The sequence below is a fragment of the Macaca nemestrina genome, chromosome 11 (genome assembly GCF_043159975.1).
Source record: "Macaca nemestrina isolate mMacNem1 chromosome 11, mMacNem.hap1, whole genome shotgun sequence".
Taxonomy (NCBI): Eukaryota; Metazoa; Chordata; class Mammalia; order Primates; family Cercopithecidae; genus Macaca; species Macaca nemestrina.
Genome location: NC_092135.1, coordinates 78,845,041 through 79,133,398, shown reverse-complemented (window position 1 = coordinate 79,133,398; position 288,358 = coordinate 78,845,041). Strand labels below are relative to the sequence as shown.

The 288,358-nt window shown below is 36.3% G+C and overlaps 1 protein-coding gene across 3 annotated transcripts; it reads right to left on the bottom strand.

Annotated features, from left to right (window-relative positions):
* Positions 1-189,413: 189,413 nt before the first annotated feature.
* Positions 189,414-272,084, bottom strand: LOC105499533 (ubiquitin conjugating enzyme E2 E3). Of its 3 annotated transcripts, none has more exons than XM_071073002.1 (6): positions 271,939-272,084; positions 270,675-270,893; positions 268,826-268,876; positions 194,712-194,844; positions 191,721-191,868; positions 189,414-190,050 (listed from the first exon to the last, which is right to left on the bottom strand). In XM_071073002.1, exons 2-6 carry the CDS (start codon positions 270,866-270,868, stop codon positions 189,953-189,955), a joined length of 624 nt encoding a protein of 207 aa, XP_070929103.1. In that variant the 5' UTR covers positions 270,869-270,893; positions 271,939-272,084; the 3' UTR covers positions 189,414-189,952. The 3 variants fall into 3 exon arrangements, with proteins under 3 accessions (XP_070929103.1, XP_011770433.1, XP_011770432.1); XM_011772131.2 differs by lacking the exon at positions 271,939-272,084 and adding an exon at positions 271,432-271,852; XM_011772130.2 differs by lacking the exon at positions 271,939-272,084 and adding an exon at positions 271,524-271,652.
* Positions 272,085-288,358: the final 16,274 nt, after the last annotated feature.

Here is a 288,358-nt window from a genome sequence, read left to right as displayed (position 1 = left end):
CAAAATTTATTTCCCCAAATGAATTCCCACAGTTTAGGTAAACTTTGCATGGCTAGGAACTGGTAGTCAGTTTAGTTTTTGTTTTTTGTTTTTTTTTTTAAGTTTAATCTTAAAATCACAAGATGAAACTGTCCTTCAAAAGCAGTATTTTACCTTTAATCATAATAAACTAATATTTACAAAGTATTTAAAAAGGAAGATTATACTCCTTTTTCATCTGATCTCATTTAGGTATTACAAGGTTTATTACCACAATCATTTTGTTGAAGAGAAACTAAGGCTTGGGGAATACTCAATGTCCTCCCAGGTAGTGACCAAACCCAAATCAGAGTTTTTGTTATGATTCTATATACAGTACTGCACTCCAGCCACCATGCAGCTTTAAATCTGAAGATTGTTTTCCTGGCTCTGATGAGTATTTCATATGGTCAGTTCTGCTAGAAAAACAGTATAAAACTTACTTCAAACAGCCAAAAAACAAATTCCTTCCTGTTCAGATTAAACTGTTGATTGTGCTGAAATTCACGGGTACACTAAGAAACAAAATAAACTGTCAATTCTCCCCAAAGATTTTGTTGTGCATTCTTTTATTTTTATTCACATAGTCTATGTTTACTGAGCTGCAGTAAAGGATGCATGTACTATTTTTATTCAGAGAAAGGCTATAACACCAGCCAAGCAGAAGGACCCATCCATGACCAGAATGCAATGGCCTTCATTATCTTCCAACTCACTCCTAAATGACTCACTGAGAGCTGCCAGATGGTGTTTTCTCTCACCCCTTGCCTTGCATTTATTTAATTATTTTAACATAGTTTTTGTTCTGCTGCCGTGATGCCTAATAGGCAGATACATTTGACAGTTAGTTTCTTCTTCTAATATTGACCAGTGCATTTAGAAAATTTCTCAGACTCTTTAATAATAACACTTATTGGGTACATACAATATACCAGATGCTAAGCCAATGGATTTTTATATATTCCTCATTTAATCATCCGACAACTCACAAATGAGGAGGCTGAGGTTTAGGGAGGTTAATACATGTACCCTGGGCTAAACAGCTGGTCAAAAAGGTAGAGGCGGATAATTGGAACTAAGCCCCCAATCTTAATCTTTATGTAAGACTTCTGTGGTAGAAGTTACAAGCACTAACACTTTTGGGAAATAAGCAAATATATTAAAATGATAAAGAAACCCAAAAAGTTAATATTCATCCATGTGGAGAACGATCAGGTAGGTGACTAAGTCATCAAGAAAATGAAAAGATGTGTGGTAGACCTGGAGATGTGCTGCCCTCATCCCCCGTGCAGCTGCAGGGAGTGCTGTCAGGAGGCAGCCTCTAACATGGGGCTCCTTTGGGATCTGCTTTAGTCGCAGGGAGCCACCTTGTTTGCAGTCTCACCCTGTCTGAGGCAGCCTGCACGAAAGCCCAGCCATCCTGACTCATCAGCAATATTCTCTCTAGAGACACCTGCTGGGTTGGCCAAGGCTTTGCCAGGTCTGCTTCACAGTGTGAGATCTTTCTCCATCCAATCTTGCTTTCAACCATACTAGTCCAGATATTCATTCGTTGTAAACCTTTTTCACCCAAAGGTTGGAGGAACATGAGCTGTAACAATACTGCAAAGTTTTTGACAAAGAATAAAAATTATTTTATTGCTAGACTAGGAATTTTTGAGTCTCAAGAATCTTTACATGTAAACATACCAAATAATAATTTTTATGGTAGTCTCAAGACATAGAATTGCCCCAAATTGGGGTGGAGGCTTGGGGTGTGAAGGTAATAAGAGGCAGGTACTTACTTACCTCTTCTTCAGACTGAACTGATCAGGTAATTCAGAATCACATCTGGTTTTGACAACATGCTCAAAATACCCCCCAAATGGAGGCCTATATAAACTACCGTATCCTCCTGGGTCTATAGTGTTCCTAGTTGGTGATTCCATATTATTATTCTAGGCAGTCTGACGTATATACCTATGACATCAGTTCCATATCAGAATATTTCTATAAAATTACTTCCAAGACAATTATCAAATATAAAGAGATTCTCCTCAATATGCTTCAACAACAGTCAAACCTTATGCTATGTATAGTATCAATATTCTAAATAGAAAACATTGACTGACATATGATAAAGAATTATCAGAATCAGTCTCTATGACCAGTCACTTTTCCACCCTCAGGTAGCCTCCCTTAACATCATGCCTGTTCTTAGTACCATTTTACTCTCTATTAATGTCAACTTTGTTTTATTAAGGAGGTCATGGTAAATTAAGCCATCTCAAAATAATTCTCATTTTTAAGGAAAGGGACACTGGAACCCAAGAAAACTTTCTGGACCCCAGGCAACAAAGCAATTATAGGGAATTAAAAGGCATATGGCTCGTATCTGGGGACAAAGAACTTTCTGGCACTGACCAGGCTTGTAGAGGAAATGCATGTGAAAGGAGGAGGTGAGAGGAGCAGAAGGCTTTCCCTCTCCCTCTTTCTAGATCCACCTCACCAGAAATGATAAGATGGCATACCACCCTGTGTTTGATAACAGTTTCAGATGGAAAAACATAGTCTTCATTTCTTATCAATGAAAACTACTTGGGTATTTTTGGGGCATTACTTGGGTATTAACTCAGAAAATTCATAGATACAGGATTCTAGAGAATAGATAACTTATGCATAATATAAATATGCAAGTTACACAGCTAGTAGCTAATACTAGCAAACATGATAAAGAATCAGTGATAGATATCAAAAAGGGAGAAGAGAATAAAAATATTTGACGGTAACCTTACAAAAGTCACTCATTATTTTAATTACGCATATTTTTAAAAACTAGTCACAAATCATGGATATGGATATTAACCAAGTCATAAACTTTGAGCAAATGAAAAAATACATATATTTGAAACTAACATGATGTTTCTCTTAAACATAAAAATTTTACAAATTACTAGTAAATTATTCCAATTTTCTTTCAGTTTTTAATTCTGAACTAGTTTTAGCATCCTTTTTGCTCTACTGTGAACTTATTTACATTAAAATTAATCTAGAAGTCTACAATTAAGCAACTCCTAGATAAAATGGGTTACTCAAATGTGTATGTTTTAATGAATAATTGCATGTTGCTTGATACTTTTGTTCAAAGAAAATGTCAACAAAATCCTGTTTTGGATGTAGGTGTTTCTATTTAAGGACAGAAGCTGCAAAGGGGCTTTCTGCAGCACTAGGTGAGAATCTCCTAGGAATTAGGGATGACATTTGTGCTTGGGATCTGCCCCCAACAGGGAGTCCAGAGCTCTCCATTCATGCTGTCTCATCTCCTGAGGCTGATTCACAAGGGAGGGCAACAGCCACTTTAGCTGCTCTTGTCACCACAAGGAACTGACCAGCCTTTGGCTCACATAACAGTGGAACACATTTTGGAGTTTCTCACTTCCTCTGTGCTAGGGAGTAGATAATATTGCAAAGACTAAAATTTACAAACTCAAATCTATCTTATAAAAGAAGAGTAGGAAAGCCATGCTAACAGATAAAGACTTAATACTTTCAAAAAAGAATAGTCATTGGAATCACCATTTTTATATACCATATTTGAATCATGTAACACTTTTCTCAGGGTGGTTGAATTCATCAGGAAAAATACATATAGATATTTTTATGTATAGCTACATTCATGTGTTACTTTGATTTTACTTAGATTGTTTAAAGTCCCCCTAAAACTTGCACAACTCTAATAATTTCAAGTTATTAGTGAAGGCTGATCTCAAGGTAAAAAATAAAATTATAGCTAACTCACTCTCTGAAGGACTTGACTTTAAAAAGCAACTTAAAGATTAAATAATAATAATAAAACTTACATTTGAGGGCCATTCTTCATTGTTTTATAGATCCCTAGCCATGCATTCTCCCAGAGCTAACATAAAACTGCCAATCAAAACATGTTGAGTTCCTACTCTATGCTCTCAACTGTATTAGCACTCTGTTGACTGTAGAATCATCCAGAGGGGAGGTCACTCCCATCAACTGGGTGCATGATTTAGGGCAACTGCCTTGGAATCCTTTTTTAACTTTTATTTTAATTTTTATTTTTTGAGACAGGGTCTCACTCTGTTGCCCAGGCGGGAATACAGGCATGATCATGGCTCACCACAGCCTTCATCTGTTGGGTTTAGCAATCCTCCCACCTCAGCCACCTGAGTAGCTAGGACTGCAGGTGTGTGCCAGCATGCAGGCTAATTTTTAAAATTTTTGTAGAGATGAGGTCTCATTATGTTGCCCACACTGATCTGAAACTTCTGAGCTCAGGGGATCCTCTTGTCTCGATTTGCCAAAGTGCTGGAATTACAGGCATGAGCCACCGCACCCAGACTTGGAATGCTTTTTAACTGACCTGTGTTTAGCCCCTCTTAGCTTTGGTCTTCTCAAATGTAAAATGGGGATAACTAATTTCTTTTTTAGGGATGATGGAAAAAATAAACAAGACACTATATGTAAGGTGCCAGGCACAAGGCTTGGTATTTATAAATGGTGAATGCTCACAGTAGTTAGTAATTGTGATTGCAATAGTAATTTATGTATGTTGTATGCATAATGTACGTAGCAGCAGTGGTTATTCCATGTAGAAGCTAGCTGGGGCAGGGGTGGGAAAAACATGTTACAATAGCCACAGCTTCCCTAGTATCCCTGGATCTCTGTCAATAAAGTGGGTAGCTGCATTGTGTAGCTGCTTCTCCCGGCTTAATTTCTATAAATGTGTGAGAAAAGAACTCATAAGAGGGAGAAATATCTTCTGTCCACAACTCAGGTCACAGGCATAATCAGAGAATACAATCATTTAATAATTTCAGAATCCAAGGTATATACCTATACCTAAATTTTTCCAACATTGGTTATTTCTTGCAGGACAAATAAGAATTTGATCCCTCACATATTTCACCCAACATGTCGTCCACTTACAATGTACCAGGCACTAAATATGGTGGGGAGAGTTGAGTTGTGTTCACTCTTTTCCCTTAAGGAGCTAGTGTCCAATAGAAGAAAGACAGTCATGTAAACAATAAGAGATCATGAAAAGAGAACAGAAATCTAAAACCCAAGAGGAAAACTGAGCAGCATAGAGCAGTTCAGAAATCTAGGGGACCTTGTAGTGAATAGACTGGAGCCAAACAAATGCTTCTACCATTGCCTGTGTTTCCATTTGTGTTCATTCCTTAAACTGGCTTTTTAAAGCATCCTTTATAAAAGGAAAATGTGGCACATTGGTATCACTTTTGGTTATATGATGCATCTTCATGCTATAATTTTAACAAAGTTGCTATGCTAGCTATAGGGAAGGAAATATTTCATTCCTCACTCATTGCTAGATTCATGGCTGAGGCACCAATAACAAAAGAGAAATTAGTAAGAGAAAAGCATACATATTTATTTAATGTAAGCTTTATGTGACACTGTAGCCTTCATAAGGAAACAAAGATTCAAAAAAAAAAACAAAACTACAACAACAGGTAACTAGTATATTTTTATGCTTAGGTCTGATGAAGAGATGGATAGTCATGGAGAAGTATGATTGGATAAAGTGGGTATAATCTAATAATAATAAACTGTGGGGAATTTAGCAAGCCCTGCTTGTTCTGATTCTTATCTGTGCCCCTGTGCCTTCAAAGATAAAGATGTTCCTTTCCTCTGGGTTTAGGAAGGGCACCTCTCAAATGAAGGTCTCATGATCTGCTTCCAAAAAGAAGGGCAGGAGAAAGCCAGAGAGTGATCTTCTTAGGTTTTATGACATGCTTCAGGTGAGAAGAGTAAGAAGGTGAGAGTGGGCTTCCTGCTTCTGCTGTTTTCTCAAATGCCAAGATGCCATATTTTGGGTAACATGTCCTGAATCCCATTACCACTCTAATCAATTCTAATATTTGATAGTAGAGTACAGAGAATAAATTCAAATTCTTTATTGAGGTAGAGATATAATTATGAAGTATACACCAACACACATTTCCTAAGTTTATTTGAATATACAGTTGACCCTTGAACAATCCTTGGGTAAGGGGCACTGATCCTTCCCTGTGCAGCAAAAAATCCATGTGTAACTTTTGACTCCCCCAAAACTTAACTACTAATAGCCTACTGTTGACCAGGAGCCTTACAAATAACATAAAAAGCTGATTAACACATAAATTGTGTATTCTATTATACACTGTATTCTGATAATAAAGTATGCTAGAGAAAAAAATATTAAGAAAATTGTAAGGAAGAGAAAATGTATCTAATATTCATTAAGTGGAAGCAGGTCATCAAAAAGGTCTTCATCCTCATCATCTTCACGTTGAGTAGGCTGAGGAGGAAGAGGAAGAAAAGGGGTTGATCTTGCTGTCTTAAAAGTGGCAAAGGCAGAAGAGGTGAGAAGGTGGAAAGGAAGGCAGGAAAGGTAGTTATACTTGGTGTATCTTTTATTGAAAAAAAATCCATGTATAAATGAATCTGTGCAGTTCAAGCCCATGTTATTCAAGGGTCAACTGTAATGAGGATTGATGTATACAGGTTGAGTATCTCTTTTCTGAAATGCTTGGGATCAATGCGGGATTTTGAATATTTTCAAATTTTGGAATATTTGCACATATATAATGAGATATCTTGGGGAATGAGAACCAAGGTTAAACAAAAAATTAATTTATGTTTTCTATATGTCTTATACATGTAGCCTGAAGGTAGTCTTATAAAATATTTTTAATAATTTTGTTCATGAAACAGCATTTTGTCTGAGCTTCAACTGCAATTCATCAAAGGAGATCAGGTGTGAAATTTTCTACTTGTGACATGACAACAGAACTCAAAAAGCTTTGGGATTTGGAGTATTTTAGATTTCGGATTTTCAGATTAGGGACACTCAGCTTGTATTAAAAATGCAAAGCATGGATTTTTAAACAAAAGTGCAATGGGAAAATTTGGAAAAGTTGTTGATGGGAGAAATACATTTTATCTAAACTTTACTTATCTGGCAAAAGTTGAGTCTCCTGGAAAACACAGCTGCCATTAATGCCCATATAGGGGAGCTTTTAAGCAAGAAGGTGATTGTCTATTGTCATCAGGCTGAAAATGTCCAATAGAACCTTCCACAGTCATTGTAACTCTAAATTTCCCGACCCACTTTGTTAAACTGATATATAAACCCTTCTATTTAGGGATTTATTTAACTACTGGTTCTACTGTCAATTAATTCACAGGTCCCATCACTCAAATCTAAATTGCTAGAGAAAGAATTTTTCCTACTAACACTGTTCACTCTGTGGCATGAAGTGAAGGAAAACATCATTTCCCCTTCCATTCCATAGGCAACCTTCCAGAGGTCTGAAAATATATACTTTAAAGTATATTTTTAATATTTACACTCATTTGCTTTGATTTCTCTTTCAGGACTTATGGGATTAGCAAATTTGTTTTAGAATTGGATACAACTCATCTATTTTAGGACCATATCAGTATGTCCGTCTACTATATCTTGTTAATTATGCAAGACATTAAATAATAGAATTTTTGTTTAATACAAATATGTTTGTGATTAACGTAATATTTTTTGTATGTCTGAAATAAAATTTCAAATGTATTGAACTGAGTAAAAGCTGTTTTATAGAATGACAGATGTCTTAGTCAAGGCTAAGCACATCTAGAAACAAAGCATGAATATCAAAAGGGTAACGTGTGATCTTAGTTTCGTGTACTCACATTTTAAGTATCATGTATAAATTGTGGTGGTCACCACACCCAGAAGAGTGATATGTTTCCATAGTAACTGTTGATCTACTTATAAAAAAACAAGGGTGGTGAGGAAGGAGAAACAAAGAGAACAAAGTAAGAAATAGAAGTAATTGGCCCTGAATATATAATTATTACAAGAGAAACAGTTTGGTAAAGCATGTTTAGAGGGCATTTTAACTCAGGAAAATATTAGGAACTTGTGATATTTTTGAAGACAAGAGTTATGTTTTCTGTTTCTTTTAAATCTTTTTGTAGTCTGAAACAAAGCCATGCACATAAGGGGCAATCAATAATTAAATAAGAGAAAGACAGAAAGAGAGAAAGAGAGAAAGAAAGTGGAAAGGAGGAAAAAACTGAAAAATGAAAACATTCAAGAAAACAAACCTCTCTCTACCATCAGATCAATAGGCTTGAAAATAATAGAACAAATACCAATGATCAGTTTTCAAAAATAATGATCAACTGTGAATGCTAAAGGGAGAAAGTGTCCCTTTTTAAAACCTATCATTGTAGGTGTTCACAGATGCCACTCAAGTCACTCTCAACTCTGGTTGCCACTTTAATAAGAAAGACTCAGCCTGAAGGTAAATTATATTCATAAATTTGAGCTTAATTCATTCAGCCAGTTTGAATTATGAGAACAGAAAAATATATGTCTGCTTCCCCAGTGGCATTTTTACACTAATATAAGTCAAAAGTAACTATCCCGTCAACAACTCAAGTAATAAAAAAATGCATGAATTTGAAGATTAACACACTTAAACACACATGGACATTTTACAGCATGTTTGTAGGTATTTTGGTTTTTTAAATTTAACCTTTGACGTTTAACTTTTGTACATTCTTTTCTAAGCTTAACTATCTTTAAACTTTCCATAGCAATTTAAAACTAAATTGACCATATTACTAAGATTAATTTACTTGTGTTGCAGATTAAAACAAAAATAATTCTGGCTGTACTTACAAAGCAGTTTGACTATGTAAACTTCAATGCTTTATAAGAAGATCATCTGAGATAAGTTTGGAATTACTCTGTTGACTGAATAGAAACTACGTGCTTCTGAGACTTGACTGTGCACACAAATCACCTGAGATCATTAAGATGCAGATTTTTACTAATAAGTCTGGAGTAAGTCCTAAGGTTCTGATTTTGGACATCCAGTTGATGTGAAACAGACCACATTTTGAGTAGCAAGGCTTTAGAGAACTAGAACCTTTTGTTAAATATTTTCCATTTTCTTTTCCTCGCTGATTTGTGATTTATTCTTTTACAATCTTAACTTGTAGAGGAGTGAAGAGTTCTAGCACTTTATGTTGCATAGTACATAAAAAGAACTGCACACATGGACTCTCCTTAGAAATTTGTAAGAATTCCCCTAAAACGTTTGATTGGTTTGTTTACCTACTTGCCTTTGGTAATAATGAAGATTGCTGATTAATTGGAGTTCAATTGTTACAACAAATTTTGCTGCATTTACAAAAATGTGCTGATGTAAAAGTCTAAAAAGTAGCACAGATTCAAAAGACATCTCCAGACCTGAAAATAACAATAACATTTTTGGCGACACACAAAGGGACAGGAAATTGTAATGAGTTTCTTTTAGCCCAAAAAGCAACCACAAACTATATTTCATACTGTTATTGGAACAACAGAATCAACATCCTCCATATGGGCCAGCAAAAAAGACACCTTTAAAATGCTATTGGAAGCCATAAATTGAAAAATGGGGCAGGTTAAGGGTGTAATGATACAAGCAGGACAAAAACAGGAAGCCAGCAAATCTTAAGGGAGATCTTCCATGGCCTCAACTCTATTAAAAAGTACACAAATACAACTGGAAGTAGTTTTTCATGATTTTTTTATTTCTGGTTCTAAATTTATTCAAGAGAAGAGCAGGAAAATCCACCTCAACAGATCCCTGAAACTGTGCAGTTGAGTTCTTTTATTACAACCTTGGTTCATTAAAAAATTGTAAAACTCAGGGTATGTTTGCCCCTGTGACTAAAGTCAGAAAATATTGGTATATGATCATTCTGCTCTTTAAGACAGGCAGAGAATATGAGTCAAAACTTATAACTTCTTTTTCTCTGTATATATGTCCACAAGTTTTTAGTACAATGTTAAGTAGATATCCAGGCAATTCAATCTATCTTATTTATCCTGTTTTTTGATAAACTATAGATGGTCAATGAGCAGAATACTTCATAGAAGAGAGTAGAATGTAAGTATATTTATTTCATTTTATACTAAAATATATTTTTTCATTTTCAGGAGGTAAAGTTAACATATAGATATGACAGCAACAAAAAATATACTTTTTAAAAATAGTTGGGTTTTTAGTCACTTCTACTACAAATGTATGACTACCTGATTTTAGCTTTGTTAAAAGCTAGTGTGGATAATAAAATGCTGCTACTGACAAATAACGCATTCTTCTTAATCTGTCTCATTCATGTCCTTTAAGATGGAGGAGAAAAGATGGTACATGATTAACTATATCAACTAATGTGAGTCAAAAACAAGTCAGGAACAAAAACTATCCAAAAAAATCAAGAAAGCAATCACATTTACGATAGCATTTTAAAAATGCTTAGGAATAAATTTAACCACAGTGGTAAAAAGATCCCTACACTAAAAAATATAAAGCACTGATGAAAGAAATGGAAGAGGTATAAATAAATGGAAAGAGAGCCCATGTTCATGGATTAGAAGAGTTAATAAGGCTAAAATGTCCAGAGGAGCCAAAGTGATCTACAGATTCAATGCAATCTCTAACAAAATTCCAATTGCATTTTTTACAGAGATAGAAAAATCAATCCTAGAATTCATATGAAGTCACAAAGGACTTCAAATAGACAAACAATCTTGAGCAAAAGAATGAAGCTGGAGGCATTACACTACCTGATTTCAAAATATTACAAAACTATAGTAGTGAAAATAGCATGGTACTGTCATAAAAACAGACACATAGACCAATGGAACAGAATAGAGAGCCCAGAAATAAACTCATACCAACACAGCCAAAGAATCTCCAACAAGAATACCAAGAATACACAATGGGGAAATGACAGTCTCTTCAAGAAATGGTACTGGGAAAACCGTATCTCCATATGCAGAAGAATAAAGTTAGACTCTTATCTCATATCATATATAAAAATCAAAATACATTAAAGACTCAACCCTAAGATGTAGAACTCTAAAATGAGGAAAATGGGGAAAGCTTCAGGACATTGGACTGTGCAATAATTATTTTGGATATAATCCCAAAGTGCAAGCAATAAAGGCAAAAATAGACAAATAAGATTGCATCACACTACAAAGCTTTGCACAGCAAAGGGAACAATCAACAGAGGGAAGAGACCAACCTACATAATGGGAGAAAATATTTGCAAGCCATGTATCTGAGAAAGGGTTACTGTCTAAAATACATAAGGAACTCAACTTGATAGCAAGAAAACAATCCAATTAAAAAATAGACAAAAGACTTGAATAAACATTTCTCACAAAAACACATACAAATGGCCAATAGATATATGACAGAAAATTCTCAATATCACTAATTTCTTTTTTGCAAAGAAAAACAAATTAAAGCCACAATAAGATATCACCTCACACCTGTTAGAAAAGTCTAACCTGTTAGACTTTTGTCGAAAAGACAAAAAGTAGACACTGGTGATGACACAGTAAAGAGAATCCTCATATACTGTTGGTGGGAATGTAAATTAGCACAGCTGTTATGGAAAACAGTATGGAGGTTCCTCAGAAAATTAAAAATAGAACTACCATATGATCCAACAACCCCACATCTGGGTATATATCTAAAGGAATTGAAATCAACATGTCAAAGATGTACTTGCACTCACATGTTCATTGCAGCATTACTCACAATAGCCAAGATAAGGAATAAACCTAAGTGTTGTTTAAACTGATGAGTGGATAAAGAAAATGTGGTATGGGGCAGAGCAAGATGGCTGAATAGGAACAGCTCCAGTCTCCAACTCCCAGCGCGAGCGACACAGAAGACCGGTGATTTCTGCATTTTCAACTGAGGTACTGGGTTCATCTCACTAGGGAGTGCCGGACAATCGGTGCTGGTCAGCTGCTGCAGCCCGACCAGCAAGAGCTGAAGCAGGGCGAGGCATCGCCTCACCTGGGAAGCGCAAGGGGGAAGGGAATCCCATTTCCTAGCCAGGGGAACTGAGACACACAACACCTGGAAAATTGGGTAACTCCCACCCCAATACTGCACTTTAAGCAAACAGGCACACCAGGAGATTATATCCCACACCTGGCCGGGAGGGTCCCACACCCACGGAGCCTCCCTCATTGCTAGCACAGCAGTCTGTGATCTAACCGCAAGGCAGCAGTGAGGCTGGGGGAGGGGCGCCCACCATTGCTGAGGCTTAAGTAGGTAAACAAAGCCACTGGGAAGCTCGAACTGGGTGGAGCTCACAGCAGCTCAAGGAAACCTGCCTGTCTCTGTAGACTCCACCTCTGGGGACAGGGCACAGATAAACAACAACAAAAGCAGCAGAAACCTCTGCAGACACAAACGACTCTGTCTGACAGCTTTGAAGAGAGCAGTCGATCTCCCAACACGGAGGTTGAGATCTGAGAAGGGACAGACTGCCTGCTCAAGTGGGTCCCTGACCCCTGAGTAGCCTAACTGGGAGACATCCCCCACTAGGGGCAGTCTGACACCCCACACCTCACAGGGTGGAGTACACCCCTGAAAGGAAGCTTCCAAAGCAAGAATCAGACAGGTACACTCGCTGTTCAGCAATATTCTATCTTCAGCAGCCTCTGCTACTGATACCCAGGCAAACAGGGTCTGGAGTGGACCTCAAGCAATCTCCAACAGACCTACAGCTGAGGGTCCTGACTGTTAGAAGGAAAACTATCAAACAGGAAGGACACCTACACCAAAACCCCATCAGTACGTCACCATCATCAAAGACCAGAGGCAGATAAAACCACAAAGATGGGGAAAAAGCAGGGCAGAAAAGCTGGAAATTCAAAAAATAAGAGCACATCTCCCCTGGCAAAGGAGCGCAGCTCATCACCAGCAATGGATCAAAGCTGGATGGAGAATGACTTTGACGAGATGAGAGAAGAAGGCTTCAGTCCATCAAACTTCTCAGAGCTAAAGGAGGAATTACGTACCCAGCGCAAAGAAACTGAAAATCTTGAAAAAAAAGTGGAAGAATTGATAGCTAGAGTAATTAATGCAGAGAAGGTCATAAACAAAATGAAAGAGATGAAAACCATGACACGAGAAATACGTGACAAATGCACAAGCTTCAGTAACCAACTCGATCAACTGGAAGAAAGAGTATTAGCGATTGAGGATCAAATGAATGAAATGAAGCGAGAAGAGAAACCAAAAGAAAAAAGAAGAAAAAGAAATGAACAAAGCCTGCAAGAAGTATGGGATTATGTAAAAAGACCAAATCTATGTCTGATTGGGGTGCCTGAAAGTGAGGGGGAAAATGGAACCAAGTTGGAAAACACTCTTCAGGATATCATCCAGGAGAACTTCCCCAACCTAGTAGGGCAGGCCAACATTCAAATCCAGGAAATATAGAAAACACCACAAAGATACTCCTCGAGAAGAGCAACTCCAAGACACATAATTGCCAAATTCACCAAAGTTGAAATGAAGGAAAAAATCTTAAGGGCAGCCAGAGAGAAAGGTCGGGTTACCCACAAAGGGAAGCCCATCAGACTAACAGCAGATCTCTCGGCAGAAACTCTACAAGCCAGAAGAGAGTGGGGGCCAATATTCAACATTCTTAAAGAAAAGAATTTTCAACCCAGAATTTCATATCCAGCCAAACTAAGATTCGTAAGTGAAGGAGAAATAAAATCCTTTACAGATAAGCAAATGCTTAGAGATTTTGTCACCACTAGGCCTGCCTTACAAGAGACCCTGAAGGAAGCACTAAACATGGAAAGGAACAACCGGTACCAGCCATTGCAAAAACATGCCAAAATGGAAAGACCATCGAGGCTAGGAAGAAACTGCATCAACTAACGAGCAAAATAACCAGCTAATATCATAATGGCAGGATCAAGTTCACACATAACAATATTAACCTTAAATGTAAATGCAGTAAATGCTCCAATTAAAAGACACAGACTGGCAAATTGGATAAAGAGTCAAGACCCATCAGTCTGCTGTATTCAGGAGACCCATCTCACATGCAGAGACATACATAGGCTCAAAATAAAGGGATGGAGGAAGATTTACCAAGCAAATGGAGAATAAAAAAAAGCAGGGGTTGCAATACTAGTCTCTGATAAAACAGACTTTAAACCATCAAATATCAAAAGAGACAAAGAAGGCCATTACATAATGGTAAAGGGATCAATTCAACAGGAAGAGCTAACTATCCTATATATATATGCACCCAATACAGGAGCACCCAGATTCATAAAGCAAGTCCTTAGAGACTTACAAAGAGACTTAGACTCCCATACAATAATAATGGGAGACTTCAACACTCCACTGTCAACATTAGACAGATCAACAAGACAGAAAGTTAACAAGGATATCCAGGAATTGAACTCATCTCTGCAGCAAGCAGACCTAATAGACATCTATAGAACTCTCCACCCCAAATCAACAGAATATACATTCTTCCCAGCACCACATCACACTTATTCCAAAATTGACCACATAATTGGAAGTAAAGCACTCCTCAGCAAATGTACAAGAACAGAAATTATAACAAACTGTCTCTCAGACCACAGTGCAATCAAACTAGAACTCAGGACTAAGAAACTCAGTCAAAACTGCTCAACTACATGGAAACTGAACAACCTGCTCCTGAATGACTACTGGGTACATAACGAAATGAAGGCAGAAATAAAGATGTTCTTTGAAACCAATGAGAACAAAGATACAACATACCAGAATCTCTGGGACACATTTAAAGCAGTGTGTAGAGGGAAATTTATAGCACTAAATGCCCACAAGAGAAAGCAGGAAAGATCTAAAATTGACACTCTAACATCACAATTAAAAGAACTAGAGAAGCAAGAGCAAACACATTCAAAAGCTAGCAGAAGGCAAGAAATAACTAAGATCAGAGCAGAACTGAAGGAGATAGAGACACAAAAAAATCCTTCAAAAAATCAATGAATCCAGGAGCTGGTTTTTTGAAAAGACCAACAAAATTGATAGACCACTAGCAAGACTAATAAAGAAGAAAAGAGAGAAGAATCAAATATACGTAACAAAAAATGTTAAAGGGGATATCACCACTGACCCCACAGAAATACAAACTACCATCAGAGAATACTATAAACTCCTCTATGCAAACAAAGTAAAAAACCTAGAAGAAATGGATAATTTCCTGGACACATACACTCTTCCAAGACTAAACCAGGAAGAAGTTGAATCCCTGAATAGACCAATAGCAGGCTATGAAATAGAGGCAATAATTAATAGCCTACCAACGAAAAAAAGTCCAAGACCAGATGGATTCACAGCTGAATTCTACCAGAGGTACAAGGAGGAGCTGGTACCATTCCTTCTGAAACTATTCCAATCAATAGAAAAAGAGGGAATCTTCCCTAACTCATTTTATGAGGCCAACATCATCCTGATACCAAAGCCTGGCAAAGACACAACAAAAAAAGAATTTTAGACCAATATCCCTGATGAACATCGATGCAAAAATCCTCAATAAAACACTGGCAAACCGGATTCAGCAGCACATCAAAAAGCTTATCCACCATGATCAAGTGGGCTTCATCCCTGGGATGCAAGGCTGGTTCAACATTCGCAAATCAATAAACATAATCCAGCATATAAACAGAACCAAGGACAAGAACCACATGATTATCTCAATAGATGCAGAAAAGGCTTTTGACAAAATTCAACAGCCCTTCATGCTAAAAACGCTCAATAAATTCGGTATTGATGGAACGTACCTCAAAATAGTAAGAGCTATTTATGACAAACCCACAGCCAATATCATACTGAATGGGCAAAAACTGGAAAAATTCCCTTTGAAAACTGGCACAAGACAGGGATGCCCTCTCTCACCACTCCTATTCAACACAGTGTTGGAAGTTCTGGCTAGGGCAATCAGGCAAGAGAAAGAAATCAAGGGTATTCAGTTAGGAAAAGAAGAAGTCAAATTGTCCCTCTTTGCAGATGACATGATTGTATATTTAGAAAACCCCATTGTCTCAGCCTAAAATCTCCTTAAGCTGATAAGCAACTTCAGCAACGTCTCAGGATACAAAATTAATGTGCAAAAATCACAAGCATTCGTATACACCGGTAACAGACAATCAGAGAGCCAAATCAGGAATGAACTTCCATTCACAATTGCTTCAAAGAGAATAAAATACCTAGGAATCCAACTTACAAGGGATGTAAAGGACCTCTTCAAGGAGAACTACAAACCACTGCTCAGTGAAATAAAAGAGGGCACAAACAAATGGAAGAACATACCATGCTCATGGATAGGAAGAATCAATATCGTGAAAATGGCCATACTGCCCAAGGTTATTTATAGATTCAATGCCATCCCCATCAAGCTACCAACGAGTTTCTTCACAGAATTGGAAAAAACTGCTTTAAAGTTCATATGGAACCAAAAAAGAGCCCGCATCTCCAAGACAATCCTAAGTCAAAAGAACAAAGCTGGAGGCATCACACTACCTGACTTCAAACTATACTACAAGGCCACAGTAACCAAAACAGCATGGTACTGGTACCAAAACAGAGATGTAGACCAATGGAACAGAACAGAGTCCTCAGAAATAATACCACACATCTACAGCCATCTGATCTTTGACAAACCTGAGAAAAACAAGAAATGGGGAAAGGATTCCCTATTTAATAAATGGTGCTGGGAAAACTGGCTAGCCATAAGTAGAAAGCTGAAACTGGATCCTTTCCTTACTCCTTATACGAAAATTAATTCAAGATGGATTAGAGACTTAAATGTTAGACCTAATACCATAAAAACCCTAGAGGAAAACCTAGGTAGTATCATTCAGGACATAGACACAGGCAAAGACTTCCTGTCTAAAACACCAAAAGCAATGGCAGCAAAAGCCAAAATTGACAAATGGGATCTCATTAAACTAAAGAGCTTCTGCACAGCAAAAGAAACTACCATCAGAGTGAACAGGAGAGAATGGGAGAAAATTTTTGCAATCTTCTCATATGACAAAGGGCTAATATCCAGAACCTATAAAGAACTCAAACAAATTTACAAGTAAAAAACAAACAACCCCATCAATAAGTGGGCAAAGGATATGAACAGACATTTCTCAAAAGAAGACATTCATACAGCCAACAGACACATGAAAAAATGCTCATCATCACTGACCATCAGAGAAATGCAAATCAAAACCACAATGAGATACCATCTCACATCAGTTAGAATGGCGATCATTAAAAAGTTAGGAAACAACAAGTGCTGGAGAGGATGTGGAGAAATAGGAACACTTTTACACTGTTGGTGGGATTGTAAACTAGTTCAACCATTATGGAAAACAGTATGGCGATTCCTCAAGGATCTAGAACTAGAAATACCATATGACCCAGCCATCCCATTACTGGGTATATACCCAAAGGATTATAAATCATGCTGCTATAAAGACACATGCACACGTATGTTTATTGCAGCACTATTCACAATAGCAAAGACTTGGAATCAACCCAAATGTCCATCAGTGACAGACTGGATTAAGAAAATGTGGCACATATACACCATGGAATACTATGCAGCCATCAAAAAGGATGAGTTTGTGTCCTTTGTAGGGACATGGATGCAGCTGGAAACCATCATTCTTAGCAAACTATCACAAGAACAGAAAACCAAACACCGCATGTTCTAACTCATAGGTGGGAACTGAACAATGAGATCACTTGGACTCTGGAAGGGGAACATCACACACCGGGGCCTATCATGGGGAGGGAGGAAGGGGAAGGTATTGCATTGGGAGTTATACCTGATGTAAATGACGAGTTGATGGGTGCTGACGAGTTGATGGGTGCAGCACACCAACATGGCACAAGTATACATATGTAACAAACCTGCACGTTATGCACATGTACCCTAGAACTTAAAGTATAATAATAATAAAAAAAAAAAGAAAAAAGAAAATGTGGTATATATATGTTGTGTCATACTACACAGCCTTAAGAAAGACAGAAATCCCGTCATTCATGACAACATGGATGAACATGGAAGACAATATGCTAGGTGAAATAAAGCCAGGCACAGAAAGACAAATACTATATAATCTCATCTATATGTAGATTCTAAAAAAGTCAAACTCACAGAAGCAAAGGGGAGAATGGTGATTGCCAGGGAATTGGAGGTGGGATGTTGGTCAAAGGGTACAAAGTTTCAGTCAGATAGGACTGATAAATTCTGGAGATCTAATGTACAGCATGATGCTATACTTTATAACATATTGTATACCTGAAAGTTGCTAAAAGAGTAGATCTGGCTGGGCACGGTGGCTCACGCCTGTAATCCCAGCACTTTGGGAGGCCAAGAGAGGCGGATCACCTAAGGTCAGGAGTTGGAGAACAGCCTGGCCAACATGGTGAAACCCTATCTCTACTAAAAGTACAAAAATTAGCCGGGCATGGTGGTATATGCCTGTAGTCCCAGCTACTCTAGAGGCTGAGGCAGGAGAATCACTGGAACCCAGGAGGCAGAGGTTGCAGTGAGCCGAGATGGAGCCACTGCACTCCAGCCTGGGAGACAGAGCGAGACTCCATCTTGAAAAATAAAAACAAACAAACAAACAAAAAGATCTTAAATTATCTCATCACCAAAAAATGGTAAGTGAGGTGAAGGATATGTTAACAGACTTGATTTAATCATTTCACAAGATATACATGTATCAAAGCATTACATTGTATGCTGTAAATTTGTATAATTTTTAAAAAGCAAATTATATAGTGTTTTTGGTGTTTATTTGCAAAACATCAGTTCAAGTACACTGGACTTCCAAATTTTCTGAATTATTATATATTTTAAAATTTAATTTGATCGAAGGGGCTAAAAAGTTTCAAAATACCATCAAGAATATAGTACATGTATTTATGAAGAGGATGCAGTGATTTAAAATATTAAAGTGACACAAACATTCACATAACATTTATTAAGCAACTCCTCAAAGTCTAGAACTTTAATGGGAATCAAAACCTCCTTTTAATGTCAGAAGGCAGATTTTTTTTTAATTTTCTATGAAACTAAGGGTAAAAACAAAAACCCCTAATTCATAAGGTTGCATAACCTCCAGTTTCAAGCACTGACTACCAAGAAAACTCGGAGTAATGAATTTCTTTTACATTCCAAGAATTTTCCTTTCTTTTCTAGACAGGGTCTCACTCTGTTGCCCAGGCTGGAGTGCAATGATGCTATCATAGCTCACTGCAGCCTTGATATCCTGGGCTCAAGCCTCAGTTTCTTGCCTCGGTCTCCTCAGTAGCTGGGACTACAGATGTATACCACCATGCCCAGCTATATTGCTAATATTATAAGTACTCATGCCCTTATGAGAAAATAATATCTTAAGCAGTAAGGCATTTTACTAAATTCAAAATGGAACTATAAATTTTAACATCTGATAGCAGAATTTCTTACACAGTTCAACATTTTCAATTTTGCATAAATATTTGTACTTATGAATACAAAAATCTGACCCACATCATGATATAGTCTCAAGATTCCGATAGCAACTCACATAGTTTTAATTACAATAAGAAAAATGTATGCTAAATTTTATGCTTTTTATGCGTGTAATGAATTCATTTTTCAAGGATTACTATCAGACTTAAGTGATATAAATAAAGAACAAAATAAAGTTCCTGGTACACAATAAGGTCTTAATCTCACCATTAAGTAATCATGGCTATATGAAACTGCCCTTTCAGTTAACTCACATATCATTGGCTCCTCTGCAGGATAAGATTACCCTTTCTCTAATGCAGATATTGCATCCAGAAGGCCATGGGCCATATTCAATTGAAAGATATGTGCGGCCTGAGGAGTATGTTATGGTTTAGTTTGGGTTATGCAATGTGATATTTTGAAGAACTTTCCAATTTGGTATTCTCAGACTATGTTTTGGTTTGCTTTGGTATTTTGCAATTTGGTATTTGTTATTTAGATAGGACCTAAGCTGGCCACCCCACCCCATTTCTTATTCTTCCCAATTGTTTAATGACCCATCTAATCCACTCATTTTTGTCACCTGTCTGATCTCTGCACCAAGCCTTACGTTATTAGCAAATCTCAATGGAAACCCCTAAGTAAAATAGCTTCCACTGCGACATCTTCATATGAAAGAAAAATGTTCTTTTTCCTTACACGATGATCGGTACATATCCTTTCATTTTATATGACAGCAAGCCAATATTTGAAATGTTAGGGAATACTCAGCACAAACCAGCTTTGGCAGCATCTCAGCAACTCCCGTGACTCTGAGCATCCTGGAAAACTGTCTGCTGATCTGTATGCTGCTCAGCTTTGGATTTCAGTCTGCTTTTCAACATTATCTTGCTCTATTGAATGAAAATGTGAAGTCTTCCTTTTTTCCTATCCCGCTATTCTCTCAAACCTTCAGACAATGGAATTTTCCATTAGAAAGAGAGAATATAGCACTTGGAGGGGAAAAATCAGTTTTTTGTTCTCCTTCTTCTGTCCACTATAATACAAAGCTTTGCTCCTCCTCTCGGGAGAATGTAAGGCTGGCTGGCAGTCAGTTTGACAGAAGGAGAGCAGTGCAGCGGAAAATTGGATAACAGGATAAAAATCTATGGGGCCACAGGAATCCCATCAAAATTGGCTCCTCCTGTCAAAACCCAGACAAGTGACAAGGACAAATATAGAATGTTATTTATATTTAAATATTTCTAATGATATCATAATTATACTTCTGCCTCTGTTAGGCAGCCATTTTCCTGTGAGCCACAACTCTGCAAACCAAATATTGTATGTTGGAGAAAATATACATAAGAATCAGACAGCTTCAGTCAGACATCTGGGAAAATTCTATCAACTCCTCAAATAGCTATTTCTAAAGGACAGAGCATAACAATTGATTTTTTCAAAGACTTTTTTTTAGAGTTCAATAGCCAAATTCAATAAATATGGGTTATTCCCAACTCTTTGGGCATGGGAAAACCAAACTCTCTAGAAGATAGGTAAAAAATTAATTTTACTTAAAATTAAATTTGATATTTTGAAAAATGTCCTATTTAATTTTATTATAATGCATCATATTGTATCATTGGGTAGGTCAATTTTCTGACTAAACTTTAGAGTACGTTCAATAAACTGACATTTAAATTGTCAAAAGATATACAGTTTCTCATTTTAAAACTTGGAAAATGGGTTTAATATAGGTATTCTATATGCCTTAAAATTAATTTTATTATTAAACCCAGACATTTCAGAATACTTTTTCGAGAAAGTGATATCAAAGAATTCAGCACCATAATGGAAGAAAAAAGTGAACAAATATATAGACTATATAGGATCTACTGTATATTATACTTCTACAAAACTTTAGTCATAATTCCTAAGGACTTATTGGTCATCTTTATTAAACACATAGTCTTCCTCTTTCATAGAGGGATAGCTATGCATATACATATACACACATCAGACCTGTGCAACAGAAAGCAAAGCAGAGGACTGTCAGCATGCAGATTCATTAATTTATATCGAAAACAATATATTTATTGTCCTTAATATTGAAGACAATGTACCAAGTGCTGGCAGTAAAGGCTAATATTAAGGGATACTTCAGTCACAATAATATGTCATCTAAACATCTGAGAGTGCTCTATACAGACATCAGAGCAATTGAGGATCCTCCATTCTAGGGGTCACTTTCAGTTGAAACATCTCTGACGTGTAATCAATGCTTCCAATTCTCTGAACCCATTTTCCAGAACAAATTTAATTTCCCACTGCTGCCAACTCTCTCCTTCTACTTAGCTCTAACAAACAGATTTCCTCATTTTTGCTCATATATGCTGTCGTCATTTTTGCCTTCTCTTGTTTATGGTCTTCCTAGACCTAAAGTGGTCTTGATCATTTCCTCTTTTACCCAAAGCCCCGTCCTCTAAAGTCCAGCTGAAGTATCACTTCCCTTTGAAGCCTTTTGACAAATCCAACGGTTGTTTACCTTATGTAAGGCAATGTTTTCGGTGCTTAACGTATATGACCTTATTTAATTGCCATGATTCCATTAAGAATAGTAGGATCCCATTTTAAAGATATAAAAAGATCAGAGAAGTAACTTGTCTCAAGTAACACAGCTAAAAAGTAGCAGAAAACATATTCAAGCCCCATCTGCCTGACTCAAAGGCCTATGTCCCTAACTGTTCTGTTATGTTGCTCCCTCTTGTAAGATCTTTCTTCTCTAAACTCATGTTATAAATGGTACCATATGGTGTAGGGTTTAATTGTTCCTCGGTTCATATATTTCTATTCTGGTTTCTTCAGTTAGATAATAAATGTGTAGAAGTTTACTTATCCCCACCCCAGCCTAGTACCAGGCATTTAATTTGTTAATGGACCAAATCTAGCAAATCTACAGGAGTTTAACAAATAAAAGGGAAGCTGTATTTCTTAGATTATTGCTGTTTGTCATTGATATGGGTAATTTATAGTTCTATTAGCCCTTTGGGACTATTTGCACTCTAGTGCACTATAAAATGTGAAGTCACAAAGAACATCTTATCCTGTATTCAGTAAGTCTTTCGTGAATAGCATTTTACCAGGTACATGGGGGAAAATACTAAAGACGTCTAAAACATAACCTCTGCTCTCAAGAAACTTGTGATCTTGTTGTAGAGGTTTCATATATATTAAATTATTTATGTGATAGAAAGTATACTGTCCAGCCAGGCATGGTGGCTCACACCTGTTATACCAGCACTTTGGGAGGCGAAGGTGGGTCGATAATTTGAGGTCAGAAGTTCGAGACCAGCCTGACCAACATGGTGAAACACCATCTCTACTAAAAAAAAAAAAAAAAAAAAAATACAAAAACATTAGCCAGATGTGGTGGCACGGGCATGTAATCCCAGCTACTTGGGAAGCTGAGGCAGGAGAATCGCTTGAATGCAGGAGGCAGAGGTTACAGTGAGTGAGCTGCGATTGCACCACTGCAATCCAGCCTGGGTGATAGAGTGAGACTCTGTCTCAAAACGAAAGAAAAGTATATGGTCCATGTAAGTACATGTGCTACGTATTATATATGTATGTGAGTTAATATATAAAACATGAGTTTATACATAAAATACATTTTAGTGCAGTGCCTACCACACAGTAAGAGCTCAAAGAATATATACACATCCAAGAGGTCTAATGTATAGCATGATGACTACAGTTAATAGTATTGCATTGTACACTAGGAATTTGCTAAGATCATAGATTTTAGGTGCTCTTATCACAAAAATAGTAATTACGTGAGGAAGTGGATATGTTAATTTGCTTGACCATAGTAATCATTTCATTATATATATCAAAACATGCTGTATATCTTAAATATACACAATAAAAATATATCCATCCAGTCATACCAAATGGATGCTACCAAGCATTATTTAATCTGACATTACTCAAGATTTGTGGAGATTTATTACTATGGTTATCATTTATTATCAGGTATCATTTAATAAATATTTATTGTGTTTCTATTCTGTGCTTCCTAGAATGTATAGTCTAGGAAAGTCAGTGTTGAGAAAGGAGTATATAAAATATAAGAAATTAAACTTTTTGTTAAGCGGCTATATGAGTTCATTTTCTGTTGCTTATAACAGAATACCTGAAATTTACAAAGAAAAGGAATTTATATTTTACAGTTATGGAGACTGAGAAGTCCAAAGTCAAGGGGTCTACATCTGGTGAAGGATCTTCTTGCTGGTGAGGACTCTGCAAAGTCCTGAAATGGCACAGGACATCACATGGCCAAGTGGCAAAATGTGCTAACATTAATCCATGAATGGATTAATCTATTCATGAGGCCTGAGTCCTCATGGTCCAATTACTTCTTAAAAACTCCCACCTCTCAATACTGCGACATGGGGGATCAAGTTTAAACATGAGTTTTGAAGGGGACAAATATTCAAACTATAGCAGAAGTCCTCTACTGCAAAATGCTTTGCAGATGAAGTCTCTCATATGAGCTCACTTTCTCCAATATCATTTTTTTGTTTGCTCCTTAACAGCTCAGCAAAAAAAGGATAATTTTTGTACCTCTAGTTTGGATAGACTCTGGCTATGATTTTACTTTACTGTTAACCGAAACATGTAAGTGCTCTCTCTCATGTTTGTTTTTAATACATGAATTTGGATAAATTAGCCTAGGGTTAGGTAAATTAAATGGGAAAATATCCCTGATAGGGCTAGCATCAAAAACAATATGTGGTTATTTGAATCTGTGACTTATTTAATGGATCACAATTAAGCACCAGCTAAAGGCTGGTAATTTAAATTACAAGCAGAGGGGTTCAAAGCTGTGGCTAATTCATTACTCACACATCTCTAGTTGAAGTAGTAATTTAAAGTCATGTGTGTCCCATTAATTGTAATCTTGTTTCCAAATGACAAGATAAATATCTTAAGGAACATAATATATTATGGTCATAGGTCAACCCAAATGAATGTCTAAAATAGATTAGCACTAAGTGCATGCAATATGTCATGTTTATAAATTTTAAAAAGGATAAATTGTATTAACATTTAGCAGATTGTTCATAACATATCATCAATGTTTAGCTTTAAATGCATTGTCTATTCAGTTACATTATTCTTTGAAAATAGTGCACACAGACATGCTACAAAATCCATGACTGAAAATCTAATATTTGAGAAAAAAAAATAGACTAAGATAATTGTGCCCCATTTCCACCAAGATTTCATTGCTTTGTTTCGCATAAATGTGAAATAGATGTATTTTGGCCTGAAGTGATTCAAACAAGGGCAATGTTAAAATTAGCAAAAGCAGAAAATTGCCAAAATGCCAGGTCCCAGCCAATCTCTACTCATATCTCTTTTTAATTTAAGCCTCTCCATCAGCTTGGAAAGGGTCAGCACTTCATCCACAGTCTTAGATCAGAAAACCAAATTGTTACCTAAAACCACATAGCAAAATAAGTGGAGAATCAGGATGCAGGCTGTTAACTGAGAGTTGGTTTTCTGATTTACGCTGAAATAAACTGTTGTGATTTCAGCATGGATGAACCAGTTTTCCCACCTATAAGCACTAGGACCACAGGTGAAGTATTTAACTGACTCTCATCATGCCTACATGTCATTATGCGCTGCTATTAAATATTTTCCTCCTTAGAATGATCTGAGGAGGAAAATATTTAATAGCAGCACATTCTAAGGAGGGAAGCAAAAGGAAGACTCAAAATGTGTAACAGGGAATTCAAAATACTTGTAAATATAACACAGAGTCTTATAAATAATATAGAGGCATAGAAATTTAATTTCCAGGAGAAGCAATACTGTGCTACGGGAAGGTAAAAGGAACTGGTGACAATTTACTTATGTGCTAAAACTGACTCCTGAAGCATCTGTTACTCAAAGTATTTTCTACATAATACAAATGAAGTTGAAGAGTACATGTAAAAAGCAGTACTTGTCACCTTAATCTCATTACATCTGAAGTAAATGAGCACATTCAAACATTGCACAGAAAAAAAAAATATTTTCTTAGCCCTAGAATTCCTGCTCTGAAAGAGCCTCATATTTCTTGGGTGAATATTTTGAAAAACCATTTAGGGTAGAGTGAGGTACAGTGAAGAACAAACAGCAAACCAACTAATTCTGGCTCATGGAAATATTTTGGTTATCTAGCATAATGTTCTTTTTGCTTTTTACTTTTTGTTTGGATGTTTGTTTTTTACTGAATTTGAGTGTCTTTAAAGCAAGGTAGGCAGCCTGGAGTTGTTCAACAGTTTCCTCTACATCCTACTTTCTTGTAAAATGCCCAGTCCCACACCAACATTACCTGTAGACAGTAGTTTTTTAAATAATTTTTAAAATAAAATATTGTTATTCACTTTTTTTACAATTTTATTTTAGTTCAAGGAGTACATGTGAATATTTGTTAGATGGGTAGGTTGCATGTCACTCAGGTCTGGTGTACAGACAATCTAATAATCACCCAGGTACTACGCTCACTAGCATAGTACCTGATAGGTAGCTTTTTGACCCTCACCCTTCCCCGACCCTCCTCCCTCAAGTAGGCCTCAGTGTCTATTGTTCCCCTCTTTGTGTCCATGTGTACTTAATATTTAGCTCCAACTTATAAGTGAAAAATGCAGTATTTAGTTTTGTGCTCCTGTGTTACTTTGCTTAGGATAATGGCCTCCAGTTCCATCCATGATGCTACAAAGCACATGATTTCATTTTCTTTTTTTATGACTGGGAGGTGTTCTATGGTATGTATGTACCACACTCTTATTATCCAGTCCACTGTTGATGGATATCTAGGTTAATTCTATATATTTGCTATTGTGAAAAATGCTGCAATGAACATACCTATGCATGCCTTGTTGTAGAATAATGTATATTCCTTTGGGTTTATATCCAGTAATGGGATTTCTAGGTTGAACAGTAATTTTGTTTTAAGTTTTATCAAAAATCTCCAAAGTGGTTTCCATAGTGGTTAAACTAATTAACATTCACACCAGCAGTGTATAAATGTTCCCTTTTCTCTGGAACCTCACCACCATGTTTAATTTTTTGATTTTTAAAATAATAGTCTTTCTGATTTTTTTAAATAATAGCCATAAGATAGTACCTCATTGCAGCTTAATTTGCATTTCCCTATAGTTAGTTGAGTATTTTTTCATTTGCTTGTTGGCTGTGCCTTCTTTAAAGAAATACCTGTTCATGTCCTTTGCCCATTTTTCAATGGGTTGTTTTTTTGTTGTTGATTTAAGTTCTTTATAAATTGTGAATATTAGGCCTTTGTCAGATGCATAGTTTGCAAACACTTTCTCCCATTTTGTAGATTTTCTCTTTACTTTGTTGATAGTTTCTTTGGCTGTGTAGAAGCCCCTTAATTTAATTAAGTCCAACTTGTCTATTTTTGTTTTTCTCGCCATTGCTTCTGCAAACTTGGTCATGAAATCTTTTCCAAGAGGTATGTCCAGAATGGCATTTCCTCAGTTTTCTTCTTGGGTTTTATAATTTCATGTTACACATTTAAGTCTTTACTCCACTGTGAGTTAATTTTTGTATATAGTAAAAGGAAGGGGTCCATTTTCAGTCTTCAGCATGTGACTAGCCAGTTATCCCAGCACCATTTATTGAATGGGTAGTCCTTTCCCCATTGCATGCTATCAACAATTATTTACATATATTTATCACATATATTTATTTGTGTATATTAATTTGCATAGACTGAACAAATCTTACATTCCAGGAATAAAACTAATCATGGTGGATTAGCTTTTTCATGTGCTACTGAATTTGGTTTGCTAGTATTTTGTTGAAGATTTTTGCATCTATGTTCATCAGGGATATTGGCCTGAAGTTTTCTTTTTTTCCACTGTGTCTTTGCCAAGTTTTGGTATCACAATGATGCTGGACTCATAGAATGAGTTAGTGTGAAATCCTTTCTTCCAGATTTGTGGGAATAATTTCAGTAAGATTGGTACCAGCTCTTCTTTATACATCTGGTAGAATTAACCTATAAATCTGCTTTGTCCAGGGCTTTTTCTGGTGGTCAATTTTATATTTCTGATTCAATTTCAGAACTCATTATTGGCTGGCTCAGGATTTTGATTTCTTCTTGGTTCCATCTTGGGAGGTTATATTTTTCAGTACATTTCTTCTAGGTTTTCTAGTTTGTGTGCATAGAGGTGTTCATAATCATATCAGGGTCTTTTTTTTTTTTTTTTTTGCATTTCTTTGGGGTCAATGGTAATGTTAGCTTGTCATTTCTGATTATGTTTATTTGGATCTCCTCTTTTTTTCTTCATTTAGCTAGCAGTGTATCAATCTTATTTATTCTTTTGAAAAACCAACTTTTGGTTTTGTTGATCTTTTGTCTGGATTTTTACATCTCAATTTCATATGGTTCAGCTCTGATTTTGGTTCTTTCTTTTCTTCTGCTAGCTTTGTGGTGATTTTCTCTTGTTTTTCTAGTTGCTCTAGGTGTGATGTAAGGTTGTTAATTTGAGATCTTTTTAACTTCTAGGTGTAGGCATTTAGCAGTATAAACTTTAGTCTTAACACTATTTACCTGTGTCCCATATATTCTGGTATGTTGTATCTTTGTTTTCATTAGTTTAAAGAATTTCTTGGTTTCTCTTTTATGTTCATTCTTTACCCAGAAGTCATTCAGGAGCAGGTTGTTTAATTACCATTTATTTTATGACTTTGAAAAATCATATTGGTATTGATTTCTGTTTTTATTGTGCTGTGATTCAAGGGTGTAGTTGGTGTAATTTTGGTTTTTTAAAATGCATTGAGAATTTCTTTATGGCTGAGCATATGGTTAATCTTAGAATACATGTCATGTGCAGATAAGAAGAATATATATTCTATTAATGTTGAGTGGAGTATTCTGTAGGTGTCTGTTTGATCAAATATCCATTTGGTCAAGTGTTAAGTTTCAGTTTTCTGCCTTGATGATTTGTCTAAAACTGTCACTGGAGTGTGGAAATCTTATTATTGTGTGGTTATCTAATTCTCTTTGTAGCTCTCTAAGAATTTGTTTTATGAATCTGGGTGCTCCAGTGTTGGGTACATATATATTTAGGATAGTTAAATCTCTTGTTGAATTGAACCCTTTATCATTATATAATGCCCTTCTTTGTCCTTTCTGATCGTTGCTTGTATAATGTCTATTTGGGCTGAAATAATAGCAGCCTCCATTCTTTTTTATTTTCTGTTTTCTTGACAGATCTTTCTCCATCCCTTTATTTTGACCCTATGGGTATCATCATATGTGAGATAAGCTCTTAAAGACAGCATACAGTGGGATCTTGCTTCTTTATACAACTTGCCACTGTGTCTCTTAAGTGAAGTGTTAATACTATTTATGTTCAAGGTTAATATTAATATGTGAAGATTTGATCCTGCCATTGTGTTGTTAGCTGACTGTTATGCAGACTCGTTTATATAGTGCTTTATAGTGTCAATGGGCCATGTAGTTAAGTGTGTTTTTGTGGTGCCAGGTAATAATGGTCTTTCATTTCCACATTTAGCACTCCTTTAAGGCAGGTCCAGTGGTAACAAATTCCCTTAGCATTTGCTTGTCTGAAAAGATTTTATTTCTCCTTCACTTATGAAGCTTAGTTTGGCTGGATATGAAATTCTTGGTTGGAATTTCATTTCTAAAGATGCTAAATATAGGCCCCCTATCTCTTCTGGCTTATAACGTTTCTGTTGAAAAGTCTGCTGTTAGCCTGAGTAAGTTACCTTTGCATGTAATTTACCCCTTCTCTCTAACTGCCCTTAATATTTTTTTCTTTCACATTGACTTTGGAGAATCTGATGACTATGTGTCTTGGAAATGGTTTTCTTGCATAGTATCTCATAAGAGTTCTCTGAACTTCCTGAATTTGCATATTGACATCTCTAGTGAAGTTAGGGAAATTTTCATACACAATATCCTCAAATATGTTTTCCAAGTTGCTTGCTCTCTCTCTCCAACTCTTTCAGGAATGCAATGTATTGCAAGTTTGATCTCTACATCATCCCATATTTCTTTGAGGTTTCTTCTTCTTTAATTCTTTTTTCTTTATTTTTGTCTGCCTGCATTGATTTAAAGGAGCAGTCTTTGAGCAGTCTTTGAGATTCTTTCCTCAGCTTCACCAGTCCTGTTATTAATGCCTCCAATTGCATTATGAAATTCCTTTAGTAAATTTTTCATTTCCAGAAATTCAGTTTGTTTTTTTCTTAAAACAACTATGTTGTCTTTCAACATTCATTCTGCTATTTTCTTTGGTTTGGGTTTCAACTTTCTCCTGTATCTCAATGAGCTTTCTTGCCATCCAGATTCTGAATTCTACGTCTGTCATTTCAGTCATTTCAATCTGGTTAAGAACTATTGCTGGGGAGCTAGTCTAGTCACTTGGAATATAAGAAGACACTCTGGCTTTTAAAGTTGCCATAGTTCTTGTGCTCATTCTTTCTCTTCCATGTGAGTTGATGTTCCTTTAGTCTTTGAAGTTGCTATCTTTTGGATGAGGCTTTTTGCTTTTATATTCTTTAATATCCCTTGAAGATTTGACTGTGGTATAAGTTGGGTTTAGTCAATTGGCTTCATTTCTAGATGCATTTAGGGGGCCAAGGCTCAACTCAGCAGTCCTGAACCATGTGATCTAATACTGGGGGGCCAGTAGTAGGATTGCAGCTTTGTTGTTTTGCTCCTTGAGGTTAACCACCTGCTGTGCTGGAGTGGCTGAAGTATTCCGAGTCCACTGGCAACAAACTTTCAGTAGGGGCTGTCAGCAAAAGTGTGCCAGTAGGGCAGTGGTGAGTCCCCATGCACATGTGAACCAGCAGGACAGGAAGAGGTCCGTGCACACATCAGCAAGTCACTAGGGGGCTGGAGGCAAGTGGAGAGTGTGTGCCACTGGGGGAAGGCTTTGGGTAGATGTATGCTTGCAGGGGTCTGTCTATAAAAGTGCTCTGACAAGTAGGCTGCATCTGCCAGTGAAAGAGCTATTGCAGTGACCACTAGTGAGCCCTTTGGCTAGGCAGCTGAGTCTGTGTTGCAAATGAGTAGGGACAGGTAGTGACCCTGGCAGAGGCTGAAAGATGGGGGTGGGACACTGAGATCAGACTGGCCCCATCCCATGGACAAGGCAGTCCTGCCCTGTCTAGGTTGAGCAACTAACAAATGCTAAAGCCATCAGGAGGAGTAGAGAGAGCCTTGGGGTATGGGCATTCATGGCTGTGCTCCACACAGGTGGGAGTTCTGTCTCTGCCAACTGTCCAGGAAGTTCTCCCTGTCAGCTCAGATGTCAATGGGGGTCATGGCATTTCCCACAGCTAAGATCCCAGAGGTCCATAGCAAGAATGGTCCACTCTATGCCTATTTCACTTATCCCTTCACATTAGAGCCAGGAACAAGTCTTTGTGCTAGGCAATCCCATGCAGGATTCCCAAATTCCTCCTCTTTCAGCCCAGGGCTTGAATCTTCCCTCTGTCCAGTCTCTATGCTTTCTTTCTAGAGACCTTTTCAGAATATGCCAGTCTACTTGATGGTCTTGTCTCTTTCATTTGGAGAAGCTCTTCCTGGCTACATCTAGTGGGACATCTTGATTCCTCACCTTTCCTTTAAATTTTAAAAAAATTGACAAATAATAATTGTACGTATTAATGGGGTCCATAGTGTTGTTTTGATACATATGTATAGTGATCAGATCAATTAGCATATTATCTCAAACATTATTTCTTTGTGTTGAAAACATTCAATATCCTCTATTAATTTGAAATATATTTTATTATTACCTACATTCATCCTGCAGTGGCATAGAACACTACAATTTATTCCTTCTTGATATCTTGATATGGTTTGGGTCTGTGTCCCCACTCAAATCTCATCTTGAATTATAATCCCCACATGTAGAGACAGGGAGGTAACTGGATCATGGGGGCAGTTTCCCCCATGTAGTTCCTGTGGTAGTGAGTTCTTACTAGATATGATGATTTTAGAAGACAGTTTTCCCATTCTTGCTTGCTGTCTCTCACCTGCCACTATGTAAGATGTGCCTGCTTCCCCTTCCACCATGACTGTAAGTTTCCTGAGGCCTCCCCAGTCATGCAGAACTATGAGTCAATTAAATCCCTTTATTTTATAAATTACCCAGTCTTGGGTATTTTTTTATAGTAGTGGAAAAATGAAATAATACAGTAAATTGATACTGAGGTAGTGAGGCACTGCTACAGAGATACTCAAAAATGTGGAAGTGACTTTAGAACTGAGTAACAGGCAGAGGTTGGAACACTTTGGAGGACTCAGGAGAAGATAGGAGGATGCAGGAAAGTTTGGAACTTGCTAGAGATTTGTTGAATGGTTGTGACCAAAATGCTGATAGTAATACAGACAATGAAGTTCAAGCTGAGTTGGTCTCAGATGGAGATGAAAAACTTATTGGGTACTGGAGTAAATACGTTTATGCTAGGCTTTAGCAAATAGACTGGTGGCATGTTGCCCCTGTTCAAGATCTGTGGAACTCTGAACTTGAGAAAGATTATTTAGAATATCTGGCAGAAGAAATTTCTATCAAGATGTGTCCTGGATTATTCTAAAAGCATTCAGTTTTATGTGTTCACAAAGAAATGGCTTGAAATTGAAAAGTACGTTTCAAAGGGAAGCAAAGCATGCAAGTTTGGAAAATTTGTCACCTGACCAAATGGTAGAAAAGAAAAACCCATTTTCTGAGTAGAAATTCAAGTCCACTGCAGAAATTTGCATGAGTAAGAAGGAGTCAATTGTTAATCACCAAGACAATGGGGAAAATGTCTCCAGGGCGTGTCAGAGACTTTCACTGCAGCCCCTCCCATTACAGACCTGGAGGCCTAGGAGGGAAAAATGGTTCCCTGGGCTGGACCAGAGCCCCACTGTTCTGTTCAGCCTCCAGACTCGGTGCCCTGCATCCTAGCCATGACTAAAAGGGGTCAATGTACAGCTCAGGCCATTGCTTCAGAGGGTTCAAGCCCAAAGCCTTGGTGGCTTCCACATAGTGTAGGTCCTATGTATGCACAGAAGTCAAAAATTGAGGTTTGGGAAACCCTGTCTAGATTTCAAGGGATGAATGGAAATGCCTGGATGTCCAGGCAGAAGTTTGCTGCAGGGTTGGACCCCTGATGGACAATCTCTGCTAGGGCAGTGCAGAAGGGAAATGTGGCATTGGAGCCCCCACACAAAGTCCCCTCTGGGACACTGCATAGTTGAGCTGTGAGAAGAGGACCAGTGTCCTCCAGAATGGTAGATCCACCGACAGCTTGCACTATGCTCCTGGAAAAGGTGCAGACACTCAATGCCAGCACATGAAAGTAACGGGGAAGGGGGCTATAGCCTGGAAATCTACAGAGGTGGAGTTGCCCAAGACTATGGGTGCCCACCTCTCGCATCAGCGTGACCCAGATGTGAGACTCGTAGTCAAAAAATATTATTTAGGAACTTTAAGATTTAATGACTGTTCTATTGGATTTTGAACTTGCATGGGGCCTGTAGACCCTCTGTTTTGGCCAATTTCTCCCATTTAGAACAGGAACATTTACCCAACGCCTGCATTCTCATTGTACTTAGGAAGTAACTAGCTTGCTTTTGATTTTACAGGCTCATGGGCAGAAGGGACCTGCCTTGTCCCAGATGAGGCTTTGGACTGTGGACTTTTAAGTTAATGCTGAAATGAATTAAGACTTTTGGGGGAGTATTGAGAAGGCATGATTGGTTTTGAAATGTGAGAAAGACATGAGATTTGGGAGTGGCCATGGCAGAATATGGTTTGGCTGTGTCCCACCCAAATCTCATCTCGAATTGTAATTCCTACATATATAGAGAGGGAGGTGATTGGATCATGAGGTTGGTTTCCTCCATGCTGTTCATGTGTTAGTGAGTTCTCACTAGATCTGATGGTTTTATAAGGCAGTTTTCCCTGCTCTTGCTTGTTGTCTCTTGCTTGCCAACATGTAAGATGTGGCTGCTTCCCCTTCCACCATGATTGTAAGTTTCCTGAGGCCTCCCCAGCCATATGGAACTGTGAGCCAATCAAACCTTTCCTTTATAAATTACCCAGTCTCGGGTATTTCTTCATAGCAGTGTGAAAACAGACTAATACACTCCTGTCTAGCTGTAATTTTATATACTTTAACAAATCTCTTTCTATCCCTCCCTTACCCTAACCCTTCCCAGTCTCTAGTATACTCTGTTCTACTTGGTACTTCTGTGAGATCAACTTTACTTTTTTAGTTTCCACATGAGTGAGAACATGTGGTGTTTAACTCCCTGTTCCTGCTTATTTCACTTAACATGTCCTACGGTTCCATCCATGTTGACTTGAATGACAAGATTCTTCTTTTTATGGCTAAATATTACTCCATTGTCTATACCACATTTTCTTTATTCATTAATATGTTGCTGGAAACCTAGGTTGATTACATACCTTGGCTATTATAAATAGCACTGCAGTAAACATGAAAGTGCAGATTTTCTCTTTCATATAGTTATTTTTTCCACTAACAGAGCTTAAGGGTTCCCTTTTCTCTGCATCCTTTCCAGCATTCATTACTTTTTGTCTTTTTGATAAAAACCATCCTAACTGGGGTGAGATGATACTTCACTGTGGCTTTAATTTGCAATTCCCTGTTAATTAGTGATACTGAACTTTTATTTTCATATATTTCTTAGCCACTTGTATGCCTTCTGAGAAATGTCTGTTCAATTATCATTTATTTGTCCATTTTTAGTCAGAATTTTTTTTTTCTGTTGAAATGTTTGAGTTCTTTCATATTCTGGATATTAATCTCTTGTCACAAGAATAGTTTGCAAATACTTTCTCACATTCTGTAGGTTGTCTTTTCATGATGTTGATTGTTTCCTTTGCTTTTTAGTTGACATAATCCCATTTCTTTATTTTTGCTTTTGTTGTCTGCACTTTTTCGCCTTATTTATAAAATGTTTTCCAAAACCAATTTCCGGAAGCATTTCCCTCATGTTTTCTTCCCATAGTTTTATCTTTTTGGGTCTTGCATTTAGGTCTTTGTTGCTATACTGAAGATATGGCATTCGTTTTGTTAACTAATGTTTGCACAGAACTGAAAGAATCAAATAGCCAAGGGATTTTTTCAGGGTCTGTGTAAGTGAAGGAAAAAAAATAACAGTTGAAGCTAAAGGCAAGGAGAGGAACTTTGAGGATAAAAATGAAACAATTTAAAGTAGAATTTTATAAGGTTTCTGCTGGGCTTTATGCAACAGCAATCCTACCCTCCATAAACAATATTTTTAGAAAAATATAAATTTATCATATATTTCTCACTATATTATACAATTGGATGTGTTCTAGAGAACCAACAAAGTGCTGAGTGTCTCAGTACAAGGCAAGTGTTGAGAATCTCTTGAACCACATTTGGGTTGCATTCACACAACAGGGTAAATTCTAGCATTTGGTTCTTTTTCCTCTCTCTATTCAAGGATATGACAGATAGAAATTGGGTTTGACCAAGGCTCAACCCATCAGATGCTTCTTCTGTCTTTTGGACACTTTACAGGGTAAAACAAACAAAAAAAGAGAATACAGTGATAGAGATTATTTATAGCTCAGCATATCTCAGGCATGCATTCAAACATTTCTAAAATAAAAATTTTCAAATAGTCCAAGAAATGCAGAATGGATTATTTAATCTGTTCCAGTGAAAACCAAAATAATTTTTTAAACTTCTTATTAAGCCCATTTAGAAGCTATACCAACAATTTCTGTTTTAAAAAGGTACTGGGTATAAAGTTCCTAAGGCAAGCATACTTTTAAAATCTCCTTACCTGGTTGAGATACAGCATAATAGGTTCATTTAGAGTTCAAATCCCAACTTATCACTTACTGTGTAATCTTGGATACCTTACTTAACTTGTCTGTGCCTTAGATTCTTTATCCACAGCCTCATCATCAAGGGCAAGGGTGGGGTAATTACTGTAATGGATAGCAGTTAAAGCAGCAATCTGAATAGTCTGCCTCATGCATGCTTATGGCATTAGCTAGTATTAGTTGGATGGGACTGCCACAACAAAATGCTACACACTTGGTGGCTTGAATAACAGGAATTTATTTCTCACAGTTATAGAGGATAGAAGTCCAAGATTAAGTTGCTGGCAGTTTTGGTTTCTGCTGAGGCCTCTCTCCATGGCTTGCAGACAGGGTATTCTTGCTGTGTCCTCACATGGTCATACATCCCTAATGTCTCTTCCTCTTCTTATAGGGACATCGGTTATACTGGATTAGGACCCCAGCATTATGAGCTCACTTATGCTTAATTACTTCTTTAAAGGCCCTATCTCCAAATACAGTCACATTGAGAATCAGGGCATCAACATATGAATTTGTGGCACACATAATTCAGTCCATAACAGATACTAATAGTGCCTACCTCACAGGGCTGCTATAAAGATTAAATAAGTTAGTATTTGTAAAGTTTTTACAACAGTGTCTGATAGGTAGCAGAGCCATGCAAATGTTCATTAAATGATTTTGAAAAAAAATTAGAGATTATTTTCTAATCTCTTTGAGTTTATTTTCTCATCTGCAAAAAAAAAAAAAATCAACTTCTCTCTTTCTGGCAAATAAGAATCAGGCATGTGTACTAGTTATTTCTACAAAAAAAAATTACCCTAGGCTGGGCACTGTGGCTTATGCCTGTAATTCCAGCACTTTGGGAGGCAGAGGCAGGTGGATCGAGACTATCCTGCCCAACATGGTGAAACCCCATCTCTACTAAAAGTACAAAAATAAGCTGGACATGGTGGTGCATGCCTGTAGTCCCAGCTACTAGGGAGGCTGAGGCAAGAGAATCGCTTGAACCCGGAAGGCAGAGGTTGCAGTGGGCCGAGATCGCACCACTGCACTCCAGCCTGGTTATGTATGAAGCGAGACTCTGTCTCAAAAAGAAACAACAGAAAATAATTACCCTAAAACATAACAGCTTAAAACAAAAATAAACATTTATTATTTCACACAGCATCTGTAGGGTAAGAATTCAGGAGCAGTTTAGCTGGGCCATTCTGGTCCAGTCTCTCATGAAGTTACGATTAAGACATTATCTGAAAGCTTGTCTGGGGCTGGAGGATACACTCCAAGATGGCTCACTCACATGGCTGACAAGTTGTTGCTAGGACTGGCAGAAGGACTCAGTTCCTCACTATGTAGACCTCTCCAAAGGGATGCCTAAGTGTCCTCACACACGGCAGCTGGCTTCTAAGGAAGTTATCCAAGAGAGAGCAAGGCAGAAGTGACAATGTTATTTATGATCTGGCCTGAGAAGTCACATACCATCACTTCTACTGTATTCTATTGGCCGCAACAATGAACCCTAATATCACAAGAGAGGGGACCACACAAGGGCATGTACACTAAGCAGCAAACATCAGTGTGAGCCATCTTAGAGAACAGATACCATACTTGCCAGTCAGATGCCCCTGTCAGGACTCTGAAACATGAGAAAGTGAAGGAAGGACACAGTGACAGTAAAAACTTACAGTTCATCACAAATATCAAATGGAAACAGGGCCAGTGATAGCATCCCAAGTAAACAATTACCCTGATGCTTTCTGGACTGTGTTTTCCATTGTCTTACATTTTTAAGTCCTTTCTCATTGTCTAATCTTGTTTTACAATCCCCCAATTGATTCTGTGACATGTTTAATACTCTTTCAATAATTTCATTTTGATCCACTGGTTAGTCATTTGGTTCTTATTGTTTGTAAACAAGAACCCTAACTCATACAATGTAGAACTCTCCTTCTCTGCCCTCTACTACAATTTCTCATCTTCCTTCAGACTTCACATCGTAGGACACATGTTATTTCCTCCAGGAAGCCTTCCCTGACAAATCACAGTAGAGCCAGCACCACACTCTATGCTTTAATTGCACTTTTTATTTCTTGTTTTCATCTGTTATTAAAAATTAAAACCAGTTAGCTAACTGTCACAATATAATCAATTTTCCTCCAGCATAATTTTTCTCCATAAGGGCAAAGAACATGAGTATCTTGTTCATTGCTATATCCCAGGACCCATATAGTAAGTCTCCCCAAAAATGAATAATAAAAGCCAAACACAAATTTTGCTATTTTTTCTATCTTTATGAGAGAGCTATCGCCCTTCAATTATCTGTTTTAGTTTGAATTGAGAGTTATATTGTCTTCATTTACTTTTATATTTTCTAATGTATTTTTCTATCAATTTTTATTGTACTCTTGAATAATTTTTACATCAGCATTTTCAAAGGCCAGCCTGATGTTGCCATCCTTTGACACCAAGGATTCCCAAAGAATATGTTCCTTATTCAGTGAATTCTTTTCCTGTGGGGAACCCAAAATATAATTAGAAGTTTGCTTCATGAACATGAAATTCGAAAATGAACTGAGTTAATTATTTGATTTGATTGTTCAATGGCATCTGGCTAAGGGAGCTTGACAGAGAACTGAGATATTCCTGCCAAGATGTCTGACAGGTCCATGAGCCAGCATTCCCTCTGCAGGGATAGGAAGTGCCAATGCTTGACTCTCTGGATCTCATTTTTCTCTGCTGACCAACTATCCCTCCCCTGTTTCTCTTCTTCATTCTTTCTTTATTGTGTTATTACCATCCAAACTTACATTTGATTATCTGGGAACAATTTATTTTAAAGAAAATTTTATCTTTAATCAGGTTTGAAGTTGAGAAAACAGGAAATGCAGAATTTTTACTAATAACTCCTGAAGTTTTGAATTTTTTTTTTAATCAGGTAAAAATGTGACCTGCATTACAAGCTTGAGGTATAATTATGATCATAAATATTTTTAATCAAATTAATCATTCAATCCCCCACAGGACCAATTTAAAAGGAAATCCAGTGGCTACCTCCTGAAACGTACCCTCCACTTAACCAAGTTGACAAGAATCACAGAAGCTAACACAGTCCAAAGGGACCATCTCAGTTACTCATCTGTTATAGGAGTAGTAAAACAGTTAAGAAGAAGAAGGGAAGAAGAAGGGAGGGAAAGAGAAAGACTAAAGGAAAGAGGAATGGAAGGAAAGATCTCAAGCTATCTGACCCATTTCTTTCTTTCTTTCTTTCTTTTTTTTTTTTTTTTTTTTTTTTTTTTTTTTTTTTTTTTTTTGAGACAGCGAGTCTCCCTCTGTCGCCCAAACTGGAGTGCAGTGGCGCGATCTTGGCTGACTGCAACCTCTGCCTCCTGGGTTCAAATGATTCTCCTGCCTCAGCTCCTCAAGTAGCTGGGATTACGGGTGCCTGCCACCATGCCTGGCTAATCTTTTTGCATTTTTAGTAGAGAAGGGATTTCACAATGTTGGCCAGGCTGATCTCAAACTCCTGACCTCAAGTGATCCACCTGCCTCGGTCTCCCAAAGTGCTGGGATTACAGGCATGAGCCACCACACCGGGCCTATCTGACCCATTTCTTATCAGCCAATTGCCATTTCTGCTGCCGCTGCCATATGAATTGACTGCACCTAACTGACTCAGTCCAGCACATTCCTTTGAGCCCTTTTGCTTCTATCACAGTGATACACAAGCTGCAGAGGTATACTATCTGTCTTAGTCCATTTTCTGCTGCTCTACCTGTGTATACCACAGACTGGATAATTTGTACAGAAAAGTTTATTTGGCTCATGGTTATGGACACTGAGAAATCCGAGAGCATGGTTCCAGCACCTTGTGAGGGTCATCCTATGGTGGAAAATAGAAGAAGACAGATGTGAGCACTGAGGCAGAGAGAAGTACCAGGGACAAGACTCACTTTATAACTACAGACTCATGATAACAAACCCACTCGCATGATAGTGACATTAATGTATTCATGAGGGCTTCGCCCTCAGGACCAATCACCTCTTATTAGACTCCACCTCCCAACATTATTGTACTGGGGACTGTTTCTAACACATGAAGTTTTGGGGGACACATTTAAACCATGGCACCATGCTTAGGCTTCCAAATTTACAGCTCTCTTTTTACCCTTCAAGTCTAGGCCATTATTCCCACAAGGTGCGTATTATGAGATGGAGGCCTTCCACAGACTGTTTACACAATCAGTCTTCCTTCATGATTTCCTAAAATTCACTATCATTCTATCTGCCTTCCCTCAAAACAAGGTTTCCATTGGGGATACACTCAATTTTTATTTGAAATCATCATAATGTATCTGATGCTGTGATAATGTAGACTCAAATTAAGTAGGGAGGAGATTCTATTTCCTTCTAGAAGGCTTTGATGACGCAAACTTACTTGGACTTTTCTCCGAGTTCGTATAGCAAAAGATACACAGGGAAAAGTCTGTCAAGTCATGAAGCATCCTAATACCTGCTTTTCCTGAGTCAATGGGTTGCTACTTCATTTACAAAATACAGGTAGACCCTCAGCAACTCTTCTCTCTGAATTAAAAAATCTGGTGCAAATTGACTGCTTATTGTCCTTCACCTGGCAGAAAAGTGGCTTGCAGCCTCTTCACCAACAAAGAAACAAAATAAAACTGTTCTCTCTTGTCAAGAATCCCTCTATAGCCCAATAAAAGGAAACTATACAGCCCACAATGATTTAGAATATTGTAAGAAAATGTGAAATAGATTTGAAAGGTATAATATAGTAGATAACTAGATAATTTAGCATAGATTTACCCCTAGTAATGGTACCCTAAATTCTGTGTAAGTCTCAATCCTTCCTAGATGTAGTCTATGTATTTGGACGCAACTGACTCTCCACTCCCATGTTTTTAGAGGCATGTTATCTCAGGCCTTAACCAATTCAATTTCCCACACACAGTGATTGGTTAGGGATGAGCCCACGACTAAATGTAAGCCTATGAAACCAAGTTTTAGCTCTGCTCTTGAAGTAGAGGAGCTTTCTTTCCTGTTACATAAGACATGTGCCTGTTACATAAGAAATGTGCCCACCACAAAACAGTTTGCTTTGAAGTAGAGCCAATGCAGAGGAAGCGGAACTAGCAATAAATCCTGCTCATATCAGATACAGAGTACTCCATTAAACAATAACATTCGCTTTTGGCTGACTTAGTTTGGATAGGGATTTCTGATACTTTCTATCAAAAGATTTTCTTCTGATACACATGAACTCATCTGTGTATTAGGTTCAAATTGGTGATGTACTGTGTAGAAGGGAAAGGGTGGGGACACACATTTTCTTTTTCTCTTTAAACTTGTGCCTATTGTAACCACTATAACAACAGGAAGTACAGTTTAATTGGAAATAGGCTAAGATGGTTCTAAGAATAATCATCTAAGGCTAACTGCCTGGGTAGTTTTCATGTCAGATAAATTGGCTCTCCTATTATAAAGTACATTTCTCCTGATTAGTACTTGATTAAACAACAAAAACAAAAATAACCTCTTCGAACTGAATATCAACAGCTTTCTGGATTACCTTTTTCTCAGCAAGATAATGAGCATAGCACATTGTTTAGCATGTTTTTAATTGGATGAATATCAGATATACAATGTTTTTCTATCATTGATGCCTTCTGTGCTAAGAATTTCATTACATTGTAGAATTACTACATAAAGAATTTCTTTGTATTTGTCACAAACATTCCTACATACAAAAATAATTGTCACAACTTGACAACTTACGTATTAAATTTTTTAAAAGTTCCAACTTGAACTCATAGAGCACTTAACCTGGTTCAAACACTCTGCTTTTGATCATGATTTATTCTTTCCCGAACAGATATTTTTGTAAGGAGTAAAATTCAAGTGAATTTTTTCATCATAAAGTCCTAAAGTAGTTACTGACTTCTTACTCTATGTAGTTCTAGAAAAGAAAAAGGCACCTGAAAGTATGGTTCTTGCTCTCCAAAAGTTTGTAAGTTGGCTCTAGTTAGCATAGTAGGCAGGGTAAAAACATTTTAGTACTATTCACATAGCAAAATACAAATGAACATAACTCAGAATCATTGAGTGATGAGAAAATAATTGGTAAAGTGGTTCTTAGTAAGGATTTGTTATGTGACTCATCAGAGGTAAATAGGTTAGTCAGGAAAGACTGCTTAAAACCTAGTCAGTCACATAATACTCTGAAATTGATTATTTTATCATTCATTTATACAACAAATGATTACATACATTCTCTGTGTTAGGTGCTGTGTCAGATACCCTTGGTCTCTATTGTTTCATTTGGTCTTTTATTTTGGATGTACATCAGTTGCATAGAATCATTATTCTTGATGCAAGACACACTACCATTGTTGATTTATTCAGGGACCACAATGGGTTGTCTCCAGTGTGAGGCTATTATAAACACATGCACAAGCTTCCTGGTACACATGGCTGTATACACATAAGGAAGTGGAATCGCTGAGTCAAATGGTATATAAATGCTCTAATTTACAAGATAATATGAATTTATTTTATAAAGTAGTAGAACCCATTTATTTTCCTACCAGCAATGAATAATACAGTCAGTTGCACCACATCCTCACTAACACTTGGTGGTGATAGACTGCTTAATTTTTGCCAGTTTATTTTTTGTATGTGTCAGATGGTTCTCATTTTGGTCTTAATTTGTTTACCTAGTTAAATTCAGCTTGAGAATCTCTTCCTGTATTTTCTGGTAATATATAAGCTTTTTTCAATTCTCCATTTTTGACTCTGTTAATATGCTTAATATTATAGCTATGGGTAGATACAGAATAGCAAATACTTGCTGAATATATTCCAACAAGTCACCAAAATATGGAGGGTCACTTAAGAGCTCTCATATTCTTTACTTCTTGGGCAATATGTGAAGAAACATCAGCACTTTGATCCCCCAACTATCATTCACCTTATATGACATTAGGCAAGTTTGTATCAGATTCCTCAATTTCTCAGCCTTTCCTATATCTTATCTCATTCTTCCCAAAGCACATAGAATTCCAATCAAACCAGAAGAGGAATATATGGACAGAATACAGAAGGACTCCGAGTGATCTATCTATATACCATTTGACTCAGCGATTCCACTTCCTTATGTGTATATAGCCATGTGTACTAGGAAGCATGTGCATGTGTTTATAATAGCCTCACACTGCAGACAACCCAACTGTGGTCCCTGAATAAATCAACAATAGTAGTGTGTCTTGCATCAAGAATAATGATTCTATACAACTGACCATGACCTTTACAGACTGAAGGGCTCATGAGTTCTGGTCACGGTTTGAAGACTAGTTTACTGGTCAGAAACAGAATCCTCAGGACATCCTGGAGCCACCCCAATAGCCACATAAGGAAGATCTGTACTGTAAGACCATAGAAAATCACTTCAAACAAAAGTAGAATTGGAATATACATTAGAGGAAGGAGGCAAGGGTCTTTTGCTTTGTGCACATGGTAGAATACCAATGAAATTTATGCCCTTTCACTTTTTCAATTTTCAAATATGAAAGAGAAAAATGATTGTACAAAACTTGCTGCTTCAATGAGTGCCTGATGCTAATTGAAAGCATAAAATACTAGAGACATTTTATAGCTATAAAGATAAAACAAAAATAATTTAATAAATTAACATAAACATTGAAAATGATTTTAAAAGGTAGAAAGAAAAGTTTACATATTCCACCCATTTTCAGAACCTCTACACTTTTAAGATCATGAGTATTTTCCTCCTCAAATAAAAATTAGAAATTACAAAGTATCAGAATCCAGAGCTGCCAAAGTAAATAATATAAAAGATAGAAGTTTCAAATGTAGTGGTCTTTGTTTGATTCATAGGTTCTATTTCTAGCATATTTTCTTTCTTAATATTTCAGTATATTTGGAATAAAGACGTATTTACATTTGCTTTTTAACCAGTGGACAAATTGAGTCAAATAGAAACTAGGCAATTTTCCCAAAGCCACTTTCCTAAATCCCCAAAGGGGATTAATCCCACAAACAGACCTGGAAGTCACATCTCTAAAATCCTACTATGGCCATGATTAGGCAATCCTCCTTCTGCTCTTCTCATGATAAATAGGTTAGGAAGAAGAAGGTACATTTCCAATATTACAAAAATTTAAAGCTTCTTTTTAAAAAGAGCATAAAAGTGCCATGTGATCAGCGATTTCAAATCTATGTATATACAAGGAATCTGTGAAAATCTTATGTAATCAGTTAGCAGCCACCTGATCTTTTTTTGTATGTGTCTTTATAAACATTTCCAGATGTCATAATTGACACACCTACTTGTTAAACTGAAGAAATTCTTGAAGCACAATAAGCAGATGCTAGAACAGATGGAAATTTTCTTTTTGGGCTGAGAAAAAAGAAATTTCTAATTAAGAAATGCCTGGACACTATTTTATCTCCCTTCTAGTTGACTGAACTATGAGATTTCCTTATGTCACAGTTTAGAATTTTTTTAAAAAACACTTTCTATTTCCCTCAAAATCTTTATCTTTCATATTTCCATACGCATTAGCTTAAAATCTGCTCATTTTATGTCCTTCTTATAAAATTACTATGGCACTTTCAAAAAACGAAATTAAATGAAATATTTCCATGTAATGGTTATAGTTACTACTTTTATCCCTATCCATCTGGCGTCAAGTTTGCCTCTTATGTTTTTCTCCCCATTCACTTACAACTTTATACAGTATCTATTATCCACCTAACACTATTTCTTCAGTACATTATCCTCCATATATTCAAACAGAGGCATTACAAAATGCAAAATAAAATAGATCTTTTGTACAAGTATGGAAGCAGATGACAGCTTTTCTGTCAACTCTCTTCCCAACATGCCAAATGCAACATCCAATGGTTTGTTAGTATCATTCTGGGAAAAAGAGAAGTGGTCTCCATTCACTCCTGAGCCATCCACCTGGCAGCTGCTTCTCTGACAGGTACTCTCGCCATGCCCTGATTCTTCCTGAGAGCCCTTTCCATGCTAGGTTTCTGCCATCATTCCAAGCTCTTTACTCCCTCCTAATTACCACTAACTAGAGAATACGCAAAGCACACTGCGTAGATGGTCTGAGGCAGTGGAACAGGTGCTGTACAGCTGCTCATAGCCTAACATGTATCTTATGATAAAATATCAGTCCTGTTCCTTAAAAGTCCTCAGCTATTTTTAAGATAAACTTTATTTTCAGATCAGTTTGAGTTTCATAGCAATATTGAGTAGAAGGTACAGAGATTTCATATGCCCCCTGCCTCCACACATGCATAGCTTCCTCCATTGTCAACAACCTGCACCACAGTGTCCCATTTGTTATAATCAGTGAACCCACACTGATACATCATTACCACCCAAAGTCCATAGTTTACATGAAGCTTCACTCTTGATGTTGTACATGCTTTGGGTTTTGAAAAATGTATAAATGACATGTATTTACCACTGTATTATCATGGAGAATAGTTTTTACTGCCTTAAACATCTTTCATGTTCACCTATTTACCTACCTCCTGGTAACCCTGGTAATCTTTTTACTACCTCCATAGTTTTCCTTTTCCAGAATGTCATATAGGTGGAATCAAACAGTATGTTGATTTTCCAGACTGACTTCTTTCACTTAGTAATATGCATTTAAGCTTCCTCCATCTCTTTTCATGGTTTGATAGTTTGTTTTCCTTTAGTGCTGAATAATATTCCACTGTCTGGATGTACCACAGTTTATCTATTTACTTAATGAAGGAAATCTTGATTGCTTTCAAGTTTTGGCAATTATGAATATGTAAGAATGTAAGAAATTGGCTAGCCATAAGTAGAAAGCTGAAACTGGATCCTTTCCTTACTCCTTATACGAAAATTAATTCAAGATGGACTAGAGACTTAAATGTTAGACCTAACACCATAAAAACCCTAGAAGAAAAGCTAGGTAATACCATTCAGAACATAGGCATGGGCAAGGACTTCATGTCTAAAACACCAAAAGCAATGGCAACAACAGCCAAAATTGACAAATGGGATCTAATTAAACTAAAGAGCTTCTGCATAGCAAAAGAAACTACCATCGGAGTGAACAGGCAAGCTACAGAATGGGAGAAAATTTTTGCAATCTACTCATCTGACAAAGGGCTAATATCCAGAACCTACAAAGAACTCAATCACATTTACAAGAAAAAAAACAAACAACCCCATCAAAAAGTGGGCAAAGGATATGAACAGACACTTCTCAAAAGAAGACATTCATACAGCCAACAGACACATGAAAAAATACTCGTCATCACTGGCCAGAGAAATGCAAATCAAAACCACAATGAGATACCATCTCACACCAGTTAGAATGGCAATCATTAAAAAGTCAGGAAACAACAAGTGCTGGAGAGGATGTGGAGAAATAGGAACACTTTTACACTGTTGGTGGGATTGTAAACTAGTTCAACCATTGTGGAAAACAGTGTGGCGATTCCTCAAGGATCTAGAACTAGAAATACCATTTGACCCAGCCATCCCCTTACTGGGGATATACCCAAAGGATTATAAATCATGCTGCTATAAAGACACATGCATATGTATGTTTATTGCGGCACTATTCACAATAGCAAAGACTTGGAATCAACCCAAATGTCCATCAGTGACAGACTGGATTAAGAAAATGTGGCATATATACACCATGGAATACTATGCAGACATAAAAAAGGATGAGTTTGTGTCCTTTGTAGGGACATGGATGCAGCTGGAAACCATCATTCTCAGCAAACTATCACAAGAACAGAAAACCAAATACCACATGTTCTCATAGGTGAGAATTGAACAATGAGATCACTTGGACACAGGAAGGGGAACATCATACACCGGGTCCTATTGTGGGGAGGGGGTAGGGGGAAGGGATAACATTAGGAGATATACCTAATGTAAATGACGAGTTAATGGGTGCAGCACACCAACATGGTACATGTATACATATGTAACAAACCTGAATGTTGTGTATATGTACTCTAGAACTTAAAGTATAATAAAAAAAGAAAAAGAAAAGATTTGAAAGACCAATTACTGATATTTTGTTTGTAAGGTATAAAAGTTTGTTAATAAATTATATATGATTTCTGTCCTATAAAATGTAAAAGGAAAGATAAAGTAGTAAGAGAAAGTAATCAATGGCTATCACAATATAACTGAACTCTCAGAAGTGTGAAGAGAGCATTAAAACAAAGTGGGTGTATAATTAGAATTGAGAATTACACAACGAACCCCTTTTCTTGGAATTCCAACTACTATTAGGGACCATTAATTTTGGGCAAATGAAGTTCCACTAATGTTTCTTAGAGTCTTTAGCTTCAAGCTTCTATAAAAAAAATCTTGATTGATTTTGAAGATTTAGGAAGATTTCACAGACACTAACTCCTAATGAAATAGGAATAATCATTATTCATTTTCTTTCAACATCACTTGTTAAGGCTTTAGAACTATTGTAGCCAACAGTACTTATAAGTATTTATAAAGAGTTTCTCATATCCGGATTTACTCTGTTGTTTCCTTGGCTTCTATGAAAGTAGATAAACAGAAACATGAAAAATTAAATAAATTTTTATAGGTAAGAGAAGGGTAAAGATACAAAAGTAATCAATCTTAAGCTATCTTCCCTGGAAACTGTCTCCTTTCTACCAAGCTTCTTAAAAGGGTTTTCCAATATTTTAAAAAAGATAAATGTCTAAATTTCAACAAGGGTAACATATAAACATCAACACATTATTTTCCTCTGACAATTCAAGCAATAAAGTGCTAAGGCTTTGTAAGAGTGGCTCTAAATTAAGAGGTGGTGTCAATATAAAAGACTAAAACAAAAACTTTAATCTCATTACAGAATTAATGAGATTAATCATTCAGTTACCCCCTTTCCCTTATTTCTACTTAATTTTCCACAAAATGTTGAGGTATTCTGTTATTTTTTCAATGCCTTTGTTTTTTCCAAATAAACAATGTAATGATCCCACAATTCTTTTCAAATTAAATTTTTACAGCAAAACTGCCATTACCTCTTTATTTTCATTACTTTTCTTCAGAAAACAAGTTTGAAAGTTAAATACCTCTATTATAAGCCAACAAAATAAGATCACTTCTTAAACTTGTGCCCAAAGCTCCATTTGAGGCTTCCTTTGCAAAAGCCTGATTACATTTTCATGCAATCGAAGCGATAACAATTCTCCAAATTACTTCGGATCCCCACAACCAGGAGGACTTTAGTATGTAAAAACAAAAGCTTACTGAGTTTGGGGGGATTGTCCCATTCAGAGCCTTTGCTGCTTTAATTTGAAATGAGCTCCTCTTCATTTTTTTTACCCTCTGCAAACAAAGAGTCCCTAGATTTTAGCAGAAACATTGAGAAACAATTAAAGACTGGTGAGTAGCTTTTCAAGTCATCGGCCCAGCTGAGGAATCAGCTCTTGACAGCTGGACTGATGGTATATATGAGTAGTCAAAGGAAGCCATAAGAACCATATGGAGTGACATACCACCACTTTCAAAGTGCCCAACAGAAACTCCCACAGCTGATGGTGTTCACACAGCTGTGGGTTATTAGGAAAGAGCTTTAAATGAATGCAGGAGCCCTCTTTAGGGTCATTCACTATCATAATAATGCTAACTAAAACCTGCTGGTGGTGAACCAACTTAGTGGAGAAGGACAACATATCACTGCTGTTTGACAGCTGACATAAGCTACAGGGAGTTCTCTTCATTCTGTGTGTTTTGAGAAATTAATTTTATGTCTGAGTTTTATGGTTATCTACTGGGGCTAATATAAATATGGCTTTTTACCTGACTTATATAGCTGTTAAAATTCTAAGATATGCCTTTATTAAATGTATTTTTATTTGAATTACACACAAAAACAAACAAAATACAGAGAGTCTCTACAAATTTTCTTGAAAACCTCAAGTGAATAGTCAAATAAAATTATTTTCAGCCAACATGAGGGTTTTGGAATAGCATCATGCGTAGCCAAGACTCAATTTGAAATGATTATGTAGGGGTAGGTGTACTTCTCCCCAAATTATTTCTTTGATGTTATTGATAATGGGTTAGAAATATATTACTCATTAGCCAAACACAATCATTAAGTAAAAAATACCTTTAAGAGAAACTCAACCTAAAACTGTCATTTTACAATGGAGAAGCCAATTTATTTTCTCCCATTGAATTTCAAGTATGCCATATTCAGAAAAAAAATTATAATAAAATAAGGGTCACATATCACAGTCTTAAAATAACTGATGACTCTCTCTATTGTTCCTTCAACAAACACTTAGCAAGCACCTGTTATGTGTAAGAGCCTGAGATCCCCTGTAATTAATAAATGTGGCTTAAGGTAAGCATTTCTGTTTCTGGACATAGCTAAGTGAAAAGTCAAGTGTTTAGCCAAATGCACTGCCTTCTGCTTCAATCCAAAAAGAGGAATGCCAAAGAATCACTCTTTTATTTCATTATAAAATAATGATCATATTTTTCTTATATGTGTACTTTACTCAATAAGGTTAATATTGTGGAATCAATAAAAGTATGTAAATGAAAGCACGATTAAGAAATCTATTAAGTAGAAGAAATGTTGTGTCTTCAAGTTATCTTTTTCAATTTTAGTGCTTGTCTACAAATGAATGGCACTTGAATCAGGACAAATTCTAATAGAAATGTGTTACTTTTATGCAATACCATTCTTTCTCTTTATTATGTACAGTTGTCATTCTTCATTCACAGGCAATAGCAGGTGACATTCATGGCAGACAATGAATTGTGCATTGAGGAGCAGGGTTAGCTGCTGCTGACAGTTGGATGAGCAAGTCTGAGAACAACATTTTGCTGCTGTTTGTTGGAGAGTCTCTCCAACCTCAGAACACTCTATTAATTCTCCTTTTTCACTTGGTTTTTAAATATTTATTTTCAAATTTCTGGACTTAAAATGAATTCAATCCAAAAAGACAAAGACAAACCTTACATTCATCTACCTTTTCACAAAAATAGTAGCCAGAATGGTCACTTATAGAAAGCATATTTTTCAGGATGCTTTAAGAAGACTGGTGTTGACTTGTTCCCATCATATGTATTTTTAAGCAGCAATTTTTATTATTATAAGTCATCAGAGAAGCCAAATAAGGATTCAGAAGTCACACTGGTCTCAACTTCACAGCTCTCTTCACTTTTGAGCTATAAATTTCAGAAACCCCATTATTCTTTCTTTCATCTTATACTGAGTGAAGGCTAGGATATATAATATTTGTTTCTATCTAAAAGGGAGCACACTGTGACAACCAATTCTCCTGAGACACACACAGGTTAGTGATGAGGCTTCACTGGCCAAAATCCAGGCCTCACCAAGAAGACTTGGAGTGGGGAAAATTTGAAGTCCGCTTTGGTAGGGCTCCAGGTGCTGGGTTTCGCACTGTTCTGATGCCTAAATGCATGAATGATTGCTGGAGGCTAGATGGAAAGGAACTAACTACACGTTTCCACAAATTAAAGGATGTGAACACTCACAAGAAGCAGATTATGTTCACCAGTTCCAAAGTGATAAAAATCCTTGGGAAATGTTGCTTTCTGCCTGTTGCATGGCTAGGTCGTTACACAGCTTGGTTTGTCTGATTCCCTGCTGGTTTACACGTGTTTCCCAGAGTGCTTGGAATAGTATTCCCTTTGTTATCAAGTGTATTGACAGCTTAAGTTCAGATTCTAGCTCCACTATTTTCCAGGAGAACTAGGACAAAAAGAAAATGGAACTCTGTCCCCTTTTTATCATGTGTAAATAAGGACAGTGGTGCCTACCTCATAGGGTTGCTCTGAGAACAGCGTGTATTAACATCTACAAGGTGCTTAACACTGCCTGGTACTTAGCAAGCACTCAGGAAAAGTTAGATATAACTTTATGTCATGGTATTAGTTTTATTACTTTAAAAGTATTACATAAATTCTTTCTTGCATTTTGGATTTACTATTAGCTATCTGGTTATATGTACATGTGAAATACCAGAAGTTATAGATACCTTTTCTCTCAAGAATACCCGTATTCTCATTGCATATAATGTGTAATTTTTTGGCCTGGGAAAAATAGGAAATTATCAGTTGACTAAAATTGGAGTTTCTTGTGTACTAAAATAAGTCTAGAATGCAATATTTCTTCAATACTAAGGTGAAATTTTTCTTTCTTTTAACAATTCTCAATTCCAAAAACAACCTATAATGAGTCTGTATACATGCTTTGGTATCCTCCATTCTACAAATAACTTGTTTTTGGAATCATGAGATTTGGAATCATGAAAATAATCATATAGCAAAAATATATTCACATATACACACATATTACATGCATATATATGCCCAATACTTGTGTGTGCACATCTTTTTGTACAGCTTAATTCATAAAGGAAGATATTGATAAATTTGACCATATTACAATTAAAAGACATTGTAAAGATGACAGGCTACAAAATAGAAGATAGTTCCAACAGATATACTGAAGGGATTAGTATCAAGTATATAGAAAAAGTCATTTTGATCAGTAAGAAAAAAAGAAATTAAAATGCAATGGAAAACTGGGAAAAAGATATAATACGTATTTTAATCAAAATAAATATATTTGACAAACAGATAAAGCTGATCAATCTTATGAAAAACTCTTGAAAATGAATATCAGATCACAATATTATTCTTCAAAGATTTGCCAAAAATTAAGAAGTTTGACAATACCAAGTGTTTGTTAGAGAGTGAAGATAAATCAGTTTGTCAAAAATAATTTCTTGAGTTGTAAATCTTGTAGAGTTTCATATTTCGTACCCTGGCCTTCCAAGATATAAACACAGAGAAAGAGCTGCATGTGTGCACAGACACACACATAAGAGAGCGCCTACTAAAAATAACAAAAACTTTGAAAATTCCAAACGTCTATTGACAGGAAAATGGATAAATAAATTGCAGTATATGTTTATTGTATATTGTAAAGTAATTGAAAACAAATAAATTACAGATACAGCAACATGGATAAATCTCAATAACAATGATGAACAGAAAGCAGCAAAACCAAACAAACATAAACAATGTATTGTTTAGTATATGCATGTCTGTTTGTTTATGTGTATGCACTGAAACTATTTTTAAAAGAATAATATATACAAAATTTGGGATAGTGCTTATCTCTGAGGGGAGAGAAAGGGATTCAAAAATAGTGTATACATATAAATAATATTGTACAGATAAATATAAATTCCACTTCTTGGGGGAGGTTGTAGGCTCATGGGCATTTTTATGTCATTAAAACAAATAAAAGATGGTCATGCTTAGTCAAATGATGATAGTGTATCCTGGACTAAGAATGATAATTAATCTAATTCCAGATATTGGGCATCCAGAAAAGATAGCAGCTCCCTTTAAGAAGGTTAGCAGGTTATTTGTCTTTATTACTGACTTTATATGTTCCATTTTGTGTTGTATTTGGTATCTTATGTGAGTCACTCCACAAGCTATTACTTCTTTTTATAATATATGTCAAAAGATAAAATTACACAGAATTTCCTTTTACATTTTACAAAATGTACTATGGTGAGCCCTAACTTAGTTGGCAATAAACACTACTGCTGATCCCTTCAAAGATTCACCAAGCAACCGGGAAACTTAATGAGATGGCAAAAATAACAAACTTATTTTAAAAAGACAACTTGAAAAAGCTTATTTGCTTTCTTTTTCTTCCTGCCAATCACACTTATTTTGTGATACATTAGCTGCTGCACATGCCATGTGCTCCATGTTTGTAGTAGTAAGTATTAATCAGGTAGAGGAGAATAAAGTCTACTGTTCAACTTTAAAATATAAATGTAAATATTTGTTTTCAGATACAGTCAGAAAGTGTATGGCACAAATAAGTTTTTTAAAAGACTCAAAAAATCTCTTGAAATTCATTAATCTTCTAATTATTACTATCCACATTTAGGTTAAAACATTATAGAAAAGCACAGCTTTTAGGCATGTTATGCTTTGCACTTGATAATTTTAACTTTGAAATTCAAAGTTGATGTTGTAATCAAATTCATGTCAATTGAACAAAGAATATATAATTCAGAGACGCAGTAAAATGTCGATGAAATATCATGGACATACCAATGTAGAGAACATAGAAACATAAACCCATACATTTGAACCAACCTTACAAAACCATTCATAAATATGTAGCTAATGATTCACTCTACATAGTATGGTCCACAAATGAAAGAGCAGAAATGATCTCCCCCAGAACCTTAAGCAGGCTATGACAATAGACTTGGCATTTAATTATGATCTCCAAATTGGTAATACCAAATCAGCTGAGGTGCATATGTACATCTGTCTGCTCACATGGTTGCTCCTGTGCACACGCTTCACGACTGATCAGATTTTAGCCAGAGAGTTTTCTAGTTCAGGAGGAGCTTGGAGTTAGGTATAATGAGTACGAAAAGGAACCTATATATGTCATTCCCTCGCTTACACAATATTGTTTTCTTTATCCTCTGCGTGCCATGAACTGTGTCAGATGCTAAGGAGTAATGTTGGGCAAACATGGCAAGGCCTCTGTCCTCATGTAGGCAAGTGAATGGAGAAATGTGATCAGAATGGTGTGTGTTTTGAGAAAGGAGCACCAGGTGCTCCAATACTTTCGGCAATCTGGACTTTAAGAATCCACAAACAATTCCCAAATCAAAGTCTCCTCGTGAAAGAGGAAGCCGAACTTCATGGAAGAGCTCTCAGGGCTTGGTGCTTCTCAGAAACGGGAAGTCCTAAGAATGAAGCTTAAGTGGTGGGCTGACAAGAGTTAGCCCGAAGAGGCAGTGGTTAAAACATAAAGAAACTTCTAAAGCAAGTTAACAAGTTTAGATTTCATCCCAGGGCTATGGGAATCTCTGCATGATCAAGAAGTGAAATGAACACATACATATTTTATGAAGATCACTCTAGTGGCTGTGTGAAGAAAGGATTAAAAGGGAACAAGTTAGGGTGCAGGGAAACCAGTTAGAAAACTATTGCTGTAATCTGGGTAAGAGATGCTGGTTTGAACTAAGGTAACAGGGAGAAGCAGGAGATTGAAGTCCCTTAAAATGTAGTATGAACTGAACTGGGTGAGTGGTTAAAGAAAGCGGAGAATCAAGTTTTCTTGCTAAGCTCTATGTGAGGCTTTAAGAATAAAATGAGGTTTTAGTTAGGACATGGAAGAAATTATGTTAACCTATGCTTAGCTTCTACTTACAAGGAATAGTGCGAAAAGATCCTCTGCCTAAAACACTAATCTAGGATATGATAAAGAAGATATTTAGATATTTCCCCATCCAATTGGTATGTATGTACATAATACATTTTACCTATATACATCTAATTATATATATAATTCAAAAATAATTTATATTTAATACAACTCATGTGTTAACAAGACTGCATTTTGCAGACAGCTATTGGTTATGAGACTGTAGGAAAAAACTTTTTACACTTTGTTTTTTGTTTTGTTTTGTAGTACAATTATCACATAATAGAAAGTAAATTATAATATCAAAATTGCATTTGAATTTTTTAAATTCAGAACTGGTCATCAGGAGTAGATAGATGCCTTCTATTTTGGAAAGGCACAGAAATGATCCATGTAAGTTATATATTGACAAACCATTGGAAACGTTCTAGAACAGTGATTCCCAAACATAGCTGCACATAAGACTTTCTTGCTGCATCCTCACATCGTGGAAAGGGCAAGAAAGAATGAACTCATTCCGTCAAAGCCCTTTTAAAAGGGCACCCAATCCCCTTCACGAGGGAGGAGCCCTGGTGGCCTAATCACTTAGTAAAGGCCCCACCTCTTAATACCACCTCATTGGCAGCACCTGGATTGGAGCAGCCATGCATTGAAACCATAGCACCCGCGGATCATTTTAAAATGGCAGCGCTCAGCACACACTCCAGATCAATTCAACTGACAATCTTTAGCGATGAGACACAGGCTTTGGCAGCTTTTTAAGCTCATCCGGTGATAACAATGTGCAAACAAGTTTGGGGACCACGGGTGTAGAACAGGAAGATAAACAAAAGAGAACTGAAACTGCTCACTGTACATATTGGAGCTGGTATAATTTTCAGGCCACACACTCAGGTGTGTAAGAAATGTCTGTAATTTCTCTTTTAAGTCTCCTATTCCACATGGTGACTCAAATCTACTCTGTCAATCCAGGACCTCTTTCTTCGTTCTCTCTGTTGCCCCTTTCTTTTTTTACTTTTTCAGAGACAAGGTCTTGCTCCATCACCCAGGCTGGAGTACAGTGGTGTGATCATGGCTCACCACTGTCTTGACCTTTTGGGCTTCTCAAAACTTCCTCAGCCTCCCAAGTTAGCTAGGACTACAGTGTACACCACCATGCCATGCAGGGCTTCTGTTGTTTCTTATTTGGGGATTGAGGGAGTTATAAAATACCAGGGAAAAGGGGTTAGCAGGGATGAGTTTCCAGCTAATATCAATCCATATTGGTTCCACTAAGTCCCCTCAACACATGGCTTCTTCGGGTGTCAGTTTCTGAGATCCCTAATGCATCTGCCTCATCCCATCCACACGGTCCCCATGCTTGCTGATCACAGCCTCACTGCTCCTGGATGCAAGGCAGACATTCTGCTCCTTCCCACTTCCCACTCAAGGAATAAGAGCAGGCTTTAAAAATAGTGTAGAAAGAAATTGAGAATGGAAAACACTATTTAATAACATATCAAAATACAAATCATGATACTCTGCTTATCGCCTGCCATTTATGTGAAGAATTTGTATATTTGTTAAAATTTGCTTGGCTTCTGTTATTATTATCTTCAACTTTTATTTTTTTTCTGGAATCTTTTAAAGCCACTTATCCCTTTTGTGAGGGCAAATTTTTCAAATTAAAACATACAATCCATAAAGCTACTTAACTGCATACACAGGACAGCAATACTACACAGTATATTAAAGCTAACAGCAAGGAGGATGGTCCTGCCAGCCTTGCCACTTTGGGGAATTCCCAGGATTCCCTCAGGAAACCTCCTAAGGAAAACTCTTTGACCATAAGGGACTCATGACTGCCTGATATGACACCAGTGTCAATTCTTTTCTAAGAGTAGTCAAATTTTTCATAAATACAAGTTACACTTGTTTAAAGATGAATACTGACCAGCATCTGCCTTTCAACATTTCCTCAGCTCCTCTACGAACCTATTCTGTATAGTGATCTCAGGACTGCACTTCTAGCATCAGCAAACAATACACTATTGAAGCGAGAGCCTGTATTTTTAGGGAGAGCCTATAGTCATTGTTGATTTACGATTCTATATTTTTTATTGATTTCTATAAAAACAGCATCCTTCAAAATATAGATATTTAGGTCCTATTATCTATAGATAATTTTCCATCAACAATCTACTGGAATATGGGAAACGTAAAAGAGTAGTCTAGCAAAAGTTTACATAAAGTATACTTAAAACTAGGTAAAAAGTATTTGCATATTTGGTGTAAAACTGAAAGAAACTAGAAGACATCAAATTAATGACTATGTGTTAGGTGGTTGGGAAATGGGTATTTTTATTTTAAATATCCCTGAATTTTTTAATAATTTTAATGCTGAATATTTTTAATGGTCCCTTGATGTTTATTATGCTAGATATAAACAGAACTACAACTCTGCTCATTAGAATATAGCTTAGGGCATGTCCTGGCTACAGTAAAATTTCTTAAACTATAATTAAAGCCCTCAGCTTGGTTAGTGAGTGGAATAAAGCATGACTTTCTATAAAGGCTTTTTTACAGTTAAAAGTTGAGGGATTAACTACCGGGATGTGTTTAAATTTAAATAGCAAGATGGTGGTGTAGGTATGTCAAAGCATTTATCATTCATCAATAAAAATGTGCTCAGGCTAAGTGCTTTTAAATATGCATGACTAAGTTCCCAGTGTATCCTGTGGTCATTTACTTGCTGTGCAGCAGCCTGCCTGATTGCCTGTTATCTGACCAGGAGCTCAGAACTTAATGTGGTATAGCAAAGAAAGTTCAGGCCCAAAACATCAACTCTGAATATTGAATAATATTTCATGGTATCAGAAAGAGGAATAAAAAGGGCTCTAAATGAGAAGAAGAGTGAATACATCTGTTGCCTTTTTATTGAGGAAGGAATAGGCACATCATCCTGGCTAGAATCAACTTTCTGTATACCAGCTGATCTTCCTGTACAGTGATGCTTTTCCTCCTTAAAAGTAGATTCCACATCACATTATATGCCACAAAAGTGAGTTCTGACATACACAGTGCAATAGTATCTGGGCTATGGGGAAAAAGAAGGGGATTGGATGAACCCACCTACTTTTGATAAGCACATGACCTACAGTTTTTAAGTGGAAACAAAAATTCTCAAACACAGAGAATATTCCTTCCCAACTCTTGGCAAGTTCAAAATCAGATTTGAGATTCATCTATATTTAGGTGCTATTTGCACAGACAGTGGTGTTTCCAGGGATGGTCTTGCCTCATGCATCTTATAGTGAAGTAGGAGCATAAAAGTATCAACAGCAAAGGTACAAGGCATAGTTAAGCAATGGACCACAAAAGAGATTACTCAGGAAATGTATAAGGAAGTGAGATGCCTGGCAGAGAGGATTGAGAGGAGTTTTATGGAGGACATAGAATGTGAGGTAGATTGTGATGGTAGGTACGTTTTCAATAAACTGGATGTAAATAAGGCTTTCCTGGGGATAAGAACTACAACAACAAAGGCAAAGAGGAAAGACCGTAGAAGTTATGATAGGAGAAAGGTGGAGCATAGAACATAAAGCCTATACAGGGAATAAGAGATACGTACTACAATACCGAGGGAGTAAATGTCAGACCAGAGCTGAATTGAGCAAAATGATGACTTGTTTGAGCTGCTCAGTAGTTTCCTAACTATAACAAGAAGGAGAGAATGAGCAAGAGAAAGAACAACCAGTATTTAAATATTTGGAGATTATACGTACAACTCTCAATGTTAGGCTTCTCTTGAAAAATCTAAAATTCTGATATCAATGCTGGGTTTGCATCCCCACATGTCAGTAATCAATGAATTTGAGCAAAAGTAGACTCCTGGAGGACAGGGCAGGTACTCTGTTGAAGGCCACGGTCCCTAACACTTCCTATTCCCTCTGCAAATGTCCACTGCCATTTTTTTTATGACTAGTCTGAGTTTTTGTTGTTGTTTTGTAATAAAGATAAACATTTTTCATAAATTTTGCTTCAACAATTCTCAGGTAACTGATATCAGCGGTATTTGAGCTTTCTGACCTCCACCATAAAGGAAAATCAGAAGATATTGAACACCAGCTGGAAGCATTTGTTCTTCATCTGGTAGCTAATGACAAAGCTTTGAAATATTTTGAGGATTTAAGTAACTGATTTAAGACATGTTTTAAGAAGCATAATCTGAAAAAGAAAAATAGATTTCAAACAGGAATATCAGTTTCATTTTGCTATTTAGCTAATTACTTCTGCACCTTGTCACATAAGTATGCCTTAGCAAGAATGTCACTAAATCACCCCAGTCCTCAGTTTAATAGATAAGAAAAAGAGTTGAGTAATTTGTAATAAATGACCTCTAACTCTGAGAACTTTCTAAGTCTGACAATTTCTGACCATCTCTATATGTGGATTCTGCAATAGGTATTGTGTTCATGTCACATTCTTTTTTTTACACTCCTTTAAATTGTGTATTTGGAATAAGTAAAAGAGTCTCAGCTGCCTTCACAGAAGACCTTGATTTCTGTTAATCTCCCCCAGTGCTAGGTTTCAGAATGACTACTAAAAATGGAGCCGTCAGATGAAGCCCATTTCCCAAGGCTGCTCATTATGTGTGAGTCTGGAGGTTGCCTCCTAAAAACAAGATATAATTTTGAAAAATTTGTAACTAGCCAAGAGAATCACGAAGGGTCCCTTTCAGCTGCTTCTTGTACACAATATAGTTTCAGCCCTTGGCCTTCTACTTAGTTCCTCGACAGAAGCCAGCATCTACCTGGATTTTGCTATGTTTGTCAGAATTTTCTGATTCAAGCAAGAGCCAGCAGCTTAAAAGATTCTCCAACACAAAACCCCAAAGTCCCCTAAATTAGGATATATATTCTGTTTTTGTGATTCAATTATAGTTATTGACCAAAACCTTGTTAAAGAGAGGGCAGCACAGGTTGCAGGGCCTGGTCTCTAGCTTTCTTTACAAAGTTAGATTCAGCTTGAACAGATTTACACAAAAAATAAAATAATCAGAACTTTTTTTTCCCAGAGATACATCGATTGCTCTTTTGAACTTAATTCGTATTCTCTTAGTATACTGAAAAGTGGCTTGTGGTAAGAAAATAAATGGATATTTGTCAAAAATATTTTTATAATTTTAAAGTTGAGGAGTTGAAAATATATTTTGAAATATTTAACCTAAATAAGTTAAATTCTGACTAATTTTAGAATATACATTTGTAGGGCAAAGTTCTATTCTCTTTGGCTCTCATCAGAAAAATGTTCACAATCCACAATGTTCCAAAACAAAACCATTCAATGTTAGACTCAGAAATCTGCTCTGCTGGCTGGATCTGACTGCTAAAACAGAAACATCTTCAACACATAAAACATTTTATTGATTTGAGATGGGCAAGGACCCCTTACAGATATTACAAAGCATGCCAAATTGATTTCAGGTAATTAAGATCATAGGAAGAAGTACGTCCAGAATATCAATATTTTACAAGAAAGAGGCATATTATTTCTGACATTTATGGCATGTACTTTTAACAAGTTCTAATATTTCTTCCTTGAATAAAATGTTCACAATGAAATTGGATAATAAGAATTATACTCTGGGTCACAAAGTACTTGTGAGATTTTTTGGAGTAGCATCTAAAAATGTTAATGCTACTAAATACTCCCTTCCAGGTTACAGCCCTCTAAATTTAATACACGAATCAAACAAAGCTATTTGGAGGCACCCTGATTTTTCCTGCTTCTGTAGCTTATTATACTCATTACCTCACTTCAATCAGGTTTTGGATGACTTGTTTCTATTCTAGGTAGTGCCTGTGTTAGAATGGTTTAATCATACTAATAATGGTTGGCTTGATTCTCCCATCCTATGCCCATGCAACTTCCCTAAAGTCAAAAATCCCTTTCAAAGTGCCTTAACCTTGAGAATTCATGTGTTGCCCATATGAGAATATTTGTACATCTTTAAGACGATTGCTTCTTTGTTGCTATTATTATCTTCTCAAAACAAATAGAACAAACAGTGCATGTCATGCCCATATTTTTCAGAGACGAAATCTCCAGAAAGTACTTAATAGTCCAACTGGAAAATGTTGTAATAATACAGTGTTTCCTGATTTTTCAATTTACTACAGGTGAGTAATCTCTGAAAAACCAAAGACAGTGACCAGATTGAATCAGTTTTAACAATTTGAATCTTGAATGATTTCCAGCGTGCTTGTATCCAAGCTGTTTTTGCCCTTATTAACTACTACTTCAAATAAAGATTAAATACTTTTTCTTTGAAAGTTAACTGAAAGTACTGGAAAATTGTGTGCTTTAGAAAACTACATTCGTTATAAAATGACTGGGCATTGTAATTACACTGATATTTTAGTTGGTTTTGCCATAAATTTGGGGGTAGGGATTTTCTCTTTAAATTCTTCTTTGGTGTGCTGATATTCTCTAAAAAATACATAATTCCAATCAATTCAGACATTTCAACATTACCAGAACATTTAATTATATAAGTATTACAACGGGGCTTTGGAAAAAAGTTGCAGACTTTCAACACTGAATATACTAAGGTATTTTCCAGTCTTCCAAATGGGCCTTAGAATTCTAGTTTGGAATAAAGTCCTCCACCAGCACGTTACGACTACTCTAAATTTAGCACCGACCACTATATTAAGCTGAATTTGCCATATACTGAAACAAAGGCAGAAAAAGTAAAAATATACATGGTTTTGAAAGATGGTGTATGTTTTCTATTAAATTATAATGCATCTAAAGAAAGTAATCAAAATATAAAGTTTGAATAACTGGGATGCAATTTCTAAAATTTGATTTCAGTGTATCTGAATTTTAATTTTTTTTTTTTTTTTTTTTTTTTTTTTTTTTTTTTTTTTTTTTGAGACGGAGCCTCGCATTTTCGCCCAGTCTGGAGTGCAGTAGCAAGCTCCAGCTCCGCCTCCCGGGTTCACGCCATTCTCCTGCCTCAGCCTACCGAGTAGCTGGGACCACAGCCGCTCGCCACCAGCCCGGCTACTTTTTTTTTATTATTATTTTTAGTAGAGACGGGGTTTCACCGTGTTAGCCAGGATGGATCTCAATCTCCTGACCTCGTGACCCGCCCACCTCGGCCTCCCACAGTGCTGGGATTACAGGCGTGAGCCACCACGCCCGGCCTGAAATTTTTTCTTTTTTTTTTTTAAGTGCATTTAGATGTCTTAAAAATTTACTTTGGATTCCCATTGTTAATGAACACAGCCAAAATCACCTTTTACTTCTTTAAAAACAGCAAATGCTAAGGAGAAAGATTACTGATTCTGAACATAAAGGAAGAAAGCATTAGCAATCATGCCTGGTAGATTCATCAAAGAATATGAAAAAAAAATGAACTTTTTATGATCATCTTATGTCAAGGAAAACCTTTCACTTGGGCGATCTCATTCTACCACATGCATAGAAAACGCTTACTGTCATAATCACAGGGTCACTGAACACTGAAACCACATCAGGAGATCAAATGAGCACAGACTTTGTAAGCTTTGTAAGCTGATAAGCCCTGGCTAAACTTACATCGATTCTTGAAGAATACGACTATTTGGGGAAAGGACAGGGCACAGTATACAGGAAATTTTTCCTAGCAGTTGTTTTGAAATTTTAACATTTGAAAAAAATATCAAAATTGGCACCTGTGTTGTACAAAATGCATAGCTACTTAAGAAAATCTTATTTTTTTCTTGTAAAAACTTGTTTCCCCAGTTGCACTGTTTGAAAATGAATCATGTACCAGAAGGTTGTTCAGGATTATGAAACTTAATGCATTTTATCACAAGCAAATATAAACATTTTCAAGGAAAGCACAGGCAAGAGACATGAAAGACCATATGTTTTCAATGCACTCCATGTCAAAACAATACCAGTCTCCAGAAAATAACTGCTAGTCATATTGAATTATTTTGCCTGATATCTTCCAAAAGTTACTTGGAAGAAATTACAGTGCACTCATGTACCATATAATGGGTAAAAATAGATTTCCCCAGACCAAACATATTACATTCATGAATTATTTTATTGGCCATAATACTTTATAGGATTTCCCAGTTTTATTGCTCATGGGTTAGTGGCAAAGTTAAAAAGAAGATAAGAGAAATAGAGGCTTAATTTTCTGGAAAATATTTCTCAACAAGCTATGTAAACTTTTATTACATGAATAGTCTTACTATACAAAAATAGGCAGGGCATGTTCTCTTCCCAGAGACAGATATATTTTTTCTTCTGGTGAGAGCCTGTAACCATACACAGGTTCACACTTCTCCTGCCATGCTCCACTTTGAAGCTCAAACACACACATGAACAGAAAAAGAGAGAACAGCAGCAAATCCACTTGAAAAAGAAGAGGCTGAAATAGCGCTTCTCTAAGCAGCCTTCTGGCTTTAACATTTCGCTAGTCTCCCTTTTTGACCCATGTCAAAACACCGCTCAGGTGATTAGATGGAGCACTGCAAAGGATTTGTTCAACATATAATCCTTTTCACTCTGCTCTTAGAAATGGCCTCTTGCATTGCCAAACCATTTTCTAAATAATTATATCAAAAACATGGTAAAATAAATCCTCAAAAAAAAAAAATCTTCCACATCAAAGAGACAAATCACACCCTAGAAACATCCTCTCACACTGCAGGGAGGAGGCAGGGCAGGGAGAGCGAAATGGAAGGATCCTTCCCTAGTGATGCTGGTAGGATTCCTTGTCCCTTTCACAAGATCATTCCTAATCTTTTTCTGTGTTTTGGGCCCACGGTTTACTTCCAATATTCCTTCTATTTTTGAAGGCCTAATGTGTACCAGACCCTTTGCTAGATGTTTACTATCCCTTACCTCATTTAATCTTTTCAGCAACCTAATGCACATCTTGACACATAGTGTGAGCTAGATAACTTGCAGAGCTTAATACAAAATGAAAATTTGGAGTGTGTGGTCCTAAAGGCAAGGAAAATTGTCATGACAGATTATAATATATAAAGCACTTACTTTTCTTTCGCAGCCTCTTTCTTAGGACATTCTTCATTTGCTAATTAATGTTGTGCTCCTGGGGCACGGGAACACTCACCAGGCGAGTGAAGATGCTCACAGGTGTCCCCAGTCTCGCCCTGTGTTGCGTGCACTCACCTGAACACGTGTAGCTCATCAAGTGCTAGATTGCCCCTCTTGCTGACTACCCAATCAAGGCTTCATGCCCCAGCTCTGGGGATAGGGGCATTGGGCCAGGCATCTTCCCTTCCTACTAGCCCAACTCCAACCTGAGGCAGATGGGACACACTAGGAAGGTACCTGGATCGCAAGTGGGTAAAAGTTTCATTCCCACCTGTGCAATGTACCATGACACCACTCCAAGACACTGCAGGACACGCAAGACCCTCCCCGTGCCTTCACCCTGGCCCCTGACAAGGAAGAAGGGCCCCAACAGGCACCACTAGGTGAGGGAGGCCAGTCAGGGCCCAGGGTGCAAAGGGGAGGGGAGCTGGCAGCCAGAAACACATCTGGGGTGGTGGGGAAGCCCCCAGCACTTGCTCCATTGTTATTTCTGACTTTATTTACAAATCAGCAAATGAAAGATATAATTACTAAGAATTTATAATGGTGACTATACAACCTTAAACTAAGTTCAGGACACTTCTGAGGGGGCATGGAGCTTTGGGTGACTGCACTGGTCACACTCCCATGAAATCAGCTTTGCTAACGAAGAGAAGACATCTAATAAATATTAGTTCCTTTCTCTTCCTCAACTATTCTCTCTAATAGCCCTTAGGGCCCCCACCCACCCAATTGAAAGCATGAGGTTTCTTTGACAAAAACATAGTAGATATATTTCCACCAAGAGAAAAAAAGAATCATTATTTTCTATTTCCTCGTTTCTTACAAATGAGAAACTGACTCGGAGAGAGATTAAGTAACATGGTAAAAGATCCATCTGGTATGCACGTGGTAGACCTGAGTCTGAAACCAGAGTCCTTGGCCTTTGTGTTACATGCAGCTGTCGGGTAGTAGGAGTGACAAATGCATGATGAACACTTCCTAATAAACGTGTTGATATCTGATAATGTTTTTACCTACTTTTACCACTGACTTTTAGGAAAAAAATAACCAAAACATCTTGACACTTTAAGCAGATGTTTATGAAATGTCCAACTTGTATGTTATGGTTTTAATGTGAATGCATCACTTTTTAAGAAAAATAAATCTCCTCATAGATAGCCATCACTAACCTGTTAATTGTTCATGTATAGTATAATGTATAATGTTTCATTGACTCATGCTTTAGAAATAAAGGGTACCTAGTTTTTGTAAACTTATTTTTGTAGTAGTCTTAAAATATATTATAAGCTTAACCTTGCACATAGTCTTGAAATGCACATACATGGCATTATATAAGCCTATAAATTTTAGATAAATTTATGTTTTTTTCTTTAATTGATACTAATCAAAACAGTATATTATATTATCAAAAAATTGGAACATAAGGAAAAGATAACAAATCACTCACCTGACCACTCTCACACAACCACACTTAATTTTAGTGTATTTTTTTCTAGTATTGTGTGATAAAAATATGAAATTATAGTCTAGCACTTTGTTTTAAATGAACGGAAAATCTAAAACCAACAAGCAAAGTCCCCACATATGATTTTATTATTTTGCCAAAGGCACAGAAGTGGACTAGAAAGTTTTAAAGTATCTTTTCTATATTGAAACTAAAATTACAGCTTTTTATTTTGAAAAATGTGAAAAAGAAAAAGTAAAAATCTCCCAGAACTCACCTATGAAGTAAAATTTTCTTCTACTCCACGCACTTAATTCTCTATGCTAGACTTAACTATTTTTAAAGTTTTTATACTCTTTAAAAATAGTTAAGTCTAGTATAAAGAATTAGATATAAAGGTATATATCTTGCTCAAAAAAGTTCTCAAATTCAAGATAGATATATGTAGATACACATGAATATACACACTATTGTATTATAGGAGTCATACTATACATATTGATGTGTAACTGTATTCATATACTCAATAGCTTGTAACCTCCATCTAACTAACTAAAATGTTATATTTTGACCTTATGTGTTTATTAATGTCTATAAAAGTAATTAAAGCCTACAGGGTAAGATATTTTCAGATCAGAAAATAACATTTTTCACACTGATATATCTAGAAGTCTGTTGGACATGCAGATCCTTTTTTCTTTTCTGTTTTTTTATTTTTATTTATTTTTTATTTTTTTGAGACAGGGTTTCACTGTGTTGCCCAGGCTGGAGTGCAGTGGCACAATCACAGCTCACTGGAGCCTCTACCTTCTGGGCCCAAGCAATCTGCCCATCTTGGCCTCCCAAAGTGCTGGGATTACAGATGTGAGCCACTATGCCCAGCAAGATACTTTATTTACCCATTATCAATGGGGCATCCTTTCGAAGCAAAAATACTTTGTTCTACCTCCTAACCTCTCTTGACCTTCATATGTACCTTTCTGGTAGAACTTACTACAGTCTGTTTATATTACTTACAGTTAAGAACCCAAGTCAATCCTCTCAACTAAATTACAAAATATTGTGGAAAAGAACAATATATCTTGTTTCTCCCGTACTCTTTAGAAAATAGTGTCTTTATTTCCTTGGTTAATGTTTATTGCTTAAACAAATGCATAAATCAGTAACTCAATTTACTTTGACTTGCTTCACTAACAGTAGTATTAGGTTTGCACTAATCAAACTCCTAATGTAGTTTTTCTTTGTGATGCACATTTGAGATGACAGGCCAAGTTCAGTGTGTGAGCATTGCCAAAACAACGAGTGCACCCATGTAACAAGTAAGCCTGAAGCTGTGTTCTCATATCCTGGTAATTAGCAGGGAAATTTCATTATCACTGTAGCCTTTTAAAATACCCCCTCATACATGACCATTTTTAATCTACTTGAAGAGATCATGACAGTGATAAGCTTCTAAAAACTTCAGCCTTTTCAGTCTCTGTAAGTAGAGACTAAAACCTTTTATTAATCGGAAAAAACCTGTAAGATTTTGAACTCAGTTTTATCGAATTGCACACATATGCTTTAATTTCTTAGTAAACACATATGCCATGTCTTTATGTGTTTGTTTTTCTATTCTCATATATGCTCAACCTTATAAATAGTATTTTTCCTTGTTTTGAGTCCCAATTTCTTCTAGATTTTGACTACATAAATTTTCAAATATACCTAAAAAAGAGTAGTATAATAAACTCACCCCACAAACTTCAACCATAATTTAATAAACATTTAGAGTCCTAAAAGTTAGATAATTTTTTTCCCAGAAAATTTTATGACATTTCTTGTCAGCCTCTCTTTCAAACTCTAGACAAAGTTCTACACAAAAGTAAACAGGAGAAGAATCACCTCAAAACAAACAAGCTTCAGGAAGTGAAAACCAGAACCACATGTGCACCCTGAACCGCATCTTTCAAGGCAAGACTGGCCTTATACTTAGGCACCTTGTTTGCAATATAAAGCAGTGGAATGAAGAGTTAAGAAAAAAGGATGCACATGATTAATAGGTCCTAAATGCTAGCAAAACTTTATGCACCTGGAACTGCACTGCATCCTGTAGACTACACAGAGGTGGGATAAGGCATGATCCTTGCCATCAAGGAGCTCACACATCTGTAGGAAATGAGAAATTACCTAATTACCAGGAGAAAGGTATACATTTAATTTGAAAAGTCAGAAATATATCATTATGATGGTGTTGAATCATTTATTTACAACCTATGTATTTTATTTTTTCTTTCAAAGCAATAATTCCTTTTTACTTTATATTACTAAGAGACATATTAATGATAATAAATATTTAGTAGTTTGGTAGAAGATTCCCACTTTCCTGCCTTTAACAATCAACAAACTATATCGTTAAAAAAGTTTTCATACAATACATATGTTACCAATGATCTCTTGTTTCTCCTGTAGCCCATGATCAACTTTGGCAAGCTAAGTGAAAAGGCATGTAACTTCTTTTTAGTTGACTTATCCACAGCAAAGTTTTATAGAAACTCTTCCTCAGCTTATCCTTTCAGTATGACAATTTACTCTGACCTCAGGCTGACTGCTGGGAGAGAAGGGGGGTAAAGTAAAATCAAGTGGAATTATGAAACTTACTCCAAATCATCACTCGCATTACGTAGTGTGGTCCAAGGGCCAGGAGCATAGGGATTCCCTGGGAGCTTGTTAGAAATGTCTTATCCAGCTCTCCTGGAGAAGAATCTGCATTTTAATAAGATCCCCAGCTGATTTCATATGCCCATTAAAGTATGAGAAGTACTCTTCTAAATTGTATTTGATCTCTATGCAGATCCTGTGACATCATTGCATGATTTTACCCCTCCTCTGACAATATGGTTGCTTAGGATTAGAGAAACAGGTTTCACTTACCTTTTCTAAATGATATACACACTCATGGATAAATTTGATTTAATAATCTTTTACATAGAAATCCTAGGTTTAAAGCCTTTTTAGCTACTGTCTATGAAAATTAATACTTGATGATAATACCTTTGATTTTTAGAAATCAATTAGAATTCTCAACTAGAAAAGAAAGTCATTTCACATTTCCATAATAATCAACAGATTTATCTATCTCTCTATGTAATACTCAGCAAAAGAAAGTAAAGAAAGATTAAACACTAAAACCAAAAATATTAGATAGAATAAATAGAATTCTTGCCATTAGCATACTCTAACCTAAGCCATTTTGAAAACGCATACGCACATAATTTCATAGCATATTCCACACCGATTTTCTACAGAGCAAATGTGGATTTAGTGTTTAAAACCTTTTGTTTTCTGAATAACTGCAAAATGTTTTTTCCACCTTGATTTTTTTGGGGTTTGTTTGTTTGTTTTGTTTGTTTGTTTTGAGACAGGGTCTTGCTCTGTCACCCAGGCTGGAGTACAGTGGCGCAATCATGGCTCACTGCAGCCTCAACCTCCCAGGCTCAAGTGATTTTCCCACCTCTGCTTCTCTATTAGTTTGGACCACAGATGTGTGCCACCACACCAGGCTAATTTTGTTTTTTTATGTTTTGTAGAGACTGGGTCTCACTATGTTTCCCAGGCCAGTCTCAAATTCCTGGGGATAATCAATCCTCCTGCCTCAGCCTCCCAAAGTTTACAAAATACTTTTAATTGGAGAAAACCGAGAAGGCTAAAGTGCTTTTCATTTTATTATATTCCCCTCTCACATTTTAGTGGAGCAAACTCTGGCTTTTAAAATTATTTAAAATGTGAATAAAATACTTCTTAGTTCACTATTTGTTTCTTGTTTATCTCTAAATATATTTGCACTTCAGCAATGATAGTAATATATGTAAGTAACAACTATCTTCATGAGTTCACAAATATTCAACAAATCTCTCCAGAGTTACCCCTACTATTCAAAAGACACATCTGATTTCAATAAACTAACAGGTCCTTAGGAAAACTATAATTGAAGGGGTAGAAATGAGATGAACTGGTAGAACCAAAGGAGAATTTGGTTTTGATGGTAAATGAATGGATCCAGACATTAGTCATGTGGTTAACTCTAGTGTGGTGATGTGGTTTGGCTGCATCCCCACCGAATCTCATCTTGAATTGTAGCTCCCATATTTCCCATAATTCCCAAGTGTCATGGGAGTGACCTCACGAGAGGTAATTGAATCGTGGGGGAGGGTCTTTCCCATGCTGCTCTCGTGATAATGAATAAGTCTCATGCAATCTGATGGTTTTATAAAGTGAAGTTTCCCTGCACATGCTCTCTTGCCTGCCACCATGTAAGATGTGACTTTGTTCCTCCTTTGCCTTCCACCATGATTGTGAGGCCTCCCTAGCTATGTGGAGTTTTGAGTCCATTAAAACTCTTTTTCTTTATAAATTACCCAGTCTCAGGTATGTCTTTGTTAGCAGTGTAAGAACAGACTAATACAGTAAACTGGTACTGGTAGAGTGGGGTACTGCTATTAAGATACCTAAACATGTGGAAGTGACTTTGGAACTAGCTAACAGGCAGAGCTTGGAACAGTTTGGAGGGCTCGGAAGAAGACAGGAAAATATGGGAAAGTTTGAAACTTCCTAGAGACTTGAAGGGCTTAGAAGATAGTAAGATGTGGGAAGGTTTGGAACTTCCTAGACACTTGTTGAATGGCTTTGACCAAAATGCTGATAGTGATATGGACAATAATGTCCAGACTGAGGTGGTCTCAGATGGAGATGAGGAACTTCTTGGGAACTGGAGTAAAGATAACTCTCGATATGCAATGAGACCAGCAGCATTTTGCCCCTGCCCTAGAGATCTGTAGAACTTTGAACATGAGAGAGATAATTTAGAGCATCTGGCAAAAGAAATTTCTAAGCAGCAAAGCATTCAAGATGTGATTTGGGTGCTGTTGAAAGCATTCATGTTATATATTCAAAGATACAGTTTGGAATTGGAACTTACATTTAAAAGGAAAGCAGAGCATAAAAGTGTGAAAAATTTGTAGGCTGACAATGCAATAGAAAAGAAAAAGCCATTTTCTGAGGAGAAATTCAAGCTAGCTACAGAAATTTGCATAAGTAAGGAGGACCCAAAAGTTAATTGCCAAGACAATGAGGAAAATGTCTCCAGGGCATGTCAGAGGTCTTCATGGTACCTCCTCCTATCACAGGCCTAAGAAGAAAAAATGGTTTTGTGGGCAAGGCCCAGGCCCCTCCCTGTTGTGTGCAGCCTAGGGAGGTAGTGCCATGTCCCAGCCATTCCAGCTGTGGCTAAAAGGGGCCAAGGTGCCACTGGGCCCATGGCTTCAGAAGGTGCAGGACCAAAGCCTTGGCAGCTTCCAGATGGTGTTGAGCCTGCAGGTGCACAGAAGTCAAGAATTGAGGTTTGGGAACCTCTGCCTAGATTTCAGAGGATGTATGGAAATGTCTGGATGTCCAGGCGGAGGTGTGATGGAGGGGTAGAGCCCTCATGGAGCACCTCTGCTGCTAGGGCAGTTGAGAAGGGAAATTTGGGGTTAGAGCCCCCACACAGAGTCCTCAGTGGGGCACTGCCTAGTGAAGCTGTGAGAAGAGGGCTATCATCTTCCAGACCTCGGAATGGCAGATCCACTGAGCTTGCACTGTGTGCCTGGAAAAGCCATAGTCACTCAATGCCAGCCTGTGAAAGAAGCGGGGCTGGGTGGGTAGTTGTACCCTGTAAAGCCACAGGGGCAGAGCTAAGTCCTTGGGTGCCCACCTCTTGCATCAGTGTGACCTGGATATGAGACATGGAGTCAAAGAATATCATTTTGGAACTTTAAGTTGTAATGACTGCTCTATTGGATTTTAGACTTGCATGGGGCCTGTACCCCCTTTGTTTTGGCCAATTTCTCCCATTTGGAATGAGTATATTCACCCAACGCCTGTACGCCCACTGTATCAGGTAAGTAACTAACTTGCTTTTGATTCTACAGGTTCATAGGCAGAAGGGACTAGCGTCGTCTCAGATGAGACTTTGGACTGTGGATTTTTGGGTTAATGCTGAAATGTGTTAAGACTTTGGGGGACTGTTGAGACAAACCAATTGTGTTTTGAAATGTGAGGACATGAGATTTGGGAGGGGCCGGGGCAAAATGATATGGCTTGGCTTTGTCCCCACCCAAATCTCATCTTGAACTGTAGCTCCCATAATTCCCATATGTCATGGGAGAGACCCGGTGGGAGGTAACTGGATCATAGAGGCGGGTCTTTCCCATGCTGTTCTCATGATAGAGAATAAGTCTCATGAGATCTGATGGTTTTGTAAAGGGGAGTTCCCTGCACACTCTCTCTTGCCTGCTGCCATGTGAGACATGAATTTGCTCCTCCTTTGCATTCCACCATGATTGTGAGGCCTCCCCAGTCACTCATGTGGAGCTGTGAGTCAATTAAACCTCTTTCTGTTATAAATTATCCAGTCTTGGTTATGTCTTTATTAGTAGCATGAGAACATACTAATACAGGCGGGGAGTTGGAGATGGAGGGGGGTAAAGAAAGTGAGACAACTCTTCCTCTTCTTCCTCCTCTTTCTCCTCCCCTCTTCCTCCTCCACCACCAAATTCTACATTATTTTCTTCACAGTTCAAAGGACTTCTGTCCTCAGCACTTGGAGAAAGCCAAGAAAAATATTCTATAGACTATTCTCTACAATTAACCACAGGTAGTTTGCTACTAACTGTCCCTAAAGACAGAGATAGCTGGAGGTCTCCACTGTAAACTAATTATATTCATGTTTTTAATACAACACAAAATAACAGATATGATCTTAGTAGTTAGGAAACCCCCCTTAAGTTTGTACTAGGACAGGTGTATACCCAATCCTGAACCATAAACGTAAGAGCAACTCAGCATCAGGCTTGCCCAGACCCAGGCTGCCTAAGAAAGGGATGACAGACTTAGGGCTGAGAAATGAAACTAACTTTATCATGGTTCCAGAGGATGTAGGTAAAAATCAAAAGTAGACCCTCTAAAAAGGATATAGAGAGGTCAACTCATGCTTGGTCCATTTTAACATCCATAAACTTTGGGATCCAAACCTGTAGTAGGTGGCAACAGGAGTTGCTGGCAGTGGCCATCCTGTAGATAGCCAGGTGGCAGCATCCTTCTGAAATATTTTCTTCCTCTATTAAATGATTTTATTCTCACATTCTACAAATACATGTATCTTCAATTCTATATTCCCTATATTTGGGAATCGGAACATAGGTATCTGAGGGTACAATAATAGTTTCTAATTATTTTTCCTCCTGAGAAATTCTTGGTATCTTCCTCTTTTTGGTTTCCCTATGCCCAAACCCTCTCAATTCCTAAATACTCTTCACCAACCTAAGGTTATTTTGACAGACTTGCATTCTGTAACAAGATGTTTCCTCCTCTTGTCAAACCCATGTGTTTTTCATCATGAGCAATGGCATTTTTAAAAATTATGTTCTTCAACATTATTTGTGGGCTCAGTGTTTCACTTCCCTTATTCTTCTTTCTATGCCAGACTTCACAAATGCAGGAGGAGTTTTATTGTTGTTTTTAAAATTCCACCTGTAAATCCAACCTTTTCAGTTTCTACCTTAGAATTAAAATTTATAAGAAATACATTCTAAGCCATTTTCTCAGTGATATCATTTTCTTCTCAGTATATTCACAAAAGCATGAAGAAGTTGGTGGGTTGTAAGAATCTTGGTATGCCTCATGACTTACCATGGAAACTACCCAGAACAGGTGGTCTCCAAATATCACCAGGATTTTTTCTCCAGGGCTGACATAAAAAATCATTATTATTCCATAGAATGCGAGAACCTTCCATTTCATCAAAAGACCAGAATTTATAGTTTGTGAGAAGAGCCTCATCAAACTCCACAAACACAGTTTCTTCAAATTTTTCTCTGCGGCATAATATCTATCTTCACTTCCCAAGATTTTAGCTCTAATATTTGTTTTCATCTGTCTCCTCGAGGTAGTTTATAATTTATTTATAAGGTATTTGTAATTTATTTTGTTTCTGTGTTGTGTGTGCTAGCATTTTGCCTAGCTCTTCATTCTTCTAAATAAACTGAAGCCAAACCAGATATTCCTCAAGAGGTTTCTTAAAGTTTTGTTGTGTTTTCCTCATGTAGTAGTAATATTTTTTACACACTTTTAGTGTATTTGAAAGCATTCTATATTTTTAAGCCTACCTTCTCTCTCAAAATGCTATATTCTCCCCAGAATATACTATTTATTTTCAAATACAGCCAACCACCATCACCACCACTGCACCTAATACATTCATGACATCAACTAGTGATCCAACAAGTGCTTGTTGAATTACAAAATGGAAAAAAAACCACACACAAACATTCTTTTGGTGGCCATAATTACAAGTGAATTATAATTCACTTTAGTGAATTATAGTAGAGCACCAGTGAAAATTCTTGAATGATCTGGGGTGGTGGGTGGTTCTTTGAACTCTGACTGTTCACTTCTTGGGTATAAAAGCTACTAATCTTCTGAGTGTTAGAAATTAACACTAATGTGCATCACCCAATGAGGCCAAACTCTTTCAGAAACCACAATAGCGTTGTAACAAAATCTACCCTTTTCCTGCCTTTATCTGTATTTCCTATTGCTCCTTGCTTTTGGTATATCAGATTCCTGGAAATGCTGTTTTAAAGACTTATTTGGCTACTTTCCAATCTCTTGATCCTTTCTGTTAGAAATTTTTTCATTTTTAATTGAAGAAGACATTAGATTCCTAAGAATAAAGTGTATTTATGTCTTATATTTATATATTTTTACTTTTACATAATCACAGTGAAACAGAAAATAAAACTATAAATCCTTGTGTAATATTTCGGCAACTTGCTATCGGTTTTCTTTCTTTTTTAAATTTTTTTTAGATAGGGTCTCACTCTGTCACCCAGGCTGGAGTGCAGTGGTGTGATTACAGCTCACTGCAGTCTTGAATTCCCAGACTGAACTGATCCTTCTACCTCAGCCTCCTGAGAGGCTGGGACTAGAGGTATGCACCATCAAGCCTGACCAATTTTTTTTTTTTTTTTTTTTTTGTAGAGCTGGGGTTTCACACTATTGCTCAGGCTGATTGCCAACTCCTGCGCTCAAGTGATCCACCCACCTCAGCCCCCCACACTGCTGGCTGGTATGAGAGGTGTGAGCTGCCACACTTGACCCAGTTTTCAAATATTTTTAAAAGCCCTTTTACAATTGTATAACAGCAACAGGAAAAAAACAACAGCAGATTCTGAAATAGATCAGAGAAACAGTAAACTCTAATAGTTAGAATTAGAGATCAAATTCCAAGGAATTTACAGTTAAATAAATACTAATTATCATCAACATACTGCTCATTGAACCCACTCTTTGGTCTATTAATCTTTATAAAAATTATTCATCTTGAAATCTCCAGGACTTAGCATTGGGTCTAGTATCTGATAAGTAAGTGTAGCGAATCTATAGACAATATTAAATCACGTACCAAGGAGAGTTAATGATAGAAATAGGGAACATTGATTTATTCTTAAGAAATTTCAGTTTAACAAAGTTGCAATATGTAACAAATGTAATCTGAGTGTTAGAGTATATATATATATTTATAAGATTGGATACAGAGTGAAATTAGTTTCTTCATTTATAAAGCACTGAAAACTTTTTTTTTTTTTTTTTTTTGGGATGGAGTCTCACTCTGTCACCCAGGCTGGAGTGCATTGGAGCAATCTCGGCTCACTGCAAACTCTGATTTCCTGGTTCAAGAGATTCTCCTGCCTCAGCCTCCTGAGTAACTGGGATTACAGGCACACACCACCACGCCCAGCTAATTTTTTTTTTTTTTTTGTATTTTTAGTATAGACGAGGTTTCACCATGTTGGCCAGGATGGTCTTGATCTCCTGACCTCATGATCTGCCCACCTCAGCCTCCCAAAGTGCTGGGATTACAGGCGTGAGCCACCGCACACCTTAAAACTTTTAATGTGTTTAGGTACACTGAGAAAGGTAGATAAGAGTGAGCAGAATTACCCAAGTTTAGTTGGGCACAAATTTCTTCCCTCACCCCTCCCAAGGAACACTTATTAACATCTTTCAAGAAAGCAATGTTTCACGGCCTGGTGCAGTGGCTCATGCCTGTAATCCCAACATATTGTGAGGCCGAGGTGAGTGGATCACAAGAGCCCAACAGTTCAAAACAAGCCTGGGCAACATGGTGGAACCCCATCTTTACTAAAAATACAAAAATTAGCTGGGTGTGGTGGCACACACCTGTAGTCCCAGCTACTCGGGAGGCTGAGGCAGGAGAATCGCTTGAACTAGGAGGTGGAGGTTGCAGTGAGTGAAGATCGGGCCACTGCACTCCAGCCTGGGCAACAGTGTGAGACTCTGCCTCAAAAAAAAAAAAAGAAAAAAGGAAAGGAAAGAAAAGAAAAAAGCAGGGTGCAGGGTTCCACAAAAAGCCCTTTCTGAAACTGAACTAATGTGATGGCAGTGACTGAAATAAGACATGACTAATCAAAAAAAGATTCACAGGCAGGAGTCCTGAACTGTGTCTTGAAAAAGGTTGGCATGTTTAGAGAATATGGGAAAAGGTATGGCAAGACAAGACTAATATTATGTTCTGTAACTCTTACTTATTATGTAAGGATGTAAATAATTGACTATAGATTAGCTTAACTTTAATTTATGAGTAAACCAAAGATGTCAAGAAAGGAATGTTTAAGTAGAACTTACTAGAATAAATAAAGAATAGTCCCTACTTTAGAAATAGGTTTCACAAAGATTGTACTTGTGAGTATACCTGTATAGATGTGATTATGGGTACGCAAACCATAAAAAGATGAAAATAGATGCAGTTTGCTAACTATACTAGGAGATATAAATTTAGTGGTATATCCTGCTAGTCCAAAAATGAGTTCCATTATCTGCTTGAGAGACTGAGGGTCATGTTTCAGAGTGCCTATTTGGGTGAGGTGAAATGCATTTAAGATTTTGTAATTTTTTACTGAAAGGAGGAAAAGGAAGTATGTGGGAGTTGGAAATTGGAGGAACACGAGGAAAGATATGAGAAAAAATATAATGGGATGGCCTGGTGTTATTCTGCCAAACAGTTCTAAGGATGGGTTGGGCAATGAATGAGGAAGAATAATCAAAGTCAGCACTAAAGAAGCCGTTGTCCAGTGAATCTCTAAGAGTATGGGCTCTGGCACCTAGTAATAAGTTTAAAACTAATATGGAAAAAGGAATATCCCCACCTCTGGACTGAAAGAGAGTAGCAATATCCGGTGGGGTCTGAACGGCACCGGCCAAGCAGTGGTAGCCACCCTTGAGGGCAGTGGAGTCTCAGTGAAGGTGCTTTCCTCACGAGGGCTGCAGTCCTACCTCAGCTGCAGAGGCTGTGGTAGGACAACTCCCTCCAAAGACTTTCTGGCAGCAAGGTAAAAAACATGAGTGTTTTTTTTTTTTTTCTTGTACGTGTGTGAGATATCCCTGGATATATGCAGAAATATGTGGGGCTGAAGTTCTACAGTCATATATGTAGAATAAAAGAAACATAATTAATTAGTATTAACATTAATGAGACTTTATTTGAACTTGAAGCGTGGTTAGACCTGGTGATGTTTATGTAATGTAAAGATATAACATTTCTGGCCGGGTGCAGTGGCTTACGCCTGTAATCCCAGCACTTTGGGAGGCCGAGGCAGGAGGATCACGAGGTCAGGAGATCAAGACCATCCTGGCTAACACGGTGAAACCCCGTTTATATTAAAATTACAAAAAAAAAAAAAATTAGCTGGGTGTGGTGGCAGGCGCCTGTAGTCCCAACTACTAGGGAGGCTGAGGCAGGAGAATGGCGTGAACCCGGGAGGCAGAGCTTGTGGTGAGCCTAGATCGCGCTACTGCACTCCAGCCTGGGCAACAGAGCGAGACTCAGTCTAAAAAAAAAAAAAAAAGAGAGATAATATTTCCATATGGTCCTTGAAAACATACTTCTGGATCAGGGATTGCAAACACTAATATCTACAGGGGATGTGCAATAACCACAAATATTTGTGATGTGTCAGATAGAGCACAGTAGGTGCAAAACAACTCATATTCTAACTAAGCATCACTCTTGTCGTGGGATATCACCTTTTAAAACATTATCCAGGTATGATCAGAAGGCTGTATAAAGCTAACATACCTCCACAATTTCACCATTGCTTTTGATGCTTCTCTCAATTCTTTAATTGATATTCTAGAATCCAGCTGAAAACATATTATGAATGAATAAATAATAAATACATTTTTTCTTACTGCTAAAAGCATGGTGGTGATAAAAACTAAATTTTGTAATTTTTCTTCAAGAGTTTGATCCCGTATTTCTCCATGAAATGGACATCAACTATAGAACAAGGATATGACTTAATTAATGCTACAAGGGAAAGTAAGAACACTTCTAATTCATTTGCAGTGTCCCATCATTTGACTAAGAGACATGTACACCAAAATTTCTGCTCCAATTCCTCACAAAACTGCAAAACCTTCCAAAATGGTTCCGCATTCTTCTTTAACTTATTCAAAACTAAAGAGACTGACTTTTGCCCTATAGACTGGTCTTGTGCGTAGACGCCGTAATGTCTCCATCATTTCAGCATCACCTTCCTCCACGGCCCCAAGATCCAGCACATCAAACTTTATCCCTATAGACCATTTCCATTCCATCCAAATAGATACACACCAAGGGCAGTCACTATCCCCAAATACCCAATTTCAATGCATGCTGTAATGAATTCACACTGCTACAAGTCTACAGAAATATTTTTTTCTCTAGTTTAGCTAAATTAATAATGTTAATAATATTCATTCCATATTACTCTCTATAATAGTCATTGAAATAAAATCCATGCACCATAAAGAAAAGAGTATAGCTTTGAACACATTCTGTCTTTGTGAGTGGTGCCCATCACCATAATTAAATGGACAAGCAGCCTCCAAATTCTCATCAAGATGCTATAGATAAACTACTCCATTAAAATATAGCAAATGTATTTGGTTGAAATCACCAAGACTCACATATCACCAAAGTAGAAACAGCTTTTCTGAGTTTTAGCCTAGGAAAGTTCAAAAGCAGGATTTTGAAATACCATTTTTGGCCACTCTGATTTCTCTCACAATAACAAAAGCTGAAATGTAATAGCATCTTTTAAAATTTGTTTCTCTTAAAATTATTTTGAGTCCTTAGATATGTTTGAAGAAAATGAACAATGGCCAATGCGTGACTATTTACCAATTGAGCCAGAAAAGTAAAATGGTGCTAAATGTAACCTTGAGGTTATGGAGTTACTTTCTACAAGAATCTATGTTGTAACAACTTGGCCAGGTTCATCATCCCACTTTTACTGATGAAAAGTCAACTCAAGAAGCTTCCTAGTTCTCTGGTGCAGATGCTGCCTCCTGACAAGTCTTTCTTGTCTGTAACTGCCCTGGCAGACATGCCGATTACATACGCTTAGTGCATGGATGAAGTTTCAGATGCTTGAGTCTTTAAAAGCACCCAGCCCATAGGATCTGGAAAGGTTACACCACAGTGACCCCTCTGATAAAGCATAGCTGACTCCACTCACCATTCAAAAGGTCGATTCAAATCCATTGTATTTTTATGTCGCATATCCAACATCCATTTAACAGACTAAGTGCACTAAATCTAAGAGCTTCAAAGAACCACAGGCTTCAGATGGACTTTGTGAAATCGCTGAAGACAAATTCTTGCATATAAGCAATGCTATACTTAAGCCACCCCAGAAAACTACCCTGTTTTTAAAGACCATCATAATGTTTTTAGTCTGCCTATATATCCCATGACAAGCCCCTAGCAGTCTTCTTTCTCAAAAAAAAATTATTCCTTATAGATTATCTAAATCCTTCATATCCTGGCTGAAGCATGCTTTTTCTACTTCAATTCTTTGCCAACTCACCATCTCTCCTACAAATTTTCATGGTTTATTTCAGTTGATGGCATCATTTTCTTAGTTATCAATGATCCAAATTGTAAACATCTATCTACTGTGACGTCTTAGCCAACACCTTACAATGATCACCAGTCAGTGATTACTTTGTAACTTTCCTGAATCCATTTGCCTCCTCTGTATATCCAGAGTCCCCATCCTAGTTCACTACGCTGTGCAGTAAGTGTGGTACAGTGGAAAGCATGTTGAACAGAATCCTGGAAACTTATCTCTAACACTGGTTCTGCCCCAAAACATGAATAGCGTCTGATAAGTCCCTGCACCTTCCAACTCAGTGTCAATTTTCTCCTCGGGAAAGTAATTAAATTTCTCAGATCAGTTTAACCTCTATTGTTTTGTGAGTTTTGAGGCACTTTCAGATCTCGTTAATGGACTCTATTTATGTGTTCCCTTCACCCTGCACACTGTCATTACATTAAAATTACTGTTACCTCCTCCTGAGGAAACTGAGGCTTAGAGAGAGTCACTTGCATTTCCATGGTCACACACTCCACAAATGATAGAACTGGGGGTTCTATCTATATCACAAATGATATATTGGGGGTCAGGACTAGGGTCAGGCAGGCAAGGTGTACAGGGTACAAAATTTAATGAGATGCCCTAGGCTAGCACAAGTGCGGAGCTGGAATCTGAAGGTGCACCCTGGGTACCTTGCTTGCCACATCTTAAAGACACATGTTCTCTTACCTTTGTAATCATGTGATCATCAGGTTTTTAAATGCATTTTACTATTACTTGTAGTCTATTAGAATTGGAAAGATACATAATTTGTTTATAAAAGTATTTACAGTATTATTCATTTGAATAAAATGAAGAAACATGCATTCTGCTTCATTTTGAAATACGATAGACTTCCAAGGTAACTAAACAGTAGGGTGAGACATTATATTTACAATATTTCTCTGTTTACCTATAAATAAACAAAAATGACTTATACATGATATTCACATTATTATATTTTGGACAATACACCATAATGAAATATGTAATACTATATTTTGTAACCATCCCTTGAAACCATTAAATCAGACGGGTCAGCTTCCTTATGAGGGAAAAACGAAGTTTCCTCACAAAGACCCAGATGGAATCACTAATCTTCTGATGTGCAATGCTGGTATAAATTGTGGTTAATGAACACGTGCTAGGGTGCAGTTAAGTTGTGTTCACTCTAGGATTTAAGTGTGAGTAGTCATAGCTACTTGGTTCCTGAAGAAACCCAGTCTCCTAGACTGAGTGTCTAAGAAGTCTCTCAGATAAAAAAGAGAAGAGAAAGTAGAACTGTAAATATCTCATTCAAGAAAAGCAGGTCAGCTTCCAAGGACAGACTTTCTGTCAAGTGGATTGCCCCCTGCCATGGGCTCATGAATCTATATAAAAGGCTAATAATCAGAAAGCATGGAAAAATAAAGAGAAATGCTTCCCAAGAATTTCCACAGGCTATTAAGAAGATAAAGTATCAACTTCATTAGTACTAATAGTTTCTGCAGTGACAAGAACACAGTACCTTCAATGTCTTTGATGGATTAATGAGTATTACTGATATAGTATAGATAATTTTCCCCTCCAAATCTCACATTGAAATTTGACCTCCAATGTTGAAGGGGGCCTGGTGGAAGGTGTTTGGGTCATAGGGGTGGATTCTTCATGAATGGCTTGGTGCCACTCTTACAGTAATGAGTTCTCACTCTTTTAGTTCCCTTGAGAACTGATTGTTTAGAAGTGCCCCGAACCTTCCTCCCCTTCTCTCTCTCTTGCTTCCTTCCTCTTGTGATGTAGTGCGAATCCCTTTCCCCTTTCACCATGATTGGAAGCTTCCTGAACTCCTCACTAGAAGCAGATGTTGGTGTCATGCTGCTTTTGTACAGCCTGCAGAACTGTGAATCAAATGAGCCTCTTTTCTTTATAAACTACCTAGCCACAGTTATTCCTTTATAACAACACAAAACAGACTAAGACAGGAATCAACACTAATCTTAATGTATTTAGCTGACATTAATAACAAGTATGTGTAGTAAAGAATTTGGCCTAATGTATCAATTTAAAATTTTTAAAAATATACGTTAAAAAATAGAATTTGATCTTGCCCACCAAGAAGCGCTGGCCTTTAGGAGGTAATTTCAGCCAGGAGATTTGTGAAGGGTCTCTCCTGATAGAAGTGTCTTTGTTTACCTTAGGCCATGCCAGATTGTCCAACAATATGATTTAAGTTGGAAGCCATACCAGATAGTATTTAGGGTGGGGGATAACCACGTGAGAAAGACCAATTATTACAATGTAGAGTTGGGGCTTTAGGTCATGCCCAGAAGGGTTGAAGAATTCATAATGGAGCCACCAATAGAAACTCTGAACACCAAGGCTCAGGCAAGCTTCCCTGGTTGACAATACTGTATGTATATTGTCATGCACCAATGGCAGGAGAGTCATGTATCCTGTACACAGGGAGAGGATAACAGAAGTTCCACATTTGGTACTTCTCCTGGATTCTGTGTATATGTTTCATTTCTGACTTTCACTGATTATAATCTGAATCTACTCTCTGTAATGAACCAAAACCATGAGTATAATAGCTGTCGGTGAGTTCTGTCAGTCCTTCTGAGAGAACACAGTGTTCTTAGGATAAACATAACATAAACTACAGTTTCTATAATAAATCATTCATGATGATAATGCTATAATATAAAACTATTTAATATACCAAATAAAACCCAATAAAATATAACCCATTATTAAGAGAACAGAATTAAAGCCCACTCTGAGATGACACAGAAGTTATTATAACTATTCTCAAGAACATAAATGTAAATATATGTAAAATGAATTAAAAAACAACATCTCAGCAGAAGAATAGAAAGTATAATAAGAACCAAATGGAAATTCTAGACCTGAAAAATTCAATACCTGAAATTTTTTAAATTTACTGAATGAGCCTGAGAGCAAAACTGAAATGACAGAAGAGTCAGTGAACCTGAAGATAGATCAATACAAAGCATCCAATCTGAAAAACAGAAAGAAAAATAATTAGAAAAAAATAAAGTGAGACTCCGCATTTTGTGGAGTATTAAAAAGGTATAACATGGATATAACTGGAGTCCCAGAAAAGTGAAAGAGAAAGAATGGAATAAAAATTGGAATAAATAATGGCAAAAATTTCCTGAAATTTGGTGAAAAGATAAATTTATAGATTTAAGAAGTCAACCACAAACAGAATATCCTCAAAAAACCCATATGCACAAATATCTAATCTATTGTAATAAGCTGCTGAAAATGAAATAAAAACAGAGAAATGTTAAAAGAAGCCAGATAAAAATGATATATTTTATATAGGAGAACAATTCAAATGACTGCAAATTTCTTATCAGAAACAGAAGGGGCTAGACACAGAGAAAGAATATCTTTAAAGAGTTGAAAGAAAATAACCTATCAACCCAGAATTCTATATCTAGTGAAATTTGAGAATGAAGGAAAAATACACACTGGTGGATACCATGCCAGAATGCCAGGTACCTAAAAATTATTTTCTGTTTTATGACTAAAAATAATTTTCTGGTTTACCACTGCCTCCTTGAATTCCATAGAAAAATGTTTCCCTAATACACCTCAAAGACTAAAGATTTATAACTATTAATGTAAAGCATTCCCCACTCCTTCAGTCAGTATTGTGGGGGTTAACTGCTGGTTTACCCATTATAATAATAACATTTATGGGATTGCAGATCTCCTTCTACAGGTTTTATATATCTGCTACATTTATGTCATTGAGTTTTATGAATGTGAGGCATGCTTCTAACCTCTAATTTCCTACCAACAAGAAAGCTGCTAATATTTTCCTTAAGAAGAAAGGTAGATAAGGCCTTGGGTTGCCTCAATATTTTGAGAACCATATGCTAAAGGACTTCAGAATGTTTTTTACAGCAATGTTAAAAGAGCAAGCTGTTTGGCACTCATGTGGATATATAGGGGTTTAAATTTATATAAAATGTTTTTAATTCCTAGTATAAAATAATCATGTAAATACAGCACATTATTTTAGACAAACTTAACATGAAGATAATATTAATAAATATGAACAATACTATGTCCACTTTTGACCTCTCTCATCCCTAAATTTACCAAAAAAAATCTTCTTTTCAGAAATCTGATCCAGATAAAATTTTCTTTTTATTTATTTTTTTCTTTTCACAATTATTAATCCTTAGTGACAGGAAAACGCTAAGTGTGTAATGGCCTTTTTATGCTTAGAGTATTTGCTAAGATTCCTGAAGCCTATTTTCCTTTCTGAAACATGTGAATGTGAAATCAGAAATGCTAACTGATTTCCAAGTTTGAGAATCAAAGTAAGGAAAAAAATTTTTTCTCAGTGATACTTGTTTCAGAGAATTGCCATTAGCATTTCTGGTGGGAGTAGTGACTCTAGAACTGAGGCAAGCCACATGGAGAATTCTGTTGCTGGCTGAAAGGGTCTAAGCCGAATAATGTATGGAGAACTTTGGCTTTGTGGGTTGGTTTTATACATCAACCATCTCATGTTACATTCACTAGTGTTAACTTTGATATGAACCCTTTAAAATTGAAGAGTGATTTTTAAATAAGTATTTTCCCATCACACAAAGCATTCTGTAAGAACTCTGTAATCACAAACCACATAGTAAGATTGATGTGTTTGAAACTCTTCCCTCATATTGGGCATTTTCTTTCTCTTACATCCTACTACCCTAAGTTATTCTTTAAAAAATCCACCTCAGTACTTGTTTGAGAACCTCAAATTATTTTCCTTGTCTTAGAATTTTGTAATCCATGCTTTGCTTCTAAAACTCAAATTATATATCACAAAGTAGTTCAATGTGATCACTAGAATTAGGGCCATGCCAGTGAATATCTCCACACTTACAAAGCTTCCTCCAGCTGTTGAATATTGCCCCCTCTCTCCTGCTGCTAAACATTGCCTCCTCTGTCCTTGGTCTTTTATCTGCCGTTTACTGTATGCTTACCAAGTGCCAACTACCTCACTAAGAATTTTGTATATGTCCCTTATTTCATTCTCACAAAAAACCCAAGACAATGTTATTTTTGCCATTATAAGGTTGAAGACTAAAACTTAGGGAAATTAAGGAAAGTACCCAAAATAGTGTAGTTATTAAGGGTCAAACCTAAACTCTGATACATGTGGAGTTAATAGTAACCCTTGTATATACTTATATAGTCTAAATTTTTCTGTTCTTGTGTTAAAGTGACAAATATAAAGCTTTAATAAATAATCCTAAGCCTCATATTTTATGCATTATAAACATTTGGTTTAGAAACAGCAGCATGTTTCTTTGTGGTCCCTTCAACTCACTTTTAAAACACATGAGTTTAACTTAGTATTTTGACTTGATTAGCTTGTTTCTGCTAGATAAAAGCACATAGTCTAATGAAACATGACATTGAAATAAAGGAGATTGAGGAACTAACTTCTTCAAGATCAAAATTTTAAAGGACTAAGATCATCTTGAAAAAGATTATTTAGTTTTTTAAAGGTATGCACTAACATCAATGTACATATATGTAGGACTGATATATATACCTTCTTTTTTGTGGCAGATGAAAAAGGTTTAAAACACAAATTTGACAGTTTGCAACATTCTTTGCATAAGCTGATGCTTGGAAATATTTTTTAAGCTGAGATTGTAACTTGCCAGAAATGAGATTCCTTATATTTACCATTCCTTAATAGCATGGCATGTCTAGCAACAATTTCAGACAGAAATGTCATTGTTTCTGCATAGTTTTTGGCAGGGCAGGCTGTTTTATGGGGATTAAGCAAGGAGGAATACAGGCAGAATACAGGAAGGAAAACTGTTGAGCTCTGGTATTAAAAATAAAGTGTGAATCCAAATTAGCAGTTGGTGAGAAAAATACACACACAAAAAATACAGGGGCAAGATAGGAAGATAGGCAGCCATTAGTTTATTAACAGGTGTGAATATAACTTAAAACACTTGAAGGGGAAAAAAAAGTATAAAACAAAGTGTCAAATAAATTAAGACCATGTTTACAACTGTGAGTCCTCAAAGAACACTCACCAACCAGGCTAAGTAAAGGTCAAGGAGCCTTAAAAATACTGTCTACCCAGAAATGATGTAATTTCCATAGCAGTAACAAATAATAGTAGTCCTGAAAAGGCTATGAACTACAATCTTCACTGGGTTACTGGCTGGGGGAATTTTGACATTTCCTGTTAAGCGTTTTTATAACTTTAAACTCTGCTCTGTTTAACTTACACTTGAACCATGAAGAATTACAGTATGCATTTCATTCCCAAGAGATTAAAAAGTATGTCTAAGTGGGAAGACACAGTTTAATTTGTAATTTAGAAGAAGTGTGGGAGACAAGACAAAAAGATGATGGGTTATCACTTGAAATTTTTGAGGATTTTTTCTCTAGTTTAGATTTGTCTTGTACTTTTTATTATTAACAAAATTCATACTTGCTCTTTTGCAATTTATACAATTTTTGGCTATAAAATAGCTTATAATTCTTTACAATCAGTGAAATAAATTATTTATTATCGTAGACTCTTCTGTTTTAATTTCACCAGTCTATATATTTATCTTTTCTAGTTCTCCATTATGGATATTGGAAACATAAATGACGTCTGATAAAAAGTAAAAATTGGATTGCCACATTGATTTAATTAGTGACCACTAAACGAGTTCCTTAAGTCAGAATTTTGCTTCTGAAGAAGCCCTTCTCCAGTGATAATCCTTCAGCAGTTTTCACCAATGTGGTCTCTGAGGAGCATAGCTTCCATATTCCCCCTGACCGCGTATAGAGGCTGGGAGAAGTCTCATTGTTTTCTTTCCCAGTAATCTACCTCCTGTATTTTTCCCCAATAGGCTTCTCTATCTACAGAGAAGAGTAGAATTATCACACAAAAGGACTGTTATTTTTAGACTTTTCTGTTAATTTTTTAAAGATCTTCCATGAGGAAATTTGAGAATGTCACAAAACGTAACTATTTTGTCTGTTTTATCGTTTTCCTCAACTCCATCCTGCCCAGAGATAGCAGGATAAGCTATCTAAAATGGAAGTTGAGGGTTTAAAATTCTCAAATAATCATTCCCCTCCCTTCAGAATATCCGGTCTTCCCACCTCACAGATAGGCACCAACAACAGAACTAGCATACCAAACTCTTGTTGCTTCCGGAGTTTGGTTTATACATCTTCTTCCACCCTCCATTACCTGACTCTTCAGGGTCATACAATTCAGTGTCTGCTCCCCAGGATTCCTTCCCAGAAACTGTACTCCCCACCCTATCTCAGGTGGCACTACATTTTCTTTCTTGAATGTTCTCAAAACCTGTGTCTAACACACGTCACTGCTTTTGCCATGTTGTATTTCATTATCTATGTATCTGTCTACATCATTACATTGTGATCTGGAGGGCAAGGACTTCACAAATTATTTCATTTTTAAATTCCAATGCCATAGCAGATGTTCTAGCATATAGTAGACACTTAGTAAGTACTTCTTAAATTTAAAAAAAATCAAATATATTGAAAACTCAGCTGAACCATCTGAATTTAAGGCTGATTCAATTTGGCTAATGCGCATCTCCGTGGATGCTGTTTGCCTCAATTCTAGTATCACAACTTTTCTTTACCAGAGTATCTCTTATGAACGCTAGAGTGTGTGTATGTATGTGTGTGCGTGTGTGTGTGTGTATGTGTTTAATTTTATATTGTTCTGCTTCTTTAGGGTGTTTTTTGGTGTGGTTTTGCGTTTTTCTCAAACATTGTCTGTTTTCCATTTTCCTTTTGATCTAAGTTTTAACATAGCTATTATATGGCTAGTTAGTAATGGATTAGAGTAGTTGGCAAAAACTACACCACAATGTAAATCTTAAAGACTGCCTTCAAATAACTCTAAATGCAAGATGTTAGAATAACTATATCAAAATTATTTCAATGTATATGTATTTGCATCTATTTTGATCATCTTAACACTCAAAATCAAAATCACTCTATAAATAAGCTTTATTAACTATTGCTTTCAGATTATAATAATCCATGGGAATTTCAAATTTATGTGTTCTTAAAGCTGGGAGTTTTATTGACTTTTCCTCCTCAACCTCAAATTTTCACAGCTATCTTTCCCTCCTTAATTGTATTAATTGTATTAAGGTATATGAGCAAATAACATACTAGGGAGAAGAATATTTTGGTTGTTTATAAAGTGATTGTTCATATATGATTTATAACATATAAATCACATATTATATATCATATATGTTATATATCACATAAGATATATTATAAATTACATATACTATAGTATATGATATATTATAATACATAGTGTCTGATTTGATGATGAGATTGAAGGTAAATATGGCTATCTTTATGATAGTTTTTAGTATCTAAGAGTAAAATTCTTCATCATCCACAAGTATAAAACAAAAGTTGTGCGTTATATTACACTGAAAGGCAAACAAAGCAACACATAAATCATGCAGAAAAAAACACATTATAGCACAAGTAAAATAATTATCTATCCTCTCTGTGATATACACACATACATTCCAGATGTGCCTATGCAGATGTGTGTATATATACACATGCCTGTGTAATATATAAAAAGAGAGATTGACAATCATGACTGAAAGAATAATTGTTTAAATTATGTTTTAGATTTGGTATGCTAGCAGTATGCCAAAATTAAAGCAAGGCACATCAATACCATATTACATTTCTATTTTATGACTTAAATAATATAATAAAATGCATAGGAAAATAAATTTAAATATAACAAAATGTTAACAATACTTATCTATCAGCAGAAGAAATACAGTTTTTTTTCTTCTTTCTGCTTTTCTGTATTTTCTAGTTTTCAAAAACAAATCTAACAGAAAATATAACCTCTGTTTAAAAAAGAAACAAACAAGGGTATGGTCTTTTCCTTTCTAGCACTCACACTTCAAGCTACTTGCATATTTTAAAGCATTTTCACATTAATATATCCTTTGATCCTTACAATAAAACAGATTCCTACAAAAGAAAACACAGTAGGCTGAGAAATTAAGGAACTTTCTCAAGATTGCCCAGCTATTGAATGGCAGAGACACTTTTAAAACAAATTGTGGATGTATTCTAAGCACTGGCTATTTGATGAAAGAGGGAATCATAGAACAGTGAAGAAGGTATAAGAGGAAGAGGGAGAGCCACAGACTCAGGAAACAGGAAAGGCCCCTAGGTAGTAAAACCAAGGAAAAACTCACATGGAATGAGGGTATACCATGTGCTCCACTGAGTTCTAAGCATTTGGTACACATAATGACCTTTAATTTTCTATGAGGCACATAATATTACCAACCCCATTTTACAATGGGAAATTGAATTACAGAGAAGTTTTTTAAATTGGTCATAGTCACAGAGAGATAAGAGTCAGAGCAGGAACTCAAACCCAGGCATTCTGATCTGTTAATCTAGACTCTTAATCACCACCCTGCAGCGCTCTAGCGTAAGCCACAAAAGTCACCATCTAACGCCCTCCACTGAGTTTCAGGTTTTCCTGAGAGACCTAAATGGTCAGAAATAAATCAACTGTTAACCATTTCGGCAAACTAAAATGCTTAAAATGTATTATTTTCCTAGAATATTATTTTTAATTTCTTTTAAAAGGTAAAAGGAAACCAAAAGATTAGCACAATGTAGGGGCAATTTAACAACCTAATTTAAAAAAAAAAAAAAACTCATTATGGGAGAAAAATGCTTTAATTGCATGAAAATAGAAATCATCTAGATATATTCGTCATGAACTATATTCAATAGCTGAGTAAATAGTAACAGAATAAATAACAACAAACAACTATCTAAACTTGAAACCACAATATACAAACACCTTTAACATAGGCATTTATCAATAAATCTAACATCCTGCCTTTGGTTTTTCTTCTGCTCAGAGCTGTAGCTGTAATCATTTTAAATGGAGATGGGGTAATAAATATACAGTCTAACGTATTGATATCTGTGGGGGTATCCAGAAATAATATAGCTGTCTGTGGATCTGGTATCTGTGGAGGTATCCAGGAACCCCCACAGATACCAGATCCACAGATGCCCTAGTCCCTTATATAAAATGGTATAGTATTTACATATAACCTACACATATCCTTCCCTATACTTAAAATCATTTTTAGATTACTTATAATATCTAATACAAGTACATGCTATGTAAATAGTTTTTGTATTGTTTGGGGAGTGACAAGAATAAAAGTCTGTACTTGTTCAGCGTAGATGCAGCCATACTTCTTTTCTCCAAATATTTTCCATTCACCATTGGTGGAACACAGGGATGTGGAACCCCTGCACACGAAAGGCTGACTCTGTGTGTGTGTGTGTGTAACAGAAATATATTGAGAAAGAGACTTTTTATGAGTCTTCTTTTCTCATCTAAACCCACAGAGGGAGCAATTTTAACCTTAGACTTTTGCTAGACTTCGTTGAAAATAAAAACATTTTCTCACCTGTGACTACTCAATAAATCAGAAAACATTTCTTTAAATCTTTAATTTCTGTAAAACTAGACTTGAATTTAACCACTTAGCTTTTCCAGATTATATATCCCTGTTCCTACTGGCTGCAGACCAGTTGAAGATAAATGATTATCTATTTCAATCACATTTGAACATGGTACAGCCAGTAATAATTAGTACAAGAGCAATGCAACTAGATTCTAGTATAAATAAAATAAAATGCCTCCACTTTATTTCATTTTCTTTAGGCTTTCTTGCAGAATTTAGTGAATCAATTATTAAATATTAGTATCACTCATTGAGTTAGATAACCTACTATCTTCATTATTCTAGTCTTAATGTATTCATTCTCTTTGTCTGGACTGGTTTTTCATAGAGATACAACATAAATTGGCAGGCTAGATTTAAAACTCTTTACCTTTAGGTATTTTCTTTACTATTCTTTTTTTAAATATAATCCTTGCAAATTTAGACACCACAGAAAACTGTTATTTGCCTCATAATAGCCTCTTCAGTGTGTTTCACAGTCTTTTGTGGAAAATAATGACATAATGATAGTGTTCTCAAACCTATATTTCTACTTGATAAACTAGCAATTATATGATTAAAGCATTTTTAGAAACTCACATTAAGTATATGATACTCTAGAAACCAGTCCATCATGTAATTACACAGTCAGGGGAGAAATAATTTACATAACTAAAAACCATCTGAAACACTGTTCAAGACCAGTATGTGATTTTTTAATGAATAAAAATTTAAGAAATATTTAAATATTTATACATATAATATACTTTTAATGTTGATTAGAGCTATGAATTTCATATTTTATAAGTTGGGTTTAAATTATTATATTATAAAATATTTTACTAAAGGGATAGGTAAAAAGAAGCTATGTTAAACTCTATTGGAAACAAGTGTTAATGTGCTGAATACATTAGGATGAACCCAGATAAACCTGATGATTTCTCTTTAAATAAAACACATGCTTATTGAGAACAGAGGCAGGCAATGCTTAGGTATTTGAGCTCTGTAATGCACACAAATTTTGCCAAGGATTTTTCTTAGCTATATATTAAAGGCTAATTTAACTAGATCTTTGTGATGTCCTTTAATGTCAAATCATTACACCAGCATTGTGGTGAGGTGTAAGAGATATAAATATATTTATACACATCATTTATGAGTCTTTTTAAGAAAGAAAAATAAAATATATTTTTATTGAGTTACAGCTATTAAAAAAATCTATCTCTTTAAGAATACACAAGAAACCTATAACACACATTACCTGTCTGTGGCCATGATGGGGAAGAATGTGTAGAAATTAAACAGCGGGATGGGAAGGAAAGAAGGCTTTTCACAGATATCTATATACTTTCTGGGTTTTGAATCATTTGAATATATTACCTACACAAAAACTATGTCAATCATAAAAAAGAAAGAAGCTTGGTCCTTGTGTGGAATAGGGACTGTGAGCTAGATCAAGTACATTCTTGGCTAAGATGCAAAGTGAGCTTTAAGAGTAAAAGACACCAAAGTTAGATGCCACTTGTTACTGGCATATTCCACCACTACACTCCTCAATGGCATTGGCTTGTATGTTTTCTAACTCAAGAGAAATAGGAAAACATGTCATATTTTATTTTATAATTACAGCAACATGGCAGAATCAGGCCACCACAGGGAACCTGGGTATCCATGCCTAGTGATCAGCATAATAATACATACTTTTGACAGTTTTTGACACAGATGGTGAGGAAACCAGTAATGGCCAACAACTAAGTACCACTATTCTATATAATGCTTAACCTCAGCCCTCAGTAACGTCATTGGGACAGCCATTCTCAAAACCTCTGCCATTTAAAGCACTACAAAGGGCTGAGAATAAAAATAAAGACAGCTAACAAAGTACACCCATAACATAACAACCATGCTGATCTCAGCAAACTTATGTGCAATTATCTGGTTCTTCTAGACCTACACTTCCTGAGTCATTCATTTTGTGACTGTGCTGGTATTTCGAAGCAAGGTAAAAGAATTGTTAATTTGTGAGCTGTTGTATAAAAGATAAATATGATTGAGAAAGCATGTGACAGTAGTGTAAAGCTTCACAGAGTCACCATACACAAGATGGTGTGGCTCCACTATAGCAATGGGAATTAGGTAGGGCTGGAATTATTAGCTATATTTTTCTGTCACTTAGCAGTGAAGAGCCTGTCTTAAGACTAGTAAGTAGCAGGACTAGAACTCCCTCCCAGGTCTCTGAGCTCATGTTCATTGCTATCATCTATCATGTGTCCTTTTCAGCATCAGGGTTTTTTCTCCTTTCCCAAGTAGCAAAGGCTTTTCACAATTGTGTTGCAAAGACCGCACCAGAAACAAGATATATAATACTTAATAACATTTTCTGTTTCACCGGGGGAGGACTACAACAACATGTGAGGTTTTCTGGTCTTTAATGTAATTTCTTTGAAAAGGTCAAAACCATTAAAAAGGAACTACTGTATTTTGCTAAAAAACATAAACATCGATTGCAACATTTGAGCTTTCAACTCAGAATATAAGAACATTGCCTCCTGTGATTTTGATTTTAGATAACCAACTGCAAATTCTGATACAACTCCTGGCTGACCTTATCAGTTTATATCTAGGGATGTTCAAATTAAAAATAAAATTGAATTCATTTCTTTATCATACTTTTACACAGCCATAGATTTCCCATCTTCCTACCACAGTAGAAGGCACTGCAGCAGCGTATCAATATAACACGCTATGGAAGATTCAAAACCAAACCTGATGGGAAATGCAGATCATACTATTCTTTGGGCTAAGAAAAAAAAAAAAAACACACAACCTTGAGGAAGTCTTTTCTGATTTTATTTTCACTGCACTTTGCTATATGCTGGTAGAGTTTCAGTACATGCAAGCGCTGAGTCCCTCAAAGTAAAAATATGGAGGTCTTGAGGTCAGACCAACTACCCTGTTGTCATTCATTTCCTGTGCTAATGTTACACTGAGGAAGCTTTAAAACTTTGATGTAAACAGAGCAAGATTAAAAAGAAAACTGGAAGAAATCAAACTTTCAGGAAAATAAAGGTCATAATTATTACATTACAAATTCTGCCCTTTGTGCCTTAATAATATGACATATCATAAAATGCCATTTTAATTGTTTTACCATCTATTTAGATGTTTTGTATTTGTTATTATTCCCAGCAGCTAACAATAAGAAAATAGCAACATTTAGCTCAGTTTATTATTTTCTAGAAATCATGATTCTAATGAGCTCTGAAGAAAATGTTGTTAATCATAATTCTTTTGCAGTCTTGTAAAATAAATACTAATGCTCATGTATAAAGTATATATAAGAAAATATATATGTGTGTGTATATCTTGAATGGTGATTCTCTTTTTAAAATGATTTCATTTTTCTCTTTTCCATAGGAAAAATTGTTTAATCAATTTTACTAAAATTTCACAGCAGAACTCAAACAAAACAGAACACATTGCAACAAAATATTTCAGCATATACTGAATAGTGCCCACACCCTGTCTACGCAGATGTGTATTCCAGAAGAAGATTGTTCTATAAGTTTCATGCAATTAAAGGGCTTTGTCATAGAAAAGCCTTTGCACTGGACCAAAGTCAGAGAATCTCTAGGCTAGCCCTAACTTAGCCATCTACTGTATGCTTGAGAGCTCTAACACTCACCTTCATATTATTAAAATGGATATAATTATGAAATATTCAGAAGAATTAAATCTACTATATAAGTAAAAGCACTTAATAAACTGTAGAATAATAACACAAATGTAACTTATTCATATTATTAATACTACCTGGACCTTAATGCCAAGGTCAGTATTAAGATTCCAGTGTATAGATTCAAATAACTCAAAAAAATTTTAAGTGAATTGAAAGAATAAGATAGGTTATCATTTTAATTTTTATTTCATTATATTTTTGGAATTATAATGAAGATGACATTTATATTTGGGGAGAGCAAAAAGACTCCACTTATTCTTAAAGATAAGTGTTCTTCTCATGCTTCTACTTATGACAAAACACAAAATGTTCATTTCCTACTCCTACTTCCTATACAAAACTCAAAAATGTTAATTTTTTAAAGAAGGCAGTACAGCAGCTGGGTTTTAGAATCCTGTGAATCCTCAAATCCACCAATTACCTCTGTGACCAGGAGGTAAGTTACCTAACCTGTTTCAGTTTCTTCTTCTCTGAAACATAGATGACAACAGTACTAATATCTCAGAAGACTGCTGAGAATATAAATGAGTTACATAGGTTTAGAACTTAGCATGTCTGACACGTAGTTATAACTCAACAAATGTTGTTACAGTATGACTACCTATTTCCTCGCATTGGCATTTTGGACACAGTGATCAATTCCTAATCTCTATTTGTGAAGACCAAAAAGATTAGCATCCATCCCAGATTCGTCTTCTTTCATGTGTCAAGGCACTTTCCATGTAGAGTCCGTTCAGATGAAATTACAGCAATCCCCTCTTTCAAGTTCAATATTTTTGCCAAAATCATCTGATCCAAGAAAACTGTAATACACTTAGGTAGCTTAATGCCCATAATTTCTAGTCTTAAATAATCACAATAGACTTAGTAAAGATTTATTTCAAATTCTTGCCATGTGACTTCATTTTTTTTTTTTTCATTTATCTGAAGGAAAAAAAGGTGTTTATAGAGCCGCTACCACATCGCAGGCATTATTTTAGGTTGTGGGATACAAAGTTAAGCAAAATCAAACAAACAAACAAAAACTGAAAAGCATAATCCCTGCCTTTGTGTAATAAGAAAGATCAATATTAATCAAAGTAATTACACAAAATAAATGTAAATTTTCATCTATATTAAGTGATATAAAGGAGAAAAACCCGGTGCTATGGGAGTATAATTCTGTGGGAAAAGAACAAATTATGTTGGAGAGGGAAAGCTGCTCTGCGGAAGTCATAACTGAGTTAGTATTTGAAGAAACCGTGAAACTAACAGAGCAAAAGCTATGAACAATCATGTTTCAAGTACAAGGAGCTACGTGTGGGTAACAGCGAGCATGGGGCTTTCAGGGCATGAAAGAGGGAAAGTGAGACTGGAGCTCAGAGAAGGGAAAACATGGAGTAAATGAGATGAGGCTGGAAGAGGAAGCCAAGCCTTGTAAGCCATATTGAAGAGTTTATTTTCTTTTCCTAAGAACAAAGGAACACCATTAAAGAACTTTAAGCATAGGTATATAGAAGAGAAGAAGGGGTTAATATAATCAAATATGAATTGTTCATGCAAAAACCAATTTAGGGGGCATCAGAGTAGCTATGGAGAAACTAGTTGGGAGGTTGTTGCTGGAATTCAAGAAAGAGAAAGTGGAATATTAGACTGAGCTAGAAATTTTGCTAGTGATGGAGGAAGAGCTTGGTTTTCCACAAAATATAAATTATTTTCTTTCATTGCCCAGGCACATTTTTTTTATATATAAAGACATTTCCCTTTTAAAACATTCTAAAGAGTCAAAGTAGAGGGTAATAGCGAATAAAAGGATCCCATATGCATTTGAAGCCATGAGGGAACAGTTAAAATGCCAGTTTCAAAATAATCAGTACTATTTTCCTCCAGGTGAAAGTCCTTGTTTAGTATTAATATAAAACAACACTGAAAATGAACCAAAAGGAAACAATTTTCATTGAAACACATTTTTATTATGAAAATGTCATAGGTAAACAATCATTTATGAGAAATCAGGTGAAAGAGTAGTAATACCTTTGACTTCAGGTTGAAAGAAAGGAAAACACATTCAGGAAGTTAAGAGAGTCACAGGCAACAGATCCTATAGTAACACTTGCAAAATAACCAAAGGCATCATCTTTGGAGCCAGCCAAAAGACCTAGTTGCTGCCTTAGAGAGAATATGTCCCACGTTTTGGCCACTAAGCAACCATGCTTTATATGCAAAAGTGATACATATAATAGCCAAGGCACTTTCTTAGTACTTCACAGAAACTGAGCAAATGTAAACATATATACACATACACACACACACCCCTAAAATACATAAGCTCACAAAATACACAATCTCACAGATGTGAAAAAGTAAATCAAAAGGAACGGCACAAAACAGACATGCAGAAACATTGGTTACAATTTTCTCTAATAGTATCTCTCCCTAAAAAAAACAAAAAACAAAAACAAAAAATATCAAATGAAATCATTGGCAGTCTAGTTCTCCCTGAGTAGAAGTGAGACATCAATTTAGATCATCCTGCACATTGAAAAGTTACTGCACTGCAGGGATTTCCAATTACATAATGCAGAATCAGAACTCTGGGTGTTACTTGGCTGCCAGCATCCATGAGTGAGTTGCGTAACACTCCTCTGTCATGTAGCTCATGTGAGAAAAGACTTCTGCTGTTCCAAGAAATGGCACTCTTCTTGGAGACCTTCCCAGTTACACAAAAGAGCATAATTTCCACATTATCCTCTGGCATAGTGTCTAGGATAAGTCTATGATAGCTTTATGTATAAATTATATACACAGTTCTGCTAATGACAGGCATACAGACTGCATTTTGATGGTAGTGGTGCAGAAAAACAAAATCAATTTGTTTTCCAATTTTTATAAAATGACACCTGAACTATCTATAATAATCAACAGAGACTCTGAGGGTTAGATGGTAGGTAGAGTAATTGCAGTTATTATCTAACAGACAAGTACTGGAGTTGGCAAGCAATGTCAAAAGGGTGCAGACTTACCAACCACCTCATAACTGGCTTATTTCAGTATTTTCATTTTAAGTCTTTCAAACTTTTAATTTCATTCTTATCTCAGGTTTTCATCAGGGACTGCACTCTTTTGCATGGTGGTTTAATTTTTTACATATGAAAGAATATTTGCAAAAGAGAGACAAAAAAGTAAGGGAAAATGAATATTTCATATATTTATTGTCTCTTTGATGCCAAAATTCCATATGTAGTGCATACTGTTTGCCGAATATGAAGGATAATCTGGAGGATAAGACAGTGGTCTTTTCTGTAGAAGCTCACAATTCTCTCATTAACAAGTCTAAAACATGAAAACTTTTGTATACTGGCTATCAGCATTATTTGGAAAGTTTCTTTTTAGTTTATTAAATTCAACAATTTTAAACTACATAAAAATGAAAACTAGAAAATAGAAGTAGTTATTATAATACTTAATATTTCTTAAGCATTTACTATGTATACAAGTTTTGCACATGTCCTTATGTTATCACTAGATTTTAATCTTCATTTTAAAGATGAAAAAATTGAGGCTCACACAAGTTAAGTTTCACATTACAAATCTCATAAACATAGCCTGAATTTAAATTACTGTTGACCCATGCCATGGTCCTCTCTCATTCATTTCTCTATATTGCTCCATTTTAACATTTGCCATAATCTCAACATTAAGGCATTAGTGCCTCAGGTTTTTTGTTTGTCTATTTAATTCTACTGCTTGACTTGAAAAATTTGCTTCAATTTATTGTCTTTTTCTCTTTTCATGAGGATGCTATTGAGGAAGTTTCTGAATTATTCCATTGTAGTTGAAAACATAACTATGTGGCTCTCTCAAATTATTATTCTAATGATTTAACGCTAAAATTTATGTATTGAGCAGCTGCTATATGCCAAACACTGTGCTAGATGCTTTATGAGTAAAGATGTGGTCTTTGTCCTATACCTGCAGGAAAACCAGAATCAAATAATACATAAAATAAAGGTCTAATCAGTGACATGGTAGGAAGAGTACAGGGTGCTAAGGAAGCATCTGCCAGCAGAAGACTCAGCCCAGACTTCCTGTAGGAAGTGGAATTGGAACTGCTGCTTAAAACTTGAGGAGGACGTGGGCTAGTTTTAATCTTTGCTTTTCCCACGTTGGCCTCACCTCCCAGAATTTGGCTTCTATACATATATTCAACTGAATTTCCATTCTCCATGGCCACCAACCATCACCTAATTTCCAAATGCAATGACTCATGTGGCAATATACACTGTCCACCAACTGCAGCTCTTGAGATTTTCTCTTCCCTGGATAGCCCTACTTCGTATCTGTTTTTCCTCCCTCCATTCCTGACCATCTGCATTCACTTTTCTGTCTCCTTACTCTTGCTGTTCCTCTTCACACTTCTTACCTGAAATTGTCCTCAAGTCTACTCTCCTTTGACTTTTTCTATTTTCTCCTAAATTCTCTCTCTTTTAAACTCATGATTTAAATGATTTTCTTTTTGTAAAATTTTTATTTATTCATTTTTACCTCAGTCCTGCTCCTTCTGTATTAGGTGATTTTATTGTTTTTCATTTTTATGCTTATTTCCCTCTTATAGCATAAGGAGATTCATATATATTTGCACATAAGATATAGTGTATATTATATATATTCTATATATAATGACATAAATAAAACCAAATTGTAAATTGTTTTAAAATGTTTAAAATTATAATCTTATCTTTAAAATTTTTAGTAAGTTATATGATTCACTTGTGTATTATATATGAAACTAACATATGCCAGAATTTTTTAAAAAAGAGAGAGATTATCTGTGCTTGGAAAGAACGAGAGAGAGGGAACGACAATGAATAAATAAGGTTCATGCCTAAAATGCCATTGTCCTCCCTTCCACTCAGATTTACCTTTTGCATTGTCAAGGGACAGAGACATTAATCTCTTTGACTAGATAATTAAGGGCAGGGGAATCAGTGGCATTGTTTCCCACAATTATTAAAGTTTAAGGAAATATTATCATTTCATCAGGGAATATACTTCATGTGGAAACTTCTATGGCTTTTCAACAGCTTAACCACTTGAAAATATCAGAAAAGTGAAATAAACACTAGATTGAATGGGATAAAGTTAAAAACAAAATGTTTGTATTCTCACAATGATTAAAAAAAAAAAGGTTTTCATGAAGTCAGTTGAATTTATTACCATTTCTTATTTTGATATGCCTATTGTCCTGGCTTGGCCAGTAGGAACTCTTTCATGCTGGCTTCTGTGTATTTGAGTATGTCCCATTTATTCATTGAGTACTTTCTTACATTCTGGCACAAGAAGGCTCAAGGTGTACATTCTCTTCCCAAACTCTGGGATTAGCTATTTCTCCAAGTATCTCTGTTTTCTTGTATGGAGGATGGCATTTATAAACAAACATCTGGGTGATAGATGTATTTATTGCAACTGGGATATCAATGTTTCCAGGTTCTCCCAGTGAATGGAGCTAGTCCCTATATATATGCATACATATATTTATACCTATTTGTATTTTTGCACATGTCAGTATATATTGAAAACCTTGACTTTACATTTATACTTCCAATTCTAATCCAACACCATGAAGTTCTTTCTAATGTCCTCCCTTTCCATATGGATATCATATGGATAGTAAAAAACCTGGCTCTCAATGTCTTCAGTATATGTACTAATCCGATGTCCCTTACATGTAAAATCTTTCAGCACTATGCCTGGCTACTTCTGCCCTCAAAATGAATATCTTCTTAAATCTTTCACAGTCTGCAATTGCGTTCCAGGCTGTCTATCGTCATCTTTTCCTCGACACAGCCAACCTCCTAAACTCGTGTGGGCTCTCATCTCACAATATCATGCATCAGACTGAGCCACTATATTCCCATCATCCCTTATGGACCCCTACCTCACTGGGAAGGAAGAGAGGAAAGAGTCAAGGAGAGAAAGGATTTTCTTTATAGGCAGAATATATCCCATGAGTTTCTGATGGGCTGTTAACACCCATAATCTCAGTGTTCTCCTTTAATCTACAAAGATGGCAAATTTAGGAAGCATATACAATCTTAAGTCACATCAAATCATACCACTTCCTTTTTATAGTAAATTAAGTAAATATGGCAAAATACAGATACATCTATTCATTTCCAGCTTTGAAGTCTGTTTTCAACTAACAGAGTAGAAGCCATACCTTTGTATTGCATGGCTACCATACTGCTCAACTTGTCACTAATGTGAGTATGCCTAGCTATAGTTGGTTGAAATCTCCCAGGGGCAACAAGTTACATCAGTGTGAAGAAGAAATAAGCCTGTGTTACCTTTGATCTTGTCAGTGCAGTCTGGTCTCCACTGAAAGAAGGAAAGGGCCAACAACTTAGATCATAAACTTTGACAAACCAGTTTCTATGTGGAATTCCAAATATTAAAGTGTGCCATATTTTTAAATGATTGTGGAGAGGTTAATCCCTGAACCCACATTCCAACAGACAGGTAACCATGCAGCAGTAAGCAAACAAAAAATGGACCCAAAGGCTGATGTTAATTTAATAGCTGTACTTTTATGATTTCTAAATATTCTAGGAGAGCTAGACTCATCATTAGCTGGCTAATATTAAGTACGAAATATTTGGCAACTCACAGAATCTTGACACACACATATATGTATATACATATGTTTTTTTCATTACTAGAACTTTGTAATATAATTTGAAGTCAGAAAGTGTGATGCCTTCAGCTTTGTTGTTTTTTATCATGATTGCTTTAACTATTTCAGGATTTTTTGTGATTCTATAAAAATTTTAGGATTGTTTTGCTATTTCTGTGAAGAATGTCATTGTTATTTTAATAGGAGTCAAATTAAATCTGTAGATAATTTTGGGTAGTATGGACTTTTTAACAACATTAATTCCTCTAATCCTTGATCATGGCTATCTTTTTGTTTTCTATACAGGTGTGTCCTCTTGAATTTTTTTCATCAGTGTTTTACAATTTTTCTTGTAGAGATCTTTCACTTCCTTGGTTAAATTTATTCTTAGGGGTTTTTCATAGTTATTGTAAATGGAATTGCTTTCTTGATAACTTTTTCAAATTGATTGCTGTTAGTATATAGAAATGTTACTGATTTTTGTGTGTTGATTTTGTCCTGCAATTTTCATGAATTTATTTCTCAGTTCTAAGAGGTTTTTGGTGGAATCTTTAGGTTTTTTAACATATAAGATCATGTTATCTGCAAACAGGGACAGTTTGACTTCTTCCTTTCCTATTTGGATACCATTTATTTCTTTATATTGCCTAATTGCTCTGTCTAGGACTTCCAGAACTATGTTGAATAAAAGAGGTAAAAGTAGTAATCCTTGTCTTGTTCCAAATGTTGGTAGAACAACTTTTAATTTTTATCTGTTCAGTATGATATTAACTGTGGGTTCATCAAATATGTCTTTATCATTTTGAGGTATGGTCTTCCACACCCAATTTGTTGAAAGTTTTTATCAGGAAAGGATGTTAAATTTTATTGAATGAATGCTTTTCAGCATTTATTAAAATGATCAGATAGTTTTTGTCCTTGATTCTGTTGATGTGATATCTCATGTTTATTATTTTGCATGTATTGAACCATCCTTGCATCTTTGGGATGAATACCACTTGATCATGGTGAATGATCTATTTAATGTGTTGTTCAATTCAATTTGCTAGTATTTCACTGAGGATAAATCTTTAAGGTAATATACGAAGAGACCAAGTTATTTCTAAGTAACTGAACTCTACCCTAGAACAAAGCTCAGTAACATATATAGGAATACAAAAATACTGGCACCCAACAAGGTAAAATTCACAGTGCCTAGCAGCCAGTCAAATGTTACCAGAGCTTGGGAAACAAAGTGAGACCCTGCTCTAAAAAAAAAAAAAATTAAAAAAAATTAGCTAAGACTGGTGACACATGCCTGTAGTCCCAGCTACTGTGGAGGCTGTGGTGGGAGGATAACTTGAGCCCAGGGAGTTAAGGCTGCAGCGCACCATGATGCACTCCAGCCTGGGTGACAGAGTAAGACCTTGTCAAAAAAAAAAAAAAAAAAAAAAAAACAGGCATGGAAAGAAGTAGGAAAATATGACCTATTTTAAGTATTACATTTTTTAAAAAGAAAGAATCAAAATGAATCAACTGAAACCAATCCAGAAATGATACAAGTGTTACAATTAGCAGACAAGGGTATTTTCCATATTTTAAAAAATTCAAGTAGAGACATAGAAGAAGATATTAAAAAATAAAACTTCTAGAAATAAACACTAGAAAGTCCAGGATAAAAAATATAATGAATTGTATGAATAGCAGATTAGTGATCGCAGAAAAAAAGATTTAGTGGACCTGAAGATATGGCATTAGAAACTATCAAAATGAAAAACTGAAATAAAGATAATTGAAAAATAGAGTTTCTCTGAGGTATGAAATTCATCTAAAAATGCAAAGACATAGACTAGTCAAAACAACTTTCAAGGCAACTTTTTAGGCGCGGTGGCTCATGCTTGTAATCCCAGGCGTGGGAGGCCAGAGCGGGCAGATCACGAGGTCAGGAGATCAAGACCATCCTGACTAACACGGTGAAACCTCATCTCTACTAAAAATACAAAAAAATTAGCCAGGCATAGTGGTGGGTGCCTGTAGTTCCAGCTACTCGAGAGGCTGAGGTAGGAGAATGGCATGAACCCGGGAGGTGGAGCTTGCAGTGAGCCGAGATGGCACCACTGCATTCCAGCCTGGGCTGCAGAGCGAGACTCAGTCTCAAAAAAAAAAAACAAAAAAAAAAAAACTTTTTAAAAAAGAAAATAGTTGGAACACTAATAGTACCTAATTTCAAGATGGATATAATCTATAGTAATCAAGGCAGCATAGTTTTGACATCAAAATACCCAAATAGATCAATGGAATAGAACAGAGAGCACAGAAACAGACCTACATATACATAGACAACTGCTGTTTTGGCAAAGGTCAAAAGGCAATTCAACTGAGAAAGAATAGTCTTTCAAAAAATGGTTTTGGAACAATTATATATCCATATGTGGGAAAATAAACTGATCTATACCTCATACCATATACCTAAATTAATTGAAAATGGATTGTAGACCTAAATGCAGAGCATAAAACTATAAAACTTCTGTAAGGAAATATAGAGAAAATCTTTTTGACCCTAGTTTAGACAAACAATTTTTAGATATTATGCCAAAAGCATGATACAGCAAACAGAAAACTGGTAAATTATACTTCAGCAAAATTGAATATGCCTGCTCTTTTAAAGACACTGTTAAGAGAATAAATGAACAGGCCACAGACTGGAAGAAAATATTTACAAAGTATATATCTGCCAGAGAACATGTATCTCCCCCAAAAAACTATATTACATATTCTCAAAACTCAATATTAAGAAACAACCAACCCAATTTAAAAACAGGGAGATGATTTGAACAAATACTTCTCCAAAAATGAATACAGATAGCAAATAAGCACAGATAAGATACTCAACATCATTTGTTACTAGGGATATATAAATTAAAACCAGGACACTAACAGTACACACTTATTAGAATTAAAATTACAGTACTGACCATAGCAAGTGTCGCAAGGATGGAGAACAGCTAGAGGTTTCATACACTGGTAGTGAGAATGAAAAAATACTACAACTATGTTAAAAAACAATTTGGCAGCTTCCTAAAAATGTAAACATATACCTACCATATGATCCAGCCACTCCAGTTTTAGGTATTTACCCCAGAGAAATCAAAACCTATGTCCATACAAAGGCTCATATGCAGATGTTCATAGCAGCTTTATTTGTAATAGCCCCAAACTGGAAACAACTCAAATGCCCACCAACAGATGAATGAGTAAACAAATTGTGGTATAGTCATGCAATAAGATATTACTACTCAGCAGCGAAAACGAGTGAACTACATTCAATAACACATGCGACAACATGGATGAATCTCAGAATAATTGGGTTGAAGAAAAAAAGCCATAAACAGAATGATTAAAATACTATTTCAAATGGCTGTTTAATATTGTATCTTTGTATTTTGCAGTTTTTAATATTAAAGCTGCAGATAGCCTTGAAATCTTCAAAACACTATGAAAACAGGGGTTGAAGAAAAAAAGCCATAAACAGAATGATTAAAATACTATTTCAAATGGCTGTTTAATATTGTATCTTTGTATTTTGCAGTTTGTAATATTAAAGCTATAGATAGCCTTGAAACCTTCAAAATACTATGAAAACATTTCATTCATTTATCAAATTATTCCATTTTTATAAAATTCTAGAATATGCAAACCAGTGTATACAGAAAGCAGATTTTTGGATGCCTAGGGACTCATGATGGGGCAGGGGAATGGGAGGAATTACAAAAGGCATGAGGAAACTTGTGGGGTGATCATTATGTTCACTCTTTTGTTTGTAGTGATGGTTTTATGGGTGAATACATATGTAAAAACTTACCAAGTTGTACACTTTAAATATGTGCAGTTTATTATATGTCAATTATTTTTCAATTAAGCTGTTACAAGGAAAAGAAGGCAGAGAACCAGGAGGAAGCAGAACAGGAGGAGAAGGTGGAGAGGAAGGAGGAAGAAGTTGATATATGCGTTTAGAGAAGAGGGGTTTGCTAGAAATATAAATTTGGTAGTAATCAATGTATAGATGACACTTCAAACCTTGGGAATGAATGAAATCACCTAGGACAGATTAGTCAGAAAAGAGAGGTGACCTAGGATACTGCCTTAAGAGAACACCAAAATGTAGAAGTTTAGGATGAAGCAGGTCATGGTAAACTGTTCAGTTTTTTTTTTTTTTAGGTGGTTTAAATACAATATCAAGTGAAACATCTAATAATTTTGTTCACTACAGGATGAACCAGTAGGACTACAGATCCATTCACAATAGTTTGTAACTTCACTATTTTCATGATTTTTCATACTTGTTTCTCTTCATAAGTTCAGGATATTTACAATTATTATTGATGCAAATTTATAGGAGTTGTCCTTCCCCCCCCCATGTTAGTATTTATAAAAGTTCCATTCAAAATTCTCTATAATAATGAAAATATTTCTTGGATTTCTATGAAATATGCTAGCATATTCTGAAGATACAATGAGTTGTAACTTAACATTAAAATAACAGCATTATAGATGGCATATGTCATCAATAGAACATAAAATATTAAATATTCACAGAAATAAAGATGTGGAAATTTGTCATTTTAATTATTATTTATGAAACACGTGCCAGTACATCCTAAATTAACCTTGTGAGAGTTTAAAAGTGACTACAATTTTGTATTTAAGCTTAGTGTAAATTCTTTCAAGTGGCTAAGTTAATTTTGTCTGTTTATTTCTACTATGTCATCTTAAAGCTACAGCCCTGAAACCTTCTAAATAATACAGAAACATTTCAGATTAAATCCATGTATTTATATCAGAAATGGAATTCTCTTTTCAAAAACTGGAAAATCAAATGCATCTCTTGCCTCAATCTTCCTTCCTGCTCGGACTATGTACTCTGTCTCTTTCAGCTTCTCACTCAACACTTTCGAGTCACTTTATACTCACTGGCTCCACATCCCATCCTTGCAGCCACGTCAGTCTTCTAAGACTGCTTTCTAAAAGGCCACCATGAATTGTCAGTGGCTAGCATCCCTAAACCCTGTTCTGTTTTCCAGCTACTTGAGCTTTCTGCAACAATGGATAATGCGGATGGCTCCATTCTTTTCACAATTCCCCCCTTTTTTGTCATCTGAGATGTTACTTCCTTTTACTTTCCAGATTATCTCTTTTCGGTTTCTGAGTTTTTCTTCTCTGTTTAAATTGTGAATTTGCATGGTTTTATTTTCTACTCCTTTTCTTCTCTAACTTCTTCCTGGACAGTCTTAGCTCTATACATATTTTTAGCTCCCACCTCCTTAATTATTTGCATTTTCATGAAATAAAAACTATTTTTCCTCTTGGAGCCAAAGCAGCTTTGCCTACCTCAGTTTCTTCGCTAACTCCAACTGGACTTGGAAGACACAGGTCAACATAATATGGAATTCTTAACAGCTTAGAAGTCATATCTATTCAATGATAAACAAGTCTGTTAGCAAAACATAAAACTTACTAAACAAAATGACAATCAGACGGTTACTTCTAATTTTTGACAAATTTACTTGAGCGGTAGTTTTCAGGAAAACAAACAAATATATAAACTTGTAGTTGTCAGACAGTGGCTACTATATAAAAGCTGTGAGTAAATGTATTAGAGAATAAAATAAAGGAAAGGGTATGAACTCACTTTGCCTGGAGCCGGGACTCATTTTACATTAATCTTATATTGAACATGCTCTTTAGCTGAAAGTAAACAAAAGTAAATTAAGGTAAAATTTGCAACCAAAGCATACTGCATTATGCTGAAACTTAGAGAAGCTCTGTTTGTAGTATTTGTGACGCTTCACTGTTGTAGATGAAACCGACTTAAAGTGCTGACACTGATTTATGAAATTTACTGGACAAGGTCCAAGATGTTCCTCTAGTGAGGTCCATCTTAGTGGTTAAGGAACCCAGAGATTTTGAAAAAGCTTTATTCCTGTAGATGCTGCTAATGGAAGAATATGTCTTATTTTCACAAAGCAACAATAACAAATTTATCTTAATTTTTAATGTACTCACTGAACAAATTTTTCATCTAAATCACAGTTTATGAGCAATAAAGCATGTAAAATTTGCATCTATGAGTTATTATATGTAGTCATTAAAATTAGCCTGTACCAAGTAATCAGCTTTTATTTCTTAGAAATATTTTCTTTGCATTTTCTAAATAAAATTTTAGTGCTTATATCTGTCATCATCTGAAATTTCATATAAACCTCAATTTTTACATTTCTATCAATATATTACATTCTTGCATTTGATTTAAAAAAAATATGTGTGTGCTTATGGAGAAAGAGATAGAGATAAGGACAGAGAGAAAGAATACAAAAGAGAATGGGTTTAGTAGATAATATATAAATTTAAAAATATTTATTCAAGTTAATTCTTATATAAGATAATTACTGTGTATCATAAAATGAAATACTAGAAATTTTGCTACGCATAATAAATTTTAAATTATAAAATTTAAAATATGCTTATTTTAAAGATTTCCATATTCATGTATGAAAACATTAGTATACTGTTCATTATGTTTTCCATAGCATGCCTGTTTTCCTTGAGTTTTGTGATCATTTTTATATCTGAATCCTATGAAAACATTTTTCAAGCTCTCTAAATAAAAATTATTTTTATTACTATTCCTCTCTCAGCATTTCTTATTTATATAGTAACAGAAAACAGTATGATGTAGGATTTTTCTTCCCAGTCACTTTGCAAGCCAGCGACCTCTGGCTGACGACACCCCACCCGGGCCCCACTAGGCCACGCTGGTGTGTCCCAGCTCACTTGTGTTATAGCTTATACCCACATTCCGTGGTTCCTCAGCTCTTGTCCTGCACCCAAGAAGAATGAGGATACGCTGGACACTGAAGGGTGAGGAGGACAGAGAAGAATTTGATTGAGCAATGAAACAGCTTTCAGTGGAGAGGGGATGTGGGAGTGGTACCCCTACCCAAAGGCAGGAAATTTCCCCGTGTGACTTGGTCCAAGGCCTTTGATGGGTTGGGAATGGGGAATGCATACTAATTGGTTTGTGAGTATGCAAAAAAGGTTAAAGTGAAGATACCACTCAAAGGTGGGCAGGACAATGTAGAAAACCAATTAGGAAAGGGTAGGTATATGCAAAACAGGTGATGGGTGGGGATGAATCAGAAGAATGCGCCAAACAGGAAGAGAAGTTCTCAACCCAGTCTGAGGATTTAATCTGTAGCTTGGCTATCAGGCTTTAAACTGTCTTTGACTTGGAGGTGTGGTTTAACCAAAAACACAGCCCTATCTGCCTAGGCATTTGGCTGCCTCCTGCCACTCTCAGTCAGTACATATATACATTTAAGAAATAAAGACATTGTGTTTTGTATTATTTGATGGAGCTTACTAGAAATAAATCATATGCATTCAGTTTTAACATGAGAACAGAAAATTATAAATCTTAGTGGAGAGACTACAAGTATAGAGTAGGTAGGTCAATGATATTTATAAAGAACGTTATCTGAAACAACTGTCCATTAACAAGCTCCTGAGCATACTGCTTGGCAGACACATTTAAAATACAGAAAAGAGCCTGCTAAGATCTTCATTTCAATTACTCTGAAGTTTCTTGTGGGGTTACCTTAGATGTCCATGATGAAAGGCCGTTGTAGTTAGTACATTTTTTATAACTAATAAGATTGAAGTACATTATCTAGTTGAGTTTTAGGTTTCAAGAGTTTAAAAGGGGTAAAGATGTTAAACTTTGCTACGAAGCAAAACCCTGTAGTACTGGAGATTCCTCTCTGTAGAAACCTGTCTTGTCAAAAGTTTTTGAGTTGATGTCTAATATCTATACTTACTTTTACCAGAACATAACTGAAAGTACTGTTGCATATTAATAGTGAAAGCAAGCTTCTCAGCTAATCAACAGATGCAAACTTCCCCCATGGTTCTAATAATGTGGGCTTTCAGAATTGTTTTATGATTCAAAAAGTCCAGGTCATTAATTTTGAAAAGGACACTGCAAAACATATACAAACAAAAAACATTTTGTGAAAGAGTTAAAGCAACAAAAGGAGAAAGCTCATCATGAGTCTGATGGACTGCTCTTTATGCAAAAAAGGTATTTGCACTTCTTTATTTATTTACATGTTTCCTTTGAGTTCTGTGGGTTCAGGTTCACATAATCAAAAAGACTTCTGTCCTAAACAAGTGATTGTCACAGCCCAGCATTTAACACAAAAGCAAACAATTACAAACTGCTACAATTTGTTGCTGTTTCATGATTTTTAAGCATGCATGTGAGAAAGTTAAAATTGTTACATCACATTAGTCTATCACTCCCGACTTCTCTGCACATTATATATATTGTTTGAGAAAAGAAAAGAATTTGGTTTTAAAAATGTGTTGATGGAAGAAACTGCTCAAAGAAAAGCTCAGAAAAATAGACTCTTCAGATTATTTTGCCCAACAGCAGGGCTTCAACATATTTTTTTCCTCACTCAGAACAATTACTTTTTAAACTAATTTTCTAATACCCAAAATGACTTATGACGTGAATTGATACAGTTTCTTATTGTACTAGAATAATCTTTAATGTTCTTCACAAGTAATGCCATTGATGTTCATCTTTAAAACAGTAATAAGCTGGAAACCCTCTAAGGATATAAGTAACACACTTGTATATTGGCAAAACCTTTGTATCTTCTCAAATGAAAATCACTACAAAATCTTTATTTTGCCTCAGCTTGAGTTTAGAACTAACATTCCTAAATTATTTTATTTAAAGTGAGAATAGATAGGTGCCTGAATATTGCAATCCAATGTTAACGAAAAAAGTACACACCCCTCCAGCTCCTCCTTAGAGTTGGTGGAAAATACAACCAAATTAATGAATATAAAATTTCAAATGACTGAATGCCATGATAAAGGGGATATAGTCTTACTCTAAAATATAGGGTTTCTCATCATTAATTATATTCTTAATTATCAAATCGAATATTTTGCCTCTGCCTTCTGGCATTTCTAAGACAGTGCCACTTTATTTGCAAAACATTTACTGTTTCTAACTTGAGAATGTTTCCATAACTTTCCATCGGGGGCTGTGCAGAGTTCTCTTTATGTATGTGGAGCACATTATCATTGAATAAATATCGTTATTCTCCTAGTCACACTTCCCTGGCTCAGGAGTTTTATGGGCCCCAGTGAATCACAAAAGTCTAAATTGTCTAGAATCGATTTCATAGTTTTTCCTCAAAACCCACCAAAAGTGATCAGCAACAGTCGTAACAACATCAAGGACTCATTGCATAGGCAACACGGGCAAAACACATCAGTAAGAGACAAATGCCTTTTTTCAAGGAATGCAAAGAGGTTCTAAATAGTAGTCAAAGACAAGACAAGTTGACTGCGTGGAACCTGCATTTCAGCATGGAAGCGTTGAGCACCAACACGGAATTCCAAAGGAGAGTAATTAAGGAAGGCCAAGGCAGCAACAATGGGTCAGAGTTTGACACTAAGTCACAGTGTGGGCGGCAAGGGAAGGAAGGTATGACTGAAGTTGCTCTGAAGTGTATCTAGCAGAAGCAAGTGAAGATGTATCTCAAACTGGCAATCATTTTACATATTTCAGCCAACTTTGAGCCCTCTAGTCTCTGTTTCCATACCCTGTTCAACAAAATCACACTGCACAATTTCCCTACAAAGCTAACGCTTACAACCTGGTGAATATCCTACGATATCCATCATTCTTATGCGATGATAGATGGATCAAATAGATGGATAGATAGGTATATATGTAGATCATTGCTCAGGGTCCTATTATACAAACTTTTCTGCATCTCCACTTCTTCCTGAATAATAAACTTTGAAACTCCCTGGATGACATAGATCTAATTCTATTCTTCTCAATGACTTGATCATGTTATTGATATGCCACAATTTATCTAACGATTCTCTTACCAAGTATATTATATTTGTTTATTTTTTCATTCATTTGCTACCACAAATTATTCGTGCAACAAGCCTTTACTTAATACCCTCTATGTGCCTGTTCAACTCTAGGAATAGAGTAATGAACAAAACAAAGTTCCCACTTTCATAAAGAATCCATTCTAGTGGAGGGGACAGGCACTAATTTAATATGTAACATAATGTTATATTTTTATGAAACTAAATAAGGGGATACAAAGTTACATGAAATTACTTACTACTTTGAAGGGGGTGGCCAGGGAAGAGCTCTCTGAGGAGGTATTTGATCAGAAACCTGAATGACTTGAGGGAGTAAGCCACAAGGCCTGTTAAGAGAGGAGCAATCCAGTCAGAAGGAACAGCAAAGCACCTGAGTTCTGAGGGAGAGATACTCAGCGAGACTGTGAACACTTGTGAATGTCACTGCAGTAAATGCAGAGTGACAGAAGGGCAGGAAAAGCGGTCAGACATATATCTTGCCCAAGGTCCAAGTGATGCTCTGCCTGATAGGCTGTAGAAGGAACTTCAGCAAATGCCACAATAAATAGCCATAGATATTGCTAGATTCATCTCCAAAAAGGCTATCAGAACTCACACTTCTATAAGCAATCTATAAACATAGGCAGTCAGGCACCAAAGTCTATGCAGCAGCTGTTTGTCAGCCATTTGAGTTTGCTTTTAAAAAACATGTATCTATAACTCGAAATAGTATTAGGAGAGTGAAATATCTGTATATAAAAGCTATACAAATGCAAATATTCTTGTTAGTTTATCACATATGTCAAACCAGAGAGCTCTGTATATTAGACCCACCAGTGGGAAACCAGACAGTTTCACAGTGAAAAAAAATCCTCCGGCTGAGAAAAATAAAAGAAAATTGTGGTATAACCTCTGGTTCAGTTTCCTATGGAGAAATAGTTGACAGGACTAGAACTGGGGACTCCAAATTGGCAGTGTCAACACAAAGCTATAGGACAGAATAAGTTGCTAAGAGGCCTAACATGTAACAACATGAGATAGAATTTTCTAGGTTGGAAGGAAATGGTCTTTTTAATATGCCAAAATGTTGACTTCCAACTATAATCATAATAAAGCAATTTATATCAATAAAAACACATAAAATGGTTAAAAATAAAAGCTAAAGGAGCTTGTTTTAGTCATTATTGTCCAATCTTTTTTTAAAACCTCTGGTTTCATCTTCTTTCATTGACATCTTACATTCTGTGAAGGAGGAAGTAGGGGGATGGAAACGGCTTTAAAGAAGCACAAAAGGCTGAAGGTCAATAGGGAGGCAAATACTCAAAGAATAAGAACCACAGATATCTAATAAAGTCTATGTTGCCTTTTCATGCAAAAGGCATGAGGAATGCTTAATCATCCAATATTTACAACGTAGGAAAAAGCTATTTCACATTGAAATTTGTAGCATTTTTGGATGATTATGAAACACTCATTTAAAATAGCTATGTATCCTGTATTTAGCAAAATAAGACTACAAGAAATCTTAGACATTAATTCCCCAAAGTTTAAAAGTCCAGATGTGAAAAAAAGCCAGAGAATGCCTGCTGTGTAATAAGGCCTATATCTCTTCGGAATCATAGATTTAATTAAGTTTTAATTTGCATATTGGACAAAAAGATAGACTTTTAGAATGAAACAAAGAGGGAAAAAGCCTTCTAAACAACAAAGCGTCAATAAAATTTTAGTTATATTCTCTAGCCATCATTTGGCTTTTAAAATTCTGATAACATTCCCTCAAAAAACAAAGCATTTCCTTTTGTCTAGACAACACAGCCTGCTTCTGTCTCAGATAGGCCACTTGGGAACCCAGGATCTGACTCATATTCCTCACACCATATATGATTCCATATAAAACAGGGCTATATGTCCCTTCCACGGCCCAAATAAGGATCCCTAAAAGGCGGTGCTTCCTATCATTCTTGGGCCAATGTTTTCACCAAGTTCTGTTTGAAAATGTATTTGTTCCTGTTTTCTTTGCACTTACCTTGTGAGGTCTCATTCCCATGACATCTGACAGTGGCTTTGGGTGTTGCCTAAAGAGAAAGCACAAGCAACAGTTACAGAGGTGGTTTCCTGTGGAGCAGGTAACTTAACATAGCTAAGTTCAGGTCATTCTCTGAATATTAAAACCGAGAAGTCAACAATAGTGTAATATCAGACAGCTAATGTTTCACTATACCCACACATGGAGTAGTAAAGAATTTAGGCTACTGAATTTTCTTTAACTACAGAGTTCTGCTTTTTAAAAAACATTTTTTTTTTCAACTTACAACGACTTTTATAACAGACTGCCTTTTTGAGACTGCCTTTTAAAGAAAGCCTTCTTTCTTTAAAATACGTTATCCAGGAACCATTATATGCATCCCATATAATGTACTGCTGATACATCTTAGAAATATCTTCAGGAAAGGGTCTTATATTTATTTGCATTCCTTACTGTACCAGTACAATGTGTTCCTAGGAGTTGAATGTATGCATGCATATGGCATTTGCTTATTGATTCATTTATTCATTCAATGAATTTACTGAACATATATTGAGTTTTTTTGTGTGTGCCCTGAGGATATAAGCACAAATAAGACATAATCTCTGCCCTCAATAAGTTCATAAAATCTTATGATTTTATGGGAAATCATAAGATGGGAAAAGAAAACTGGACAAATAATTATGAATATTATGTGAGAATTACAACAATAGGAATTTATACAGAATACACTGGACCCCAAGTGGGGAAATGGACATTCTAATTAGGGTAAAAGAGTTGATCAAAGGAGTTGATTCTTGAACTGTGGTAAAGAATATTGTGTAGTCATTTCTCATGCAAGGAAGTGCATTCCCAGCTGGCAGTCTAGCATATTCAAAGATCCAGAAGCACAAAACAATACAGCATTTTCTGGTAACTGCAGCTAGTTCTATATTGATAGACTGTAGAGGACTCTAAAAAGGAATAAGGCAGATATCAGCAAAATGATTTTTAACATCAGGAGGCATTTCTTTCAGAGAACAAAAATAAATAACAAGTATATCCATGAAATACTTCTTGAGAAATATTTTGGTTAAAGATTGAACACTTTAAAGAACAATGTTAATTAAAAGTATTGAAATGCTTTCAATAGTTTGGCTCATATCTGAAAAATACATAGATATTGCATATTTTCACAATGGCAAATATTCAGACTAAGTGCTAACACATGAGGCTGAACTAGATTATAAAATGCTAATCCCTTTTGAAGAAACTATGTTCACTTTATTTTTATGTATCAGAATGGCTTAGAGCCAATAGAAAATTACAGCCTGTATAATAGTGTCTGGCACAGAGTAGGCTCTCAACAAATAGGTGTTGATGGAAATACCACATTGAGGCAGCTTTTGGCAAACAAAGAAATGCTTTGGGCACCAACCCAGGCTCTCCAGCTTAAAACTGTTACTGCTCCTTCTGCAATTAGAGACTTTTTCCCTTGGGATTCATAGAGTTGCATTCATTATATCTCTTTTTGGTCTCTGCTCCTAACTAACCTTCCTCCTAGCTCACACATACCTAGAGATACCTGAAAATGTTTTCTCTAGGTATGTCTGGGCAGGTTTGAAGGATATAGCTATTATATCATTGGCCTTGGAGGCCAAAGAGGCACAAACCAAAGAGGCACAGTTGCAGTTGCTTGGTGGCAATTCAAAATGCTCAAATCAAAAGGGGAAAAGCAAGAGATCCATGAATAACCACAATAAGAGAAGCAGAGCATCTCCTCCTTATTCTACCTTCTACCATTCGGGTGCATCTAGTTGGGGTAGAGGAGGTATGACAGGGAAAGAAGCGTAAAAGAGAGAAAAGGGTAACTAAAGAACAGGTATGCTTAGCAGAAGGGGATTGAAGGCAGCAACACAAAGTCCTGGGTCAGACCCAGATACCATTTCAAAATGCAAAATGTCCCTCAAGACTCACTGATTTCTCTACCTAGTGCATCACTTCCCAGTATGTCACCAACCACTCCGGCTTCCTTCTGGTCCTCTGAAAAGTTTTCTCCTTTTGGTTCTGCAGCTACTTCACTTCTCTATTTTCATCAAAAATGAATCCAAGGTCTTAGAAATTGTGTGCTGCGTGGCACTTTAGACACTAAATTCAAACCTTTTGTTTCACATTTCAAGAAACATTAGATAAGAGAAGTTGATCGTTTTATTCAAAATTGTATTTCTGGTATGTAAAAGAGATGAACCTCTGTATCCTGACAACTATTCCGTCCCCAAGTCCAAGGCCATTTTGACTATATCAGGCTATTTCTGCCTCTACTCAACTGGTTAGAAAATGATTGTGGCTTACTATAGGTTTCACACATGAAACCTGTACTTCTCCCTCTCATTGACTCTTTCCAATAAATCACCAGTTGGTATTCAGTTCTTTTTTTCCCACATTCTGTACTTTTGTTTCATTTTCATCCACACTTAATCAAATAGTTTAGATCCCAGCCTCAGTGATCCTGCCTTTCCACGGGTCGTCAGTCAATCTCAATTCTAATGTATAGCATTCTTTCCCTCTTCTGAGCTTGTGTTAGCTCATCTGAATCATTTATTTTGCAAGCATGTATTTACTTTCTTAATTAAACTCTTGAATTGTTATTTGGCTTTATCTTCTCACCAAAAAGATAATCTTCTTGAGGGCAAAAACCACATTTTATTTGTTTCTATATTTCCCCATCAACTGGGATCACGCACGAAGGAGAGAAATTCAAGAAATATTTGCACAATGAGTAGACTCTGGTAACAATGGATGCTTTAATGAAAGAAAGTTGTAATGAAAGATAAGTGTTGCTTGTCACAGGGCCTTCAACTATAACTGTCTTGCTATATGGCTACCTTGTACCTTACTAACAAGTAAAATAGGCCAGTCAAAGGTGTGGATATTCTTTGGCCCTAACCCATGCTTATGAATTAAATGAAGAGGGAGGAGAAAGAGTTGTTATTCAGCTTGTTCAGTTTAGAACGATATGCGGAACTTAATCATATCTAAAATTCCATCCAGCTCCTAAATTCTAAGTGCTATGAGCCACATTGATTGTCAGAATTTGGATCTCTTAGATTTGCAGTTTTTCAGTTGTCCTAGAAACCCATAGTAAATCTAAGTAAATAGCTTCATCCTTCAGCCCCTTACTTGATGAACCTTTGTCTTATTTCTGAGAAAATATAGGAGGATGTGCTCTAATCTGTGGGTATTCAGTTTATTCATTTTATGTCAAGACCAGAGGTCTGAAACCAAATATGTTGCAGAAAATTCATTTAAAATTCAGAATATTTTCCCTTATTAACAATATACTACATGGAGAATAGGACCTAAAATAGAATTCGTTCTATTGTTGAAGTACATTATGGGTAAAATAAATTTTACTAGTAAAACTGAGGAACTACTCATTTCATTTTTATGTATAGAAATTTGCATATAAAATTCTAGAATGCTGAATTACAAATTAATATTTGGAACAGAATCTGTTCATAATCTAGGGACATATCTGTTTATACACTACCTACATTTTATCTAGTGAAATCAATGTTCTTGAACTTATCTTTCTAAATAGAATGTGGTTATATATTTGCATGTGTTTACAGTCTCACCTTGATCAGTCCCATAAGAAGGAAGAAAGCTTGATTAGCATCAATTTGAAATTACTTTGCAAAATCTCTTTTACTTCATCAGGAAGAAATCGACCACCACAGAGCACTTACTACATGTTACTGCTCAACACAAATTTCACGTCTATATATGAATATTTTAAACCTTAAATCTTTAAACCAAGCTTGTCCTATGCACACCCAACACAAATTCGTAAACTTTCTTAAAACATTAGGAGATCTTTTCCTGCAATTTTTTTTAAGCTCATGGGCTATTGTTAGTATATTTCATGTGTGGCCAAGACAATTCTTCTTCCAGGGTGGCGCAGGGAAGCCAAAAGATTGCACACCCCTGCTTTAAATCTTCCTTACAATTTGAGATTTAGTAATTTATATTCATTTTGAGTTGAAGCAAAACTTGATCACTTAGTTTGGTTCAATTTAAATTACCTCAGCTGAAAAAAAATAATACTACAGAGTACTGCAGAGGGTGTTTTTCTTTTTAAAAATAGTGTCTTGCTCTTATTTACAATTGCATCGTATCTAAAAAGATGGCTTGCATATGTCTTACAAACATCTCTCTATGTAGAAGTGCAGCAATAAAGATTTTATTTTAACAAACTTATTAACTACCAATTACATGTAGGAACGTGTACCAGTCTAATATCAAAGAACCAGTTGAGTTTGAAATAGATTTCCTCTGCTCTTGCTCAACCTTTATGACTTACTGGCGTGTATCTGATGTCTTTATCCACATCACTCAGAGGGAATCTCAGTCTTTGGAGCGAGATAGATATGGATTCAAATCCTGGCTCTGTCTCCTGTTAACGGGATGATTTTTGAACATGTTAATTTACCTGTCTAAGTCACAATGTCTTCATCTGTAGGATAAGGCCCGCCTCTGGGACTGATGGTCAGCCAGCACGCAGAGGTACTGACTGCCATGCTGGTTAACCAACAGTGAAACAGTTTCATACATTGGTAAATAGCTGCTATGAAAGCCCACCAGTTCTCATGTCCCATTCTACACCAGAATCCTTTGACCTCCCTAAATTCAGGAACCAAAGCGTCAATGCTTCAACAAGTAATGAGGCTTCTGGGATTATACTCCAGTGCTGCTATCCTGATTGGTCAGTCCCCTTTCTACTGGTTGTTAAATATTTTTAAATTCCCTCTTACCTACCTCATAGAGGTTTTGTTGTTGGTTGTTTGTTGTTTTAGCACTTAGTGAGACAGCAATACCTAGGATTAGCAAGGATTTACTGTCTTATCTCTGCCCAATCTCATAAAGCTAGATTTGTCTGCTGTGGCTTATCAAGAAAATTCTCATGTGAAAATTCTTACAAGAAATTTCTCACGTGAAAAGGTCATAGAAGCTTTTTACACCCAAATTATTTCCTCCTTTCTTGCACTTATACTAAAGATGTGCAGTCATCACTGGTAATGCTGATCCATGCCTGTAGTGTAAATGTAATTAGCAATATTAAAACGTAGGAAAAAAAATGTCTAAACTAGATTAAAATGGGTTAGCAGACTCAGTTTGAATTTTGAATGACTTATTTTTTACTTTTACACAAATCCATTTAATTAATGAAAGGCTATACATTATTTCTGTTTATATACTTGTATGGTTTGTTGATGCTGTATAATCATAAGTTAAATACACACAAAATAACAGAGAGAAAGAAACGTTAGTGATTGTTTTTAATTATAAGGTATTAACACAAATAATTGTAATTTCCTCATTTTAGCCAAAGAAAGGTTTAGTTCTCAAGATAAATCATAAGATAAATTTCCTTTCTCCAAGTTTATGGTTAAAAAAATGGCTAATTCAGAAATACAAAAATTTAAAAACCATATCAGTATTTGACTTTGAAAAGATCAAGTGTATAATTAAGTAAATAGATGCACTGTGAAGACGTTTCTTTCTTCCTAAGTTTACTTACTACTCCGTTTTATCCTGAGATGATCATGTGAATGCACATCTCTATGTATTTCTACTCAAAACTGATCTGTGTGCATTGGATTAGAAGTACTTCTGCTCCCTCACAATTCCTGCTGGTCTGATAGGGTATAATTAGTGTAGAATATTAGGTAGGGCAGAGATCAGGTAGCTTGCCAATCAGATTTACTATTGAAACAGTGGGTGTTGCCACTTCTAGTCATTTCTGACAGTACTGTTAGGAATTAAATCATGGCATTAGCTGAGTGCTATTTGGCTGTGGAAGCCTAGTAGGTCATCAGTTTATTCCCCCACCCTCCAGACAAGTGGCAGGTGGAGCAGCACTAGCCCCTGCTAATGCCATGAGCTGGAGGCTCTGGCCAGTAGATGAGAGTTTACGGGGTTTTGTTTTTTTTAATTCATCAGGCCATATGCTGCCAGGCTCTCATGCAAACAGACAAAATTACAAATAATAAAAAAAGAACCAACTGTTTTAGTGGTTGGCTGTTTTCTGTCATCATTGCCATCTATGTGAGAGGCCAGTTAATGAAAGAGGGGTCTTGGACTCCCAGTGACATCGACCTAAAGAGATAGATACTTCAAAATCCAAGCTTCATTCAAACCATGTTAAACCTCTGCCCTAAGGTAACTCAGTGCCAAGTGTCTCTTTGGCTGACAAGCAGGGAAGCTGGCCTTCCAGCTGGCCTTGAGACTGGGCAAGCTTCTCTAATGCTCCCTGCAGCTGAGGCCCATTGTCCACTGATGTGAGAAGAGAGAAAGGCTAAGTTTCGCTTAGGTTGTGTGAAGTTGGGGCTCATGGGTTTATCAGATTCAGACACACTTTGAATAAACAGCTTTAGAAATAGGAAAGGTAAGTCAATGCAACTTTCTGTTTTAAAATTATAAGTAAATTATATTTGTAAGCTGTTCAGAAATCCCTAACTTTTTAATATCAAAGACTGCAAGAAAATCTCTCCAAGTAGATTCTCAACTCTTGAAATACTTGCATTTAAAATTAAAATGTTGCTAAACTTTTGTATAATTTCTGCTATTGCTATATATTCATAATTATTACCAAGTTTCCAGTCTGTACAAATGGAGAATTTCACACCCTTGATAGAATTCACACATTTATTTCCCATTTTAAGGCAGTAAACCCTCAACCAAAAAATGAAGTAGACCAATTCTGAATTCATATCTATATGCATATATTTAAAATAATTCCATTTTAGAAATGTTGTGCTAACATTCATTTGCACCTCTATCAGGTCACTTTGAAACCATAATTTGCACCTTTTAAAAAGACAATTCAAAACCAGTTTTACTCAATTAATATGCAATGTGTTGCAGTTCAAAAATAGTCAAAATAAAAGTATCGCATAAATATGTATATATGCATGTGTGATAGTGAGAGAAGTTTATGATGAGAGTCTCTTGTTCAACTCTTGCTACACAGCAAGGATATACTGAAGAGTGATTTTGTCCACAGTGGCCAAGGCACTACAAATGTCTTACAGGCAGGCAAATAATTTTCTATCCTGTTTTCTCTGCCATGTCACCAAAACCTGTGTTCCTTAAAGTCTCACTGGTTTTGTTTTTACCTCTTGGCTAATTTGTAATCTAAAGTGTGGTTATGAAACACACATAGGCTTAGCTTTATTGTGAGGAATGGTTCCCAGATCCATTGGGGAACAAATCATAATAGAAAGCTGCAAATGTTTGCCTCTAACAAACTGTCATAGTTACACTCCACCATAACTTGACAGCTTTTCAATGAAGAAAAATTGTTAGTTCATCGATGAAACTGGCATTGTTAGAAAAACTAGTTCCTGTTGTATATAAATAATGACAATGAAAGATAATGCCTTTTGTAATTTTTCAAGAGACTTATTATTAGAAAGTCCCACAACAGGGAATAACAGGCTCAGTTGTCACTGATTTTTGTGATTCTGTATTCCAAAGCAATTTGATTTTTTTTTTTTCTAATTTGAAAAGGTTTACTTCACTGGGAGAAAAGTTTCATTGGTGATGCTCACTGTTTAATGTCTTACAAATAGAGATCTACTATTCCAACCAATTTAAAGCCAGAAAATAGCAACCAGATTGACCTTAACTTGAATCTATGTTGACAAAGTAATTCAGTCAGTTTGTGAAGGATAAATGACAAGATGTTCAAACATTTTTATATTATGGGAAACTACATGAGTGAGATGTAGAAAAGAATGTATATTCTAATAACTCAATAGGAAATTTCAAGATATATTGCTATTCACAATGAATTCTAAAATTTACAATTCAATTTTAATGGTGACAAACATTCTTCTGTCATAAGACAATACATGCCAATAACAGGCAAATTTATTTACCTAATGTAAGAATGTATCTAGATATTACAATGTACTCAAGTATATTGAGTACATTGAGCCAATCATAAATTTTAGGAACAAAATAGCTAATCAAATTTAGTGTTAAAAAAACCAAATGCATTAACAACTTTCTTATGAAAATCCCACTCTTGATTAGCTAAAGTAATAAAGCCATAAACTAGTAAAATATAGATGGTTCTCATACATAGAAAGCAAAACATTTAATCATTTCCTCTATTAATTATTTTACATAAATAGTAGATTCAACCATTGCTACATCCTACTGAACTCCCAGTGATGTTATTTTAAAGAATAAAGACATGGCACCCTGGAGATAAAGTTGAATTCATTCATTAATTAATTCAACAAATATTTACTGTACTGGACACTGGCCACCTGTGATCAAGACAGTCTCAGGTCTCACAGAAAGGCCAACCCTAAACAGGAAAATAAATAAATATACATGATAATTAGAGGCTGTGGTAAGAGCTATAATGGAAGTGAATAAGTTAATGTAAGAATAACTTCTAGATAGTTTAAAATGATTCTTTTCCTGATGTGAAAGCATCGTTTACTTATGACATACTCAAAGACACACAAGATCACAAATCCAAATCTTTTCAGAGCCAAAAAAGGCCTTAGAGATCATTCAATGCCACTTTCTCACCTTATAAGAATAAAGCTGAAGTTTGAGTGGGTTAAGTGGCTTACCTAATGCAGACATTAGCTGAACAATTAGATTTTACTGTTAAAAAGTAAAGAAGCATCATTGATGTATATTAACTTACTAATTATTTCATGTTGGTGAGACATGCATTGAAATGGCATATCTAAATCTGGTTATCAATCTAGTTACAATGGCGAGAACCTATATAAATAATGGTCTTCATCTGATTAGATTGTTTTATAACTCTTAGATGGCAGGTGAACCTGGATATTTAACCAAGCTCCCACTTTCTTTCCTTCATAATAACGATTTTTCTTTCCAGAATGATCTAAAAAGATTATATTCCTTGGATACTACATACAAACGTAGAGGCATAGCAAATATTAGCAACTAAATGCTCCTCTAAACTTTGTAAGAAGGATCATACAATATGAAAAATTTATAAGGCTAGATCATATTTTAAAGTTTACTTACTATTAATAATAATAGAGGGCTTAAGACCATTTTATAACTATAGAGCATTTTATTACTATTTTCATAATTGAATTTGATCTTCAAACAAATTAGAATGCTATAAATAGAGAAGATATTATTATAGTTCTTTTGATCTTCAAACAAATTAGAATGCTATAAATAGAGAAGATATTATTATAGTTCTTTTAGAGGTGATAAACTGAGATTCGAAGAGGTTAAGTGACTTGCCCAAGTCACACAGGTGGTAAGCATCAAAGAGAACTGAAACCCAGCCTTCTCATCCCAATCTTCATGTGCTTTCACTAGAACATCTACCCCTCATAAACATGAATTACAGAGTCATTGGGTACCCAACATAGTGCCAAGATCTAGAGAAGTTATGAACAAAGAGATGTTCTTGCAAGTTCATAGTCGAAATGTAAATATGACTGTGTACACACACACATACACACACACACACACACACACACACACACACACACACACTGACCAGCTAGATAGAATAATTAGAAAAAAAAATGGCCCTCAATGGCAAGGTCTTTCTACATAGTATCCCATTCACAAACATCTCCCTCTTAAAATGGTCCACCAGTAAATTCTAAGGTGTTAATAGTTTCCAGTATTGAAGCACTATCTTGCCAACTTGCGTTCTTGCTTTTTAAAGGCCGTGTTAAAGATGACACCAAAGAAGAACATGTAAATAGTTATAATAGGCTAATTTGCTTCCATTATTAACCTAAATGTAGTGTATTTAAACTATAATGAACAAACAGAGGCAGTATGAGAGAGGGAAGTGCTTCAGCAACAAAACAGTTTCATTAACTAGGAAACTTGTCCTACCAGGCTAAAGAACCCACTATGGAAAATCAATTATTCCACCATCTTGCAGCTACTTTTAGTGTTATTCAAGTCCAGCTCAGTACAGCATCCCTGACTACAGAAGAGCCTTCCAATGGGATTATCAATTGCTTGCTCAGAGATTTGTAAGTAAAGGTCTAAAGTAGCCTGTTAAATCATGTGGTTTGGAGGCATTTCATGATCCTGACTTCTAGAATAAACATAGATAATTAATAAGGCTGACACAGCCCATTATTTTTATACTCAAATGCATCATGTTAAATTAACAGACAGAGGTCACATGAGGCATGACACTTTTTCCACTGATAATCATTTCTGTGGTACCACCTTTGCTACCACACTCTTCTTTTCCATGGGCTGGACTCCAGTAGCCAGTCACTAAACAGCTATTCTATCAGCTCCCACTTTTTTTTTTTTCCTTAATTGAGAAAGCTATTTTGAGTCCTTCTCACTGGTGGTACTCTCATGTGGTGGGAAAGAAGTTTGAATGAAAACAAAGTATGGGCTAAAAGAGAAACAAAATATAGAGCTGACACTTCTTGAGATCAACATATTTAGAAAAAAAATATGAAACTAACTTTAAGGTTAGAAAAATAATTTTGACTCTACACTTCATATTTACAGAAGTGACATTTGTTGATCCTAATGAATTTTCTTTTAAAATGCAGCTATCTTTTGAGGAATAAAGGATAATATTCTACTCTATAGTTTCTAATTATATGATCTGTTATTTTATAAATTCTCATTTTCCTACATGAAAAAAGCTAAAAATTATATTATTGGTAATAATATAGATAGTGTACTAACGTATATAGTGTGGCTTTCATTATAGAAATAATGATCGATAAGTGATTGTTAAAATTAAGTAGCATATAAGCATGAAACCAACTGCAGAACAGTGAAACCTATTTGGGACAACACATTGGAACTGGAACACATATATTCAAAGGTTTGTGGCCATGATATGATAGTTTCTTGTGTTTGTTTGTTTGTTTGTTTGAGAGACAGTCTGGCTCTATCGCCCAGGCTGAAGTGCCATGCTATGATCTTGACTCACTGCAACCTCCACCTTCTGGGTTCAAGCAATTCTCTTGCCTCAGCCTCCTGAGTAGCTGGGAGGCGCATCACCAGGCCCCGCTAATTTTTGTATTTTTAGTAGAGAAGGGATTTCGCCATGTTGGCCAGGCTGGTCTCGAACTCCTGACCTAAAGTGATCTGCTGGCCTTGGCCTCCCAAAGTGCTAGGATTACAGGAGTGAGCCACTCCACCAGCCACAGTTTCTTAAGAAGGAATCATGAAGCCAGTGCTGTTGCCATTTGGAATTAAAGAGAATTTTCAATACAAATGAGGAAAATTGTTCTTACTTCATAGTCACAGTTTCTTTCTTTTTTTTCCCTTCCTTCTGTACATCCTTCCTTCCATCTTCTTTTATTTTTTGACCTAAAACAATATTTTAAAAAATCAATCATTTGAGTAATTTACTATACGGTATATGGCTCCAGATGACCTTCATAAGTAAAATATCAAATCTACCATTAAATATTGAAGATTTGCCATCAGTGAAATATTCAGTTGCCATTTAACTCATATTTGTGGTGTTACAAACATATTTACTTGTAGAACTCAAAGTAATAAAAAATATTATCCCTGAAACACTGTACCTTTACTAATGTTCAATATAGCTACTAATTTATTTCATGATAGGACATTTCTGTGGCTATGTAAAAAAAACATTTACCCCAAAACATGAGCTATCTGAATTACAATAAAATAATTTAACTTTCAAAGCAGCACTCTGACTTATTAGATAACTAACCTTCTAAGTCTGCTATAAAACTTTCACCTAGGGATGCTACCTCTAGCTAGCAAACTCTTTTTTCCAAACCCCTACATAGCCCCATTTACTTCTCCAGCTTTCTATACTTAGGTAGTATTATTGGCTAAGAATATATAATTCTAGATTTACCATTCAAGTGATTTCAAAGCACTCTATTCAGAGAAAACATAATTTATCATTGTGCAGATACATTTGAAACATTAGCAATGAAAATATTCTGATCATCTCTGAGCTTTGTAAGGTAGACTTTATCCAAGACACTGCTCTAGGCTCTATGTCTCACTGATTAAGTCTGTCATTTATTGGAGAGCTGCAGGCTTCTCCCTGTCAGCTCAGGTTTGTGTGCAGATAAGTCATGTGTTTAAAGCACACTGAATGTTAAAGCCACACTAACAGATGTAAAAAAAAAAAAAAAAAAAAAAAAAAAAAAAAGACAGGAGATATGGTTGTCACTTTTAAAGCATCTCAGAAATGAAATCATCTGTGGAGGCAGTCTTAAGGACCCAGTGAGCAAAGGTACCTTGTCTATGATTGTCATAAGCTGGTTGGGTTACACAGCATTGGCCCCTTAAATTCTTTCAGACCTGTGAGGGGAAGTATCCCTGTGTAGAGGACTTGACCTCACAGGACAGAAGCCAGTTGAGATCCTGTGATTCAAAATGATGCATTTGCCAGGTGTGGTGGCTTACACTTGTAATCCCAGCATTTTGGGAGGCCAAGGTGGGAGTATCACCTAAGCTCAGGAGTTTGAGACCAGCCTGGGCACCATAGTGAGAATTCATCTCTACAAAAAAACTTGAAAAATTAGCCAGGCACGGTTGTGTGATTCTGTAGTCCCAGCTACTTGAGAGGCTGATATGGGAGGACAGCTTTAGCCTGGGAGGCTGCAGTGAGCTTTGATCGTGCCAATGCACTCCAGCCTGGATGACAGAGCAAAATTCTGTCTCAAGCAAAAACAAAAACCAATACATTTGAGGAGGTCACCAATCCCTCAATATTATCCTTATTGACTTCTAATCATAATGGTGTCTTGATTTCCTTGTGTTGGATTACAAAAATTGAGAGGAAGAAAACAAAAAGATGATTGAAGTACGTAAAGCCACTACAGATAAACTTCATTTTCTCACAATCTTGTGTGGGACTTCTCTTGATTCTGAAGACATAACTCTGTGTAGATAAAGATGTAAACAGTCTTTCTCCATTAAGATTACCTCCTTTTCTTCTCATATTTAAGGTCCAATAAATTAAACATATTTTGAAAAAACTGGCATATATAAAAACATTTTACTAGATGGATTTGTATCTACTTACTGATTTTCACTACAATTTTAGGATTCAAAAAGTATAAATCCTAAAAGTTAATTAAATATCACGTGTGAGAATATGAGTGTTTACCTTCACATGCTGGGATGAGAAAGTCTGGCCTTTAGCCACTGCATCACCATTAGTATCCCATTGCTACTTCTAGAGTCTAGAATCTAGACCATTCATCCTTCTCTCAGCTTTGAATGCCATATTATCATACTTTATCACCACTATTCTCCGTCTGGATCATCACCAACTATTGGGTCATTTCCCATCATTGTTTGAAGAATCATTCCCAACTAGCTCTGAAAACCCCATATCCTAAATTAGATTTCAGATTTTATCCAATCCTTTTAAACAAGTCTTCCTTCCTCTTTTAATAAAACTTGATGATATCTACTTATTTCAGCTCCTCCACAAAAGCATTTCATAATCCTTCTAGCCCAGTGATTTTCAAACTTTACTTTGGATCACTTGGGCACTTTGATAAAATGCAGACTTTGATTCAACATATCTGGATGGAGCCTAAAATTATTTATTTCTGAAAAGCTCTTAGGTGATGCCAATGCTCCCAGTTCTCAGACAAACGTTGAGGAACAAGGTTCTAGCCTACCATGGTATCAACTTACTCTAAATTCATACAAGGCAGGCAGGCACCATATACGATTTATTCATCTTTGTATCTCCAGTGAGTCAGAATGCTTGACATATCACAATGCTCAATAAAATGTTTGCTAAATAAATTGATGGGCTGAATGAATAAATGTGTAACATTCCCTCTGACACTTAGAAAATTCTACTTAAGATAGATTTTTTTTTCTTTTTTTGATATAGCCTTGCTCTGTTGCCCAGACTAGAGTGCAGTGGCACAGTCTCAGCTCATTGTAACCTCCCCCTCCCTGGTTCAAGAGATTCTCCATATCTCAGCCATCGGAGTGGCTGAGGTTACAGGTGTGTGCCACCACACCCAGCTAATTTTTGTATTTTTAGTAGAGACAGTTTCGCCAACTTGGCCAGGCTAGTCTCGAACTCCTGAGCTCAAGTGATCTACCCACCTCAGCTTCCCACAGTGTTGGAATTACAGGCATGAGCCACCACATCCAGCCCAGACAGAATATTTTTATATGCACTTTTTCTTTGAAATGTAATTGAGGGCAGGTATCATACTTCTCTGTATCTTTAAAGGCCTGTACATGCCCTTTGTGCCCACAGAAAATAGGCAATCAACATAAATATTGACTAAACAATCAATTGATAAAAGGATTGATGGAATTGATTGAATAAGTAACTGAAAAAGAAGGGGCACCAGGTATAGTCTGCACTTGAGGTACCTAGAAGGTACGAGTCATTTAACAAGGTGGCTGTACTTATAGACTGAAAGCTTCAAGTCCAGCATAGGCAGAGCTAGAGAGCAGAAATATTAAAATGAGTAACCAGGAAAATGCATTTTGTAGACACAGACACAATCTAATGAGAAAAGTACTTCAGTTCGTTAAAATGCCAAGCCAGTGGTTGATATGCTTGGGAATAAAAACCAAGCATTATTGCATGGGTAGGCAGATGGTGCTTTTTTTTTCTTAATTCAACGTTTCATTTTTGTAAATAACAATGGAAATTGAAAAACTGGCATATATTAAGCTTTACAGACTATGTTAAGGGTTTTCAGAAGTGAATTTCCTCAACAATTTCTGCCTTTGGCATATTTAAATGTATACTGGCTTGTTGTATTATTTATTCAATATTTCACATCTATGTGTTATCTTCTCAACTGGGCTGTAGCCACCCAGAAATAGGGACTTTATTCATGCACATGGTGGGCACACAGTGATACTTGCTGAAAAAATAGAAAATTAGAAAAACTTGGATGATACACAACTCTAGTTTCTGGTATTGAACAGAGAAGAGCAAGGGTGGGCCTGGAAGTGAAACTTGAGGCATATTACTTAAGAACTTCTCAGACTGGAGAAGAAAACTCCATGTACGTTAGATATGAACTTCTTTCTTTCTTTTTTTTCCATTATATTCTCAGAAGATGAACTAACATAGAATTCTGTCAATGACTGGTTCTTTAAAAATAGCATATCATGTAAATAAATGAAAACTGTAGTGCCCCTGAAGCTTTCAGAATCATTTTACCAAATATTGATTCTGCCACCAAATTACAAATAAGCCAGACGCAAATAATTTATCAGTAGGAGCAATAAGAGATTATGTTTTGACTACATTATATTTGTCAGAAAAGTAACTAAGGTGTTGATTCTGAGATAGGGAATACACACACACACACATACACATATGTATGGGTTTAGAAAACTATACAGTTCAAAATATGCCTATGATGCTTCTGATTCATATTTTAATCTATTAACTACCTATTCTATAATTACTTAGAAAATTATGCTTTGATTCTGGTTAAAGATGGATTCTGCGAGAACATAGAAGCTTCTCATGCATACAGTATTTAAAATAGAATGAAATTAGCAATCCGTATCTTGAAATTATACATAACATTTAGCTTCATTTAAAATTAGAGTGCTAGAAGAAGCAGATTTCCATGGCATTTTCATTATGCAGAGAGGTAAACAACAAATAAATAAGCCATACATGAATAGGAAATTAACAGCATGATAATTGCTTTACTCCTACAGTGTGTACAATATTAAATCCTCAAATAAACACTTACTTAACCTCGTTCTCATGTGTGCCTATTGCTATCATCAAAAGCAGTATACCTAGAACTCAAACTAAGACAACTTCCATGATGAGGTACGAAGTCCACAGAAATCATTGCCATGCCCTGGAAATTTCAGAGTGATTTCTTAGGAAGTTCTGGTGCTGGTGGTACATTTGAAAACAGTGAACACGAGAGAAAATTTAGAAACGAATTAAGAACATACATTTCACATATTATTATTATCTTGCATATTCCATCATACTTAAGTTCTTTGCTAATTCTTAAAAAGCTTCATTCAGATCATCCATATAGGCACTCCAGGGAAGTGCTACCTTCCTGCTGAGACCACCTCCAAACTCTCTTTCACTCTAACACAGACCCCTGCTGACTTGTTTTACAATATTTAGGCAGGAAACTGTTAAACCTTATTTCTGTTGAATTGTTCCTTCTCTGCATAAGACAGAAATGCTTTTCATAGTTTTCTTACGGCTCTTAACAACAGCTAAAGCCTGTCTTGTGCTCTGGGCCCAGCCTTGCCCTAAATTTAACCCTAAGTAATGCTTTCTTCGTCTTAGTCATAACCTGAAAGTGAGTCATTTATAAAGAGGCCACTGGTACAACTGGAGTTTTCCAGTAAGTAAAGGTTAAAAGGTCAGCAATAATGTTACTGCTACCCTTATGAGTATGCAATTGGTGGAGTTCAAAGTTATTTGGATGCAACCTGACAAAAACATCTTTTCATTTTCCACAAGGTACTCAAGAGTAAGATTCAGAAGAGATCTATGGCTTGTGTACACATGAAACCGTCTTTCCTAGCCAGAGACATTAACCACTTCATTGGAAGCCAGCGACTAAAAAGTAATATAAAATAAATTAAATTAAATTAAAAGAAAAAGAAAAATAAAACAATTATGAGATCCAAAGAAAGGAAAATCTTGTTGTCCCAAATAAGCACTTTTAAACATAATTGTTTTATTGTTCTAGTGATAAAATTAGTATGTCTTTGTTGATCCACTTAAATTTGACTCAATGGGTAAATTTAAGCCTGAGGCTTTTATGCCATTATCAGAGGCTCTGTCAGTGAGTGCTTTAACCTAATTACATTTGATGCAGCAAATCAACAAAACCACTGCTGGTATGACCTCTGCCAAGAGGACTAGCGAGCTAGACAAATGGAGCTTAAGATGTTATTAGTTGTTCTGTTGCAAAGTTCCAGATACATCCCGACAGGAGGCTGTTGCATGACTTGGGCTTGCATCCTCCAGATGGCATTCTGCATTGGCTTGTGGCAAGGCTCACAGGGATACTGGCACATTTTCTCTGTCAAAATGAAAGTTTTCCAATTACAAGGAGATAATGTGAGGAGATGCAAACTTAATCTCTTGAACAAAAGGTTGCAAGCTGTGTAATAGTCATTTCAGGGGAGAGATTTCACTATAGTTCAATTGATTTAAACGTTGCAGATCACAAAATGGGCTATCTTTCCTAATAAAACCAAAGAATCAGCTGCAGTTGGTGCTATTTACTGGAACAGTGCTATAATGCTTTCATCATCTAAGAGATGCTTCTTTTAACAGTGTTCTTCCATGGAGTTGAAGTCTGTGCTCATTTTTTGTTTTTTTCCTAACGTATAAACAGGTACAAATAAGCCATTTTCCTTTTAGTTAAACACCAAATGCCTTAAATGAAGTCTTCAAGTTTAATGTTAAAAGATACCAAATCATAGAATTTCATTAGGAAGACTACAAGTTAAATGGTAAGAAAGCCCTATTCTCATCAAAACCTGTAAGACAACTTAGCTAAAATGCTAACAGTATTTTCTAACCCAGAGAATGCTAATAAAAATGGCATGTAGAACTCTCAGTCACTACGAGAATGAGGTGATACGCCTCAACACTTATCCAAAAATAACTGACTTATCCAAGTAAATCAGTAAGTACCTTGTTGTAAGGTTACTTCTTAGGAAGATAGGGATTTGCAAGTTGACATAAAGACGCTAAGACAAAGCAGGGAAGCACTTGTAGATCCCTTTCTACAAATCCAACGAGGACACTACATGAGAATGTGTGCCAGCTCTAAGAAGAATGTTTTACAGGATAACTACAACCACATTCTTGTGCTAAATGCATTAAACAGAATTTCAGCAGAGTTTAAGTGTTGAAATGATCATACAGTTCTAACGTAAGCAAAGATTCTTCAATATTTATACTGGATTCCTTTCTTCTGTGGTTTAAAGAGAATTAACTGATCCAAAATTTCTAACCACATATTCAGAATATTAAAAGAGAAAAGGCACATTTCCAAAAATTAAGGTAATTCATACACGGAAAAATATTTTTACCTCAAATTTCAAAACATTTAAAAAATATATGTTAGCCATTAAGATGAAGATCAATGACACAAGGTCATGCAAAAACACTGAATTGCAGTCAATAGGGTAAAATCATAGTGGGCAGCTGCCTTTTGTCATTTCCATAGAAAGTAGCTAGGAAACTGTCATGTCTTTACTGAAAATTCAGTCAGCTAAATAAAGCAGGAATATATATTCTAAGTAGTCTCAACTGCAACACTGTAAGATCTGTAAATCAGCCAGAAATATAAGCAAGGCCTTTGAATCTCTCAGAAAACTTAACAGATTCCTACCGAAGAGTTAACGTTTTCATGCAAGGAGCATTTTTTAAAAGCCTCAGCATCAACATAAAGTGGTCTATAACAGCTGTTGTAAAGCTCAACATCAATTTTATGTTGGCTCAACTACTAAACAGCAATCACAATGGCATCCCTTAGGAGGTATTTAAGGGCCCAAGAGTATAGCAATTTAAAAACTGAGTTGGAAATCAAAACAAATTCTCAGTCTGTTTACAAAAATACTTCTCCCTATGTTCTTGTACCACCACCTAGTGGTTACACGGCTCTCAATCTGACCATTGATAGAAACCAAATAGAAGAAAGGAAGAGGGAAGGAAGGGAGGGGGAGGAAAGTAAGAAAGGCAGGACGAAAGAAAAAGAGAAGACCATGAAAATAAAAAGAAAAAAAGGAGGAGAAAGTAAAAACAAACAAACAAAAGCAAAAGGAAGTACACATATAATTTTCAGATCTTAAGATCTATTTCCTAATAAAATTCATAGCATGTTACCAATTTGAACTAAAACACCATTTAAAACTATTTCTCTTTATACATTTATTAAGTACATGAAAATTCTATAGTCAATATAACAACTCCCTCATTTTTTTTAAAAAAGGAGTTGAATTTCTAGAGATGTATTTTACACTAGAGAACCTACAGCTGTATTTTCCTGTGTGTGACCTGATACAAGTACAAGATTATACCATTATTTTGTAATAGACTCATTATTGATCAGTAGAGCTATTTATATAAATTATGGTACATTCATAAGTAAAAATGAAGTGAATATTTATGTCTTGCTATGGCACAATCTCTAAGACATTTGGCTAAAGTGGAAGAAAAAGCAAGATGTGTAATCCTATGTTTTGGGACCTACCCCTTGTATAATGATATATATTTTCTTTTATATGTGTACGATATCTCTGGAGGGATAGACAAGAAGCTGGAAAAATTACCTCAACAGAGAAGAATTAGGTGAGCTGGAAGCTAAGGTATAAGGGAGACATTTTGTTGTTTTGTCGTTTAAACCATGTGAATATATTACTATTTAAAATTAAATAAATTTTAAATCACAAATCACAATCACAAAGGATTGTGTTTCTTAAATTTATTTAAAATTAAATAAAATTTATTATATTAAATTAAATTTAATTTAATAATTTAATTTAGATTAAATACATTTTAAATCTAAAAACTGGCACATGATTTAACAAATCTCTTATCTGAAGATTTTATAAATTAACAAAACCACCCTCCAAAGTTTCCATTAAAAGAAATATTTGTCACATTTAATGTGAATATAAATTTATTGTAAATGTAACAGAAATAGAAGCTTCACTCTTTCTCTGTAAAAAGAAATGCAGTAGTTTAAAGGGAGAAATTATTTGTAAAAGGCAGAAATTAAAGTAATAAAATACTAAAACCATTTCCATCTCATACTTTGACAAGCTCTACAGGCCTGGGTTGAGGACTGTTCTCAACAAGAGAGTTGGAATAGCTCAGGCTATCTGTGCTCCTGATTGAACCGTTAAGTACATTGGAGACAGCAGTAGCTGATGCCCAGATGTCCAAAGGTAGAAAAGTTGGGAACTATTAGGAGATGAAAAGAAGTAGGGAATGCATAAAGGGCAGTGTCTCTTTATGCCCTGGAGGAGGAGGAAGGGGAATGGAATTGGGACCATGTGAACCCAGCCTCAATTTTCACAAAGGATTGTGTTTTTAGACTTCAGCCTTTATCTTCTAAAAGAGACTGCACCCATTGCCACAGGGAGAGGCAGATAGGAGTAGCAGAAGAAAAGGGTCCATTGTAAAATTATGTGTTAAAATATTCATCTGTCAAATAAAACACTTAACATAAAGCATTATTTTTGTACTCCTGATATAGTAGTTCTTTATTTTTCATTAGTCTTTAAGCCTTAAAAAACGAACATATCTGAGAAGTCCTAGAGAAAATCTTGAGTACTCAGGGGAAGCTGTAAAATAGGGTTGTAGAGGAAAAAACTCAACATGTTTTGGCTCATGCGACCTGAAGAAACCAACATAATGGGACTGGAGCAGGCATACAAGATCACCAAAGGAAGCTCAGCATGGGTGAGGCACAGAAGAGGCAGTGTATCTGCAGCTCCCTAATACAAGAAAAATACTTTGGAATACTTGATTTTTGTTTCATGCCCTGATAAAAACTTTCTACTACTGATATGCCTATTTTCTTCATTTGTTGATATTCATATTATTCACAGTGTTTCAAAGGTCAATATAAGCAATGCCACTTTTCCAGGTGCTAAATTCTATAAAAAGTTCTTAAATGATATGTAAAATACTTAAACTTATTAACTACAAATAGATAGTTGTTTGGAACCAGGCATGAAATCAACATTATATTCTACTGAGGTTAAAAGATGTCCTTAATTAACACATGCTGTGAACTCAGTATTTGAGACACTGAAAATATTATTGAATAATATAGACTATTCTCTAATCAGAAGTGAGCGGGTTTGTTTGGGCAAAGGCATAGGGAAGAACATGTGTCTAAGAAGTAATCTTACAAAACGAGATATTCTCACGACAAGGTTGGTCTTTGGTTCAGCCTCATAGCTAGCTTTTGGACAAAATTGCATTGATGCTAACTAGCATAAGCATTGACACTTAAAAACATTAGAGCAAACTTACTTCTGATTTAATTTACATACTATTTTTATATTATTTTAAACATTTTTAAAAACCTTTAATTTTATTGTATTTTGACATGCAGTTGTAAGAAATAATGCAGAGAGATCCTATGTACTCTTTACCCAGTTTCTCCTAATAATGACATTTTTAAAAATTATAATGTAATATCACAACCAGGATATTGGCATATGAGAATACAGAAGATTTTCATTATCTCACGCATCACTCAAATGGCCCTTTTATAGCCATACACAATTATCTCCCCACTCCTTCCTTAACTCTCAGCAACCATTAATCTGTGCTCCATTTTTATATTTTACCTTTTCATGAATGTTATATGAATGGAATAGAACAGTATGTCATCTTTGGGCTTGGCTCTTTTCACTCAGCATAATTCTCTGGAGATTCATTCAGGTTACTTCCTGTAACGAGTAGTTCATTCCTTTTATTGTGAAGTAGTACTCTATCACACAAACGTATCATAGTTTGTCTAACCATTCTCTTGTTGCAAGGTATCTAGGTTGCTTCTAGTTTTCGGCTATTACTACTAATGAGGCTATAGGCATTTGTGAACAGGTTTTTGAATAAACATAATTCTTCATTTCTCTGGGATAAAGTCTCAAGAGTTTAATTGCTGGGTCATGTAGTAGTAGTTGGAATCATATACTATGTAGCCTTTTCAGGCTGGCTTCTTTTACTTAGTAATATGTATTTAAGGAGCTTCTATGTCTTTTTACTGCTTAGTAGCTCATTTCTTTTTAGTGCTGAATAATATTCTATTGCCTGGATGTACCACGGTTTATTCATCCATTCACCTACTGAAGGGCATTGCAGTTGCTTCCAAGTTTGGGCAATTACGAATAAAGCTGCTATCAACATCCATGCATGATTTTTTTGTGTGGACATATGCTTTCTACTTCTTTGGGTAAATATCAAGGAGTGTCACTGCTCACTGCTGGAACATATGGTAAGAGTATGTTTAGTCTTTTGAGAAACACCCAAACTGTTTTCCAGAGGGACTGTACCATTTTACAGTCCCATCAACTATATATGAGTGATTCAGTTTCTCTGAATCCTTGCCATCATTTGGTATTGTCACTATCTTTTATTTTAGCTGTCCTAATAGGTGTGTGCTGATATCTTATTATGGTTTTAATTTGCAGTTCCCAAATGACTAGATTGTTGAACATCTTTTTATGTGCTTATTTGCCACCAGTATGTCTTCAGTAGAATGCTTCTTCACATCATCTGTCCATTTTCATATTGAATTCTCTTTAATGTTGACTTTTGAGTGTTCTATGTATAAGTTCACAAATATTTTACATATAAGTTCTGTTTCAGATATCTTTGAAAATACTCTCTCCAGGTTTACCGCTTGTCTGCAGCTTGATTGTTTTTCTTTTTTAGTCAATTGGACTACATTGATTGAATTACATTGATAGATTTTCCAATGTTGAAGAGGCTTGCATACCTGGAATAAACCTCATTTGATCATGACAAATTCATTTTACAAAATGCTAAATTCTATTTGTTAATTTTGTAAAGCATTTTTGTGTCTATATACAGGACAGATACTGGTTTGTACTTTGTTCTGTGTTTGATTTTGGTATCAGGTTATTGCTAGTTTTATATAAATGATTGAAAATGTTCCCTCAGCTCCTCTTTTCTAGAAGAGATTGTGTAGAAGTGGTGTTAAATCTTCTTTAAATTTTTGGTAGATTTTTTTGTATGTAAAAATATCTGGGCTTGAAGATTTCTTTTTGGGGAGTATTTAATTTTAAATTAATTTTCTTAAAAGACATAGGTCTATACAAGTCATTTACTTCACAACAGGTGAGTTGTGATAATTCATGGTTTTGGGGGGAGAATTTGTTCATTTTATCTAAGTAACCAGATTTATGTGAGTGGTATTGTTGATGGTGTTCTCTTACCATTCTTTTGACATTATAAAAAGAAGTTTATAAATATTATTGAACCTTTCAAGGAACCAGCTTTTTTATTATTTTCTTTATTGTTTTCTGTTTTCAATGTTATTGTTTTCTGCTTTTAACTTTATTATTTCCTTCCTTCTGCTTGCTCTGGGTTTATTTGGGTCTTCTTTTTCTAGTTTCTTTAGTGGGGAGCTTAAATTATTGACTTGAGATTTTAGGCTACATATTTTCCTTTTAGCATTATTTTAGCTGTATCCCAAAAGTTTCTATATGTTATATGTTTATTTCCATTCAGTTCATTGTATTTAAAAACATTTCTTCTAAGACTTACTCTTTGACCCATGGATTATTTAGAAGTATAATATTAGTTTCCAAGTATTTGAAAATGTTCTTGTTATCTCTTTGTTGTTTCTAGTTTGATAGCATTGTGGGCAAATAACACATGTTGCATGATTTCAATTCTTTAAAATTTGTTAAAGTTTGTTTTATGGTGCAAGATATGGTTTATCTTATATGTTTTGTATTATATGTTCTGTGGACACTTGAAAAGTAATCTGCTCTTATTGGATGAAATTTTCTTTAACAGTTAATTAGATCCTGTTGGTTGACGGTGGTGTTGAGTTCTTCTGTATCTTTAATAATCTTTTGTCTAGTTACATCAATTGGTATGGGGGGATGTGAACCCCTCAACTTTATTGAATTTAACCATTTCTCCTTTCAGTTCTAGCAGCTTTTGCTTTACATATTTTGCATCTCCATTTTTTGGTGCATATACATTTAAGATTATCATGTCTTGATGGTGGATTGACACTTTTATCATAATATAATGTCCCTCTCTGTCTCTGGTAATTTTCTTTGCCCTGAGTTGATTTATCTAATATTAATAGAGCTACTCCTGCTTTCCTTAGATTAATGTTAGCACTATATATATATATATATATATATATATATATATAGAGAGAGAGAGAGAGAGAGAGAGAGAGAGAGAGAGAGAAAAGGAGAGGGAGAGACAGACAGAGAGAGAGAGAGATACTTTAGCAATAGATAGATAGATAGATAGATAGATAGATAGATAGATAGATAGATGCTGTGTTTGGTTTTCTGTCCTTGGAATAGTTTGCTCAGAATTATGGTTTCCAGCTTCATGCATGTCCCTACAAAGGACATGAACTCATCTTTTTTTATGGCTGCATAGTATTTCATGGTGTATATGTGCCATATTTTCTTAATCCAGTCTATCATTGATGGACATTTGGGTTGGTTCCAAGTCTTTGCTATTGTGAATATTGCTGCAGTAAACATACGTGTGCATGTGTCTTTATAGCAGCATGATTTTTAACCCTTTGGGTATATCCAATAATGGGATCGCTGGGTCAAATGGTATTTCTAGTTCTAGATCCTTGAGGAATCACCACACTGTCTTCCATGATAGATGAACTAGTTTACACTCCCATCAACAGTGTAAAAGTGTTCCTATTTCTCCACATCCTCTCCAGCACCGGTTGTTTCCTGATTTTTTAATGATCCCCATTCTAACTGGTGTAAGATGGTATCTCATTATCGTTTTGATTTGCATTTCTCTAATGACCGTCACCATGATGAGCATTTTTTCATGTGTCTGTTGGCTGCATAAATGTCTTCTTTTGAGAAGTATCTGTTCATATCCTTCACCCACTTTTTGATAGGGTTGATTTTTTTCTGTAAATTTGTTTAAGTTCCTTGTAGATTCTGGATATTAGCCCTTTGTCAGATGGGTGGATTGCAAAAATTTTCTCCCATTCTGTAGGTGCCTGTTCACTCTGATAGTAGTTTCTTTTACTGTGCAGAAGCTCTTTAATTTAATTAGATCCCATTTGTCTATTTTGGCTTTTGTTGCCATTGCTTCTGGTGTTTTACTCATGAAGTCCTTGCCCATGCCTATGTCCTGAATGGTATTGCCTAGGTTTTCTTCTATAGTTTGTATGGTTTTAGGTCTTAACATTTAAGTCTTTAATCCATCTTGAATTAATTTTTGCATAAGGTGTAAGGAAGTGATCCAGTTTCAGCTTTCTACATATGGCTAGCCAGTTTTCCCAGTACCATTTATTAAATAGGGAATCCTTTCCCCATTTCTTGTTTTTCTCAGGTTTGTCAAAGATCAAATGGTTGTAGATGTGTGGTATTATTTCTGAGGCCTCTGTTCTGTTCCATTGGTCTATATCTCTGTTTCGGTACCAGTACCATGCTGTTTTGGTTACTGTAGCCTTGTAGTATAGTTTGAAGTCAGGTAGTGTTATGCCTCCAGCTTTGCTCTTTTTGCTTAGAGTTGTCTTGGCAATGTGGGCTCTTTTTTGTTTCTATATGAACTTTAAAGAAGTTTTTTCCAATTCTGTGAAGAAAGTCATTGGTAGCTTGATGGGGATGGCATTGAATCTATAAATTACCTTGGGCAGTATGGCCATTTTCATGATATTGATTCTTCCTATCCATGAGCATGGAATGTTCTTCCATTTGCTTGTGTGCTCTTTTATTTCATTGAGCAGTAGTTTGTGGTTCTCCTTGAAGAGGTCCTTTACATCCCTTGTAAGTTGGATTCCTAGGTATGTTATTCTCTTTGAAGCAATTGTGAATGGGAGTTCACTCATGATTTGGCTCTCTGTTTGTCTGTTATTGGTGTATAGGAATGCTTGTGATTTTTGCACATTGATTTTGTATCCTGAGACTTTGCTGAAGTTGCTTATCAGCTTAAGGAGATTTTGGGCTGAGACGATGGGGTTTACTAAATATACAAACATGTCATCTGCAAACAGGGACAATTTGACTTCCTCTTTTCCTAATTGAATACCCTTTATTTCTTTCTCCTGTATGAGTGCCTCGTCCAGAACTTTCAACACTATGCTGAATAGAAGTGGTGAGACAGGGCATCCCTGTCTTGTGCCAGTTTTCAAAGGGAATGCTGCCAGTTTTTGCCCATTCAGCATGATATTGGCTGTGGTTTTGTCATAAATAGCTCTTATTATTTTGAGATATGTCCCATCAATACCTAGTTTATCGAGAGTTTTTAGCATGAAGGGCTGTTGAATTTTGTCAAAGGCCTTTTCTGCATATATTGAGATAATCATGTGGTTTTTGTCTTTGATTCTATTTATATGATGGATTACATTTACCGATTTGCATGTGTTGAACCAGCCTTGCATCCCAAGGATGAAGCCAACTTGATCATGGTGGATAAGATTTTTGATTTGCTGCTGGATTCGGTTTGCCAGTGTTTTATTGAGGATTTTCGCATCGATGTTCATCAGGGATATTGGTCTAAAATTTCCTTTTTTTGTTGTTGTTTCTCCCAGGCTTTGGTATCAGGATGATGCTGGCCTCATAAAATGAGTTAGGGAGGATTCCTTCTTTTTCTATTGATTGGAATAGTTTGAGAAGGAACGGTACCAGCTCTTCTTTGTACCTCTGGTAGAATTCAGCTGTGAATCCATCTGTTCCTGGACTGTTTTTGGTTGGTAGGCTATTAATTATTGCCTCAATTTCAGATCCTGTTAATGGTCTATTCAGGGATTCAATTTCTTCCTTGTTTAGTCTTGGGAGGATGTACATATCCAGGAATTTGTCCATTTCTTCCAGATTTTCTAGTTTATTTACGTCGAAGTGTTTATAGTGTTCTCTGATGGTAGTTTGTATTTCTGTGGGATCAGTGGTGATATCCCCTTTATCATTTTTTATTGCATCTATTTGATTTTTCTCTCTTTTCTTCTTTATTAGTCTTGCTAGCAGTCTATCAATTTTGTTGATCTTTTCAAAAAACCAGCTCCTGGATTCATTGATTTTTTGAAGGATTTTTTTGTGTCTCTATCTCCTTCAGTTCTGCTCTGATCTTAGTTATTTCTTGCCTTCTGCTAGCTTTTGAATGTGTTTGCTCTTGCTTTTCTAGTTCTTTTAATTGTGATGTTAGAGTGTCAATTTTAGATCTTTCCTGCTTTCTCTTGTGGGCATTTAGTGCTATAAATTTCCCTCTACACACTGCTTTAAATGTGTCCCAGAGATTCTGGTATGTTGTATCTTTGTTCTCATTGGTTTCAAAGAACATCTTTATTTCTGCCTTCATTTCATTATGTACCCAGTAGTCATTCAGGAGCAGGTTGTTCAGTTTCCATGTAGTTGAGCAGTTTTGAGTGAGTTTCTTAATCCTGAGTTCTAGTTTGAATGCACTGTGGTCTGAGAGACAGTTTGTTATAAGTTCTGTTCTTTTACATTTGCTGAGGAGTACTTTACTTCCAACTATGTGGTCAATTTTGGAATAAGTGCAATGTGGTGCTGAGACGAATGTATATTCTGTTGATTTGGGGTGGAGAGCTCTGTAGATGTCTATTAGGTCCACGTGGTGCAGAGCTGAGTTCAAGTCCTGGATATCCTTGTTAACTTTCTGTCTTGTTGATCTGTCTAATGTTGAGAGTCGGGTGTTGAAGTCTCCCATTATTATTGTGTGAGAGTCTAAGTCTCTTTGTAGGTCTCTAATGACTTGCTTTATGAGTCTGGGTGCTCCTGTATTGGGTGCATATATATTTAGGATAGTTAGCTCTTCTTGTTGAATTAATTCCTTTACCATTATGTAATGGCCTTCTTTGTCTCTTTTGATCTTTGTTGGTTTAAAGTCTGTTTTATCACAGACTAGGATTGCAACTCCTGCTTTCTTTTGTTTTCCATTTGCTTGGTAGATCTTTCTCCATACTTTATTTTGAGCCTATGTGTGTCTCTGCATGTGAGATGGGTCTCTTGAATATAGCACACTGATGGGTCTTGACTATCCAATTTGCCATTCTGTGTCTTTTAATTGGGGCATTTAGCCCGTTTACATTGAAGGTTAATATTGTTATGTGTGAATTTGATCCTGTCATTATGATGTTAGCTGGTTACTTTGCTTGTCATTTGACACAGTTTCTTCCTAGCATCGATGGTCTTTACAATTTGGCATGTTTTTGCAATGGCTGGTACTGGTTGTTCCTTTCCATGTTTAGTGCTTCCTTCAGGAGCTCTTGTAAAGCAGGCCTGGTGGTGACAAAATCTCTCAGCAGTTGCTTGTCTGTAAAGGATTTTATTTGTCCTTCAGTTATGAAGCTTAGTTTGGCTGGATATGAAATTCTGGGTTGAAACTTCTTTTCTTTAAGAATGTTGAATATTGCCCCCACTCTCTTCTGGCTTGTAGAGTTTCTGCAGAGAGATCTGCTGTTAGTCTGATGGTCTTCCCTTTGTAGGTAACTAGACCTTTGACTCTGGCTGCCCTTAACATTTTTCCCTTCATTTCAACCTTGGTGATTCTGACAATTATGTGTCTTGGGGTTGCTCTTCTCGATGAGTATCTTTGTGGCATTCTCTGTATTTCCTGAATTTGAATGTTGGCCTGCCTTGCTAGGTTGTGGAAGTTCTCCTGGATAATATCCTGCAGAGTGTTTTCCAACTTGGTTCCATTGTCCCCATCACTTTCAGGTACACCAATCAAATGTAGATTTGGTCTTTTCACATAGTCCCATATTTCTTGGAGGCTTTGTTCATTTCTTTTTACTGTTTTTTCTCTAAACTTCTCTTCTTGCTTCATTTCATTCATTTGATCTTCAGTCACTGATACCCTTTCTTCAACTTGATAGAATCGACTACTGAAACTTGTGCATGATTCACGTAGTTCTCATGCCATTGTTTTCAGCTCCATCAGGTCACTTAAGGTCTTCTCTACGCTGTTTATTCTAGTTAGCCATTTGTCTGGTCGTTTTTCTAGGTTTCTAGCTTCTTTGAGATGCGTTCGAACATCCTTCTTTAGCTTGGAGAAGTTTGTTGTTATCGATCTTCTGAAACCTACTTCTGTAAACTCGTCAAAGTCATTCTCTGTCCAGCTTTGTTCTGTTGCTGGCGAGGAGCTGTGATCCTTTGGAGGAGAAGAGGTGTTCTGATTTTTAGAATTTTCAGCTTTTCTACTCTGGTTTCTCCCCATCTTTGTAGGTTTTATCTACCTTGGTCTTTGATGATGGTGACCTACAGATGGGGTTTTGGTGTGGATGTCCTTTTTGTTGATGTTGATGCTATTCCTTTCTGTTTGTTAGTTTTCCTTCTAACATTCAGGACCCTCAGCTGTAGATCTGTTGGAGTTTGCTGGAGGTCCACTCTAGACTCTTTTGCCTGGGTATCACCAGCCAAAGTGCAGAACAGCAAATATTGTAGAACAGCAAATGTTGCTGCCTGATCCTTTCTCTGGAAGCTTCGTCTCAGAGGGGCACCTGGCTGTATGAGGTGTCAGTCAGCCCCTACTGGGAGGTGTCTCCCAGTTAGGCTACTCAGGGGTCAGGGACCCACTTGAGAAGGGAATCTGTCCATTCTCAGATCTCAAACTCTGTGCTGGGATAACCACTACTCTCTTCAAAGCTGTCATACAGGACGTTTAAGTCTGCAGAAGTTTCTACTGCCTTTTGTTCAGCTATGCCCTGCCCCCAGAAGTGGAGTCTACAGAGGCAGTCAGGCCTCCTTGAGCTGCGGTGGGCTCTACCCAGTTCGAGCTTCCTGGCTGCTTTGTTTACCTAGTCAAGCCTCAGCAATGGCAGACACCCCTCCTCCAGCCTCATTGCCACCTTGCAGTGCGATCTCGGACTGCTGCGCTAGCACAGAGCAAGGCTCTGTGGGTGTGGGACCTGTGGAGCCAGGCATGGGATATAATTTCCTGGTGTGCCGTTTGCTAAGACTGTTGGAAAAGTGCCATTTTGTTTTTTGTTTTCCTTGTTCTGCTCTTCATTTCTCTGTTTCCTTTTTCTGGCTTCCAGTGAGTCACTTGAAATTTTTTTTTTTTTTTTTTTTGAGACGAAGTCTTGCTCTATCACCCAGGCTGGAATGCAGTGGCGGGATCTCAGCTCGCTGCAAGCTCTGCCTCCCAGGTTCACGCCATTCTCCTGCCTCAGCCTCCTGAGTAGCTAGGACTACAGGCACCTGCCACCTCGCCCAGCTAGCTTTTTGTATTTTTTTTAGTAGAGACGGGGTTTCACCATGTTAGCCAGGATGGTCTCAATCTTCTGACCTTGTGATCTGCCCATCTCGGCCTCCCAAAGTGCTGGAATTACAGGCTTGAGCCACTGCGCCCGGCCTGAAAATTTTTTAGAATTGCATTCTGATTCATCTGTAATAATTTTTAATATATCTCTTTGTATACCGTTTTAGTAGTTGCTTTAAGTATTACTTTATATACATAAACAATTTATCATAAAGTCTACTGGTGTTAACCTTTTACCAGTTCAAGTCAAATATAGAAACCTTACCTCCCTTTACTTCCCTTTACCTCCTTCTGTTTATAATTGTCTCAAATATTTCCTTCGCATACATTTAAAATCATATCAGGAAGTGTTATAATTTTTGCATCAATCATCAAACATAATTTAGAAGACTTGTTTATTAAATTTTATTTTATTCATCTATGTTTTGCCTATGGAAAGGCTCCAGAACTGGAAGCACTGGTACCTTGAAAAGGAGGAGCATGGCACAGACATGGGCTCCTGAAAACAGGAGCATGAGTTGAAAGTTAAGTTTGTCTAATTAGCAATCAGACACTTAGATTTCCACCCCCACCTTGTGCAGCTTGCCACTATTTCTCATATTATGGGTGTCTGAGGGACAACAGACATAGCTGGAGAAAAGGTGAGACATCTAAGGAAGGCAAGGGTATTATGTAAGAATCTGCACACCAGCAATAACAAGAGACATACCTCTCTCCCTATGCTCTACTCTGCTCCCAGTTTTTGGCAAACAAGATACTATTCCCAGGCTGAAAACAGAAAGATTCCTTTGATTGCTAACTTAAGCCTAAAACAAAAGGCCTAAATATACTGGCCTCTAGGCGTTTTATCTTTGAAAATACTTATAATCTTAGGGTGAATCATACCCAGTCAATATGCACAACCATGCACACACAGAGCTTCCAAACAGCATTGTAGTGACCAACTCTGAAATATGAATGGACAGCCAAGAATCAGCTGGCATTTAAGAACATTTTCTGATGTGAAAGAGGAAAATCAAGGCAAATAACAAGAAAAAAAATTTTGCAAGAATCAGGGACAATGCATAAGGGGAAGAGAAGTTAAGAGAGAGAGATTTTGAGAGAGAGAGAGATTGTGATTGCATTCATGAAGAGCAAAACACCAGAAAAGAAAAACATTCAAGAAAGAGCTCCTGAAAATTAAAAAAAATAATAATAACAAAAATAAAGGATTCAATAACAGGTGGGAGGTAATTTTGAGATGTCTCTTAAAAGAAAATAAAAACCACACACTGAGAAAAAGCATGAAGAGTAGGAGAGACAAAAAAATAAGAGAATCAAATTAGGAGTTTGAACATCCATTAATAAGAGTTCCACAAAGCTGAAGCAGATAAAGTAACAAGGAAGACATTATTTGTATTAGTTCATTATCACACTGTTATAAAGAACTACCTGAGATGACTGTAATTTATGAAGAATAAAAGATTTAATTGACTGACAGTTCCTCATGGCTTGGGAGGCCTCAGGCAACTTACAATCATGGCAGAAGGCAAAAGGGTAGCAAGCATATATTACCACAGTGAAGCAGGAGAGAGAGAGAGAGCAAAGAGGGAAGTGGCACACTTTTAAACCATTAAATCTTATGAGAACTTACTCACTATCACAAGAAGAGCAAACGGGAAATCTGGCCCCATGATCCAATCACCTTGCACCAGGCCCCTACCCTGACATGTGGGGATTACAATTTGACATGAGATTTGTGTGGGAACACAGAGCTAAATCATATCATTCTGCTTCTGGCCCTCCCAAATCTTATGTCCTCACAACATAATCATGCCTCATCAACAATCCCCCAAAGTCTTAACTCATTCTGGTACTTACCCAAAAGTCCAAGTCCAAAGTCTCTTCTGAGACAAGGCAAGTCCCTTCTGCCTATGAGCCTGTAAAATCAAAACCAAGTTATTTACTTACAACGTATAATTGGGGTACAGGCATTGGGTAGATGTCCCCATTCCAAAAGGGAGAGATTGGCCAAAACAGAGGGGCTGCAGCCCCCACCCTAGTCTGAAACCTAACAGGGCAGCCATTAAATCTTAAAGCTCCAAAATATTCTTTGACTCCATGTCTCTCATCCAGGGCATACTGATGCAAAGGGTGGGCTCCCACAGCCTTGGGCAGCTCTGCCCTGTGGCTTTGGAGGGAACAGCCCCTGTTGCTGCTCTCATGTGCTGGCAATAAGCGCCTGCACCTTTACCAGGTGCACGAGGCAAGTTGTCAGTGAATCTACCATTCTGGGGTCTGGAGGATGATGGCCCTCTTCTCATAGCTCCACTAAGCAGTGGCCCAGTGGGGACTCTGTGTAGGGGCTTCAATTCCACATTTCCCCTCTGCACTGCTCTAACAGAGGCTCTCCATGAGGGTTCTGCCCCTGCAGCAGACTTCTGCCTGGAAATCCAGGCATTTCCATACATCCTCTGAAATCTAGGCAGAGGCTGCTAAGCCTCAACTCTTTACCTCTACACACATTCAGGCCCAACACCACATGAAAGCCTCTAAGACTTGGGGCTTGTACCCGCTGAACCAATGGCCTGAGCTGTACCTTGGCTCCTTTAAGCCATGGCTTGAGCTGGAGCTACTGTGATGCAGGGCACCAAGCCCCAAGGCTGCACAGAGCAGCAGTGGGGCCCTAGGCCCAGCCCACTAAACTATTTTTCCCTCCTAGGCCTCTGGGCCTATGATGGGAGGGGCTGCTGCAAGGATCTCTGACATGCCCTGGAGACTTTTTCCTCACTGTCTCGGCTACTAACATTCAGCTCGTTATTACTTATGCAAGTTTCTGAAGCTGGCTTGAATTTCTCCCCTAGAAAATGGGTTTTCCTTTTCTACCACATGGCCAGTCTGCAAATTTTTCAAACTTTTATGCTCTGCTTCCCTTTTAAACGTAAGTTCCAATTTCAGACCATCTCTTTCTTCATGTGTATGAGTGTACACTTTTAGAAAAAGCCAGGTCACTTCTTGAACATTTTTCTGCTTAGAAATTTCTTCCACCAGATACCTTAAATCATCTCTCTCAAGTTAAAAGCTCCACACATCTCTAGAGCAGGGGGAAAATGCCACCAGCATCTTTGCTAAAGCATACCAAGAGTGACCTTTACTCCAGTTCTCAAAAAGTTCTTCATCTCCATCTGAGACCACCTCAGCCTGGATTCATTGTTCCTATCACTATCGGCATTTTGGTCACAACTATTCAACAAGTCTCTAGGGAGTTCCAAACTTTCTCTTATCTTCCTATCTTCTTCTGAGCCCTCCAAACTCTTCCAATTTCTTTCCATTACCCAGTTCCAAAATCACTTCCACATTTTCAGGTATCTTTATACGAATGCCCCACTTCTCTTGGTACCAACTTTCTGTATTTGTTCATTATCGCACTGCTATAAAGAACTACTTGAGACTGGGTAATTTATAAAGAAAAAAGATTTAATTGACTCACAGTTCTGCATGGCTGGGGAGGCCTTATTAAACTTACAATCATGGGGGAAGGTGAAGGGGAAGCAAGCATGTCTTACCACAGAGAAGCAGGAGAGAGAGAGAGCAAAGCGGGAGGTACCACATTTTTAAACCATCAGATCTTGTGAGAACTCACTATCATGAGAATAGCAAGGGGAGAAATCTGCCCCCATGATCCATTGCCTCTCACCAGGTCCCTCCCCTGACCCCTCACACATGGGGATTACAATTGGACATGAGTTTTGGGTGGGTACACAGAGCCAGACCATATCATTATTAAATAACAAATAGTGTGGAATTCAAACTGGAACTGGAGGACAAAGGATCCAAGAGTGCTGACTTTGAGGGAAAAAATGAAACTGATAGATTTTTTTATTTTAATTTTTAAAATTTTTGTGAGTACATAGTAGGTATATACTTATGGGGTACGTGAGATTTTTTGATACAGGTATGCAATATGAAATAAATACATCATGGGGAAAAAGGTATCCATTCCCTAAATCATTTATCCTTTAGGTTACAAACGATCCAATTACACTCTTTAAATTATTTTAAATGTACAATTATTATTGACTATAGTCACCCTATTGTGCTATCAAATAGTAGGTCTTATTTATTCTTTCCCATTCACAATCTCCATCTCCCCACTATTCTCCCACTATTTTTTTCTAGCATCTGGTAACCATCCTTTTACTATCTATATCCATGACTTCTGTTTTGATGTTTAGATTCTTCAAATAAGTGAGAGCATGAGATGCTTGTCTTTCTGTGCCTGGTTTATTTCACTTAACATAATGATTTCTAGTTCCATCTGTGTTGTCACAAATGACTGGATCTCATTCTTTTTTATGGCTGAATAGTACCTCACTGTGTAAATGTAACACATGTTTTTTAACCATTCATCTGTTGATGGACACTTAGGTCGATTCCAAATCTTAGCTATTGTGAATAGTGCTGCAACAAACACAGGAGTGCAGATAACTCTTTGATATACTGATTTCCTTTCTTTTGGGTATATATCCAGCAGTGGGATTGCTGGATCATACAGTAGCCCAATTTTTAGTTTTTTCTTTTTTTTTTTTAATTTTTGAGGAACCTCAAAACTGTTCTCCATAGTGGTTGTACTAATTTACATTCCCACCAACAGTGTACAAGGATTCCCACTACTCCACAGTGTCATCAGCATTTTTTATCACTTGTCTCTTGGATATAAGCTATTTTAACTGGACTGAGATGGCTGAGATGATGTAGTTTCGATTTGGGTTTCTCTGATGGTCAGTGATACTGAGCACTTTTTCTTATGCCTGTTTGCCATTTGTATGTCTTCTATTGAGAAATGCCTACTCAAATCTTTTGCCCATTTTTATTTCTTTTTCTTATTTATTTATTTATTTTTATTATTATACTTTAAGTTCTAGGGTACATGTACATAACGTGCAGGTTTGTTACATATGTATACTTGTGGCATGTTGCTGTGCTGCACCTATCAACTCGTCAGCACCCATCAACTCATCATTTACATCAGGTATAACTCCCAGTGCAATCCCTCCCCCCTCCCCCCTCCCCCCTCCCCATAATAGGCCCCGGTGTGTGATGTTCCCCTTCCCGAGTCCAAGTGATCTCATTGTTCAGTTCCCACCTATGAGTGAGAACATGCGGTGTTTGGTTTTCTGTTCTTGTGATAGTTTGCTGAGAATGATGGTTTCCAGCTGCATCCATGTCCCTACAAAGGACACAAACTCATCCTTTTTGATGGCTGCATAGTATTCCATGGTGTATATGAGCCACATTTTCTTAATCCAGTCTGTCACTGATGGACATTTGGGTTGATTCCAAGTCTTTGCTATTGTGAATAGTGCCGCAATAAACATAATATGTGCATGTGTCTTTATAGCAGCATGATTTATAATCCTTTAGGTATATACCCAGTAATGGGATGGCTGGGTCATATGGTACTTCTAGTTCTAGATCCTTGAGGAATCGCCATACTGTTTTCCATAATGGTTGAACTAGTTTACAATCCCACCAACAGTGTAAAAGTGTTCCTATTTCTCCACATCCTCTCCAGCACCTGTTGTTTCCTGACTTTTTAATGATTGCCATTCTAACTGGTGTGAGATGGTATCTCATTATCGTTTTGATTTGCATTTCTCTAATGACCGTCACTACGATGAGCATTTTTTCATGTGTCTGTTGGCTGCATAAATGTCTTCTTTTGAGAAGTATCTGTTCATATCCTTCACCCACTTTTTGATGGGGTTGATTTTTTTCTGTAAATTTGTTTAAGTTCTTTGTAGATTCTGGATATTAGCCCTTTGTCAGATGGGTAGATTGCAAAAATTTTCTCCCATTCTGTAGGTTGCCTGTTCACTCTGATGGTAGTTTCTTTTGCTGTGCAGAAGCTCTTTAGTTTAATTAGATCCCATTTGTCAATTTTGGCTTTTGTTGCCGTTGCTTCTGGTGTTTTAGACATGAAGTCCTTGCCCATGCCTATGTCCTGAATGGTATTACCTAGGTTTTCTTCTAGGGTTTTTATGGTTTTAGGTCTAACATTTAAGTCTCTAATCCATGTTGAATTAATTTTCGTATAAGGAGTAAGGAAAGGATCCAGTTTCAGCTTTCTACTTATGGCTAGCCAATTTTCCCAGCACCATTTATTAAATAGGGAATCCTTTCCCCATTTCTTGTTTTTCTCAGGTTTGTCAAAGATCAGATGGCTGTAGATGTGTGGTATTATTTCTGAGGACTCTGTTCTGTTCCATTGGTCTATATCTCTGTTTTGGTACCAGTACCATGCTGTTTTGGTTACTGTAGCCTTGTAGTATAGTTTGAAGTCAGGTAGCATGATGCCTCCAGCTTTGTTCTTTTGACTTAGGATTGTCTTGGCAATATGGGCTCTTTTTTGGTTCCATATGCTGTTTTTTCCAATTCTGTGAAGAAACTCATTGGTAGCTTGATGGGGATGGCATTGAATCTATAAATTACCTTGGGTAGTATGGCCATTTTCACGATATTGATTCTTCCTATCCATGAGCATGGTATGTTCTTCCATTTGTTTGTGTCCTCTTTTATTTTGTTGAGCAGTGGTTTGTAGTTCTCCTTGAAGAGGTCCTTTACATCCCTTGCAAGTTGGATTCCTAGGTATTTTATTCTCTTTGAAGCAATTGTGAATGGAAGTTCATTCATGATTTGGCTCTCTGTTTGTCTATTACTATTTGGCTCTCTGTTTGTCATAAGAATGCTTGTGATTTTTGCACATTAATTTTGTATCCTGAGACTTTGCTGAAGTTGCTTATCAGCTTAAGGAGATTTTGGGCTGAGATGATGGAGTTTTCTAAATATACAATCATGTCATCTGCAAACAGGGACAATTTGACTTCTTCTTTTCCTAACTGAATACCCTTGATTTCTTTCTCTTGCCTGATTGCCCTAGCCAGAACTTCCAACACTATGTTGATTAGGAGTGGTGAGAGAGGGCATCCCTTGCCCATCTTTTATTGGATTATTAGACTCTTTCCTAGAGTTGTTTGAGCTCCTTATATATTCTGATTATTAATCCCCTGTAAGATGAGTGGTTTGCAAATATTTCCTCCCATTCTGTCGGTTGTCTTTTCACTTTGTTTGACTGTATCCTTTGCTGTGCAGTAGCTTTTTAACTTGATGTGACCCCATTTGTCCATTTTTGCTTTGGTTGCCTATGCTTATGTGTTATTATTCAAGAAAGATGTGCCCAGACAAATGTCCTAGAGAGTTTTCCCAGGGTTTTCTTGTAGTAATTTCATAGTTTGAGGTCTTAAAGTCTTTAATCCATTTTGATTTGATTCTTGTATATGGTGACTGACAAGGGTCTAGTTTCATTCTTCTGCATGTGGATATTCAATTTTACCAACACCATTTATTGATGAGACTGTCTTTTCCCCAGTGTGTGTTCTTGGCACCTTTGTCAAAAATAAGTTCACTGTGGATATGTGGATTTTTTTCTGGGATGCTATTCTGTTCCATTTCTGTATGTGTCTGTTTCTATACCTGAACCAGGCTTTTTTGATTACTATAGCTCTGTAGATCATTTGAAGTCAGGTAATGGGATTCCTCCAGTTTTGTCCCTTTTGCTTAGGACAGTTTTGGCTATTCTGGGTCTTTTGTGGTTCCATATCAATTTTAGGATTGCTTTTTCTATTTCTGTAGAAATAGAAATAGAAAATGTTATTGGTATTTTGATAGGGATTGCACTGAATATGTAGATTTCTTTGGGTAGTACAGACATTTTAGCAATACTGATTCTTCCAGTCCAGGAGCATTAAATCGTTTTCCAATTTTGTGTCCTTTTCTGTTTCTTTCATCAATGTTTTGTAGTTTTTGTTATAGATATCTTTCACTTCTTTGTTTAAGTTAATTCCTAGGTATTTAATTTTATGTGTGGCTATTGTATTTTTTTTTTAATTTCTTTTTCACATTGTTCCCTGTTGGCATTTAGAAATGCTATTGATCTTTGTATGTTGCTTTTGTATCTTACAAATTTACTGAATTTATTTAACAGTTTTAATAGGTTTCCTGTGGAATCTTTAGATTTTTCCAAATATGTCATATCATCAGCAAACAAGGATAAGTTGACTTCTTCATTTTCAATTTGGATGCACTTTATAGCTTTCTCTTGTCTGATTGCTCTAGCTAGAACTTCCAGTAGTATGTTGAATAACAGTGGTGACAGTGAATATCCTTGTCATTAGAGTAAAAGGCTTTCAATTTTTTTTTCCCATTCAGCATGATACAGGCTGGGGGTCTGTCACATATGGCTTTTATTATGTTATGAAGTATGTTCCTTCTACACCTAGTTTTTTAAAGGTTTTTACCATGAAGGAATATTGAATTTTCTCAAAGGCTTTTTCAGCATCAATTGAGATAATCATATGGTTTTCGTCCTTCATTCTGTTAATATGATGTATCACACTGACTGATTTGCATAGTTGAACCATCCTGGCATCCCAGGGATAAATCCCACTTGGTCATGATAATGATCTTTCTAATGTATTATTAAATTTGGTTTGCTAGTATTTTGTTGAGGATTTTTGCATCAACATTCATCAGAGATATTGGCCTGTAGTAGTTTTCTTTTTTGACAGTCTTTTTCTGGTTTTGGAATCAGGATAATACTGGCCTCATAGAATGAATTTTAAAGTATTCCCTTCTCCTCCATTTTTCAAAATAGTTTCTTTTCTTTTCTTCTTTTATTTTTTCTTTCTTTCTCTTTTTTCTTTTCTTTTCTTTCTTTCTTTTTTTTTTTTTTTAACAGAGCCTCACTCTGTTACCTCAGGCTGGAGTACAGTGGCACAATCTCAGCTCACTGCAACCTCCACCTCCCAGGTTCAAGTGATTCTCATGCCTCAGCCTCCTGAGTAGCTGGGATTACAGGTGTGTGCCACCACACCCAGCTACTTTTTTGTGTGTGATTTTTTTTTTTTTTTTAAGTAGGGTATGGTTTATATACTTTTTGCTGGGCCACAGTGTATTTGTACCAAGTCAGGTGTATTCCTTAACCCAGTCTTCCCTAGGGCCACTGTTGTGTGTGATTTTTAATAGATACAGGATTTTACCATGTTGTCCAGGCTCATCTCGAATTCCTGACCTCAGGTGATCCACCTGCCTCAGCCTTCCAAAGTGTTGGGATTACCGGTATAAGCCACAGCACCCAGTCTTGGAATAGTTTGAGTAGGATTGGTATTAATTCTTCTCTAAATGTTTGGTAGAATTTAGCAGTGAAGCCATCAGTTCCTGGGCTTTTCTTTAGTGGGAGACTTTTTATTTTTTTATCACAGCTTCAATCTCATTACTTCTTGTTGGTCTGTTCAGGTTTTGGATTTCTTCCCAGTTCAGTATTGGTAGATTGTATGTTTCTAGGAATTTATCAATGTCTTCTAGATTTTCCAATTTATCAGCATATAGTTGCTCATAGTAGCCACTAATGATCCTTTGATTTCCTGCAGTATCAGTTGTAATGTCTCCTTTTTCATTTCTGATTTTATTTATTTGGATCTTCTCTTTTTTTTTCTTAGTCTGGTTAAAGGTTTGCCTTTTTTTTTTTTTTTTTTTTTTTAACTTTTTGAAAAACCAACTTTTGGTGTCATTGATCTTTTTTATTTTTTTTTTAATTGAGTTTCATTTATTTCTGCTCTGATCTTTATTCTTTTTCTACTAATTTTGGGCTTGGTTTGCTCTTGCTTTTCTAGTTCTTTAAGATGCATGATTAGATTGTTCAGTTGAAGCTTTCTTCTTCTTCTTTTTTATAAAGACACGCATAGCTATAAAATTCCTTCTTAGTATTGCTTTTGCTGTATCCCACAGGTTTTACTATGTTGTGTGTCCATTATCATTGTTTCAAGAAGAAACTGATAGATTAGCTGTGTCCAACTTTTATATTAAGAGGATGTTTAGAGAGCTAATAAATGTTTAGAAATAAGTTATCAATAAGAACATAGCAAGGCAAGTAAGCAAAATAAAATTAGGTGATTTTCAGGAGGAGAAAGTTGTATAAGAAAGAAGATGCAGTTATACTACACTATATTGCTTTGCTATCGAAGCAATATAGTGTACTACATTGCTATATTTATGCTGGCATATTAATGTAACATTCAATATATATTTGACTCAAATGTGACATGATTTGAGAAAAATGCAGTAAGAGAAATTAGAAGAGTGTATGGGACTGGGTAAGGGGTTAGTATAAATATCCATTATCCATGGTAGAATGTCATGTCAATAGATAATGTCTGAAATAGGAAAGGCAAGAAATAGCAGTACAAATGTGTTATTCAAAACATAGAGTTTAAAACCAGAAAAATTAGCTAAAACAGTTGAAAGTGAATGCCTGTGGGGAATGTGAATCACAGCATGGGGAGGGGTAGAAAAGAGGCCTGTGAACTTCCTCACAAGCTTTGTAGTACTATTTTACTTTAACTATATGATGTGTTATTTTGGTTAAAATTAATTTGAAAATAACAATGCACTCAAAAAATAGGAGCAATACAAAATGGTACTTACCCAAAATTAACTTTCTCCCTCTTCTCCGAAGTCTAAGGTGACACATTCTCTTTAGTTGTAAACATTCTAGTGTATATTCTTCCCAAGATTTTTCTCTACACACAAAAATATACATCTAAGAAAAACAGCAGCTGGCCGGGCGCGGTGCCTCAAGCCTGTAATCCCAGCACTTTGGGAGGCCGAGATGTGCAGATCACGAGGTCAGGAGATCTAGACCATCCTGGCTAACACAGTGAAACCCCGTCTCTACTAAAAAAATACAAAAAACTAGCCGGGCGAGGTGGCGGGCGCCTGTAGTCCCAGCTACACGGGAGGCTGAGGCAGGATAATGGCGTGAACCCGGGAGGCGGAGCTTGCAGTGAGCTGAGATCCGGCCACCGCACTCCAGCCTGGGCGACAGAGCGAGACTCCGTCTCAAAAAAAAAAAAAAAAAAAAAAAAAAAAAGAAAAGAAAAGAAAAGAAAAGAAAAACAGCAGCTTAGGGGTAAGTAGTTATGATGGTTAATTCTGTCTGTCACCTTAGCTAGGTCACGATACCCAGAAATTTGGTTCGAACAGTATTCTAGATGTTTCAGTAAGGGTATTTTTTGGATAGAATTAACATTTAAATCAGTAGCCTTTGAGTAAAGAAGATTGCCCTACCTAACATAGATAAACCTCATCCAATCAGTTGAAGGCCTCAAGAGAAAGCGGTTCCCCAGTGAAGAGGGAATTCTGCCTCCAGGCTGTCTTAGAACTCAGATAGTAACTCTTCTCTGAGTCTCCAGTCTGCCAGTAGACTCTGCAGATTTTGGACTTGCCAGCCGTATCATGTAAGTCAATATCTTAAAATAAATCTCTCTTAATGTATACACACACACACACACACACACCCTATTGATTCTGTTTCTCTGGAGAACTCTAATACAGTAGTGTTTAAGGACATACGGAGAAGGGACTTGAAGGCTGGGAGGAATGAGTCTGAAACAAGAAATCTGGGATATTCTCTAAAGTCTTTCAAGAATGGAACGATCTACTAGTTAGATATTTTCCGTGATTGGAGTACAGAAAATTTGCATAGTAAGGCTCATAATATGAGGCACATTTGTGGAAATATTTGAATTTTAATAGTAATTTGAGAGATGACATACTCGTAGCTATGTTACACTAGTGCAGCTGTAATTCTTTCAGTCGAGCCAAAGATTTAAAAAAAATGAGAAGCTGAAATAATAGAAATATTTCAAGTCAGACAAACTTGCTTTCAAACCCCTGAGGACAGAGTTGGTTTCAAAGCCCTACTCTGTCTTGAGTTTGCTGTGTTGTCTTGAACCAGTTATTTCCGTAATCTTGTGTTACCATATTTATAAAAATTGGGGCCAGGTGCGGTGGCTCCTGCCTGTAATCCCAACACTTTGGGAGACCGAGGCAGGCAGTTTGAGACCAACATGACCAACATGACGAAACCCCATCTCTACTAAAAATACAAAAATTAGTTGGGCATGGTGGTGCGTGCCTGTAATCCCAGTTACTAAGGAGGCTAAGGCAGGAGAGTGGCTTGAACCAGGGAGGCAGAAGTTGCAGTGAGCCAAGATCGCACCATTGCATTCCAGCTTGGGTGACAGATCGAGACTACATCTCAAAAAAAAAAAAAAAGGGATAATTGTACCTCTCTCATATGGTTATGGAGGTAATTAAAGAAGAGGATGTATATGAATGTAAAACCCACATTAAGGAGGGCAAGAAGTCGTGAAAAAGTAATGAATATTAGTTGCTTCCAAGGAGCAGTTTAAAGGACACCAAGTCCTAAGTGACTTCCTGACAGGGAGAGCTTAATATCCCTCTCATCGTCGCAGAGGAGAGGTGGGGGGAAAAGGAGAGAGAAGAAGGAAAAGGGCAGAGAAAGAACACTGACCACCCAAAAATAATGCACTGTCATTTTGAAAGAAAATGTAGATGGAGTGTTCAAGTTAGTGAGGCAGAGACCTCAGGAACAAAAGGGGATTATACTTACTTGTTACATTTGTCACTTGTCATTGTATGTGCAATGAGGTTAAATTTTTATTAAGATTTTAATAGCCAGCAGCAGAATTTCTGTTAGGAAAAAAACTGTCTTTATTTGAAAATAACTTGATTGGTTACTCCTTCCCAACTTGGAGCAGAGCCTGGATGTCAGCAGTAAACAAGACATCAGAGAAAGGGGAAGCTGTCAGATGAAAGGAGGAATTTCTTGTGTGTTTGTTTGCTTTTTCTCCCTCTGGATAAAAGAAGCAAAAATGAGTAATGGTCAGAGAAAAGGAGGGAAGGAAAGAAGCCAGCAAGGTAGAAAAAAAGCCTGGAAGGAGGGACGTGACTCATCAGTGAACCCTCAGATAGTAGAGTAGCTAACAAATGCAATGCCTCATACATTGGAGTTTTGTTAGATGTCACTGCTAAGATGCTAAGATGGGCTCTCATTTGTGCACAGGTACTTTTATTCTCAGGGGCATATATTTTAAAGACCCCAGAACAGAAGGTGTTGTCCCATAAAGTCTCAAGGAACCTACCAGTTTTCAATGAATTCGCTTTTTCAATCTGATTTTTTTTTTTTTCATTATTATACTTTAAGTTCTGAGATACATGTGCAGAACATGCAGGTTTGTTATATAAATATACACGTGCCATGGTGGTTTGCTGCAACCATCAACCCATCATCTACATTAGGTATTTCTCCTAATGCTCTCCCTGCCCTGGCCCCCTACCACTCAACAGGCCCCAGTGTGTGATGTTCCCCTCCCTGTGCCCACATGTTTTCATTGTTCAGCTCCCACTTATGAGTGAGAACATGCAGTGTTTGGTTTTCTGTTCCTGTGTTAGTTTGCTGAGAATGATGGATTACAGCTTGAACCATGTCCCTGCAAAGGGCATAAACTCATTCTTTTTATGGCTGCATAGTATTCCATAGTGTATATGTGCCACATTTACTTTATCCAGTCTAACATTGATGGGCATTTGTTTCGTTTCCAAGTCTTTGCTATTGAAAACAGTGCTGCAACAAACATACATGTGCATGTGTCTTTATAGTAGAATGCTTTACAATCCTTTGGGTATATACCCAGTAATGGGATTACTGGGTTAAATGGTATTTCTGGTTCCAGATCCTTGAGGAATTGCCACACTGTCTTCCACAATGGTTGAACTAATTTACACTCCCACCAACAGTGTAAAAGCGTTCCTGTTTCTCCACATCCTCTCCAGCATCTATTGTTTGCTGACTTTGTAATGATCGCCATTCTAACTGGCATGAGATGGTATCTCATTCTGGTTTTGATTTGCATTTCTCAAATGACCAATGATCATGAGCTTTTTTTTCATGTTTGTTGGCCGCATAAATGTCTTCCTTTGAGAAGTGTCTGTTCATATCCTTTGTCCACTTTTTGATGGGTTTTTTTTTCTTGTAAATTTGTTTAAGTTCCTTGTAGATTCTGGATACTAGCCATTTTTCACATTGCAAAAATTTTCTCCCATTCTATAGGTTGCCTGTTCACTCTGATGATAGTTTCTGTTGCTGTGCAGAAGCTCTTTAATTATTTTAATTAATTTAATTATTTTAATTATTTTTAATAAGATCCCATTTTTCAATTTTGGTTTTTGTTGCCATTGCTTTTGGTGTTTTACTCATGAAGTTTTTGCCCATGCCTATGTCCTGAATGGTATTGCCTAGGTTTTCTTCTAGGGTTTTTATGGTTTTAGGTCTTACATTTAAATCTTTAGTCCATCTTGAGTTAGTTTTTGTATAAGGTGTAAGGAAGGGGTCCAGTTTCAGTTTTCTGCATATGGCTAGCCAGTTTTCCCAGCACCATTTATTAAATAGGGAATCTTTTCCCCATTGCTTTTGTCAGGTTTGTCAAAAAACAGATGGTTGTAGATGTGTGGTGTTATTCCTGAGGCCTCTGTTCTGTTCCATTGGTCTATATATCTATTTTGGTACCAGTACCATGCTGTTTTAGTTAATGTAGCCTTGTAGCATAATTTGAAGTCAGGTAGAGTGATGCTTCCAGCTTTGTTCTTTTTGCTTAGAATTGTCTTGGCTATACGGGCTCTTTTTTGGTTCCATATGAACTTTAAAGTAGTTGTTTCCAATTCTGTGAAGAAAAGTCAGTGGTAGCTTGGTGGGAATAGCATGAATTTATAAATTCCTTTTGGCAGTATGGCCATTTTCATGATATTGATTCTTCCTAACTATGAGCATGGAATGTTTTTCCATTTGTTTATGTCCTCTCTTATTTCCTTGGGCAGTGGTTTGTAGTTCTCCTGGAAGAGGTCCTTCACATCCCTTGTAAGTTGGATTCCTAGGTATTTTATTCTCTTTGTAGCAACTGTAAATGGGAGTTCACTCATGATTTGGTTCTCTGTTTGTCTATTATAGGTGTGTAGGAATTATTATGATTTTTGCACGTTGATTTTGTATCCTGAGAGTTTGCTAAAGTTGCTTACCAGCTTAAGGAGTTTTGGTGCTGAGACGATGGGGTTTTCTAAATACACAATCATGTCATCTGCAAACAGAGATAATTTGACTTCCTCCTTTCCTATTAGAATACCCTTTATTTCCTTCTCTTGCCTGATTGCCCTGCCCAGAACTCCCCATACTATGCTGAACAGGAGTGGTGAGAGAAGGCATCCTTATCTTGTGCTGGTTTTCAAAGGCAATGCTTCCAGCTTTTGCCAATTCAGTAAGATATTGGCTGTGGATTTGTGAAAAGTATCTCATTATTTTGAGATATGTTGCATCAATACCTAGTTTACTGAGAGTTTTTAGTATGAAGGGCTGTTGAATTTTGTCGAAGGCCTTTTCTTCATCTGAGACAATCGTGTGTGTGTGTGTGTGTTTTTTGTCCTCGGTTCTGTTTATGTGATGGATTACATTTATCACCAGCCTGGGATCCCAGGGATGAAGCTGACTTGATCGTGGTGGATAAGCTTTTTAACGTGCTGCTGGATTCAGTTTGCCATTGTTTTATTGAGGATTTTCGCATCAATGTTCATCAGAGATATTGGCCTGAAATTCTCTTTTTTTGTTGTGTCTCTGCCAGGTTTTGGTATCAGGATGATGCTTGCCTTATAAAATAAGTTAGGGAGGAGAGCCTCTTTTTCTGTTGGTTGGAATCATTTCAGAAGGAATGGTACCAGCTTCTCTTTGTACCTCTGGTAGAATTTGGCTGTGAATCCGTTTCATCCTGGGCTTTTTTTTAGTTGACAGGCTATTAATTACTGCCTCAATTTCAGAACGTGTTATTGGTCTATTCAGGGATTTGACTTCTTCTGGTGTAGTCTTGGGAGGGTGCATGTGTCCAGGAATTTATCTATTTCTTCTAGATTTTCTAGTTTATTTGCATAGAGGTGTTTATAGTATTCTCTGATGGTGGTTTGTATTTCTGTGGGATAAGTGGTGATAACCCCTTTATCATTTTTTATTGTGTCTATTTGATTCTTCTCTCTTTTCTTATTTATTAGTCTAGTGAATGGTCTATCTATTTTGTTAATCTTTTCAAAAAGCCAGCTCCTGGATTCACCGATTTTTTGAAGGATTTTTCGTGTCTCTGTTGCCTTCAGTTCTGCTCTGATCTCAGTTATTTCTTTGCTTCTGCCAGCTTTAGAATTTGTTTGCTCTTGCTTCTCTAGTTCTTTTACTTGTGATATTAGGGTGTCAATTTTAGATCTTTCCTGCTTTCTCTTGTGGGAATTTAGTACTATAAATTTCCCTCTAAACACTGCTTTTACTGTGTCCCAGAGATTCTTGTACATTGTGTCTTTTTTCTCATTGGTTTGAAAGAATTTATTTATCTCTGCCTTAGTTTTGTTATTTACCCAATAGCCATTCAGGAGAAGGTTTTTTAGTTCCCACGTAGTTGTGTGGTTTTGAGTGAGTTTCTTAACCCTAAGTTCTAATTTGATTGCACTGTCTGAGAGACTGTTATAATTTCCATTCTTTTTTATTTGCTGAGGAGTGTTTTACTTCCAATTATGTGGTCAATTTTATAATAAATGTGATGTGGTGCTGAGAAGAATGTATATTCTGTGGATTTGGGGTGGACAGTTCTGTAGATGTCTATTAGGTGCACTTGGTCAAGAGATGAGTTCAAGTTCTGAATATCCTTGTTAATTTTCAGTCTCATCAATCTGTCTAATATTGACAGTGGGGTGTTGAAGTCTCCCACTATTATTATGTGGGAGTCTAAGTCTCTTTATAGGTCTCTGAGAACTTGCTTTATGAATCTGGGTGCTCCTGTATTGGGTGCATATATATTTAGGATAGTTAGCTATTTTTGTTGCATTGATCCCTTTACCATTGGGTAATACCCTTCTTTGTCTTTTTAAATCTTTGTTGGTTAGAAGTCTGTTTCATCACAAACTAGGATTGCTTTTTTTTGGTTTGTTTTCCATTTGCTTGGTAAATCTTCCTCCACCCCTTTATTTTTAGCCTGTGAGTGCCTTTGTATGTAAGATGGGCTTCCTGAATACAACACACTGATGGGTCTTGACTCTTTATCCAATTTGCCAGTCTGTGCCTTTTAATTGGGGCATTTAAGCCAATTACATTTAAGGTTAATATTGTTATGTGTGAATTTGATCCTGTCATCATAATGTTAGCTGGTTATTTTGCTCGTTAGTTGATTCAGTTTCTTCATAGTGTCAATGATCTTTCCATTTTGGTTTGTTTTTGCAATGGCTGGTACCGGTTTTTCCTTTCTATGTTTAGTGCTTCCTTCAGGAGCTGTTGTAAGGCAGGCCTGGTGGTGACAAAATCCCTCAGCAGTTGCTTGTCTGTAAAGGATTTTATTTCTCCTTCACTTGTGAAGCTTAGTTTGGCTGGATATGAAATTCTGGGTTGAAACTTCTTTTCTTTAAGAATGTTGAATATTGGCCCCCACTCTCTTCTGGCTTGTAGGGTTTCTGCAGAGAGATCTGCTGTTAGTCTGATGGTCTTCCCTTTGTGGGCAACTAGACCTTTCTCTCTGGCGGCCGTTAACATTTTTTTCCTTCTTTCAACCTTGGTGATCTGACAATGTTGTGTCTTGGAGATGCTCTTCTCAAGGAGTATCTTTGTCGTATTCTCTGTATTTCCTGAATCTGAATGTTGGCCTGTCTTGCTAGGTTGAAGAAGTTTTCCTGGATAATATCCTGAAGTGTGTTTTCCACCTTGGTTCCATTCTCCCCATGACTTTCAAGTACACCAATCAACCGTAGGTTTGGTCTTTTCACATAGTCGCATATGTCTTGGAGGCTTTGTTCCTTCCTTTTCATTCTTTTTTCTCTAATCTTGTCTTCACACTTTATTTCATTTAGTTGGTCATCAATCTCTGATATCCTTTTTTCTGCTTGTTTGATTTGGCTATTGATAATTGTGTCTGTTTCACAAAGTTCTTGTGCTGTGTTTTTCAGCTACATTGGGTCATTTGTGTTCTTCTCTAAACTGGTTATTCTAGTTAGCAATTCCTCTAACCTTTTATCAAGGTTCTTAACTTCCTTGCGTTGGGTTAGAACATGCTCCTTTAGCTCGGAGGAGTTTGCTATAACCCATCTTCTGAAGCCTACTTCTGTCAATTAATCAAACCTATTCTCCATACAGTTTTGTTCCTTTGCTTGTGAGGAGTTGTGATCCTTTGGAAGAGAAGAGGCATTCTGGTTTTTGGAATTTTCAGTCTTTTTGCACTGGTTTTTCCTCATCTTCTTGGATTTATTTACCTTTGGTCTTTGCTGTTGGTGACCTTCAGATGAAGTTTTGTGTTGTTATCCTTTTTGTTGAAGTTGATGCTATTGCTTTCTGTTTGTTAGTTTTCCTTCTAACAGTCAGGCCCCTCTTCTGCAGGTCTGCTGGAGTTCACTAGAGGTCCACTCCAGACCCTGTTTGCCTGGGTATCAGCAGCAGAGGCTGCAGATCAGCAAAGATTGCTGCCCACTCCTTCCTCTGGAAGCTACGTCCCAGAGGGGCACCCACCAGATGCCAGCCAGAGTTCTCCTGTATAAGGTGTCTGTTGATCTCTGCTGGGAGGTGTCTCCCAGTCAGGAGGCACAGTGATCACGGACCCACTTGAGGAGGCAGTCTGTCCCTTACCACAGCTCGAGCACTGTGCTGGGAGATCTGCTGCTCCCTTCAGAGTTGGCAGGCAAAAATGTTTAAGTATCCTGAAGCTGTGCCCACAGCCCCACTTCCCCCAGGTGCTCTGTCCCAGGGAGATGGGAGTTTTTTCTATAAGACCCTGACTGAGGCTTCTGCCTTTCTTTCAGAGATGCCCTGCCCAGAGAGGAGAAATCTAGAGAGGCAGCCTGGCTACAGCAGCTTTGTGGCATTGCAGTGGGCTCCACCAAGTCCAAACTTCCAGGGGACGTTGTTTACATTGTGAGGGGAAAACCACCTACTCGAGCCTCATTAATGGCAGATGTCCTTCCCTCCACCAAGCTTGAATGTCCCAGGTCGACTTCAGACTGCTGTGCTGCCAGTGAGAATTTCAAGACAGTGGATCTTACCGTGTTGGCCTCCATGGGGGTGGGATCCGCTGAGCATGACCACTTGGCTCCCTGGCTTCAGCCCCCTTTCCAAGTGAGTGAACAGTTCTCTCTTGCTGGCATTCTAGGTGCCACTTGGATATGAAAAAAAAAAAATAAAAATCATGCAGCTAGCTTGGTGTCTGCCCAAACAGTCCCCCAGTTTTTGTGCTTGAAACCCAGGGCCCTGGTGATATAGGTACCTGAGGGAATCTCCTGGTCTGTGGGTTGTGAAGACATGAGAAAAGCATAGTGTCTGGGCCAGAATGCACCGTTCCTCATGGCACAGTCCCTCATGGCTTCGCTTGGCTAGGGGAGGGAGTTCCCTACACCTTGTGCTTCCTGGGTGAGGTGACGCCCCACCCTGCTTCTGCTTGCCATCTGTGGGCTGCACCCACTGTCTAACCAGTCCCAATGAGATGAAGCGGGTACTTCAGTTGGAAATACAGAAATCACCCACCTTTTGCGTTGGTCTCACTGGGAGCTACAGACCAGAGCTGTTCCTATTCTGCCATCTTGCCCAGGAATCCAATCTGATTTCTTACTCCTTCTCAACACACATATTTTCCTAAAACTATATTTAAGCACATAATTTACCAAATGCACTTTTTCATATCACCCATGTTATTACCACTGTCTTCTTCCATCTTCTGTTCCCCGATTCCTATAAAGGTTCAGCTCAATGGCCCCTTCTTCCAGGAAGCCTTCTTGATTATTCCAGCTTAGAGCTATCTCCTCGCCACCCTAATGTCTATATATATATATATATATATATATATATATATATATATATATAATTTGATTTCTCATTCCTATCTTTTCATATGTATATATGTTAGGGAAGGTGCTTGTAAGTTTAGTAAAAGTAACTGAAAACATCATTGAGTTCCATTGCTTAATGTTATAGAGAAAAATGACAAGGAAGCAGCCTGAGCTTTTCCATTTTTCGGCTATGTTTTAAGCAGAATTATATCTAATAATAAAATCTGGTTAATTCTCATTTCTTTGAGTTTTTAATAATTTTGTGGCACAATGCTTTGGCTAATGCTTGAAAATGGATTTTCATCATAAGCCCGGGCTACAAAACATTTAATTTGGGGTGCATAGGACTCAGGCTCTACTAGTGTGTAGAGCACACCCATTGTGCTTATTTATCAAATGCTCAGTGAATTATCTCTTTACAGAAACTCCCGATTAGCACTAAGCATAGTTTCCTAGGCACAACGTATTTTTGACTGAGGGTTTTCAATCAACATTGAATCCCTTTACACACATAGAATCAATCAAATTATTTTGTTGATCTTTCCATAAATGTAAAAATGGAATTTTGGAGCCATAAAGCTGTCTCCACAAACACTTTTTGTACTTTTTCTTGGTTACTTTTTGTTTCATATCACTTAAGAAGTCAGAGTGACCATGGCATGCTGTGCTCTGTATGGGACAAATTTTTGCTTCATTTCATTGATTGAGCATTGTATTTGGGTAGCACTAAACAGCACTATTATAGTGCACTACTTGGGAGAAACATATTTTTTTGGCTAACTCCATGAAAAATCACTGAAAATTACAACTACAGAAATTAAAAAAAAAAAAGAATAAAGCTATGAAAATGGAACACCAGTGTTTTATGGCATATGAAATGCCCTCTCACACAAAGCACGTAAATGTTTAACCAGCAAGAGGCATCCTTTTAGAAGGCTGTGACTATAGCAGGTATGCTATAGTGGTTGTTACCAAATAAAAATGATGACTTTCTTTTTTTGTGTGCCCCATCTCAGGATGTGGAGAAGAAAGATGAACAACAGATGGCTGTAGAGAAACTATTTCTATGGACCTGTTCTTGTCTATTACTCTGGGAAAAATACCTCTACTGTTGAAATGCACTATATGGCCACGATCCACATCTTGACCAGTTGTTTCAACCATTTGTATGCATAAAAATTATATTGGACATTTAGTAAAATGCACATTCCTGGGCCACTTTGCAATAATTTCTTTTAGAGATTTGGAGCAGAGTCCAGGTGCCTGGATATTAACTATCACTAAAATGATGTGTTCTTGGACCACACTTTAAGAAACACTGCTTTGGCTCTTGTATAACATAGACTCTACATTGTCTGGGATAGGAAATGGAAGTAATGATGAGTTGCCCCCAATACTGTTTAGGACCTGAACCAATCTGTATTCTATGGCAGTTTATCATGTCTGAAGCAACATGTTGAACTGGTGTAGGAAGGATTTTTCTTTTTCTGTTTTTTTGTTTTTGTTTTTGTTTTGCTTTGTTTTTTGTTTTTGAGATGGAGTCTCATTCTGTCGCCCAGGCTGGAGTGCAGTGGCACTATCTCAGCTCACTGCAACCTCCGTCTCCTGGGTTTAAGTGATTCTCCTGCCTCACCCTCCCGAGTATCTGGGACTACAGGTGCGTGCTACCACGCCCAGCTAATTTTTTGTATTTTAGTGGAGATGGGGTTTCATCATGTTAGCCAGAATGGTCTCGATCTCCTGACCTCATGATCCACCTGCCTTGGCCTCCCAAAGTGCTGGGATTACAGGCGTGAGGCGCCACGGCCCGCCAGGAAGGATTTCAAATGCAAAAATTTCCAGGAACAAAGGTTCAATATAAGAACAGCTTACAAACGGCAGTTGGTTCAGTACAGGAATGTTTGATATTTAGTTTCAAGGTCTGTGGCCAATTTTATAACTATTAAAACAGCAAAACACTGCAGCACTATATTTTCAGTGATTCAATTGTGTGCCCAAGCAAGTTTCTCTTTAATTAAATGTGCAGCATTTGAAGCAAATTGAGAAAGTATGACTAGGCAGGTTGTTGCAGACATTGAGTCTTTACAAAAAATTTACTTTCTTTTTTTGGCATAGTTCTATTCATTTGACAGGTTTGTGTTATAGAATTGGGACACAATTCTAGTAGCGTCCTTACCAAGATAGTGTGGCTTATGTTTCTCTTCACCATGATGTTGTAACAAAAGGCCACTGGCTTTGCAGTTAAAAGGTCCTGAACTTAAATCCTAATCTCTTTAGCTTTGTAAACTTGGACAAATCACTTAGTCTTATTATGTCTCCCTCACTGGAATTTTCAGAGAATCATGAAATCACACATGGCAATGACCAGGTACAGTAACAGTGAGTTCTCTCCTTTTCCTGCTCTTACTGTTTTCTTTAGTGATAATTCCTTTCTTGATTGATATAGCAAGTTACCTGAACTAAAAGACGTAGGGTCATTTTTAAAAATCCACCTCCTTCTTCATACTTCTTATCCAATTAGTTACCAAGTATATCAACTTTGCTCCTAAAACGCTGACTGACTGCTATCTGCTCTATCAGGCCTCTAACCGTGATGTGTCCTTTAACTAGAATGTCCATCCTCTATTCCTCTACAGGGAAGGCAGTGATGTTTCATGCTCTGAGTGTCACAAAGCCTTTGATTATTCAGTGCAGCAGAGTCTTCCCCAGGGTAACAAGCAAGCTGAATGACACAGTGCCACAGTCGAGACTATGCCCCAGTGCACCTTGGTTATTCCCTGTGGTTGTGTTCCTTCATCTGGATCACTGCTGTAGGAGTTACAGAGCGACCTTTTAATAAGAGCTCCCAGTAGAGTCCTAAAGAGTCACCATCTTTAATGTATATAATCAATACTTACCCCTTCCCTCTTGTGCTGCTCCTAAGGCCACCTGTGTAAAAGGAAAAAATAAAAAATAAAAGCCCACTGCCAGCTTACTCCTCGGGTAAGATAAACAAATCACTCCTTTTACAGACACTATGAGCTATAAGCCACATTGTTTCAACTTGACTGAAAGGAGTTTTGTATGAATTTGTTTTAATTAAGGGAATCAAGATACAAAAAAATAGCTATGTTAATCAGAAATGTGGATGCTTGGAAAAAAGGAATCAAGAGATATTTTCAGAGAAAAAAATTTCTCTAAAAGTAGAAAAAAAGAATGATGTATGTAAGAATGAATAATATCTCAAAAGATTTATCTTAAAGTGTAACTATCCTACCTTTTTACCTTGGTTCTTCCAAATCATTTCTGAAAGCTAAACAACAGAGACTACATATTAGAAAACCAGTAAACATTTACTAAATGATTTTCAGAAATTAATGTATCTGTTGTACATGTTGAAGCTAAATAGATATTAAAGAGTACAGTTATACAAAATATAATCATCCAAAAAGGAGTGATGTCAATTATTGACAGCACAGTTATAAAACCAGCAGGGGCAAAGTTAGATCTAGTAGGAAAAGAAAACCAGCCTGCTTGAGGCCCTGGGACAGGTTCATTGTGTATGGCCCAGGAAATCTGCCCTCAGAAGGGATAAACACATTTAGGACTTCCCGGAGAGTAACAGATTTATTGAAACATTTGCCGAATACAAGGCAGTTTGATGAGGTTATGACAAGAGTGCATTTTAGGATTCAAGGAGAGCCATGTTCCTTCTGCAACTTCATGACAATGAGGCATATGACAATTTACTTGACTGCTCTAATCTCCCATTTTTTGTGGGTTTTTAAAAAAAGTTTACGTATGGTTGGAAATATTTATGCCACTTCTGCTTCCACTAAATAAATAAGCTAGCTTATTTATTAAATAATAAATAAATAAATAAGCTAGCTATGACAAAGTGGAATCGTTTCAGTTAATCAGGAGATTAAAGCAAGACAAAGAACTGGATTGGTCAGATTGTCTAGGAAATAGGGTTCCTTTTCTGAAAACGAAGACTTGAAGGAGCTGTTTGATACTTTGTTTGTTTTTTTTTTTACAATCATTATCTCATTCAATCCTTACAGCAACTCTACAAGATAGTACTATTGACATTTGCATCTTACAGATAAAAAATTTAGACCAGAGAGTTAAGCAATGTTCCCAAGGTTAAACAGCTGGTGTGGGTCCGAGAGCCCAAAGCTCTGCCATGCTACATGCCCAGTCTTGTTATCAACAGTTTCCTCTCAGCAAACTCTGTTTGCTTCTCATAAACTAGAAACAAACAAACAAACAAACAACTACCAAAAATCTTGTTAAAAGCTTGAAGGCAACTACCAAATCATTCATCCTCTCTACAGAGGATAAAATTAAAGATTTAATTAATACAATTAAGTGGATTATACTGTAAAAAAAAATAAGGATAAAGGAATCAAATGATTAGATGAAAATGACAGGGATGGCCAGTGTTCTTGAGGTCTAAAACAAAGTTTTCCTATTAATGAAAAAAGGAATTCAAACTGTACAGATGGCCCAAGATAATGTGAATCCAAGACCTGGTTTACATATCTTTTAATTTTAAACTTGTAAAAGTCTTCGTGTATTTTATATCTATAACCTCAAAGAAATAGCAACAATACTAAATGTAGAAACAATTTGATGCAAAACATTGCCTCTGTATATTTCCTGATGTCACATTTTAAGATATGAGTTCACACTTTTGTAGTCAAAAGTCCTCTTCCTCTCTCCCAGAGGAAATTATGCCAGGGAGTGGGAGACACCTGGCTGGCCAGGCAGAGGATCCAGAAGGGAAGGAGGGAGGACACAGAGGGAGAGGGAAAGAAAATTCTTAGGCTGGGCTGAGTTGAGAACAGTCAGAAACAACCCACAAAATGACTTCAGAAGCGGTGGAAACAGTGTGCTTAGGTAAACCTTTAGGTGATAGGCTCTGGAGAATTTTAGTTTACCAGAAGAAATAGACCTGAAAGCCCCAAGTCCCTGGACACAGAAGTAGGAAAATCTCTCTCAAATATGCTTTGTTAGCATCATTTGTTACAGGCATAAAAATGTATGTCATCAAGTTAGACAATGAATACAGAACAATGACAACCCTGTCTCCAAGGAGCCTATTTGTAGCATAGGATGAGATAAATACAATATTTCAGCAGTCCCTAGCTATGGAGGGTCTGCTGGGTTTACAGGGAGTGGAAGCAGAAAAGTATGGACATGGAGGAGAAGGTTGACTCTGCAGGCATCTGACAGCTCCCTTCTCCTTGGTGAAGGCAGCTTCATGTGAAGTGAGGCACCCCATGTCCAGGGGAGGTGGGAGCTCCACCTGCTGCAGCAGCCATGGCCTGTGGGTTCTCAGGGCTACTCTGGAGGTTAATCAGAGAATGTCAAAGCAACCACATTTTAACAGAAGGAATATGGCAGTTGGGAAGTTTCCAAGCAATCAGTCCTCCTTTATTTGAACTAGAGGAAGAAATTTTGGGGACTGAGGCACAAAATAACTACTAATACACATTCTGACTGGCTCCCAAGACTGATGGTCTAAGGAAATAATATCTGTTACATATGAGTATAGATAAGTCTTTAATACCAAATAACTACTAATTATTTATTGAGCTACTACAAAGTAAGACAATATGCAGGACCCTGGAGATGCAATGAAGAGAAAGAAGCTTCAGTCCTTGAGCTCATGTGCTTCAGAAGCCCAGGCAGGGAAGACAATCAGATAGTCACACAAATGAGGAAGTACCCTAATGACCAACTGAAGTCATTTCTATTAAGGAAAAAGCCTGGTTGTAACATATAACAAAGGACATTGGTTAAGCAATGTTCCCAAGGTTAAACAGCTGTGAACTAGGTGGGTTGATGAAGTTGAGGAGCTTTCTCATTTTAAAATCTTTCATAGTGTTACAATAGTGTGTAACTAAACTATCAACATTGAAAGTTATCCAAGAAATAATCCATCCAATGTAGTAGATAACCTAGAGATTTTTACATTATGGAACGAAAAAAAATATGCTTTGGATAGATTTGTTCAGAATAGCATTGCTATTTAGACCAGCCTCTAACAAGCAGTATTTGGTAAAATCTTATTATTGTAGTTTTCAAATAGTACATGTTGTTATGTTATGAAACCAAGGTTGCTTAGCTATTTCCAATTGTAGTGACCAGTTGTGGCATGGAATACTTTATTAATTCTCTCACAAATCTCCAATGGGGAAAGCTAATATTGTAAATTGCATGACCACTGAGAGAAATTTTACAAATTGCAAAACACTACAGCTCAAAAAGAATAACTGTGTATTAATGAAAGAAGTAAAACTGATTTTAAAAATGAAAAAAATATAATTTTCACATTGAACATGCTTTAATCTTTGAGAAAAGTTAAAATTTGATAATACTTAAAGAGATTATCAAATACTGCTATAAAAATGTCAAGGAACTATAAGCATATTTTCTCATAATAAAACATTCAAAGACACTGAAGAAAATAAAACTGATTAAAATAAAAAGGGGAGGGGGACACCCAAGATGGCCGAATAGGAACAGCTCCAGCCTCCAGCTCCCAGTGTGAGCCACACAAAAGACGGGTGATTTCTGCATTTTCAATTGAGGAACCAGGTTCATCTCACTGGGGTGTGCCGGACACTTGGTGCTGGTCAGTAGGTGCAGCCCAACCAGCGAGAGCTGAAGCAGGGCGAGGCGTCATCTCACCTGGGAAGCGCAAGGGGGAAGGGAATTCCTATTCCTAGCCAAGGGAAACTGAGACACACAACACCTGGAAAAATCAGGTAACTCCCATGCTAATACTGCACTTTACCAAGGGTCTTAGCAAACGGCACACCAGGAGATTATATCCCATACCTGGCCCAGAGGGTCCCACGCACACGGAGCCTCCCTCATTGCTAGCACAGCAGTCTGAGATCTAACTACAAGGTGGCAGTGAGGCTGGGGGAGGGGCGCCCGCCATTGCTGAGGATTAAGTAGGTAAACAAAGCTGTAGGGAAGCTCAAACTGGGTGGAGCCCACCGCAACTCAAGGAGGCCTGCCTGCCTCTGTAGACTCCACCTTTGGGGACAGGGCATAGATAAACAAAAAGCAGCAGAAACCTATGCAGATGTCAATGTCCCTGTCTGACAGCTTTGAAGAGAGCAGTGGTTCTCCCAGCATGGAGGTTGAGATGTGAGAATGGACAGACTGCCTGCTCAAGTGGGTCCCTGACCCCTGAGTAGCCTAACTGGGAGACATGCCCCATTAGATGCATACTGACACCTCACACCTCACACGGCTGGGTACACCTCTGAGACAAAGCTTCCAGAGCAAGAATCAGACAGCAACACTTGCTGTTCAGCAATATTCTATCTTCTGAAGCCTCTGCTGCTGATACCCAGGCAAACAGGGTCTGGCATGGACCTCAAGCAAACTCCAACAGACCTGTAGCTGAGGGTCCTGACTGTTAGAAGGAAAACTAACAAACAGAAAGGACACCCACACCAAAATCTCATCAGTATGTCACCATCATCAAAGACCAAAGGCAGATAAAACCACAAAGATGGGGAAAAAGCAGTGCAGAAAAGCTGGAAATTCAAAAAATCAGAGTGCATCTCCCCCTCCAAAGGAACACAACTCATCGCCAGCAACGGAACAAAGCTGGACAGAGAATGACTTTGATGAGCTGAAAGAAGAAGGCTTCAGTCGATCAAACTTCTCAAGGCTAAAGGAAGAACTATGTACCCAGCACAAAGAAACTAAAAACCTTGAAAAAAGAATGGAAGAATGGATAACTAGAATAACCAATGCAGAGAAGTTCATAAACGAACTGATAGAGATGAAAACCATGACACGAGAACTACGTGACAAATGCACAAGCTTAAGTAACTAACTCGATCAACTGGAAGAAAGAGTATTAGCTTCCTTATCCTTATACAAAAATTAATTCAAGATGGATTAGAGACTTAAATGTTAGACCTAAAACCATAAAAACCTTAGAAGAAAACCTAGGTAATACCATTCAGGACATAGGCATGGGCAAAGACTTCATGTCTAAAACACCAAAAGCAACGGCAGCAAAAGCCAAAATTGACAAATGGGATCTCATTAAACTAAAGAGCTTCTGCACAGCAAAAGAAACTACCATCAGAGTGAACAGGCAACCTACAGAATGGGAGAAAATTTTTGCAATCTACTCATCTGACAAAGGGCTAATATCCAGAACCTACAAAGAACTCAAACAAATTTACAAGAAAAAAACAAACAACCCCATCAAAAAGTGGGCAAAGGATATGAACAGACATTTCTCAAAAGAAGACATTCATACAGCCAACAGACACATGAAAAAATGCTCATCATCACTGGCCATCAGAGAAATGCAAATCAAAACCACAATGAGATACCATCTCACACCAGTTAGAATGGTAATCATTAAAAAGTCAGGAAACAACAGGTGCTGGAGAGGATGTGGAGAAATAGGAACACTTTTACACTGTTGGTGGGATTGTAAACTAGTTCAACCATTATGGAAAACAGTATGGCGATTCCTCAAGGATCTAGAACTAGATGTACCATATGACCCAGCCATCCCATTACTGGGTATATACCCAAAGGATTATAAATTATGCTGCTATAAAGACACATGCACTCGTATGTTTATTGCAGCACTATTCACAATAGCAACGACTTGGAATCAACCCAAATGTCCATCAGTGACAGACTGGATTAAGAAAATGTGGCACATATACACCATGGAATACTATGCAGCCATAAAAAAGGATGAGTTCATGTCCTTTGTAGGGACATGGATGCAGCTGGAAACCATCATTCTCAGCAAACTATTGCAAGAACAGAAAACCAAACACTGCATGTTCTCACTCGTAGGTGGGAATTGAACAATGAGATCACTTGGACACAGGAAGGGGAACATCACACACTGGGGCCTATTGTGGGGAGGGGGAAGGGTGGAGGGATCGCGTTAGGAGATATACCTAATGTAAATGACGAGTTAATGGGTACAGCAAACCAACATGGCACATGTATACATATGTAACAAACCTGCGTGTTGCGCACATGTACCCTAGAACTTAAAGTATAATAAATAAATTTAAAAAAGAAAGAAAAAAATACAAAAAAAAAAAAATAGTGTGGCGCCTGGAATCCCTGCTACTTGGGGGGCTGAGGCAGAAGAATCGCTTGAACTGGGGAGGCAGAGTTTGCAGTGAGCCAAGATTGTGCCACTGCATGCTAGCCTGGGCAAGAGCCAGACTGTCTCTAAAAAAAAAAAAAAAGGAAAAATAAAATAAAATAAAATAAAAAGGGAACTGCTGGTTGGAAACAAAAATCAAGTAACAGTTTTGTATTTTACGTGATTGCAATAATAATTGAAATTTTCTCTCAGGTCAATTTATGTGAAGTTAAAATACTTCTATATTTAGCTCCATCTTTATCCTTTAAGAATGGAATAATCATTGCGCTAAGGAGATAATAACTTTAAGAAATTTTCCCCAGTTGCCTATGGATATTTTTTCAATACATTTCCAAGTTCTTAATATATTTCTATCAATTTTGGAAAGATTTTGCCAAGAAAAGTCTGCAATATTTAGAACAGTATCATTGCCAAGTCTGGCTAAATGTCCTTAAGCAAGTTGTGGATTTCAAACAATGCAACACACCGCAGCCAGGAAATGATGATCTAAATGTTTTCAGTTCTAGTGCCCACTGAAGTTCTTTTCTTTATCCTCCTGATCACAGTATACAAGCCATCAGCAGTAAATCTTGATCTTCCTGTTAGTGGCTGAGCTTACAAAGACACAGAAGACATCTTGAGAGCTTGAATGAGAAGATTTGGATGATTATTATTTTGGCAAAAATGAAAATGTTGGGCTCATGTTTGCAGCATGTCACAAAACACCTATAACTTAGAACTCAAGGATATATTGGAATATCAGGTGCTCTGTCAGGATTGCACATATGGCTTGGGAATGTCTCATCTAAAGCATTTCTACTTGAAGTCTGACCCCAGCATCAGCAGTTAAAAATACAGATTTGTGACCCTTACCTGCTGAATTAGTATCTCTGAGATGGGCCTCAGGGATCTCTGTTTTAACAAGGTGTCCAGGTGATTCTTAGTCTCACTTAAGCGCTAGAACTTCTGGTTTAAAGGACTTCTGGGTGCCGGGTTACAAGACAATCAGATTGTTCCCCCATAACAGCAACATAGACATCACCTGGAAACTTTTGAGAAACACAGACTTTTCTGCCCTAGCCCTACAGAGTCGGTCTACATTTTAGGAAGGTCCCTATGGGATTTCAAGTCCAAGTTGGAAACTGAAAGGGCGCTGATCTCCTGTTTTCTGAGGGAGTGTTCCCCCTGAGGCCTCTCCTCTCCAGCAGTAGCTAGAGTGCTCTGGGCCTCTCTCTCCTCTCCCATACCAAAATCCTCATTTACCCAACGATGTGTTTCAGGCAGGCGCAGGGACAGGAAGTGATTTGTATGAGCTAGTAAGTTTTAGTGTATAGTTACTGGTAAAATTCAATGTGCTTTGAATTCCTACAACACTGGCATTAAAAGAAAAGATTTTTGGAGATGACTCTCTCTCTCTCTATATATAAATACATTGCTTCTATAAAAAGGCTTTATTTTTTATCTTATAAGGCTTTTCTTAATACAATAATTGTACATATTTATGGGGTACAGTGATATTTTGATACACGTACACAAAGTATAATGATCAGAGTAAATTAATTAGCATATCCATCACCTCAATCATTTATCATTGTGTTGGGAGTATCCAAAGTCCTCTTTTCCAGCTATTTGAAAATATACAATAAATATTGTTAACTATAGTCACTCAAGAATGCTATGAAACACTACACTAGAACTGATTCTCTTATCTAGCTGTAATATTTTATGTCTGTTAAGCAACCTCTCCCTAACATCCCTTCTCTCCTGCCCTTCCCAGCCTCTAGTAACCACTATTCTACCCTCTCCTACCTTTATAAGATCATGTTTTTTAGATTACATGAGTGAAAATGTGTATTTCTTATGGCTAAATAGTACTGCGTTGTGTATATACATTATATCCATTCACCTACTGATGGACCCTTAGGATGATTCCATTATCTTGGCTACTGCTGCAACATGGGAGTGCAGGTATCTCTTTGATAGACTGATTTATTTTCTTTCGGATAAATACCCAAAAGTAGGATTGCTGGATCTTATGGTAGTTCTATTTTTAGTTTTTCTGAGGAATCTCTGGACTGTTTTCCAGAATGGCTGTACTACTTTACATTCCCATCAATAGTGTGGGAGTGTTTCCCTTCCTCTAAATCCTCGCCAGCATCCATTGTTATTTGTTGGTCTGAAAACAGCCATTATAACCAGGGTAAGAAAATATCTCATTATGGTTTTGATTTGCATTTCCCTGAAGATTAGTGATTTGGGGCAGTTTTTCATATAGTTATTGGCTATTTGTCTTCTTTTTGGAAAAATGTCTAGTGAGATCACCTGCCCATTTTTAAACTGGATTTTTTTGTGTGTCATTTTTCCTTGAATGACTCTCTAATGTGAGATTCTAGGCACAGTGAGAAACTGGTGGAGTAACTCAAGGTTTGGGGGGGCTAGAAGTTTTTTGTACTCTACAAATCAGGCATGAATAGGTTGACTCCTTTCTTTTATAAACAAGAAATGATTGCACAAATAATTCACCTCCACTGGCCGGTCACCTAGATTTTCTTCAACTGTCTGATAACCCCAGACCAGTATGAGCCCGGTATTCTTGGTGGTCGGTCTAGCCAGTAACACTGCAGTGGTTTCAAGAGACCAAAAATTAAATATACACCTAGGGGTTGGGGTGATTTTGAATGTCCTATACACATTGGCACTTTACAGCACCCTGAAAAGTCCTGGAATCAAATACTCCTGCCTCCTCCAACCACCCTATGCCCAAATCTGGAGATCCCGGTTTCCAAATATTATGATTATAGGATGGAGATGGTGGCATGGTTTTTAAAGTTTTTTAGCCAATTATAATACACAATTTTAGGCAATACTGATAATTACTGATCAGTTGTGTTACTGTTCATGAAGTTTTCATGCATAATTCAATGGTGACTATACTGTTATTACTTGAATAAGACATATGTTTTCTTTTATATATAAGAAATGCTATCATTTTATACCTCAATCTGATGCATGCATGATTTGTTATAAGTTCTGCATCTAAATATAGGTCCAAGCACGCAAAATAAACAGTAATTGTAATTTTGGTATTACCTTGCATTTTGCTAGTAACTGTTTAAAAAAGTAAACCATTTAAAATGAAAATACAAGTTGAGGATGGCTACATTTATTAAGCATTTCTTCATCAAAATTTACTGAACACTAACTATGCACTAAATACTACAGCAAAGAGCTAGCTGGGATTTGGACAATCATTGATCTTTACCTAAAATTTAAAGTTTGAAAATCTGACTAGGTACTTCTACTTTGATTTTTATAATTTTACTGAAACACTGGTAAACAAACTAAGCATGAAGCCTAGCTTCTTGAATTGTTTACAATGTACCTCAATGATATGAGTAAGCCCTTCTAAAGTTGAGATTGTGGCAAGTTTTTACAATATGGACAATAAAGGAGAAACAATTTTTTCCCATTGTATTTATGATAAAAACAATATTGCCACATAAAGAGGAAATTAAATTTACCCATAGTTCCTTTTTTTCTAGGTATTCTCTTAATCTTTATTTTCTAACCTTTTTAGAAAGGTTATTCTCTAACCTTTTTTCAATGTATTCTTAATCTTTATTCACAACATACTTTTTACATAGTTGTAAGCATGTATTCATACAATTTAGAGGAAATCACTACTTACGCGGTAATATAAAGGGTTTATGCAGACTTCTCTTTAAGGAAAGTATACAGTGTAAAACTTACACCATAATCCTCATAGACTTAAGAGTTTCAACTATCAGACCTAATTACAACTTCCCTTCCTTCCTTCTCCACTTGAGTAAATGAACTAATAGGAGGCTTTCATTAGTTCGAGTGCACTGTCCCTAAGAATACATGTAAAATATTGTTATCTTCTTGCTTAGCATTATCTTTATGCAATCATCATAAAATCTTAAAATTATGAATGCAGATTCTCAAATCTGCATAAAACAGTTTAAAGTTATCAAATGTCTTTTCCACAAGTAATTTTAGTACTTTTTCCTGTATACACTTTGCTTTTTAAATTTTCTGGTATAAACATCCCCATAGTAACTTAACCAAATATCTCATTGTTCTTATTCCTCTCTTGTTGAATAAGGAAGGCAAACAGACTTCTTCAAAGGACATCCGCATCTAAGTACACTACAAACACCAAAGGAGGGGTAGCATTATCTAGGTAGAATCGAGTCTGCAATTAAAGAAGTACGAGCCTGGTTCCACCGTACATCGACTGTGATTGATCTTGGGCCTATCATTTTGGCCCCATGCAATTCAGGTTAAGTCTACTGTAAAAGGAAGATCTTACTGGCACTCCAATTCTTTGTAGATATGATGGCAAAAAAGCAAGAATATTCATAAGCATTTCAAAATCCTCAGATGAAAGATACTGGATTTTTTAAACAGAAGATTTCGTTTGTTATTAAAATTCATTAGAATAAATACCACTTAGTACTAACTTGTCCTACTAAAACATCTCTGTATCATTCTGGTTAAAAATTATAAATGAGTTTACCTTTCCAATATGTTTCAAGAATTGTCTGGAGAGCATGTGAATCTGTTTTCATTTAGTGACACACTGACATCTAGTGGAGATTTATGGTGTGCTAAAGGATATCACACACCCAAAAATAACCACAGTTCTGATGGGGCAAAGAAAAAGCACCTTTTGTTTTTTATGCAAGGCATCAAGAAAAAGATCTTTAAAAGATTAAAGAAATGTATATTTCTTGTATACTTAAGTTTTGCTTGTTCAATTAGAAACACTGGCCAATTCACAAAACATAAAATAAAAACATGGAATATTAGAGGTGGGAGTGGTGAAAAACTGTTTCATGTTGTGGCTTAAGAGATCCCAAAAAATATCTCACTAATTCAGAATTTAAAGGAGCAAGATGTAATTATGTGCTCACTTCCTCTTTACTTTTTATAGTGAATGCAGGCAAGGGTGGAGGGAAGAAAGGAAGGAAGGGGAGCGGGGGAGAAATGAGGAAAGGGCACGTGGGAAGCAAGCCTTCCAGGATTTCCACTACATCCCTTGAATTAACTTCTGCATCTCCTTGTGGTTAGAATTTTATTAATTCCAGAAGGAAAGCTCCTTTAAGCAAATATATGTGTAAGCTATTTGGCATGTCACTAAGCATTTATCTAAACCTGCTCATTTAATATACTGTATTTACTTTGGAATAAAAATATAAAACAAAATGTTTCTATTACCCTGGGCTTTCCCAATGCTTAGCACCATCAGTAAAAGCATGGCTTTTGTGTTACCTTTCTGTCCTTCCACAGGTAACAAGAAATAAAGGCTAAGTGGCCCCAGGAGGAAGTCAATTTAACATCTGCATATTTTATTTAACATATAATTATTTAAATTAGGTCAGATTAACAATTATTCATTGGAAAATTATCACAATCATATCATATCTGTACAGTTAAATCTAAAACTGTGTCTCCCCCTCCCCCTTTAGTGAGCCTGGGAAGGACTCGGAGTGCAGATGGTATATTTGATATACATCAGCCTATTTCCTTGTTTTCTATTGAACTTCAACCACTGGATGGAACTTCTTTACACCACTGTTTAATTGCTTCATTATTCCAGTCAACAGGCAAAGCTGAAGAGGAGGAATTCTGGAAGCTGGAATAAAGAATTTATATTTAAACTGCTGTGTGCTTAGCCTTTGCTTCTGGAAGACCTTTCCACCACACCTCTTGTGAAAAAAAAAAAAAAGGAAAAGAAAAGTGAAAACATCTTACTGTTGGCCTGGAGGAAACATGGAACTAAAAGAAATCCTCAAGAACTAGGAAATATGTGATTTTTCTCTTGACAAGAATGTGTATGACGTTGCTCCTGCCACACCCAGAATGCTTCTAAATTCTTTAATTCGCTCTTTCAATGATGTCTGGAAATAAGAATCATCATCCAGAAATGGTTAGACCAGCTCTCAAGTGGAAAATCATATATATATATATTCTTTTTGAAATAGGGTCTTGTTCTGTCATCTAGGCTGGATACAGTGGTATGATCATGGCTCACTGCAGGCTCGACCTCCTGGGCTCAAGCAATCTTCCTGCCTCAGCCTCCCAAGTAGCTTGACTATAGGTGTGCTCACTATGCTTGGCTAATTTTTCAATTTTTTTTTTTGTAGAGATAAAGGTTTTGCTATGTTCCCCAGGCTGGTCTTGAACTCCTGGCCTCAAGCGATCCTCCTGCTTAGTCTCTCAAAGTGTTGGGATTACAGGCACGGGCCACCACACCTGGCCCTAAAATAATCTTAAGGCAGCCATGTTACTTAATTATAACCAAATGTCCTTAAATAAATATGTATCCATTGATGGTGTTGTTAAATTTGTAAAAAGAAATATACTCACTTATTTCCTTCTCAGCAATTAACAAACTTCAATCTTCAGAGCCCAGAGACAAAAACAAACAAAAAAAACAACAAAAAAAGATGCGACACAACCTATTAGCACAAGCAAAAACAACGTTCTAACAGTGAAGCTTCATGCTGCACTCCAATGTACAATTACCCATACAATTAAAAAAATTTTTTTTTACTGCTTTAAAAAAGTCTTTCAGACACTTTACACTGCCCATTGTTTTACCACTACCGTAAATTTTCCTTTCACTACATTTCTGCAGTGTTGTTCATTGTTTTTAGTTCAATTACATAGTTGAGAAAACTCAGGCCCAGAGAAGTAAACAAGAATTCCTTGCTAGGCCGGGCGCGGTGGCTCAAGCCTGTAATCCCAGCACTTTGGGAGGCCAAGATGGGCGGATCACGAGGTCAGGAGATCGAGACCATCCTGGCTAACATGGTGAAACCCCGTCTCTACTAAAAAATACAAAAAAAAAAAAAACCAGCCAGGCGAGGTGGCGGGCGCCTGTAGTCCCAGCTACTCGGGAGGCTGAGGCAGGAGAATGGCGTAAACCTGGGAGGCGGAGCTTGCAGTGAGCCGAGATCCGGCCACTGCACTCCAGCCTGGGCGACAGAGCAAGACTCCGTCTCAAAAAAAAAAAAAAAGAATTCCTTGCTACAGAGCAAGACAGCGAATAAGGCATTTGAAAGCTTACTCTATTATAGGCTGGTGGTTGCATTAATTAAACTATTCTGGCTCTGAAATTCAGTATTCTAAAGACCCAGAAGTCAGATTTAAAATATCAATTATTATGAAGTGTTTTACTCACTAAGAAACTATTGCGATAAATCAATGACCAATAATTACTCCAAAGATATAACTAACATTTAAAAGTTGTGATCTCCACATTCATTTATTTCAAGAGAAAGTGTCAAAATGTGTTAGGCCACAACCCTTGGTAATTAGTTTTTATATATGTGTAATATAGATTTTATTGGATATGTTCTACAGATGGTGATTTTAAAGATTTCCCAGCAGGATCCCAGCTTTGGAACTAAGGCTGCTGTCCCTACAGTGCATAAGCAGCAGATTCCAGTGATTCTGAGAGAATTCACAAATTGTTTGGGGGGAAGGGGGCATGCGTGTTTGTGTATCCTCCTAAATAGATCTTCTAGTTCCATTTTCCCAGGACATGCTGCCATGTCCTAGACAGGAAATGAGTCTTCCAGACATGTCCAAAGTTGCAGATTCTAAGAAGAGGTGGTTATTCAAAGATCAGTCCATGGGCAGGTTACATAAAATGAATCCAGAGATGTGGTCAGAGTACTTGTGCACAATATATTTAATCTTGGAAAAAGCATTTACAGTAATATTATAGAATATCAATATTACCACCACCAGAATCAACCACTTTTTGTGATATTGACTTCCCTGGAAATGTTAAGAAAATAGAGACAAGTCTGACTTACAGAATCTGAGGAAACTTTATTGATCTCTTTATCCTTCCAGCATTATGAGAGCAGGCAATACAATGTTTTAACCCAACCAAGCTCAAAGGAGTAAACCTTTTTCCCAAATCATAAATGGGCTGGATGTTTCCTCCACATTATAATACGCTCTCCTAAATCAACCTTCATTCACCTCCATGACAATAATAACCCACAACTCAGTGCAGGATGGGGATGCTTTTGCTGTTTCTCTTCAGAGGTCCTCACCGGAGTGTTCTTATCTTCTTGTGGGCTTCTGGCATCCTATGATATTTAACACTCAGTGCCTCCCCAGTGACAACCACATGGTTACATAAATCCTTCTTTGAAATTACACGAAGAGAAAAAATACATTTCTAGCTAATGACTAAGAAGCCTCTAACAAGCTGCAAGTCAAAAGAAATACAAATGATTTCTAATTTTAGTTAACAATACATAGGATTTCAGAGATGCTATTCTCTAAGTACAGACTTCGGAGATACTATTCATGGCAATATTCCAGTCAGGCCTTAAATAAGAAAATGCTGTTTTAGCAAGGTGCCTGAGGAGAAGTATTAACAACATGAAACAGGAAAGGTGATCAACATGAGATTTAACATTCTCTGGTCTCTTAAACTCACTTCATTGAAAAGCCTTCCCTCTGAGCTTAACTAACATTAGCCTGTTAACTTTAAATCTGGAAAGTTTGGGCCCATGTTTAAATGTGGCCAAACAGGTGACCCTTGAAGAACACCACAGCGGGGTGACCCCACACAGTGGAAAATCCCACATATAACTTTTGATTTCTCAAAAGTAGTAGCCTACAGTGGACCAGGAGTTTTACTGATAACAAAGTAGGGTAACACATAAATAGACTAATATCTACATATATTTTATGCATTCATGATGTAACTATTTTTAAATAGTTTGCAAGTTTTTTCAAATTGTTATAAATTTCCAAAAGTTTTCTGATACATTTATTGAAAAAAAAATCTGCATATTAAGTGGACCTGTGCAGTTCAAACCCGTGTTGTTCAAGGGTCAAATGCACTTGTAAATCTTACTGGAAACGTATCACTATAATAAAAATAAAAACATGTGGCACCATGTGTCAAACTGATATACAGTATTTATCCCAATCGTGTACTTGCTTACACCTGTAGTGTCATTTTTTTGAAGGTGCTACATATAGCTAGCACGTAAGCTAAAACACTTCCAATACTCAAATTCAGCAAAACAACAACAACAACAAAAAACCCTCAAAAAAGTATAAAGTTGTCCACTCATCAGTGAATTATTTTGAACTGAACAGAAGGCTCAATTTCAGCACTGCCAAATGCTCTTAGGCACAGAAGCAATGCACCATCTGTCTTGAAGCACCAACTATATCCATTCACATTTAAAATACTGGTGTGCCTAGCCAAGTATCTTGAGCAATCCATTTTCTGATGCTTGATTGAAACTTAACATGGCTAGCAACAAGGTTACATGCATCAATACTTTCAACTGCTAGTAGTAAAATTATAAAAACGTCAGAGCATCAAAGAGTTGTAGTCCTATGAGCAGAAAACCTTGAAGAAGAGTTAGTGAATTAAGGAAATGTTCTCAATGAGTCACTATCGCTTTCTCTGAGGAAATATTTTTCCGTGATACATGGAACTGCTGCCACTGTTAAGAGTGACTCTGATATTTCATTAGGAAATGAGTGCATCCGAAGCTGCTACTGAAATAGATGCTGCTTCATCCAGGGAGTACACTGATATGATGACAGAAAGGCTTCTATGGAGTGTGGAGTTTATTCAGTAAACAACGGGCAGCCGCTGAAGTTGGAGCAGGGACTGTCCTGGTAAAGAGTTTACTCTGGGAAGATTAATGTAATAGTGGTGTGAAGAATGGGTTGGTGTTGTTTGGATGAACAAGAGAATAACTTTTAAAAGGTTCCTTTAGATAAGGAATAACCAAGGGCCTGAATGAGACAGCAGGAGTGGAAGGAAGAGAACAGAATCAAGACATGATTTCCTTCAGAAATAAGAAAAAAAGAAAGCAACTACCAGTCTAAATGTGAAATATTCTAAAGCAAGCTTGTCCTACCTGCAGCCCATGATGGCTTTAAATGCAGCCCAACACAAATTCGTAAACTTTCTTACAACATTATGAGATTTACGCATGGGCGATTTATTTAGCTTATCAGCTACCGTTACAGTGTTAGTGTACTTAATGTGTGGCCCAAGACAATTATTCTTCCAATGTGGCCCAGGGATGCCAAAAGATTAGACACTCCTGTTCTAAAGAATATTATTGTAATCAGCTTATGAAAGTGAAGAGTCATATCCTATTTTTTTTCAGATAAAAACTATAGTTGGGCTTAAAGGTGCAATAATCACAGCAGAAGTATTGTTCAGAAAGACCCAATCAGGAAAAAAAAAAAAAAAAGTTTCACTTCTAAGTATTTATTAACTCTTAACTCTTGGCTTTCTAAGTTAAGTAGTTGAGCCAATTAAAATTCCAACCTCTTTGCTGACTAGTTTTTCAGAGAAAATAAGCAAAAAAGGCCCCACTTCTTACATATCAATCTTGGGAGGCAAGAAGTCAGGACAATAGCAGGGAAAGGTAAGCAGAATAAAAGGTATGAGCCTTGGTCACAAGTTGTGACTGCCCTATGGATTTTTTGGAAATGAAACCTGTCTTCAAATTCCCTACTTCCTGAGTGAGGTACAGTCCAAAGGGACAGAAGGCTTGTAACTGAGTCTTGCCACGGGACCGGTGGTGGAAGGGAGGATCACAGAAATTGGTGTCACTATGTCCTTCTCTGACCACCATATACATAAAATAGAACTGGGGTAAAGAATACTCAGTTTTCTAGTCATTTTTCCTCTAGCAAACTCAGAGACGACATCTGCCACATTATCCACTGAGGCTTTTCCAAAGCTCTGTGTAACTCACCCTGGACATCCCTCTTCCTGACTAGACTATGATGACCTCCTTGGGAAACACAGCATAACTATTTTTTGTGTCCAGCATTTAAAGCAGTATTAACTTTCAGCAAATAATCGAATTTCTCTAGTTAAAATTGGTGTCAATGTAGATTCTTCAGTGATTTCAGGAAAATCATTTGAATGAAACAAAAATTAAGATGCTAAAGATTCAAACAACTGCTAAACTATGCCTGATGAAAAAGAGGGGTCATTCGAGCTAATATGGACGTTTTAACTGCATGTTTGTTAACATGCTAACTATGAAATAAACGAAAAGTTAATCCAGATAGACAACTCAATCATTCATTTTTACACTTGACCAGGAACGACTAGTTACTCTGCTGGACATTAATGGGTCACACAGATAAATGAACTGTGGTCTCCCCATTCTCACTTTCAGTCAATAACATCTCTTGTTTCATGGAGGAGGAAAAGCTACCAAAGGACTTCCTATTAACCACATCTACCCTCCAGTCTCACCTATGCCCGTGTCCTCTGCAAACTCACAACAAGGGTCAAACACCTCACTTGTGCTAGATCCTATTCCCTCTTGCTTATCTAGGGGAACTCAAGAATTTGGTGAACGACAATGCTGCTGTAAGTGGTGGATGCCGCACTTCACAAAGAGCTTCTACTCTAGTCAGGGAGAAAGACAGATTTCCAGGGTAGTGTGCACAGAGCTTTGAAAACACTCTGAATAAATGATATAGCAGGTAACTTTTTCAAGAACACTGCTCCTCCTCCCCTACACCATCCACTTCCTCCTCTCTAATCTTTCCTATCAATATACAAACATGTTGTAATTTCTCCCATCTTAAAGAAATTCCAACTACTCCCCACTTCTCTATTTCACTGCAAAATTGTCAGGAGTCTCCAAGCTCTCTATTCCTTGTTCCTTTCTTCAATCAAGCTTTGATTTCATTGCTCCAACAAAATTGCATATAAAAGTCACCAGTGTCTAAGACTGATGGCTAGGGTCCTTATCTCATTTGGCTTATCAGTGGTCTTCCCACCTCCTTGAAACTTCTCACTTCCTTTTCAGGTTCTCACACTCTCCTGATTTTCCTTTCACTTCTTGAGTGTTCCTTCCTGGATTCCTTTGCTGACTCATCTCTCCTCAGCCTCCTAATGCTGGGAGTGCCTAGGCTTCTACTTCTCTAGCAGCACTCATTCCCTTGAATGAGTGATCATAGGTCTCACAGCTATAAATACCAGCTACACACTCATGTGTCACAAACATACATCCCTGGCCCAGAACTCTTGAATTCCAAATTTGTATATCCAGTCTTGCACTTCCTTTTGGATGTTTAATAGGCATTTCAAACTTAACCCGTTAAAAACTAAGCTCATAATCTTTCTCCCTATCCTGCTTCACCCTCGAGTTTTTCACCTTGGTTAATGACTATAGCCTACTAGTTTGCTCAGGCCCTACACTGTAACTCCTTTTTCACACCACATATTCAATCTATCAGCAAATCTTCTTAGCTCTATTTTTAACCAGAATCTGACCTTTTCTTACTACTTACACTACCACTAGCCAGATTGAAGTCACTGGTATCTCTCACCTGGATTACTGCATTAGTCTCCTAACTGGTCCCCCTGCTCCCAATTCCTTAGCCCCACAGCAAGTTTTTTCCCTGACTGATCAGAGATTCTAATAAATCATGTCCTATTGCTCTTTGGCTAAAAACAGCTTCCAAAATACTAGCCAAACTCCTTAAAATGAAATACAAGACCCTATGTGATCTGCCCACCTGTCATCTTCTTGACCTAGTGTCCTATTCCTCTCCTAGATGCTCGCCTGCTCCAGCCCTCCTAAGCACTTGCTACTTTTTGAACGCATTGGGCATGCTCTTGCCACAAGATTTCTTCAGTTGGTATTCCCTCTGCCTGTAAGACTCTTTCCCTATGTGGCTTATTCCTCATCATCTTTAGTTTTTTTTTTGTTTTGTTTTTTGTTTGTTTTTGAGACGGAGTCTCACTTTGTCGCCCAGGCTGGAGTGCAGTGGCGCGATCTCAGCTCACTGCAAGCTCTGCCTCCTGGGTTCACGCCATTCTCCTGCCTCAGCCTCCTGAGTAGCTTGGACTATAGGCGCCCGCCACCTTGCCCGGCTAATTTTTTGTATTTTTAGTAGAGATGGGGTTTCACCGTGCTAGCCAGGATGGTCTGGATCTCCTGACCTCGTGATCCGCCCGCCTTGGTCTCCCAAAGTGCTGGGATTACAGGCGTGAGCCACCGCGCCCGGCCCCATCTTAAGCTCTTGACTCATCTTTTAGGTGAGGTTTTCCCAACTACCCTTGCTGTAACTGTAATTCAACCTCCCCTTTCTCCCTCGCTGTACACACTATTTCCCTTGCTTTTCTCCATAACACTTACCATCTAACATACATATATATACTTTTTTTTTTTTTTTTTTTTTTGAGACGGAGTCTCACTCTGTCCCCCTTGCTGGAGTGCAGTGGCCGGATCTCAGCTCACTGCAAGCTCCGCCTCCCGGGTTCAGGCCATTCTCCTGCCTCAGCCTCCCGAGTAGCTGGGACTACAGGCGCCTGCCACCTCGCCCGGCTAGTTTTTTTGTATTTTTTAGTAGAGACGGGGTTTCACTGTGTTAGCCAGGATGGTCTCGATCTCCTGACCTCGTGATCCACCCGTCTCGGCCTCCCAAAGTGCTGGGATTACAGGCTTGAGCCACCGCGCCCGGCCACATATATATACTTTAACATTTTTTTGGTCTGTCTCCTAGCAATTGAAAGTAAACTCCGTAAGGGCAGGAATTTTCGTTTTACTCACTGTTAATCGTAAGTATCCAAACCAATATTCAGTGGACACAACTAATAACTTACTGAGTGAAATAAATTGGATCCCTTATTTCTAGGGGCTCATAATTGAGATGATATACATACACGAGTAAAACATTATATATGTCCTTTAAAAAAAAAAAAAAAGGAACTATGGAAGAAAAAACATGGTCTCTCATGCATATTTAAAATGACCGTCACCATTTGAGAGTTGTGTGATTACAGCAAGAGTGTAGCAGAGGGCTCAAAAGTGCTCTTCAAACCATGATAAAGGAAGTCAGGTAAGGGGGCCAGTGAAAGCCCTATAGTGTTATCCCCTCCTACCCTTTATCTCATAAATTATGACTCTTCTTCTTCACTTTGTAGATGAAAACTTGAAATGCTCATATGAAGACTTAACTACCCCAATCTCAATCACTAGAGAATCCCTGACTTTCCTTACACACCTGGGCCCCTAACTGTCAGGACTTCTCAGTACCACACACCTCTTGGCAACTCATTTCTCCACAGATTTACCTTTTCCCTCTCTTGGACTGAGGTGGGAGCAGCCAACACCTCTGAGTTTGCTAAGCTAACAAGAAATATTCATGGTGTGAGATAAAATAGAAGTTGCTGAAATTATACTTCTGAAACTAGGGCGCTTCTTACCCAGGTAACTTTCAATTCAACCTACTGGCAAAGAAAGAACATGGGGCAATACAGAAAAAAATGACCCTGTAACTCTTCATCGTCCTCCATTTCCCTTTTCTCACTGAAGTGAAAAACACACACGACATACAGAAAACAAAAAGACTTGAATAATATTTCAATAAATGACCTCCAACACTCCAGAATACTCCGTTCCACATTACCAAATGGTATACTAGTTCCCTTTCCCTAAAATATTTATCTTAAAAGATTTTCTCAAAGGCCATCCGTTTTCATTTCTTCTCTTAGATTTCCCTAAAATACTGCAAGCAGATACATGTATTTAGTTGTTTTCTTTTTACCAATAAAAAAGGATAAGGGAAATATCAATTAAGAAGACAGTAATGATAATAAGAAATTATGTAAACTTTGTAGGACAAAAAGTATTCTGGTGAATTTAAGGAAGTTTAAAATTACAAGATTAAGTCTCTCTATTTTAAACACATTGTCATTAAGTACGTTATATGAATAACCCATTGCTATTTCCCACATTTCAATTTAACAGTTTCAATTTAACAATTTAAATATATGTGGCACCAACCACATACAAAACACTGAATCAACATGGAGAATTAAAGGAGACACGACAGATATGCTTCACATGGTTTCTGGATAACCTTATGGAGACGACTTACACCCATGATACTATCATTCACTCAACAAACATATATCATGTTACATATTGGGCTAGATACTGAAATAAGGAGACACGGGGCATAGATATTATCCTCCAAAAGCTCATTATCCAGAAATATGGATATGGAATAAAATTGTATAAAATGCCAAAACACATGCTAGAAACATGGGTTACTAAGTGTAGTTTAAGAATAATTATTTTAAAAGCATCAAATAGTATTAAGCGTATTTAATATATATAGAGTAAAACAATATTATACTAATATTTTCATTGCTAAATCATCAGGAACATCTGTTCAGTTTCTCATTCAATAAAAATGGATATACATTAGCAAAGATGTGTTCTCTGCTAAAAAGAGGGAAAAGTCTATCTGGACAGGGAAATGGTAAACTGTTTTAAGGATGTGAAAATGTATTCATCTCTGTATGTACCACAGTGACAGAAAGAACCTTGTAATTAGCAAACACATAAAATTTGTAGAGCAAATAAACTCAGAGTGAAGATCAGCTAAGGAGTTATATAGCATAACCACCTTTCATCTCCCCCAATCCTTTCCAAAGAGAAAAAAGAAAAAGGAAAAATTCTTGGCTTTAGGGCACACATTGTTGAGGAAGGCACCTAGCTTCTTGTTGGCACTTGGAAATATGCATATGCTTGACTTCCTTTTGTTATTTCTGATGTTTGTGAAGAAGGCATCTCAGAGAAACAGACCAACAGGTACATGACAGTAGTATAACAGAAAGGTTTCCATCGAAGGAGCTGGACTTGAGATAAACTTGAGGGATTTAGAGATTGGAGGATTTGGAGGAAAAAAATGCTTTTAGTGACCTGTGTTTGGAGGACTTGCGTAATTGGCTTTAGCTTCACCAGATTTCAACAAGGTAACCTATAGATATGAAGATTTAATGTGAACTTAAATTTCCATAAATATATGTCAATGATAATACCTACATTCGTCAAAAATTCCTTTTGCTATGCATTGTTCTGTTTACTTCAAAATATATCCAGGACTAGGTACCAAAGCTCTGCTGCCTAATCATGGTTGAATCACTCTTTCTCATGTATAAATTAACAACGAAGACGATTAAAGACTATTTATACTGTACTTGTGCCTGAATCTGGGTAATCTATTGCTTATTTTTTTCTTTTCAAAACTTAGCTTTTCAATATATGGTCTTATTGACATATTGGATGCTGCCATTTAAAAATCACCTTGGGCTTCCTGTTACACGAATAACCAGAACCACAGAAGTTGAGAGCCCGGCAAGGCGTAAACTGAAGTAAGAGAGATACTGCTGGAGTTCCAAGGATATTCCCTTAAGAGAACTGCTTATGAGTTTAGGAGAACTCATAAGAGAGTCAGGGAGAAAAAGAAGAAAGTGAGGCTAGTGTGTGTATGCCTTAGATATGATAGGCATACATCTTACAGGATCACTCCTCATTTCTAATTTAACAAGATTGATTCTGTTTGACAAAGACAAAGGCTTTCACATTACCTATTGCTGTCAGCAATGCAGTTATAAATGCCACTCCCAGTCATTCATTTTATAGCCATTTTGAAAGGACTATCATTTTACTCTGTAGAAACATCCCATTACACGTTGCAGATACACATTTAAATCACTGAAGAACTTTACAAGAAAAAGTTGACAAACTAGTTAGAAAAATTTTGTTTCATTTCAAATAATGAGTATCTACTAGAATGTAACTATAATTTTTACTTGGCTATTACTTGAGAAAATTTAGTATTTAAATATGAAACAAATGAATGTATTCGTATATGTTATTTACCTAAAATAAAGACCACTAACTGTAATATAAGTAGATAATGCTTATGTAGAACCATTACCTCACTCTCTTAAGACAATTTATAAACACTTGAGAAAAATAACTGACGTTTCACATCATGCCATAATTCCGTCCAAAGACCTCAATGTAAATGTTAACAAAAATGTGTTAACGTGGTGCACACATATCACTATAACGTAGGTTACTATCTAAAGTCACAGGACTGAAATGGATTGAAATCTTACCATACAGTCACATTCTTACATTGTTGTCAGAACACTTAGACAAGTTAGTGGGGCATACTCCAAGTTCTTTACGTATCAGAAAACATCACCTTAAAATTTCTTATTACAAAGGGTGGCATACACATAGGTCAAATTTTAAGCATCACATGAATTTCATTCCTGTGATTAATTAAAATTTACTCATTTTTTAGAAAGGCAATGTCTACATAACTAAAATTTCTGTTTTGAAAAAGGTATTCCATTAAATGCTTGCTTTATTTATCAACACAAATTTTCTGATGTGGTTATGCAATATATGGTTAAATAAATTTGAAATAACATTGTTTATCTCATTTTCCAAATTGATAAAGGAATATCAGTGATGTTGAAAGTATTTCTATGACAAATATCTAAGGGAGAATACAAACCTACCTAACTCATATTCACTGCAAACAGCAGTTATATTTTATAAGGTTCCATTTGAGACTAAAATAAAATATTGAAACAAAGATTTGCTAAAATGAAATACTGTATAATTTCCAGAAGCTATAATCTATGCATATCTATATTTTTATAGGGAACAGTTATAACTTGTGTATGTGTACATACATATATGTGTGTGTGCGCGCACGTGTTCAATATAAAGTTGTGACGTTATAAACAAAAACTCTTTGCCTAGTGGGAAAGCATGAAGGTGCAGGGGGAGAGGAAGTATCGTATTGGCTGTGTAATATAGAACAAGTTATTTAAACTTGTCTATGTACACTGTCAACTGTCAACTAAGGATCATCAGTGTCTGCTCTCCTAAAGCTCTTTAGGTGTCTCAAATGAGATAAGGCACATCAGTGACTGAACAGTGCCCTGGCATGCAGTGGCTCTCATGTCATAGATTGATCTATTCATTAGAACACCAAGATACTACTAGTCCACTTCAGAGAGTAGCCTGTTCCCTAAAAGAAAAAGCAGGACAAGCACAACAAAATTTACAAGATTAAATTTACTGAGTTTGAGGGTGAATAGAGAAGAGGGAAATTATCTAATCGACTCTTCTGTCTCATATATAAACAAACTAAAACTCAGAGTTAAAGTGTCTTATTTAAGGCCACAGTGGTAGTTTGTGGAAGAGCTGCAAATATTTTAAGTAACCAATTCCCTCCACTTTATCCCAAACCAGTATGGACACAGCCAACAAGTAAGCAAAATAGGTTGGCAGTGGTAACTAGGCTTACAGTAACTAAAAGAAGTCTAATCATAGCATCCCCAAACATCCTAACATTCAGTATGATTTAAGTTTTTCTACCACCAAGAGACAAGTTTATTACTCTAAGACGTAGAATATACAATTTGGGCAGTGGAGGAAAAACTACTTTCTACAGCTCACCCATGGTTGATAAAAACCCTTACAACTTAAAAACCGGTCTCCACTTTCATCACATTGACTTGGACTCCATGATAAACTATTAGTTAGGTTTTTACAGAGGTCAAAGTCTGAATTCTTCAAAATAGTCCCTTGGTATGGTGTTCCTCTGTAATAAAGGTGGGGGGTAGGGAGTTCAAGTGAAAAACAGATATGTACGTGTAATTTTAATTTTACTCTGCTATAAGACTTCTACTGACAAATAGGAGTCTGCTACTCTCGTGACACACACAACTACACGTTTGACTTTATCTTGAAGTATTTTTTATGTTAATATTTTCACTCTATACATTTTTAAGATGATACTTCATTTCCATATTGAGGACTGGAGAAGACACCTGCCCCATAAACCACAACCTTGGCTACATGACCAGAGATGATTACCTTAGTCATAGGGAAACAAAACAAAACAAACTACACACAATGATACTCTGTTTAGCAAATCTAAATATTGCAAAGTAATTCTAACTTTCAAGAAATCTAACACTTCACAATTACAACTAGGAAGAAGAAATTTAACCTTCTAAAAACCTTACAATTTGGTATTTTACCAATTGAGAAATATCACATTGTACACTAACACAGTTCTAGTCTACCTTCAAGGCAGACAAAGATTTCTGTGTTCAACTGTGCCTCTGGCTGTATTTGCTGGCCACCTGCCATAGTAAGAATGGTAATACACACCACGAAAATTCAAGACCAGGATTAGAAGTAAAAAGTACACTAGCTACCACATCAAAGTTACCATCTAACAATACTGCCCAATGCTGAACAACATGTTCCATAAGATATTACCAGACGCATTTTGACTTAAGCATCATATTACCAAAATACAGCTCTATGTGTTTGAGACTAATGGGTTAAAATCCACTTTTGATTATTTACGGTCATTCTTTCAATAACAAAGGAAAAAATCTCTACACATTTAATAGGACTTTAAATGTTTTCAATTTAAGAATTGGTTTATTTGTGCTAGTCTTTAGTAATCTTCACAGACGCAGTTTTATTTCATCAACAATCATCTCAGACACACCTTCTAACAAGACTGACGTAAAATATTACGACAGGAAACTATGCCTTCAGGAGCATGTTTATTGTGTTTGAGATGATACATCAGGTGCTCTCTGAGCTACAAAGGGTAAAAGGAAATCCTCTCATTACAAACTGACAAAGGTAAAAGGTAAAACATTTTTCACAACAGCATGAACCACATACTCAGAAATAGATCTGGGTTTAATACAAATGACATAATTCCTAGTCATCTACAGCTACTTTTATAACTTCATACAGATAATGAATTAGGCTAAAATGCACTATAATATTTGGTAGACTTCAGGACCAGTATCCTTAGTACATCACAAAATACATTTTGATATCCCAAAGAAGCAAGACTTGCAAGTAGGCGTTTTAAACATAACTAATCTACAGCTACAAAGTTCTACTCTTGATAGCATTTACCTTTTTGGGGAGTCTCCCAGGCTCCAAAGGATAAAAGCAGAGTAGAATCAGTATAACATATACACAGAAGTCCGTATTGTAAAGGCTATAAAGATTTGCAGCACAGTGAGAAGATGCCTTCTGCTCCTTCACACTGCATACAAATTATGTGAATTATGTTGCGTATCTCTTGGTCCACTGTCTGGCTATCCTGTCGTGTTCTGCTCTGTTGGTCAAATACTGAGTGGCTATGCTTCCAACCAGAGGATCCGCTGGAAAAGTGGAAAGAACATTAAAAGCTATTTTGTGGTATCTTCTTCAAGGTATAGTTCTAATATTCTATTAAAATGAAATGCTTACTTTTCCGCAGTATCTTCACATATAATAGCTAGATTTTCAAAAGAAAAAAATTAAAGTAACATGATCATATGTGTATTTTAATATTCAAGTTAGGAAAGCCCCCTTCAGCAAAACAACAACAACAACAACAACAACAACAACAACAACAACAACAAATTTTGAGCTATATACAAAAATAGTTAGATTTGACTTTTATGAAAGATACAGGTCTTTAATATACAAAAAACTATTTTATAATTTTGGCCTTTCATTCAACAATGGAAGTATACTAGGAGGTTATATTTCTGCTTATGAATAGTTCAAAAATGGCAAGTTTTAAGTAAAACCCCAGTCTTACGATACCATGCTATTTCAAATACAATGCTTCCTTCATTCTGTGCCTGATATGACTCTAATCACTATCTATATTTCCACTTGAAACCTTACTTGCCATTTTGTTTTAAGTAGAATTCTGAACTAGAGAGTGAACCTGATATAAATTTTTATCATAATGTTTAAAAAGAAAAAAATATGTACATATGGTACAATATTTGAACTGTACCAAACCATAGCCAGTAAAAAAAACTCTCTTCCTTCCTGACTCCAACTACTCAGAAGTTTCTTTCCCTGGCAAACAACTGTTACCCATTTACAACATTACTTTCCAGAGTTCTTAGATGCATTGACAAGCATTTAGAATATTATGTTGTATATATGTATTTTTTCCAGTGCCTTTTATACTTAATATATCTTGAAGATATTTCCCTATGAGTTCATATAGAGTTGTCACATTCTTTTAAAAAGTTACATCAATTAATGGACATTGAGGTTGTTTCCAATACTCTAATAAATGATACCACAATGAATATCCATCTGTCTCTATCTATTGTATATGTATCTCGGCCAAGCACAAGGTAACAACAGTAACAGTTTTCAGTGACTTATCAAATATTTAGAAAAAGTAAGTCAACTTAAAAAAAAAAATCACATAGCAAAACAAAATGTGTGAAATTTCAGGTCTAAACATCATTTTATCAAGTCAGCTACTCAAGTTTCTGAAGTTCACATGTGGCAGGCATTTTTTAAAGTTATGAATTACACACAAATGATTTTATCTCTGAGTTTATATAATCATAATCTAGTTCAATTCTCATTGGCTATCATTTTAATATTCATTACTACTACACCTAATATAACTAATTAATTCAAAAAGGAAGGGAGAACAAGAAGCCCTCTATTATTAAAGTAGCTGCTTAAAAGCATATCGCAGAATGGAAGGAGCAGGAAAAGGAGGCACTGGTTTCAGAGACATTGGTTTACTCTTGGTAGAAGTAGTCTGTGCACCTAAACAGTTTTAAAAGTAAAGATTCCATTAGTGATGGTGACAAAATAATTATAGAGTGGTATGCCATTAACAAATTAAATGAAGGTATTGAGAAACTTCTGGCCTAGTCTACTTCAAATGGCACTGGTAATTTCCTTACAAACTATTTTACGGAGATCTTCCTATCAATAACATTTACCTCTCAATCTACATTTAAAGCTAACTAAAAAAAAAAAAAAAAAAAAGCACTGGTTTTTGTGTTAATAAAGATTTGCTTACCAGGGTTGCAGTCTGTCAAAAGGGAACAAATAGACAGCAAAACTTTTGAAATAGTCAAAGCGGGACTCCAGTTGTCTTTAAGGATGTCCAGACAGATGACTCCCTGACTGTTGATGTTGCAGTGATAAATTCTGGTGCGGAAAGTAACCTAAGCACAGTCACATTAAAAACAGAAGGAAAATGAATGCTATATTACCAACTAAAACACTAGAAAAAGATGAAGGGTAATATATCATAGAAGATACTAAATTATCTGACTGGAGCTAACCTTAGATTAGGTTTAATAACAGAATTAAATGGTTTTGACTCAGTTGAAATCTTTATTTTTACCCTGTATAGAAAGAACTAAAGTAAGGAATTGATCAGTTATACTTAAATAACTGATACAGTAATTCTATCTATGTGTGTGGGTACGTGTGTTTGCATCATATACAACTGTGTGTGCACACACACATACAGAAAGACAAAGTGAGGAAGAGAAATATTTTGGTGCCAAAGGTAAGAGGAACTGATGAAGATTTTTTTTAAAACATAAAAGTTACATCAGTTTCTTAGTAGAAAAGATCAGTATCAATTCAGCTAATTTCCTACCAAACGTTAGAAAATACTGGAGGATTTAGAAGAAGGTTGGTAAAATCATTTACACTACTACCTTTCCGTTTCTTAGCCTTTTATTTCTACAGCTGGTTCACTGTCTTGTTAGACCAAAATATTAAAATAAAATAAGGTTTTTAGCTACTGGATAAAGGAAACTAATATATCCCTGAAATGTGTGAGAGAAGAAGATAAATCATAAGAACAAACACTGCCAAGTCTCAAAACAATCACAAACACTAATTGGATAGTTAATTCATAATTGGAGTTGCTGAGAAAAAAAAACAATTTCTGATCATTTGAAACTAGCAGTGCACTGTGGGCACAAAAGTGGAATCTGGGAAAAAAATATTAAATGCTCTCAAAAGTGTCTTTCTGAAAAGAATGCATGATGGGGAGGGGGTGGGGGAGCACCACACTAGTTTAGTGGGGGAGGAAGAGAGAATGCCCTTCCAGAACTGCTCTGACCAATACAGCACATACTAGCTACATGTGCATATACAGCTCTTAAATTGTGGCAAAGTGAATTGAAACAAACTAAAAGTGTTGTAAAATAAATACCAGATTTCAAAGAGTTAGTACCAAAAAGAAAATGTATAAGATTTCATTAACAATACTCTTACATTGATTACATGTTGAAATGACAATATTCTGAATATGTTGGGTTAACTAATATAGTATTAAAATTCTGGTTTTTATGTTTTATGTGGCTAGTAGGACATTTAAAATTATACATGTAGATTTTACTATATTTCCATTAATGCTGTTCTAGAATATAGAAATAATTTATGTTCAGATCACTGACATTACTACTCAATACACATGTGATTTACAAATATATTTTCAGTTATAACTACTGAACAGAGTAGCATTCATGAACGGATTTCTATTAAATATTTATTATCCTTCAAGAAGCTCAACATTTTTTCCAAACTTCAAAAAGATTTAGCATTGTAGAGAAATAATTGTTCCAAATACCAAGATCACACCAGAAATCATTTTTCACTTGTCCAACTACAGATCTTAATAATGGTTAATACTGTATATCTTAGCAACAGAGCGAACTAACACTAAAGAATTAGAAATTTAATATATTGCAATTTCAGCAAAAAACTAACATGCTAAATTTATAATCATTATATTAATCAAAATTATTGGCAAATCATATACAGTACTATATGCTGTGAAATTCTTATATTAGTCAATTTCCATTTTCCATTAAAAGGTGTCAGAAAAACTTAAGAGTCTTTTTCTTCAATTAATCTTCCCCATATGCAAAAATAATTTCAAGATCTTACATTCTGATGGGACCACACGGTTAAAGCACTTTAAACACTAACAGCTGTAACTGAGAGTAAACGGTGTCTGCAGTTTGGGGTAAATACCACTAGATGGAACTCTTGCTACCTTGTTAGATGATTCATTACTGAGAAATAACCCTCTTTTATTCACAAAATAAATCTGTTTATGTGCACATACACACATACACACAGGCTACATAAATTTTAAATGGTATAAATTGCAACATAAACTTTATAAAGTATAGAGAACAAAAGTTACCATGTTGGAAAGAAAAACATTTCACCGTAGTTAAGGGCTATGGACTTGAAAATACACTTTCCTCTAGTATGTCAGACATCTCTGTAACAAAAGCATAATAATGCTCATACTTAATTCCAATGGTTTTTACCTGCTGACTTGACCATCGTAGAAACAGAAGTTACGGGAGGGAGCCATTCAAGTAACTGTTATGTTTAAGCTTTGCAAAGTTGACGGTCATTACAAGGCACAACTCACCCTGTTCTCTGTTATCCATCTAATTCATACTTCAAATGAACTCAGAGCCAACAAAACTGAGGCATTCTGTTTCCATTACTACACCATACCCACAGAAGGTACAAAATGAGTTTACTAAATATTATTCATTTCCCTCTTCTTGGCTATGAAGTTTTTGCTTATCTATAAAGATAAGGTATTCAGCACAAAATTCACATTATTAAACACTTATTTCTGGAAGCTGTCAGTTTTACTTTTTATCCTAATAAATATCTTCATTAATACCTTAATAGTTAGTTAAGGTATTATTAATTAAGGTATTAATGAAGGTTCATAGGATATTTTCCCTCATAAGCATACAATTTATCTGCTTTACTGAGGTGCAAGGTATAGTTTTATTTACAATTAAGAATTAAACTTTCTGCTTATTACAAATTATTTGTGAAAGGAGTCAATTACTTCCAGTTTTAAAATTCTTGATTACATGAAATTTTCCATATCAATCCATGAAAAGCAATGAAATAAAAATAATTGCATCAATACACATTTAAGTTTTAGAATAACCAGTTAAATTTAGAGAAGGAGGATTAAATATTAAAGAATGCACTTCTAGCTTCTTACCTTTGGTGGCTTAAATGGATAATCTGATGAAAATGTGATATCCAGAAAAAACACACCACCTTCATATACAGAACCCGGTGGACCAAGTATAGTTGATCTCCATTCATAAATGTTATCTCCTTTAGGCCCAGCACTATTTAAAAGAAATTAAAAATCAGTATGTACATATATTAGCAATTCATGTTAATATCCTAAAACCAGGGAAGTGTTAAAGGTAAATTAGCAATCTAGAGCAGTAAGAAGTGAAATAAGTATAAAAGAAATAAGCCCCAATGTGTTTGCATGTGCATGTGTGTAAGAACTTATTTGGAAATATTACAAACTTACAGAGGAAATGCAAGAAAAGTACAAAGAAAATCGGTATAACTTTACCCAGTCTCCATTAGCATTCTGCTCTGCCCCATTTGCTCCTCTCTCTCCCCGTAACACACACCCCTCTAAACCTGCAAGCATGCATACAGACACGCTTTTTTCTCAGTCATTTGAAAGTTGCACACTTTATGGCCTTTTCCCCATAAACACTTCAGCGTGCATTTCCTAAAAATAATCTCCTATAAATCACAATACAGTTACAATTTCAGTAAATACATGAATACAATTCTTTAAACTGCAATTTGTATTATAATGTTGTCAACTGATTCTGTAATATCCTTTTAAAAAATTAATTTTTCTCCGGATGCAGGACCCAGTCTTGGAACCATGTATTTCCTGTGTCTTTATTCTCCTTTAATATGGGTCCTTTCCGCCTTTCTTTAACTTTTGTAACATTAACATTTTTTGCAGAATCTAGTCTTCTTTTTTTAAAAATGCTCATCATTTTGAGCTTTCCATGTTTCCTCATGATTTGACTCATGTAATGCATTTCTGGCTCAAATAGTATGTGATGTGTCCTTCTCATGGTATCACATTTGGAGGCACACAACATCTACCTGTACCTCATTGGTGATGTTAAGTTTCATCATCCAGACATAGTGCTATCCAATTTTCCTACTGTTTAGTTACCATTTTTTCCCTGCAACCAATAAGCAATCTTTGGACAGACACTTTAAGACCAGGCAAATATCCTGCTTCTCATCAAAATTTCTTCCCAATATTAAGCATCCATTTGTGATTGCTATAGTTTGATCTGTCCCTGCTAAAACTCATGTTGAAATTTGACCCCCAAATGTGGCAATGTTGGGAAGTGTCTGGGTCACAGGGGTAGATCCCTCATGAATAAATTAATGCCCTCCCTCAGGGGTGAGTCCTCACTCTAGCAAAAATGAATTAGTTCCCAAGAGAACTCACTGTTAAAAAGAGTGGCTTTCCTTGGTTTCTCTTTCTTCCTTCCTCTCTTGCTTTGTGATCTCTTTGCATTTGATGGTTGCCTTTCCACTGCAAGCTGAAGCAGCCTGAGGCCCTCACCAGATGCAGATGCCCATCAGGTGAACCAAATAAACCTCTTTTCCTTATAACCTACTCAGTCTCAGGTATTCTGTTACAGTAATAAAATCATGATTTTCCAATTCTAGAACTTTCTCTACACTTAACAGTTACCCCTTGAGCCCTTTCTACTGCCTGTACGTATGTACAGAAATAAGTATTATTGGTATGGTCTCATTTTTTTCCCAATGCTTTGTAAGTCATTACTGCCTTTAATTATTTTGATGCCCAAATTATCACAGGCTTGGCCAATGGAGAACTCTTTCAAAATGACTCCTATATCCTTGCAACACGTTAGCATTTTTTTTTTTTTTTAAAAGCATTTCCTTCCTTTGGCATAAGGAATCCCATCCTTGGAATCAGCCATTTTTCCAAAGAGCCAGGGTTCCTTTCAATGGGCATGTTGTCAGAAAAACCAAGATCTGAGTCCTAGGCGCTAGTAAGTCTCAGTTACATTTTGGTGCATTGTGCTTAACACCATTACTTTATAAAATACAAAGGAGAGAGAGTTCAAATAAAATCTAAACTCATAATTACTTGTTGGTAAGACGACTCATATGCCTTAAACTCTCCTCAAATATATTTTACTGCCAGTTGGTAGAAGAGCTTGGATTCCCACACCAAATTCTTAGTTCTTAAATGTGCTCTCTTCCCACTTATCATGCTGTTTGCCATAGGACAAAGTGTACATTTAACTATAGGACAAAGTGTACATTTAACTACTACAGCAGGATAGTAAATAACTTTTCCTATTGTCTCAGAGCAGACTAAGCAGAGAATCTATGGTAGTGTGATTACTTTGCTGTACCCAAAGATACCTAGCTTAGGGCAAGTGAGGGCTAAAATCCAGTCCTAAAATCCAAGTAGTTTTGGCTACCTGTCTGGAGTTAGGGGTCTCTTTTCATTCTCATAGATGTACCATCTGTTAGACAAAACATGGGGCAAGATGAGAAGGCGTCAGGAAGGGACATGAGCAACTGCAGGGCTGAGTCCACTGTAATTTAAACAAACCATATTAGAGGCTAACAGCTGAGTGACACTCTCTCTGCCTCTTTCACTGTCTTGAATCATCCATTTTTCCTTCTCTGGTGAGTGATGCCAACAAGAATCCAACAATGCCATTTCTCCCAACTTTATTATTATTATTTTAAATCTCTATTTCTCTATCCCTTCCAGCTTCCATCTCAATCATCTTTCCTTTACAGCAAAACTCCTTGGAAATCTTATCTACACCTGCTATCTTCAGTTTCTCTCCTCTGTTGTCACTTGAACTCATTCCAAACAGGCATTTCCTCCCATTGCTCCACTGAAACAGCTCTTATCCAAGGTCACCAGTGACCTCATCAGTACACCCAATGATCATATCTCAGTCTTCATATTATTTGATTGGTCCAGCAACATTTGATACAGCCAATCACATCATCCTTGAAACACTTTCTCTTTAATTCCCAGAATAACATACTTTGTTAGTTTTCCTACATTTCCTGGCCCCTCCTTCTCACTCTCTATTCCTATTCCTTATCTCCCTAAACTTTAAATATTGCCAGTCCTCCAGAGCTAAGACCTTACACCTCTTCTCTTTTCTACCTACCTGTACTGTTTTGGTTATCTTACGCAGTTTTATGGCTCCCAATAGCACCAATATGCTCTTAACTTCCACATCTGTAACTGCAGCCTAGATTGTTTTTACTCTGCAAGACTATGTCAAGAGAAGACGACAGGCAACAGTCTTCGAGAAATTATTTGCAAAAGAACTATTATCAAAAATATACAATGAACCATTAAAACTCAAGAAAATGAACAACCTGATTATAAAACGGGCAAAATACCTGAACAGATACCTTACATCAAAGATAAACAGATGGCAAGTAAGCATATGAAAAACTGTTCAACCTAATGTCATTAGGGAATTTCAAGTTAAAACAAGAAAAACATACCACGACACAACTATCAGAATGGCCAAAATCCAAAACACTAACAACAAATGCTGACGAAAATGTGGAGTAACAGGAACTCTCATCCGTTGCTAGTGGAGAATACAAAATGGTACAGGAAATGCAAAATATTTAGATTCATTTTTACGCATCTGGATGTCCACTTTGGAAGACAGTTTGACAATTTTCTTATAAACATAAACATATCTTACCATAAGATTCAGCAATCACACTCCTGGGTATTTACTCAAATGACTGAAAACTTATGTCCACTCAAAATCCTGCATGCAGATGTGAATAGCAGTTTGATTCGTAACTGCCAAATCTTGAAGGTGATCAAGATGTACTTCAGTAGCTGAATGGATATATAAACTGTGGCACCTCCAGACAACAAAATATTATTCAGTGCTAAAAAGAAATGAGCTATCAAGCCATGAAAAGACATGGATGAAACTTAAATGCGTATTACTAAGGAAGACAACCCAATATGAAAAGGCTACATACTGTATGACTCCATCTATATGACATTCTGGAGGCAAAACTACAGAAACAGTAAAAATATCAGTGGCTGCCAGGGGTTAGTGGCGTGTAAGGGATGAAGAGGCATAGCACGGAGGATCTTTAAAGTAGTGAAACTATTCAGTATGGTATGACATGGTGGATATCTCATTATGTATGTGTAACAATCCATAAAATGTACAACATCAAGAGTGAACCGCGATGAAAACTAGGGACTCTGCATGATTTTATTGATTGGAATGTAACAACTATACCATTGTAGTGTGGGACAATAATAGCAGGGGTGATTGTGTGTCTGTGCAGGGGCAGAGAGACAAGGGGTTTTCACTCAATTTTGCTATGAACCTAAAACTCCCCAGAAAAAGCTATTAATTTAAAAAATACAAATAAAGTTTAGAACAAGCAAATATTTATATATTAAAATAAGTCTGTGTTTCTCTAAGTACTGGTTTATAAAAAGATTTACTAACTTTCATAAATGAATATGTTCCAAAAATTTGTTTTGAAATCAGGTATTTTGGAACTTGAAACACATTTTGACCACAGAACTAAGGTGGTTTAAATCCTGGTCCACAAAATTTATTTAAACTATTTATTCCATAACATTAAATAAGGTACTGTGTATCTGCACTGAAAAATACTGAAAAGTATTGATATATAGTTAGACATTTAAAAAATACATAACCCAGAGTATCTTTAAATTGATCACTCTGGCTCTCAAAGTTCATGTAGTTGGCCGGTATTCACTCTGGCCTCTGATCTTTTCCTACTCTTTCAAACATATGTTTATAAACCAAGGAGAAAAGATGTAAAAATAAGGAAATTCTGGTCACAAAAGAATGAGAGGAAAAGAAAAAGATTATTCCTGGAGACTTAAAGGGTGCTGAAATGACTAAGAAATGACTAAGAAGGAACAGCACTGTAAAAGCGACGGCGAGGTGTCCTGTGCACAGAGAGGCACATGGAAAGCCCACCAATAGGCCAGATAAAAGGGAGGTAAGGATAAAAGAAAACCAAGGTAGAAAAGTGACCAGCAAGCATTTGACAGCAGATAGGAAAATGGAAACTCTCCTGGAAAGCAGAGGCAGAAGAAGCAGAATAAAGAAAATAAAACAAGGAATCTACCCCTGGCCTTAAGAGTGGGCACACCTTTTAGCAAAAGTGATTAAGAACTAGGTCTTGATATGATTAGAAACTACAAACTGGGAGGTAAGGAGGAAAGGAGTATTTCTGTGGCTATTACTAGACAATAAAAAGGACTAGCCAATGTTGGTGGTGTTAAATTAATACGTGAAAGTCAGGTGTTCTCAATGATAACTGCACTGTTAACTTTCAGCACTCAACCATTTCCAGATATTTTTAAAATTCAAAATTTCTGAAAAGCAATAAGCATATACCTTAAACAAGTTAACAAAGATATTTAAATGCCACACAGACTCTAGCAAACTTGTCCAACCTGCCTTATTTTGCTGTTATTGTTGTTTTGTTTTATGCTTTTAGCAGCCTAAAGCCATGGTTTTTTTTTTTTTTTTTTTCTTTTTTTGAGATGGAGTCTCACTCTGTCGCCCAGGCTGGAATGCAATGGCGTGATCTCAGCTCACTGCAAGCTCCGCCTCCCGGTTTTACGCCATTCTCCTGCCTCAGCCTCCCGAGTAGCTGGGACTACAGGCGCCCGCCGCCTCGCCCGGCTAGTTTTTTGTATTTTTTAGTAGAGACGGGGTTTCACCGTGTTAGCCAGTATGGTCTCGATCTCCTGACCTCGTGATCTGCCTGTCTCGGCCTCCCAAAGTGCTGGGATTACAGGCTTCAGCCACCGCGCCCAGCCAAGCCATGGTTTTTAGTTTCTGTCTCTAGTGATAAAAGAAAAAGAGGATGAGGACGGGGCTTTACTGCCCTAACCGGAAACAGAAACTTCAAGAACCTATGACTGTATTCTTTCCCCTGGACACCCCCGTGAATTATTTTAATTAATTCTTGACATTACCAACATCCTAACTAAACAGGAGAATTAGTTACACCCTAATGACTGTAATTTAAGCATTACATTTTCTTATAGGATGTGGCTGTGTCAGCCACCTTTCTTTTCTCAACCTTAACAACTAGATAAGATTCACTCAGATTAATAATATGGCTAATGAAAGGAGGCATTTCAGCACCATGATTCAGTCATAATTAAGTTAAATCACATAATTTTATATTGTGCCAAACTATATGGAAATACTTCAGTGATTCAGAAACGTATCTAGTGTCTGCAGGCTCTATACAAAAAAATTTTATTTGGAAAATGTATTTTTGACTTAAAAACAGAGATACAAAATTTTAGGTATGATGCCATACTGCATAAAAAAGAAGCAGTCTAGAAAACATAGAGAATAGTAATTATAAAACCAGCTCATGTATTCACTATAAATACATATTTAAAAAGAAATTACATACAAAAAGTTACTCCATTAGGTTGGACTAAGTATTTTAATAGTCATAAGAATTTGCACACATATTCTACTGCAAAAGTATACTTTAGAACTGGTATACTTAAAATGTGTAATATTGAAAATTAAAATCAATCACTATTAATATCACCAAAATAAGCAATAACTGTTCCTAATGTTGATATGACTTTTCGCACAATGAGGTTATCAAGTTAGCATCTCAGTATGAGTAATGGGAGTAGGGGAGATTAGAAAGAGGAGCCCTTAAACTAGACCAATCTTTAGAAAAGACTGGAATGAGTTACGTAATTAAGATTATAAATAAGTTCATTTATAAGTAAGTTCATTACAAACATTTGTAGGTCAGTAAAACACATTTCAGGGATTAAGGTGTGACTCAATAAGCAGACCTGAGTTCTAAGAAGACTATTAATACGAAGATATCCAACCTAGCATTGTTTAAAATAATGAAAAAACTGCATAAAACCATTATGTCTACCAATAAGGAAACAGATAATTACACAGCAATTAAAATGAATGACCTACATTTTCCAGCAAGAGATAGATCTCAAAAATAATGCTCAGTGAAAAAAGTTAAGTTGTAGGATTAAACACGTAATTGAATACCATTTATTCACATTAAAAAAAAATTTTAAAAATCCCACATATTGTTTATGAATGCATACATACACACACAGTGAAAGTATGAAAACATATATAGAAATCATGGACCAAAAATACAGAACAGTTATTGCCTCTGGGCAGGAAGGAAAAAGAATGAGACTGGGAAGAAAGTATGAAGAAACTTCAACTATATATAGTTTTACTTCCTTTAAAAAATATGTTCAAGCTAGAATATATGAAAGGATTATTGGATTATTACTCAAGTCTTACCTACTACTGTACGTTGAAACAAAAAAAGAAGTTTCAAAGCACACCAGAGCTCTATTTTACTGTTAACATAACTCAAGAAAGAAATAACATTTTATGGAGTGCCCACTCTATGCCAAGTGCTTTGTATCACATCTAACTCGATAGTAGTAATCCTGTTCAAGTATTTTTTATCACAATTTCATAGATGAGAAAACGAGCCAGAAAGGTTAAGTGACTTGCTTAGGGTCATATATGCAGCATATGCAGAGCTAAGATTCTCTTCTAAAATGTCTTCATCACAAATTTTAAAGCAATAAATCCATACAAATATTTTTAATTACCCAGCGCCTGCCAAAAATTAAAGGTAAACAGATTCAGAAATAAAGGTATCTAATCATGTACTAAAGGTGATTCTGTAATGGCTTCTACTCTATAGACTTTTAAATGCTTCATATAATTTGGATTATTAATCCTTTGTTCCATCTCTGTTTTAAGTGTCCAAGAGTTCCTCTAAAACTTTAGGATTATATTTCTGAAGAGAATCCTGTTGAATAAAACAGCAGGTGACAAGATGAGTTTTAGAGTCTTTTTATGTTTAGCGCTTAGAATGTGGGGATGGGAGGAAAAACAAAATGATATAAAATTCAAGTTTTGAAAGAGTAGAAGAAAATCCACAAGGTCTCACCTTCAAAACAAATATGGTCATTTGCATTAAAAATCTACACTAGCATGTAACCCTTGCCTGAAACACCTTCAATAACTGTTCAGAAAATAGTGATCAGAGTACTGCCTTGCAAAGAAGTGGATTCTTTTCCTAAAATTTGTATTAAGCAGATTCTGATTCATAAGTTTTTGAACCATCCCTTATCAGCTTCACATCTTTTACATAAATTACTACAAATGCTTGTGTAACTTCTTGGCCCTTTTGTAAATTACTGTGATGCTTGCAAGTATGATTTTTGAAACCTAGTCTTCATTTCATATATTGAGCGTATGGCAAATAAACGTATTTTTTCTTTCTGTCCAGCCCTAACAACCTTATCACATGGTCTACAGAATAGTAGTATTTTCATAGTCTCTTCTTTAAAGGAATTAGATTGAACACAAAAATAAAATGGCTGGGTGTGCGTGCTATATACATACATATAAATTCAGTCTGCAAAACCATCTTCATTAAAGAATTAATAACTATTTCTGGCAGAAGTAAAAAAAAAATATTTATGGCATCGCCTAAAGGCTTCTATCTGCACAGATAATGCAATAATGCTTTACTGATCTAGTAATTACCATATAGTCTATCTTCAAAACTGCTACTATAAAGCTTGCGCTTTGTCTATCTTAAGGCCTATTATGACATTCATCATCCAAATGCAGTCAAATCTATTGTGTATAATCAGAAGAAATGCTTTGTAAGAGAAGAATTCTGGTACAGGTATTTTTCATTGCAAAGTACTGTACACTTATATAAACATAGGTGAAAATATTTCTAAAAGTAAAACCATACACAAGGTGAAATAATTAAAACACACACACACACATCCAAGTCCAGTCAGTTAAACAACATTGTAAATAACTACTATGGACCAAGCACTGGGGTGCCAGAATAAACTGTGGGTATGGTGAAATTAAACATCAACATCTGTAAGTATATTGTCTTTCACTAATACTGTGGTCACAATTTCACACTTAAATCCCTTGCTTTTTATATTCACATTGATTGTGGTGTATAATATCCGACTTAGCTAAAACACCTACACTCAAAAAGCTGCTCTGTCCAGAAGATCCTTGACTTCTCTGCTAATGATGACATAAAGATACATTTATCCTGTAAAGCTTCTCTACTACCTCAGCTGAAATCTCCAGAAATCTCAACCCACCACTCTTTCTTCTCCTAATCGCCTCTATTCCCTCTCTCAGCTGAGTTCTATCTTCACTGCCCAAGAGAGGGAGAAAAGGTAATCTTAGCAATAAGTTGTTCATTTTAACAACCTTATCAAGGCGGTTGGGGCTTAGGAATATCCTTAGGATGCAGAACAAATTTAATTATATGAAGTACATCAAATGCTAAATGGGCATATGTGAACTAGACAGAGAATATAGGTGGCTTTTGTAATGTTTTTCTAAAGGAAAGTCATACCTCTATATTGCTTTCCAAACTTCAAAAGCTGTTTATAAGTGAACAGTTATTATTCCTGAGTGTTTTAGAAAGAATTATATTTATTTAGGTTGAAAGCATTTAGGAGTTCACAATTAGGGAAAGCTATAATACAGACAATTAGGGTGAGGGGAGAGAAATAATATAGAAAAATAATTCTACTAACTAACAGGGCAGACCTAGGTATGTGCTAGCAGTTCCAATGATTTTATCTTCCTACTCCTCTTCCCAAGAATTACCTCTTTTTGGTAAATGTGTGAATTCTTATGTAATCTCTATTACAATCAACCAGGAAATGGTATTGCTTATTAATCCATACTGTACCTTGTGAACCTATGAATTTGCTTTGAAATTAAAAAAAAGTATTTAAGCTTTAACAATATACAAAATATAGTACTTGATAGATTCAATAAAGGAAACAAATTCATTCATTCATCAAGGAGTTACCGAGTGTCTACGATTTGGGGCTAGGAATCTGTACAAGGAACTAAATACACAATGGAGATTTCAGCCTAGCTGAGGATATAGATCTTAATCAAATAAACTCACACACACACACAAAAAAAAAACAAAAAAAACCCATAAAACAGAAAATGCTACAAAGGCAAGGTATTCTTTGTTGAATGCCAGGGAAATGTTAGAGAGGTAAGGGAAGAATCAGAGGAAGCAATACTGAGAATACTTCAAATACCCCAGTGGGGGCTAATCAGGAGAAGGTGAAAGGAAAGGGCTGGGAAAGAGGAATTCATAGCATATGCAAATGCCCTGAGGCTATTAGGAACAAGTAGCGGGGTCTGGAAAGACAATGTGGCAGAAGTGAAGGGAACATGGGAAGTACAATGAAACAGGACCTGATGAGGGAAGCTGTAACCAACATCTAGGCAGGACCTTGTAACGCTACATGAAAGATACTTGTCTTTATATTAAAAGCAATAGACAGCTATCAAAAGATTTTAAGCAACAAAGGGGGAGTGTTAAACTAATATGGACATTTTGCAAAGCCGCCTCAGGTTGCTCTGTGGAAAATGGCTTGGAAGAGGCCTGGAGGGGTTGTGGGTGGACCACTGCAGTAATCTGGGTGAAAGATGATGACAGGCTAGACTAAGGTGGTACCAGAGACAAAGAGGAGAGACTTGAGAGTTACTTAGGAGGAAAAAAAAAAAAAAAATCAACCAGACTTACGTTTTGAAATAGGGCAAGTGAGGAAAAGGGGGGTATCAAGAACAGCTTATGGTTTTTCAGACTGTATGACTGAGATAATGTATGTGCCATTAACTAAAATATGGACGTTGAAAAAAGTTGGTTTTGGACACACTGGGACTAAGAAGTTTATGAGATATCCAAAAGATAAATATGTCAAAGAGACAGACAAATAAGATAAAGGGGATTGGTCCTATAGATATAAATTTGTGAGACTTTGATACACAGGTCCTTAATGTCCTGCAGGTGGGATGCACCAGACTAGGTAAAGAGTACAGAGTAAGAAGGCGAGATGATGCCTGAGATGAGACCACCACACCTAAGTCCCAATAACACATGTCAGACCTGTGACAGGTGTATAAAAGAGGGACAAAAAAGCAAATGGAAACAAAGCAGAGGAGAGATTAATTACATGAAGAAATATGGAAAGAAGCTGGGTTTGAAAAGTGTGTTAGAAACTAAAGAAGACGTCATCTAGTCATCTGGGGATCATACCAATAAACTGCAAAAACTATCTGCATGTGTATGCTGGCATTATGAACTAATTCTTTCTGTAAAAATACAGAAGGAAATACTAACAGTGGTTACCTCTAAGAAGGATGTGGTGCTCTAGAATGAAAAGGAAACCCAATTTTCACTGTATACTCTTTCCATTCTGAATAGTTTTCTGTGTTAAGTTTTAATTTGAAAAATAAGAGGGACCGGGGCCCAGTAAGTCAAAACTGGGGCTATGACTGAAGCACTAAGAGTGTTGTAAAAGCACTACAGAAGAAAGTCTAAACCAGAAAGGATTTTAGGTAGGCAGAGTAATTTCTATAATATGCTTTCTTATCAAACCCCAAACTGGCGATCTCTGACAACAGAGATTTTCCAATTCTGAAAAATCAGATTAATAAGAGCTTTTAGAAATCTTGGCTAAGATTACTTACCCTTCTTGGGTATCTTCCCTCCCCCATTCTTTGCATACTGTACAGTTTAAGGGCTCATCCAAAATTGAAGCCATTTTACCAATATATTGTAAATCTGAATTACAACTTAACCATATATGACAGATCATCCTGTTTTCATTTTCTGCCTTTAAGACAGGCTATGATTAGGTAAAATACAACTAACAGTTGATAAATGTGTCAAGCTTTAGTCCAGTTTATCATGAGGTTTAAACTAAGCAGACTCCAAAAGTACCTGTTTGTCCATTAGTTTTTTTCTGTATGTTTTGCAGTTTGATATACAAAGGCAGGTATGGAAATGTATCTTCCACCAGGAAGTATTTGTGTTTTGTGCTACATTTTTGTTCAAAATCTTAATGCCTACACAGAATCCCTGACCTGCAAAAGACTCAAAATTCAATAAATGTATTTCCTGCTTATCTTTGCCTTTATGGAAGATCTTTTTCCTTGGTGGACAATGTAATTACAAAGCTTCATAACATAGTTGGCACATATGTGAGGTACTCAGTGTTACTGATTCACTCTTCTAACATCTACTGATTACCTACTATGTACCAGGCACTAATGGGTACTGAAAATACAGTGATGAACAGAACATACTAGGTCCTTGCCCTCACAGTGATTATGCAAATACTGAACAACACAAAATTATTCACACAAAATAATGCTGGATAAATACAAAGTCACTTAAATAAGCAGACTATATTCCAAAGGGTGTACGAAAAATAGTACTTAAAAAATTGATGGTCTTTTTTTTTTCCTGTCCCAACATATCCAAGGATATGTCTATATTCCCATCAGTTAACACTGGCTCACTAAAGTAATAAGGGAAGTGGGCGGGAGGGAACAGTGTGGAGAAAATCTCCCAGGTTATTCTAATAAGCAACCTTCTTAAGAGGTACTAAGTTAACTGATGTGGTTACTACATCTAAAACCATGGATCCCAACCTTGGCTGCCAAATGTGATCACCCGTGGAGTTTAAAAACTTACCCAATACCAGCTCCTACCCCTAAGAGATTCTGATGTATTAGTCTGGGGCTTGGTCTGAGCTTACAGAGGCTTAAAAACTCCTCAGGTGATAAAATGCTCAGCCATGACTCAAAACTGGAGACGAGGAGAGCAGATATGCAGAAAGAATGGGAAAAAACAGAATGGAAACAAGAAAGTATTCCAATCCTCAGATATGACATAATTGCCTGGGCTCTGTAACTGTTACTCCTATTGTGCAGAAAGATGTAAGAAGCTATTATAACTTCTGCCAAAACTCATTAACATCTTTAGATTGTGGTGAATTTATTAAGGTAATAGTTGGGCTCAGCCAGGGGCACGCCAGCCTCCTTGGAAAACTTCCCCATCGCCACCTCAAAAAGCTGTAATGATCATCAGCATAATGTAACAGCTTTTTAAAACTGATCAAATGAGAAAATGTCTCTATAATCTTCTTTCTCATACACAGCACAAGTAATTTTGCCTATACATTTGTCTTTAAAAAGTAGATTATGACAGTTTAAGATTCTCAGCTCTTGCTGCTGTATGCTTTCTTGCCATTTCCCTCCCTCTCTTTCTGCTTATAAAGCAGCAGACTTAAAAGCATAAACACAAGGTATGCTATTAGAGAAAGGTAAAATCTTACTTTAGTATCCTATGTAAACATTTAGTAAGTTCTCTGACTTTAAATTCTAACATTTAGAAAATTCTACATAGTATGAAAATAAAATGTATTATTATTATTAATTCTAGAACATTAACCAGTGCACCACTGACATTATATGACTACTATGCCATAAAATACTCCTAGAACTGAACAGTTACTGGAGAGTACAGTAAGCTAAATCAGAAACTAGTGAGCAATTAAGACTTTTGAACATAGTGGTTAACATAAGAACCATTCACAGGGACTTATCTATAAGCATACAAAATAGCAAAAGGTACATTAAGAAGATCTATACACTAATCTAGCGACATAAAAAATTATATCGGTATAATAGTGGAATTATGTCACTAATCTTGAAATTACAAAAAGCAGTTTCTACACAGTAAGTTAAAACTGAATCTTCCTTAGATAAAGCCTTACAGAAAACACAATCTCCTATTAAAGTAAACCTGCATTCTGTCACTTCTAGTATTCTCCATTACCACTAAACATTCTTTTTTTCCACTTCTATCCCTTATGATTGGGGTTTGCCCTGAAGTTGTCTTTGGCATCCTTCTTGCTATACACAGTGCCATAGATAATACAAATTATACATATTTATCGCTTAGAGATTTCATCCTGTTTTATATAAACTACATATAATCAGTTTCTAAATCTTTAGTAGCAGCACTGTGTATTTTGCAATATTCACTTTTTAAGTACTTATTGAACGTTATACTTTTCCGACCAACCATCACCTCAAACTCAACAAAATCAAAATTATCTTTAACATAAAACCTGGCCCTACCAAAGACCAGAAATTGTAGTACTTGGGAAAAATGTGGAGGGATAGTCATGCTCAAATACCACTAGATCGGAGGAGAAATACAGTTTTTTAAAAATTCTTAGCCACATGTATCAAGAGTCATTTGATCAAGTAATCCCACATCCAAGAAGCTATCCTAGGACAAAAAACAGAGATGTGAATAAAAGTTTTTGTGTAAGGAGGCTCAAAGCAAAATAACAATAGGGAAACTCAAAATAGCTTAAATGTCCAACTAAATCATAATGGTTAAATCACAGTTCTCAATCAATCATGATGTAGGCACTGAAAAAAAATTCAAGATTTTGAAGACTGTTAAATGACATGAAGAAACGTTCATGACAGATTAAGAGGGAAGAGTAGATCACAAAACTATATATACACAGCAGTAATCGTATTGTGTAAACAATTTGTATATGTGTATACAATATGTCTATGTGTATTTCCTTTTATATCCTCATTTCCACTTGCTTTCCAGTCTAAATTAGGATAGATATCATCATAATGTTTATAGTCAACAGTACTAGGGTCTGCTGAGATGACTCTCCACACATGTGGACAATCTGGTTGACTGGCATCACCACCATTCCTGACTCTTGAATTTATATGCTACTGGTAAGCATTCATTTTCTTATATTTATTTACATGTAAGTATTTAGTAAAAAGCAGAACATACGATGGATACAATGAAAAAATGTGTTCAGGTTAACTTGTGGCATCATGTTGGAACTCAAAAAGTTTCAGGTCTTGGAGCATTTCAGATTTCAGATCAGAGATGCTCAACCTGCTATACTTCTATTAAAAACAATTTTTTTAAATGGCACTTTCATTTATTTTTCCAGTTGTGCAGGCATAAAACTTGACTTTTAAGCTTCCTTGCTCACCAGACATCCTGAAGGTTCTTCTGAATAATCTTTATTACAATAGACAGGAAGCAGTAAATTGTATTGAAAAGGCTTGGAAATCATACAAGATCTAAAATCTGGTTGCATTTACCAGATGTGTGACGTCCAAATTACTCAATTTTTCTCCATCTGTATGTGATGGCACCTGCCTTTGGAGTTACAGTGAAGTTGACAGCTCCTACTATTATGTAATTTTCTTTATCACTACTTCCAACCCAGATACTTAGCACATTTGACCTGGGACTCAAATATGGATGTTTAGAATTGACAGGTCTTTAGATATCATTTACTATGGGTCCCTGGTTTTACAAATGAGGAAACTGAGGTCAGGTGCTTGCTCAAGGCTCCAGAGCTAATACGTGGCAGAACCTGAATTCTAACCTGTTCCATGACTTCCAGTTTGGCACTCTTTCATAGGCATCCTTGGAAAACTTCTCAGGACTTTGCTCATGCCATTCTTTCCTACCTCCCTGATGACTACTGACTCTTTCAATATTCTTTATCTGAATTCAATTAATAAATAGAAGGCCTTCCCTAATTCCAAAAGGGACTTCTCCCTCTTTTGAACTCTAGTACAGATTGCTGTTTGGCTTTTTGACTAGGTCACATTGACGGAGGGCTAACCAGAAGAGCACAGCCGCTTAAAGTTAAATCAGAAAACATCAAACATGTAAATAGCCCCTGAAGGCACAGAATATTAACTGATGTTTCACAATACCCTTGAATTAACAAGGAAAGACTGAGCAACACTCAGCACATATTCTCTGATTCCTAAGACAGGCAAATTTTCAAACATCTGGAAAGCTTAGAACGACTGATGGGCATAAGGTAGACTTAAAAGATGTGACAATTAAATGCAATGTGATATCCTGAAACAAAAAGGACATTAGCGAAAAAAACTGGTATAAAGCCAGGAGTTTAGTTAATATTAATTTGCCAATATTAATTTCTTAGTTTTGACAAATGCAGAAGGCTCCACAATTATATCCTCATTTCCACTTGCTTTCCAGTCTATGGTGATAGATAAACATCACCATAATGTTTACAGTCAACAGTATTAGGCTCTGCTGAGATGACTCTCCACACCTGATGGCAAGGATGAGGTGTTTTGACTCACACTCCACTGCTCTTCCAGACCACGCTGCCTCCTGACAGTGGTTTGGCTGTCATTCAATTCACCTAGCGAAAGTACTGGCCAAAAACATAATTCCTATTTGACAAAAGCTTATTACACAGTTTCTGTGAGCAGTGTCCCACATCATGCCTGTAATCCCAGAACTTTGGGAGGCTGAGGCAGGTGGATCATGAGGTCAGGAGTTTGAGACCAGCCTGGTCAATATGGTGAAACCCCATCTCTACTAAAAATACAAAAATTAGCCGGGCATGCTGGTGCGTGTCTGTAATCCCAGCTACTGGGGAGGCTGAGGCAGGAGAATTGCTTGAACCTGGGAAGTGGAGGTTGCAGTGAGTCGAGGTTGTGCCACTGTACTCTAGCCTGCGCGACAAAGAGAGACTCCATTTCAAAAAAAAAAAAAAAAAAAATCCTTACGTTGCACACTGCTCACAGAAAACCCTGACATCCATTTTAACAATTAAAATAGATCTATACTGATCATCTATATAAAAAGTAGTACGTTACGTTCTAAGTTTCTATTACTGTTAGATGCCCCTACGAGGAGAGGTAAAGGGCTTTGGGTCAAGCGCTATTTGACACTCTATACAAAGATTAAAAAAAAACACATCTTTTTTTTTTTTTTTGAGACAGAGTCTCTCTCTGTTGCTCTTGGCTCACTGCAGCCTCCGCCTCCCGGGTTCAAGCAATTCTCCTGCCTCAGCCCCTCGAGTAGCTGGGACTGCAAGCACGTGCTGCCACGCCCGGCTAATTTTTGTATTTTTGGTGGACAGAGTTTCATCATGTTGGCCAGGATGGTTTTGATCTCCTGACCTCGTGATCCGCCCGCCTTGGCCGCCCAAAGTGTTGGGATTACAGACGTGAGCCACTGCACTCGGCACTGAAGCATTTCTTTAGAGAAAAGAAATTGTGTTGAAGCATCAGAAGGGAGCTCTAAGAGTCTACTTATGAAACTTCAAGTCTTCTGCTCTTCTAAGGTAAAAACTAGCTCATTTACTGCACAGTCTAACTCTCTGGATCTAACAATATGACAGTAAGGAGAACCATTTTATACAAATTCCGGAAACTGTTAAATGACATTTTAAACTATGATTATTTTGAATACCACAGCTACTAAAAAGTGATTTTGTCATCAGACTAAACTGTTTTTCCAGTATTTTTTACCTATGATCCATCTGAAATCTCTATAATTTGTAGTATACCTTATAGTATTTGTATTTATACATATACCTTATAGTATATATGTATAGTAAAATACATACACCTTATAGTATATGTACTTCACCTATGATCCATCTGAAATCCTATACTTTGTAGTATACCTTATAGTAAATAGAAATTACATTTCATTCTAACATTACATGTTTAGATGTTATAGTTCTTTTATATATCCCAAAGCAGCCAGCATAACGCTTTCCACATAACAGTTGCTCAATAAATGCTTGCTGACTGTCAACCACGGAAAACTGCACTGTGGCACAAAAATGATTCTTTATAAAAAAAATTTTCCTATCCACTAATATTTATTTTATGTACATCATAAGCCAGGCACTGTAGTAGGGATAAAAGGAATAAATGCCATCTAATTGAATTTATTGTTATGAAAAGGCTAAATGCAATACAGTGTAACATGTGCAGAACTAGAGACAGGTTAATGTCCCGTGGAAGGACGAAGGAGAATATATCAAAATTGCTTAAATGGGTAAATCAGAAAGCTCTATGAATATATGACTAAAAAGCTATCTTCCATTTACCCACTAAGAACACCACAAACATATTTTCCTCCACAATTTAAGTATATAAATTTTTAGAAATGTCAAGGAAACAGTCAAATGGCCACTTCAAATACTTATTAGTTTAGCTACAGATATTAAAAATCACCCCATATAGTAAATTATACAGTCAGCCCTCTGTACCTATGGGTTCTACATACACAAATTCAACCAACCACAAACAGAAAATATGCAGAAAAAAACTAATACGAAATAATACAAATAAAAAGCCAATACAGTTTAACAACTATTTACATAGAATTTATATTGTATTTGGTATTATAAGTAATCTAAAGATTACTGAAAGTATACCAGAAGATATATATAGGTTATATGCAAACAGTATGCCATTTTATACAAGCGACTTGAGTATTTTGAGGATTTTGGTATCTGTGGGAGTCCCAGAACCAATCCCCCAAGGATACCACGGGATGACATTTTATGAAAATTTTATTCAACTCCTAGACATCAGTGTCTTTGTCATTACTAAATTATTGAGATGAATTTTTTGACTTTGCAATTGACACTATTAGAAATTTTATCATGACCAAACTTAGCATTTGTACACTTGTTTTTTTTTTGTAGAGATGGGAGTCTTGCCATGTTGCTCAGGATGGTCTCAAACTCCTGAGTTCAAGCAATCTGCCCACCTCGAAATCCCAAGTGCTAAGATTACAGGCATGAGCCACCACACTAGTCCCTGTCTTCTCTATAATCACATTTTATGAAAATTTTATTCAATTCCTAGACATCAGTGTCTTTGTCATTACTAAGTTATTGAGATGAATTTTTTTTTGACTCTGGAATTGACACGATTAGAAATTTTATCATAGCCACAATTAGCATTTGTACACTTATTTATTTTTATTTTTATTTGTAGAGATGGGAGTCTCATCAGGTCACCCAGACTGGTGGCTGGCCTCAAACTCCTAAGTTCAAGCAATCCTCCCACCTCGGCCTCCCAAAGTGTTGGGATTACAGGTGTGAGCCACCACACCCGTCCCTGTACACTCTTAAGACAATGTTTTTACATTTGACACCTAGGCAACCACAGGCATTCTAGTTATAAGTTGCCCTCCCAGCTGCTCTAGGAGCCAGAATGCTCATCTGCACCCACTTTTTGATTTAAAAGTATATTCATTACATTTTCAATGTAACCATTTATTGTATTTTTCAAATGCTTTTAATCAGCTTTGTTGAAGTATATTTACAATAAAATTCACCATTCTGAAATAAACACTGGTACGACAAATGTATACAGTCCTGTAACATCACTATAACCATGATATAGAACATTTCCACCACCCCAAAAATGTCTCCTCATGTTCCTCTGAAGTCAATGTCCTCTGTCCCTATTCCCTACCCCTCGTAACCACTGATCTGCTTTCTGTTAGTATAGTTTGGCCTTTGTTAGAATGCTGTTATTGGAGAAACATACAGGGCATAGACTTTTATTACTGGATTCTTTTATACAGCATAATGCTTTTAGACTTATACATGGTGAGTGTTTATGTCTATCAATAGTTCATTCTATTATATGGATATAGCACCCAATTGCTCAGATGATAGACACCAGGTTGTTTGCAGTTTTTCACTATTATAACCAGAACTACATAAACATTCAAGCACATCTTTGTGTGAACATGTCTTCATTGCTCTTGAGTAAATGTCTAGAAGTGGTACTACTGGTTACTGGTTTCCCAAAGCTGTCATATCAAAATATCACAAACTAGATGGTTTAAAACAATAGAAATTTATTTTCTCACAATTCTAGAGGCTAAAAGTATGAAATCAAGGTGTCAGTAGAGCCATGCTCTCCTGAATCATCTAGGAGAGTCGTTAGAAAAGAACGTTCCATGTTTTTTTCCTTAGCTTCTGCCATTGCCGGGAATCCTTGGAAGTCCTTGATTTGCAGCTGTATGAAAACAATCTCTTCCTCTGTCATTATGTGGCATTCTCTGTAAGTCTCTGTCTTCACAAGGCCATCTTTCCTCTGTTATCTCTCTTAAGAACACAAATCCTTCTGGATTAAGAACTCCCTACTCCAGTATGACCCCATCTCTAACTATTTACCCTGCAATGACTCTATTTCCAAAAAAAAAAGGTCACATTCTGAGTGCGGGAGGTTAGGACTTAAACATACCATTTTGCAGGACATAATTCAACCAGTATCACTGAGTCACATGTAATAAGTGTATGTTTATAATAAGAAACTGCAAAACTGTTATCCAAAGTGGCAGTACCATTTTGCCTTCTCAATGGTAATGTATGAGAGTTTCAACTGCTACATATCCTTCCTAAAACTGTTTTTTAAAAATTATTTTAACCCTTCTAGTCAGTATGTAGTTGTATCTCATGATGGTTTTAATTAGCATTTTTCTATGGGTAAGCACCACTGTTATTCATACAGCTTCATCAGTAACATGTCTATTCAAATCTTTTGTCTATTTTAAATAGGTTTGTCTATTAAGATATAAGACTTATATGTTAAGACTTGCATGTTCTGGATACAAGTCTTCTATCAGACAGAGGTTTTGAAATTATTTTCTCCCTTTCCGTGACTTGCCTTTTCATTTTCTCAACAGTGTCTTTTACTTTAAGTTCCATTTGTCAATTATTTTATTTCTTGCTTTTGTCCTAAGAAATTTTTACTTAATCCAAGGGCATAAAAGTTTGCTCTTGTTATATTCTAGAAGTTATAGCTTTAGCTCCTACATTTAGGTCAATGACCCATTTTGAATTAATTTTTGTACAGTCATGTGTCACTTAATGTTTAACAACAAGAATATGATCTCAGAAATGTGTCTTTCGGGGATTTTGTCATTTTTCAAACATCATAGTGTATTTACACAAACCTAGATGGTATAGCCTACTACACACTTAGGTTACATAGTATAGCCTATTGCTCCCAGGCTACAAACTCATACAGCATATTATTCTACAGAATACTGTAGGCAACTGTAAAACAATGTTATTTGTGTATCTAAACACAGGAAAGGTACAGTAAAAATTATAGAAAAAAAAGTGGTACACCTGTATTGGGCAGTTACCACGGTGGGGCTTTCAGGACTGGAAGTTGCTCTGGGTGAGTCAGGGGTGAGTAGTGAAGGCACAGGATATATCTGTGCACTACTGCAGGCTTTATAAACACTTACGACTATACTAAATTTATGCAAAAATACTTTTCTTCCACTACAATAAATTAACTTTAGCTTACTATAACTTTTATTTTTTGTTTAGAGACAAGATCTGACTTTGTCACTCAGGCCAGAGTGCAGTGGTATAATCATAGTTCACTGTAATCTTGAACTCCTGGGCTCAAGTGGTCCTCCCACCTCAGCCTCCCAAGCACCTGGGACCACAGGCATATGCCACCGTGCCTAGCTAATTTTTAAATTTTTGGTAAAGATGGAGTCTTGCTATATTACCCAGGCTAGCCTCAAACTTCGGCCTCAAGTGATCCTCCCCTCCTCGACCTCCTGAAAGTGCTGGCATTACAGGTGTGAGCCTGGCTGTAACTTTTTTACTATGTCAACTTTAAATTAAATTTTTTAACTTTCTGACTCTTTTGTAATAACACTGAACTTAAAACACAAACACATTGTATAGCTGTACAAAAATATTTTCCTTTGTATTTGTCTATAAGTTTTTTCTTTTTTATTATACTTTAAGTTCTAGGGTACATGTGCACAACGTGCAGGTTTGTTACATATGTATACATGTGCCATGTTGGTGTACTGCACCTATTAACTTGTCATTTACATTAGGTTTATCTCCTAATGCTATCCCTCCCTTCTCCCCACCCCACCCCACGACAGGCCCCGGTATGTCATGTTCCCCTTTCTGTGTCCAAGTGTTCTCATTGTTCAATTCCCACCTATGAGTGAGAATATGCGGTGTTTGGCTTTCTGTCCTTGTGATAGTTTGCTCAGAATGATGGTTTTCAGCTTCATCCATGTCCCTACAAAGGACATGTACCACATTTAAGCTTTTTTATTTTTAGAATTTATTTTGTTTAATTTTTAAAACTTTTTTTGTAAAAACTAAGACACAAACACACACATTAGCCTAGGCTCACACAGGATCAGGAGCATATATATCACTACTGTCTTCCACTGCCACATGTTGTTCCACTGTAGGGTCCTCATCAACAATAACATACAGAGAGCTGTCGCCTCCTAGGATAACAACGCCTTCTCCTGCAATACCTCCTCAAAGAACTGCCTGAGGCTGTTTCACAGTTAACTTAAAAAAAAATAAGTAGAAGGAGTATACTCTAAAATAACAATAAAAAGTACAGTAAATACATAAACCAGGAACATAGTCATTTTATCAAGTATGTACTATACGTAATTATACGTGCTATACCTTTATATGACCAGCAGCACAAGTTTGTTTCCACCAGCATGCACTGTTTGACAATGCTACGATGACTACAAACTCAATTAGGTGACAGGAATTTTTCAGCTCTATCATAATCTTCTGGAACCACCATCATGTATGTGGTCTGTCGTTGATCAAAATGTCATTATACAATGCATAACATATGGATGATGTGAGGTAACAATCAAGGTTCAATACAGTAAGTCTTCACTTACAATTGTTGACAGGTTTTTGGAAACTGCAACTTTATGTGAAATGACATATACTGAAACCAATTTAACCACAGGCTAATTGACATAAACAAGATTCAAGTTCCTATGTCATATTTCTGGTCACAACAACATCACCAAAATTTACTAAAGACCAAAATATTTCTAATATCAAGCATTGAAATAAATGTATAGCTATACATCCAGTTAAGAAAGCTTAATAAAAAAGAAATAAGAGTATTGTTTACCCCCTTATTGCAGTTCAGGGTAGACGGTGGCTGAAGAGTTCCAGCAGCCCAGGGCACATGGTGTGAACCATCCCTGGACAGGATGCCCCTGCATCACAGGGCATACTTTCACATACCCCCCACACCCACTCACTCAGGTGGGGACAATTTAGACACACCAATTTCCTTAACTTGCACATCTCTGAAATGTGGGAGGGAACCAGAATACACAGAGATAGCCCACGCAGACATGGGAGAAGATGCGAACTCCACACAATGGCCCCTGCCAGGAATCAGTTTTTTCCTCATGAACGTTATAACCACAACATAATGTTGAATGTAACATTATTCAAGGACCTGCTGTATTTTGTGTACAGACACTCAGTTATTCTAACACCTTCTGTCAAAATCCTTTCCCTACTGAATTACCTTGGCATTTCTACTGAAAATCAACTGACCATTTACGTGTGGATCTACTTCTGGGCTCCTTATTCTGTTTCACTGATACATATGCCCATCCTATGCCAATACCACACTATTCTGATTACTGTATGTTTACCTAGTATGTCAGAATCAAGTAGTATGAGTCCTCCAACTTCGTTCTTTCTTCGCAAAAATTAGAATGTACAAGATGTTGCCTGCTGTGAGCCAAGTCCTTCATTCTGTCCATTTCAATAAGGAATTTGATATTTCAAACATACCACTCAAGAAATCAGGATTGACTCTACTGTTTGAAGAATGTACTGTGCTGACATCACTTACCACATTGGAGGCTTACTTTATACCTACAGAGTTCAACACCAAACAAAATAAATCTTAAATTCTAAGACAGCTGGCCATTAAATTATGAGTAAAACTTATCATCAGCTTCTGTTACCTATTATGTGACCTTCCTCTGTCCCTGTGGTAAAAACCCTTGGGAACAATCAAGTACGACTATATATCAGGGATGTCCACACTAAAAGAAGAATTGTCTTGGGCCACACATAAAATACACTAACATTAACGACACCTGATGAGCTTTAAAAAAATTGCAAAAAAAAGAAATTGCAAAAAATCTTATAATGTTTCAACAAAGTTTCTGAATCTGTGTTGGGCTACAAAGCCGTCCTGGGACGCATGTGGCCCGCAGGCCATGGGTTGAACAAGCTTGCTACATATTATTACTGATATATTACTATATACTATTACTAATAAGTTTAGCATTACATGTTTTTTACATGTTTACTAACATATATATATAATATTACTAAGAGTAATATATAATACATCTACTAAGAGTAATATATATCATTAGTAAGAGTGGCATCAGCAATAATTATTACTATTTAAAAAGTAATTCATATTTTTTATAAATACATTTTAAAATAAAAATAAAGAAAATGGTAATTATTTCCATGACAACAACAAAATCTATGTCTAAGTTCAAAAGGAAAAATCAGCAGCTGACAGAACTACTGCAACTGTCAAAAGAATAGTTCAGAAAAAGGAATATACATTTAAAGCCCTACATCATGCAAATCATAGTATAACAGGGGTAGGTTTTACTTTGTATATTTCACTTTTTACAGTTCAAAATGTTGTTATCCCTTATATAGAACACATACAAATATTAAAACAAAAGAGTTATTTTGCTATAATGTACATTAATTTTAAAATATGAATACTAACCATAAAGCACCTAAGTGATCCCAACAGTTTACAAATTACTTGTATATTATATATATAATGTAGCTTTTCCAAGGTGGATTTTGTCATTTATCTAAATAGAATCACCTAAAATATTAGTTGTCCTTCCCCTCTCTCTAATAGTTCCTAAATTAAAAGTATCAAACTAATTCTCCCTGATGTTGCTATTTCATATTCTTCAAATATGTTAACTTTTTATATTCTTCAAATTTTTCAAATTCTAATTTTTTCTATTACTCAAATCATTTCACCTGTTAAAAGCCACATTTGTTCTTGGAAACTTCTGTTCTTTAGAAACTTTAATATAAATAGAAATGAAAATAAATAGAAATGAAATAAAATTCAATGTATACACTAAACGTTGAGCTGGGAATAAAATGGTATTGTGATATGCTAGTTCCAGGAAATTTCAGATAGTGTTTGATAATCCTAAATTAAAGCACTTGCCCATAAATTTCAGTGGTTCTGAATCAGCTTGGAATAAGGAGGCATATTTAAAAATTACATTTTTTCAGCTTTGTTTTCTTTGCATGTCCAAATTACAGTGGTAACATTTATTTTTTCAAAGAGATTGTAAATTTTTCTTACTTAGAAGAAATGTCAAGTTTAAAAAATCTAGAGTTAAGAATAAGGAAATGGGTCAAATGAGACACTGACAAATGAGAAAGTCCTAAGATATAAAGATATTCAAAACTAGTAAACAACTCAAATGTTTCTTTGACACTTCATTATCTTATCTACACTATCTACTACAGAGGTTCCTTTAAATAGGGGCCATTTGAGTAAGTTAGTCAAATAATTTTGTAACCCATGTATATAAAAGGATAATATACATTTTTATCAGATAGCAGAAGCTGGCTCTCCAGAGGAAAAAATATCCCCGATTAAAAACTAATGTTGAATACATGTTATTTTATGCAATTGCTACCAAGACCATATTTTATTTTACTTTTCCTTTGAAACAATGATGTTCACTTTAGCTTCACTTTAGCTTTCGTAACATACTACTTCAACAAAAAAAGTTAATTTTGCCTCTAAACCCAAGGAAAGCTAGGCATAAAATTTGTTCAAAGGGAGACTAGCAACTTTTGCTTCTTCAGAGAATAAAAACCTCAGCAGAGTGATTATCCAGGTTTTGGTTTCTAGATTTTGCTAACGGAGCACCTCCCTGAAGCTGCTTTTCCATTGCAGAATACTGTTAGATTGTAAGAACAGGCTACATGGCATTTCCAAATGACATTTGTGAGCCGGGCAAACTTTTGAGTTAAACAGAAGCAACTGGCATTTTAAAAGTCACTAGTCTGGAAACATTTAAATCAGGAAAGGAGTTGATTAAAATTAAACTATTTCACAATCATTGTCTTATAGGAGACTGAGTTAAGATTATTAACTTACGACTTCTTTTTAAGTAAGCACAGTAAAGGTGCAGAACCACTAAGGATACAGAAATAGTGTATATCCTCCAAGAATGGGTATAAAGAAGGAATGGAATTATGAGCAAAACAAAACAAAATACCAAAACTGATAAGCAAAAAGTCCTCAATCAAAAAGGCAAGGCAAGGAGGAGGGGCGCAGAAAGAGAAAAAAAGAAAGTAGTAATAAGAAAATGGTAGTAACACACCCCTATCATAATGAATACAAATGAACCAAACTCTTTAAAGACTGTCAGACTAAATAAATAAAAACACACAGAGTAATGTGGTATTTTAAAATGACAAAAAAAAAAGGCGGTAAAAATAAATGCTACTGAAACATCGTAAGCTTGCTCTGCATAATAAAATAGCCTCAAGGTATAGTAATACAGCAAAGATTATACAGCAATATATAAATAAAAAGTAATACAGCAAACACATTTCTACATATCTTGTTTTGTTTTTGATAACCAGAGGGAAAAAATGAAGATACAGAATATCTGAACCACACAATAAATGAACATGATTTAATGGAAACATAGAGAAGCCTATATGTAACAATCAGAGAAGAGGTATTTTTCTCAAGCATACTGGACATGTGTATAAAATCTAACAATACATTAGGTCCAAAAGCAATTCTCAACACATTTTTTAAAAACTTAGTCTGAGGGGCCACAAAATCAGTACTTAGAGGTAAATGTACAGCTTTATTGCTTGTATTACAGAAGAAAAGCTAAAAATTAAGAATCCAATCTAAAAAACTACAAAAAGAACAGCAAAATTAGCTCAAGTAAACAGAAAAGGTAACAAAGGTAACAGTATAAACCAGCGAAACACAACATAAATACAAAATAGTGTCAATAAAGACTGAAAGTTTTTTTACAATTTTTGGGTCAAGACTAATAAAACATACAAACCTTGTGACAAGACTGAGAGAAGACAGAAACAACAGACATGAAAAAAACAAATGCTCTAATTCCTGGAAAAATTTAACCTACTAAAAGGAACAGACTACGTGAATATTGGTTATACAATATAGAGATGGACTGGTAGTTAATTTCCACCTCTCCCCCTCATCTTATCCCAAATACAAAACCACCAGGTACAAATAGTTTTTACAGGAGACTTCTACGAAATTTCAAGTGAGACCATTCCACTCTTAAAACTCTTCTGAGAAACAAAAATAAAAAATAAAAAAATACATGTATTTTTTCTCTGAGGCCAGTATTAAAAACAGGTTAATTAGGTGTAAGAAAAAAAGAAGCCAATCTCAAATCATGAACATACATGTAAGTCTCTTAGTAACAAATCACATCCAAGAGTGTTCATATTGAAAAAGGATAATATATATTACCAAATTGGAAATGCAAAGTTAGTCTGACATTAGAAAAATACACACATTCAATTCATCATATTAACAGATTAAAGCAAAACCATATGATTATTACTTTAGTAGATAAAGTATTCATTACAACTTAATGCCCAATGAAGACTTTACATAAGGCCACCACCACCACCAAAGAGAACCAAAGTGCTTTCATGGAAAAATAGAGGAGCTGAGTGCGGTGGCTCATGCCTGTAATTCCAGCACTTTGGGAGGCCGAGGCAGGTGGATCATGAGGTCAAGGGACCAATACCATCCTGGCCAAGATGATGAAACCCGGTCTCTACTAAAAATACAAAAATGAGCCAGGCATGGTGGTGGGCACCTGTAGTCCCGGCTACTCGGGTGTCTGAGGCAGGGGAATCACTTGAACCCTGGAGGTGGAGGCTGCAGTGAGCCGAGATTGCGCCACTGCACTCCAACCTGGCGACAGAGCAAGACTCTGTCTCAAAAAAAAAAAAAAAAAATGACTGAATTAATTGATAAAAAGTACCTCTTTAAACACCCTCACCAAACATCAATATTAAAGATGACAAGTTTATACCGCTCCATTTAAAATATGAAACAAGAAAGAAAGCCCAATTATGACTTGGTTGTCCTGGACAGTACAGTAAAGTAGTAAAGCAAGGAAAAAAAAAAAGAAGATAGACTGTCTACATATAAAAATCAAAGAATGTATAAGCAAATTATTAGAATTAAAAAGCATTTATACAAGGTTGCTAGATATGACAAAAATTAATTTAAAAACTTGTTTTTAGATAAAATCTACAATAGCATCAAAAATATTAAATACCTAGAAATAAATCTAGCAAAAGATGTACAATACTTGTATACAGAAAATTACAAAGCAAAATCAGAATTAAAGAAATCCTAAATAAATGAGGGTGATATGGTATGTTCATGGAAAAGGAAATTCATCATTTTTAAGAATTCCACTTCTAATTTCTCAAATTCAATAAAATTCTAATTAAAACCACAAGAATACTTTTCCAAGGAATTTGATAAGCTGATTCTCATTTTATATGAATGAGTCAGGCAGCTCCTAATGAAAATACAGAAACTTGTCCTACTGGATATTAAGACTCTTTAGAATTATAGTAATTAAAACTATATCATAAATTATTTGTGCAGAGATAGACAACTTGATGAATAGAACAGAAGAGCCCAACACAGAACCAGGCAAAAAGAATCATGAAATGACAGATGGCACTCTAGCCACTGGACCATTCGATAAAGTTACTAAAACAAATAGTTATCCATATGGAGAAAAATGAGACTGGACTACCACCTTACCCTTTTCAAAGAATCAATTCCAAATAAATTTGAAACACGAAGGGTAAGCCTTTGAAAAAAAAAAATAAAGATATTATCCTCGAGACCTTGGGACAAAGAATAATTTCTTCACCGTGATACAAAAAGTGCTAATCATATAAGAGACTGATAAATTTAACTACCATTTAAATTCAGTTTTCACTAATATACCACAGAAGAGCCAAGTCATTAACAGAGAGAAGATTTTTGCAACATATAAACAAAAGGCATCTGTATCCACAATACATAAGAACTCCTAATAAAACAAAATCGGGGGCAGGGGGACAAATAACAAAAACAGGCAGTTCACAGAAATGGGAATGAAGACAAACATTAAAAAAAAAGTTCAACCTCACTATTACGAAAATGCAAATTAAAACCATGATGAAATACTATTTGTATACTCATAGATTAGGAACAATCAAGAAGTCTGAAGATTGTCAGAGTTGATAAACCTGTAGTGCAAAGAGAACTACTGCACTTTGCTGGCAGAAATGTCTACCAGTATATCACCAATTTGGCATTATCTTGCATGGTTGAATATGCACATACTCTGTGAGACTCACCTATTCCACTCTTAGATATACAATGAAAGAATTTACTCACATATACTAGAACACATGTTCAGTAATCTTCACAGTACAATTGTTCATAATAACAAAAAACAAAATAAACATGGAACACCCAATACACCCTACTACAATGAATCCGAGTATATCCACATAATAAAATCATATACAGCAATGAAATTTAACTATAGCTACATGCCAAGACTCAAATAAATCTTGGAACATTTAAGAGAAAAAAGTATAATTACATTATAATATAATTTTAATATAATAAAATTACCTTAATATGTAATTACATTATGTCATGTATAATGTTCAAAATTAAATATATACTGTTTAGTAATACATTCAGAAACCATTATTTTAATAAGAAGTAAGGAAATGAATGAAAAATCTTAAAATAATGATCACATCTGGGTGAAGGGAAAAAGAGTGACTGAATAGGGACAGACAACATACAGAGATTCAATGAAACCATCTAGTTTTCAAGCTAGGTGAGAAATCATCAGTATTGTGTTACTGTTATGCTTCAAAAAATGTTACATGTATTCTTTTCTACACATTATGCAGTACATGATTGATGATAAGGATATACTTTTTCTGTACAATCAAATGACTAGGAAAGTAGAGTTATGGCAATGTTAGAGTGACAGCAAATAAAGCTTAGCTGGACTATATTCAGTTTCAATACCTGATTTTAAAAATGACACTAGGAGAGAATTTGGGCTTTTCTGTTACTCTCAAAGATCTTTAAAAGATACAACATGTTGCAGCACTCTTGCTTCTCACAATTACATACTGTTTTATTAAGGACCTTCAAATTAAAAAAAAAAAAAGAAAAACACAAAATTTCTAGTCTCCACAATGAAAAAAACTACCCATAAATAATTATATTAAGTTAAATCTCAAGAATTAAATAACTTTACAGCTAAGAATTATATTCCTGGGATCCTTTTATTTAATGGGTCAAATAGTTCCTATTTCAAATTTATTTAGCATTTTTAATTATGGTTAACTATGTCTCTCATTTAAAACAAGAGGTTTGGATGACCATGATGAAGCTACCAAGTCTCTTACACAGAAAAGCAAAAAGTAGGATATTGTAACTATAACACTTTCCCACACTTGTTGCAGTCCATCTTTTAGTCAAAAATTTAATTTATGCACATACGCACACACATAAATATACACACATATACATGTCACAAATCCGAAATTCACATAAGTTATAAAACAGAGACTCTCTATTTAAACGGCTGTACACCACATTTTAACACAGGTACAGATAATCTAAGAAACTGAGTAAATTTTTAATAAAGATTATTAAGAACATTCCTAATAGTAGGGTAAGTTAGAATAAAGTTAAGATACTTTGTGCAATTCTCTGCACAAATATTTTTTAATAATTTTTTACTAATAATTACCTTCATGAAGAGACATTTCTAGCTGAATAGTAAAATCTACATAACAAAATTTTAAATGCAAATTGCCTGAGTAACTGGTTATCAATCTTTATAATAACCACAGAAATTACACAAAATATTATATGATCAATAATCAAAGTTGGACATGAATATCAATCATTAATACAAGTTTACTGATGATATATGTTCAGTAGATCTAATATTGCCATTGGCATGTGTAAAATTAAGTATAACCATATTGACTGACACAAAAGTTGTATTTAGGCAGTCCAGCTGAGGTAATGAAATCTACCTGAAGTAATGGTGGAACAAATCTCATACACGAAAGGGCCAGAGTCAAATATTTAAACTAATGGCATTAGTGAAACTTTAATCTCCAGCTAATCCCCATTATATATGGTTTTCGCTCCTCTCTCACTTTGTTTCCTCAGCCTTTGGAAAGCATGTATCAAGGATTTAAATAAAAAAAAACAGTTGAAAGATCTAAGAACCAGCTGACAGAAAATACAATACACAGAGGTGTCTTTGCTCTACCTTCAGACAAACAAGATAGAGAAACCAGCAGGAATCAAAATGGTCTATGAGAGACTGCAGTTATTTTTTAAGGGAATGGAACTGAAAGAGTTACCTAGACTTCATTCATTATCTTCTGAAATTGAAACAAAAAATCAGATTACAAGAAAATGCCATGACAAACTACAGAATATATAATCCATAGTTGCTATACTAAACAATCTGTATTTCTGTTTCTATGAGAATATCTAAAGTATTAGCTTTAATCACTCTTTTCAAAATTTAACTCAATCTTCCAAAGGGTTTCAGTGTTGTTTCAGCTTTTCCTGCTGTTTTAATTAAAACTATTTAAGTATTCATTATCCCAACACAGGAGATTCTACAGCAAAAGCTTCCCCAGATCTAGTCATTGTATTAACCGCTCTGCTGACCCTGTCAGTGAGATCAAATTGCTTCTTGGTATTATTCAAAATTTAACATATTTTTATGATAACAAAATTTAACATAACAAAAAAATATTTTTACACTTTTTAAACAAAATGTGATTACATGTTTATGTGCAAATTTCCATAAATCCACTGCCTGCTCTTCAGAAAACTGCTTCCATATAAAATAGAACTATCTTAGAGAGTTTTAAAAACAAAAAGGAAAGAGCTGTACATTGACAGTAGAATTGTTCTTATAGAAGACTTGGTATTAACTCAGATTTCTCTTTTTTCTCTTTGAAGACTAACAAATGGTCACTAAAATGTTTCTTCACAGATAATATATGTAGATGTGACTGTAGAAGATTAACAACCAATGATATGATTCAAATACAAAATTAATAATGGTCTTATATTTCCCTCATTTCTGAGACAAGTCCAGTAACACAGGACAATGGTCATTTAAATGTAGAAAAAAATTAACGTGGTATTTAACAACTATTAACAACTTAGACAACTCTTCTAAAAGAATACCCTTAAATGCCATATATCCCAGGCAAATAGACCTGTTTACACAATAAATATGAAAAGGAAGTATCAAAATTCTCTTACCTAACAAAGCTAAATGCATTTTAACATGAACTGTCAGGGAAAAAAATTGGTAATATCTTCAATGACAAAATCAAGGTTATGACACTGTGAAAATTGCATTTATTTGCATAGTGGTAATAAAATAAAAGCATTTCTAGAAAGCAAGACACTCCACTGTCTTACATGTTACGAGCAAGGTTTCTGTGGTCTATTTAAGACAGTAGGCTAGTGGATATGATTAGGAATTCAAGCATAATTGTGCAAAGTAGTCTGGTTTCTGGACAAATGCCAAGACCCACGCTAATCCTAAACTGTACTTCAAACCACTCGTGCCCCTAGAAATTATTTGGTATTTTTTCTTCTTGAGAATACTTCCAACTTTTGTCCCAGAACGTATCTCCATATGAGTAACTAAAGCCACATGAAAGGCTTACAGTGAATTCTAAAAACCTTTATTAACAACTTTTTAAATTGTCTGTCCTGTCAGAGATCCTTGGTAACTATTCTACTTTTATCAATAGAGCCGATGTGAAGCAATATGACAATACACCAGAAAATTCTACCTTTGAAATTGTTACATCTGAATTACTACAGTTCAAGCAATACTACCTAAGTTAAAAAAAAAAAAATCCTTATTTCATTTCTGTGATGCTGGAGATCACAAATTTGGTTTTCATAGTGTAGTTTTTCATTTATAAAGTGGTTACATCAATACCTTTATAAAAATAGATTACTCAAGGATAGCATCTAGATGATGAGCATATAGGTAGTCACTAAAATTTTCAGTTTTATTGTATGTTTACACATTTCCATGATAAAATGTTAGAGAAAAATAGATTACTGTAACACTGATTCATATCTACACAGCACATCACCATTACATCTTTATAATCATATATATTAAAAGTCAAGTTTGAAAATACATTTAAAAAACATTCAAAGTCTAATGTATAGTTCTGTTACAATTTTAATTTATTGGAGCAATACCTAATCTGGTTATTGCTTGTTTACTCCATGATGACTGGAACTCAGTTTCCAAAATACTTGATTGAATTTTCCTTCCTTTTTGAAAATGTTTCTAGATTATATTTTTTGCAAAAGGTGAGTGGATAATAGGATGGTAGAATGCTAGGATGAAGTCTTACTTTTTTGTAATCTGTCTGGCTTTAACATAATTCATAGCTCACTTTAAGAGTTAATCTTACATGAAGTGTCAATCATTTTCTGAGAAGAGTCAGTCAAGAGGCTAATCTTGGAACATGACAAATGAAGACATTAATGAACTTTTTAACAAATCCTTTGGGGACTCAAAGCTAAAGTCTTAAAATGAACTTTTGGCTCATTCATAATGAAGGACTGAACATACATGTTTACCTGACCTACAATGACAGTATCAACAGGAAAAAAATGACTAACCATATTAATAACAAACATGAGTGCTAGGAGAGGTTACAAATGCAAGAAATATAAAACACAGGTATTCCCATTGCTTTATCACTTGTGACAGTAAGGAGTGGGGAGAAATAGTCTACTTAAATTAAGGATAATAATAATAGTAGTAATGATTACAGCTAACATTTATCGAGCAGCAACTTATGTGGTGGGCACTGGTTAATCCACTTTCCATGTATCAATTCATTTAATGCTCACACCAATATTATGAGGTAGACATTTTATCATCATCATTTAAAAGAAATCAACACACAAAGAATTTAAGTAATGAACCTAAAGCCATACATCCAGTAAGTGATGGTACCAGGATAGAGTCCACGCTCTCAACCCCTTTGCTATGTTGGATGCCCCCAATTTTTATGCCCAGAAATATTTCAAGGTTGTCAGAGTAGAGTTACTTAAACAGCACGGCTACTGTTGTATCAGGCAGCTGTGTTAAAGAAGGTAAGGGATGCCTCACACTGGCCAAATTCCTCCGTCTTCTTGTGCCACAAAGCAATTCATGATTCCTTTAAGTAGCAGACTCCTTATCATCAAATGAAAGTTGAAAGCATTAAGTATTTGCACAAATATCATTGATAACAGAGTTTTTGTGGCAATATATATTGAGAAATTAGAAGACAAAAGGATGTTCTATTTACTATGAAAGATTAAGAAATTCAAGATAAAAGTAACTAAATCAAATTTTAACAACTGAAATACGAACTTAATCCAATTCATTTTCTCACTATTCAGCATACAGTCAATTCTCATTATTTGGGGATTTTGTGTCTGTGAATTCATCTACTCCCTAAAATACAGAGATGGTTCCTGATGTTTCTACTTAATGTTTTTTAGAAGGTATGATGGGTTTATTGGGGTATAGCCCCACTGCAAGTCAAGGAACTCCTCACAACTTACTCATGATGGGGTTATGGTTTCTACTGAATGCATGTGATTTCTACTAAATGTATATTGCTTTCCCACCATCATAAAAAACATTCAGTGAAACCACTGTTGGTCTGGGACTATCTGGTTTATTACCAGCATTAAATGTATTTTTGACTTCCAGTAGGGCTTATCAGGACATAGCCCCATTGTAAGTTGAAGGACATCTGGTATTTGCAAACCAAAAATCAATACTAGGAGCTTTTGTAGTCATTTGCAGACAATACGCAGAGTGGAGAAAAATCTGAGTCCAGCTGAGGTTGAACAAGGCAGCGCTCTGCCTTCTGTTCCAGCTCTCATTCTGTAAACCTGTGTGTGTGTGTGTGTGTGTGCGTGTGTGTGTGTGTGTGTGTGTGTTTGAAGCCTACTTGGTACCATGCTTTTTGCATTATTGTGCTTTTTGTTAGTAATTTCATTGTTTGAAGTGGTGCACAACATAATGCTGAAGTGTTATCTAGTGTTTCTAAGTGCAAGAAGGCTGTGACATGCTTTACTGAGAAAATACATGTTAGATAAGCTTCCTTTAAGCTTATAGTTGCTGTTGGCCATGAGTTAAATGTTAATGAATCAACAATATACATTTAAAAGATATTTTTCAACAGAAACATAAAATGGTTATGTATTAATTTTTAACAAAAATGTTCTAACTAGAAGATCAAAAAAGATAATCCTTTATCTCCCCTAGGAGTAATGGTTCAGTATTCACTAATTCAGTGTTTGACAACTTTATGGAACATAACACCACTGAGAATAATGAGAATCAACTGTGTTTATTTTTCTGTTTGATATATCTTCCTGAATTAGACACAGCTAGCAATAATACTAATCTTATTTTCAAGAGTCTAATGAAAAGATTAAATTTCCTATAACTATTAACATTCATAAAAAATGGTAGTCTGACTCCTAAACTTACAGTATGTTTGCCATAACAGTATTAATCATAGGACATCAAAGTTTAACGTTCCATTTACGTTTCAATATTACTGTTAATGCTATCTTATTACATCTGTACTGCATTTTACGATTTCCAAAATGTTACGTACATTATTATTTTACCTTCACAAAAGCTGTAGGGCAGAGCAGTTTTTAACCTTAACAGTAAAAAACTGACCAAAAGGGAAAAATTGGTGGTTTCACATATAAGGAAGACTAAGGTCAAGGATTCTGGGGACTTTTACTCTAAACTTTTAGATGCATTTAAAAATCACTTAAGAAAGCAAAACCCAGAAATATTTTCCAACCTACATATCATCCTTGAAAAAGGTAAAATAAAAACAAACAGAAAGCTAGTCTGCAAAAGTATTAAGAAATTCACTGGTCAAAAACTGCTAAATTACTTTATACGGTTCCATGACCACAGACACTAATAGATATAGTATATTTAAAAGAAAAGTGGGAGGGGAGGGGAGAGGGAGGGAAGGGGAAGGGAGGGGGAGGGGGAGGGAAGGGAGGAATGAGACAGGAGTACATTTAAAAGAAAAGTTGTAAAGAAAGAAAAAAAGAAAGAAAAGGGGAGAGAGAGGAGAGGGAGGGGGAGAGAGAGAAAGAAAGAGAGAGAAAGGGAGGGAGAGAGAGAGGGAGGGAGGGAGGTAGGGAGAGAGAGAGAGAGGAAGGGAGAGAGAGAGGAAGGGAGAGAGAGAGGGAGGGAGGGAGGAAGGAAGGAGAAAAGAAAAGAGAAGAGAAGAAAAAAGAAAAGAGAAAAAAGAAAAAAGAAGAGAAAAGGAGAAACATCGTCATGGGGAAGTTATATGGACAATCAATTTGTAAAGCTCACATAAAGACAGAAAAGTGTAACTTAAATGAATACATGCCTTCACAAGGGAAAACAATAGTCCATTAGGATTAGTATCTTATTTGTCAGCAAAAATATAACAATCCTGACTAATCTCATGTTTTGTAGTCACAACTATGTTACTACATGTGAAAGTCCACAAAGACGGGTATATTGCTGTAGCAATTATCCTATTTCTGTAAATCACCTTTCCCTTAAATAATTACTACTTTTCACATATAATAGTGTACGATATCATTGACAAAGTGTGTAATAACCCTTTCATTAGTTTCAAATGCATGCACAAATATTGAAACATGTCCAACTAAAATATTACAAAACAGGAAGGATAAAAATTCCCCTTTTCTATCCCCTACCATTTCCTAACTCTAAAAACTTAATAAATAATTTAATCCATCCAGTCATCTACAACCATATCACTAGATTTACCCGTGTCAGGGAAATCCAGAAATAATGAGGTGAATTTAAAGTTGTCTACTTCTTATGACTACTTTATTTTTTTTCTTATGCATTACATATGAAACCCAGTTTAACCCTTTACCTTCTTTCCCTTAGCTCTATATGAAGACTAGTTTAGGCATTCCCTCTGAATCCATACTATGGCTTTTATTTGAACTTAGACACAAGAAACAAAGAAGTATTTGATAACATTTGTTCAGCAGATGGAAAAGTGGTAGTGGTATTATTGAAATGACTATGAAGTAAAAATAAAGGAAATAATTCTAGGTTTATTACATTATTATTAAAGATCAAAATCTTTTCATCAACTGTGACAGGTTGAATTGTAGGCCCCTAAAAGATAATGTTGAAGTCCTAACCCCCAGTATCTCAAAATGTGAGCATATCTGGAAACAGAGTCACTGCAGATATAATTAGAGAAGATGAGGTTATACTGGAGTATGGTGGCCCTTAATCCTTACGGCTTATGTCCTTACAAGACGAGAAGAGACACCGAGATACTCAGGAAGAAGGCAGTCATATGACAATGGAGGCAGAGTGACATCGAAAACACAACCTAATGGAGGCAAGGAAGGATGCTCCCCCTACAGATTTCAGAGGGACCATGGCCCTGTCCACACCTTATACTGGAGAACTAGCCTCTAGATTTGTGAGATAATAAATTGATGTTCAAAGTCACCCAATTTGTAGTACTTGGGTATGGCAGCCCCAGGAAACTAATACATCAACCTTCCCACAAAAATGGATAGGAAATACAAATAGCCAAACTCATAGATGCAGAGAGTAGAACACTAGTTGTCAGGGGTTGAGGTACAGGGAAATGGGGAGATATTGGTCAAAAGGTACACAATTCTAGATATGCAAGTTGAGTAAGTTCTGGAGAGCTAATGTACAACAATGTGTCTAGAGTTAACAATATTGTATCACACACTCGAAATTTGCTGAGAAAGTAGATCTTAAATGTTCTCACCACAAAAAAAGGAAAAAAAAAAGAAAAGAAAATGGTAAGTATGTAAGGTGAAGGCTACGTTAACTAGCTTGATTATGGTGATTATTTCACAATATACATATATCAAAATATAGATACCAAAATATCAAGCTGTATACCTTAACTATAAACAATACTTAAATTTGTCAATTATCTCAATAAAGCTCATATTTTTTATGTTTAAAAAAACTAACAGTAAGTGACTTTTTTAAAAAAGTCACTGGTACATCGTGTCCCCAATGAAAATAATTTTGGAGATAATTACAAATGAAGCTCCCATCTCCTAAGAGTTTTCTAGTTTCTATTATTCCTTCAAAATACAAAATGAAAATAAAATATATGCTGTGGTTTCCCTAGTAGCAAGATGAAATAACTGCTAAGTTAAAAATGACACTGAACACTGAATTTTGAAAGTTTAAAAGTTTATATTATAGGTAGAAAAAAGATTAATGCAAAGTTAATATGCTTCCTAGTGACATTTATGGGCAGCACATTTTGAGCACTGGCTGAACATCTTCCAATGATTTAATGTCTATTAACTAAGAATTTCAGGGACCCATATTCTCATAAATTTTAGAGCTCGGCCGGGCGCGGCGGTTCATGCCTGTAATCCCAGCACTTTGGGAGGCCGAGGCAGGTGGATCCTTTGAGGTGAGGAATTCGAGACCAGCCTGGTCAACATGGTGAAGCCCCATCTCTACTAAAAATACAAAATCAGCCAGGTGTGGTGGCGCATGCCTGTAGTCCCAGCTACAAGACTGAGGCACGAGAATCGCTTGAACCTGGGAAGCAGAGGTTGGCAGTGAGCGGAGATCACACCACTGCCCTCCAGCCTGGGTAACAAGAGCAAAACTCCATCTCATTATACATATTTATTATTACACTACGGCCATTTGTTAAGATGTTACCAACTGTATGAAATCAAAGATGAAGAGTCCTAGTGGACTGGGAAAGCGTAAGGAAGAAGCCCTAACTCCTTCAATTAAAATGACTTCCTTCAAGCTCTTCAGAATCAGCTTACTAATGAAAAAACAAAACAAAACAAAACAAAAAACAGAAATTGAAACAAAATGCAGGGAGATCAGCAAATAAAAACAGCACACAGTTTTACTACTATACTCCCGAGTCCTCAGGCACAAAAGTTAATCAACAGATTAACTGCACTGAAAGGTAGATAGGTATCTGCACCCAGATAGATATACTACACAATCCTAGGTCAAATATATATGTATACACAGATAAAAATATTATCTTCCTAGGTCAAATATATACTTATATACAGATAAAAATATTAACCACATGTGTAAATATAGGTGCTTATATGTGTGGATGTGTATTTATGTATACAGGTATATCACTAGAATGCATTCCTCCAAGGTGGACAGAATCTCTAAATATAAGTAGTGTTCTTTATATTTTATTGGTATAAACTGCTATTAGAGTATAACTGTTTTTATTATACATTCAAGATTATTCATTTTAGAAGATAGCCAGTAAAGTACCAAGAAGAGCAAAGAAAATGAAAGTCCCACAGGCATAAACAAAGCCAAAGCACAATCACTGTAGCAGTCCCATAATGTAGAGCTAGGTAAAAACTACAACGAAAACAAAATTAGGGTGATCTTCTAGGTAGAAAGAAAGAGCAAAAAGTAAAGACACTGTAAAAAGAAATACAGACAAAAGTGAGTCACACTCAGAAGACTGAGCTGGAAGATGATGGGTGACGTGAAGCTGGGATTCCTTTAACCAAAAAATCCTGTAGCAACAGGGCTCTCGTCAATCACTTCCTTTAAGAAAGCATCTTAAACCCCCTAACCTGTAGTTAGCAGATCCTCCTGTTTTAGTTCGGAGCTGAAAGACAAGGGAAGCCTAAAGCATACTAGATCTATTACTTAAACAAATTAGGAAGAAAAACAAAAACAAAAACAAACAAAAAACCTTTTATGCTGTTGTTAAATAAGCAACATGTGACACTTCTATATTTAAAAAAAAAAAAAAATGGATCAAGGAAGAGTCCACAGTAGGAAGGCACAGATGAATCCAGTCTAGAAAAAGCTACATTTCCCAAAAGGATGGTGTGCATATTACTGCATTTCCATGAAGTGACTTTAGACAGTACACATACACGCTGTCTTCCCTTGGAGAAAAGTTCTCAGAATTGTCACATTCACAGTCCAGTTTCAGAAGAAAAAGTGTGGGCTTAATCCAGGAGGGATCATGCTTGGTTCCCCCCCCTCTCTCATGCTCCTAACTCAAAACTTACCATTCCAACCTCAGATGCACCCATCTCTAAGGCTTCATTTTTGAGCCCCCTTTACTGGTCCTACTCTAAACTCGTCCCACTGGGCCTGCCAGGACCTCAGCCTTCACCTGCACACATCTATTTCCAGGAGTCCTGACCACTGTATCCCACTTTAAACTTCCAGCCCCTGTGATTCCTCCACACTTCCCAATCCCTATGTCCTTCCTTCAGACTTTAACCTTCTCCTCACTTCCAGGGAATGTACTATCCTCAGTCTCAGGCCCTTCTATAACCCAGGTTCCATTCCTGGCCCAATTCTGTCTCCACCTCCAGTTTTCTCTTTTAAATCAAATCCAGGTGCTTCTCACTCTCCCTACTCTGTCTGTGATATAAGGTTCTTAATCAGATGGGATCAAATTACCAGTTTCAAGCACAATTCTTTGAACAATTATGGCATTTCCAGGCTTTGGTTTCTAACTCAAAGAGATTCCCTCTCTCTGGGCCCTTGGTCCTTCCTACCTTTCATATATATCCACCCTGCTGCCCCTCAGAGGAAAAAGAAAGAGTTCCTTACATTTTCAGACTTTCATACCAATTTTTTGTTAAGTTTTGTTCTTATTTATCAAGCAGTTTCCTTCTGAAATATATTTAAGTAAAATATACGAATACACATTTAAAGAAAAATATGTAGTAAATCATAGTAGTCGTGACACTGATAGGGCAACAGTTGTTAAAGTTGTACAAAACTAAGGTTTGGGAGACACTGTCGCTGTGCAACAAGCATCAGTTTGGGGGTCAATAAGCTTGAGCTGGAATTCTACCTCCATTACTTACAAGCCGGGTAACTGTCAAGTTATCTAGGCTAAACTGTAAAATGAGTCTGACATAGGCAGTCTTATAGGGTGTTACATGTTAAATAAGAAATATTAAGAAAATGACATGACCTGCCACATAGTTGGTGCCCAATAAATTTGAGTTTTTTTATAGCTCTGACTCCAACCCTGTCATTTTATTGATAGAGACAAAAAGGTATTAGCCAAGCATGGTAGCTCATGCCTGTAATCCCAACACTTTGGGAGGCCAAGGAAGGAGGATCGCTTGAGCCCAGGAGATCAAGACCAGCCTGCACAACACAGTGAGATCCTGTCTCTACTAAAAACTAAAAAAAAAAAAAAAAAAAATTTAAATCCCAAAAAGGTATAAAGAAGGTAAAGGTTAGTGTCTTGCCCAGGCTCACAAAGTGAAATCAGTGGCAGATTTAGAGTTAAAACTCAGTTATCTGAAACCGGGCCCACTACACTGTTCACTAGCATTTATTTCAAGGTCTGCCATATGAATGCCAGAAGTAGCATGTGGTTATCTTTCTAAAATTTCCTATAACTTTATAAAGCTAGTTGAATTGAACAAATTTTAATCTTCATTGCTAATTACTCTGGTCTCATTCTCATTGCTCTAACATGCTCCATGCTATTATGTAACAGAAACAACACTTGCTGGTAAGAAGAGTACCCAATTTCTAGTTTGGGCACTTGCAGTATAGTTAGCTGTAAATTATTGAACTAGTGACTTAAGTTTTGTGGGTATTATCTCTAGTATATGGAACAAGTACCATGTGATCGTTTTAGTGATTATACTCCAGTCCAGGCTTCTGTGCATTCTTTTAAGATTTTCTGTTATCATTTGGCTTTGACGGAATTTGTGGTATTTATTTTTTAAATGTCAATTATTTCCTAGGGACTTCCTAAAACCAATTAACTTGCTTTTATTCCATTCTTATCTGTTATTATAAAAACTTTAAAGTAAAAAATAGTGTTACCTTTATCATATAATGAAAACTGTTCATTTTCCAAGAATTCTGACATTGTCTTTTAATACTGCATTTCCTTCAGATTATACTTTATCATTTATTTCACCACTTAGTCTTTTTAATAAGTAAAATCTTTTTGTTTTTGTTAGTCTTTATTGCAAAAATCATTAAGTACTATCATCGATCCCTACTTTGTCTCAATAAACACTGTAGTTACTAACAAAATGTTCTAGATGTATTGAAATAAAAGTCACCAATTTAGTTCACAAAGAACACATATAAGCTACGTGATAAAGCCCTCATTTTAAAATGTCCTTATGTGACTATATGTAGGCTTAATACATTGGGCCATAAATGCTGTTTCAATTTTTAAATATGTTTTTGCATGTCTTGAATTTTATACTAAATTCACATGTACAGGATTTTACCCTTTTTGCTCTCTCCCCGATCCTTACCATAAGCATATAAAGGCGTTGAACTCCTTCCATCTTAAAAGAGAAAAAAATACTAAGAAAAAAGCAACTTTTTACTTTGTTTTTCTTTGCAGCTATTGACCTCAGTCTCTAATGCCTCTTTGACCAACATCTTAAGGGCTGCCTCATCAGGCATCACCATTCTCTTCCTTCCCACTCACTTTTCACACCATTCTAAATCGACTTCACTTCCACTTCAATAATACAGTGGGAAATTATAGTTAATAACTTATTGTATATTTCAAAGTAGTAGAAGACAAGATCTGTAATGTTACCAACATAAATGTTTGAGGTGACGGATATCCCAACTATCCCCATTTGATCATTACACATCATATAAAGGTATCAAACATTACACGTACCCCAAAAATATGTACAGCTGTATCAATAAAAATTTAAAAAATAATAAAACAACTCTGCTAAGTCACCTCCAAGAGACAAAAATTAATAAAGATTATCCAGTCTTCAACTTACCTGGCACACCTATGAAACACTTTCTACCTTAGGTTTGCATGACACACAACCTCTTTGTTTTCTTCCAATCTCTCAGGTCAGTTCTTCTCAGCCTTGCTTGCTCACGTAGCCTTCTCTAATCAATCATTAAAAGTTGACATTTCTCAAAGCTATTTTCCCCTACTTTCATCCTCTCAGTCTACACTCACCTAAGTGAACTTTATTCATATATACTGCCATCTATACAACTAAAATTCTCAAATAATTTCGAACCCAGGCTGCTTCTGTGAGTTGTATCAGAATGAATGTAGCCAACTAGCAACATTCCATTTCCACTAAATATCCCTCAAGTAACTCAAACTCACTTTGCTCAGAAATGAATTTAAAATGTTCCCCCACCCACCACAACCACAACCATAGAAAACAAAAACTCAAACTTCCATCTTCACACCCTCCAGGATTTCGTATCTCTGAATATGGCACTGCATTCATTTAATACTCATGTCAGAAATATGGGGATCATCCCTGACATACCCATCTCCTTCACCATCCACATCTTTTCAGTCAATAGATGCTATCCATCCTTCAGCACATCTTTTGTATTATCTACTTCTTACTACCTCCACTTCCACTACCATCAAATCCTTCCTAGACTACTAGAAGCATGTTACTGATCTCCCAGCATCTGCTCTTGCTCTCCCTTCTGTAGCAAAATGTATTTTCCAAAAATGACCACATCAATACTATTGGTCCAAATGCTCTTCCAGAACCTGGCCATTCCCCATTAAGAAGCATGGTCTATTTCTGCTCCCTTTGAATTTGGGTGGAACTTTCTGATTACCTCCACCAAAAGCAGCAGAAGTGATGCTGTATGAATTCCAGGCTAGGTCAAAAAAAAGTAATGAGGATTTCATCTGCTGCACACACATACACACACATGAGCTCCCTCTCTTCTTCCCACTTCCCCTGCTTCAGAATATTTGCTCTTGAAATCCAGCCATCAGATTTATAGAAGTCCAGGTTACATGGAAATGTCATCCCTCCCTCCCTCAGGTCACTTACTCTAGAGGAAGTTAACTTCCCTTTTATGAGAACACTTAAGCAGCCTACGGGTAGGCCAACAAGTCAAGAAACGAAGACAACTGCCAACAGCCAGTGAGGCACTGAGACCTTCTGTCAACAGCTTTTTATGTGAGTGCGCCACCTGAAAATAGATCTTCCAGTCTCATCAAGTCTTCAGACAGCTACATACCTTAACCGCAATTTCATGGAAGACCCTGAACCAGAACCACCCAGCTAACAGCTACTCCTCTCCCAAACTCTTGTCTTACAGAAAGTATGAGATAATAATGTTTTCTATTTAAAGCCACTAAATTGTGGAGTAATTTGTTAAGTAGCAACGTATAACACAACTCCTATGGTTCACTATCATAAACACTCAGTATTTTTCCTTTGTTGCACTTAATATATTTGCAATTTTAAAAAATTAACGTAGCCAGCCAAGGTGGTGCATGACTGTAGTCCCATCTACTCGGGAAGCTCAGGTGGGAGGATTGCTTGAGTCCAGGAATTCAAGGCCAGCCTGGGCAACATAATTAGACTCCCATGTAAAAAATAAAAATTAATATGCATGTCTTCCTGATCCCTTGTTAGGAAGGAGTATATGGGAATGGACAAGGCCTGACTTTGTCCACTGGTATATTCTAAATACCAAGCAATGTCTAACACATAGTAGGGGCTCCATGTATATTCAATATGAGAAACACCAGTACTTAGTATCTCTAAATTCATGCCTATACATGTGTTAGATAATAAAACTTTAATGTGTGAGGCCACCAAATGGTTTAACAATGTAATTCAGAACCTAGATTGTAATTACAACTAAATATCTGTATAACAACCACCAGGGATATGGGATATATGCATATTTTGAACTATTAGTTTACACAAAATATACTGCACTCATTTTACTCAGTCAGATACTACAAACCGGCTTCACAGATAACAAAGAGATTACTTTGGGGGCATTATGTTAAACCTCTTGTGTGCTTATGTGACAATGTGTGGCTGTCAAATAAATGACTTAAAATCAATTATACTCACAAACCTGAATCCAGGAGTGACCTCATATATGTGTGTGTGTGTGTGTGTGTACACCCACCTACCCACACACATCCCTTGATATTTTTTAATTTAAAGAGCTATTAAAGTACCTAAAATACAAAGCAAACTATCTAGAAAATAATGTAAACAAGACAGCACTGATTCGAATGACAACTGTAACTGATCAATACCCCGTCAACTGCATAAGACAAACTATTTGCATGAGTTATATTTGCAAATTTACAGTATATACTAGTACATGTACATTTTGTTATACATGTAGATTTACTGAAGCTAATCAGTGTTACTAATCTAATAAGTGTTGGCACAAGAAAGGAACATGCATACTATTAAAAAATGTCATCACAAGTGACAAAAATCTGGAGTTGCTGACCCATCATATTGCCCTCTCTCAAAAGAAAACATCAATTAACATGTTTCCTTCCTGCCTAATAACTGAGCCCTCTACCTTGCGGTAGAGCAAAGCGGAGCTACGCTTCCACGTAAAATGATGGTTTAATTCTGAGACACTAAAGTGACACGAAAATATGACGCGCATTATGGAGTCCATTTTGCCTAATAACCCTCACTCAGGAAATTTTAAAACAAATAAAAATCACTATTCATAAAGTGAAATTAAATAACTGGAAAAAAAATGTTACAGTCCATCCTTATCATTTGCTCTTCCTAAAATCAGTTAAAAGGAGGACACATGGTTCATTCATTTTAAAAGCCAAAATAAAAACAATAAATAATGGTATGATCCAATTTCTGTAACACTACTTGCCAGAGGACCTCAATGATTAAATTGTTACAGCTCACACAAGGCTGGCATTAAGCTGGAAGTAAAAAAATAGAAAGGCATTACCTAGCAACTAACAGTTAAAATGGCACTTCTATACCATCATTCCTGTGCAGCCAGTGCATTATTTTTCTTAAAATTTTTCTGGCTTAGTTTTGATGTAGGTGCACTGGGAAGAGTACTGGACTTGTTATATGGGTTGAATGTTTGTCCCCTCCAAAACTCAGGCTGAGATTTGACTGACACTGTGACAGTGTTAGGAAGTACAACCTCTAAGAGGTAATTGGGTTGCGGGGGCTCTACCCTAGAGTGAGTTCATTATAATAGACTGAGTTTGGCCCCCTTTTGCTCTTGTGTGCAGTATCTCTATCTCTCTCTACCTCCTTATCACCCCCATTTTCTCCCCATCCCCTATCTCTCTTGAACTTTGCCACGGGATAAGCAGCAACCTAGAAAGAAGGTCCTGCCAGCACCCTGATATTGGATTTTCTAGTCTCCAAAATAATGAGTCAAATAATTTTGTCCCTTATAAATTACTGTCTCAGGTATTCCGTTACAACAACACAAAATAGATTAAGACAGGACTGAAGCCTAGAAATCTGAATTTTTGTTCTGGCTCTAATTAAAAAAAAAAAAAGTCAATACCTTGTGCTCAAGTCACCTAGTCTCTCTTTAATTTTATTACGTGAAGGGCTTATATTAAGATAAGTCTGTGAAAGCTCTGGCTGTTGTATGATGTGAAGTTGAAGTTGGCAAGTCTTCAGCAGGAAGTTTTAATTCAAGACACTCACTAGTAAAGAAATCAGTAGGTTCATTTTTGCAAAGAGATACTCAAAGCACACACAAAAGTCTGAGGCAGATTTGAATGTTGCCAATAAACACATCTACGCAAAATGTAAAAAAAAGAGAATATAACAAAAACAACCAACAGGAGGTAAATATTTTCAACATTCTATAACATCAGACATCTTCTTAGCAAAGATTTTTGTCCCTAAATTGATTGTATTAGTCACAGGCTGTTTTAGTTATTTTCAAGTCCCACCAGAAAACACTGTTTACTGTTTATACAAATGTACAAAAAGTAAAGTATAAGATGACATTTGGAAAAATTCTGCTAGCTACTATTTTCCTTTTATATCTACCTGTGAAACTCAGATCTTCTTTCTTATATTAGAGAACACAGATTCAGGAGGATAGGCAGAATCTGGAAATATGCAAATATCCCTTTGATTTCCCTGATTTCTTCTACAGCTAAGAATATCAACAACTGCTCTTCAGAGTATGAGACTGACGTGTTGCCGGCTGCAATAAGAGCACATCCTGTACACCCACTACTCTTTACCCAGCTAAAGTGACCACCTCAAAAAAAAATCCTTCCCCCCAAAAAAATCTGTATTGAAAACACAGAATACGACTGACAAGAAATAGTATCATAGTAACATATTAACCCCGTAACGAGCTGACACACCTGAAATTAAGCCTACTGATTTATGTGAATGAAAAAGAACAATATAGAGAACCACAATTAATAATATAAAATAATAAAGCCTACTACAAATATATATTTTCCAATTATTACACCTTTATGTAAGGAGTAGTAGTATGTGGTGGACTTTCATCTTACTTTGCTTCTGGTTAGTAAAACATTACTGTAATCAAGAATAGGTAAAAATTGCATGTGACCAGAATCTGTTTACACTTGCAACCACATATCTGGGTAGCATAAAACAAAGCAGAAATAGCATTTAAAATATCAAAATACAAATATGTTTGAGAAGAATAAACGAAGAGTAAAAAAAGTATTTAAAAAACTGGAAAATCTAGCTTATCAAGAAAAATAGGCTATACATTAAAAATAGAAAAAGCATTTACAAAGTATATAGCTAAGTGCCAGTGTACTTTATTGATACCACCTTGCATTCTAGTTATCAACAAATCCATAAAACAGTACATTTTACATTTCATAAAGGAATTAGCCTTAGCTTGTACTTTACAGTATGGGAGTCAGAAGAAATTGTCACAATTATCACTTAAGAAGTCAGAAAAACAAACACTAAAATAAAGAAAATCGTATGTGCACTGACCTCAAGTAGTGTTTATTTTGGTGTATACTGAAATACATTTGGCTATTTGAATGAAAAAGAACTATACAGAGAATCACAATTCATAATATAAAATAATAAAGCCTAGTACAAATATATATTTTCCAATTATTACACCATTATGGTAGGAGAAGTAGTATGTGATGGACTTTCATCTTACTTTGTTTCTGGTTAGTAAAACATTACTGTAATCAAGAATGGGTAAAAACTGCTTTTTATTTTGGTGTACACACCAAAACAAACAAAAATGGTAAGATAATTTAATAATTCAAAGTTTGTTTTATAGATAAATAGTATAAAAGGCCACTTATTTTCAGTTATTCGTTTTATAATGTGTCCAATCTCTTAGCATCAAAAATACTACAGGCCTGGGGAAAAACATCACTCTAGCATTACATTAACAATTACTAAGGAAGAAAATCTGGGACTAGATAGAACATTCTAAAGGAGAAGGACAAGTGACAAAATGTAGAAGACCTGGCTAGAAGAAATAACTACTTCCGTTACCTTTTAATGATTTTATACAAATGGTATCTGTTTATGTTGTTTTAGAATAACCATCCTTAGCGCTGCCATAATATTTAATGCCTCAAGATCCAATGATGTTTCATTCAACTAAGTTTACATTCCCATGAAAAATAAAACAAATTATAGCCTAGTGTGATAAAGAAAAAAGCACATACTGCAAGACTGACGTTGTCAAAGACTGCAAGGGAGAATCATGGTCACTGTCTACAAAATTATTTCAAGCTTAGCTGTAAAGAAATTAAACCATCACTCTCAATAACTGTTTAATGTTTGCTTGTGCGATACAGACCTGACTTAAGCACACCCAGTGCTCTCTGACCTGCTTTAAGCATTCCCACTGACACTCCCTTTAGCCCAAAGCCACTAAGGAATTCCTCCATCCTCCTCTCACCACTAGAGACTCCGCCACAGCCAGGCCTAATTCCTGTCTCTGCTAGAACCTGGGGCTGCCCCTACTGCTGCCCCGAGAATGGCTTGGAACAGGGAAACCTCCCCTTACCCAATCAGGACAGCCATATATATCCAGTTGGACCTCAGCCAGAACTAGAAATGCACAAACGAAGCGTCTATGACCACTTTAAGAACAACTTACAAGACTAGTGCAGTGTGGCAGTGAAAAGCATGAACTCTGGAGCCAGACTGCCTGATTTCAAATCTTGCTTCCACCTTTCACCAACCATGTGATCCTAGGAAGAACTTCTCTCTGTACCTCAGTCTTCTCACCTCAAAATGAGGATAACATTCATAAGGCTGCTTTGAGACTCAGACTATCACCTGCCACATAGTAATTGGTCAATAAATATTAGCAGAATTATTTGCACAGCTTCCAATCAAATCTCATGCAGAAGAAACAAAACACCATAAGCAAAATAACATATGCGTGATTGGCATACCCATATTTGTCTATACTGCAGAGATCCCATGTCACAACTGGTTATTTTATCACCAAGGCCAAAGTTTAAACTGATTAAATCTCAATACTTTTCAAGTCCTACTTTTTTAAAGTCAGATTAAAACCACAATTCAGAATACAAAGTACTGTATTTGTTTGGCTTTAGCTTCAGTGGAAGCTTGCAGAATAAGGATTAACAAACTTCTCCTGTAGAAACCTTCCTTGATAAGGGTTCAAGACTTCATTAAATAAGTTAGCTACTAGCCACAAGTGGCTATTTATACATTTAAAATAATTAAAACTGAATAAAGTCAGTTTCTTATTCACACTAGCCATATTTGAAGTGCTCAATTCCCACATGTGGCAGATATCAAGCCCTTCTACCATCGTGGAAAGTTCTCCTGTCCAGCACTAGTGTAGACAGAAACCTGCAGCAGCACTTCTGGCTCTACTGGCCTCCATTCACTGTTGGGCCCCCTCGACAGTAGTGGCAGAAAGAATACACTGACGCACTGCCCCTTCCAGGATGGTAAAGCTGGAGACCAAAGTTCAACCAATGGAAGGTCAAATGGACCAATTAATTCCAGCTCCAATTTGTATCTCATTAGGGAACAATGTTCTATAGCTATCTGCCCAGGTATTTCCAAGCATAAAGAAAGAAAAAACAATAATCAATTATACTTAGTTCCCAGTTTTATTTATTTCCACTTCCTCTCCTTTTCCCGAGTCCAGTCTACTCTCGTATTTATAAAACGATGGAAGTACTCACAAGGTCTGATTATCAATAGGGAGCAACAGTGTAGGGCTAAGTAATTGCATGGAAAACACGCTAGCCATCTTTCTCCCCAGGCCATACCACCTACTGTACAGATGAGGGAAAAGGATAAGGAAGCAAGCTATCTTAATTAGGCTCAAAAATTCTAAAAACCTGAAGGATCACTTCTTTCTTTCCGTTTACTCAAAGGGGTGGTGGGCATTAGCATCTTATCTATCCAAATTATAATCCCATAGTTATGAAATCACTAATAAAGTCACCACAGACTACTGGAAAAAAATATGATTAAATTTGGGTCAAAGGAGTTGGAAGAACTTTGAAGGACTGGGGGATGAAAGAGACCTGAGACTGAATGGTTCAAAATATTACCTGTTCAGAGATGCCTCAAGCTAAATTATTTGTTTCCTAACATTTCCAATGCAGTATCTTGCTGGAAAGATTAGATTGTTAGGTATTATAAATTCTGTATGGCTTTTAAAGTAATTTTACTCTAAGAAATTGCAAATGTTTAAGTAATTTTAGTAGTATCTTACTTTAAAAACTGGTCTTTCAAAAATCAGTCTTCTCTAAAGTATCATAGGATCCAAAGGGTTTCTAACTAGATTTACTATTTGCAAAACACAAATGTTTGGAGGTTGGGTTGCTTTATGATGAAAAGACCCAGAGAGGGTTGTCAAATTTAGCAAATAAAAATACAGAAAAAATCGCTGTGAATTCTTTCTTACAACCACATATGAATCTGTATCAAAATCAAACGTTTAAAGAAAAACAAAAACTACTCAGTTAAATTTGAATTTCAGTTAAACAAGAAATATTTAGCATGTTCCTAATATTTAATATGCACATAAGTATGCTCCATGTACATTTGGGACATACTTATAAAAATTATTGTTTACTTGAAATTCAATTTTAATTAGGTATCTTGTATTTTATCTGGCCATCCTAGATCCAGAAGTAGTATCCTTTGTGGAATCTGGAAAGGCAAAAGGTGGAAGGCAACAAAATCTGAAATCACAAACAGTATGAACAGAATGCATATACACTGAACAGGGAGGTGTGCCTTTACTTTAAAACAAGTGAAAGTATGTCAATTTAAGCAAACTCTATGGCCTTAAATCTAATGCTAGCTAAAGGGAATCTTGACAGGGGAATTTTTTCTGTAATACTTGTGCTCAATTCTAGCTCTCACTCTTTGTTCATTTTATCCTGGTGACATGAATTCTGATCCCACAGACTTTTGCCTCCTTACCCTCTCCAGTTCTGCCTTGCTGTCAAGAGTAAGGGACTCTGGAAATGCCTCCCAATTCTATTCCTGCAGAAGGACTAAGCTTGGACCTCCTCTGTTCCAGCTATGACAGCCTCCCAGCCCTCAGCCCATAAACTGGTGTTTACATCAGTAGCTCTTGGCTTAGCTATAATTATACACATGAGCCAAAATCTGGGCTACAGCCTCTTGTAAGAAATTGCCAGAAGCAGTTCAAGACTACCAGCTGAGCTTTAACCAACACATAAACCTGTGTTTGGTAAAGTCATTTAAAAAAACTAATTAATCTGACCCTTTATAAACATCCTTGCCATTTCACAACTGAAACAAATATAACTTCAGATTCATAAAAATATTAAATACATAGATACACAGAAGATTAAAGCTATAAATGTAGGTCTGTTAAATAGAAAAAATATATAACTATATAACCATAACAAATTATTCAATAGATAACAGGAAATTATAAACCAGAGGAATCAAACCCAAATGTCAGTAAGGTGCCACACAGGTAATGTAAATTAGTTAAGTGACCATCATAATAGAAAGAGGTAAGGACTATGGGGAAACAGATAATGCCTATCACTCCAAAAAGATACATACTAATTTTGCTACTCAGCTTCATTTACTTAACTTGTGATAACCCAGTTCATCTTTGCACCCTTTCTAATAGTCTATATGCTTCCAATGGAATTAATGCCATTCCTATCTTGGGGATAGAGCAGTGGCCTAGGCATGAACCATATGTATATAATATACCCAACTGGAATTAATGAAATGCACTAGACTTCTGATGAAAAAACTGGGGCCAAGATTCACGCTATTTCACACTGCATCTCAATCTGAAGAACGTAGCTGGGAGGTACTACCAGTTATCTTATGATCACAAGGAGAAAGTCTGTCTAAACATGGAGTCAACTAAGAGGAAGGAGAGCAAGCAAATGGAAAGGTAAATTAGATGCTGACAGCATGTCGAATGTCAAATCTACTCTGACTTTATCAGTTATGTGAACCAACAAATTCATGTTTTACTCAAGCCAGTTTGGTTTGAGTTGTATGCCGTTGCAACCAAATGAGTTCCGATACAGGTATTCAAAGTCAATTTTTAAAAGTAACTTACACACACACAGTGCTGAGTTTGTCTTATATGCTGACAGTATGCAAGCATATGCAAACGTAAGTTTTGGGTTTTACTTAAAATCCTTTCAAAATATTTTCTTTGTAAGACATTGTCTGAAGATTTATCATACAAACACTAGCCTTCAAAATCACATTTGGCAAAAGGCCAAGAAACAATAAAGGCCTTGGTTGTCACCTACTACATAATATATAATATATTGCCTTTTTTCACAATATAGGAGGCTATGATGCCTTAGCTTCCTTAAAAAGAAACATGCTGTAAGCACATGCAAAGGACACATACATAAACTGACAAGTATTCCTGATATTAAACATATTTAGTCCCAAATCAAAAGTTACTTAACACAATTTTTTTTTTTTTTTTTTTTTTTTGAGACGGAGTCTCGCTCTTTCGCCAGGCTGGGGTGCAGTGGCACAATCTCGGCTCACTGCAACTTCCGCCTCCACGGTTCAAGTGATTCTCCTGCCTCAGCCTCCCGAGTAGCTGGACTACAGGCATGTGCCACCAGGTCCAGCTAATTTTTGTATTTTTAGTAGAGACAGGGTTTTACTATGCTGGCCAGAATAGTCTCGATCTCTTGACCTTGTGATCCGCCTGCCTCGGCCTCCCAAAGTGCTGGGATTACAGGCACAAGACACCACACTCGGCTGTATTGTTTCTTAAGCTATTGCTAATAAGCTAGTTAACTTTTTGTGTACAAATAAGAAATTTAAAATATTAGCATTATGTTATCAAGTTTTACAACTAAAACTACTACACACTACACCATTGGTTTCAACTCTAAAAATTATAATTTCTGAAAGTTGCTCTGAGTCAATTAATTTCAAACTCTGTACAATACAGAGGAAAGTGAAGAGAAAAGCAAAGTATTATGCTGTACTGATTAATTTAACTTCACAGTAGTAGATATTTCTTAACTCTCCACTCCAGGCTCGCAAAGACCTTCCCAAATGCACATTCACACCTGATGCAGGCAGTGTGAAGAGCATGATCTTTAGTCAGACAGACCTAAGTTTGAATCCTGCTTCCATCATTTATTAGTATGTGTTTAGTTATATAATTTCTGAAGGATTTATTCTTCTCATTTCTAAAAAGATAACATCTTCCTGGGAGAATGCAGAAATATCAACAATACATGTAAATTACCTAGAATAGTACCTACCACACTCAACCAGTAATGTCTTGAAACCATATTCAAATGGGCATATATAGCTGCAATTAAGTGATACTTGTAACAATTCATCACATAAGGAAAAAGTAAATGGCAATGAAAATGTCCATGGCTAGAAGTCTTAGAAAAGACAGTCTGGTTCCACAGTGTACTATGTGCAAACAAATACATTTTGTTTTATAAAGTTTTACAATATTCAACTTCAGTGTTCAAAGCCAGCAAACTGACTTATGACATTTGGGTATTGAGTAAAATCACAATCCAAATATCCAGAAACTCCATCTTAATTTATATCAAATCGTAATTAGATTGTTTTTAACTCTTGAGACAGCGTCATCCCTCCTGGAAGTTCTTCAAAAGTAGACATAAATAATTTGACTTAAAGTTATTTACAAAGTACTTCTAGAAATGTCTCAAGTGACAATACCACATTTGCTCATTAGAGGTCATCTGAAACATGAGTACTGCTAATGGCAAGATTGCCTATAATGTGATAAAGCAGTTATAAATACATTATTAGCTCATGTTTGCTTAACGCTGTTAATATAAAAAAAATTAAACTCATAACAAATAACATTTCACCTCAGAACACCAATGAAAATATATTTAGGCTAATATAAGCTCCTTACTAAATAAACTCCATCTGGGAATACTAATTAAGCTACATATATTCTACTTCCTGTCACAAAAGTGATGTTCAGGACATATACTCCATTCTCAAAAGGAACAGAGAGACTCTCTCAAAACAAAAAGCACACATGTACTACACAAGATACCAATAACAAAGACATGGGCAGAGAGATGTGTTTCAAAACAAAAGTCTTTAAAAAGAAGCCTGCATTTTTGTACAGGATGTTGAGTTTTCTTTCAGACTTTTCACATCTAATTACCTTTAGCCAAGAAGGGATGTCCACCTTTTTACAAACTGGGGTGTGCCCCAGTTCCTGAAATCTATGCACGATAAAAAGATGTAAGAGGGAATAAAAGATAATCCATGATAAGTGGAAGAACACAGAGCAGCAACTGTAAATCTCTGCTGTCTAATACAGCAGTCACTAGCTACCTGTGGCTACTCTAAGCCCTTAAAAGGTGGCGTATATTTTAACATCAGATTTCAAAAACATTGTACAAAACAATTATAAAATATCTCCTTAATTTTTATATTACATTAAAATTAGTAATTTTTCATATTTGAGTTTAAAAAACTTAAAATTCATTTCCTTTGTTTCAATTTCTAATGTGGCTACTAGAAAACTGAAAATTACGTATCTGGTATACATTACATTTTCATTGGAAAGCACTGCTGTAAATCATGGCAATTAAATCTATGAATTTAGAGGATTTTCTTCATTTGTAATCATTCCTAAGTTTGTCTTTAAAAAAAGTATTGTGAATTGATAGGTATCTGCCAGTTTAAATATTCTGTATGTACTTTATCCTTCTATACATTTTCATACAACCTCTTGGGATGCCTTACCTACTGCAGTGAGCAACAAAAAATAAACATATTAATGGATAATATAGATTAAACATGAAATTAGATCAAAAGGCATTATATTAATTGTGTACTAGTACTTTTATCATGCAGACAACAAGCGATATGATTTTCAGTAAAATAGAAATCCATTAAAACAAATTCATTCCAAGATGTGATCGGTAGGCCAGCCATTAAGTCAACCTCATCCCTACTATTTCATTTGCCAGCAAATGCTAGGTGTGGAAGGCCATATGTATTTCTAGTTAATGCCAACTAGGCTTCTATGATACTGTACTGTCTGCTGCTTGGGATAGTCAAGCCCTTCAATCTCCATATGCAACAGGTGGAAAACTACAACTTCTTTGCAAATTTCTATTATTAAAGCAAAGACATGTAAAAATACATTTCTTTTCATCAACAAGTATTTAATAGTAAAGACAGTCTTGCCATTTTAGAGGATTAAATAATAAAATTTAAAATCCCCTCATCCATACTTGAAAACAGTATATTAACAGATATGAAAGCTGAATTGCATTCAGCCTGTTTTCTTTCTCTCCGCCCTCCCCAGTTTGTTAGTTACCCAAGTCTCTTTAACCACCACAACTCAAGTTATATGCTAATCTGTCACCTTCTAATCCCAGCTCCTTTTTTCAATACTCTGTAAAGATTTCCTATGGCCCTTACATGTCAGAATCCTTATCTTCGGTTTTGACAGGCCTCTTAGGTCATTTCAGGCTCCTAATCTCCTTTATTTTTTTCTTCACCTTTCTGCCTATTCCTTCTCTTGTGCTTAAGCAAACCTACTTATCAGGTGCTGTATCAATCGACTCCTTCTCCAAATTGTCTCTCTTGTTGTATCTCCACGTCTTGATGTCCCACCCTCTACATTCACAGTTGGGGGGTGGGGGGTGGAGGACTTCTGGGACTCAAGGCAAAACATAATTGTATGTTTCTTTTCCCCAGCCGTTTAAGAAGCTAGAAAATTCTACTTTGGAAATCCCAGCTCTCAACTTTCTGGAGGCTACTGTGTATTTCTCTCCCACCTCTCTTTCCTGAATAAGTGACATATTTTACCTCATTTCATTTCTTCACTCTAATTTACATTAAATGTAGTAATTCATGTTTATAAAACACTAGAGCTTGAAAGGAACTCTGGAGTCCAGAAAACCAAAAATTGTTAAGCATTCTTCTGAAGTGGTGGTTCAAAACTTCCAACAGGTTTTTGAAAGAGTCCAAGTAATGCAATCGTCCCAAGTTGTTTCCAATTTTTGCCTCTTTAAGAGTCAGTGTGTCATATTCTCCATCCCATCATTGTAAATCTTAATGTTTTTATTACTGATATGAGTTAACGATGCATAACATATATTCTTCGTAATGCTGATGCAAATATTTTAAACACATCAAATACTAATGTTTAAAATTTTGATCTTTTTCAAAGCACAAGAATTCTTACTTTACACAACAGAGTTTCAATCAATGCCTTCATGATTTTGCTTATGAATTTAAAAAGTTATTCTCACTTTGGAAGGCCGAGGTCAGGAGATGGAGACCATCTTGGCTAACATGGTGAAACCCCGTCTCTACTAAAAATACAAAAAATTAGCTGGGTATGGTGGTGAGCGCCTGTAGTCCCAGCTACTCAGGAGGCTGAGGCAGGAGAATGGCATGGACCCGGGAGGCAGAGCTTGCAGTGAGCTGAGATTGAGCCACTGTACTCCAGCCTGGGCAACACAGCAAGACTCCATCTCAAAAAAAAAAAAAAAAAAGTTTTTCTTTAAGGTCTAATCCTGGCCGCGACACTATACAACTCCATGGATACCATTTATACTATACTTACTCTGTGCTGTGTTATGCTGAATAGAGAGTACAGTGTGAATGGTACATCCTGGAGTTGTACAGCGTTAACATTTTAGATTCAACCAGTAATATATATGCCTATTTGCAAAGTTTTTCAATAGCTTAATCCTTTACAACATATAAGATTTTCATCCATCTAGAGCTTATATTATAAAAGTTGTGATTAACAATTTTTAAAATCACTATTCACATATTCCTGTCACTTAATAATCTTAACCCCGTGTTTTAGAAAGCTATTTTAGTAGATTTTTAAAGAGGTGTTTGTTTTATAATATACTGAGTCTTATTCTGAACATCTAGTGAACAAAACTTCAAAACTACATATATGTATATATCTAATATGTCTAGAAATTGGGTTAAATACCAAGAACAAAAATTGCAAAAGGCTGCTGAAAACACAAAACGATTATCAAACTGTATTAGTACTTTATTCTGTATCACTGGTCAGTCCTATTTGTGGGCCAGAACCACTTTCAAAAATATATCTTTGTATTATAATTGGTTCTAATACTTCATTTTTCAAAATGTTCTTTCATAAACATGCCTGTTTATTTGTCCATACAACAACTGCTTTTTATATCATTATATGTAACATATACCAGTTACATAATATCTAAAACACTTAAGAACAATGAAACAGGATTATTCACATTTCTGAGAATCAGAGGCGATAACTTGCTCAAGCTTTTACAGTTACTCAATTGTAAAGCCAGGACTTGAACTTCCATTTGTCTAACTCCAAAGCCCTTTATCTGCGTCATGTGGATGTCCCGGATGTACAAGATCTGTTTTTTATTTTGGCTTTTTCTTTTTTTGGGGGGGGGAGGGGGGCGGCGGGGAGGGTGCCTATAAAGAAAAAAACAGAAAATAAGTATGGCAAGGATGTGGACAAATTGGAACCCTAATATGCTGTTGGGAAAGTAAAATAGTACAGCTTTTGTGAAAAGCAGTTCAATGTTTCCTCACAGAGAAATTATCATATGACACAGCAATTCCACTCCTAGGAATATACAGTGAAGAAATAAAAACACGTATTCGAACAAATGTGTGTTCGTGAATCCTTCATAGCAACACTATTCACAGCACCCAAAAGGTGGAAACAACCCAAAGGCTCACAACTGCTGAGGAGACAAAATTTACCAAATCCTTTTTTGGGTATTGTGGTATTTCTTGAAATGTTCAGTTTTTCTTCTTTAGCCTACTGTGGTGTGTCAGAGTACTGGGAACTGCAATTCTTCACGGTCTTGTAATACCCTTCGTGGACGCGTATTATTATCATAATAAATAAATTTGACCTTTTATAATTTTAATATTTTTGTTCATCAGTAAGATTAGATAACTGTCATTCAGCAGTACTGGTGTTACGCTTGGGGATGCTTATGACATTTGCTTCAAAACAAGTTTGAGGTAGCCTCCCGTCTTGTCTTATGCTCTAGAATAAGACACACAGGACATTTATACCACTTACACATTTAAAATATCTTAGAGAAAAGTAATTTAATAAACATTAAAAGTATAAATTGAAAAAAGTTCTTTTACAAACAACCTAGTTAATGTTTTCAAATGAATCATCTGTTAGTTATCTGAAGGAACTGCTGTTGAAGATTTTTTTGTTTTACTCCTTTTCGTATAAAAACATACCTGTTGCTTTCAGCTCCTCCAAAGTTGCATCTTATTATGTTCCGATTTACTTCTACTTTCAGCTGTTTGCACTACAATTTGATGCTCTCTCAGTCTCTGTAACTACAGACACGCTCACACACAGGGCCTTAATATTCTTGTATAGACTCCTCCCCCCAACATTATTACCAACGGTTATTTTGCATTATGACGTAGGCAAATTACACGGGGTGCTTAGATTAAGAAATGACTAGCCATTAAAATCAAGTAGGAAACATGATCGTAATTGCTCTTCCATAGCTTCATAGAGGATAAATGAATTTCATCATCTCCCCCTGCCCCTTCCCAACTCTCCTCATCCCTACTAAGCCCACTCTCCTTATCCCTACTAAGACCACTGGCCTCAGTACCAGACACAGAGTACTGCTTCTCACATTACTACCTGAATCCTTAGATGTGCCTTCTTAAAATGCACATTGTCAGGCCACCCTTGGCCCACTAAATAAGAATCTCTGCTTTGGGTAATTGCTAATTATAAGAATCTCCTGATTCACCAAGTCCAACCAGAGCACCACCAATTTATAGCATGAGGGTAAGGTGAACCTATAATTTATCATACAAACTCGGGTATTTCTAAAAGTGAAAGGAAATGCTATTAATATTTTTGTCAAGACAATAGATGTAAACCAAGGCGTATGGTCAAACACTGTTGCTGCTGTGCTCTACACTTTGAGAATCTGGCAAGTTTTAGAACTACTTTCAACTAAGTTAATTAAAATTATTCTCATAGCGCTACAGCATTTTACTGACACGAAAATGTAAAGAAACGTAAGAGCTATACCCAGTCCTAGCGCCCAGTTCAGCTGGGAAAAAAGGGCACATGACAAGAGGCAGTACCAGTGAATTAAATATTAGTAGTACAAATGTCTTCCAAAAGAGACATGTGCAGGAAAGATGCAAAATTTGAAATAGACTTTAAAAGATCACTACCACTTGAAGTATGAAAGCCATTCTAGGCAACGAGAGATGTAAACAAAGATGCAGAATCTAGAAAACCCAAGTTTTACTCAGGTAGTAGGAAACAATACTTTTGCTACAACATAAGACTTTTCTACATAATGGGAAAAAAAATAAAGATAAGATAAAAATAAAGATCAATTAAGAGAGCTAAATGCAGGTAATTTTGATAGACAACCACTGGGACTCTGAGGGAAATCCATCACCAAAAAGCAGCTATGATACAATGTGGCATGAGAGCCTAGGGGAGATGAGAAGGGATAAACGACACAAGGGTGAAAAAAGAATATATATCACATACATGAAGAAATATTAAATACTAAAGGAGGGTGGGAGAAAGAAGAGACATTTCAAGTACATCAGAAAAGATGAAACTAAAGAGAACACGGGCATATAAAACAAAAAAGACACAGAATAAGTCATATGAAAAAATACTAACAGCTAATATTTCCAAATGACCTTTCTAAAATAAAATGAAAGAGGAAAAGCCAGATAACAAAAAGATGAAAGAAATACAAGACACAAAACTGGACAAAAAAAATTAATACAGATAGATAGATAAATGGGATAATAAGTAGAGAAAGATGAAACAATTAAATGAGCTTAAAAAAACTCTTAGAAAAAGAAAGAGGTTAAATAATTGAAGAGAGATTAGAAATAAGAGTTTAAAAAAGTGTAGTTTGAAGCAATGGGGTAAACAGAAATCCTTTTAAGAACAAAAGTTTTCCTGTAAATGAAAAAAAAAGAATTCATTAATAATAAAAAGATCAAAGGGATACGCAGAGTCACATATTTATAAGAGCCATGTGTGTGTGCGTACGTACACATTAAGCTCATGCACAAAGTTCAAATGTACTATGAGAGTTCAGAATTGCGGGGAGGTGTAAAAAGTAAAAATCTAGAAGAAGAAATTTTTTTTTTCACATATTAGACAATTACATATGCAGTAAAAATCACACAAACTTAGTCGAGATACATTTCATGTAAGAAACACAACTATTACAAATTATTATATATTACTCAAACTAATGCTATATAAAATTAGTTTCTTACAGCATTATGATTTGCTATCACTGCAATGTGGAATCTAGACCAGTAATTTGCAAGTGCAAGTGATAGCCCCTCCCCTCCAAGATATCTGGAAATGGGGGGAAGAGGCAGGTTTTGGTGGCCAGAACATAGCATTTAGTTAGTAGAGTCCGAGGATGTTCAATGTCTTCCAAGTCAAAGCCCAATCCAGTCAAAAATAACTAAGATGCCCCTGACGAGAAACACGAAACAAAGGAGGCTGCTTCTTGTATATTAACAACAGAGTTAATTTTTAAGTTCAATTATTGTGACAAATTAATTTGATTCTGATAAATGTTTGCCTTCTACCTTAATCTACCCCTTCAGTTTAATTCAAAACTTAAAGCAGATCTATAGTTTTAATAAAGATATCTCAGTTCTCCTAATGCCAAGACTTAATTATCTCTGACAACAGACAAGGAAGTGGCTAGGAGAATGTCATGTTTGAAACAACAGCTTAAATAAGTATTCGGTTTTCAAAATAATACCTAGAGCAATGGTTAAGTTGAATGTATGCACTTGCATTGTTACACACCAAATAGGTCCATATGACTTTTACCCTCTAAGGTTTCCTAGAGCAAAGCAATTTAAGCTGAAGTTTTTTTTTAATTAAGAAATTCTATAAAGATGATAGCAATAAACTGAAGTACTACAATGGGCTGAAACACAATTATGAGTTGGCAGTCATTCTGAAAAGGATACTAGGACACCAACTCGTTATTTTGAAAAAGAAGAAAAAACTGGTAAGGGAAAAAAACATTAAGCACATATCATACCTTTAGTATGCAACTTGCATGACTAGGTAACCAAATAGGAGATGAGAATAAGTTTCTGTTTAGAACTGTATTCCAATGGCTGCTAACATCACAAAACAACCACCAGATCTTAGGTGCCTTTTGATACAAAAGCACATCAGGAGTTTTGTTTTGTTAAAACAAAACAAACAAACAAAAAGTAGTAGTAGAAGAAAAAGAAATCCAGCCTGAATTTGATCAAGCCTCTTGATCTAACTCCCAAACATACAAGAAACACTAAGGATGAAGAAAGATATTAAACTACACCACAGAAATCCAATAAGCAAAACAGACTCTAAGAAACTCAGCCCGGTTTCTTCAATAAACAAATTGCAAAAATGAAGAAAACACTGAGGAGAACCTTATAGATTAGAAAATAAAAAAAGAAAAACCCTGAGTATAACTTCTGATGCCCCAAAAACTTAACTACTAATAGCCTATTCTTGACCTGAAGCCTTACCAATAACAAAAACATTTTGTATGTTACATGTATTATATACTGTACTCTTACAGTAAAATAAGCAAAGGAAAATCATGAGAGATAAAATACATTTACAGTACTATACTGTATTTATCAATATTGTAAGCTCATCTGAAACAGCAGACACCTACAGCTGCAGATTTCAACCTACAGTACATGACAAGCAATTCAACTTTTTCTTGTAAAGTCATGACTTTTCTCTGCCTCTTGGAAGCATTTCCAGCATCACTAGCGCCACTTCACATGGGTCCCATGGTGTTATTCAAGGTTTACAGTATTGCACTAAACACAGTAAAATACACACAAGAACCAGGAGAAATCACTTTTTACTGCAATACCCAATTTACTGGAGTGATGAACTGCTTATACAGAAATGATCAGCATCACATAGTTTTAAGCAGATACTTGCAACACTAGAGCTCACTGCAACAGCAACAGGAGGTGGCTACAAAATTACTGCGGTAATACAGTATGTACTATAGTTAATTTTATGCAGTTATGATTTAGTATTTACATTTGTTTACGTTTCTCTTGACTCCAAATGGCACCATGTATGATCTGTAAATGTCTATGTAAGTTTTGAAAAATTCTAACTTTTTATAATAGATTTGTGTATTACTTCACAGTAGTAAATGATAAAACAGACTAGTATCCACGTGTTTTGTGGATTCATGACAAGCTTAACCTTTTCTTAATATTTTCACTATTTCTAGGCTACACCATTCATCTGTAAGTTTTTTCAAATTGTAAATCTCTAAATATTTTTCCAATACATTTATTGAAAAAAAGTTATGTATAAATGAATGCACTCGTTCAAATCCATGTTGTTCAAAGGTCAACTGGACTTTACTTGTATCCTCATTCAAATAACTGTGGGGAAGGAAGGAAAACACCCATTTGTAAACCTAAACAATGACTGATTACGGAGCTACTGAAAATTTGTAGGCATGCTGATGTCACAATGGTTAAGTTAAAAGGAGTCTTATCTTTTGAAAGTGCATAGTGAAATACTTGCATATTTTAAGATACAGATGAAATGATGTCTGAGACTTGTTTTAATGTAATAATGGGAGAGTGAAATGGATGGGGGCATAGATGAAGCCAGATTAGCCATGATTAGGTAACTACTGAAACTGGATAAAGGTTATATTTATGGAGGTTCATCATACCAGCCTGTTTACTTTTGTGTATGTTTCAAGTTCTCCAAAATTAAGAAACCTCGGCAGAAGGGAAAAGTGGTAATTGCAACATGCTTATTTTAGGGTTTTCAAAAGAACAAAATGAGTATTTGGCATCTTCTAATGGAAATGGGGATAGTAAGCATCTGGGAAGATGAGAAAAATGTCTTTTAAAATTTAACAAGGACACTGGTGTAAATATAAAATGAATAAAAATTAAAGGCACACTAGTTAAAACTGCCATTGAATTCCACAGATTTACATGCCTCTGAGTTTGTGTTCAAAGCCTTCAAATGCCAGGTTTCTTCTCACTGTGATACCAGGTAAATTTAGTACAAGCATATATATTCCAAATCTAACAAATAACACCAATACCCTAAGAAACAAGTATGAGGCAAGAATAAATCATAAAGCCAATGCCTTATGCTACCGTCTACATTTTGTTATTGCTACTGTTTAAATTGAGAAGACTACAGAAAGCAATAGGAAGCCATAAAAAATATGTAGCCACAATCTTCTGAGATCCATTCTCTTCGGGACCCTGAATAAATGGATTCTTGACCTACTAAAATTTAATGTGAAAAAATGATCCATTTGTAAAGGACCTATAAGACTGTAAATGGCAAAACAAATTACAAATAACCACCCTCAGAAAGGGAATAAACAGTGTTTATAAAAAGTGAGATGCATGGATGTAAAGGGAGGATCATGATGATGATTTATAAGTGAAGGAAAATAAAATAAAAAGGTAACAAAATTCATGTTTCCCTAGGCCTTTCATTCAGACCAAAAGATGTGGAACTATACTCCCAAAAGCAATTTTGGACTAGAGATGTCTTTATTTTTCCCCAGACAAGCTGGAAGTTAAACAGAATGACTGAGTATATTTGCTCTGGAACATTAAAGCAGCAAAAAACTCTGGAATGGCAATAACTAGTCCAAAAGCTTCCAAAAAAGACAGACTACACCGCAGTTCCTTTCAAAGCTTCATTTGTTGTGAATAACCATAAAATTAAAACAGTTATTATACACATCAAGGACCAAAAAGAAGGAACTGGGATGTTTAAAAACTGAATGACCCTAAGCTGATCCTCACTATTGGTATTACTTTATCACCACCTACCGACAGGCACATCCAAAACAGATGCAATAAACAAGCTTCTGTTATTTCTCTATACACCCTTATAAAACCGATACAATGTCAACAGAGAGAAAAATCTCAAGGCTTTAGAATTTAACTTTACTACTGCATTTAGACAAGATGCAAGGCATGTATTTGCTTAATAAAACTCAATAATGTCATCAATTTAAAATGAAATATATAAATGTGGTAGATCACCCTGAGAACATTAGTTCTGTTTTATAAAGTGGACTAGCCACTCTTCCAAAGAGACTCACTGGAAAAAGCAAATCCCAGCCTGATCAACATGGTGAAACCCTGTCTCTACTAAAAAAATACACAATTAGTCGGGTGTGGTGGCACATGCCTATAGTCCCAGCTACCCGGGAGGCTGAGGCAGGAGAACTGCTTGAACCTGGGAGGCAGAGGTTGCAGTGAGCTGACATTGTGCCATTTCACTCCAGTCTGGGTGACAGAGCAAGACTCTGTCTCCAAAAAGAAAAAAAAGTTAGCCGGGCATGGTGGGGTGCGCCTGTAGTCCCAGCTACTCAGGAGGCTGAGGTGGGAAGATAGCTTGAGGCTGGGAGGCAGAGGTTACACTGGGACAAGATCATGCTGCACTCCAGCCTGAGTGACAGAGTGAGACCCTGTCTCAAAAAAAAAAAAAGAAAAAAGAAAAGAGAAAAAGCAAATCCCCATACTAATGATCACCAGTTTACATAAATTTAAAAGTACAAATTCATAAGTTTAGAAGAAACAGTTTAAATAAACTATGAAATATATAAAACAAGACAAAATTAAGAGGAACCTAATAAAAAAATCCAAATTTCTGCAAAAAAAATCAGAGCTGGTATCAATATTAAAAGATAATACATGCTCACATTACTGAGATATCAGCTTTAAAAATCCCTTAAAATCCTACATGATTGGAGTTCTTCCTCATAAAACACAAAAATTCTTACCTGCAGAGAGAATTTTTCCAATTTCAAAGCAATTCATAAACATGGAATGTTTCACAACACCCCAGAGAAAAAAGTAAAGGTAGATTTAAAAGTTACTCCTCTGCCTGTAAGAAAGCCATACATAAAGAACTACATGGCTGCAAACAGATTTACCTTTTCCATTATGATCATATTCAATCCCTGACAGTCTTCCTACAAAGAAAGAGAACAAGACAAGACAGCTGACCACTTGGGGAATACTACCTGAAAAGAAAATGCTTCTGAATGATAATTTTTAAAAGATAAATGTAGGAAGGGCCTGGCATCTCCAAGCCAAAGAAGGAAACCCTCTTCTTTCTCCAATTCACCATCTGGACTTTATTTGCCAGATTCTAAAGCCTGACAGGAACAGTATTTTGGATCCTTTGAGAAATAAGCAAATGAAAGGGATATACTTACACTAAGCATGTACTTAGAGATCTATATGAACTCTGCTTTTACAAGATTTTTCAAACAGCACTGTACAAAACCAAAAATGCTTTCATTTCAAGTCAAAAACTAGGTTTTTGCCCTGGATCTGTCATATATACATACACACTGCATGACATTTGGCAATTTTCTCATCACTCACATTCAGTTTTGAAATTTAAACGGAATAATAATATTTACTTCATAGAGTTGTTTTAGGATTTAAAACAAAATATTGTATTATTAGGTTACTATACTGTGGAACCTAGCACAGTGCCAAGCTGGTACTCAATTACTTCCTCTTTAAGCTTTTGAAGTGAGAGTGAAAGTCACTTATTCATAGAGAGAGAGAGAGAGAGAGAGAGAGAGAGAGAGAGAATGTGTGCCTACTTTGTGGCACGGAAATTGATTTCTCACCAAGTATCTGTACACTTCTACACATTTTCCAGCTACTTTGCAGTTACTCTACACGGATGACTAATTCATGCCTTACTTCCAGACCAAAGCACTTGAAAGTTGCCACATGACCCTCCAGGTGTCTTGCCTGGACACATGTTCCAAATGTCAGAGCTACAAGATACATAGATACAAGTCAACACAGAGAAGAGCTACCCAAGATAGTCTCTGGACCCACAGTGGACTTCACATGAGTGAAAACTAAATCTTTATATGTTGAGCCACTGAGCATTCTAGTTTTGTTTGTAATCACAACACAACCAGCAAAATTTAATGTCTCCTTTTATAGTCTAATTGCACTTAATGCAAGGCAAAATACATACATAAGTATTAAGTATTACTTAATACTTGTGTTTAAGTATTAAAGATTACCTTCCTTTCTGTGTAATATTGTGCATCTAGAATGAATGGAATGATTTAAAGACAGTATTTGAAAGCAAAGTGAAAAAACAACCCAATATACAAAGAACAACTTAAAAACAAGTGGACACTGATAGTTTCACCTTAAGAGAAAAGAACTCTTAAGCAGACAAGTTGCAAAACAAAAAACCCAATAAACCAAAAATAACAACTGAGAAACCAAAATCAGCTATTAGGAAACAGGTAAAAAAGAAAGCAAAGCAAATAAAAACACCCTTTCATCATGAGTAGTAAGTAATTTCAGTCATGGTCACGTAACAGAAGTAGCAAAGCAGTCCCTATTTATCCGTGCAGTTCCACTTCCCACAGTTCCCGTTACTCTAGGTCAACCACAATCCAAAAATATTAAATGGAAAAATTCCAGAAATAATTCTTAAGTTTTAAATCGCACCTCATTCTAAGCAGCATGATGAAATCTCACATTGCCCTGTTCCATCCCACTTGGACTTGAATCATACTTTTGTCCAGTTTACCCACACTGCATATGCTCTAGTCCAGAAGTGTCCAATCTTTTGGTTTCCCTGGGCCACAGTAGAAGAACTCTCTTGGGCCACATAAAATACACTAACAATAGCCGATGAGCTAAAAAAAAGAGAAAGAAAAAAAAAATCTCATAATGTTTTAAGAAAGTTTATGAATGTGTCAGACCACTTTCAAGGATGTCCTAGCCACCATGTGGCCCAAGGGCTGCAGGTAGAACAAGCTTTCTCTAGTCACTTAGTAGTGGTCTTGACTATCAGACTCCACTATTAGAATTGGTTATAGACTACTGCAGTGCTTATTTTCAAATAACCTTCATTTTACTTAACAATGACTACTATGTCAACTTTCAGGCATCCACAGAGGAAGTCTTGAAATGTATTCCCCACAGATAAGAGGGAACTACTGTATAGGGCCATTAACTGCTTATCTACAATTCTAGTATCTCAAAACTCTGGAAAAAAAAAACGAAGTTTTAATAAGGTTGTTACAAAATAATTCGGTAGCAACCCTAAATCTGAACTGACTTGAAACTATTTGTAGCTTCTATTTATCCCACCTGTATGAATATTAATACATTTTTGGTGTGGAAACAGTAATGCAGAGAAACAGTAATGCTGTGGAACAGATTACATAAAGCACCACAAACACATCATATTACCTTTCTAAAACATGAAAATTTCTGCATTCTGAAACACATCCGGCCCCAAGGGTTTGAAATAAAGGATTGGGAACTTGTAAAAATTGAAGTAACTTGTGTATTGTCGTAATTATGAAAATAAAACCCAAATGAGGAGCACAAATTTCTAACCTGCGTATAACTCAATGTCAAACTGAATTTTGATGACTGTCCAATGTTATTTCTCCATGATGTTATTTTAACACTCCTAGTAGAATAGACATAACCAGCCTAAAGCTAGATCATGCAGGGATATAATTAACTGGCACAAGACCTAAAAGAAATAAAAATACTGCTGTAAGCATTTCTGGCCTCAGAAGACCATAATTTAGCAGGTACTCAAGGTAGCCATTCCTGTGGTTTCACATAAAAAATAATACACGCGTATGTCAAATAATGTAAGATATGTGTAAACTATGCACAGAAGTAGCAGGAAGTGAAGAACCAGCTGAGGAGCATGTAGGTGAATATATTAAAGAGGCATCAGTAATAAGACAGGAAAACAGTCAAAAGCAAACTATTCAAACATTCAAGAGGCAAAGTACAGGAACAAATATCTATAGGAGGGTCTCTCAACTTCAGCACTAGACATTTTGGCCCAGATAATCCTTTATTGTGGGGGGTCTGTCCTATGTATTATAGGGTATTCAGCAGTATCCCTGACTTCTACCTACTAATGTCAGTGGTAGCCCCCTTCTCCCTCAGTTATGAAAAGCAAAAAATATCTCCAGGCATTACCAATTGTCACCTAGACTGGGGGGGCTGGGGAAGGGCAGGACAAAAATTGCCTCAGTTGAGAACCACTGATCCAAAGGCAAAAAAAAGATTAAAAGTTTGAAGATATTTCAGCTTCCAGATTCCAATTAAAATGCCCAAATATACTTACCTGTCAAAATTGGTATGTGAAAAAAAAAATCACTTTCTATTTCTCTAGATTTACAAGTGATTTTATTATGTTTTCATCTCATATTGATAGGGAAGAAGAGACTGAAAGGTCAAGTTCTTCATTCTCAATCTGAATGTCCTTACACTCTATGCAAGACTTGTTGATTTTCCTGAAAATTAAACATAGCCATAGTTGCTGTTACAGCAACACATTTAAGGAAAGAATAAAGTACTAATTGGTTATGAGAGGAATATGATTTGCAGCATGTAGCTGCAAAGTCAACACATAACTTTTCTAAAAGCACACACTGTTTTACCCACCTTCTAATTACATTATCTGCATTGAACTTAATAGATTCTTAACAAAAATGTGAAGTTTAGAGAGAAGAATATTATTTTCACTTGGTCACTCCTTTGGAAAATGTTTCTAGTCACACAGGGTACTAAGCATTTTTGCTACACTGGCATGTATGAAGGAAATAACTAGGCCTACTGTGAGTATCAATTGCCTCTCATAAGCAAAAACAGTAGCTAGGTAAACTTTGAATAGGTTATTAAATATTAAATATCATAATTATGAAAAAGGTAAAGCACATATGGGATATTTAATAAATTTTCTCTGAAGTCATTGTTTTGCCTGGAATTGCTATTTCTATGTCAATTTGAGAGACTTCAATTTATTTATTAACAGACCTTCACATGCAAAGCACCATGTGAAGGAAGGAAGAGATACAAAAATGAATAAGACAATCTCTGCCTTCAAGGAACACTCGCTCTTGCAGAAGGTAGACAAGTATTATAATACAGCATGAAAAAAGTACTTTATTACAGTTGTGTTGAAAAAAACTACTGGCTTATTGAGAAATAAAACATCAATTTGCTTTGATCATAAATCATTTAAAATTATCACTAACGCCCAAGTCCTCAGAAAAATCCTCATGACTTTTGAGGTCTACACTGATGCCAAAATGAATTTATCAACAATAAAACTAATAATATAAAGTACCTATAGATGACCACGGCACAGTGGGATGAAAAATACTTTCTCAGAGTAGTTCTATATTTATCTGTTTTACAGTCGAGCTTCCAATTAAGATTTAATTTTTATAAAAAGGGGCTTCCAGGATCTTTTTTTTTGAAGAGTTGAAAATAAAAGGACTAGATAACCAATGAGATACAATCTTGTAGCAAACACCAAAACAAAAACAATCAAATGTATTATGAAAAAGCAATCTATCTATATGTGTGAGAGAGTTTACAACCAAGTACTCTACAATCAACCAACAAAGCTAATATAGAGATCACACGTTATTTCAATTATTACCTGCTTTCATATGCCAATTAGAAAAAAGCTTTCAAAATTTCTCCTTAGTTCACAGACAAGGAAAGAATGCTATGGGGTTAGGTAATGCAGGTAACAGCAATCCAGAATGTGAATTTTAGAACTGCTGATATAATCCCATTCACAGTAAAATCACAAATTCTTATATTTTAAAAGGGGAAAACACAATCATTACTCTTATCTAAAAATTGTTTATTATACTTTACTGGACAATCATAATATTCTCTATTGAATTAAATATCATTGATCTTATGTATGTTCCTTTAAAAGGGATGCAGTATTTGTTCATCTATGCCTGAAGCTTTTAGGTTTATTTTTTTTTACACAAGTTTCTAGGAACTACTTTTACTGATAATAAAAAACAAATTGCTTGTTATGTACTTGTACTCAATAATCTGGTGATGAATTAAGATAAAATTATATAAGACATCAATGCACTGGAGAAAATGCCAGCAACAGTGAGAGCACACCACTACACTGTGTCTCCCATTTTTATCTTGCTGTGGCCACTTTACTGACTCCATCTACACTGCTACAAAACTTAAACATATTAATTCGTTTAATCCTCACAATAACCCTATTATAAAGGGGGGTATTAATTTAATCCCCACTTTACAACTGAGAAGAACAGAAATATTCCAAAATGTATCTAAGGTAACACAGCAAGTTAGTGGCAGAGCATGGATCTCAACCCAGACAGTCTTGCTCCAGTACCAGCACTTTTCAAACCTACTTACATATGCAATTCACCAGGAATCTTGTTAAATTCAAATTCTGGGTTGGGGGTTGGGGGAAGCAAGAGTCTGCATTTCTAACAAACTCATCTGTGACGCAGATGCTGACAGTCGGCAGGTCACTCTTTTAAGTAGCAAAGTTCTCGTCTACCCTAGAAAATGATGGAAAGTGGCAGCAACCCTCATAAGAAAGTAGAAATTATCCTCAGACAATTAGACTAATGAGGAAGCTAGAGATTACCAACTACTGGTTTAGAAACAACTGCTTCTTTTATGATTTCATTATTTTTTTATTTTTAAAGAAGAAAGTCAACGAAATTACCTCATCTCAGGTTTTGCTAGTCAGTATATTCATACTATAAACTTGAAACTGTAATACATATCCCCCAATATGGCCTTTCCCACATCAATAAACTATTTATTAATACAAATACCCCCGAATATCTTCAGAATAGATTCACTCTGAACATACTGATGAGTATTTTAAGAGTGTATATTTGTGCTTCTTCCTATATGGAAAGAAATTAAGGGTTAAGTTAGAAATCAAGTACCTTGCTAAACTTTTGCTGTTCGCACAAGTGGTGACTAGGAGAGGACAAGGACACCCTCTGGGAAACAGATGGAAAGTAAATGTCTTAATAACACATCACTAAACAATTCTAGTCAATAATTCTCTCTAAATACAAATAGGGAAATGCCCATAACACAATTTCCCTGGACTCTCATTGATGTATCAATTATTTATACTCTATGTAAACAGCATAAATTGAAACCAATAAATAATATATCCCTATGTTTAGTACACTATGGTCCATGGCCCTCCAATACCTAAAACCTAAAATAACATCAAATCACTGGAAATAACGTCATTATCAAACTTTTACATTATCAGGAAAAGAAATATCAATGCTATCAAAATATACTAAAACATGTATAAAGCCATACACAATACTAACATCACCCTGGGTGTGTATGTACTAGACATAACTATATACTAATTAAACAATATTTCATTAATTAAAAAATAGGAAGGGATTTTAGAGAAATCGTCCCAGTCTGAATAATTTTTGTTTTGCTGAGTTTTCTTGTATTTCATTCAACGTTTTCCTGAATGTACACAGATATACTTTACATTTCTTCCCCGAGGAAGAATTAAAGCTGTCACGTACTTTGACAAACTTGTAAAAATCGTATTCAAGACTGTAATGGAATTCTGATTAAATAACTACACATGAAAGCCAAATGTATTAGGTTTCATAGATCTCAGGCAATATGAATTCACATATTCTAGAATTTATGAATATAGATTCCATTTTTAATTACAGCATAAATTAATAAATTTAAACTGTACAATCACCGTAAAGCTAAAATTCTCATTTACGCACTTGTGAATTAAAAGAACATAACACCACAGTCTGTCACAGATCTGACACAAAGGCAAAAATATAATACAAATTCAGGCTTCTTACTTGTCAAAATTCTAAAACACCTTTACCGAATACTCAGTATTCCAATTCCCACTCAAGGACAAAAAGTAGGTCTTCTTCCACCCAAAAGAATTTGAAGACAAACAAAGTATCTGGATATTTTACATGTGAGGCATACGGAAAAACACTGCCTCCAATAATAAGCAACAACTTATCCTGGTTCCCTACTAAGACATATTTTATGTCTGTTTTTCACATACCACAGCCACACATAAACTCATCTATTAAAAGAACTTGAGAACTAAAAGATGTCATTTGCAATAGGTGAGAGTCATCACAGGTTGTGACAAGGGAAAGCAGGGATGAGGTGTTCCATGTTATTGTTCACAGAAAACTCAAAGTTTTGATGTTTCACTAGTCTAATCACTAAATGAGGAAGCATTATTTCAAGGACTTAAATGAAATCTGGTATATAAAGAGAAAGACAAGTGAAACCACCTATCTCGTGGAAAGATTCTACTCCCTCTAAAGTAATCCTCAGTGACCTTGAGGAAACATTCCCAAGTTAAACATGTAAAGCAGATTTCTCTGGTAACTGCAACAGCAGGCTATTGCTCTGAGGGCACTCAACACATGTCTACTAGGCTTTCTAGATTTATGCATATACATTAGTTTCTTCCATTTGCAGAAAATCAACAGAAACCTTTAAAAATGTTTGACCTTACATGCAATTTTAAAACATTTAAGAGTTCTGAATTGATAGATCTTTACATTTTTCATAATGGGAAATATCAGAACACACTCTGCAAGTTAAGTGATTCTTCCAGCGAGCAAATTTAACTTGACCTCCCTAAATGGCTACAGATTTGACACACCATTTAGAAGGCTGGAGGGAAAATACTTTGATTTGCTTGTTCTCTAAAGCAGCACTGTTCAATAGAAATATAATGCAAGTCACATATGTAATTTTAAATATTCCAATAACCATATTAAAATAGTAAAAAATTGAAATTCATTTTAATAACATTTTATATAGCCAGATACATCCAAAATATTATTTTAACATGCAATGAACATATTTTTTAAGTCAATGCAATATTATACACTCTTTTGTTGTACTAAGTTTTCAAAATCCAACGTGTATAAATTTTACCCTTATACCACATCTCATTTTGGACTAGCCACAACCGAAGAGGTCAACAGCCACATGTGGCAAGTGGTGAAGTTACTGGACAGCACAGCTCTTAAGTAATACTTTGAGATCTCACATACCACTATCTCCTTAAAATTAGTTTACATTCATGTTTCCTGTTTGAACTGAAATTACAAATACAAGCAAACTGTTCATTCAATGGATAAATCAGGATCAAATCACCTTATCTGAGGATCCAGTTAACATACACAGTAAGAAGCAATTGGATTATACCCTATTATATATCACAAGTAGACTTCAGAGATAGGGTCTATCATCCCAAGTGAATACAACTTGTAACAGAAATACAGGTTAAACACGAAAACATTTTCCTATCAAACCATAAAACTGCCTTATTCCTTGCAGCCGTTCGCATTATTGGGCACATATCTCTTCACAAATTATCTACAATATTGTTTTCTATGTGTGTTCAATTTTGTAAGCCATATAGTCATTTAAAAAAGAATAGAGCGCTATACAAATGAAATGAAAAAAATTATTGGAGAAAAAATACTCAACCAGATACTTTTAATGTATCTTATACCAACCAATAATCTTAAATTCATCTATCTGAGTTCCACTGAAATGAATTCTCACAATTCCAATTCATTTACTGCTTTTCATACACATATTCCAACTACCAAAATTACTAAAAATTTCCTCAAGCCATCAGGACATTGGCTTAAAACGTAAATAATTCCAACAATGCATTCTGTAGAAAACGAGGACTAAAACCATTAGCTTAGCCCATAAAATTTATCCTTAAGGCTAGTAACTGAATAAATCAAACAGAACCAACTATATGCTTGTTTACTGCATTTACATTTTGTAACACCACATTCAGCAATTTCTAAATAGGGAAGGTCAGTACAGATTGCACACAAGCAGTAACTTTAAAGCTGAGCAAAATTTTAGAAGTTTCTTCAGTATACTTCTGAATAAACACCCTCTACAGAAATACATCAGAACAAAAATCAGCACCATTCATAAGAATCTCAGAAGCACAAAATCAGTATATTCATAAATCCACAAAGTATACTTATGCTAAAAAGTATTTTTCTCCCAATTTTATCTAGTTCACCTTCTACAATTTTTGTTTAATGCACTTGCAAAGCTGTAAAGAAGCAAACGTTGTCTCCTCTGCTGCACACATATCCAGACAATACATCAATCTCTTGATATTTTTCCACAATTTGAAACCAAAACAACAAAATTCATTTCTTACCTGCAATTAGGAGGAGGATCAAGGGTTATTTCAGCTAGCTCCTTCTGAATTCTGTTAGTGAAATGAGAAGAGACAAAAAGGATTTGAGATAGTCTACAGAATAACCAGGGAATTACACTGCCCTCTACCACCATGCAGTTAAATGCAAGGCTGGCTCTGCCTTCAGTAATGCTAACATGGCTGCTTCCTCTTTGTTCTCAGAGGCATAACCCAAATCCCTTAACAGAAACTTTGCAGCTTTTTTTCTCACTTGCTGCTGCAAATAAGTAAGTCATTTACACTTGATTTGAGAAATACTCATCCACTAGTACTCAGTAAAGAATATAATATCTATTTCAAAACACTTTTTACCAAAGAAATTCTCTTTTCAAGCTTATATGCAAATGAGACAAAAAGGGAGGAGGGAAAGCACTGGAATATTTGACAAGGACTTCGAGTGACTTTTACTGAGGTAAAAATTAACAGGCTACTGCAACAGCACATTAACAGTTCTGACAATATTTTATCTGTCAAAAAAAAAGTTTAAAATTTACAAATATCTTTACTGGTGAAAAACTTTCGAAGACTACTTGACATTCTAATTTACCCATTTCTGTTTTCCCTGATCATAGGCACAGCACTTAAATTTAGTAAATATTGACAGAAAGAGAAAATACATAGGCCTGAGTTAAGGGGGAGAAAAGCAGTTCTCTGATTTGATTCAAATTTAAGATGCTTTCAAAACTTTAGACGTGTCTAATATGTTCTGCATCAACACTATACCAAATTGAGAAGGATTTTATATTATGTCAAAGACTGCTGCCATTCAAAAATATTCTCAAGTTATTAATACATCATTACTGAGACAATAAAGGTGAAAATCCATAGAAAAATATGAGTATTTATGAATCACCACAGAATGCAGTATTTGTAGAAATATTTTTTCCTTTAGTTGTGATCAATAAAAATTAACAAAATGTCAACATTGGCTAACGCTGTAGAGATTATACATTTTATGTATAATTACTAGAGTTTGTGGATGTTCCACTACTACTACCACTGACAGAGTCTCATTGACAGAATCTTTTCTTCTCTATCAGAAAATATAAATCAATAGGAAACAAATGATCTTCCACTTACATCCAATTAAATATGTTTCTCCTGCTGTTGAGTACTAACTTGTCAAGCACATCCACAAGTTTCAGAGTGAAGAGGTCCAAGGACAATGAAAGTTTTCTATCACCAGTGACACCTCAAATTGTAAAGGGCTACTTTTCAGTTTGATGTGCCCTCACAAGCACAGGGAGGGATAATCATAATTTAACCACGAAAAATACCTGTGATACATGATTTAAAGTCATGTTTTGTAAAACTGTAAGCAGATTTGCAGCACGATTTTAAATCTGCTTTCAAACATAGCAAAGGCCTGAATTTGCAATTTTCTAGCAAATATGATCATTTCTGATCATTAAGTTTCATGAAGAGAGGCCCTGCTAATCTCTGGGAATGTCAATTTCATTAAAGAAGATTATGACTCATAAAAGGAAACATCCCCAAAGTACCATCTAATTTGGGTTCACCAAATTTTCCTTGCCAACTCCTTAAACAATCTGTCAGAATGTTAGTCTAATCTCTACTCAAGGACACTCAACTGAAGTTACCGAAGTACAGAATAAGTTTGCTTAAAAGCATAATTCTAGCAAGGTTGCATACATACCACCTAAAGAATGACAACTCATTCAAGTACAAATAAACTGATAATGAAGTAAATATTTCTGAACTATTGCTACTGATGTAAAACCAACAAAAGCGTCCAACCACCTGGAAGACAACCTGACAAAGTATGCTGGATCCTTCTTTTACACATTACCTTTTAGCACTAGTGGATAACTTAGCAGTGGTTTTGCTAGAGAGTTTGGTGTTTTTCTTCTGCTGGGCGGCAGAAGGTTTTCTTTCCTCTTGTTCTTCAGGCTCTGGAGCGGCTGGGTCTCGCTGGTCCGCATCTGAACTGCCACTGCTGGTGCTGGGGCTCTCATCATCGGACCTTTGCCTATCACTGGACATCTTGGTGAAGTTATCTCTTGGAAAACTTTTAAAGAGAACAGGGGAGGATGGGGAGAAAATGTTAAATCTAGGAAATAAACCAACAGCATTTTCTTCTATTCATCTAATATCGTATTGTAATGAAAAAGCTTCAAAAGTGTTCACACTTATTTCATCATACAACAAGGGTTACAAGGGAGGTGATGTGTCACACAACGCCAGCGTTCAGGGATTTGCCGAACTCAAGTTAGAAAACCCACTCACATTTTTTTCCATCTCTTGGACAATCTATCAATTGTCTACTTTCTCAGAAGGCATGAAACAGATTTGCCAAGGAACTTAGGCAACAAGCATTAATAACATATGACATACTGTAAATAACAGATCTCGCTGAAAAAATGTTTAAAAGTCACTAATAACGTCTAAATATTTACACACTGACATTGGTCAAAGCTACCAAATTCCCTTTCCGAGAGGAAAACACACCCTGTTAATCGCCCATATGCTTATTTAAGGTGGCGATTCCTTCTCAGTGCACGTAAAGGCTTTAAACACAACACTTGGAAATTTAAAAATCAACTAACGAGCTCCTCTAGCTGTTTCCACCGCCAGCAGCGAAGATTCATCCGGCCAAGACCTAGCTGCCACCCTGGGAAAAGCAGAATTCAAACTGCACCTTCTGCAAAGCTCCCAATGCCACCAAGGTTCCTCGCTCAATTTTTACATCACGGACCGACATTTTGTCCAAAATAACGAAAAAAATAAGAAACCCAGAGGAAAAACAAACAAACAAACAAAGCCCCAAGAAGTGCAACAAATTTCCGCGCCCGCGGAGGCGAGCCGCGGCCGGCGGCGGCGGCCACGCAGCTCCGCGGCCCTTTGTGGGGAGGGCCGCGCGGGGGCCGCGGGCAGCGCTCGCCGCGCCGGGCGCCAAGTGATGCGAGCAGCCCGGCCGGCCCCGCCGCGGCTCGCGGACACCGGCGGCGCGGGCGCCCGGCGCGAACAAAGCTGCCCGCCCCCGCCCCCTCCCCCACCGCAGCCGCCGCCGCCCCGGCCGCCCCCCACGCGGCCCCCCGGCCCCTCCGCCTTACCTCGGCCGCCCGCCCGGCCCGCTCGCGCGCCGCTACGGTGTGGGGGAGGGAGAGAGAAAAAAACCCTTCCTTAAGGAAATGGAGGCAGCTGTGGGGGGGGGAAGGGGGGGGAGGGAAAAAAAGAAGCCGAGGAGGCTCTGGCCGGGGAGTGTGGAACATTGAAAGTCGGAGGGGGTTGTGCAGTGCCGGGCTCCGGCCGGAGGGTGGCGCCGCCCAGCGCCTTCGGAAAAAAGGGGGGGTGGGAGCTCGGCTGGGCGAGGGCGCGAGCTCCCGGCGAGGCGGAGGGGACGCGGGAGACCCCCGCGCGCTGTGGCCTCCCGCCGCCGCCGCCCGGCTCGGCTCCTCCCGGCCGCGCAGTCAGCAAGTTCCGAGGCGAACGCGGGGGGAGGGGCGGGCGCGGCGGCGGCGCGCGTGCTCGCTGCTTGCCTGGCGGAGGGGCGCGCGCCGCCGGCGCCCGGCGGGCGCGAGCTGTTCCCGCGCGCTCCCGCGCGCGCTCCCCGCACCTCCCCTCACCCGGGGGGTGCACGCGTCCGCCCGCGCGCGGCCAGGACAAAGAGCGCGGCGGGGACCTGGCGGGCTGGCCCCTGCCGCCCTTGGCCGCGGAGCCTGTGCCAGAGAAGGCGGGGGCGCGGGCACCGTATCGTGGGGCCGCTGTGCCGCGGGGTGGCTTCCGGCCTGGGCCCGCCTCCGGGCGGAGGCTGCCCATTGGGCTACCCGCGTCCCCAGGGCTAGTTCCATCCCGTCCGCCTGCGTGGGGGACGTCGTGGCTCCCGGGGCCCCAGTACCTGGGAAAGGGCCCTGGGCGCGTGGTTGGGAGTCCCCCGCCGCCCCGGGAGACGGGAGACCAATGGGTGTTGTTGGCGAGGCCAGGCACGCAGGCGGAGAAGAGCTGCCACTTGCCCCTCGTGTAAGCTGGAGGAAGGGACAAGGTGGGGTCCTGGGCATTGAAGAGAGTAGAATATATTTGTTGATTAGGGGACCAACCTCTATTTATTTTTGGCTCACAGCTTGCAACTGTCGCTGCCAAAAGAGACCGTCCTTCGGATGCTTTGAAACCTTAAAAATCCAAAACAGTGTTTAAAATGTCCCGCTCAACATTCTTAAAAGTGAAGGAGAAGAGTTTGGGGTTGTGGGGTGGCGATGAGAGCTAAATACATGACACTTTTCTGCGGGACTCTTCCGTCTTGCACGAGGTGCCAGTTCTGGAAAGAAGTCCTGAGTGATGTTGGGTCAGAATGTCCACCCAGAAAAGCTTTAGGTGGAGATAGTGACAGTTTTGTTTGTTCTACCATTCTTCTTGCAGTCTCCAGGTGGACTGTGCGGTTTTTACCCCGCGGCACAAAGTAGCCAGAATACAAAAACTTCCTGTTTGCCGCCCAGACCTTCTCCAGCTACTGAGAACTTGTTCCGGTGATGGAGCCTCAAAGGAATTTGTGGATTCCTCTCCCACAAGTGTCCAGGGGCAGGGGTGCTGTGAGAATGTGCAGTTCACAGAGGGAGTGAGAATGGCAGAGTCAAAACATGTACCAGAGTAAGGGAAAGACGAAAAGACTGAGTGAGCCAACTATTTGCTTATTATTTCTCCTAATAGAAAACTTTTGGTAAAAGCTTGATAACAACTCTAAAGAATAAGTTACATTTACGTAATTTTCCAAAGATACAGTCATTCAGTTAACTTTATTGAGGGCTCTATGTTGCTAGGTGCTGGACACACTCATTCAATTGCTGTGTGACTAAAGCCAGGTCTCTACTCTGTGCTAAGAGCTCCTCATCCAGAAGGGGAACAGTTCATTAAAGTTCACTAGATTCATAAGCAGTAAGGATATTCCACTCAGAATGAACAGATAGAATAACTCATGCCTCAAAAAAGAGCATGGTCGGTCTGTGGACGAGCATTTTGATTTGGCTGGGTCAAAGAGTGCTTGTGGGAAAAGCTTGTTAGTGAAAATAAACGCAGAATTTTCCCCCAGCTTTACACGATGTGATGTTACAGCAAAAGCCAGACAATTTGGAGTTCAAGCTTTGCTTTGTTTGGAATGGGGAGATATAAAAGGAAAGCTGTATGCTAAACATGGGTTCTTTTAGGAAATTTAAGAACACAGAAATAGCCTGAAGGCCCAAAGGCCAGTTGCTGATAGGATTTAGTGGGGTGAGGAGCTTAGGGGAGAAAGATATTTAGTTGTGTTTGGTAACGTCTTCAGAAATAGTATTGGGTTGAAAAGCAAGGTAAGTGTATTCTAATCCTCATTCTACTAAGTTCATATGACCTTGGGCAAGTTAAGTTATTTCAATTACTCTTATGTAAAAGGAGATTGTATCAAAGGTTCTAAACCCTCTTCTCAAAAATTCCATGATTCCATGATTTTTTGGTGAGTTTGAAGTCATGGAGTTTAACTTAACTTTCACCCAACAGAATATTCAGGATCTACTAACTGCTTGGGAAACTGGAGTGAAACATGGGTCATGCTCTTAACCAAGCTCGATTGTGTAGTGGGGCAGCCAGAAAAGTAGCCTGCAGAATGAGAAGTGCTATATTAAAGAAGTGAATGAGAATAGAGCATTCTTAATCATCAATTAATTAATAATGGAACTATTAATTCAGGTTGGAGTTGTGGGGCGTGAGGTAAACGTCAAAGAAGGAAACATTAGATTAGTCCTAGAGAGAGCACTAGGGCTAGTGATAATGTAGATAATATAGGTAATACTCTTGGCAAAATACCTGGAACTTGGGTGTTCAACAAATAATACCTATTGTTAAAGTCACCATAAAGATAATGAATGGTTCCATGAGGTTAGGGGCAGTAGTGCCCTGCCCCCACAATGTGAGGTGCCTGGCTCCCTTCATTCAGCTGACTCAAGGGGTTGCTCAAATGATTTCAACTCACAGCTCCTCTCCCAGATGACATGGCATCACCTCCACCAGACGTAACTTGTAAGGTACAAATTGCTTCTAATGTTTAGTTCTTCCTCATGTGACAACCTGTTTTGTAATTATTTTCTCTCTCTCTCTTGTTTTTGCTATGTCAGTCCTTGAAATTAGGGTTCATGTTTCACGGGCACTCTTGGGAGCATATAAATTTGACCTAATGCAATTATTTCATAAAATATATAATAAAAAGGGCCCTTTTCCCATAAGGTCCCTCAGAATAGTTTCACAAGCAGACACCAGCTACCACAAAATAGATTGTTTCTTCTCAGTCTCTTTTCTTTTCTCTTGTTGGTGTGGGATCCTGCCAGCCTCTCACTCACAGCCCTGAGAAGGGCAGTAGTAGGAGGGAAGATGCCGAATCCAATTGCAGTATTACAATGATTATCTCTTATCCCCTTATCCACCAAATGTTGTGACAAAAAGAGGCCTGCCTAAGGGCAAATAAGTCAGACCCCAGAATCCTTTGCACCTCCGTAGTTTGGGAGATGCTTTTCCTTTCAATGAGTCTCTGTTATCTGTGTACATAATTGTGAGTATGTGTAACTAAGAATTTCACAGGATCTCTCCCTGAATTACCTGAGAAGTTTCTTAATTGAATGATTATGTAAGCTGGGGGTATAGACCTCAACTCATCCACCATGACCAACAGCATCCCTCACACATAGAAGATGTAGAATACATATGAATTTATTTTGTTGATTTTAAGGTGCTTTGTTTCCTTCCAGTCAATAACTTTTCTGAGTGTCCCTTCAGTTTTACTGGCTGTTTCTGATGCTTTCCAGTTACTTGTATCCTCAGTCCTCTGGCTAAGCAGTTTTCTCTTTCTACCCATAAACACTGGATTGGTTTACTAGGAAGGTATTTCTTGGCTCAGCCTTAGTTTACACAGCCTTGTTTGTCATTGTTAGTCCCAGTGTCTTTGGACCCCCAGAATCCAAGTGCACCCAGTGACATCTGGGTGCACTTCCACTGCATCCTGAGGGGAAAACCTGCTGTGTGCTACACCAAGGGCTGAGCCCTGGAGTTCGAAAGGTGCATAAGCCTTGGTTTGACGTCAGATAACTCAGTGATTATTTTCTGTATTTCTCTTTTGAGATAACTCTAAGGGAAGGTATATACCCAGAAAGGCTTATGTCATGGTAAGGAGCCTGTACACGTGAAACAAAACCATGAGTACCTTAGTATGTCAAAAGGCATTACAGAAAAATTTTTAAAGAAATATTTAACATTATAACAAAAATTTAGCCTTGCTAGTTATCCAGAAAGGAAAGATGAAATGAAATATCTACCAAAATAGCAAAAACAATTTTTAGTTGTTATAATAATTCCTGGAAAATTGGTTTTTTAAAAAAAATCCCTTTGCCCGTTTCTAGTAGCAATGAAAATTGGAACATGTTTCAAAAAGCAATTTGGAAGTTTTTTTCAGGAGCATTAAATGTTGCCATACCCTTTGACCGGATTTCTCCATTTCAAGAAATGTACTTTAAGGAAACATTCTGAAAGTGAGAAAAATGATATTGAAAAATTGGAAATGTCCAACAATATGCAAATGATTACACATACTGATTCACCCACATAATTAAATTTGCCATTATTAAAATAACAGTTGTGCAAAGCAAGCTAAAATACAAAAACAGATTATGATAAAATACACTTAAGGTATAAGTTTGTCTATTTTAGTCACTGAAATCAGAGCCTGCCTCAATACCTCTCAAGGTACCGAGCACAAAGTAAATCCTCTATAAATATTTGTTGAATTAATATGCATTGTATTTTTACAATAAGCAAAACAAAAATGTCTGAAAACAAAAGGTTGACCAGTACCTAGATTTTAGAATGACTATGAATATGAACAACTTTATATTCTTTTTACTATATGCAGTATTTTTCTAGTTTAATAAGCAGGTACTACTTTTATGAGGGGAAAAAAAGATGTAAATAAATGCAGAGGTGTAGATTTGGCAAAAATAAATGCTGTTTTAACAGTTTTTTTAAAGTTATTACATAAATTAAAAGAAATGATGAAAGTTCAAGCAGACTATTTTAGAATTTGTCAGGATTTTAAAGTTGATATAAGAAAAAATAGGGAAGACCAATTTTAAATACTGAAAAAAGCCATATGAAGAGACTCCACATTAAATAAAACAAGCTCTGGCTCGAGGACAGATAGATCACTGAAAAAGATGTAACCAAGAATTAGATCATTTAATTATGTAACAGATGAGATTTTACCTAAAACATACAAAAAAAGAAGTATTATGCAATAAATGACTGAGATAACTAGTTACCAATATGGAAAAAGATCACTTAAAATCATGCCTTATTTCATACATCAGCATAGTTATAAGCGAGTTCAAGAGTTAACATTTTTGAAAGTCACTACTTAAGAAAATCAGAATAATTTGAGTACATGATACAGAGAGACAGAGTTATGATATACTATGCTAAAAAGCAACAGCACCACGAAAAATTACAGGAAACAACGCATTTGACCAGGTACACAAATTGAAGCCTCAATATGCCTTCCTAGAGGAACCACGTACATATACATGTAGCAAGTTGAAACAACAGGCTAGATAAAATGGTTTGTATAATACTATGAATAATGATTAGTATATATCACATGTAATTCTGAAGAGGCTTATAAAAATATCAAAACATAGTTAAAGAACATGTTAGAAATTTGAAGTTATTAAACTGTATGTAAAAATATTTATCTTTGCCTTAAAAAATTTAAGAAATATATATATTAAAATGGGGTACAACATTCTTGCCTTCAAAATTTGCAAATCTAAAAACTATGTAATGCCCAATACCTGGAGGAGTATCATGAGAAGGGCACTTTCCTATATTGCTGATGGCATTGTAAATTGATATAACCTTTTTGGGAAGCAATTTGGCAATGTGCTGCAAGAATCATAAAAATGTTCATACTCTTTTAACCTAGTAATTCTACTTCTGGGAATCTATCCTAAGGAAATAATCCAAAATATTTTTTAAATGCTATATGCCTGACAATGTTTATCCCAGTATAATTTATACTATATAAAAATGGAAACCACTCAAACTGTCCGACATAAGGACTAAGCTTGGTAAATTACGGTTCATTCACTCGATGGAATATGATACATGAATATAAAATGGTGAGTATTATAACTAAAAGTTTATCAATTCCTCCTTGTCGGAAAATCCTTTTCTATGAAATCAGCTCATGTCCTGCTTAGTTAAAAAGACTAACAAAAGTGTCATACATCTTTTTTTTAACTTATAGTTTTACTTAACATCATCACTTACATTTTTCTGAGATGCCTCATAGCATCTTCTGTAAAATCAGGTTAAATGTATCATTTCTGCTTCAGAAAACAAAGTTGTATCCATGATGGTTGAAAAATCTATAATTGAGATTTGGAAGAAATATGCAAACAATCATTTTGGAATAAGTAGCCTGATTGCTTGTGATTCTGGCTACCTCTTCCATATTGCATAAATGGTTATCTAATTAGAAAAGGCTCAATAAGGAGCAGTGTGCTTTCTTTTGGGGCTACAAATAAAGTAGTTTAATTTGATATGATAATCAGGCTTATGTGCCAGTTGAACATCTATATAACTAAAGTAGTAAAACAATATTTTTACAGAATGTTTCTGTTTCAAGAGTAAGACTTTTAGTTTTTTTCAGGTCCATTTTAAAGGCTCATTATAATTTATAAAGATCTCAAAAATCTTTTATGCCTAGTAAAATGTCAGGTGTATATGATTTTAACTTCTCTGGATTATAATATCCCAAAATAACTCAGACGAAGTAAATATCCCAGAGTAATGTGAATGAGTTAAAAAAAATGATAAAAAATTTTCAAAAAGAATATATATTCTGTGTGGTAGAGGTAAGGAACATCTCCAACTTAGATTCATAAAGGAATGACCACTTAGTGTTAGTACTAATAATCCAGAAAAGGATGTTGAGGTACTAGACTTTTTCTACTGGTGAAATTAAGGATTAGAGACAATAAGTCACTTTCCTAAAGTCTTAAAGGTAGCTCTTGACAGAACTGTAGAGAGCACTTTGGAATTCTATGCCCATTCTGCTATGCTGTCATATCTACCAGGGCAAAGAGTCCAGTCTCCCAAGTCACCAGCTCCTGTAGAGATTGTGAAAAGACTGTCATCAGAAAGTTTTTGTAACTTTAACAGTCTTTTTGCACCTTTGTTCATAAACATGAAAGAGACCTTCTCTAATATGGTAGTATAAATTCAGTAATCCTGTTATAATCATTCTCTACATAATCATCCTATATATTCTTGATAAGACTTGTCACAATTTATAAGTAAATTTTTTTGTGTGTTATTATTTCTGCAATATTTTTCTCCCCGTACTAGAAGGAGGGAAGGTCCCATATCTATTTTTTGTGCCTAGGACAGTATCTTGGCATACTTGGCATATAATATTTAGTAAAATAATTCTTGAATGAGACCACATTACCTTCATTCACAGTCAAAGAGAGCCAACTGAAGGAAATGTTACGGAATAACAACAACAAGAAAAATTATCTTTTCACACTGCCTAATATATTTATGGAACCAGTTTCATTAAAGACAGCATAGGCCGAGCATACAGGAATTGAAAGATATTTAGAGAAATTAAAGGACAATAGTTTCATACAGTGAAATAAAAGATGTTTGGTATATGACTCTAATCTCTGAGATAAATGTCAGGGAGAACAATGACCACATTTTCTCACTCAATTTCTAATAAGATCATGGTCAGAGAATGAGTACTGGGCTATAGACTTATGCTGTTTTCTAAAAGTATAGCAGGGTAACACAGTTTTTCTAACCTGTTTAATAAAATGTCTGCATAGAAGAAATCAAGTTATGTGTTCTATAAAGCTAAAGTCTGGCAGTTAAGATTAAAATCAATCATCTCAATCTCAGACTCATTGGCAGAGCAATTTAAAAGAACTGATGGAAATAAAACTGTTACACATTTGGTCAAACTTTCTCTACTACTTTATCAAAACATTGTGGTCACTGACCCAGAAACTCAGCATCTTAAGTTTAAGTCCTGGTTAAAATGCTTCAGCCTTCTAGATGCCAGTTTCTTTATCAGTAAAATGAAGAGTCTGAAAGTCCTTTCCAATTCTGGAATCCGTATGATTTATGCTCTTGTTTAAATAAATAATGTTGAACACACTGAACTAACTAACATGATTGTTAGCATCTTTAAAAACAGAAACAACAACAACAACAAAACTAACAATGCTTAAAGGCACCACTTATGCCAGTGATGATTTAAGGCCATATGTATCCACATGAGTCAATTAACTGTTAAAATTCAATTTAGCTTTTAAAAATTAGAATGTCTTATGTAAAGGATACTATAACCAGCACCACCTTTTCCCCATTATTTTGGCTATATGAACATATGAGTATCCAAACCAGCTGTCAATTTAAATGGGAAAAAATACAACAGCAATTCAAGTTGTTTAGAATTTTGTAAAAAAAATTGATGTCATTTTTCATTTTTAATAAGGTTGTTTCTGTCACGTGAGTTTTCCACTTTCTGGTTAGATTAATTCTAAACTTAATTTTTTTCTTCTTCTTAGAAGAATTTCTTAAAAAACAAAGTTATGACTACCGTGTGGCTACTCTTGCTATACACACAAAAAGTCCCATAAAACTGAACGTAGGAAATATAATTACATGCATATCTGAGACTTTATTTATTCAAATAATAAATATAATAAAGTCCTTTTAAAGGACAAAGTACAGTGGTAGAGGATAATGTGCCAAACAAGATAGGACAGCATCTCTGCTCTAAAGGATTTATAATCTAGGAGGATAGTTTAAGAGGGATGGCCTCAAGGTCTAAAAACAGGGACTTCCTACCTAAAAAAGCAATGGCTGAATTTCATTTTACCTATTCTTTAGGTAATAAGTAGCCCCTTGGAATTGTTTTGCTGCCTTCAAATGCATTAGAGGGTAGGCCAGAGGATATGAAAGGCAGATTTATATACTGACTCAGCCAAGAAATATTGAGTACCTATTCAACAAATGAAAAACTGTATTTTGTAATACCTAGTCCTGCAGAGAAAACTGTGTTTTTGAATGTAGGTGACATGTCCATTAACACACACATGAGCACATGCATGCATGCACACAGAGCAGTCTCTGAAGAAATAGGCACTAGTTGAGTAGATAGAAAACAAATTCTATCTTAGGATAATTATATGGTGGTTAAATAGCAGCAGCTTAATTATTTTCACATTGTGGTAGGTTATCTTTTAAAAAAAAAAAAATTCAGAATTCAACCTTTCAGCTGGGTAACTTCAGATGTTGGACTCTCTCACTCACTTCTTTTATGCTGTCTTTTATGTACATTGCCTCAGGTAATACCCCCAATAACCCAAATTATTATATGTTAATAAATACAAATGAGGAAACTGAGGCACAGAGAAATAAAGCAACATGCTGGAGGTCACATTACATGACTAGTAAATGTTGGACTGTGCCCCAAAACATATGCTCTTGGCTGCTGTGCTCTGCCATTTCTGAAGGAAACAGTGGCATTCCAAGTGAAGAGATGAGAAAGAGGAGAAGAAATTAACAGCATCATTGGCCCCACAGTGGCATGAAAGGATTGAGATGTCTAGGACAGCCTGGATATGTTGACAGCCAGTGAAGAATGGGGAAGTGCTGTGGTTTCAGGCATCCCCAGGAGGTTGCTTTTGGACAGTCTTTGGATAGTGGGATTGACAGTAACTGTCCGATGAGGAAGAAATGTGTAAAGAAGCTCCTATAAAAATCAGAAACAATTTGTGGTCTTCCTGGGCAATTTTTCTTCTACCAAACTTTCTCTAGTTCATCCTCTTTCTTTATGACATTTTCTTTCTTTGTCCTTTTCCTCTCCTATCCCATTTAGCCTATTATAATGTTGACCTAAATTTTAAAGTATTTATTAAATCAAATGTCTGTATCATCACACTCTCTCTCTCCACTTCCATTAGAAGAAAACAACTGAAGTAACTTAAAAATGGTTTCTTATTGGTGAGGAACATGCAGGTCAGTGACTCTTAACAGAAGAATAGTGTCCCCAGGTGGACTAAACTTTTAAAAAGTAAGAGATTATGAAAAATAAATCTTGGTACTCTGTCACTTCAGTATTAGAAGATATGGCCAAATCTTAAGTACAAAGCATTTCCTATTAAAATTTAACATTTTATTTTACGTTTTTTTAAAAATCCCGACATTTAGATTTAGGAACAATGATTAGACCTTTCACTTTATAATGGGAGCAAGAAGTTCTTGTGTGACTAATGTAGGCCGAGAGATAGTTTATAGAATGCTGAAATCTCTGCATTTCTGTAAAGAACACTAAATCACTGATAAGCTGTATTTGTGCATTTAACTGTGAGTCTATAAACATAATTGTTAGTTATTTAAAGGAGTTGTCTGGGGAAAATTCCCAGCATCACCAGGCATCTGTGTCTACTGTGGCACAAGTAGTGTTTGGACTAATGACTTAATCTGAGTGTACTTACTCTAATCGAACAGAGTGCAAATATATATATAATATGTATACACATACATATATACATATAAGTGTGTGTGCACAGATGGTCAGTTTGCTACAGGAACAAGCACTTGTTTGTTAAAGACACTACAAATGAGACTAACATTGCAGCAATCTCAACCACATAACTTGACAAACACGTGTAACTTGAGTGCTGCAAATATTAAATAAGTTAAAACCAGTGTCAGGGACTGACATCAGGAGCACATGCACAGGTTCTATATTGGCTAGCTACAATGTGTTGTAGTGTGGTATGTGCAATGGAAAATCCAGACAACAGGGATCCCAGTTTAAAGAGATTGATTTGGGGTGAGGAAAGGTGATACGGTATTCATCTCTGTACAGCTTCTTAAAACTGATTTACTGCAGTGGCTTATGGAAGTAACAGATGTTTATTTGAATGAATATTCATTTGCTGACATTAAGTCCCAGTAGATGACACTTTCCTCTTAAGAGGTCATATTTTCCTTTTACAGAATATTTGCTATTGTAGTTGTCAATTGTCTATTTAGAAGGAATAATATTAAAGGAGCTAGGTAAAGTGGAGTATTGATGTATAATCTGAACTAGAGGTAAATGTGCTAGTTAGAAACTGCAATAATGCTAGATATAAACATCATAGTGACTTACCTTAACTTTCTTGACAGCATCATGACAACTTCTCATCAACCAATCATGAATTTTCTTTTAAATTACCTTATTAATATACCTCTTGAGCTGGAAAGATATTTATTTGAGAACATTACAAAGGAGTCAAGCGACTTTAAATAACCATAGAAACCAAATAAAGAATTTTATTGTAAAGAAGCTTTACAGATTATAAAGTTATATGTGAATAGAAAGTATTATTTGGGGGCCTAGCTGCATCTCTACCACTTGTTATACAAAATCTTACTTTATTCTAAGTATATTTTTCAAGAAAACAGTAATATCAGAAGTACAGATAGCCTGTTACAATTGTTTGATTCATAAGTTCATGCACTGGGGCCAGCTTATCATACCTAAAGTTACTTTGGCTCTGCAAAAGATTATTTTGGCAGAAGTTTTATTAGTGTATCAAATTGTCTTTTAAGAAACTTGGCCAGGATTACTGCCCAAGATGGCAAGTTATAAATTTTAAACCTTTTTACTACACACTCCCACCCACGCCCCCAAGACAGTAGTACTATTGGATTTTATGGTGCTATGATCCAAACACAGATTTGTTACGTAATTCTAAAAACAAATAAGATAATTTTAGGAGCAAAGTTATAATGAGATAAGGATCTGGTTATATTTTTTGGTTCATGAAATGCGTAGAGTATTTGGCAACATAACTAAGTCTCCATTATCTATGGTGTTATAAGAACATATATAATATATACAAAGAAATCTGTAGCTAATTCAAAAATATCACTGTTAAGCTATTTGAGTCAGCCTTCTTTCTCAAACTGACAGATGTGTTTTTGATTATCTAACTCTTCATATTAGTGGTTGTCAACTTTGGCTGCACATTAGAATCATCTGGGGATGATTGAGGAGCTTTTAAAAATCCTGATGCACAGGCCATACTCCCGATCAATTAAATCATAAGCTCTGGGGTGAGACCCAAGCATTAATATTTTTTTAAGCTTTCCTAGGTGATTCCAGTGTATGGTCGAGGTTGAGAATCATTGCTTTACATAACTTAATGGTAGGGATGTGAAGAATCGGTATGTATGAAAATAATATCTACTTGCTAAATTAAAGAATGAACATTAGTGATTGTTCAAATTGCCATAGACCAGTGCTGTATAGAAAGAGATTATTAGACTGTTTTTTTCTGATTCATTGAAATATCCTAACTTCAGTTCCATCTGTTGCATGAAAGAATAAATTTACAAATTATAGAAATGTGATCTGAAGTACACCAGTAAATCACTTGCCCCTGTATTTTAATCTATGATAACTATTTTTTCCTATAGATTTCCTCTGTGGTCATATAAGAACTATTTTTAATTTGTTTAGTCCTTTTTGAAAAAAGTGGTTTTGAAGTATAATATACACATTATTGTGTAGTCATGAGGCAGAGTGAATAATTTTCAAATGGGTAATTGGAGGTGGCAGATGTCCTTGGGAAATTGATTTTTAAGCCATTCTCAACTTAGGGAAAAAAGATAAATCTATGCTTTGTGCTATTATTCCTTAATTATATTCATTTTCATAAAGTATGTTTTCCTGAGGTATCTTAGAGTTATCCAGTAAGAAAAATTAGTTATAGTAGAGATACAAAAATTCCCCCAACTTTAATGTAATTTCAGTAAGTTGGAAGCAGTTATTTATTTGATTAGATATAATCAATGTAGAATATAGAAGACTGTCTAGTACACTGATTAGACTAAAACGAGGACTCAAAATCTAGCTCTGCCTCCCCCTAGCATGTTTCCTGGAGCACATCACTTAACTAGTCTACAGTTTCACTTTTTTCATCTGTAAAAGGATTATATTGATATCTTCTGTGTAAGGTTGTTAGTTGTGGGAGATTAAATGGGGGAAATGTTGACAGAATCCTTACCGTAGTGCCTGGCGTGTGGTAAGCCCTGAATAAATGGTAGCCATTTTTAGTTATTCAAACAGGTTTTTTGAAAACCTGCTATTTTTTCTCCCTGGGAATATATGCCTATTTTCTATAACTACCCACGGTAGACCTTTGCCATTTATTAGGGCTATAGGAAGTCTTTGCATATACTTAAATTTAGGCATCAGATGGCAAGGAGAGTGCCTGTTTCTGCATGAGTGTGCACTCATGGCTGTGCGAGTTGAGTGCATAATCCTTCAGGCTCATTCACTAACTGAGGAACCCTGTCCTGTGCACCAGAGAGGAAACATGTTCAGTGTGTTTCCCAGCAAAGCAGAAATCACCTCCCATCCCCGACCATCTCAGTTACTGCTGAAGAGTGAGAATCAAGAATCAACATATTCTAACAGTCTCCCTAATATATATAATGTCATTGATTCTAACATGCACATTTTAACATCTCTGAAATCAAAATATACCTTCCAATCAATGATGTCTTAAATCACTCTCAGCCAGGCAGTATTGGTGATGTAGTTGTCATTGCCTGTGACTGCATGAACTTGGCTCTTCATATTGTTATGATGTATGATAACAATATAAATCCAATTAAGCTTAAGAAAATTCTTTCAATAAACAAAGTAACAATTCTAAGTAGTAAAAAAAAAATCATAGTTTAACTGGCAGTGACTTTTCTTCCACAGTAGCACATAAAATAATGATTCATCATAGAATCAAATTTTAAATTTGATTTAATAGTGGGCTATTGTTTAATTGACAACAATTTTTCTTAGAAGTTTATAAAATAATGACATTTTAGAATCAAATTTTCAATTTTATGAAATACAGTAAAAGCACATACTAATTTTTAAGATTAGTCATATTTATCAAACTGTTGAATATGATTGTTAAATAACTCAGAATTAAAATTTTAATTTAATAATACAGTTCTTAAAAATGGAAAAGTGAGGCAGAAGTATAGAGTCAAAGAAGGAGATGTGTTTTGAGAAGGACTCAATTGCTGTTGCTGGCTTTGAAAGTGGAGGAAGGAGCTATAAGCCAAGGAATGTGGGAGGTTTCTAGAAGCTGGAAAAAGGAAAGAGATAGTTTCTCCCCTAGAGCCTCCAGAACTGAGTGAACTTTCTTCTGGTGAGATCTACCTCAGGCGTCCTAACTTACAAAACAGTAAGATAATACACTGTTGATGTAAGTTTGTGGTAATTTGATATGTCAGGAATAAGTAACTAATGCAATTAATAAGGTAGAAAAATTCTTGTGATTATCTGCATTAGGTAAATGGTTACTAAACTTACGAATTTAATAGACCAGTAAAAGTTCCAAAAAGTGCTGGAACCAATTGCTAGCTTTTAATTTTACTGCCATTCTAAACTTATTGCTTAAAATTATAACACGACAGCGGCATATATAATTTTACAAGATAATAATATAAATATAACATATAAGAGCAAATACATAATTACATTTAATTTTGAAAAATCTCATTACATTGTCTTTATTTTTCTCACTTCATCCAAGGACCAGTTAAAAATATCCTATGCCAGCCTTGTTCTGTGGTCAGACATTTGGAAACTATATACTGACTGCATTTTGTTGATTTTAGTGTGCAGATTTTGGAGTTGCCTGAAAGGAGGGAGATTGCCATTAGAACAACAACAAACATCCTCAGTTTATAAATTCCTAGTAAAAAATTCCCAGGGGTTTGGAAAATTTTTTTCAATGATAACATTATCATCACCTGTGAGGCAACTTTTTTGATTTCCCCTATCTTTTCTTGCTATGTATCCAAAACATGTTGTATTAGTTTCCCATGGCTTCTATAACAAATTACCACAAAGTTGGTGTCTTAAAATAACAAATACTTATTCTTTTATAGTTATGCAGGTCAGAAGCCTGAAATAAGTTTCAGTGGGCCAACATCAAAGTATTGTTGGAGCCATGCTTGCCCCAGAAGCTCTAGGGGAGAATCTGTTTCCTGGTCTTCCAGCTTCTAGAGCTGTGGTCCTTGCACTCTTTGGCTCATGACCCCATTACTCTTTCTTCAAAGCCAGCAGCATAGCATCTTTATTTATTTATTTTTTTAATTGTTATTTTTAATTTGGGAGTACATGCTCAGGATGTGAAGGTTTGTCACATAGGTAAATGTGTGCCATGGTGGTTTGCTGGACGTATCAACCTATCACCTAGGTATTAAACCCAGTACGCATTAGCTATTTTCTCTAATGCTCACCCTCCCCCACCATCCCCCAAAGCATAGCATCTTTAAATCTCTCTCTCTCTCTCTCTCTCTCTCTCTCTCTCTGCTGAGATAGTCACATGACCTTCTCTCTTCTGTGTCAAATATCTCTCTGCCTCCCTCTTACAAGGATATTTGTAGTAACATTCAGAGCCCACTCATATAATCTAGGAAAACTCTCCCATTTTAATATTCTTAATTTAATCATGTCTCTAAGTTCTCTTTGGCATATAAGTAACATTTACAGTTTCCAGGGTTTAAGACCTAGATATCTTTGGGGACCATATTCAGTCTGCCACTTATGCTTAATTTCTATACACATTGCCCAGCTGATGTATTTACTTTACATTTATTCTGAGTTACCCATTAAAGTTGTGATACATTCTAAGATGTCTAGATCCTGGAAAGCCATGTCTATGACTACCAAAAAAGGAAGCCATAACACAATTAAGAAGTTTTTATTAATAACCTATTTCTTGTGTACAGGGTCTTTTACAGAAAGCCTTCTCCTAGGTAGTTAAATAAGAGCTACTTGTGAATATGCCACATTGATTTTGGAACATTCTCTGAAAACCCTGGTGCAAAAATGACACTCAGACTGCTAGGGCAGAACAGTCTACTGAGAACTCTCAACAGATGCTCAGGCACCCCTGCTCCCATTTCAGCATCTTATTCCTGAGATCAGCTGTTGCTGAGGCATATACAAATATAATTTAAGAGAGCTTTGAGGGCCTCTTCTTCCCTTCTCCTAAATTGCTGTCAGGCAACTGGAGGATCCATTGCACTGTGGGGAAAAAGGAATAACAAAACAAGTTGGCAAACCCAGTTCTGTCATGAACACTGGCCATTCTGTTCAGGCCATTGCTGTTGTGGTTCGGTAAACAGTATCTGAGTGACTCTGACCTACCCAACAGCCAATTAACTGCCAAGGAGGAACATGGGTATAGGGAGGATTTGTCTTTAAGTATCAGTTCCTATTAAAAAAGACAAACATCTACTTGTCTGCCTAGAAAAGGAGCGATATTCTAAATTGGTGGTTTCAGATGCAGTTTCAGGTGCTATGGAATTCAGAGGAACCTCAAGCAAGGATACCAGGGTGAATGGAATAGACAGAACAGATGCAATTCTGGACCATCT

Coding starts and splice junctions, on each gene's coding strand:
- LOC105499533 (XM_071073002.1), bottom strand. CDS start 270,868: ATGTCCAGTGATAGGCAAAGGTCCGATGATGAGAGCCCCAGCACCAGC. Junction 191,869..194,711: donor ATCCATTTAAGCCACCAAAG/GTAAGAAGCTAG, acceptor GACTGTGCTTAG/GTTACTTTCCGCACCAGAAT. Junction 190,051..191,720: donor TTTGACAGACTGCAACCCTG/GTAAGCAAATCT, acceptor CCACTTTTCCAG/CGGATCCTCTGGTTGGAAGC.